Genomic DNA, 288,358 nt, shown 5'->3' on the forward strand with positions numbered 1-288,358 from the left:
ATCCCCTCCCTCTTCTTTACCTACTCAGTCCTCTCAGCTGACTTGGCTTTGTGGAAAAATTCAGAGTTCTCACCCTCACCAAAACAGGAACAACTTCAGCATGGTGAGTAATCAACCTCTGAAAAACTGCACTCCTGAGCATCAATCTCTACATCTGCTCTAATACATCTGCTCTACTTAAAACATGCATTTGTTGCACATTTCTGTTCTATTTAATGGATAAACGCAGCCACAAATAATGTCAAAAGTCTTGTTAGAATTGGAAAATGGCAGACCCTGAAACATCCATCCATGACTCAGATTTGTACAAGGTAAGAAAAAAAGAGTCATATATAGAAGCTACATCTCAGAAGTGTAAACAGTGATCACAGTGATCTTTGCCTCTTAACCTTCCCAGAATGTATTTTGCAATCCAGCATTCGAACCAGGTAATGAGCATGATGAAATCAAAGTATTTAAGGTTGCCATATCCTCAGAACCCATCAACAGTGCTACAACTCGTAAGTATCCCTTAGCATTTTTATGGGAAATTTTTTAAAGAAGTGGTGCACAACCCACCAGCCGTAGTTTTTATTTTAATTTTGAAAAATGATTGCTATTATTATCCCACCTCCACTCTGTGTACACACAGTTTCTAAAGACTTATGTTGTATGCTGATTGGCATTTCCAAATTTTCTATAGTGTGTGTGTGTGTGTGTGTGTGTGTGTGATTGCGCCCTGCAATGGGTTGGCACCAAGTCCATGGTGTCCACCGCTTTTTGCCCCAAGAACCCTGGGATAGGCTCCAGAAAGAAATATGAATCCTTTTTCTCCATCTAGACCACATGGCAAGTAAATGCCTTAAGAGATGTCCTAAAGCATATTAAAATAAAATATTTTCAAAGTCAGAAACTCTGAATGTGATTTTAAAACATGTCACTACCTATCAAAAGTTTTGACTAGTGACTAGTTTTCCCTTAAATTAAAAAACCTAAATTCACTCGAATGATCACACTTGAAACAATTCAAACTTAAACATTTCTCACTACCAAAAGAAGATTATGAAAACATGCCCAAGAGCGCAGCAGAAAAAATTCATGAATATGTACAAAGGATCAGAAAGAATATAATATGAGCCAACATAATACAAAAAAAATAAATAAATCTAGATTTAAATATATCTGACTTGTCTGAATGGGAGCAGGTGTGGTAAAGTTTAGGTAATGACTGACATGTTAAAATCACTACCACATTATATACTTTTCTGGAAAAAATACAATAGGATTATGTAAAATAACAAGATTATGAATTGTTCATTACCTGGGATTGAGCAAGACCTGTTTCAGTATTGATGAAATTAGGGGAGTTGTCAGAAATGACATAAAATTGTGAATATACATAACATCAGAATATTTTACTGTACATTGAATTCATTTATAAATGTTTTTATATAGAAAAAAAAGCTCCCCTCAATTTTGTATCATAGTGTATATGACCAGGAAATACAATGATATTTAACACTCAATGGTATATGACACTCGTGTGTATAAGTGACTTGTAGGATCTCATGCAATGTGTATTTTTTATTTCCTGCTCTGACACACCTGATTCAGATCATAATCGGTTTTACAATGATTAATATAATTAGCATTGGTTAGTATCTGTCCTCACTCTTCTCACTATGGTATTGCAGGAGGAAGCAGCGTGTTTGGTCTGTGTGGGGTCTGTGTGAGGAGACGGTGGTGTAGTTGGGGAGCACTGTTGTTTTCAGCAGCTGTGCTGTTCTTGTTGGCTGTCCTGGGACTCACACTAGCACTTGTTCTCAAACGTGAGTGAGCAGCACTCGTACTCTTATTGCATTAAGGATACAGATCACTCAGATAGTTTCCAAATGACTTTTTATTACTGCATTTCTTTTGGCTTCACAACTGTTAGGATTTTTCAATTCAAAGTTAATCCCAATGCATAAATGTTGATACTAATGATTTGATTACCACTTCATATGTAGCTGCCTTTTACTGTTGTGTAGACTATATAGTAGCATCTTATGCAAACAGTGATGATTCAGTCATTGTAAAGCAATTCAGTCAATGGAATGCAACAAAATGACTTACTAATTAATTGCTTTTGGGCTATTGTGATGCCAAGCTATTTGTCTGTGCACAGAGGTGTTTGTATAGAGTTTTATTTTTTTAAGTTACTTTTATTCGTGTCCTTTTCACAGATATGAATCGAGATCCTGCTGAAGGAAGAGTGCTGTCTCTAAACTCCTGGAGTGGTGGCAGTGTTCAGCAAAGTCTTGTCACAAATCCCACTATTCCTCTTCCTGAATACAGCTCACCCATGCCACACCTTGAGCATGAGCCCATCCCATATACAAGTAAATGTTTGGCCTTTTTACTGTTTTATTTTATAAACAAAAGTCATGTCACTTTCAGGATCATTTAAAGATCAGCCACTTCTGTCATTTGAACCTCCCCTCTTCCAGAATGTGGAGGGATCCTGACTGAATCAGAGGGAACTATCAGCTCCCCCAACCATCCAGGCCAATACCCTCCTGACTCTTTGTGTGTGTGGGTGATCAGAATGTCGCCCCCATCTCTGGTCCAGCTCTACATCTCCTCCCTGGCCATTGAGGGACCGCTGCCATGCCTTTTTGATTGGCTGGAACTTAGAGAAGAGGGAGAGCATAATATCACAGTCACCAGGTGCTTGTCTTGCTTGTCTTCATAAAATTACCAAAAACTGTTTATGCCCAAATCTCAAGAACCGCTGGTGTAAACATGAACACTGTAATGCGCTCATCCTAGGACTAATATTCACAATATACTCATGCTGAACATCCTTGCAACACAAAGAGAACTCCAAATATCTCCAAAAATGTGACCATATTAACTAATAACATAACATTATTAAATCTCACACATAAATGGAGCGAATACAAATGCAAATCAATACAAATATAATTTGATTAAGGCTACAAATTAGTAACATTAAGGTCTTTCTACCCCTAGGTTCTGTGGTAATGTGGCTCCACCCACTGTGAACACTAACAGCAGCACTGTATGGGTTTCATTCCGATCTGATGGCAGTATAGGGGGCAACGGCTTCATTGCACAGTATCACGCCATCCTTCCATGGCAAAGTAAGTGTACTTTATGTTGTAGCGTAATGTGTTATATATTGGAATAAGTCTCTGAACTCTACTGTCCAAAATATGCATTATTTTCCTGAAAATGGAGAAAATGAAAAGTCTTGGACCTAAGATGTTTGTTAAATGTCTTACATTTAGAGAATGATTCCTGTCTCTGATATTGGAGTATTATGCCTTCTTCTACTGAGGTCTATTGTTACTGACAGAAGCCTGGATTTGAATGTAATGAAACATACAGTATACTCTAATGCAGGAATGCTGTACACAGAACTACATAAAGTGCAAAACTGTTCAATAAGTGGAACACAAGTGTGCAAAAGTTCACTTCCAATAAAAGCAACAAGGCCAGCATAATACAGTAAATAAACAGTTACCCTGGTGTAATTGAACAAAGCTGAGGAAATGGACTGTCAATTACTATATTAATAGCTGCATATGAGGGTGACTACAGTCCAAAAGTTGTGTGGGTTTGATTATTAGTGACAAGTTTTGTTGTATAAAAATAGTATAAATAAATAAGACCAATTAGATAATTATTCTTGGTATGTGCGGTATTGGCTGTTAGAAAGCTGCTCTACAGAGGAGTTTATGTGCGATAGTGGCCGTTGCCTGTTGCCTGTGTCTGTGTGTGACAACCAGGTGAACTGTCAGGACCAGACAGATGAGGCCAACTGCAGCCACAAACACAAGGGTAGGAGCTCTAAATTCACACATTAATTAATTCATGGTTAACTGTACTATGCACTATGTAGTAGGAGAGTGGACTGTTGGCCTTTCACATAAAATGAATAATTCTGTCTCTCCTAATTATTGTACTGCTGCACAGACTGTGGAGGTGAAAAGACAGGTTCAAGTGGCTCACTGTCCAGTCCAAATCATCCAATGCCTTATCCTCACCAGCAGGTAAGTGCCACTTTTAACAAACTAGTGATGAGAACAAATAATTAACTAATAAAGTACCTTAATCACTCATTAAAATACAACTCTGAATTCAGAAGTAAACGTTTATTTGATGGAAGCAAGGAAAACCGTGTAGTAAATGTGTAGAATCAGAGTGAAATCCTGCCCAATAGATATCACACATGCTCTGTGTACACTTTTAAAAATCTATATTTTATGTAGCAACCATTTATTCAGAAAACAGCAAAAAGGAGGAACAACACTGAAAGGTGTTTGAATATAGTTGTTTAATATATTAATGCACAATCGACTGGAGAAGATGGTGTTTGAATATAACTAGATGATGTGCATATTAATGCACAAGCGACTGGAAATGCATTTGACTTCAACTGTAAAGGCATGTTGTTAAAATCTTATCAGAAAACCATCCAAATACAAGTCACATGAAATGTCCAGGTCTAAATGGGGTCTTAGTCTTATCCATATATCTCTGTTGCACTTTCTCAGCGGTGTACGTGGCATATATCCGCAGAGAAAGGCCAAGGTATCCAGCTGAGTTTCCACAACTTCAGCCTGGAGACTCAAGATGTCTGTGAGTTTGACTATGTTGAGGTTCATGATAGTAGCAACACTGGAGACAGCAATATCCTAGGCAGGTGAGAATGTCTTCTCTAAATTGCTGTTTAGTTTTCACATTTATTCTTACCAGCACAGCACAGGTGCTTGAAAACAAAAATGCTATCCAATTTCATTGTATTTCACATGCAGCATGTGTCAACAACGCAAGCTGAAAATTTTCAGCCCAAATGGAGATGAAATCTAGAGTGCAATTCACTTTTCACTGTATGAATCTACAGTCTGGACTAAAATGGAATCAGTTTCAGTCTCACCTCTTCATACAATTCTGTAATTGAAAAAAAAAAAAAAGTTTACAGCCATTGCTGGTACTATGTTATCTAGCTAGACCATTTATACAAACTGCTTCTGATTATTCTGCTAGATAAAAATCAAATAAAACTGCTCTCTAATGGTTGCTATAGATACTGTGGCTCAGACCTCCCTCCTGACCTTACCTCCACTGGGCCTGTGATGAGTGTGGTGTTTGTGGCTGATGAAGGTGTGGCAGACAGTGGCTTTTATGCCTCATATCAGGTCATCTCTCTCTCAGAGAGTGAGTATTATATGGGCGTGAGTTATTTGATACTGTAGGTCACTGGGGTGCAGACACAACATTAAAAATGATCATTGTAAATAGTATGCTCTGTAAAACATGTGACAATATACCGAATATAAATAAACAGATATATAGTAGCACCACATAATTATAAAACAATATAATTATAATTATAAAACAGCTATAACTACCATTTATAAAGTGTCAGTTAGCACATGTATTAATTATAGAGATTTATGAATATATAACATTTCATGTTCGTGGTTCAATTTTACTCTGTTAAGGAGGCTGCAGTCCGGAGCAGTTTGCCTGCAGTACAGGGGAATGTCTACAACGTGACTGGCTCTGTGATGGCTGGAATGACTGCGAAGATGGTTCAGATGAGCAAAACTGCAGCAATTCCACCTATCCACCTTTTGGTAAGAACATGCATACACTTTTGAGATACAACCATATGTAATTTAATATAAGAAATTAAAGCATTGCTATGAACATAATAGGGTAACCTGATAACCTCTCTTTTAAAGCTGGCATACAATAACATTTTTGTTGAAAGATTAAAGAATCATTATGTGTTTTGCTGTTAATAATACAGAATAAGAATTAGCAATATTGGAGACCAAAAATACTCCAAAGCAGCAATATTAGAGACACTGATTACCCTGGAAAGTAGAGCAGTTGGGTCTGTCTCATTGCAATTTAACCATAACTATCAATATAACAAGTTAGCTAAATTTGATTTGAATAGTTCCCATTATTATCAACAACAAGGTTGTTCACAATTAATGATGTGTATAAGTTTTAATCAGTTACAGTGTGCATTCATTTGGACTATTATGCCCTGTGTAATTTGTTTTAATGAAACAATCATTTGATCATAAATACTTGTGAACAATAGATTTAGATTTGACAGTATTTGGCAGACACCCTTATCCAAAGCAGCTTACAGTTACCTTGTTTATACAACTGAGCAGTTGAGGTTTAAGGGCCTTGCTCAAGCACTTGGCAGTGCTGTTATTTGAACTCATGACCTCCTGTTCAGTAGTCCAATATCTTAACCATTGAGCTAACACTACTCACCAAACAGAACTGCTCATTCCAAAAGAGTGGAGGTTATTATAACAGCAAAGGGGGACAAAACCTGGACTGAGAAGTTAAAAAAGGGTGTGATGGTCAGGTGTCCACAAACTTTTGGCCATATAGCTTACATCAGCACACCCCAAAACTCAGGCTACAATCAATCATACTAATCAGTAATATTACTATCCTCAAGGTGCTGGCCTGTTAGTGCTAGTGTGAGGATATGATTTTGGTGGAGACCACAAATTATTTCTGTAAGTTGCTTTGAGTATGGGCGTCTGCCAAATGTAAATGACGAGATTGTGAAGCAAGCCCTGAACCAGAGACATTATAAACAGGTGGATAAAACTGGAGGATATCCTATCTACCTTTACTGGTGGTCAAGCTAAGAAAAGTGGGAGTGCTGAACCTCAGCTAAAACAATGATAATTTTGGCTAGTATCACTAGTATGCTAATGGAATTTGTCTCAGTTAACCTGGAAATGAAGTGATTATGGCTTTATCCAGACTGTCTCAGGTTCACTCCAATATACAAAAATTCCTTATTACGGGGGTTAGAAAGTCAATCTGTTCTCTATTATTTTTCCTTCACTGCCCATTTCATTTGCAATCTTAATCATTGTCTGCTACAGCTTCATCTTGTGAGCCCATTCAGGTGGAGATGTGCCAAGGTCTGAGCTATAATCTCACCTCCTTCCCCAACATATGGCTCTCCATTGCTGATCAGAGAGATGCTGCTTATTTGCTTCATCAGTACAGTGTACGTAAGAACACTCAGTATCCTGCTTGTAATGTTTAATGCATTGCATCTTTTTATATATCCACCTCATCCTCTTTGGCCAGGTGCTGATGGAGTTGCAGTGTTTTAAGCCCCTGCAGCAGCTCGTGTGTGCGCTGTTCGTGCCGCAGTGCAGTGTGCAGGGTGGAGTGCTGCCGCCATGTAGCTCTGTGTGTTCAACGGCAGAACAGCAGTGTGCGCGTGATCTGGAGCTCTTTAGCCTCAGTTGGCCCTTTAACTGTCACCTACTGCCTGACTCACACGACCCCATGCAATGCTCAATCCCATAGGATACAGCACTACTTACACTGACTCATTTCACAACATGACTCAACATTATTGAAGTTCTACTTCAGATTTGAGTGTCTGTTAATAAGTTTTTATTAGGATCATTCAAGCTTACATTTGTCCGGGTGCTCCAAATATATACATTTATACCATACCCACATACTATGTTGTAATTCCAATGAACTACCTTGTGTTTCTTATTTAAGTTCTACCCTTTTAATATGCTCAGCTACAGAATTGAACTGTGGCTGGGACCTACATCTTATCTGCCTCAGCCTTTCAACTGCCATATGCTGATATGCTGTATATCTCACAGCATAGAGATTCTCATGTCAAACTTCTTCAGTGGCTGGAGATGATGTCAGGGGCCTCATGATTTTTATTTTATTTTTTGGAAGCAATTTTCCTGATGTCTAATCTGTGTTTGTCATAGTGGATTATGAAAATAGTTCTAGGTTAATAAATTTTAACCAAATATAAAGTATTTAGAGTGCATTGGTACTACAAACAAAACAAAAAATTTAAATGACAGCAATTATAATATATCAGTAATTTTTTACTAGAAATTAGAAATGTTACTGCTTGACTGAAACTTATTTCAGCTTCAGCAAGCTGGACCAATCTGTATATTTATCAACAATTATATGAAGGATAATCCCTTGAAAAAAAAAAAAATATATATATATATATATATATATATATATATATATATATATATATATATATATATATAAAATACATGAAAAGACCTTTGTTTAAAATCACACTGCATTTTAGTATGAAATAAATGTCAAAAAATAAGAATGCACATTTACAAAGATGCTATTAGAACCGGAAAAGATCTGCGCCTTTTCTGGTTCATATGGTGCTAAAGTTTTCCCAAAGTAAAATGATGTAACCAATTAAACACTCCAAAATGAATTGTATAGAAGTGGGTTTGACCGTAACAGTCGGTCATAGTTAAGCAGATAATTATTTTCCTACACTGATATTTTGTAAAGCAGCAAATTGCAAATGCTTGCAGATCTTTATACATTATTCCAGCCTCCTTGAAAAGTCTGATGAGCAGTTTTTCTTTAATTACCTAATCAATAAAACCATTCATTATAGTAAACAACAGTTTTTAAAATGATGTTCACTCATCACAAAAATGGAAATATTTGCATTGAATTCTACCACTGCTGACTCGATTATTACAAGCAAACAGTGATGTCATCACTTAATCTTTCAACATTTTTAGAGACCTGTTGGCTCTACAGATGTTACACTGGCATGATGAGTTTGAGTGTGTGGTCCAATGCTATTGCGGTCAGGCCCCAGATTCTATACTTATCACTGTGAAACACAGGAAGAGTATATACATAGCTATTACCAGTGCGAAAATTTGTATATCCTCGGTTCTGAGGGTTGCATAAATGGGCAACAGTCAGGGTGAAGATCTCCTCCACCTTTGGGACACAGAAGACAAGTGAAGCACGCCAAGCAATCATCATCATCATCATCATCAGAAGACAAATATTTCAACTACATTATTTACCTCACCCGGATTGGGACGCAGTGTTAGAGTCTCTAGTGGCCCAAGGTTAGCTAACACAGGAGCAATCATCATTCCTGACTGAAAAGATAATGGAAGAGGATTATTGCAAATGCTGAACAGCAATCAATTATGTTAGTGTGTCTACATCCTGTCATGCATGATCTAATCACTACCCCACCCCTTTAAACTTTAAATTATACCAACACAAATATCTGTATTGTCACTGTACAAGTACACCATGATTCATTCAGATATTCAATCGTACTTGCAACATATTTATATAACATCAGTGTTGCAGGGCAATGGAAGAAGTTACTACAGCTATAGCTAGATACAAGTTCTAATCTGGGTTGCACCTGCAAAAGTTTGGTAGATCCAACAGTGTGCTTTTTGTCAAAATTTTATACAGCACAAATCAGTATAAATGTTATTTTCTAGAAACCTCATTACCAAAATAGCAACACTTTGTTCACACAAAGTATTTTTTTGTGGGAGATGAGAATCCAGTTTGATTAAAGTGAGACAACGCTCATGTCTACACTAGGGATGTCACGATACCAAAAATCTAGTAGTCGGTACCAATACCGCCAAAAGTACACGATACCAAAGTCGATACCACAGTTTGGTATACAAATAAAATTAAAAACTCTCCTGGAGGACATCCTCCTCTGGCTGATACTGGCAAAGAGAGGGAGGGGGAGAGAGAGAGAGAGAGAGGGAGAGAAAGGGAGAGGGTATTTTAGTTATCAAACACTGTCTGACAATGAGTCTCCGGTGGTGCACTCCTAAACGCGCGCGCACACACACCCCTTATACTCTGAATGCAAGCATTAGTTTAAATTCACTGATATGGTGGCAGGCCAAAAAGATTTATTAAAAGCATGAACAGTTGAATAATTATTAGTGACATGAGGCTACATTTAGCTGACAGGACACGGGCTGAATGGCAATGCATGGTGGCCCATTAGGAGGTAGTTTATAACATTGCAATGTGTTAGCGTTGTTAACAAATAACAGGGTATCGCAAACATTACATGGAGCATAACATTAGCTGGTTTCACGGCTACAATGCCAGCTGCCTCAAACAAATATAATATAGGATCTGTCTTTCAGGTGCTTCGCAAATTCCAGGTGTTTCCTTGCTTTGTTTGAAATGAACGATAGCATCGGTTGCACATCGGAAACCGATACTAGCTTTCCTCTCAACGAGTCGGGGCGGAGCTAAACTTGTTAAGCTAAGCTAAACTTCTGTAGTTTTTCCCGTGTCCTTGTAGGCATTCCTCTTCTTCTTCACCACTTGTGGACCGACTAAAACACTTGCGCGTATTTGCTGCCCCCTTTAGGTCCGGAAGAATCGCAACTTTGGTACTTTTGGTACTTACGTTACAAATGATGCTAACGCTACTGCAGAAAATCAAGTACCGTCACGTTTTAAGAATGTTGGTACAGACTTGGATTGGCACCCTGTCCAGGGTGTACCCTGCCTTGTGCCCGATGCTCTCTGGGATAGGCTCCAGGTTTCCCTGTGACCCTGAAAAGGAGTAAGCGGAAGAAGATGGATGGATGGTACCGACTTGGTACCGAAGTATCGGTTCTCGTGACCTCCCTAGTCTACACGGTACAGTCATGGCCACGTCCCCTAACCTGAAACAGTGTAACAGAAGTATGGGAGATAGCATTTGTGATGAAACAGTTTCACTTAACAGTTTCACTTCACTATACTAATGAATTATGTTTACTGGATAGTTGATCACAAGACTATCTGACTGAGTAACTTTTTCCCCATTGAAATTGATTTAACTTGTGTCCAATTATGTTACTGTACTGCATTAGATAACACAACTGTAACAGTCATGTCTGTAAAAATCTTTGGCAGGTCATGTTACATGTTATGATTGGTGTTTTATCCCCTAGTAGTTCCAACTCACCTTATCATTCAGTGGCTTCAAAACCCCCCACACATCATTTTCAGTCACGCTTATCCCCAATTCTTCCCTAGCTTCCCGCAGTGCTGTTTCCACAAAGTTTCTATCAGAGGGGTCTTGCTTTCCCCCTGCAAAACTGCACAAAAAAAAAAGATTTTCCTTTCAAATATGAAGATCCCATTTAAAGAAGCTAATATGCAAAAAAAACAACAACAAAAAAACAACACATAAAAGATTTTAAAAAAGACAATAGTTTTAGAGTGTTGCTTAACACAGAAGAAACAGACTGTTGATACTGTATGCAATGATCAACCTTTCACCTACAATGGTCATGCAATAGGATTTTATGTAGAAATGAAAGTGGAATGCTGTTTTCCTGTGTTGTTCTTTACACTGTACTCTGTAAATGTTGAACATTATGTTCAACCCCACTCAGTCTAGCTCATGGTAAACTAAGATTTAAGAACACTTCTTTTCATGTTTGTACAGGACAACAAAAGATAAAGGATAAAAATAAAATTGGGTGTAAAATTGTGTAGGTCAGTATTGGAGGAGATTTTATACATTTTTTAATCTAACCCACTGTGTATTTTATGAATTCCACAAATGTGTGGTGGAAACAATGCACGACCCCAAGGCGTGGTTTGGGAAACATTCTTTGAGGCCAAATCCAACATACCTGACATCACCTTTGTGTCTTCCCCTCAATTTGCTAGATCTTAGGGTGAAAAGTAAGGCAGGTTCTCCCCCTACTGTGCACAGAGACACAAGCACAGCTGCCCAGCTCTTCCCTCTCTGCTTCTCATACAGTGCAGTGTTGGACTGCAGTCGGACTCTGCAGCGCTCCTCATTTTCAGCTGACAGACAGTCTTCAAAAGCAGCCTGCTGTGGGACTCTCCTGTGCAAACCACACACTTGGGATTTCATAGGTCCATGTTGGCTCCATCTCTCTTGAAAGGAAGTCCAGAACCCTTTATTAAACACATATGACTCAGTGAAGGACATGATCCCTGCATTACGGTAGCTCTTCTGACTTTTACTGCTGCTGTTTGGATCTGCTCTCCACTTATCCACACAACGTCTGTGTTTTCCTTTATAGTTTTCAGGTAGTAGGCACTTGTTAGGAACACAGTCCCCGAGGATGAAATGATCTGAAAAAGTGCTATTTGAACAGTGCTGTACTGAGATATTTATTTTACACACTGATAGGAAGTCAGTAGTGTCTGCAGGACTGACAGAGCAGCTTGTGTTAACAAGGCAAGAAAACAGTTTTTTAAGTGTTTTTTGTGAAACATTTTTACTGTTCTTTGGCTCAGATATATAATGATGTTTCTTCTGTGGTCCTCTCTCGCTACTGACCATACAAAATGGCTGGGAGAGGAGGCTGTTACACACTCTCTCACCAAGATTTTTCTTCTTGGAGCTGTTGAGTGTCCCACACAGTGATCTATGGGTCCCCAGTAGGCATGCTGACGTCACAAATTGAGCACTCCTAAACATCCTGATGAAAACAAGAGACAGAATGAGTTCCACAAGACAGTTACCTATAGTATTGCACATCAAGATTTCTGTGTTTGCTGCAGCTTATTTAACCTAACCTCTATCAATCACATCTACAGTGTTTGTGCAAGTACCACAAACAAAACCTTCAACATATTTCACTGTACTGATGCAAGAATGGAAAACCAGTTGACATCAAACTCATTTACAATAGAAGTCTAAGGATAGACATTTAAAATGTTGGTTATTTTACATTTCCCCAGAAGCTCTTTTGATATCCATGCACAATCAAACCAACAAAACTATGTCAGTAATTCTTCCCTCTGAAGGACAAGTTGTTCCATCTAAAGCCGGGTTCATACTGTACGATTTTGGCCATGATTTGGTCGTCTGAGACCAATTTTGAGAATCCTAAAAGATTCCTGCAATCCTAGGCCAAAATCTGTTCCCCGACAGTCAATTAACGGCCACTGCGATCAAATTTTTCCTCTGATTAAATTCTGGCAGTGTCAGAAGATCTGAGGCACAGTCCTGTAGCGTGGCTTCACCTACTCTGTACGAGTCTTCTTGCGTGTGTCCATTTTTTCGCGTCTTGACTGTTGTACAGTCCGACATTAATGACAACTGAGATCCTACAGTGTGACATGGCTTACAGCGGGGATCGTGTTCATACAGTCTGACAAACAACAGTCGCAAAAGTCTTAAAAATCACACAACGTGCACCCAGCCTAAGGCATTCTGCAAAAGACAGATTTAGCATTAACATCTCCTGACTCATTAATTTTACCGACAACCGCACTTAGACTTCCATTATAAGTTAATTTCAAGTTAAAAGATTTTCCACTCTCGCATATGCTACAGGTGCAGTAGATAAAGTTTAGGTTGAAAAATGCTAGAGTATTTCTTTAAGACAATACTCTTAACATTAGTCACTGCTACTGTGTTAATGTTAAAACATATGAAGGCTTAGCAATAATACAGAGAAGCATGTTTGGTTCTACACATTTCCTTAACAGGCATGCTTCAACTAATTAACTAATTAACAGCCTTTCTTCAGTTAAACTGGGACTGTTAGACCAGGGAAAATGTGTAGGACATGAAGTTAATCCAAAACCAGCTTTGAGATCTTTCAAACTGTGAAAAGAACTCTTTCCTGTGTATCAAGGAATCATATCATTAGTTCTAAAATATTAAAGCACTTCCCAGTTTTTTCCAGATCTAGCACAGCTGGCTCAAATATCTGACTAATTAAAACAAATCATGTGAAATGTATCAGGTGTGTTAATGGAAAAATGGGAACCAGGACAGAAGAGCAGGACTGGTGCTGAATTTCTACAACTGTAGGTGTTGTTTCATTCTCAATTTCCAAGACATAATTAATATAACATTGTACCCTCAATGTATTTTTTATAGACTTTTTAAAAAGCACCCATTGGATGGATCTGTAGTTTCAATTAGGCTTCGGACTGAATAGATGCTATTGAAGTTATTATGTTCATTAGTACAAATGTTACTGATGTTATATAAGTTAATGTAACTAGGTCAGGATAATGTTTCTGGATATACATCAGCAATAGCGGCTTATCTGCTAACAGGTTAACACCAGGTCTGGGTCAGACCCTCAGGAAGAAATATCGGATACAATCAAAATGTATACACATTAAATAGATATAAATGGAAATATTTGCGGTAACATTTATCCATCCCTCGAAACTAACCCGGTAACGTTATACAGTCTGAACTGTCATTAGCATTAGCAAGACACCCGCTACCTCACTACCAAGTAAACGGTCATTTGACCGAGATAAAAAAAAAAAAATCAAAAGTAAAGTTCTTTTTTTCTGAGACATTTATCCCAGAACAAACAGCTGGATATCAGAAACAAACAGATACTCAAACTAAACACGTTCATTCAGCTATTTTCCTCAAGACACTCACCTTCAACATAAACACACAGGCTTTTCCGGTGCTCTGCTGGTCGCCAGGTCTTTCTAAATTCCCCAACTGGGAGTGAATGCTATGCTACTTCAAGCCTTCCTCCCTCCTTTAGTTTCCAAGTTAACAAATACTGAGCTCTCGAGTCCTTTCAGGTTAAAAACAGTGGAAATTTACTGTGAGATTTCCAAAACGATCTTCTATCACAATGCAAGCATCATAGATTTGTAGTAGTAGGTTGTTTGAGTTGTATAGGGGTGTTTTTTTTTTTTTTTTTAGTCATCATCTACAAATACCAGCAAAGGGCTATGTGAAAGAATTCACTTGGCATTCTCTCAAAACATGCATTATGATGTTAAAATTATTACTAATCATTAACTTTACACTGACATTTCGTTATTTAGCCGATGCATTTTATCCAGAGAATAGTTTTGTAGACAATAAAATGTATAACACTTTAATTCATGGTTAGTATTGGTGATACTGAATGGTTGCTCATCATTCACACACTTCATTAATTCAGTACATCTCAGGGAAACACACACTCCTAAGGGAAATTAGTGGAGCTAATCCATGTAAATTCACACACCTTCCATCAAGTTTTGTGTGTGTGTGTGTCAGTCACTTTGGGCTATTGTTTGGGTTTTGTGTGTCACGTGATGGGTCACCATCCATGAAGAGATGTTAAAAAAGCAGTCCAATATCTTCTGAGAGACTCATAAGTTAAGGGGTGGGGTGGGGAAAGAAAAAGCCACGAGATCTGATCAGTGAGAACATAAGCAGACCAAGAATGAACCAAGAAAGCAAAGTTGAATTATGCTCTCCTTCCACAGAGAGCATAATCATTGCTGGGATTCAAACTGTTATGATGATGGATCTAAAGCTTTTCTGTAGCACTTTTCTGTAGATTAATTGTTAATCTATTTAAGTAAAGACCTGGAAGAGTTTAAAAGTTGTGGATTTTATCACATTATAGTACTTTAATGAAAAAGTATTCATTCATATAATAATCTGAAAGAGTATGTGTATATAATATAAAGAGAGAGAGAGATGGAAAAATCTATTAATTCTAGGCACTATTTCATCTTCATGGTACTACAGGTTGATGTCATTACTTCTGCATTCAGGAATTTCCCCACTGAAAAAACAAACCTTCCTTCATTCTAAACAGTGCTAACTTTTATAGGGTGATGTTTCTCCATTCGTATGCACAGAGTTATGTAGTGATTATAAAACCAGTCAATCCACATTTTCAAAATCCTCTCAGCGTACATCATTTAAAACCAATGGAAACTGGTGATGTTCTTATGCAACGCACACCTGAGACATGCATGGAAACAGACCTGTTATACCAGTCATCAACTCCACCTACTCTAGGTCTAAAATATAAGTCTTGTGTTTTTGAGCGGTGGATTGTTTCATGATCTACAGGTCACCTCAGACTTCTGTCCCCACCATGGCTGCATCCAGCTGTGCTCCAGATGACTTTTCATGCCCTGTGTGTTTGGAAATACTGTGTGACCCAGCGACGCTTGCTTGTGGTCACACCTACTGCCTTCAGTGCATCCAGAAGCACTGGGATAAAGCTTCTGCAAAGGGCCAGTACTCCTGTCCTCAGTGTAGACAGGTGTTCAAACCCAGGCCATCTCTGGGAAGAAACAACATGCTGATGGAAGCCATGAAGAAACTGAGAGTAGGAGAACAGGACAAGTCCTCACCTCTGTGTTCTTCACTAACTCCATGTGCTGTAGTGTCTGTGAACCCTTCTCTCCAGCCAGTAGCAGGAATGTCTGATGGAGCTACAGTACCTGATGTAAAAACATCAGTGCAGGGGGGATTATATCCTCAGCTTCCTTCCACTTCAATCAAGCTGTGTCCATTACACAAACAGGTGTTGGAGTTCTTTTGCTGTGATGATAAAGAGAGTGTGTGTGATGAATGTAGCCTCGTACAACATAAGGGCCATCGAGTGGTGCATCCAGATGAAGAAAAGGAGGTAAATGCTTATGTTCTGTGGTGTTCTTCTTTCTATTTGTTTAGTATGTTTAATTTTTTAATGAAGTCTGATTTGTTCAAACTACATTATTTAAAAATAGCCTTCTTGAGTATTCTCATAAATAGTGGATCTAGTTTGTGTATTGACTTGTGATTATCCTTGCGAGCAGCAAGTGGTGTCAAAAAAGAAAGCAAAGATACAAAGAAGTATTCAAGAAAGAGAGAGGTTGATTCAGACACTACCACAAATTTTTCAAGCTAAAAAGGTAAGATCTTTCCTTTATGGAAGTGTTTTAACTAAACCTTTTTTATTTTTTATTTTAACAATTAAAGAATTTAAAACTCCATTTGGCTGGGATATATTTACTCACGGGATATATATATGGATATATATATATATATATATATATATATATATATATATATATATATATATATATATATATATATATATATATATATATATATATATATATATATATATATATATATATATATATATATCTATATCTATATCTGATTTTGATTTGGGAGGGGGAAAATCAGCTATTCCATTATCCTTTGATGCTTTGGATAGGTCTTTTAAAATGTAGTTGCTATGGCCTGAATCACTTGTATCACTATCTCTATATTGTCTTTTCTGGTGCCCATTAGGAAGAAAATGCCACAATAACATGATTGTAGTGTTCTGTAAATAAATTAAAGATGAAGTATTGTGAACATATCACCATTTGTTTCATTCATCTTCAGTAAATGGTACCTATCCCAAAGAACACTGGGAACAATGCAGGAATAGTCCCTGGATGGTACATGTGATCAATGTTTTCTGGCAGGCAGGAGTGGGCTTTAAATATTATGAACTGCTCTATTTAAGAAAATAAAAATTGGCATAATGACTAGGGTCAATAATTGGTTGTATGGCACAAACTCTTTTTTTTTTTCTTAGACTGCCATTCAGGGGCTACAGACAGAGAATCTGCAGGTTTTTGATGAAGAAATGAAGAGTTTGTTGTTGATGAGATCACAAGTAATGGAACTCCTTCAAGCTTATGAGGCCTCCAGTTATAATCGTCTAGAGAGCCACCGCTATAGACTACAGGAGGAGATCAGCCAACTATACAAAGAAGATGAAGAGCTAAACAGACTAACCAACTCTCAGGACTCCATTCGATTCCTAAATGTATGATCAGCCTCAGTTTTCTCTGTATTTTGCTAGTATATTACTATTTTAAATGTAAATATACTGTATAGTGCAAGTCTTTACAGACCTGATTATTCTTCAATGCAGTTATGGGGCAGTGGTAGCTTAGTAGTTAAGGCAATGGGATACTGATCAGAGGCTCATGTGATTATGTGGTCCCTTAAGCAGGGCCCTTACCCTCAACTGCTCAGTTGTTAAAACATTAAATCATCAACCAAATGTTATTTTATATACAGTATGTATCTGTATTTAACACGTAATCATATATTTAAATGTTTTATAATAGTGTGTTATCAAATTTGTCCTTGAGGATCAATAAAGTACTTTCTTCCATGCCAGACACTTGATACCACAGATGGTGAAGATGTGGTTGGAAATGTACAGCTGGAGATCTTACCCCCAGAGTCAGTAGAGTCTGGGATCAGATTAGCTCTTGGTGCTTTCAGAGAGGGGCTGCATGACCTTTGTAAAGGAAGTTTGGCCAGTATCTTCAGAGTTGGTGAGAGCCTGTCCAATACAGCATGCTTTTTTTTTTTTTTTAGAACACCACTTCAGATTTGAAGGCATGAGTCTGCAGGTATCTGGGTGGAAAAAAAAAAAAGTTATGTCAGAAGGAATAGGCAAAGACTGGCCAAGCAATTGTGCATAAAGGATTTTGGCAGAGCTAGAATTCTTATATCATGAATATTTTCACTATTTAATATTTTAACATACAGTATTTGACTCTTTTTCAATGAAGGATAATGATTGAACACCCATGAGACAGAAGTGGAGCAAAAATGATTTAAAATAAATTTCTTTGTAGTCTTCATTTTCACTCGACAATACGTCTGCAAATGTTAAGAATCTTAGCTGATCAACTTTTGCAAGAAATTGCAAGATCTTGACATTTATCTATTAAATCCAATCCATCACAATACATTTTTTCTTTCTTTCTTTCTTTTTTTTTAATGTAGTGAATGATGCAGAAAAAATGGCAACAGTACTTAATGCTCAGGCATCAGAGAAATCCCCCAATCCCAATAATTTGCAGGCTGCTTCTCAAAATACAGGTAAGTAAAGGTCATCCGGGAAAAATTAAATTTGCCAAGCATGTTTTCCTTTGCTGTATTTTGTAATTAATAAGATCTGACTCGAAATCAGTGTAGATCAATAACATCCCCTAAATACAGAATAGTTCACTAATATAATGTAAGTTAAATTTGTAATCGAATGAATGCAGGTAATCCAGCTTTCTCTTTAGCTCCTGAAATGACACCTGCATCTAACAACAGTGACGACAAACCTAAAACCACAACACTTCAGCATCCTGCAGCTTCCTCTCCAAATTTGGGTACATTATAAAAAAATATATATATATATAATATACACACAAGTAGCAGTGAAAGTATAATACAAATTTGAGAGTTTGTTTGTGGTTTTAATAAAATGTGGTTGGTTTCTTGTTTGCAGAGAACTTGACTTCCATAAGTATGGAAATTCCAACACCTGAATCAAGAGAGGAAATGCTGAAATGTAAGTCTGTGATTTGTTTTTTGATAGTATTTTGTTAATGATTGTTAATGATTGAACATCTGTTCGGATGTGTTATTTGGTCTTCATAAAGACTGGCTTGGATTAGCCTTTTTCTTTTTTTTTTTCTTTTTTTTTTTTTTTTTTTAAAGAAAGGAAGCACAAAAATTTGGTTTATCAAAACCCTCATACATTGTAGACTTTTGCAAATTTTCAGCTGAACTTTACATTATTTCTTAATTATTTTAAAGCAGTTCTTGGTAAAAAGAGAGAGAGATTCTGCAGATGATATTATTTATGCGGTTAAATATTCATATACAACGATGTCATTAAACAACAACCATTTCCGCTTAGTCCGCTTTGAGCCCACATTGGACCGCAACAGTGCTTATCGTCACATCCGCTTGTCTGATGGAGATCGTAAGGCCACTCTGCGTGCAGAAAATCAGAATTACCCAGAGCACACTGAACGCTTTGTCTACTGGAGACAGGTCATGTGTCGGGAGCCTTTGGCAGGAAGTCCTTACTACTGGGAGGTGGAATGGACAGGACAGAAGGTACATTAGCATATTCACTATAACTTCTTCACCTTAAAACCTTGAGAAAAATAATATTTTACAGTTAAAACATATTGTAGACATCATTTTTAACAGAATGAAAACATCAGGTTATTTATGTTAATTTGAGTAAACTTCAGGTAACACTATGCAAATTAATTAAATATATCTATAGCGTAATACACATATTTAAGTACAATAAGTATTTTTTATTCCTCAAGTTAGACACCACTAATTTTGGAGGCATGTTCATCCATTAGGCATATCATCACTAATTATCTGATTACTCTCTACTAGGTTTAATTATGATAGACTTGTTCTAGTTAGTCTTTTAAAATCAATGATTAAGCACTGCAATAGCATTAATGCAGCATACCGGTCTCTGCAGGTCACTATTGGTGTAACCTATAAAGAGATTGGGCGCTCCACAGCGGATGACAGCTCCAGACTGGGCCATAATGAGTACTCATGGAGCCTGTACTGGTCAGGCACAGCCTTCTCTCTGTGGCATGCAGGACAGGAAACTGTGCTAGCTGCTCCTAAAGGCCGGCGCATCGGAGTCTATGTGGACCAGCAGGCAGGTGTCCTGGCCTTCTACAGGGTCTCTCACAACCAGGCCCACCAGATCTGCTGTGTCCAAACTGAATTTAGCGGAGCTCTCTACCCTGGGTTCCGTTTCTGGACTGGTGTGGGTTCTACCATCAACATTTGCCAGCTCGGCTGAGTGATTTAAGATCCTTATTTGAACCTATTTGACTGATGCTGCACTGTTTGACTCTTATTTTCTTTCTCAGTTAAATGTTAAAAGTACAAAGACCTATGACTTTCATGTGAGTGAAATTAATTCACCACTAGATGTTGCTACAGGAATACAAATCACAGAGACATTTCCTATGTATAAAAAAAAAAAAAAAAAAAAAAAACCCCTCAGGAATAGATCACTCCATCTGTGGCTATTTCATGGTTTATAAAGTACAAGGGTGTGGTGCTGGTGTAATTATTGGAAACAACTACAGACGGGCTGACAAAGTAAAGTAAAAAAATGACCGAACATTCTTTAGAAGATTTGGGGTCACCACAAACTGCCAGAATAGCGTCACTGCAACATGGCACAGATCTCACAGCTACAGGTCTCTGTAACTGAACATCATTCTTCCAAAAGATATTGCAATTGCAGAATGTCTCCACCCTTCTGTATGAATACACAACCTACTTAGTGGCTGCTTTAACTTAAATGTGTTTGGTATATGAAGTTAAACTGATGAATTTGTCTGGAGTTTTGGTTTGATGAGCCTTTAAATAATAAATAAGTACTTCACTTATATGCTTTTACATTACAAAACCACCTCTCACATGAACTCCAGCAAACGTTCACTTCTTGCCACCAACATAATTATTTTTTATAGAATATTATTAATATTTCATCAGATAATTCCAAAAACAGAAAAAAATCATAGATTTTTGTATCAGTCTTCATGTTCTGTTGGTATCTCATTTGATTTCTTCCTGTATTTTTGCACATTTAGGCTTTGGTCTCTGGTCTATTTTCACTGTTCTCCCTATGCAACATTTGGGCTTGTCCTGAAATCAAGTACACAGAAAATGTTTAAAGTACCTCTGAACTTAAAGATATGATTTTTGAATAGTTACTTTTTGGATGGCAGATTATACAGATACAGTATAACACAGTACAAAAGTCATACAATAAGTTCATGATGGTTTGAGCCTATCATAGTCCAATATTACATTTACTTGGGAAGAAGGTTATTTAGCCCCATAAACTAGCTAATTTACTAAGCTAATTTTACTAATGTCATTGAACACTGAATATAACAAAATTGTTATTTTGTAGAGTTTGGGCTACTGGTAAATAAATCAGAATATGAGAACCATATTAGAATATGTCTCTGTGAAAATTTGTGAGCTATTTTAATGGTTTTTACATTATTATATAAGCTATACCATATATTTACTTATTCATATATATTCATAGATCCTGACATTTTAATCAAGGTCAGGAAGTAGAAATGTTCCTAGACATTTTTTAAACATAAGTCAACATGAATCCAGGGAGTAACTGCAGTAGTACACAGTGTGCTCAGGAGTGTGTGTGTGTGTGGAGTCGGGGGGGATTTGAAAAACCTGTTATTTTTGGTTTATTACTACAGAATAAAGACCCAAAACAACTTATTCAGCAAAGTTCTAATTAAATCCTCTTGATCTCACACCTGCTATTTCTGTAGTGTTCACGCTGGTCCTGTTTGCTCATGTCATGTGTGGTGCTTTAAATGGAGATCTATTTAAAGCGAGCCTAAATTAGAAGCTCACTGTGACAGAGGAATGGATGGAAATAACACAAATGAGCAATTCTCACAGCTCAAACTAACTTTTCTCCTTTTCCACTTAGAAAAGGGAATGACTAGAAAGGAACCTCAGCTGTGTCTGTGCTGGCTAAGACAGACGTGTTTCTAAATGCAGAGATTTGTAATAAGGCCATCATATACATATACAGTTGATCATGTATATCTTAAATTTATATTCTTTTTATTATTATTATTATTATTATTATTATTGATTATATTTTATGGCAGTTATTATAGTTGTTTTAAAATGATTCCAGTCACACTAATGGAATTTTTTTAAAAATAGGAAATTGTTAATTTCCTAAGATAGAGATAAAGAACTTATTTAATTATAAATGCTATTGGCCTGAGAACTGCAATGTTAATAAAACTAGGAAAAGCCATTTGATGGCACATATTTGAATTGTTGGAATCTGCTCATAAAAATAAATGCATGCTGTGAACATTTGAATTTTTTTTTTTTAGACTGGAAGGTGTCTCAGGCTCAGGGTTTGGAATCATCAAGGAGGTGTCTAAGAACCCCAGTTGAGATAACAGTGCTCCAGTGTAGCAGCTCTTTTTCATGTCAAAAAGCAAACAATCTCAAATGGCTCAAAAAGCTTCAACATTTCTTTGGAGCATTGTAGTTAGCATCAGATCAGCTGCTCAGCTCCCAATAGATGCTGACCTGGACTGTAATTGTGCACTGGTTTACGGTTTATTGGAGTAATACAATATAGTACAATGTGCTTCAGATGACCGATAATGCAAGTCCTACATATTGCTTATCACTTGGACAAAGACATGCAGGTTGTGTCCTCACCTAGAGAAAGCAAGAGGTGGAGCCGAACAAACCTTTATAGCTAAACCTCTGCAACCTGAGGGCAAACATTGTCCCTGATCACACAGCAGAATGAAAGGTAAGACTGACCTTAAACCTGCATAAATTGGTAAGGAATATGAATAATTTGCTGTGAACAAACACAACATCCAAATAAAACTCTCTAAATTATCTACTTGGATTATCCCAAAGTCTGGCATTAGATATATTATATATTTATAGTCAATTTGAAAATAAGCTTTTGACTGGATGTTTGTGGATGTTGGTAGATCCTAATTCTCTAAAAACACTTCTTTTGCTATAAATTCTTTCCTAATCCAGGCCTTGTGTTCCTGTGCCTGATTGGATGTTCTCTTGCAAACGATGCTGTATACTCTTGGAATGGCCCCGGAGAGCCAAGTCAGCCAGATCCTGGCACTGGCAACAGTAAAAACAAAGCACTCTTTAATGATAATTAAAGTAATCTTAAATTTAATCTAAGGAACTCTCTTTGTGGTATTGTTTGGATGAATTGAAAGGTGAATTAGAAGCTGATCATTGTTTTTTATCTGTAGTTTGTCTCACTGACTCTGACACCTGCAACTGTTGCCTGATGCAAACACAGATGATGAGAATGGAGAGTTTCTTCAACATGAGCCTGAATGAGATGCGCAAGAATCTGGAGAAAGCTGAAACTGCTCTGAACTATGTGCGCTGTGAGTAAACCTAGCTTTGCTTGAAATCTTGCAGGGTTAGCTGGCAAATTCATGCTAGCTCATAATACCCATTACTCTTCACTCTGTTGGTTGTTAGTGCTGTTCGTTGAGCCATTCTCCGACACTTGCAAGTAAGTGTCCCTCAGTTGTTGACTCTCTCTCTCTCTCTCTCTCTCTCTCTCTCTCTCTCTCTCTCTCTCTCTGTGTTTCCTCAGCTAGCCGCAGTGCCTTTTCAGTGGCACTGACTGATGTTCGTCGATGCCTGACATCCAGCCGAGATGACATGGTAGTGAAGTACCAGTCTATATTCATTAACTTAGGTGACGGATACAATATCAGTACAGGTGCCTTCACGGTCCCACGTTCAGGGGTCTATGTACTGGCTCTTACAGTGTACAGTGACGCAGGTGCCCCTGGTGCCCTCTTGGCTGCCTGTGTTCGTTTGCGTAAAAATGGTCGGGTGATTGCAGCACTCAGTGAGTACAACACACAGGACCAGGAGGACAGTGCTACCACCGTCCTGGCAATGCAGATGCAGGCTGGGGATAAGGTGGATGTGATTCTCCCTTCCGGCTGCAACCTGTGCGATGACAACAGCCATTTCAACACTTTCAGTGGCTTTTTACTTTATGCTACAGATTAAAAAAATTCATTCTCTGATCCCATATCTGTGTTCAGTGGCTTTTTACTTTATGCTACAGATTTTAAAAATGTTTCATTCTTTGATCCCATGTCTGTGTTCAGACTTTTGCAGTGATCCTCATGATCTTTCAAAATCAAGGCTATGTATCCATTGGCTCCCAAATCCAATTCCTGATCAGTTTGTTGGGTTTCCAGTTAATAATTAAGCTCCAGGTTCAACATGGCTGCCACAGGTTTAATGTATACTGTGTAAAATGGGCATTCAAAAAACAGTTTCTTCTTCTTCTTTTGTTCATCTTTAACCCTTAAGTAAATGTCTGTATAAGTTGTATAACAAAGAACTAAGTGTTCTTATTCAAGTGAATTTAAAATAAAGAGGACTGAAGAACAAATATATTTTGTATTTATTCTTTCTGCTGATATGTAATATGTAAGAATGGGCTTAAAAATGTTATGATTGGTATATATTTAAACAACAGCATACAAACCATAACAGCATATTGCGATAGCAATAGCCAATTCAGAATAATGGCATAAAACTAAAATGACCCATGTGACTTTGCTTGTTATTTAATAACAGAACATTTGCTACAATGTTGTCTTCAGATAATTAAAGTTGACAGCATATAGCTAATATATTATGCTCCAAAATATATATTATTAAAAAACATAACAATTAAAGCTCTGTGCCAGGAGACAAAATATTTGTGTACTGACTCCTAGTCCTTGAGCTGTGGAAAAATGCTATATAAATAAAACATTATTATTATTATATAGTATTCACATCTCTGTCCTTCCTTGGACCCAATTCAACCTACCATGTAATATCAGTAATGCTTGTAGAGCAATAGTAAGTGATATTACCCATGTACTTGCACAACTCCCTTACAATCATTATTATACACCACTCAAGACATATGTGAAGGCAACTGCGCATTATATCTTATTTTGATTCAAGTTCTAAATAATGATGAACTAAAACCTGCAGGCCCATATAGTATACTTCAACTGAAGCTTTCAAATAATAACGATACTTTTAACGATCCATTTTAAGCTAATCCTGATTTTAACAAAATTATATTCCAAATTCCAAAACAAAATTATATAAACATTCTAATCACCAATCCTTTACTGCATATGAAACACCTGTGCTTTTTAATATTGAGTGTGTTTTTCCTTTCACAGGTGATAAGATCACTAGGCATGGTCCACACCCTAATATGAGAATCAGGCTAAAAATCCTGTACCTGCCTCAGCACAGGGATTACTGATCAAGAGATAGAACAAATAAATGCAGCAATAATAAAACAAACCCTCTCTGGATACACAAGGCTCAAATGGCTGATATCCATAATGGCTAAAATAACACCCAGAGTGCTGGAAACATGATCCTGGTGAGTTTATAACCCATATGAAACAGACACACACACACACACACACACACACACACACACACACACACACACACACACACACACACACACACACACACACATTTCTAGCTCCCAAGTGGGCTTCATGGGATAGATACAGGATACAGTAACAGAGAGGATGTGTTTCACACATCCCCATATTCCCATCAGCTCATACAAAGGCTGGACTGCAGTGTCATTAATTCTACCAAAGACACAAGATAAGGTGCACACACAAACACACACACACACACACACACACACACACACACATGAACACACGCATGCACACAAACACACATAGACCTCAGAAACAGACTTTGCTTAGTTGCCTCTGCTCATCTGCTTCAACATCTCTCAGAATCGTAGTGAGTATATGAATAACTCATTTAAAATGATACAAAATGTATGAATCAAATGCTGGTCTTATATAATGGATGCAACATCAGATTGATTTAAATTTTCTGAGCAGATTGTGTCATTTTCTACACTCAGTTGAAAGATAATGAATTAACATCAACATACTAAATAACAGCATACCTAATAATAAACTAGCAACCAGTTAAATAGTAGTTTATAAGGAATAAAATGTAGTAAGAAATAAGTGGCTAACTAAGTGCATACTGTATGTAAAGTTTTTAAACTTGGCCTCTATGTATTGCATCTATGGTAGATGACTGATTACTATGGAGGACTGATTACTTTAATACACTTTCCTGTAGTGAGAGAAGAACAGAGACCCAGCTGAATCAAAATTCACTTATAGTGGAAGTTTATGGGCAATTGCTGAAAAGATTTCTATAGCGCTTATCCCAGGGAGCATGGGGCACAAGGCGGGGTACACCCTGGACAGGGTGCCAATTGTAGTAATACAGTAAACAGTGATTCTGTTTAGGTAAAAGACAGGGTATATTCTGTATTATTATTGACCAGGTATCCATACATGATCATGCCAAAACTGACTATGTGGGTGAAGTATAATCACATTTTTTCTTCGGAAATAGTAGTTTATTGATTGCCCCAACAACTGCCCTTAGACATCCATTATAATTGAGAAAACTGTTGAAAAATGATGAAGTGTTGCTTTAAGTGTTAATACTCATGACATGCAATTGTTTAATGCAAATTCAAATAGTAATAGTTGGGGTGAGTAAATAGTTATTTTGGTTACTCATCACTTATCCAAGCACTTTCAGGCTGAAACTGACTATGGTGCTGAGGCATAATCCCACCTTTTCCCCTGTAAAATGTAGTTTATTGGATGCCTCAACAACACCCCTCCATTAGAAGTATTTCTTTAAGTGCTGAAATGCATGATGTGCAATATTCTACATTCATGTAAAAATGTCTATTGCCTTGGATTTATACATTTGAATGAATCAACATTTTAAACCAGCAGTTTAAATATATGCATGTTCTAACTTTTTCTACAAAAGCAATAGTGAATTTTTTTCTCTTTGTCTTTCCAAAGACAAGATTCTTCAGTGAGCAAGTTAAGGATGAAGATAGCTGTAGTGGCTGTTCTGGGCCTGCTGGGGGCACTGTGTCCATGCTCCATGGCACAAGCAAGCAGTACCTTAGATACTATATGGCAAGCTGCAGGTAAGCTCCTTTTATAGTGGAGGGCTATACAGTGCCCTCCACTAATATTGGCACCCTTGGTAAATATGAGCAAAGAAAGTTGTGAAAAATTGTCATTATTGTTTAACCTTTGATCTTTTGTTAAAAAAAAAAAAAATCACAAAAATACTCTGCTCTCATGGATATCAAACAATTGCAAACACAACACAGGTTTATATATATAAAAATATCTTTGTTAAATATATTTGAGCAATAATTATTGGCACTCTATTAATCAATACTCTGTGCTACCTCCCTTTACCAAGATAACAGATCTGAGTCTTCTCCTATAATGCCTGATGAAGTTGGAGAATACATGGCAAGGGATCACTTCCAGTAGTGTCTGGCAAACTGAAGAGGCTTGAGTTTGTTTTTGAATGAGAGTAGAGGCTTTTTTCCTTCAAACTGTTCCAAACAACTTGTGGTGATGTAGGTGACTTTGGATTGTAGTTTTGGAGACTTTCTGACCCCAAGATGCAACTAACTTCTGCAATTCTCCAGCTGTCATCCTTGGAGATTTTTTGGCCACTCGAACCATCCTCTTCACAGTGCATTGAGACAATATAGACACATGTCCTCTTCCAGGTTGATTCATAACATATTGAGTTGACTGGAAGTTCTTAATTATTGCTCTGATGGTAAAATGGGCATTTTCAAGGCTTGTGCTATTTTCTTATAGACACTTCCCATTTTGTGAAGCTCAACAACCTTTTGCCACCATCACAGCTATATTCCTTGGTCTTACCCATTGTTATGAATGACTAAAGGAATTTGGCCTATGTGTTACCCCATATTTATATCCCTGTGAAACAGGAAGTCATGGTTGAACAATTTCAACTTCCTAGTCACCCAGGTGTACTAAAAAACTTAAAATATCATTGGGAAAATATTTCAAATATATTTTTCTCATATGAATTCAATATGAATTTTCAAATATATATATATATATATATATATATATATATATATATATATATATATATATATATATATATTTGATAAACCTGTGTTGCATTTGCAATTATACACTGTATACTACTTAACTAATGAATACATTTTTGACCAATGGATAAATAAAATCCAAGGTTTTGGTGCTGCTCTCTTGCACACAGCTAATTGGACCGGGACTTTTCCCTGTGGAGGATGGGACTGTAAGTGTGAATTCAGGAAGCCAAAAGGCTGCTGCTGTGTGGCTGGACCTCTTTTCCAGCTGGAGGAGGCAACCTTCATGCGCATGGTGGGCCTATGGAATGACTTGCGCAATCTCAGTACCCAGATAGAGGAGGTTACCGGTAACACTCGCTGTTTTCCTCACCAGTTCACCCACTTGTCCATCATCATTTGACTTGAAGAAAATCTAAGTGCTTTTGTTTACTAAAAATATGTTCATGTGGTTCTTTTTTTAAAAATTTATTTATAGCAGTTGGACATCATGTAGCATTTGTGGCTACAATGGTAGCTATGACTGGATGTTTTGGACCTTTCAACAAGAATGTGCCCATCTCTTACTGCAATGTCTCACTCAACCAAGGCTATGGGTATAGTCCTGCCCTGGGTGAGCATCCTTTCAAAATACATACAAAAGCCTCAGCTGAAAAATACACAAACTAAGCTGGTCAATGTGGTAGAATCTTTGCCAAATGGGAGGGTTATTTTACAGCTTCCTTATTACTTGGTTAAACTGAGCAATTAATGTTTTAGATTCTCTAATTGTGTTATTTTCTTTGAAAAAAACATTTCTACAACATAACATTAACAGAATCAGAATTTACCAGATGACAATTTACCAGATGCTCTACCATTTTGAATAGCTCAGCCTGCGTTTTGTCAGCTGTCCAGACAAAGCTGGATTTTTCAGCAGTGACTACAATCATCTTCCTACTGATTTTACTTTAAACCTAGTAGACACGGCAAGACTCGTAGCACATTTGTTGCTTTGGGGATCAACAGAATATAAATGATAACTTAAAACTCTTTATGTTCAAATGTAACTTTCATTAAAGACTTTCCAAGCCAACAAAATCATAAACATAAAGCTAGAGATATTGTATTTACTGATGTGATATTTACATGTGCTCAGGAACGTTCACAGCCCCACGTGCAGGCCTTTACTCCTTCTCCTACACGGTTTACTCTAATTTGGGAGCAGAAGGAGAGCGCATCTACCACAAGGTACAGCTGATGAAAGACGGCCAGGTAATAGCTTCCTCCTGGGAAGACAACCGTGAGGACTCAGAGGACAGTGCCACACAGACGGTGCTCCTTCAGCTGAAACAAGGCAACCAGGTTTATGTCGAGCTGGTGCTTGGAAGGTTTCTGTGTGCAGACACGCAGGGCTACAACTCCTTCAGTGGATACCTGGTCTATCCGCTCTCCGTCGTCTAACAGACAAATGTATTAGTACACAAGTATAGCAGCTATGCAACACCACACATTAATACTAGCACTTAGAACATTATGTTGATTCTGTATATCTAGAGTGTACTCAATATAATCTACAGGTGACCAATACTAAACAAAACTGATGTGTGAGTATGGTATATGTAAGAGCTCCATTTAACATGATATAGTAACTCATCAGTTCCCTTATAAAATTATATTGTAATGTATTGTAATGATTTAGTAATGTGAGCAATGGAATAAAAACTTTAAATAAACTTCATAATACTAACGTTTTCTTATTTTAGTGGTCTGTAATGTTGGTAAGACAGCCTTATAAAAAAGAAAACAAACAGCAGTACAAAAATGGTGAATTTTATTGTCAACATTGTACAGAAATTCATGCCACAGGGTATTACTTTCCATTCTGATGACCTTTTGCAAGTAAGAGGTCCATGTATGCACCGTCAATCAGGTCCTCCTTCTTCACACCCAAATCCTGCATCAGTTGGTGAGCAATGGCAACTCCTTCTTCTGGGCTCTGGTTTTCCTTCATAACTACCTGTATGAACACACACTGCAATTAGCAGCCTGCTATTTTAGTCATACATTCCCCCTCATACATCTTGAACAGGCTCCACTATACCTCAAGCTCCATGAAGTCGCCCAGGCCCTCCACAGAGTCCACATGCACTCGAGTCTGTCCCACCATATACAGGCGCCTCTCCTTTTTCACCTGGCCCACCTGTCCTAACGCATCTGATAGTACTCTCTACACATAAACAAAAAGACAAAATCCAGGATAAAACATGAGACGTCTCACCTTTCTGGGACTGGATGAAACCAGGGTACGCACAATTCAAAACCAAGTAATCAAACCCAATGCTTGTTTCGTCCAGGTTTTTCGACCTCCGAGAACATGCAGGTAGATGGATTGTAGGGCTGGGCAATATAATCGATACAATATCAATATCCTGATAATTGATTACGTGATACACTTACGGTCAGGCCTTGTGGATCATTTGTGGGAGTGATGGAGTAGTTGGACAGTTTGGGGCCACTCATGTCTGGTCTCTCATAGAATATCAGCTGTCCACTTCCATTCTGTGAGGCAACAGAATAACAGGTATAGCAAGGGATAATTTTTTTTTTACTTATTATTATTATTATTATTATTATTAATTACTATTATCTTCAAGTGAGCAGACTCACTAAGAAATCCCTTAGTTTGAGGCGACCCTCCTTCGACGTGTGGAAAAACGTGTCATGTTGGCGTATGATGGTCCCGTCAGAACCGCTCAACTCCCTCGCGCGCTTGGTCACGTGGTCGAGATCACGCAGCCACGCCTTTATTTCTACATTCGACGGCATGTCTGAAAAAATGTCAATAAGAATACTAATGACTTAGCAACACTTAAAATAGCTACAACTGAAAGAAAATACTGAGAAATATTAGTCACAATGGGAAATAATAAACTGTTTTGTTATCACTTACTGACTGCTGTGGTACACTGAAATGCAAATACACACAAAGCTGCACAATAAATTATAATAGTCCGTTAAATGTCAACTACTTGAAAGCGAACAGTTACTTCATTCATTCATTCATACACACACACACACACACACACCTTACAGTCACTGCATGCTGGGAATCCTGCTCATTATTATTTTTTGAAACTGTGAAATAAGAAGCATGAAACCACTTTCTTCCTTTTCATAATTAAAGCCCCAGGGCCTGACTCACAACCTCATCTCTAAATTGAAGTTTTATATTTATTCGCGACATGTGTTTTTCCACGTCTAATTATGTGTGTGTTTGTGTGAGGTACCAAACATCTGCCTGATATTCTTGCCTGTTAGACTGACCTACGCCTACCCAAGTGAATACAATATGGTTCATTATTGAGACACAGTTTTCAAACTAGATTAAAATACTCTTTGGGGCTAAAAGGTTTTCAGACTGGATTAAAATAAGTTATTTAGACAAAAATAAATAAATAAATAAATAAATAAAATTAAAAATAAAAAAATGGTAGGAGACATTGAAATAAGACCTCAGGACTGGCAGAGAGCCACTGGTTGCCTGTTGTAGCTTATCTGAATACCTGACTTTAATGCACTTTTCTTTACAAAATCAAATTAATAAATGTAAATATAACATAAGTATAAAATGAGTCTTCATGAGGGATCAATATGTAAAAATTGTGGTGAAACACTGAAATAAATTAAAGTTATATTAGGTCATATAACTTTACCTGGGCAGCCCAAATGGACTCTCCGTTTTAGCACATATTCAAATGCATTCAGAGCCCATACCCCAAACCAACAAACCCTCTTTTATCCCATGTAGGCCCTGGAAAGATGTGCTGAGAAGGTGATCTTAAATGATTGTTTTCCATAGCAATGTTTTCCAGTTTCCAGTGCACCCATATATCAGAACTGAGCCAATAATAGTGCCCCTTATTGGAGAGACTCCGCTTGATGTGTTGGGAGATGGAAGTAACCAGAACTGTTTAAAATTCATGTTACTTTGCATATTGTATATATTAGTTTTGGTGTTGTTATTTGAAAGGCTCACTTAATAATTGGCCTTCCGGGTCCAGCAGTCCCTAATTAAGGAAAACAAACTGCCGTTCCTGAGCCAACAAAAACACGCCTGATCACCCCTTTCTGACAAACAATATTCAGCAAAGGCCAGATTAAGCGTGAGCTAATTTGGATATCAGATTTTTTACAAGCAAATACCCTTAAAAAGGCAAGGTCTGAAAAACATACACCAACTTGTAGTGATCTCCATTCTGTATCATTCTGTGTATAAAGGTGTGTGTGTGTGTACAGTGAGTGCTACTGAGAGACTCCTCCTTAACAGCAAACAGGATGAAACACTCCCCCTACATCTCTCATCATTCTTTTGCAGTGCCTCCTACCTTATCTCTCTTGAGGGAAAGGGTTATAGTGAGTGCCACATCCTGTGCAACCGCTTTCTGGAACTGTAGACCATTCCCTATTAAAGATACAGTGCTGTGGAGGAAAGACCCTGAGGTGAGGAACAGAACAGAGGAGAAGAGAAAGTGCAGTCAGCAGCAGGTAAGCAATGAGCAAGTGAAACCTCAGTCAGAATATAAATCAAATGTAAATGTAGTGGGAAAATATTTGGCTGTCATGTAACTAAAAACTATCAAAACTGCAGTGATCGGATTACAGACAGAATAGTTTACATTTACACTGTTCTTGTGAGGACAATGAGTGCAATGTGATTTGCGTACTTCTGTGGTGAGAACACTCTGAAGTGTCACAGCTCCTTGCACAACTGGCATCCCACAGCCAAATGAGAATAATGTAGTCACACTACAGCACCATATAACAAAACAGCTTATTATGCAATGGGGGATATCATCATCATTAATTGTTAATACAGATACAACACAGAGAAAAACCTTCTGGTTGTATCAAGACTGACTGAAATACTTTAACAGCTTTTAGAGATATTTACAGTGATCACTGCCATTTTTACAGTGAATTGTAAATTGTAACTGGAATACAGCACATTGTAAATGCATGGTCATTTCCTGGTACTACGTATTATGAGTAAATGTCTAACCAAATAAAAGTTTTGTTTTTGATGAAGTTAGTCAGGATATAAGACCTATATAGTACATTTAAAAAATGTAAATAAATAAATAAAATCTTAGCAAGTCTGCAAATCTGTGATACATATAGACCTACAGTATAAGAAAAATAAGAAAGAAAAGAATACAACAACAACATAAACACTTCTGTACATTTCTGACAAAAGTCCTTCACCAGAGTGATGTCCAAAATTATGTGGATTTGTACTACATAATTCATATATCATTCTAACATGGTGATGTAGAACCCAGCTTTATATTCTCCATGTTCGAGTGTTCATTGGCTGAAAAGCTTCAGTATTACATTTTCTTCCTCTTCTGTGCTCAGATGTGATGTATTTGATTAATATTTGTACAACATTTCCATTGTGTGTTACAACAAATATTATGCTCAATGTCACCGCACTGGCACTGATGGTGAGTCAGAGACGGTTCAGTGTGTTACCCAGACCCAGGAGACAGAAAGACAGCAAGTGTCTCACATCTTTAGACTTGTGCACGTGGCCTGTGTTTTGTCTTGGTGTTTCCCCTGAATGGGGAATTATGTGCTCATTGTTTCCTTTAGGGATCTATTTACATTTGTTGTGCTAGATATTATTGCTAATTAGGTTAATTTTGTCAAAGCTGTTGATTCAGTGTTACTGTAATAAATCAAACACTTATCAACGTGTTCATATTTTTAATCCCTTTCTGTGGTTACTACAGTATGTGACGCTGAATTAAACACTTCCTTGTAACATGCTCGGCCATTTTGGAATGTTTTTCAGAGAGGGATTATATAGTTGGAGTGTAAGTGAAGAAGAGGAGTGCTGGCTCATACTGGAGGGCTATAATGAAGCAGAAGGGTGAAGTGGAAGATAGCACAACACTGATCACCATGTCTGAGCTCCCTGACTATAACTACGGAAGCATGGGCATGGGTGGAGTAAGTGTATGTGTGTGTGTGTGTGTGTGTGTGTGTGTGTGTGTGTGTGTGTGTGTGTGTGTGTGTTGAAAATCTGAGAGAATGAGCGAGTAGGAAAGAGATTGACCCTTTGATTCCCCTGCTTTGTGAGTGCATTATGAGCTCTTAATAATAAGTGATTAGTTTGCATGTGGCTTTATAGAAGGTCAGCACTGTCAAAAAACACCAACACATCAATTTTTAATCCCTCCTGTGCTTTGCATATTTGGTAACACATGACAAAATGTGTTTTCGTGTACCTTTGCGTTATATTCATTCTTGTTTGGCTAAACAAGTGGTAGGGTGAAGTGCTTTATTTTAGTTTGGTCTCCTGTATAACCGATAAGTAACGGATGACATATGGATCCCCCACAGTCACCTCAGAAGGATAGGAATGTGTTTAGTGATGGAGTCACATGCATTGGTAAGTCTGCATTTGATGTTTTTCAATATATATGTAAGTGAATGCAAAAAACAAAACAAAACCCAGTGTTACTGGAGGATGCAGTTAACAAATGAGCACATTCAATGAACTGTATAATATTTAAATTGTGCTCACGTACAATCCATTAGTCATGTATCTGATGAATAGCCTTGATTTTTTTTTACTAGACTTGATTTTACCAATGATCATGGCTTACGAGAGAAAACACACTAGTCACTAAATATAAATTCAAATAACATGGAACTTGCTAATCTAATGAACATATATTTATGTTTTTGTATTTGTGCTGTTACACTTTATTGTACTATGATTTTGAAATGTTAGATTTCGTGCTGGTATGGGAGGAGCCTGTGAATCAAGCAAAGCCTGATGAACCAGAAGACAAATCATCCAACACCACCAATGATATCCACAGGAAATGGAGGACGGAGTTCCTGTCCAGGCTGCAAACTGCTGGCCTGCATCAGGAGATGGTCAGTATCAAGTATTGACTCATAAATACCAGTCACACCACTTGAGTGATGATGAGTGATGATTAGTACATTCCAAAATATGCTATATAACTGCAGTATGCACGTACTGTATATGCCTGAGGAAAGAAACATGTTTATATTCAGTGAGAATGTTTGATTAGGCAAACATTGTCCATAGTGTGTGAATGTGCGAGCAATTGTGCCCTACAATGGGTTGGCACCTTGATAAGCTGTATGGAAAATGGATGAATAATTGCATTTTGGGAGTATTGGTGCAATAAACTATTATAAAGTAGTATAGTAGATGTACTGCAGAACTTGTAAACTTGATAGAAATGTTTATTTAATAAACTGTTTAGCCGAACACTGAAAGAGTTTTGTTTAGCTAAACTACTATGATGTTCCCTTTATATTTAATACTCTATTATTAATGTTTGATTAAATTGTGTCTGTTGTTAGAAAGAAGTTGTGCAGGGCAAGACAAAGACAACATATGTGCTCTTGAGTGCCCCCTGGAATGTACTATGTTATTATGCAGAGGAGATCAGCCTCCGGGTACCATTACAGGTGAGTCAAGTGGAACACACATAGGGAATGCAAATTACTGTACAGAAACTTTACTGAGGATCTGTTCATGAAAAATGTAAAATATACTATATGGCCAAAGGATGTGGACACCTGATGTGTGCTTGCTGAACATCCTATTCCAAAAACATGGGCAGTAATATGGAGTTGGTCCCCACTTTGTTGTTATAATAACCAGTATATTTAGGAACATGGTTGTGGAGATTTATGCTCATTCAACCATAAGGGTATTAGTGAGGTCAGACACTGATCTGATGAAGGTTTTCAGTGGGTTGAGGTCAGGGCTCTGTGCAGGCTACTCATGTTCTTCCACAGCAATATTGGCAAATCATATTTTCATGGAGCTCGCTCATGGAGGGGCATTTCATGCTAGAACAGGTCTGGGCTAGGCCCCAGGGAAATTGTAATGCTACAGCATATAAAGACATTGTAGAAAAATATGTGCTTCCAACTTTGTGGCAAAAGTTTGGAGAATAACCACATATGGGTGTGATGGTCAAGGTGTCCACATACTTTTGGCCATATAATGTAAATTTATGAAATGTGTTATTTCTGTCTGATGGATATGTGTTATTTCTGTCTGTCATGGGCTGTCTGTCTGATGGATATGTGTTATTTCTGTCTGATGGATCTGCTCTACAGGTTGAGACATCTCGAGAATCCAATTGGTCAGAAACAGCCCTCAGAAATTTACACATCCCTAATATCTTTGCTCAGGAAGTACCCAACCCTCCACCAGACTACTACACCTGCCAGTTCCGCTCGAACAAGCTGGAGAGGTACAGTATCACCTCTGCCCTGTTAGTGAGCTTCAGTGGCAGTCAAATGCTTGTTGTTTGTCTTTTTAACTATAATGAACATTCAGTTGATCATGCACTGGAAGGGTTTGTTATATATACTTCAGGAAGCAGGAATGTAAAGGTAGTTTTTAAATATAGTATGGGTCTGTTCACATACAGTAGTGTTTACACAGAGTTCGCTTGCTGTATTAACCCCTTACAGTCAAACACACACACACGCACAGACAGTACATTTATCGTGTCTATATTTTGCTTGCAGGTTTCTTGGCTATGAAAACAAGGAGACTTTCTTCAAGATGACACAGAGGCATCAAATTGTAAGCTTGAATGCTTGAAAGTATTCAAACAATAGCCAGATATGCTAGCTAATTTATCCATTAGCCTGTTTTACTGTTTTATAACATCATGTACACAGGGTGTGTTAAAGCACTGTGCATGAATAGGATACAAATTTGCCCGTCCAGCTACCAAACTGGTGTTGTGTCTCAAATCGCATGCTTATGTACTATTCTAGAGCATTATTGACTACTAACACTAACTGCTTTTCCTACTACAGTTAGTGTTTGAATTTTAAATACCTCTCATGTCACCTTCAAACTTAAAGAAGAGTCTGTTTGGTGTACCAGCTTTTGGGATTTTCTAGAATATAAATTCTTTTGAATGTAAGGTGACAGTTTTCAATTTGAGACTAAGCCCATGACAACAGTCACGACTATGGCAGAAAATTTTTGAAGAGACAGAGCGTTGCTGTGTATGAAATCTCCAAACATATATATATATATATATATATATATATATATATATATATATATATATATATATATATATATATATATATATATATATATAGTATGTATAAAGTGCATATAACATGTATTTATTATATCACAGTGCTAATGACATCCTTCTGACTGGTCAGAAGGTGTTGATTAATTTAAAAAATTTCTAAAACAGCACAACTATAATACTGATGGCTGTAATTCGGAGGACAGTCTTCAGGACAGAGGACTCATGACAAGCTGTATTTTTTTGTATTATTAACTTAAGAGAGAGAAGACAAGAGAGGCTGTTAAGCAAAGGATCGTTTATTGCTGTTATACGTGACAACAAAAACTTGTTTTGGGGCAGTTTCTCAACATTAAATGTAACTGTATATTACTAAAAATTTACCCTGTGTTTTTCCTTAAATATTGAAATAATTTTTTTTGCCACATCTATTGTATAAGAGGAAAAAACACTTCAGGATGTACTGTCACAGGAAAATAATAATGTTTGGGGTAAGCACCACACCACCCCATCGTTTATTATTTCCCTACAACAACACACCATATAGTGTTTTATTTATTACTTATTGCATAGTGTTTTACATGGGGAAAATGTCCCTAATTCTGAATAACATATCACTGACACTACTAAATGTGACATACTGATAATATTCTCTACTTTTGTCCCACAGCTGTATGAGATGTTAGCTAGGACTCAGTTTGGAACGTTAAAGAGGGGAGAGGTTGGGATAGCCAGGTTGGTCAGTGAGAATGTGTTCACTGCTGCCTATCCCTTACATGAGGTGAATCTCTTTTACACTCAGATGTAATATTGCTATGAGAAGAATGCAAAGATGTAAAAAAAAAAAAAAAAAAGGCTCTGCTGCTTTAAATGTTTCTCTTCTCCAGAGGGTTTATGTTTTAAACATAAAGTCATATTGGCCAATATAGAAAATATCGAACCTATCCTTCAACAAGTCATGTAGCTGGCAGGAAGATTGAATACAAAAATGCTCATTTATTATTATTTTTTATATTTCATGTGCATTCACTCGCAATCATGAGCATCTTTGTTCAGTGTAGGTACAAGAATGTTTATAATAAATAAAGATTTTAGATAAAGTTGTCCTTCTATATACATACATAGATACATACACACCCACACACACACACACACACCCACATGCACACACACACACACACACACACACACAGATATATATGTATATATATATATATATATATATATATATATATATATATATATATATATATATATATATATATATACATAAAACCTTGCTTGATATTGTCCCTCGTGGCTTTACATACTAACCATTACACTCATTCTGTCACTGTTGTTTTAAGGGGCATTATCACCTTCCCAAAAGTCCACTTAACCCTGACTCTCTGAGCATGAGGCAGATCTTGTATCAGTATTGGGCACGTTGGGGCTGCTGGAAGAAATACCAGCCCCTGGACCACATTCGTGAATATTTCGGCGAGAAGGTCGCACTCTACTTTGCCTGGTTAGGTACGTGGTATAAAGATGTGCAAATGTAAACTAAATAAAAACATACTGTGATGTTGTATTTAAATACTTGTGTTTGCTTCACTGAGAAAACAGATTAAGTGGTGATATTTGTAAAGTTTGTGTTTCTTATCTAAATGTAAATAGTGTTTGACAAGTTTTACCCCACCCAATTCTCACACTTACTATATTTTTAATCATCTCTCTCTCTCTCTCCTCTCTCTCTCTCTCTCTCTCTCTCTCTCTCTCTCTCTCTCTCCAGGCTTTTATACAGGGTGGCTACTTCCTGCTGCAGTTGTAGGCTTCCTCATGTCTTTATTTGGAATCTGGCTTATGGTCACTGATGTCCCAGCGTGAGTGATATTGATATCTTTCACCTAGGCCAAGAGTATTAGTAGAGTATTCCTATTCATGACCTTTAACCTTTATGATCTATTATATGTTTCCCTTAGGCTGGAGATGTGCAACAGTGGTGACAGTATTGTCATGTGTCCAATCTGTAACATCTGCAGCTACTGGAACCTCTCCAGCATCTGCTATACTTATAAAGTGGGTTTAAGGAGTCTGCGTGAACGGTACTGTGTAAGTTAGTGTGCTCTATGTAGTAAAATATTGTCTTATTTTGCCACAGGCAGGATTATTATTTGACAATGGTGGAACGGTGTTCTTCAGTATTTTCATGTCCCTCTGGGCAGTCACCTTCCTGGAGTACTGGAAGCGTACCAGCTCTGTCCTGGCCCACAGATGGGACTGCTCCGAGTTTGAGGAGACTGAGGTAAGGAGAGAATTGAAGAAGACTCTCGACAGCCATGTAGCTGTTACAAACATCAAAACAGTGACGTGGGGAAAATAATTATCCATATTATCTTAATTTCTGACCTTGGAGGTCATCAGTGTGTGTGTGTGTGTGTGTGTGAGTGTAAGAGGTTAATACATACTGTATTAGAAATATAACAAGTCTTTCACTGATTAAAGGAGCAGTATGCAACTTTCAGTTGTCAGCATTAACATTAACACACCCTCTCCTCCCTCCAGCCAACCACTGCACCCGTCAAAATATGTATGCCTTATGAGGAATGAGGAAAGATGGTAGAGCGAATGCTGTCTTTATGCACTTGAGTCCTGCCTCTCAATGCATGTTACACTGGGCCATGTAAATGCAAACTTGAAATGAACAAAACAGGCAGTTAAATTGCAATAAAATATTGTAGATTACATATTTTTCTAAGGAAATTTTCAAATTATATGATTTTATAGGACTAAAAACACCTTTCAACATAACATACTGCACCTTTAAATAATGCAGGAGGAGTAGAGCAGATTAATATGGAAAATAGCTCTACATCAAATATACTACACAGGTTTCACGCTAGAATGTGTCTCAGGATTTTGTAATTAGACATGTTGTAGCTGTTTTATAGCTACATCTTCATATCATCGATTTTAATTTTAGGAAAGGCCAAGGCCAGAGTTCACTGCCATGGCACCAATGACAGTCCGTAATCCTATAACAGGGGCGGAGGAGCCACATTTCCCAGAGATTAGCCGGTTTCGGCGCATGGTGACTGGCAACATGGTCATCATTCTGATGGTAAAGTAAAAATGACAAGGAAATGAACTTCCTCCTTTTATCCTTGTGTTAAAGAACGTTCCATTTGTATTTTGATACTAAGTTTGATCTCGGCAGGTTGCTGTAGTTTTGATGTTCTTGATAGCTATTATCCTCTACCGGACCATCCTGAGCATCATCATCTACAATTCTCAGAATTCTTTTTTCATATTCTCTGTAAGTACATTTTGGCTATTATAAAGCACTGGCTGTATCATACTTTTGAATAACATCATTATCATTATTTGAAATATCAGAATAGTATTGTTGTCTTTTTAATCTATTAAGCTATGAAGTACTTTTTTCATCAAAGGCTGTACAGGGGATTCATTGACAAGCAAACAGTGTATTTGCCTAATAAATAAGCATATGTTTAATTGTAAAAGCTGGCCCTAGTTGATTTGTACCAGTGCTGTGCTCTTTGTCTACACCACAGGCTGGGAGGATAGCAAGTCTCACTGGCTCAGTGCTAAACTTGGTGGTGATTATGTTACTATCTAAGGTCTACACACGTCTTGCCCAAATCCTGACCCGATGGGGTGAGCAAGCATGTGCTGAAGTTTCATCCGTGGTTGTTGTGATAATGCAGAGCTCATGTTTTTTTTGTTTGTTTTTTTACCACCAACAGAAATGCACCGTACTCAGACCAAATATGAAGATGCTTTTATTCTCAAAGTGTTCATCTTCCAGTTTGTCAACTTCTACTCTTCTCCCGTGTACATTGCATTTTTTAAGGGCAGGTGAGTTTACAGCAAACACTGTTCAGTTCATGTGAAAATAAACAGTTGAATTATAAGTGGTGTTTTTTTTTGTTTTTTTTAAAGGTTTGTTGGATATCCTGGTAACTATTATACACTTTTTGGGATTCGAAATGAAGATGTGAGTATAAAGTGCATTTATGTTGATACTGTTTCATTAATTAGTTGTTCAGTGGTTTTCATTCATTTGTATTAATTCCTTTTTTTCTGAATTCCATGAATAGCATTAAACAACAATGCTTATTTAATAAAGTTTTCAGTCTTAGTGATCTCATCGGTTCATCTGATTTTTCCAGTGTGGTGCTTCGGGATGTCTTATTGAGCTTGCTCAAGAGCTGTTGGTCATCATGGTAGGAAAACAAGTCATCAACAATGTTCAAGAATTTGTTGTTCCGTAAGTCTCCATTTCTTTACAACAAAAAAGCTGAATTTTCAGATTTTTCCTTTAAAATGCTTAAAAATGCATCTTTTCTTGACCCCATCAGTAAGTTAAAGGCATGGTGGTACAAGCGGAAACTTCATCCAGCTCAAAGAGAGAAGGGAACAAATGATCAAGATGGTTTGGCACCCTGGGAAACGGATTATAGTCTGTTGGTGTGTGAGGGCCTATTTGATGAATATCTGGAAATGGGTGAGTTGTTAAATTTAATATCATTCCCACACTTAAATTCCCACACTGATTTTTTTACATATAGAAAACATCTCTGATTTGAATGCTTTCATGAAGCTTCTCACATGTTATATAAACACTAGGTATTTTTTTTAATAGATGTATTGCTTAAGCTATTGTATAAGTGGGAATAAACACTGCTAATTTGAAAGATCCATCTTCAGTCTGAATCACAGGCTTCAAAGCAGGAGTAAGTTATGTCATGGTTAAAATAGGGCACCTAATAAAGAAATAAATAATGGTTGGGCATGTTGTTATAGTAAAATATTCAATGCCATAGCCATATGACGCAGCCTGATGCAAAATAGACTCAATGTTATTGATTATTTACCGATAACTGCACATCCTGTAGCAGATTTAATGCCCTTAACATTTTTAACATTGAATGTTTTTAATGTTTTAAAGTTTAATGTATTTAACGTCAGCAAGACGGGTTCCTATTATCAGATTTTGCCAGCTCTGAACAGTCTTTCCCTCACCAGTCTCTCTTTATTTTCTCTCTTTAAGTTAATAAAACAAATAACCAAGGAAAAAAAATACACAGCTTGGCAAATTACTGTGAAACTTGACAGCACAACATCCTCTGTCCTGAAGACACTCCCATTGGAAAAACAAACAAACTGGTTTAACGAACAAACTGGTCTAACAAAGTACTGACAATTGACACTCAAGACTTGTTTCATAAATTGTAGATAAGCTTTTCTGTGCCAATATAAATATACTCAATCATAACATTATATATATATATATATATATATATATATATATATATATATATATATATATATATATATATATATATATATATATATATGTACAGTGAGGGAAAAAAGTATTTGATCCCCTGCTGATTTTGTACGTTTTCCCACTGACAAAGAAATGATCAGTCTATAATTTTAATGGTAGATTTATTTGAACAGTGAGAGACAGAATAACAACAAGAAAATCCAGAAAAACGCATGTCAAAAATGTTATAAATTGATTTGCATTTTAATGAGGGAAATAAGTATTTGACCCCCTCTCAATCCGAAAGATTTCTGGCTCCCAGGTGTCTTTTTTACAGGTCAAGAGCTGAGTGTTCCTAATCTCAGTTTGTTACCTGTATAAAAGACACCTGTCCACAGAAGCAATCAATCAATCAGATTCCAAACTCTCCACCATGGCCAAGACCAAAGAGCTCTCCAAGGATGTCAGGGACAAGATTGTAGACCTACACAAGTCTGGAATGGGCTACAAGACCATTGCCAAGCTGCTTAGTAAGAAGGTGACAACAGTTGGTGCGATTATTCGCAAATGGAAGAAACACAAAAAAACTGTCAATCTCCCTTGGCCTGGGGCTCCATGCAAGATCTCACCTTGTGGAGTTGCAATGATCATGAGAACAGTGAGGAATCAGCCCAGAACTACACGGGAGGATCTTGTCAATGATCTCAAGGCAGCTGGGACCATAGTTACCAAGAAAACAATTGGTAACACATTACGCCGTGAAGGACTGAAATCCTGCAGCACCCGCAAGATCCCCCTGCTCAAGAAAGCACATATACATGCCCGTCTGAAGTTTGCCAATGAACATCTGAATGATTCAGAGGACAACTGGGTGAAAGTGTTGTAGTCAGATGAGACCAAAATGAAGCTCTTTGGCATCAACTCAACTCGCCGTGTTTGGAGGAGGAGGAATGCTGCCTGTGACCCCAAGAACACCATCCCCACCATCAAACATGGAGGTGGAAACATTATGCTTTGGGGGTGTTTTTCTGCTAAGGGGACAGGACAACTTCACCTCATCAAAGGGACGATGGATGGGGCCATGTACCGTCAAATCTTGGGTGAGAACCTCCTTCCCTCAGCCAGGGCATTGAAAATGGGTCATGGATGGGTATTCCAGCATGACAGTGACCCAAAACACACAGCCAAGACAACAAAGGAGTAGCTCAAGAAGAAACACATTAAGGTCCTCGAGTGGCCTAGCCAGTCTCCAGACCTTAATCCCATAGGAAATCTGTGGAGGGAGCTGAAGGTTCGAGTTGCCAAACATCAGCCTCGAAACCTTAATGACTTGGAGAAGATCTGCAAAGAGGAGTGGGACAAAATCCCTCCTGAGATGTGTGCAAACCTGGTGGCCAACTACAAGAAACGTCTGACCTCTGTGATTGCCAACAAGGGATTTGCCACCAAGTACTAAGTCATGTTTTGCAGAGGGGTCAAATACATATTTCCCTCATTAAAATGCAAATCAATTTATAACATTTTTGACGTGTTTTTCTGGATTTTTTTTTTGTTATTCTGTCTCTCACTGTTCAAATAAATCTACCATTAAAATTATAGACTGATCATTTCTTTGTCAGTGGGCAAACGTACAAAATCATCAGGGGATCAAATACTTTTTTTCCTCACTGTATGTATATAAAACCCCAATACATTCAGAGGGGATTGTGTATATATTCAGTCCCCTGTGAAAGTACTGGGACGGCAAGGCCGATTCTTTTGTTTTTTGCTCTACACTGAAGACGTTCATCAAAAAATGAATATGGGATGATAGATCAGAATTTCATAATTTCTTGATATTTACTGCACATCTAGATGTACTCTTACTAACTCCTCTTTACAGTTCTGCAGTTTGGTTTCATTACAATCTTTGTGGCGGCTTGTCCCTTGGCACCACTCTTCGCGCTGGTGAATAACTGGGTGGAGGTACGTCTAGATGCACAGAAATTTGTGTGTGAGTACCGTAGGCCCGTGGCTCAGCGGGCACAGGACATCGGGATATGGTTTACAATCCTAGAGGTCATCACCTACCTGGCTGTGATTAGCAATGTGAGCATTCCTGCTTTATAATATATCTCGATGGCACAGCCTCTCTCCATTTTGTTGTTTCTTGTATGAATCATCATTAAAACATCTTTTGAAAATTTGCTGAAAGTATTTTTTAAGAGTGCCTTTTTTAGTGTAAACATAATCAGCGGAGCCACTAATGAGAGGTTAATGTGTTTTTGTTTTGGCCATGTCTAACTTCCTGTTCCTTTGTTATCAGGCTTTCCTGATTGCTTTCACATCTGATTTCCTGCCACGTCTCTACTATCGCTACACCACTGAGGGCACTCTGAAAGGCTACATCAATTTCACCCTCTCTGTTGCACCCAACAACTTCACCCAAAGTGATATGCAGTGCAGGTAGAGAGACTCTCCCAGTAAAGCATGCAGTTGTAGAGTGTTGATTTTATGACATTTGGAGGAAGTTTGCATAACTGCGTATTTAAAAACGGCACCTCCTTAAACATATCTGTCTACTGCCAAAGTACAAAGAAACTCTGATGTGTATTAAGAAAAAATGGCTATTTAGTAATCTGAAGTTACAATGTTTGTCTTCAGGTATCGGGGATTCAGAGACGAAAGGGGACATCACACTCCTGAGTACTATAATCTGCTGGCTATTCGACTAGGTTTCGTCATTATATTTGAGGTGTGTTCAGTATGTATTACTAAACTATCTATCTAAATTCATGCAATTTGTATTTAAAATGATTTAATTATTGATATGTTTGGAGGTGTACGGCGCACCTGTTTACATTTTAACAAACAAAGCTCATACTACACTATTACCACAAAAGCAGCTTAACCATTTGTATTTTTTCAACTTTGACAGGAACTTCATGCCTCTAATGTTCTGAGTGTAGGGTTCACATTCTCTTTTACATTTTGTTTCAGCATGTGGCATTCCTAATTGGGCGCATGATTGACTGGATGGTTCCTGATGTTCCAGAGGAGGTGGAGATAAAGATCAAGAGGGAGCACTACATGGCTAAAGAAGCTCTAGCTGAGAATCAGGTGAACCTGTCTTAGTTGATAATGTATTAGTTAAATACTTAAAGATTTAACTATATAAATGTGTAATCTTTGCTGTTGTCTGTCGATATGAAGGACTTAGAAGCGGCTGTAGAATCATCTGTATTACGACGCAGAGGAAAATCAGAGAGATCCACACCCTCACCTCAAGACACTCTCTCCTCTCTGCCAAGTGTGACTACTGAGGACATTTCTAAGGATGTTTGACATTTATCTAGGACATGGATGAGTGGACATGATGTATTCATAAGACTAAGAAAAAACACAAAGGTTCATGCTCTGGCTAATTAAAAATCAACCACAAAATAAGAATAAATGTTATTAAATTGGTTTAGTTCAAGTACTCAAATAGTCCACTGACCAATGACAATTTCTGTCCATCTGGACAAATCATTTGCTTGCTTGCTTGCTTTTGTATTTCTCAAAATCTTGTAAGGGCAATTGCACAACTACAGAATATCTTTATTTATAGTTTGATTATTGTGACACTACCAGTTTGAGAACTCAGTAATACAGTGCAATTGTGCAATCTCAGTCATGACAATTCAGTGATTACAAGATGTTATATTTTTACATGACACATAATTTTCAGAAGTCTCATACTGTATTATTACCCATACAATAATCTAAATAAATTCTTAAAAGAAGCAGGGGTTTTGTTTTAAAAGCATTCAATGTGTTATGAAACCTACATACAGTTATTATGTTTATTTTTATTATGTATTTATTATGTTTAGTATATTGTCCCCCACCATTTACATCTTACAGTACATTTACACACAGTAGAGATTAACACAATGCTCTTATCTCTATCTGTTTAGTATGCAAAATATTTGTATCTGTTTTCATATTCAGATTTAAACCATAAGTGGTTGTGGTCTAAACTAGATTTTTTATTTATTTTGATTTTTTTATGTTAACACTACCACTGTGCCCTGAAAACACTAGAAAACACTTAAAACTGAATTACTACTGTTTTTAAGTTTGCTATACTGTATTCTGGAAAGATCAGAAAAGTTTACTGGACATGTTGCTGTAAAACTACTATACTACTATAGAATGCACTATAAAACTTGAATGCTGTGATTCTGTGAGTCAAACTGGGGTCCATTATGAAGAAGGTCATAATAATGACTGTATGATTTTCTGAGAAGATTGTACAAAATTTTAAATATCTTTAAAAATTATTTAAAATGTAAAATGAATTTATTATTTTTGAGCTCAGAAAAGGGTGGCTTAGCGGTTAGCACGTTCGGCTCACACTACTAGGGTTGGGGGCTGCTGCTGCCCTGTGTGTGTTGAATTTGCATGTTCTCCCTGTGCTGCGGGGGTTTCCTCCGGGTACTCCAGTTTCCTCTCCCAGTCTAAAGACATGCATAGTAGGTTGACTGGCATGTCCAAAGTATCCATAGTGTATGAATGGGTGTGTGAATGTGTATGTGATTGTGCCCTGCGATGAACTGGCACCCTGTCCAGGGTGTACTCTGCCTTGTGCCCCATGCTCCCTGGGATAGGCTCCAGGTTCCCAGTGACCCTGAATGATAAGTGGTATAGAAAATAGATGGATGGATTGTATTATAGGGATGTAACAGGATATAAATACATTGTTCAGATTGAACAGATAATGCATGATAAACAAATGTGAATACAGATTACAGATCCAAACAATAGGCAACGTATTCAGGGTAAAAAAAAAAAAATCATAAAATATATGTGTGTGTGTGTGTGTGTGTATATATATATATATAATATATTTATGTATGTATAATTCTAATACATTCTATTCCCACAGAGCTCCTTAGTGTTCATTGTAGTACTGTACTTTTATTTTGAAATGAAATTAACCCTGAACTGTCTGGTTGCTGATTTCACAGCGACAGTGACAGACTTTTCCCGGTATTTTTGGGACCTGGCCCTGTCTGAGGTAACTGGTTAGCATTTGTAGCTAGCGATGTAAACAATTTGTTACGTTTTAAATATGTATGTAGTTTTGTTCGAATGGTTCCACGTTATATAAGATAGCGCCCATTCAGTGTACAAACTACTTTTAGCTAATTACTTTTAGCTTGTTCTCTTTATTTTATGGCCTGAAGTTAACTAGTGTTGGTCCAGCACTTGGCTAGCATAGCAAGGTAGCTTGGTAAGTACATTTATGCCATGTTTATCTGACTTGGAAGTTTTTGTATCAAGCTCTGAAATATAATATAATATAAGCATATAATGTAAGGGAGTGGAAGAACAATATGAGTAGTGGAAACATGACAAAAAAAAAAAAAAACAGCACTGCAAGGTGCAAAACATCTCAATAGATAATAAATATGATGTAAAATTACTCGTGTGATATAACAGTACATCTGGTCAGTTAACCGGTTCTAACTGATAAATCTGGCTATTTTTTTTTTTATTTTACTTTAAACCAGGTTTGATTAATCTGGATAGTTAGGTCTCATTTAAGCGTCAGAAGTGATGCCTCTTATCTAGAGATGTGTAAATTAATAAGCTAACTAAACGTCTACCCTTTCGATTAAAATAGTAATAATAATAGCAGCAGCTGTTACATAACTAAAAGCTTAAATGCTCTCAAACAAGATCTACGTTATTCCCGAAACCCAGTCGTGAGCCTTTTACATGAATGATAAGGATGAAGTGCTGCATGGCATTACAGATGTAGCAGCTGGAGGAGGAAGGTGGTGGTTACAGGCTAGTGGTTGCCTTGAACTACTCAGGAAATTCATGTTGTTCACTGTTACATGTCTTTTGCCTTCATATCAGCTTCCTGCCTTGGAAACAGACAGACGGTGAGATCTAGAGAGAGAGAGAGATCTGCGTTCAGAGAGAGGAGAGCGGAGCGATGCCACCTGTTTCACAAGTAGACCTGGAGATGGGGAAGGAGGGGAAACTGAACCAGGCAGATTGCTTGTGTCCCATCTGCCTGGAGATCTTCCTGGAGCCGGTCACCCTGCCATGCACCCATACATTCTGTAAACCCTGCTTCCTGGAGACGGTGGACAAGGCCAATATATGCTGTCCTCTCTGCCGAAAGCGTGTCTCTACTTGGGCTAGACTTAACGGCAGGAACAAGACGTTAGTGAACGCAGAGCTGTGGAGGCGTATACAGGACACTTTCCCTACACAGTGTCAGCGTCGATTAAATGGAGTCGATGACGACGAGGATATGAACAGTAAGTGCACTATTATTTATATGGGGCTTTTCAAGGACCTAGTAAAAACGCAGTGATACTGAACACTGTTTGCATCATGTATGCAATCTTTGTTTACATAACATCACGTGTAGCAATGTAGTGATTTATTTGGTTCTTTGTGTTTTTGTGTCAGTATGTTACTGTTAAAAACGGAGGGAGTGAGTGTCACTGTAATCTTTACATTTTTGTGTTTTCTTGTGCTAACAGAATGTTAAAATTCATTCATGGTTTGATAATTAACTGATGACTTGCAGATCACATGTCACAGCAGAAAATCTAAGCTGTACAGGGATACCAAGGGACCAAGGATAGGAAATTCTGACCTCAACAAATGTTTACCCATGGTGATATTCAGTCTGGTAAAAGTGGGGTCAGAAATTTGGTGAAATTTCCCACATATGCCTGCAGCTGTCAATAAAATATCTGCTAGAAGGAAAACCTTAATGTGAACAGGAAAAACACATCCAACCAATCAGGACAAAGAGGTGTCTTATACTCATCCATCAAGTAGCCTTTGACTCTGTGTTTTTGGAGTGGAGCTTTGGAGGATCCATTAAACCAGGGCTGTCCGACCTTATCTGGAAAGGGCCGGTGTGGGTGCAGGTTTTCATTCCAACCAAGCAGGAGCCACACCTGATTGCCATTCAATAGACTCAGGTGTGGCTTCTGCTTGGTTGGAATGAAAACCTGCACCCACACCGGATAAGATCAGATACCCCTGCATTCAACAAAAGGGGTGTGTGTGGGGGAGGGAGAGAGAGAGAGAGAGAGAGAGTGAGTGTGTGTGTGTGTGTGTGTGTGTGTGTGTGTGTGTGTGTGAGTGTGAGAGAGAGAGAGTGTGGGTGTGTGAGAGGGAGAAAGAGAGTGAGTAATTTGACTTTCAAAATCACTAAATATACCTTCTGCCAGAATCATCACAGGTTATACAAACAGTACTACTGCCAGATGATACCTAGTGTCAGGTAAAAAACAAAACATAAAAACAGGCATGCGTAATCCGTGCCCTCCAATTCGTAATCCGTACCCTCCGATTCGTAATCCGTGCTCTCCGATTCGTAATCTGTGCCCTGTTAAAGTTGGGTTTATATTGGACATTCGCTGCACATTCAAGATTCTCTCTTATATTTCTCAAGAAATAAACACACAAAAGGACATGATTATTGTCTTAATAATGTGCATTGAGTGGACATAGAACCAAGTACAACTGAATGTATTTTTAAATTTTCCCCCGTTAAAGCCCGCGGAAGCCAATCTTTGGGAAATGCAGGTCATCAGCGCTTTATAGTAATGGAAGGGACCGTCTAAAAAGTGCATGACCTGGGTAGCTGTATAAGATTCTACTAAGTTTATAGTCGTCTACTTCACAGAAAGATGGCGACATCTTCAGGACGAGACGCGAACTACAGATAATATTCACATCCTCTCAAGTAAAGCACGCGCGTTAAAGCGCACCTATTATGGTTTTGAAACGTGCCTAATTTTGTTTTAGAGGTCTCATACAATAAATTGACATGCATCTAATGTCAAAAACACTTTAATGTTCTCATAATTTAGATTGTAGCATTACCTTTTCCCCCCAGTGTCACAAACAGCTTAAATGATCAGTTCTAAAGGATTCACTCTAAACTCCTCCTTTCAGAGAGCATACTCTGCTCTGATTGGTCAGCTGTCCCAGTCTGTTGTGATTAGACTACCGCTGTCAGCAGGCAGCCAATGAAGACCGAAGGCGGGTTTTTTTGCTACAAACATATGTAAGTTAGTACTACTAACGACTCGTTTCAGCTGTTCAGAATCGGTTCCTTCTTTTGGGAGTCAATAACTCCCAATGCACTTTGATTTTTGAAATTTGCAGATGTTTTTACATTCACAAACAGCTCTATAACACACTACATGAAAGATGATATTAGAAAAACCATAATTGGTGCACTTTAAGAATCGATTCGGGGATTTCACAAAAAGATAGCTTAATTCTTAATTTGAAGATCGATTAAAATTGAAGAATCTATATTTTGTTTACCCAGCCCTAGTCTCCTCTGATAATGTTTGGACTAAGTCCCTGGTTCATGATTTTATCCAAAATGTAATCTTGCAAATTTCCACGTTAACCAGTCCCTCCAGGATTTTGCAGTCGCAGAAATTAATGTGAAATCAAACAAACTCCTCAATGTTCGGAGGAGCTTGCAATCTCAGATTTGTTTCAAGATGAGTCATGTGACATCACAACACGCATTCTGCCAAAGCCGCCTTCGGTTCATGTGCATCGAACACAAGTACAGCTAAAAGGTCTTGTTTACTAGTGATGCTCCGTAAGGAAAATTCTGGGCTGAAACCAAAAATTCAGAATGCACTTGGCCGAAAACCAATTTTTACTACAAAAAACTATTTTAAAATAGTTTTTTGTATAATTGTATTAATGTTAAACTTTTTAATTCATTTCATTAATTTAATGAATCTGAATTGCAAAACTACAAACCAATAAAATGACCACATTTTTTATTAAAATTAACACACCAAAACGAATAAAAACTATTGATTGTAGCAAAACAGCAGTCAAGTAATGAACTAGGCCTCTATTCTGTTTATGTAAACGTATTTCCACATGAATTAAAGGTTATTGTGCAAAACGGCAGCAATAGAACTACTACTAAAACCAACCTCAAACTGTAAACAGCAGATGTAGCCTCAATTCAAGAACAAAGTTTTGCAGGGCTACACGAATTTTAATGTAATTGCTATACATGATGGCAAATTGGACTGCTTTCTATTTAAATGGCAATTTTCTCTTCAAGAACAAAAGTTGCTCAGTTCTCTGGCAGGAGAGATGGTCCCTCTTCTCATCGAGAACATGAGATTCTGCTCTGAATAGTCCCTTACTCTACTTGTTGGTGCTTGGGGCAGATAAATACCTTTGTGCACTCCGCACAAGCAAGGGGAAGTGTAGCTGCGTTTGTTGTCACTGCTGTGGATTGAGGCTTTCTTGCAGAATCTCGTCAAACGTCAGAAAGTGAGGCCGTTTGCGCCTCATCACTTGTACGCACCTGTTTCTCTGGCACACTTTGCACTGTGCTGCGTGTCGATCCTTCAGCAGATGCAATTCCAGCTCTGCCTGTATTATTGCCTGTGCATTCTGCTTTTTCTCCACGTCAATGTAATGTTTTTTAAATCGTGGATCTAGTAATGTTGCAATGCAGGGATAAGTGCCGAGCACTAAGGTGCGGGGCTTGGCAGCATTTATTTTCGGCTACTATTTTCTGCCTTTTTTCTTTTTCAGCCAAAAACTGAAAATGCCATTTTTAGCTGAAATTTTGGTGCATCCCTGTCGTTTACCAAACAAGCATCACTGTGAAAGACTGTGCAAAACATTTTCACGCAACTGCAATTTCGCACTTTTGGCAAAAAAAAAAAAAAAAACTGCAATTTTTGAAAAAAGCAGCAACAAATTCGAGCATTTTTGGCAGAAACAATCACAAAAAAACTCAGGAAAATCCTGTACGGACTGATAAATGACATAGTGGTGTGTTTTGTGATTCTCATTTTTAATGTAGCTTTCAGCCATGCCTTCACAGTGTGTTACATTTGAGTAGCAAAAATAGGATAAAACGAGTCTCCGACTTCCTGAAGTGGTCTAAGCGATCAGAATTAAATCTGTTTCAAAATTGTGTTGTCTTTCATTTTATGCGGATAATGTATGCCTGCCTTCCTTTACTTTGAGTTGGTAATGCATCTACATAGCAATCTAGTACTCGTGCAACACTGAATTTGGAAAATTATGCAACAAGTTTGAAGTCTCATTAAACCCTAAGGTGTGTATGTGTTTTTTTTTTTTTGTTGTGTTGTTTTTTCTCCTTCCCACAGTGTTTATACCCAAACCCAAGGTCAGTCAGCCAGGTGAGGTCAGGCGAGAGTATGAGGAGGAGATTAACAAGGTGAGAGACCCTGCCGATTCCATTCGTTTCTTTATGTATATTGGTGACTTGATACTGGAGATTAGCATTGTGTCTGGAAGGAATAACACTCCCTACTCTCTGAGCCGTGCTGTTATATAGAAATAACACATGCTTTCTGAACAATCAGATATGAGAATGCAGCTATGCTGTGGTATAATGGTTGTTAATAAAGAGAAATATATAACTGCCATACAAGTAAATCCTCTATAACGTTGGTTCTTAAACCAGTCTTCTCTGACCACCCTGAGGGACTGCTTTATGATCCATCTGTGTATCTGTTATGCCTCTAATGGCATGGATCCTGACTATGTTGAGGATATCTCCTGTAGTCATTTTGCCAACTGTAAAATTAATGTGTAGATAAATCATAATCATTATGGTCCTTACTATCAAGAGATTTGCTGTGGATTAGCACATATTTCCTTGTACCCGCGTCCAGTGAAGCAAACAACACTAAAACAGCCTGATTCATATAAACCAGCTTTAGCTGGCTGTGAAAGCTTACACAACAGTTCAGATATAAGCTATTAATAGATTGTACTTAATAAATACAGTTTTGTTTAATGTAATGTTTTGTTTAAAAGGGAAAAGATTGGACAGGAGCCCTAACTCGTTCGCACTTTGCCTCTACTTTAGTGCGATTTTTATTCAAGAAACAGCTATACGTCATATCTTACACTTTCTTCCTCCAGTTTGTAGAAGAGAAGCGAGCTCTGGAGGAGGCAGAGAGGAGGGCCAGTGAGGAGTACATCCAGCGCCTCCTGGCTGAGGAAGAGGAGCGAGTGGAAGAAGAGAGGAGGAGGCAGGAAGAGAGACAGCTGGAGGATGACGAGAGACTGGCGAGATTGCTCAGTGAAGAATTGGTGTGTCCTCACAGTCTTGCACTTTGTTATTCTTTTAAGTAAAGCCCTAGTTTTTTGTTTATGGAAATCATGTAGCAAGTCAACATTAAAGCATGTGTATAGATTTTACCCTCTTACTGCTTTCGCACAATTTCTTCCTCGTTTGTGAGCGAGAGAAAAATTGCCGGCTGAAGTGGGACTTTTACTGAATAGGTGTAACTTCAAGCAGAAGTAATGTTAATCTTTTTTGATGACGATAGACCTGAGGTCAACCATCCATGATCTGCACACCAGTCCCCAAGGCAAAATCTGTAAAACTGCATTGTGAAGCCTGGATTCACTCTTATGATAAACATTGATTGTTTATTACTAATATGAACTCCCAGGCCCCATAATGTGATTGATTGTATGGATAACAGTGCCATGTGAAATAATAACGTCGACGTCGGCTGATATACATGCATGAGGAATAAAAGAAATTTCGGTGTTGTATCGTTACAGAACTCAAGTCCAGTTTTGGAAACTAGGAGGAACACTAAAGTTAATGATGCTGCCAAGAAAAAGAAATCCAACATGGGACACATTGAGAAGTGAGTAAAGGACTGTTACATTTGTACTAAGTGTTTATCGTTTTATTCCTTGTGTATTTCTGAATGAAATTCTTCAACTTGATATTTAATGATCTAATTCAGTTCTGATAATTGTGCTTTAGATATCTTTGCCAAGTGCCTTACACCCAGCCACACTGTGAGACCAAACAACCCTCCACTCTTTTGGACAATAAGGTGCTCATAACTTTAGTTCAATGTTCTCTTCAAATAAATATGTTCATTCTCTGGTCAGTACAAAAATAATCATATTCCACTTGTCCGTGGTAAATTTTCCAGGAAAACACGCCAACCTCTATAGATCCCTCCCACACTGAACTGTATTCCTTGGACTCCAGTAGTAATCCTTCTACATCAAGCTCAGACCCAGACACTAAGTCTTGTAAACAACTCTTCGACACATCATACAGAACCAACGTCTATTCTAAGAGGAAGAGTGTAGATAGTGAAGAGCCTGAACCTGACATCTGTAAGAAGCCCTGTAACTCCCCACCGCCTGCATCGCCGCCACATGGTTATGTTTTCCTGCAGGAGCTGGCTGAGCAGGAGGAGGTTTTGAGGAGCCGGATGATGCAGGAGGAGGAGGACAGAAGGCTGGCACTGCGCCTGCAGAGGGAACTGAACCGAGAGAGCACTGTGGACCGCAGAAAAGGCTCTGCTGATGGGTATTTACTGAGAGAGAAAAGCAGCCCTTTGTCCACCAGCAGTACGAGCCCAGGCGAGGAGAACAGGACAGGGAAAGACAGTATTCCACATTCCTCAAGCCAGAAGGTGGATGGACATAAAGCTGGGAAGAGAGCCAGCAGCCAAGTTGAATGCAAAACTATTAGGAAAAGCTCCACACAAGTGTCTCCTCCTTCAGCCTCGTCAGTGCAGAAGAGCAGAAAGCAGACCACCCTTACTCAAATGTTCCCCAGCCTGGGCAGCTGAGTCAGCTCTCTGAACATCTCAATCAATTCTTAATTGCCCTTTCTTTCCATATTATTACATTTAGAGATACCTCCTTCCATATTTAGCCTTTCTTGCTCAGTGACTGCTGATTTTGGAAGAAAAGGCTGTTTCACTGTTTTTGCGAAACCTTAAGTTCTGAAAGTTCACGTTAAGTGCTCAAACTGTTAATTGTAGAAAAAAAGATGATATTTTTATGCATGGTTCTACCTTTTCTTTTGTTTTTTTCAGAGTTATTCATTTTGAAAGAATAAAATAGTTGTTAAAAGCTTTGGCTTATATTGTCAGGTTTTGTGCCATGCTTATGGACAGGAAAGCAAAAATTGCTTACAGTCGAACTTCTCAAACCTTACTATTTTCGATACTCATCTGGCACGGACTCCAGTAAGTAATAAAGCCTTCTCTTTTCAAGCTTCTACAAGATGACAATTATGGCATTAAAATACTTCAGTAGATCAAATATAATTAATATAGAAAGTACACAACAAAGGCTTTAGACCCATCTTTGCATCTGTTCCTTGATTGTTGTCTTTGTTGCATTTATCAAAACACAAATGGATTATATAGATGAACGTTATCAGGATTACTGAACAGACACATATTTTGAAATGGAGAGCATTGTTAATATGGGAAATGTTTTGCTGATGTGAGCCTGGCCATATTTCCATTCAAACAAAATGCCTTATTTTCACAAACTACACTGCATGACGTCCTGTTTCGCTCATGACTAATGGAAACATATTTCAGTAAGTCATTGCATAACTGGGACATGTATACCGATCCGTACAGGATTTCGCTGAGGTTTTTTTGTGACTGTGAATTTTCCAATTTTTTTTTTTTTGTGGAAAACTACTTGAATTGGCAAAATTGTAATTGCACAAAATTGTTTTGCATGGTCTTTCACAGTAATGTTGGTAAATGAGATCTTTTTAACTGTATTCATGTTGGATGCATGTAAATAGATGACACCACATGACATGTCTTGGCCAAAATCTGCAGTAATTTTGAAAAATTGCAAATTCCTCTGAATGTTGTAGAGTTCACTTGACTTTTGCATTCATTTCTACAATTGTGAAATCCTGGAGGGACTGATATACATGCCTCATATGAAACCGTTCTCATTGGTGGCATATTGTACAGCGTATTTAACTTAGTTATTGACAATAAAGAGTGCGTCCGTTAGCAAAAGGAGAAGAGCTATTTCAGAGGAGATTATGACGTGTTGCTGTCGGTACACAGACTATTTTGAAAAATAAACTTGTTTAGTTAATAGTAGGTCTTTATAAATAGGATATTACAGTTTAATCATGAATTTTAGAGACAGGACTTACTGATGTACTGTTATTTCCTATATACTATTTAGTTAATAGTATATTTAGCACACAGTATAAATATATTTACATATTGCATAACCTGTATCTGTATGATAATAGAAAAGATCCTTGTTTTCTATGTATTCAAGTGCCCCCCTTTAATAACAATGTCACCAATGTCCTGTATTTTCTTACATTTCACTGTTCTAGTCACTAGATGGAGTAAAGAAGTATTCACTCATACGCAGGTACTTGAATCATGGTTTTCTCGTGAGTGTACTGAAGAAAGCTGATAATGAATGTAGTATTCAACAAAGAACAGACAGCAAAGCACCCTTTTAGAGAAATGGGAGCAAAGGCTGTAGTTTAACATGAAAATGTAGTGTAGACAATGCAGTGTCTAAAACAGGAGTGTCAAACTGTCCATATTACACTTAGTCCAGTGTCACGTGGGCCAGACAAAAAAAAAAAAAAAAAAGACCCTTTAACAGACCAGTAACATCAACAACTCTTCTTAAATGTGTTCTTTATTCAGCATTTATCTGAAAGCTACATTCTGAATGCACAATGAAATGAAAGAGATGCACAGATTGTAATTCATTACCAAAATATTATACTTGCTGCTGGCCACTTTAATAGGAATTATTCATGTTCATTCATGCAGTTATCCAATCAGCCAATCATGTGGCAGCAGAGCAGGGCTGTAGATACAGATTGCTGTAGATGCATACAGAAGTAGATACAGGTCAAGAGCATCAGTTAATGTCCATCATTAGATTGGGGGGGGTGATCTCAGTGACTTTGACTGTGCCGGACAGGCTGCTTCGAGTAATTCAGAAACTGCTGATATTCAGGGAGTTTCACACACAACAGTTTCTAGAGAATGCTGAATGGTGCAAAGAACAACCAGTGGGTGGCTGTGGGCGGAAACGCCTTGATGATAGAGGTCAGTGGAGAAATGGCCAGATTGGCTTGAGCTGACTGGAAGCCAATCGTAACTCAACCTCTTTTCAGAACTGTGGTGAGCAGAAAAGCATCTCTAAATGCACATTATACCTGGATGGGAAGATCACATTGTGTTCCACTCCTGTCAGCTAAGAACAGGAATCTGAGGCTACAGTGCGTACAGGCTAAACAAAACTGGACAGTTGAAGACTGGAAAAACATAGTCCAATTTTTGGTTCTAATTCTGTTTTGCCCCCTTGTGGAATAAAACACACTTTAAATTTAATTGCAGTCAACAAGGCAATTTTTATTTAAAACATGGACTCTAATTTCATTTGGTTTGCCAGATTACAACCTTTATTTGGCTGGCCATGTGGTTGACTTGCTGCCTTAAGTGAAATAGGATATTAATGAACTTGGTATCACTGGGATTTTACACTTGGCAATGTGTTAGAGAGCGATCTCTCTCTTTCTTCTCTTCAACCTGGTGGCTTTGTGCCTTCAACTATATTAAATTATTATAAAATATATTAAAAACACTTAGCTCAGTCTGCTTTTTACTGACAAAAGCTGGGTTTGCTGGAGCTGTAAAATATATATATATTTTTCCAAGACATTTATTTTTCATGTCAAAATAATTGTGCTCCTATTCAGAGTCATAGCTACGGCGGGGAAGATTTTGGGTTTGAATCGCTCCGAAATATTTTATGATGCTTCATTATCCATATTCCTGGTGGTTAACAAAGCACACACAGCACAGCTGATTATATATAACAATACATAATGTTTAGTAACTGTTCTGTAACGATGCCCATAAAAGGGCAAAACATTTCAACATAAGAAACATGATTAACCAATCAGAATCAGTTATTTCATAACCCGTGCTAAACATTTCGGCATTCAGCACTTCTTGTAACCAACGCTCATGTAGAAATGCCATGTAGAATGTTTCAAAGGTGAGATAATCATGCAAAGCAAGTGATCCATGTCAGCACAACTGCAGAGTCACAAAATGAAACTTGCATTAAATTGCAATGTTAGATAAAACAGCTTAGAGAGGAACAGCTTAGTGGTTGTGGCTGACCTCTGATCATGTTATCTAAGAGAAATGACTAATAATACAAATCATTTAACATCTCAAAGGCAAACACTTATTTAGGAACAAAAATAAAGAGGTCATCTGATGCAATGCAGAATCACCAACTAAAATCTGATGTTTTACATGATTCATCTCACCTTTGTAGGTATGCTGTTCTCTCTTTTTATCTGAACACTTTAAGTGATTAAGCTGCTTTTTGGCTGTGTTGCAGGCAGTTTTGTCAAGGTGCATTAAAGCTATGAAAGCCAGTGAGAGCAAGGAGGAAGTTTCTATGGTAATACTGGCCAATGCACACAAATCTTGTGCTACTGATGCCCAAAAATAATACTTCTGCATCGATAAATCTGAATGTGGAACTGAATTTACATAGATGCCGATTAAATTACTGTCAATTCAGACTGAGGTCACATTTTCATAGTTTATTATTGGTTGAACCACTTCTGGAAATTCCTTTGAGACATCTCAAACTGATTATATAAGTTTCATAACATTTTAAAATCATATTTATATACCACATTCGATACCACAACCTACTGTATATAACCAGTTTGAGACTTCTCAAAGGAATTTCAAGGAATTCAACCAATAAAAAACAAGTTACCAAAGGCAGTTAAGTCCTGTATAATAAACACTTTCTCAGAAGACTTAGGAGGGTTGATTGAACGTCTGGCAATGAAAAATTCCTAGAACTGTAATGGTCAGAAGAAGAGACTACTTCAGAAAAGAAGTACTTGGAATAGTCAGATATGTTCTGCTCGCTGACCTGTCTTACAGTATTAGAAAGAACATGAACATATGTATTTGATGTGACCTGATCTGGTAATATGATAATAAATGGCTCAAGACATTTTATACAGTGAACCCAATGGTCTGACTTTTTTGAAATGTGTAAATTTCATTGTAAATTCAATTTACACAATTCTTCAAACTTTTAAATGGAATATTTTAGGGATTTTGCCTTGTTTAGCTTGTAGAATTCTTTCTATCTATCTATCTATCTATCTATCTATCTATCTATCTATCTATCTATCTATCTATCTATCTATCTATCGATTGATCGATCGTAGGGCATCAGGATGATCAGACAGATCCTGAGAGCAGAGAGAGTTCTCTTATATAAGCAAGAAATTAAACAGGGATGCTATTATAGGAAATTATGCTGAGGGCTGAAGTGGATTATTTTCCTATAACAGCATCACCCAACGTGCTCCATTTTATAATAATAATCTTTATTTTATAAAGCACCTTTAAAAGCAGCTTCTCAAAGCGCTGTACACAAAATAAGCAGTACACAGAAAATTAAAACATAAAAGTTAATAAGAACAACAACAACCTTAATAATAATAATCAAATAATAAAATTTATTTTATAAAGCACCTTTAAAAGCAGCTTCTCAAAGCGCTGTACACAAAATAAGCAGTACATTGAAAATTTAAACATAAAAGTTAATAAGAACAACAACGTTAATAATAATAATAATAATAATAATAATAATAAAAGAAGACATCAGCAGTCAAATGCAAGTTTAAAAAAGTGTGTCTTAAGTTAAGCTTTAAAAATGCCAAAGGTCTGAGCATCCCTGAGTTCAGGAGGAAGAGAGTTCCAAAGTGAAGGAGCATAGACAGAAAAAGCCCTGTCACCCATAGTTTTTAGCCAGGTTTGTGGAATAGTTAACAGATTACACTGTGAGAAGCGCAGTCTGCAATTTGGGTTGTAAGGGATTAATAAACTAGATAAGTACTGAGGAGCCAAGCTGTGTAATGCCTTGTATGTCAACATTATCATCTTAAAATCGACACGGAACCTGACCGGGAGCCAGTGCAAGGACTCCAGAACAGGGGTAATATGCTCACATTTCCTGGTCCCAGTCAGGATCCTGGTGGCAGAGTTTTGTACATATTGCAGTTTGTTAATTGTGAATTTAGACACTCCGGCTAAAACAGCATTGCAGCGATCCAGCCGAGTGAAAACAAATGAGTTTATGAGCTTTTCAGCCACAGAGAAGTTTAGGATTGGGCGCAGTCTAGCTATATTTCTGAGGTGAAAAATGGATGTTTTAACAGTGCTCTGAACAAAAGAATCAAATGTAAGGCTGATGTCAAAAATTACTCCAAGGTTCTTCACTTTACTTTGGGTCTCTAGAACAGAGCCATCAACAAACAGAGACAGTGAACCAGCTTTGAGAATTTGATGACGGGAACCTATAAGCATAATTTTGGTTTTCCCGCTGTTCAGGCACAGAAAGTTATTATTCATCCATGTTTTTATCTCAGAAATGCAGTCAGAAAGAAAACAAACGTCAAGGTTTTCACCAGATTTTGAGTGAATGTAGATTTGGGTATTGTCAGCATAGAAGTGATAATGGAGGCCGAGCGATCGCAGCAGATGCCCAAGTGGAGATAGATAAATATTGAAAAGTAAAGGGCCTAAAACTGAACCCTGAGGAACACCAGTGAGCACAGAGCTAGTGTCAGACCTATAGCCACCCATAGAAATAAACTGGGAACGGTCAGTAGAATAGGATTTAAACCAGTTTAAAACTGTCCCAGACACACTAAAAACACTTTTAAGTCAGGTAAGTAAAAGACCATGATCCACAGTATCGAAAGCAGCTCTAAGATCAAGAAGATTAAGAACGGATATAGCACCAGAATCAGAGGCCATCAACAAGTCATTGGTAACTTTGACCAATGCCGTTTTAGTACTGTGAAGTTTACGAAAACCTGACTGAAGGGGTTCAAAGAGGTTATTAATTGTAAGATGATTACATAGTTGAGAGGCAAAAACACACTCAAGTATTTTTGCCAAAAACAGATGATTTGAAATGGGACGAATATTGTTAAAATCATCCACGGAAACATTTTCTTTCTTTGGTACAGGTGTAACAGCAGCAGTCTTTAGTATCGCTGGAACAACCCCAGTCTCCAGTGATTCATTTATAATGCTGAGGATAGTAGGGCACCAAACATCGAAGCACGATTTGCCAAAATGCCACAGAAATCTACCTATGACTGTAAGTTTTATATTATTAATAAATGACACATCATAATTTTTAACTGCTTATAGTTAAATTTAACAAACTTTTGCAAAACAAGTTAATTCCTGTTATCACTTATGTTATACCAGCATCTCTTTTTTCTTCTCTCTTTAAATCCATACATATATATATAGACCACTTTCATAAAAGTTAATTAAGTGCCTTCTCTCAGAAACTTCATTATATGAGTGCATTAATATCTAAGCTTGTTTAGCCAGAACTGATGTCAGAGTTGTTGTTAGAGAAAGTTATATAATAATTTTAATATAATAATAAATATTACAGATATAAAAGCTACAAATATGCTAACAATACGAGATTTGGAAACCTTCTTGCGACATACGTTGTGATTGAGTCACAGGCACACGCTACTGAGTCGCAAACAAAACCACACCGCGTCACAGTACCTCGTGTCTTCTGTGGGCTTTAATGAGCAAAACCAGTCATGATGGCGTTGCATTATTTCCCACAAACCAATTTCAAGTAACAAACAAAACAAAACCCAACATAGCGAAGCTATGTTTTTTCAGTATGCGCAGAAGGAGATGATATCGGCTTAATGAATTTGTTTTCTGTTTGGCTCAAAATGACACAATATTAAAAATATTTTTCACTGCTTGCTAAGTTTCGCAAATGAACATGACCAAAATGAACAATATAACAATATAACGGTGAAAGGAACAAAGCTATATATATGTATATATGGGTTAGCTTTAGTCTCCAAGGCTTCTAAAGCAATTTTAAGCTCCTAAGCAACTTGTAGGAACCAGACGATGTAGATGATGAAGCGGAGCCAACTTTGCAAACACGACTTGAGCAGAACGTTTCACAGTGGTAAGTTTTTATTTTGTAACTCTCTCAGATACGGTGTAAATTCTGACACTGGCATGTTGTTTAGTGCAAAACTATGCTGTGTACACAGATGCTGTGTGTACATCATGCAGTATATCTTTAGAAAGCAAAGATACTTGTGATTGGATCGATATAAGCCATTTCAAGATACAGTCACAACGTCTCTGTCAGACCACCGACACACAAACAACCATTTTTTAAAACTGAGGCAACTTAGCAAACTTTAGCTAGCATGTTAGCAGAGGACTACAACTGAGCCAAGTATGCCGTATGATGCAAGGACAGAAGTGCATACATGAAGTCAAACCCTGATGACATATTTCTCTCTAGCATGTTGTTGTTTTAAATGATCAGCCTCTAGATCCTGCTGTTGTATGGTGTCATGCTTGTTTAAGCTGTGTGAGGGGATAGTGCACAATTTTTTTTTATGTACTATCATTTTTTTAAATTATTGTATTTTTTTGATGGTCAAAAGAAACTCTCACCTACCTACTCACTTACATACTCAACACACACACACACACACACACACACACACACACACACACACACACACACTCACTCACTCACTCACTCACTCACACACACACACACACACACACACACACACACACACACACACACACACATAATCACTCATTCTTAATCTTGCACTTTGTTCAGTGTGTTATTTTGATATCTTCTGAGAGCATTTCCTGTATTATATTGTTTTATAATTGCTAATAAGCTAAATGATCTAATATTACCCCTAAAATTTTAACTAAGACAGGGCCCAAAAATGACTCAAGCCCAGGGTCCCCCATCTCCCTAAGTCTGGCCCTGATTGCAGGGTACATTATCCTGCTGAAACAGGCCACTGCCATTAGGGAATATCATTACCATGAAGGGGTGTACTTGACCTGCAACAATGTTTAGATAGGTGGTACGTGTTAAATCAACATCCACATGAATGCCAGGACCCAAGGTTTTGCAGCAAAACATTGCCCAGAGCATCACACTGCATCTGCTGAATGATTAATATTGCTGCCTAATATTTCTTGCTGCCAATACTTCCTGAGGGGACTGTATTAACAACCAGCCCTTGACGGGTGCCATTGTAAGGAGAATCAGTGTTATTCACTTCACCTGCCATTGGTTTTAATGTTATGGCTAATTGGTGCAGTTCCTTCTTTGATGTTATAATAATATATACTGTTCTGGGAAAGCTTTATACTACATTTCGGAGTGTAGCTGTGGAGCATTAGTGAGATAACGACAATGAGTTTTTATTGATCACCTATACACTACAGCACAGTGAAATTTTTTTCTTCACATACTCCAGCATGTCAGGAAGCTGGGATCAGAGCACAGGGTCAGCCAGGATACAGTGCCCCTGGAGCAGAGAGGGTTAAGGACCTTGCTCAAGAGCCCAACAGTGGCAGCACAGTAGTGGTGGGCCTTGAACCCCTGACCTTCCAATCAGTAACCCCAAAGCCCTAACTGCCAAGCCACCACTGCCCCTCGTCATGCACTGACGTCTGGCTAGGGGGCCTGGGGTGCAGTCAGTATACAAAGACATACTATGCCATGAACATAATTGTGCATGCTGACTTTGATTTCTCATTTCAGCTGCTCAGATTAAATATCCTGGATGCATATTCTAGCACTTTCTATTAGAAGGCTGTTATGGTTTTGCCTACAGGTTCAATATAGCCACTCTATTACAAGACATATGAAATGTTTGTCATCCGTCACACATTTTTTAGAAGAGATATGCTCTGAGTGTATCAGTACCTGTCTTCAGTTTACTCCTTTACGTCCACTGCAGAAAGAGTAGCCAAGTAGCATTTTTAGCATTCATACTATATTTAAAAAAGAGTGAAAAACTTCCATCCATCCATCTTCAACCACTTACTCCTTTTCAGGGTCACAGGGGAACCTGGAGCCTATCCCAGCGAGCATAGGGCACAAGGCGGGGTACACCCTGGACAGGGTACCAATCCATTCCAGGGCACAATCACATACACACTCACACACCCATTCATACACTATGGACACTTTACACACGCCAATCAGCCTACCATGCATGTATTTGGACTGGGGGAGGAAACCGGAGTACCCGGAGGAAACCCCCACAGCACAGGGAGAATGTGCAAACTCCACACACACAGAGCCACGGGAATCAAACCCCAACCCTGGCGGTGTGAGGCGAACATGCTAATCACTATAGCATATTAGTGGAGAAATCACAGCTCTGACAAATGCATAAATTAACATAATTTTCAGAAGGTCGACATTTCGGTATTATAAATTCTTTATTCTAATATTTTTGATTTCTATGAGCTGTAAGCCGTAATCATCAAGATTAAGATTAAAACAAAAAAAGGTTTGAAATATTTCACTTTATGTATAAAGTAATGTATAAATGTATATGATATTAAATCTTTTGAGATGCACCCGTACACTAATTATAGTTTTGCAAACATCAGATAACTTCACCTCTGTTTCAGTTGTTGCCTTAACCCTGGATTGCTGAGATGATTTTTGATGTTTCATCAAAAGTTTGAGAAAATAATTATGTAAGGTTGTTTCGGTGCCTTTGCTGCATTACAATAAATTATACAGTATATAGTTATAGAAGTGTTACTGTAGCTATAAGGGCATTTGCTACAGTATATTCTGCCATTGCTGTAAATGTTTTTGAAAATACTGAATACTGTGCCATCTGCTGTGTGGAATTTAGAGATATTTAAAGTGTCATACAGGTTTGAACACAGTATTTTGTTCTATATTAATTCTGAAAAGGAAATGTATATATGCATGCTATAACCTGTATGGATGATCATTCCAGTGTTCATTCCAGTCTAAAGTTTAAACAAACCAGATAATGACCATATATGTATGCAACAACAATTCAGAGATTTCCTCAAACGTGTACGTGTGTGTGTGTGTGTGTGTGTGTGTGTGAAACCAAGGGAGGAAGGAAGAAATCAGCTGTACATGACGGTGCTCCCTATGGTTCCTCATCCTGAGATACTTATGACACCTCTGTCTCTCTGGATTGCTCACACGCTCCTGTTTAGCCAAGCTTGCTCTGTCCACCACATGACATACAGCTAGACACCTATTTCTCTGGTACAGGTAAAGACATCCTTTTCTCTTATTCAGTGCGCTTGAAATCCTTCAGTGTCACTTCTTGAGTGATCTTGGCATTACATTTTTAAGTGTTTCATCCTCTTTTAGCACACTTTAAGTAGACAATTATGCATGCTGCAGGTGCAGGGTGTTTGGTGTTGTGATGCAATAAAGATGTTTTAGTACTTCTGTGCTGAAAGGTCAGCTTTTATAAAACAGCTGTTTTGAATACTATCAGATGTCCTGATGTGATTTAAAAATCAAACTGTGTAAGCGTTTTCTTCTTTTAACAGTAGCCAACAGAGTAAAAATTGTAACCAACTCCATGCTAGAAATGTATATGATAAACCTACATACTTGCCTGGTGGTTTCGCAAAACCTTGTGAATGTCACCGCAGCCGAATTCTGGAAACTGACGAAAAATTCAGTTTTGACCAAAGCTGAGTTTTACTTCCAATAATATATTTCTCTACTTTACGAAAGCAAAAATGTTTTAGCAAAATCACAAGGAAATGTTTTTATTTAATTTGCTTCCTAACCTTGAATTGGCTATCTGCCTGAACAGATCATGTTGTGCAAGAAGCCAGTTTAACAAATGCAGCGGTAAATGCAGTCATACTGCCTAAAGGTGTCTAAAACCTTGGTGATTTTCTAACCAAGAAATGGATATAAACCTAATCAGTTCAGTTTGTGATCAGTTACTGACTATCAAATTGTCCATAATGCACCTGCACCATCACTTCATGAAAAGACATAACAAAACACTGATGTTAGAGTGAACAGAGATGAGTCACGTGAGGAGATAATGAAGAGACACGTGTTTATATGCTGCGAGTGAATTTTACCTCAGATGATGAAACAGACTGATGTGGATGATGCTGATAATCAAAGTGATTGAAACTCATTTCCCACTGTAAACTTAAAAGTCTTTAAAATGTCACAATAATGCTTAGGTTATAAATTAAAAGGAAGGTGGGGCATCTTTCAATGGAATAGGAATGAAATCTCTGAATGCAAATGAGGAAAAAAAAGCATATAGTTTTCAGAACTATTGTATACAGTATGTTATAGAAAACATCAAAAACCTGAAGGGTATTCCAGACATATGCTAAAATCTGACCTGAAAATATTCACCTTTAACCCCTGTGTACTGTTCAGGGCAAAAGTAACCCATGCAATCTTTCTTTTTTTTCTTTTTAGTTGTTAAAAAAATATGTAACAATGCAATTGTAAACCCTACACCCCCACTGTATATACTTATACAATGTAGTTTTCGCCTAATCACTAAAACATGCATTTATGTGAGACATATGAATGTGCCGTAAGCACAGATGTTTGTAAAATCTGGGACATTTGTGTGAGTCTTGGTTTCAAGGTTTTGCTCATGTCTATCCAGGTTCACTGCATTGTAAAGATGTGTTCCATCTGCGGCTTGAAATATCTGCCTGTGGTCATGATTCTTCTGGCAGTAGTGAGCACGCTGGCCAACCTGCTCCTGCTTTTCCCTGGACTCACTTATAAATACCTGTTTGAAAATCATGTCACTCCAGAGGCCACATGGTGCACAGGAATATGGGCTTCTGGATTTGTAGTAAGTGCTGTTCAGTTGTGTTTTTAAAATAATGCATTGTTCACTCAAGTTTAAAAAAAGTTTATTTTGTGGGACCTTAAAAGCTACAGTACTGTATCTCAGAATAGAAATGATAGTTTTGTATCCACAGTCCAAGAGCATTTAGCCATTCTTATTCCTATAACATCACATGCTGAGCAGACATACATCTGTGTGTGGTAGTTTATGCATCTAGTGCATGACCTATTTATCTTGTGATAGCTCTGTCTCTAATTGGTAAGCCTTCTTTTTAAAACCAGACTGTGTGTGTTTTTGTGTGTGTGTGTGTGTGTGTGTGTGTGTGTGTGTGTGTGTGTGTGTGTGTGTGTGTGTGTGTGTGTGTGTGTGTGTGTGTGTGCGCGTGTGTGTGCGCGTGTGTGTGTGTGTGTGCTTTTGTGCGTGTTTATTTTTGTCAGGTGCTTGTGGCGGTTCGTGGCTTTGCATCCAATGATACAAAAACAGGATGTTGTCAGTTCCAAGCTGATGTGAGTTGTGTGCATTTTTTAAAATCATACTTTAATTTGACACATTGAATTTGACTTTCTGAGACTACATTGGCAAACTGCAATGTATAAATCAATGGAAACTTTGACTGGCTCTGTTCATTGTATAAGCAGAATTCACTCAATGCATCATTTCAACACAAAATGCTGACCTGGCAGTTTCATTTTCCCAGATGCTGTGTCAGATAGTCTACTCATGTGTGGCTGTGGTTGGAGCTGGCCTCTGTTTCCTGTTCAATTGTACAGGACTAACAAAAGGACCACTATGTCTGCACAATGGAACTGAGGGTCTGCAGTGGAAGAGACCCCTCAGACTTATGAATCTGGAGTAAGTCTCTATATGGTTCCTTCTATTCTTATATACTGGAAGTTAGACAAAGCTGATGAGTCAGTTAATTTTTATACTTTGCGTATTTTATGACAAGTATTTTAAAGGGAAGGGTCATTTTTAGCACAAGAGGCAAGGGTTCATAGTAGTGTGGGATGTGGGATTTTCCCCCCATAATGTTCGAATTAAAATGGAAGTTTTTAGCACTTCCCCTTCGAGTGTAATGACACAGCTAGACCAAGCATGTGAGTGTGACAAGAGTGTGAGCTGTGTAAGTAAAGCATGTGTGTGTGTGTGTGTGTGTGTGTGTGTGTGTGTGTGTGTGTGTGTGTGTGAATGTGAGTTATGCAAGTGCTTACATTTATGTTTGTGTGATTTTTTTTTAGTGCAACAAGTTACCTGTATGAGCCAGAGAGATGGGCCTCTGCCTGTGAGGAGCCTCGTAATGTTGTGGTGTGGAACATTGTTCTCTTCTCTACTATCATGGCTGTCAATGGACTTCAGGGTGTATTCTGTGTTGTGCAGATCCTCAATGCTGTACATGGTGTGATATTTGGACCTAGTAAGAACAAGGTAAAGTTAATTTTGCTATTCTGGTGTATGCAAGTAGTATAGAGAAGCAAACTGGGGGGGGGGGGGGGGGATTGGGGCACATACAAATGTCTGAAGTTGTATCTCTACTTAGTAATAAATCTTAAAAATAGTAGATGTTATGAAACATTATTCAAATGAGATATGTGGCAACCATTCACAATTCACAGCCATCCCTCGCCACTATGTGTTGTATGTGTTGGCTATTGACACAGTAGCTGTGAAGAAATTATGGGGGTGTAATGACACTCTCCACAGCTGTTTGCAATGAACAAATCAAACAAAAGCAATTGAAATAGTTCAACACAACGAATGCTTCAAGTGGTTCAACTGAAAATGCAACATATAATGACTTCTCCAGTTTCAAAATTAATCAACCCCCTTGAATAGAATCCCTCACAACAGCACAAATATTCAAAACAGGTGTTGTTTCAAGCACACCTGATACAACCAATCAAGGGCTTAATTAGTTGCACCAGGTGTGCTTGAGCTGGAACACATGAAGTACCTGAACTGGCTAGGGAGGAAAATATATTAAATACCTGGATGGGGCAGAAAAAGGAAGCTATCAACAGCTGCAACCAGATTTCTGAAAGGCAGGTTGTGAAAAACCCTCGAGTGACTGCAAAAGACCTGCAGCAAGACTTGGTGACAACAGACACTGAGGTTTCAGTGAGCACAGCTCTCGGGCTACTTTGCATCCTCTGGCACTAGAAACCTACAGTGTTTGGAAGGCAAGATGGATTCATTGAAGTATCAGGAAATCCTAGGAGAAAACGTCATGCCGTCTGTGAGGAAGCTGAAGCATGGGCATCACTGGACTTTGGCATACCTCAAATTCCACCAAGGCTTGGTTGCAGAGAAAGTCCTGATAGATTCTACAGAGCCATCACAGTCATGTGATGAACCCCATAGTTGAACCCCATAGAAAATCTCTTATGGGATTTGAAGAAGGTGGTTGCAGCACGCAAACCCAAGAATATTACTGAACTGGAGGCCATTACTCATGAGGAATGGAACACTGGAACACTGCCAGAAGCTGGTGTATGGCTATGCATCTCATTTGCAGCAGATCATAAATGGGTGCTCTACTAAGTAATAAAGATGCTTGCCAAGAAAGGGTTGAATAATTTTGAAACTGGAGAAGTCATCATAAGTTGCATTTTCAGTTGAATTTGAGGAAACCACTTCATTGTGTTGAACTATTTCAATTGCTTTTGTTTGATTTGTTAATTGCAAACAGTTGAAAGTCTGTAAATTTTGACAATAAACCCAATTTGCAATGGGGTTGAATCATTTTGATCGCAACTGTAGATGATAAAGTAATGGAAATAGTAAATAAGATAATAAGTAATTATTGTCACAGCATTAAACAATTTTCCATTTTTTCTTAGGTTGTTCATGCTTAAAGAACACAAGGACTGATTTAATCCCTAAAACAGATTAAATGCACCTTCACTTTTCTATGGATGTAGTGTCTACACAATCACGATGGATAATTCCTGTATCCAGAATTGTGGAGATAGACTCAGCCCTTTTTTGCTGGGTCAGTCCTGTTCTCTCTGCTCTCAGGGTGCAACCCAGGACACAACACCAGTTTAGAAGAGCTCAGCATTTACATTTCCTATGTATTTCTTTGATATTGAATGTTCTGTTTTCAGTACATAAATATCACTGATTCAGTACTTCAGTATCTCCAGTCCAGTGTAGATAAAATACAGTGCCACATGTGCAGGAAAATGAAAGGAAATTAAGCTTACAATTCTTCACCAAAAGCAAAAATGATTTTTCTTGTTTTCACCAGCCGAAAATGGTTTAAGCTGAACTTTATGTTTTACTGTTACAATACACAAGAGGTCACTAGCTGCACTCTCAATATTTTTACTCAAGACAAGGTTGGAGAAAGCAGAAGCAAAAAATATTTATCAATGAAACATTGTGTAAGGTTTTTCAACAGGGATCTCAATTAGCACAGAAAGTAGAAATCTATGTGTATGCACTGCATATTGTTCTAAAATTGTATGTATGGGAGTGTGTGTTTACTTATGAATGTAAAGTATTTAATTATGGCATAAATTTCTATGTTGTGATTTTGATTATGTTATTCATATTATGTTATTTATATTTATGCTCACATAGATGCACAGTATATTAATGCAGTACTAATCTGGACATTATATTATATGATTTAAGTTGTATTTAACATAAGTATTTAATATGAACTAATGTCGTATGTATGTACATAACAGTTTTGTCCAGAAATATTAATAAAGATATTTACAGAATAAAATATTATATTAATTTTTTTCTAATTTCAGTTTGTTACTTTTATCTGCTCCACAAAAATGCCTCAGCAAATTTGTAAACATTGGCAAATAATGTCAATGTTTACAAAGAGTATAACTGTATTCTAAGAATGCATTGTAATAATGATCGAAATGCTTGAGCAATATATGTTCTAAATGCATAAACAGATGAATGAAAATGAATCTATAAAGAAACGTATTACTTATAATGGTTAAGTAATCGGCATCATCACATCACACTGCATCATGATTTGCCATAATGTCAGCACAAGCTATGACGTAAGCAGACAAGGGAAACTGTGCATTTTGATTCAGTTATTCTGCATTACATACTTAAGGAGAGCTCAAAGATTAAGAGATGATTTGCATAAACTATTAAATGTGATGATGTCAAACCCTATAAATTACTTGACAATAAATGGATTAATAGTGCAGAAGAACTACTATATGGCCAAAGGTTTGAGGTTAGACACAAACAGTTTACAGGTGGTAGGCAATTAAGGTCACAGTTACAATAACTTAGGACACTAAAAAGACCTTTCTACTGACTCTGAAAAACACCAGAAGAAAGATGTCTAGGGTTCCTGCTCACCTGCATGAACATGCCATAAACCTGCTGCAGGGAGGCATGAGGACTGCAGATGTGTCCAGAGCAATACACTGCAATGTCTGTAATGTAAGATGCCTAAGACAGTGCTACAGGGAGACAGGAAGGACAGCTGATCGTCCTTGCAGTGGAAAATTACATGTAACCATGTGTCCCCCCCAGACATGATCGAGAACTTGCGAATGCCTTGGTGGAACATTGGAGTAACATCTCACAGCAAGAACTGATCAATCCGGTGCAGTCCATGAGGATGTTACTTTAATATTGACCCCCCCATCAGCACTGAAGCTGCTAAAGCACTAAAGCTTTGGAGTTGATAAAGCACTATTTCTAACTCCCACAAGTCACTCTGCCATGATATCAATTTCCAAAGCCTTGTTGTTGACACTCTATTGCTTCTGAAAGTTGGTTATTTGAACAAGATGGATCCCCAAGGACAGGATGCAGTTCATAAATTTAGTCTGTTTGATGTGTCTTCCGTATACATCCTCCTTTGTTTAAGTTTGTTTTACTCTTGTTTTCCCCAAGGATGGCTTTGTCATATAGTTCCTCTCTGTCCTCTGTCTTTCCTGACCATATGCATGCACACATGCACACATTTGTAACATGTATACTCATAAGGACTTTCCATTGACATTATGAATACAGCTGATTAATTCTATGCTACACCAAACCATAAACTTAACCTTAACCTCAGTAAACAAATGGAATTAACATAAAAGCTGTAAAAAAAAAAAAAGCAATTATCTTCATGGGTGCTAGCCAAATATCCCCACAAGGGCACATACGAGCAAGCAAGCAAGCGTGCCCACACACACACACACACACACACACACACACACACACACACACACACACACACACACACACACACACACACACACACACACACACACACACACACACACACAGGTAGATTTATCTCTTAAAATCACATATGAGGTAATTTTCTTTCTGACACTCATGAGCCACTTTAACAGGAACATCTGTACACCTGTTCATTCATGTAGTGATCCAATCAGCCAATCAAATCACAGAAGCACAATGCATTAAATCATGCAGATACAGGTCAAGAGCTTCAGTTAATGTTTACATCAAACATCAGAATGGGCAAAATGTGATTTCAGTGACTTTGAGGAGACAAAAACTCTGAAAAAAGACTGAAAAAAGACCGATCTCAAACTGTCCAGTATCAGTGAGCCTCAGCTTCCTGTTCCTTGCTGACAGGATTGGAACCTTATGTGGTCTTCTGCTGCTGTAGCCCTTCTGCCTCAAGGTTCAGCTGTGCATTCTGACATGCTTTTCTGCTCACCACAGTTGTAAAGAGTGATAATTTGACTTACTGTTGACTTTCTGTCAGCTCAGACCAGTCTAGCCATTTTCCTCTAACTTCTTTCATCAACCAGCCATTTCCACTTGCAGAACTGCCACTTACTGTATGTTTTTTTTTGTACACCAAACTGTGCAAAAAAAAAAGATCAGCAGTTTATGAACTACTCAAACAAATCTGTCTGGCTCCAACATCCATGCCACGGTCATGGTATTGATCCTTAACCCTCACCTGCTCAGTTTCATTTTAAATCACTTTTGGTTAAAGCACCTGCCAGTTGAATAAACATAAACATGAAATGTATCTTGCAAGCAAATATTTGAGTATGCGTGAATATGGCATTTTAAACTAGGTCTATTTAAGCACTGTCTAAAATGTGTGTAGGCAATAGGCACCATTGCTAGATCTTTGATACAGCTGAAAAAAAATATCAGCTGATTTTCCCTGTCAAGATAAACAGGGTGATTTAGCAAAACAAAATGAAATGATAGGTGGAGATTTGCATATTCAGAAACAGGAAGAGCTTAGGGTCATCACAGTCATGGGAAAACAGACAGAGTTGATGTCTACATATGTTTTGAAGTGAGATGGAATGTAGCCAAGAACACTAAACATGAACATGCACATATTTTTAACAGTGTCATATGATGAGGTGGAAATGTGTTGAAGCCTGGATATGAAAATATTTTACTGTTGACACAACAACAAAAGGTTAACAAAACCCGACTGGTATCAATGACATCAAAATGTTTCATTCATTATTTTCTTTGCTCACTCATTTGCTTAACTGTGTGTCATAATCTCCAACAAGAACAACACTGTAGACTGTCTGGCTTATGGAAGTGGGTTGATAATAAAAAAGGAATCCAGGCTGCCACTTCTATCTCAATATACAGCCATTTGTCCAAGTGTCTATGTATCAAGTGTATTAGAGTAGGGCAGTGGTATTCCAGGACTGGTAATCACTGATCTAGCAGGAAAGACTGGGCACAAATCAGAGTAAAGCTATATAGACATGGGAAAAACATGTAGTATGAAACTCCACACAGACAGCAACCCAAGCTCAAGATTGAATTGAGATCCCTGGAGCTGGGAGGCACCAACATTGTGTGACAAGTAGCAAACTGATGAAGTCAGCAAATGTTGCTGTGACATTTTTACCACAAGATCATCACAGTCTGCAAAATGTTGCAAGTAATCAACAACCTTACCAGTCTAAAACCATATCCAAAAATATTAACAATACTGTTTGGTTTGAATATACTGCCAAAAATCCTATCAGGTTGGCACTGCTGCTGTTTGTTGGAGGGAAAAAATGTGCCAGACATAGCTGATTGCTGTGAGTAAACTGCTACCTACATCTGCTAGTGTTTATTTATTATTATTATTATTATTATTATTATTATTATTATTATTATTATTATTATTATTATTATTATTATTATGCCATAAGCAGAACTTTAAGGCTCAGTTTATATATAAGAAGCAAAATCATTCACATGGAACTCAACTAGCTCATACATGGCCATGTGACTTTGTTATTAGGATGTGACATTTAGCTCTTTAAAAGACAGGAAGTATCATCGCCATCACCATCCATACACAGTTTCCAAAGAAACAGGGTGTTTTGGAAAAAGCTATGAGCTTTAGACTTGTGTCACTGCAAACTTTTCTGTGATTATATAATGCATTATTCATTCATTTATCTCCAGTAACCTCTGTATGGTGTGATGTAATTGATGCTGCAGAAAAAAGCAACAATTCAACAATTATAGCTTCCGCTATAAGCGTTAAGATCTCCTGACTCCTGACAAATCAGTAATGAGGAACTCGTTTAACCAGCATTTGAAGACATAGCAATTTGAAACCCTATTTGTATTTATTAAAGAACAGTTAATAATAGTAATATACATATAGGCTGGTGTGCATGGCTTCATGAGTCTGCAAATGTTGAGAACTTATGTTGAGATTATAATAATAATAATAATAATAATAATAATAATAATAATAATAATAATAATAAAATATGTCTCTATTTCTATTTTTTATAAACTGTACTCTTAAACTTGTGCCTTACAGAAGAATGAGGGTCATTCTGGAGGTATATTTATACCATAGCCGAAACTGAGCTGGGGTATTACAGGAGGGAAACAAAATGAGAGTCAACATGACTTTTCATCCATTTTTTGCTTCTAATGAACATCCCCCGCAAACTCCCACCAAGCTCTGCAGGGAATGGCTCTGATAAAGAGAGGCAGAACAGGAAAGTGTGTGGTTTCAAAAAGTTTCAAAAGGGAGTATAGATGGAGCATGCAGCTGCTAAGAAAGACAACCAGAAAAAGACTGGAGCATGTTTGTGTTCACAAAAAGCTCACAACAGGGATTAAGAAGAGAAGAGGAAATAGAAGTAAAACAGCAAGCTCAGAGGACTGTTCCTGTATGTGTGTCTTTATTTGTGGAAGCATTATCATGCTCAGTGGTGTTTATAAGCAGAATCCACCCACAAAGAAGTAAGACATTATCTGCTGTTTGATTACCTCCTGGCTCATACATCCATCTAACAGAGGCTCAAACACAGTGACAATACTAATCTCAGCACAGTTTGCCTGTTTGCTGCGCTCAAGGTTAGTATCATTTTATGATTTCTGAACTTTTACAATTTTCAGAATTTGTATTTTATTTTAATTTGATGAGATCACTAAAATGTTGGTCTTGTATGGAGGCAATAGTGTGTTGTTTTTAGTTTGAAGTATTGTTTGAATTGATGATACTAAATAACACATTGCTATATTTTGTGAAGCACTATTCGAGCCACAAAACCTACAAATATATATTCATTCAGCTGAAGAACATTAAGACTTATTTATTTAACTGGTGCTTAAAACATATTTGTATAACATAAATATGTTCTACTGGGTTTGTATTTGTATACATATATAATGCAGTAAACAGTACAAATGTTCCATGCAACTGTATTTGAATGTAGTTTGGTTGTTTTAATGTATTGCATATTTCCATTTCGATTTTGCATGACATGACAACATTCATAGGCTCAGTGAAGCTTGTTTGAGGCCATACTGTTTATAACTAGAAGCCATATACACTAAAAGTAAGACAAAATTTCCAAAATTCTAAAACACTTTAACCCCGGTATTCCTATAACAACATAAACCTCAACTAAACTTTATCCAAATGATTTAACCTTCTCTTATGTTTATAATTCCTCATGTCATCAGCTTCCTCCCTCAGCGAGCTTGGTGAAAAATTTATAATAATTATGTAATATGTAAACAGATTTCAACAAACACAATGTTAAGGTTGTGCTGTGATTGCAAACATAATCCTTTCTATTACACACACAAAACTATTTAAATTGTGCCCTTAAAGAACTTGTGTGTATTTTTTTCATTCACAGAATAGTGTTATTAAGGGGAAACTATTTCTCTATGTTCTAAAAATGCTGGGTTATTTTTTCTACCCAAATGCTGGGTTGAGCATTTTGGGTTATTTTCTCAGTCTTGGGTAGTTTTGGGGTAGTTTTGTGTAACCCAAATGCTGGGTTAGTGGCTGGGTCATTTCACTGACAGTTGAATCAGTGCACCCCTCCTCCACCCCGATCCTCAGACCAGCTCCTTGGGTCAAATCAACTCAGCACAGTCTGTTTGAATTCGCCTCAGGTGGAGGTAACGGTTTTCACACAGACAGATTGTTAGATTTATCTGGAGAAACAAGGTTCGCATCAATATATGTATATATAAAACCATTACTGTAAAAGCTCAAATGTGCAATAACAGTCCAGTTTACATGACTTTGTTAGCTTTGGCATACATGTTTGTAATGCCCAGTAAGTTGATTTCTCAGTTTTTTGGATGTTTTAAACGTCTCCTTTGAGCAAAATCTGGCAATTTTGTCTTAAATATATGACTTATTTTAGTAATTTACTTCAAAGTCTGTGTATAAACACCACTTTAGCAGCTCTAACAATACATGTCTGAACACCTTCTTGTGTATAAATAAAGGAGATGCCATGTTGAAATATTTGTTTATAGTGGCTTATATTTGACATTTTCAAAGGGTAAAAATAACCCTGATAATATTAACCCATTTATGAAATAAAATTAAGCAAGCATTTTTGTAAAAATGAAACCATCCTTTGGGCTGAAAAACAAACCATTTGCTGGGTTAAAATTAACAACCCAACTTGATGGCCAATCCCAACATTTGTTCTGACCTACATTTACTCAGCCATTGGGCTAAAAATAACCCAATTTGTGTTGTTTCTAATCCAGTGTTTATTAGAGTGTATCACTGCATAATTTCTCCTGACAGTGTAGCATTGATAAGACTAGCTAAAACTATGCTTAATATGGAGAAACATGAAGCAAAACTCTCAGTGCCATGAGTGTGCAATGTGACAGTGCTTACAGAAATATCTTTCACGATCTATTACATTTTAAGCTGTGCTTCTGAAATGAGAAAAAGGAAATGTGTCATATATCTGTGGCAGCTATAGCGGAAACCTCTAAAAATGTCAGTGTGAAAAGTTTCTATAGATATTTATAAGGCTTATAGACATTTATCACTACAAACAGTTAGGGATGTCACGATACCAAAAATCTAGTAGTCGGTACCGATACCACCAAAAGTACACGATACTCAATACCAAAGTCTATACCATGGTGTGGTATAAAAATAAGATAAAAAAAATAAAATAAAAAACTGGAGGACAGCTTCTTGATTCTGGCAGGGAGAGGGGGGTGGGTATTTTAGTTATCAAACACTGTCTGACAATGAGTCTCCGGAGGTGCACTCCTAAATGCGAGCACACACACCTTATACTCTGAATGCAAGCATTTAAATTCACTGATATGGTGGCAGGCCAAAAAGATTTATTAAAAGCATGAACATTTGAATAATTATTAGTGACATTTGGCTACAGTTTGCTGACAGGACACGGGCTGAATGGCGATGCATGGTGGCCCATTAGGAGGTAGTTTATAAAATTGCAATGTGTTAACATCGTTAATAAATAACTGTCTATCGCAAACATTACATGGAGCATAACGTTAGCTGGTTTCACGGCTACAATGCCAGCTGCCTCAAACAAATATATTATAGGATCCGTCTTTCAGGTGCTTCACCAAATTCCAGGTGTTTCCTCGCTTTGTTTGAAATGAACGATACCGGCATACCGGCAACCGATACTAGCTTTCCTCTCAACGAGTTGGGGCGGAGCTAAACTTGTTAAGCTAAGCTAAACTTCTGTAGTTTTTCCCGTGTGCTTGTCGCCGTTCCTCTTCTTCTTCACCACTTGTGGACCGACTAAAACACTTGCGCGTATTTGCTGCCCCCATCAGGTCCAGAAGAATCACAACCTCGGTACTGTCGGTACTGACGGTACTTTCGTTACAATCGGTGCAAAGGCTACTCCAGAAAAACAAGTACTGTCACATTCTAAGAATGTTGGTACCGACTTGGTACTGATGTATCGGTTCTCGTGACATCCCTACAAACAGTACAATGTTCCATGGAAATCTATTTGAATGTGGTTTGGTGGTTTTCATGCATTGAATATTTCCATTTCGATTTTGCATGACATGACAACATTCTGAGGCTCAGTGAAGCTTATAGTTTGAGGCCATACTTTTTAGAACTAGAATCCATATTATATATATATATATATATATATATATATATATATATATATATATATATATATATATATATATATATAATAAAAGAAAAGACACAATTTCCAAAATTCCAAAACACTTTAACCCCAGTATTCCTATAACAACATAAACCTCAACTAAACTCTGTCCAGATAATTTAACCTTCTCTTATGTTTATAATTCCTCATGTCATCAGCTTCCTCCCTCAGCGAGTTGGTGAAAAATTTCCACATTAAATGGATTATGTAGTAATATGTAAACAGATTTCAACAAACAAAAGTGCTAAGAGCGTGCTGTGATTGCAAACATAACCATTTCTATTACACACACACACAAAACTATTTAAACTGTGCCCTTAAAGAACTTGTGTGTATTTTTTTCCTTCACAGTATAGTGTTATTAAGGGGAAACTGTTTCTCTATGCTCTAAAAATGCTGGGTTATTTTTTCTACCCAAACGCTAGGTTGAGCATTTTGGGTCATTTAATTGGGTTATTTTCTCAGACTTAGGTCGTTTTTGGGTAGTTTTGTGTAACCCAATTGCTGGGTTAGTGGCTGGGTCATTTCACTGACAGTTGAATCAGTACACCCCTCCTCCACCCCGATCCTCAGCCCAGATTCTTGAGTCAAATCAACTCAGCACAGTCTGTTTGAATTCGCCCCAGGTGGCGGCAATGGTTTTCACACGGACAGATTGTTCGATTTATTTGGAGAAATAAGGTTCATATCACTATATGTATCCATAAAACCATTACTGTACACTAGAAAAAGCTCAAATGTGCAATAACGGTCCCGTTTACATGACATTAAATGCACCGCTATCTTCGTTAGCTTTGGCTTACTTGTTTGTAATGCCACTGGATCGTAAGTTGATTACTCAGTTTTTTGGATGTTTTAAAAGTCTCCTTTGATCAAAATCTGGCGATTCCATTTAAAATATATGACTTATTTTAGTAATTTCTTCAAAGTCTGTATATAAACACCACTTTAGCAGCTCTAACAATACATGTCTGAACACCTTCTTGTGTATAAATAGACGAAATAGCATGTTGACATATTTGTTTATAATGTCTTATATTTGACATTTTCAAAGGGTATAAATAACCCTAATAATGTTAACCCATGCGCATGGCGGCTTAGTGGTTAGCACGTTCACCTCACACTGCCAGGGTTGAGAGTTCGATTCCCCCGCTGCTCTGTGTGTGCAGAGTTTGCATGTTCTCCCTGTGCTGCGGGGGTTTCCTCCCCCAGTCCAAAGACATGCATGGTAGGCTGATTGGCATGTCCAAAGTGTCCATAGTGTATGAATGGGTGTGTGACTGTGTATGTGATTGTGCCCTGCGAGGGATTGGCACACCGTCCAGAGTGTACCCCGCCTTGTGCCCTATGCTCCCTGGGATAGGCTCCAGGTTCCCCCGTGACCCTGAAAAGGATAAGCGGTATACAAGATGGATGGATGGATGGATGAATATTAACCCATTTATGAAATAAAATTAACCCAGTGTATTTGTGCAAATTAAAACATCCTTTGAGTTGAAAAACAAACCATTTGCTGGGTTAAAATTAACAACCCAACTTGATGGCCAATCCCAACATTTGTTCTGACCTACATTTACTCAGCCATTGGGCTAAAAATAACCCAATTTGTGTTGTTTCTAATGCAGTGTTTATTAGAGTGTATCACTGCATAATTTCTCCTGACAGTGTAGCATTAATAAGACTAGCTAAAACTATGCTTAATATAGAGAAACATGAAGCAAAACTCTCAGTGCCATGAGTGTGCAATGTGACAGTGCTTACAGAAATATCTTTTACGATCTATTACATTTTAAGTTGTGCTTCTGAAATGAGAAAAACGAAATGTGTCATATACCTGTATATGTGGCAGCTATAGTGGAAAACTCTAAAAATGTCAGTGTGAAAAGTTTCTATAGACATTTATAAGGCTTATAGACATTTATCGTGTTTTTCAGGTATGAACTACAGCAATACCACTCAGCCCCCTGGCTGCGGAGACCTTCGAAGTGGAAACAGCACAGACTTCAGCAGTGTATTCACACACGTGGGTCTCCCAGTGCTCTATGCACTGACCTGCGCCACTGGTCTGATCTTAAATGGCTTGGCAGCGTGGATCTTCTTCCAAGTACCCAGCACCTCAGGCCTGGTGGTGTACCTGAAGAACATGGTGGTGGCTGACCTTCTGATGCTGTTCTCCTTTCCTTGGCGCATGGCCAATGACCTAGGCTTTGGCGGATGGTACTTGAGACTGGTGGTGTGCCGCTACACAGCTGTGCTCTTCTACTTAGGCATGTATACAGGCATCATCTTCATGAGCCTCATCAGCCTGGAGCGCTATGTCAAGATCGTGCATGCATCCTCGTGCTCACCTCGGCCTTGCTCTGTACGTGTCGCCACTTTCCTGCAGCAGGTAGCTGTAGCCAGATGTCTGGTGTTTCTGTCCTGGGCATTGATGCTACTCTGCATGCTCCCCAACTCACTGCTGACCAACAAGCCTGCTGCAGAGGGTTGCTCATGCATGGACCTGAAGAGCGAACTTGGGCGCAGCTGGCATGAAGCCTCTGTCCACTCTGTTGTGGCCATCTTCTGGGTGACACTTGTGTTCATGTCTTTCTGCTACTCTTCCATAGCCTGGCAGGTGTACCAATCCTACCGAAGAGTAAAGCGGGGCAGCAGCAAAGCAAGCCGCAAGTCTAACCAAAGTATTTTCAGCTTGCTGATTGTGTTTTTTGTCTGCTTTGTGCCATATCATATTTGTCGAGTGCCCTACACCCTGAGCCAGAGGTTCAACACCAGTCTTAGCACTGAAACCCAATATCATCTCTTCCAGGCCAAAGAGGCAACACTGTTCATGGCTTCATTTAATGTGTGTCTAGACCCCCTGATCTACTTCCTCATGTGTAAGACATTTCGAGAGTTGCTGCTACATAAGCGGTCTACTGCAGAGGTTATTAATGGGGTGCCCTCTGTTACCAATAGACTAAGTACCAGCAATTTGTAGAGACGAAATGGAAATAGAAAGAGGAATTGATGGTTGCTGACGGACACCAAGGTTGTTGCAGTGGATTAATTACACAATGCTAAAACAACAACAAGATGAGCACATCAGCAGTGCTGTGTCTTCCAGTTTCTGTCTCATTTTGCACAGCCACTGTGACCAAAAGGAGAAATCAAAGCCAAATATTTTAATCATCAAAAACCTTCTCAAATGTCAAATATCTTTTTAACCCATTAGCATTATCGGACTGAATAATGCAGAGCTCATAAAAACTGGGACTTTTGTACAACTTTGTAACCCAAATTTGGTTTTTATATGTTTAATATAAAAACTAAATTCTCCTTAACACAGTAATGAAACATGTAATGAATTAAACTTGTTTTTGCTATTGTACATATAGATTTGTAAAAACAATATTTATATATTAAACAATTCCATAAATAGGACATGATATGTTATAAATTTTATAATGTGTCTGTAGTCAATTAATATTTTCCAGAGTAATCACTGCACTAGACTGCACACGCATCACTATCAGAGCATCCCTGTTGATGCATGAATCTGACTATATTAAAAGGAAGTCATTGCATAGCATCAGTGTTCAGCAGACTACTATCTAATAACCTTCCTGAAATACCTAGTAACAAGCTGAGCTTTAACAGAACTTGAATAAAGGGCACCTTCAGACCTTTTATCCCCAGTTTCCATGACCTGTTCTCAGTTCCTGACTCATAGAATTAAGGCAGAATTGCATTGGTCAGTTCCTGACTTGTATTCTCAGGGAGTGTACACAATGTCACCACTTAGAGCTTGGTTTGAATGCTGGACTAATACTGTGTATAGGTTTGTTTTAAATATATTTTCTTATAATGTTCCTGTCCATTCTGCATTGTAGTTCAGTTAAATGAGCTGCATAGAGACAGAGGGTATGCCTGCATAAATTAACTTGAAGACTCCATATCCAGGGCCACTGCCTATACCTCAGGTTCAATTTAAGAGGGTCATGCAAAACCAGGGTCAGGATAAGAAATCACCTTTGGGATTCTAAAGTCCCACTTTAATTGTTTAAGACTGTTAGGTGTAGACCCAGCCAATGCATGTGACATAACACAGTGTTGCACAATATAGCCATGATTAAGAAGGAGGGGCTTCCTGATTTGGTGTACCCTGTGAAGATGGACCAATCAGCTGTAAGACAGGCCATTGCAGAACAATTCTTTGTTACTTAATGAATTTATGTTACTACACAAACACCCCACATGAAACAGTGGACATGATCTTTATTTGACCAATTACTTTTTATTTGTCAGTTGTCTTGACCTTTCAACACTGCAATACTATACCACTTTCAATACTAACCCTTTTTAATAGTCCAGCAAAACAAGAATTCTTTTAGACAGATGTAGACCACTGTGGCAATTTAACATGAAAGTAGTGCGTTTACCTCCAAAAGCCGCTCAGAGCACACAGAGACTGTATAATTAATGTAATCATGGGCACCACCAGTTTGGAGAATCTGGAATATTTACAAAATTGGCTACAATCAGTGGAGTGAATACACTGGACTAACTTGAGCCAGTATGCAGTTGTCACCTCATGTATAGCGTAGAAAAGCTCTAAAAATATTATTGAACAAAGAGGAAAAACAGTTTATTATACTTAACATCTATTTAAATACACGTTTATTTTAGCCAACTTGTTCTTAACTTCTCCTGGGTCAGAAGAAATGCACAATATTGTCAAAGTTTGTGGACACCTGACCATCATATCTATATTTGGGTCTTCCCCAAACTGCTGCCACAAAGTTGGAAACACACAATTGTATAGGATGTCTCTGTATGCTGTAGTATTATGACTCTACAGGAGCATGTAATTGAACAGGAACTAAGGGGCCCGAACCTGTTCCAGCATGACAAAGCCCCTGTGCAAAGGTCCATGAAGACATGGTTTGCCAAGGTTAGAGTTGAAGAAATCAAGTGGCCTGCACAGAGCCCTGACCTCAACCCCACTGAACACTTTTGGCATGAACTGGAACGCTAGCTGCATCCCAGACCTCCTCACCCAACATCAGTGCCGGACCTCACTAATTCTCATGTGGCTGAATGGACAAATCCCCACAGCCACACTCCAAAATCTAGTGGAAAGCCTTCCCAAAAGATTGGCAGTTATTATAACAGCAAAAGAAGTACTGAATCTGGAATGGGATGTTCAAAAAGCACATATGGGTGTGATGGTCAGGTGTGCACAAGCATTTGGCCATATAGTGTATTTCAGAGGTGTGGCCTTCCATTATAGGGCCAATTCTTCAGCCGGTATCATTTGAGGGTGAAGGACAACCACCAGTCCCCAGGGTCATAAATTTTTAAACAAGTATAGCCTGCTTACCAATTTGCATAATATTTTATATTTGGTATTTTATCTGCCAAGACTGTCTAATGCCGTTGGGATTGCAGCTGAAATTAGCAATAACAATTTACTGCTAATTATTTCATTTACAATTACATTTTTATTTTAAACACATTACAAGTGATATGTGAATTGAAATAAAATTGTCTATTACAATTTATGCATGTACACAGTTAGATATTTTTGCCACGTGCCTGGCAGCAGCGACAGTATTTATTTATTTGGTAAATAAATGGTAAATGGCGCACTTATATAGCGCTTTTATCCAAAGTACTTTACACTGTGTCTCATTCACCCATTCACTCACACACCAGTGGTAGCAGGAGCTGCCATGCAAGGCACTAGCTTACCATCGGGAGCAACTTGGGGTACAGCGTCTTGCCCAAGGACACTTCGACAAGTGGAGTCACCCGGGCCAGGAATCGAACCGCCAATCCTACGATTACTGGACAACCCACTCTACCAACCTGATCTATCTCCAGCTTTTCCAACAAGCTTTTGGGCCAATGTGAGACCTGTCCTTTTTAAAGTGAATGGGTGTAGAAATTGGTGAGAAAAGCCTGACTTAATGAGTTGTTAATACCGCAGTTAAAGCAGCTTCTGAATTTTTAGTTAAGTGAAGCTGGCTACCAAACTGAAACTCCAAATTTGTTGAGCTTGCTTCAGAATGAAAAGGTTACTGAGTCAGAGTACACTCCTGGGCAAAATATTAAGCTTTTAATGGTTTTAACAACAAATCACTGGTCAGGAAATTAGCAAGAATTAAAGAAATACATAAAGTACCTTAGTATGGGATAGCTTTTACCTTAGATTTCTTTAAATGTAATGCGCTGTGGGTAAACGTGCAGACATCTTTTTATTTGAACTTTATTATTTTGTTTTATTTTTACTTTATTTCAATTTTGTACACCCAGAAATGTGTCGGTTTTACATCAAACATTATATAATAATTATCATGATACAAGAAGACTATGTAAGTGAATTTCTCTGTTTCTATAGATTTTCCCCAAACAGTTCACTGCAACAGAAGTAAAGAGTGCATTTGTTTAATTCTTGCTTAATCTTCTGACCAATAATTTGTTGCTAAGACATCCATCCATCCATTTTCTGTACTGCTTATCTTACACAGGATTGCAGGAAGCCTGGAATGTAATTGAATTTGTGAACAGATTCCATAAGGGGGCAACACATAGACACATAATACACAGTCATCACACATCACATGGGGCTCTCAGTCATTGTTGCAAAACTGTGGAGCTTGTAATATTTCATTGTTGTCCTCTGATAGTGAGTTTGATCAAAACACTATATGTCACAGCCAGAATTGAATTGAACTCTCTCTGTAAAAACGTACAATGCACACATTGACAAGCAGCTGTAGCAACAATAAACAAAAGCAAAATAATGCCCTACAGCACAGACTTCCACCCTTGGTCCTGGTGTAACCCATGTCGTGTATGTTAGGGTTTCTCTGCTCAATCACATTTACTTCAGCTTAAGATGGGCTGTTAATTAGCTGAGTAGATTAGTTGGATTATTAGGTCGAACGTATTCTAGGATCAGGGTCCGGAACCTGTGGTCTACAGGAAACACAAATAATACACTTTGCATTTGGTGTGGTATTCAGTGTCGGAATAATGTGGTTTCTAATCAGCATAAATATGTAGAATACATACATAGTATACAAAGGAACAAAGTTTTCAGGAACCCATGCAAATCATTGGGGGTTGGGGGCAGGTCTGCAGCATTATCTGTTATCACTTATTGGTTGTGATGGATGATGACAGTGCATCAGTCATGCACATTATCACAACACCATCTATCTCATAAACAAAAGCACTTATTTACATCGAAACCAATTTTCCTTCCTTGTTTAGGTTCATAGAAGGAAGTAATGGTCAAATAAAAAACAGAGATAGCAGCACTGCTGCGCTCTTAATGACTGCAGATGACTGTGAAAGGGTGAGTCTAACCTGTCCTGTTATGCTGTACATTATTAAAACGTCACATAGCCTATTTAAATACCAAATGTGTTGCAGTTTTTCAGTATGTCTCAGATAAATGGTTTTGGCAAATTTAACACACATAGAAAATAAACGGTATGAATAAAGGGAATGACGATGACTCTAGTCTCAAATTTGGTAATATTTAATTCATTCATCCATTCACTGGAAAAAAAAGTAAATAAAATTCCATAAAAATACAGCAAAAGGTCTTTGTAAATGATTACTCCTAAATTACATACTGTATACTGTATCGGCCATATATGATTCATACATTAAACACATAACACCACACAACACAAACACCACATAACAACTGGGATTTAAATAAAATGATATTAGCCTTTTTTTTTTCATTGTTGATCCAAAATTAAAATATAAAAGAAAATGCCACGTTCAAGCAATCAAAATGAAAGAAAAATAACTATGTTCAATGCAATGGCTTTATAAATGTAGGTATAAAACAAATCCAGAATAAAGTCAGATTTGTTTCTTTAAAAATAATTGTTAAATGATACAAGATGTTGTTAAGTAAAAGCTCATCATTTTACTTATATGCAATACTTGATTTTCAATATTAATTCTTTGAAATAAACAAAAATAATGATCAGCAAGTCTGCAAATTTAAAACAAATAGTATAATTATTTGATGCTCAAAATATTTATTTGCTTAATGCTAACCTTTTAGCATTCAGTAAAATCCTCATTTTACTTGTCCGAATGCCAAAGCCACTTGTCCATTGAAAACGGTCAATAAATGACTGATTTATAGTAATACTTCATTTAATATTAAGTTTAACAAAATGTTACACTTGACACTGAACAATTTACAATGTGTGCATGAGAAAGACAGAAAAAGAAAAAAAAGATGCTGAAAGGAAACCATCATTCTATTGAAAGTAGCATTTTAGATATGAACCATATAACATCATTTTCACTTCCCAAATAGCATGTCCATCTACAGGGCGTATTGGCTTTAATTGGTGTCTCTCGCTTTCTCTCTGATGTACGCACGCATGCACACACACACACACACACACACACACACACACACACACACGCCCACACACACCATCTTCCCCTTTTACTTGTTTACCTGATTTTCCAAAATACATCAGCTAATGCCAAGTGATTAACTAGCTAGCTAGAGTCCTTCTTCCTCACTCTATATAATAATGTGCTAAAAAAAAAAAACTTATATCACTTATATCACTGCAAAAAATGGCAAGTGACAATATAGTGAAAATAGACAATACAAGTAAATATATCTTGAATACAGTAAAATTTATCTAGCATTTTCTATTATGAGATTACAATAAGATATAAGATCACAATCAACCAAATATAAGCTCCTTTCTAGAAATAAATGCTGAAAATTAGCAAAATAATCTATTAAAATGCCAGTGAAATAAGTAAATAATAATAATAATAATAATAATAATAATAATAATAATAATAATAATAAATGTAATAATGATAATAATAAATGTAAAGCTTGAAATTAGTTTGAGAAATAGGTTTAATAACTCATATTTGGTTTGTGTAATCTTATACCAGGAAATATTGAAATAAATTAATAATTTATAAGAAATTATATAGTATAATAATTTATTTGAAAAAATAATCAATTTGACTATATCCAAAATATTTCCACTTGTTAAGATGTCATTTTTTGTAGTGTATCGTGTGTATAAACTGTGAGGTTATAGTTCGATGGTTACTTTTGTATCTAGCTACCTGCATGTCAGCCATGTCAAAGTAATCTCTCTACGTGGGAATAAGTTTTTGTTCACTTTTACACTCGTAAATATCAGTGATAGCCCTTGAATTGACACAAAGAGCTATTGATTCAGTATCCATACTGAATAGGCTAATTGAACATATAGTCAGGTCCATATTTATTTGGACAGGGACACAATTTTAGTAAATTTGCCTCTGTATACCACCACAATGGATCTGAAATGAAGCAATCAAGATCAAGATCAAGTGTAGACTTTCAGCTTTAATTCAAATGGTTTAACAAAAAATATTGCATTAACCGTTTAGGGACTACATTTTTCACAGAGTCCCTCCATTTTTACAGGCTCAAAAGTAATTGGACAATTGACCAATAAGCAGTTTCATGGCCAGGTGTGGACTGTTTCCTCATTATTTCATGGCAAATTAAGGAGATAAAAGATCTGGAGTTGATTCCAAGCATTGAATGTGTATTTGGTAGCTGTTCATGGGAACTTTCAATATGTGATCCAAAGAGTTGTCGATGCAAGTGAAGAAGGCCATGATTATTCTGAAAAAACAAAACTGATCTATTAGACAGAGAGAGAATAGAAACTTTAGGATTGGTCAACTCAAAAAATAGACTTTGCTTAAAAAAGAAAAAAAGAAGAAAAAAGGAGGGGGAAGGGGAGGTAGGGTGGTGAGGGGGGCGGGTTTTTTTTAGGGGGTGTTAGGAGGTGAAGGGTGACCAGTTCAGATGCAAGATTAACTTGTCGCAGAATGATGGAAAGAGAAGAGTTTGGAGAAAGACAGGAAAGGCTCATGTTCCAAAGCATACCACATCATCTGTCAAACATGTAGAAGCAGTGTTATGGCATGGGAATGTATGGCTGCCAGTGGAACTGGGTCACTGGTGTGTATTGATGATGTGACTGCTGATAGAAGCACTGTAACATGAAGAATTCTGAAGTGTATAGAGTTATACTTTTTACTCAGATTCAATCAAATGCTGCAAAACTGATAGGACAGTGCTTCACAGAACAGATGGATAATGACCCAAAAAGTACCGCGAAAGCAGCCCAAGGGTTTCTTAAGGCAAAGAAATAAAATTTTCTTAAATGTCCAATGACCTCAACCCAATTTAGCATGCTTTTCACTTACTGAAGACAAAACTGAAGGTAGAAAGACCCATAAACAAACAGCAACTGAAGGCATCTGCAGTAAAGGCCTGGCAAAACATCTCAAGGGAAGAAACTAAACATTAAGTGATGGGTCCATGGGTTCCAGATTTCAGGCAGACATTGGCTGCAAAAAATTTGCATCCAAGTATTAAAAATAATTCTAATATTCATGATTGTTAGTTTATCAAATGATGTTTGAGCCTATGAAAATGGATTAATGCTTAATACAATATTTTTTATTAAACCACTTGAATTAAAGCGGAAAGTCTACACTGCACAATCACATCTTGATTTCTTCATTTTAAATCCATTGTGGTGGTGTACAGATGAAAAAATACAAAAAAAATTGTGTCACTGGCCAAATACTTATGGACCTGACTGTATTCGCAAAATATCTTATTTCAGACAACGTAACTGGAGAAGTTGAAGGCACAGAATTGTTGAAAGTTGTGTCTTTTACTGTTTCTGTACCAGTCAGCAATGCTTGCTAAGCAAAGCTTCTAAAGGTGTCTAAAACATCGCCATGTTTAGCAGGAAAGTCGCTAAGTTGGTAACACTGTTGTAACCAGTGCACACATGCTTCGGTAGGCTACTCTGCTGTGAAAGCTGCACATTTGAGCTATATGCTGAAAATAGTGTCCTCTCAGAACACATTCATTTTTATTTTGTAAAAATAATTGGAAGCGTGGTTTGTATGTTATTTTTACTAGTCTGATCAAACTTTCACTTGTTTCTGGACAAGTGGACAAATGTTAATATCGAGTTGTCTGTATATAATAGCATACAGTTTAAGGAATACATCATTGGCTTTGGATAATGTTCATGCAGTTGAGGTGTTAGAGAGCAGTTTGTTTTTATATCATTTTTTGCATCTCCTTTATGCAGTTTTAAAACTACAATGCCATCCAACAGTCTGACCATTGCTTTGAATGACAGCATGGCATCAAACAGAACAAATGCAACACTGGACGCTTGTGGCCTGTCAGAGGTGCCAGCCCATCCTTTTTTCATTTTTTCCTACTCAACAGTCTGCCTCATTAGTTTGGCACTGAATGCCATCACCATGCGAGTGTATTACTGCACCCCTCTACGATTTCAGTCCAGTGTCACCATCTACCTAAAGAACCTGGCTGCAGCTGACTTCTTCCTCTGCCTTGTCCTGCCACTGCGAATTGCCAACTATGCTAGCAAATCAACAGTGATGCGACACATTTACTGCAATTTTGGTGCTACGGGCTTCTATCTCAACATGTATGCCAGCATTCTCTTCATGGATTACATCGCTGCAAACAGGTACGTGAACAGGAAGTCTCGTGCAAAAGACTAAGTGGTTTCAGATGCCATATAGATATTAGTTCATGTAATTTAATCCACATGTAGGACAACACTGTCCTATTCACTGAAATTTTACTTTATTGATAGTAATGCTTATAAAGTACTATGGAAAAAAAACCCAACACAGTCAAAGTAACCACTATCTTTCTTCCTTTAGATATCTAAAGATTGCTCGTCCATTAGAGACTCATGCACTGCAGACAGCCCGTGCTGCACGCTTCATCGCCTTTATAACATGGACTTCCTTATCTGCAATGGCTTTAATTTACACTGTCGTGTTTCTGAGCACATCCTGGGGGGCAGGTCCAAATCCACATGATATAGGCTGTGATTCCTTACACAGCCATCAGGTCAGCGTGGTCTACAAGATCATCCACTGTGTTTCTGCACTCCTCTTCATCTTTGTGCTGGTGTCCCTGATCCTGTTCTATTGGGGCATGGTGCAGAGGCTTCGACATGGCCACGCCTCCACACAGACCCAAAGGTTCCACCGTAAACTGACCAAGTCCAAGCACAACATGCTAGTGCTTGTGGTGGTGTTCTGTGTCTGCTTTGTGCCCTACCATCTAGTGAGGCTCCCTTATGCCTTCCTAAAGCCCCTGTTACAGGGATGTGGTACTACAGCCAAGTCGTTTTACATCATGAAGGAGGTCACAGTTCTGCTTTCAGTGCTCAATGCTTGCATGGATCCACTGATATATTTTGTATTTTGCAAGGGATTCCGGGAACAAATACGCATCAGAAAAGTTCAAGTGTCCACTAGTCTAAGGTTGCTCAAAGTTCCAAGAGATATGAGAAAACAAAGCAACACAGAGACAGGGGATTCACATGTTACAGTGAGATGTGAAAGTGCCATTCAACTGCATAATATCCAGAACATAGAACTGCAACCTATCACTTCATAAATTAAGCACGTTCGCCTCACACCAACAGGGTCGGGGGTTTGATTCCCACCGTGGCCCTGTGTGTGCGCGAAGTTTGCATGTTCTCCCCGTGCTGTGGGGGTTTCCTCCAAGTACTCCGGTTTCCTCCCCCAGTCCAAAGACATGCATGGTAGGCTGATTGGTATATCCAAAGTGTCCGTAGTGTATGAATGGGTGTGTGAATGCGTGTGTGAGTGTGCCCTGCGATGGATTGGCACCCTGTCCAGGGTGTACCCCGCCTTGTGCCTGATGCTCCCTGGGACAGGCTCCACGTTTCCCCGTGATCCTGAAGAGGATAAGCGGTAGAAGATGGATGGATGGATGGATGGTATTCAGCAGTGAATACAGAGCTAGTTTGCATGGTTGCAGGGGTTTCCTCTGGGTAGTCCAGGTACTCCCTCTGGAGTACCCAGGACTCCGGTTTCCCCCAGAAAACATGCGCTGTAGGCTGTTTGACATCTCTAAATTGTATGTCATGCATGAGTGTGTGCGAAACTCTGCCCTGTGACAGTTTGGCACCCTGTCCAAGGTGTCCCCCCAACTTGTGCCCCGAGTCCTCTGGGATAGGCTCCATCTCCCCGCAACCCTGTGTAATAAGTGGTACAGAAAATGGATGGATGGATAACAGACTGATGTACTGTCTCATGGACAGTGGTATTGTAAATAAACCATAACCATGATGTTTATATATTGTCATATTAAAAATGTAACTGTATAATATAGTTACACAATTACTGTTGCTGCCTTTCCTGTTTAGAACTTTTTAGAAAATTTACTCATGTAATACAATGTAAAAACAAAACAAAACTGAACTGCTTACTGACAGTCACTTTACTGCAAAAGAAAGAATTACTTCTATTAATGTAACATTTAGAGTCATAGAGGAAACAAGCCAATAAATGTGGTGTTTTCCCCAGGAGGCTCTGACACAACTTCCGCAATTTCAGTTACATCATACCTTAATTTCTTGAGCAGTGTGGGCTTCTGCCAAACAGACGAAGATTTTACCCTCACTAATATCAAGAAAAAAGAGATACAAAATGATTCGCTGTTGTACTGCGGCACAAGGACAGTATGCTGAGTTTGTGTGCCTAAATTTTGTGTGACAATTACTTTGTGGTTTTCCAACAGAGAACTGGAAAGTTTGGGTTTCCGAGACGTCATTGCACCACACAGTTTGACTAACGCCCTCTTTCGTGTTGTAGAACGTAATAGGTGTTAGATTCAAAGAAATGAGGCCGCACCATCACAGGCAGAAATGATAAAGGAAGTGACTGTTAGTAGAGACAACATGCTGCCAGAGGCGAAGAGCAGCTGAACATGTGGTGAGTCTCTTTTCACATGTTGTATTTGTGTGTCTGTCTTTTCCTTCTTGAGGAATTTCAATTTCTTGCAAGTATTATTTTTTTTAAAACAAAACATCTCAAGTGTCTGTGGCTACATCCAGGTTTAGACAAAGTGAGATTTGTGAAATGAGTGTCTCAAACGAACAGAATCCTACTTGAACTTCATAATTTTATCATAAAGGCACTTATATGTGTTTTAACTGCATCCTGAAAGCTCCTTTTTTCTAAAGTTAAACAAATATCTGTCAAACAGTGGTCAAATGTAATTGTAAATGTTCAGTGATTGTATAAACTGCTCTATGTGATTTTCACCTCAAGGTGGAAGTAAAAGTGGAACTGGGGACACCACATGACACTGTATTAGCAAATTGTTTTTGTACAGTATTTTTTGTTCATAACGTGCATATTAGGAACCAAACTGTGATCTTTAAAATTCACAGAGAGTATTTTTCTTTGTGGTCGCTTGTGTCTATGTGGCTGATTTACTCTGGTTGGCTATTATTCTGTGTCTATTGCCCTTTTTTTTAGACAGATCTTGAATGTAAGCATATATGAATGCCAAATATTAGCAATCAAATGTTCGTGGATACATAAATTACACAATATACTGTATGTCTCTGTTCATAATACTGTTACTTCTTGTCAACTACACTGACTTACAACAAGTACACAAATTTTACTTTCATTATGAGATTTCTTTGCATAAAGACATATTTGGATTTAAAGGCTTTGTAAACCTTCTTTACTCCCTACTTCCCCTTTTCTGCATTTACATAATCATCCTGGAGTTAATACCACAAAGGGTGTATACATTAAAAAAAAAAAAAAAAAAAAAAAAAAAAAAAAAAAAAAAAAATTAAAAAGTTGTTGTTTTGAGTCTACATTTCAGTATATTGTATTTGAAATTAAACAATTGGCTAAAGTGATCAACCAGACATAGCCAAAACAGTATGTGACTAAAAATCAACTGTTTAGTATGTTGTTACAAACATACTTCTGTAAGTCACTCTGGATAAGGGAACCTGACAAAAGCCATAAATGTAAATGTAAATGAAAAAAGCTAACTGTTAATCAGGTCAGAAACATTAAATCGACAATGTAAGCATTATACCAAAAATAATCATAAACAAAATGGTTTACAACAAAATGCAAACCACAGACTGGTTTACAACAAAATGCAAACCACATAAAATTTACAGAAAGGCAAGGATCCGTTTTCATATAAAATTCTGGAGCAATGTCTTATGGCCAGATAATATCATAACAGGGTAATGAAGTGAGGAGGAAATAAGAAAACTGTAAAGAAAATCACTCTCTGGAACTGTCCTAAAGATATAAACACCATTCTTTCAAAAGATATTCCCTCAGCTGGAGTTTGGATGATAGTAGTGGAGAGTACTGTCTTTCATTTGGGTTCAGGTGGGTTGACTGTGTAGTGTAGGATTCAGCGTAAGCCCTCGTGCACTGTAAATGGCCACATTGTGGTCCTGAAAGACGCCGCTCTTATCAGGATAGAAAAGTTTCATCATAGCATTAAGCTGATCATTAAGAATAACTTTGTACTTATTTCCAGCGTCTATTCCCTCTAAGGGAACAAGTAAACTCAAACCATACCAGCAAAATGCATACAGCATAACAAAGCCATGTTTTTTCCTTTAATTTGCACCGATCTGTAGATGAATCTTTTCATACAATACTGAAAAATACAGTAACATTTGCAAAGATATTAAATGTGTGCAATTTTTTGTTTCTGCAGGCTTCCCTTCTGAACTATCAACAGACAAGTTAGCATGTCTTGTCTGCAAGACAGATTTTCACCACTTCCTTCCTTAAATCTGGGACACCTTTGCATTCAGTCATCTGAGTACTGTTAGGGTCCCACAATTCAACACCTTATCAAGGTCCCTTGTAATGACATCAGCTCATCCAACACACTGGATAAATTGTGATACATTCTAAGTTATTTCTACAGCACCTCTTTCCAAAAATGAAGTCTACAGCAGGTCCCATTATGAAGGATGAGAATTGTGTGGTAAACGACAAGATGGTGCCATTTGGTACACTCTACATCATTATCTTCCTGATAGGCATGGCTGGCAGCCTGGTGGCACTCTGGGCATTTATACACAGTAGAAACTCCAAGAAGTGCATGAATGTCTACCTGATCAACCTTCTGACCTCTGACTTCTTGCTGACATTGGCATTGCCAGTCAAGATCGCTATAGACTTTGGTGTGGAATCCCAGAGACTAAGAATTTTCCACTGTCAAGTCAGTTCACCACTCATCTACATCAACATGTATGCCTCTATCATATTTCTTGCTTTTGTTAGTGTACAACGTTACTTCCAGATCACCCAGAGCTCCAAGCTGTTCCGTCTACAGGAGGTGGGCTTTGCCCTCATGATGTCAGCAGTAGTCTGGCTTCTGGTGCTCTTCATCAATGTCCCCAACATGGCCATCCCAATCAAGGACAAGATTTCTAATAGCACTTTAATAACATGTAAAGATATTAAGCAGGATGTTGGCAAGCACTGGCACACACTCTCGATTTTTCTTGGCATGGCAATTTTCATGAACGCCTCTGTGGCTGTGCTTATGTCCAACGGCCTGGTGCTGAAACAGTTTTGGGGCAAACGTGGAGGAGACCCTGAGGAAGAGGCCAGTGCTCACCATGCCACTCTCAATATCGCAATGGTGACAGTGGCTTATGTTGTGTGCTTTGTGCCATATCATGCAGTTCGAATGCCTTATACATTTACACAGAATGAGATAATCACTGACTGTGGCATTAGGAAGCATCTATTCTTAGCCAAAGAGTCCACTTTGCTTCTTGCCATCCTAAACCTGTGCTTTGACCCAGTGCTTTATTTTTTTATTTGCCCCTCATTCAGACATCAGATCACACAGGTTTTTACTAAAAGGAGAAACCTAGACAGAAACATTGAATCTGACCCAGATCAAAAGCTACAACTACAGCCAGTTACATAAGCAGACAGAATAGATGTCAGATTAAAAAAAAAAGTCTGAAACAGGATGTCATTTACCAGCACTGCACTAGGCATGCAGTGTGTCAGGGTCTATAAAACCAATACGGAGATGCCAGATATATAAGCAACAAGAGAAATATTATGTTCTCTCACATAAGTCACAAAGTTTCTACCAGATAAACAACTATGTAAACTATTAACATAATATTAAAACTATAATAGGTACAATTTAAAGCTAAGCTGCATACAAAGTATCTAAGACCAAAAATGAATCAGGTTTTTTTTGTTTGTTTGTTTTCACAAAATAGGAAAAATCTTGAACTGCCTAGCTTTGCACAATGAAAACATCCTGTTTACTAATTCTGTTTACTAGGTCTACATATTAACATTTCTCTTAATATATTGTGCATTTTAATTTACACAAATGGAATTAGTTGCTCATATGTAGAATTAAATAATCCTGAGATTTCAAATGGAGGAAATAGCAGACATTAATTTAATGTATTTAGACAATAGAGGATATTGAACAGTTTAATGTCATGCAGAAAATTCTTTATAGTTTTCTAAATGCTGCCACTTGACTGCAGGAATTTGAACAAACATCAGGCAAACCATCATGGTGTTGTGCCTTTATGTAAGAAACATTATGTAACTCCTGTTTAGCTGATTATTTGAATTTGTAATAATCTTTTTCAAACACTGAATGCTTTTACATCTGTTGGTGGAATTTACCATATCAGTATTCACAGTTATATGGCTCCTCATGAGACCAAGTTTTAATGCGTAAATATTTACTGTTCAGACTGGCTAAAAATTATTTTTAACCAATTACCAAGAAAGTAACCAGTTTTATAAAATATGAGCACTGAATAGATCACACAGGGAAAAACCCTGAAATGACTCATTGTTTCAGTGTGTCACACTGCTTTCTCTGACACCCATTATGTTTTCACTTTTACATTTAAAAACTGCTTCTGATTTATAAATCTTGTATATTTATCTTAGTGTGATCTTTTCTTCTCTTCATGTTTATATAATCATCGGATATTTTCCAGTAAAAAGTACCACAGATGAGAGATGCGGGGAACCCAAAAACAGATAGAGACCTGTCTATGAATCATGCCTTGACTCATGCCTTAAATGGTTGACAAATGTTAACACCTACTGGTTATTTCTCATCACTCCATGTCTAGACATATTCAGTTGGCCAAAAAGGCCAGAATGTTAATTTAGCTATAACATGGGTTTTCCCATTTCATATGCTGGAGTATTTTTCATTTATAATTACAGATGTGGTAAGGAATGACATTCAGAATGTTTAAAAAAATAAATAAATAAATAAATTATAGTAAATCACTCTTAGTAACAAGGCTTTAAAAATTGAAATCTTAAAACAGTATTTTAACTTTATAATAATGTAAATGAATTAAAAACACCAAACATTAGTATTGCATTTGGAAATATTGAAACATTCCTGTAAGACCACAAAATATGTCTTAAACACAAACTGATGCATTTGTATAATTATGTAGTAGTCTTATGTGGGAGAGGACTTTTGTTTATCTCTGATTGAAGATGTTATTTTAATTAATAAAAGTCTTGTGATTTTGCTGACACTCTGATCTAGTAACCAAGGTATTGATCAGCACAAACATAGTGTTTTTATTTTTTTATCACTTTATAACTCTAACAACACAAGACGGATACCCTTTAGATCTCAACAACTGCTGCTGTTTATTTTTCCCTTCTGTTTATTTTGCATGTAAATGTTACGAAACAGCTTTTGTATTCTGATATGTTCATGAAATAACACTTCCTGTTTTCAGGTAGGCTACTAAATGTCAGCTGAAAATACCTGCATGAAATGGTTGGTGTGATTTTATGTATTGAAAATACTCATTCATTTTATTCATGACCATTTCCTGACCATTCCCCAACCTCTCTATATGCAACTTACCTATAAATACCTGACCCGGCAAAATTTTTGCTATCAGAGAGACAGGAGATTAGCTGATAAAAACACAAGCCCATTGATCCTTTTGGGTTTATTTAAACATTAACTAGTTTAAATAGTACACAGTGTACTTTCTTTATAATATAATCAAAAATAATATTGTGTGTACATTATTGCAGCTGCAGAGCAAATACTTTTGAAGACAATGCTTTCATATCCTGCAATCCTTAATCATGATAATAATAAGGTGGATAATATAACAAAAATATATCATATCATGATTCTCAAAAGCATTCCTAACCCTAGATACATGTTGTGTAAACTGACAGCAATACAGTAGTGCTGAAAAAAATAATTGATTAATGTATTGATTTATATAATTGCTACAAAAATGTTTATTTTATATAAACATAAAAATACATTTTAATTTCCTTTTTTTAATATTTAACTGAAAAAAATGTTAACATTTAACAATTTGAAAGATAAAGTACAAAACTTCAACCTCAAATTGTCTCCTTTCAGTCAGCATGTTAAAAAAACATGTTTTTATTATGATAATATAACTTATACAATAAGCTATCATATATAATATAATTATAATATAACATACAACAAGTTATAATATAACAAATAATTATAATATAACTTATGCAATAAGTTATAATATATGATATAACTATAACACAATATAAATGAAAAAAATAATTTAAATAAAAATTATATCTCAGAAAAATATTTTGTGATCTAATATATCACAACACTGATATTCTAGGATGTAAAAGCATATAATAAAATATATATATATATATATATATATATATATATATATATATATATATATATATATATATATATATATACACACACACACACACACACACACACACACACACACACACATATATATATATATATATATATATACACATGCAAACACAGGGCATGCAAAATACTGCATAGGTTTGTTATTAAATCGGGATATTCATACAGTTTGGATTATTGTGCATTATTCTCTGATATTTCTTGAATCACACTGTCAAGCGATATTATTCAATGTAGATTTAAAATCTTTAGATATCCTAAGTTTATTATTCATTGGGAAATGGGCTATCAAAAGCTGCAAAATAACACCATCTTATGACAAAACACATTTGCCTTTTGCTGTCGTTCTCTGTCAACTTCAAGAAAGTGATAATGCATATAAAAAAATTATTTAACAAATCTTAGCAGAAAATTAAACGTGTTCTGCACAAACAATACAAAAATCCATTTTTTTGTGTCAATACAAGTTAAATTAATTAAGTCACCCTATTCAGGCGTGCAAGAGAAGACAAAATGCTATTTGACTGTTAAAATTGCACTGGCCATATACATGATCATAGTTTATTATCTTCAATATTAATACACTAAGGTTTATACAGCTACTACACAGTAGGTCTACGTCGGCTGTGTATTTTGTCTTGGTTTAAATGCACAGCCTATAATTCGCTCTGTAAAACCATGAACGTGACATTTATGCTTCCCATCGGCTTACAGATGCGAAATGACTTGTCTTCATCCAATAACCAATTAAAGTTAAGGTCAGAGCAGACGAGCGCAGCTCACCGTGCGCCTCTGGCAGAAACTCAACCCGGTAACCTGGAGACACGGAGAAACCGATCACCGTACAGTAACAGTAACTCAACCCCGAGCCGACATTTTACACACCGCGCTGTGTGTGTCCAAACAGTTATCCAGAGGAAACATGTAGCCAGATATTTATTATTTTAATATAGGGAAGTGGTTGTGTGTATTGCTTACTTTAATGCGCAGGACTCCAGGCTGCCTTGTGTGTGTGTGTGTGTGTGTGCGCGCGCGCGTGCGTGTAGTGTGCGTGCAGTGTGTGTAGTGTGCGTGCAGTGTGTGTAGTGTGCGTGCAGTGTGTGTAGTGTGTTTTTCCGCGCAGGATACCTAGTATGCAGAAGAAAGTGTTGTTCTCTCTGGCCGGTGTGCTGAGTTTCGCCTGTGTGCTGATGGTAGTTGCTGCTATGGGAGGCAGGAACTGGGTACAGGCGACTGTGCTGTGTAAAACAGGCACTCAGCTGGTTAATGCGACTGGATCTGAGCTGGACAAATTCATCGGGAACTTAAACTACGGCCTCTTTCATGGACAAGGACTGAAACAGTGTGGACTGGGGGGAAGACCTTTCTCCTTCTCTTGTAAGTAAACTAAGCAGCTGTGTCATTCTGACGGCATTAAAAACTCGCAGGTCTGCGTGGAAACCAAAAACCTAGACTACAGTACACCTGTGATAACGAAATGAAAAGTAGCATAGGCCATATGGACATTTTTGTTCTTTCTCTCCCTCTTAGACCTGGGTACTTTTGACTGTTGGGTCTGGTTTAACACGTGGGTTTAAGTGGCTTGAGCTACACCCTGCAACACTGTTTAATATAATAGCAGTGTGTGTGTCCAGTTCATACCAAAGCCATAAAGCTGTGGCTTCCATCCTCTCACTATCACCCAGCGTTGTGCAGGCAGCAGTGAGGAACACAGCAAAAAAAAAAAAAACAATTAAAATAAATAAATAAATAAATAAAAAATCCTCATCACCTGTCAACTATAATCTAAATATGAGCACTGAAATCATGCAAACAGGAGGGTTAAATGTGATCTTCTGTGTTAAATACACAAATACCAGCAGCCTGATGGGTTTAGAATTAAGTAAACTGTTTTTATACACGAGCTGGTCGCCTCTGCGTCCAGCATTGTCAGGTCTGCATGGCAAAAGCAAATAAAATAAAAAATCCTTTACATTGCTTTGAAATTCTTCAGCTATTAAAGTCCAACACAACACAACTAGAAATGAATTAATTCATCCTCACCTCTTAATCCTTGTTCTGGAGTCTACCCCAGGAAAACTGGGTGTGAAGTGGGAATACACCCCGGATGCCATGCTAGTCCTCCCAGTGCAACACATACATTTACAAACTCATTCATTCCTAGGGGAATTTAGAGCAAATCCACCTAATCCTCTGTGAGGAAAACCGAGAACCCAAAACGAACCCACACAGACATCGGGAGAACATGTAAAACTCCCTACAGACAGAAACCCAAAGCTCACGATCAAATGGGGACCCTGAAACTATGAGCGCAATTGGAAACGTAATATTTAAAGTAACATTATAGGCTTTTATTTAAAACAAACAAACAAACAAAAAAAACAGTTTCTGTCAATAATTCAGAAAAAAATTTATCACACTGAGTGGCAACCCAACTTTTGGGGGATGCCCCATAGTAATGTGGACAGAGACACACCTCCTCCATTTAAAATGTATGAATTGTGACCATGAATTCATTTAATTTTTGTAGCGATTGGTTTCTCACCAGAGGTCACAATGTCTTAGTGGTTAGCATGTTTTCCTCGCACCTCTGTGTGTTTGCATGTTCTCCCCATGCTTCGGGGGTTTCCTCCGGGTACTCTGGTGTAGTCCCCCAGTCCAAAGACATGCGTTGTAGGCTGACTGGCATTTCCATATTGTCCATAATGTGTGAAAGTGTGTGCAATTGTGCCCTATGATGGGTTGGCACCTTATCCAGGGTGTCCCATGCCTTGTGCCCCAAGTTCCCTGGGATAGGCTCCAGGCTCCCCCTGTGACGCCGTGTAGGATAAGCTGTACGGAAAAAGGATGGTTTCTCACCAATTTTGCTCTCAAACGTGCCACTGTTATTAGACTTATTAGGCTTAATGAATTGTTTTCACTAATGAGATTAGGAACAAGCCCAAATTTGAGAGGTTTCGCATACCCAGTCTCACTGAACAACATTGCATTGACTTATTTAAGTCTAGTGATCTGGGCATGTGTCAGTATTAATCTATTTTTGGAATGTTTAGCCCAGGTAGAAATTTAATCTGTAAAAACCTTTAGGAATGATCCTTTAGGGCTTCTTCTTTGTCTGAACCCTTAAAAGTGCCTCTAAGAATCTTGCTTCAAATGTACTTGAAAAATTGTATGGTTCTTTCAGTGAGATCCCCCAGTGGTTCCCTAATGGAACCTTACTTTTTTTTTTAGAGCATAATAAAATACAGTATTTCTCACATTTACTCAAATACTTGTATCCAAACAAAGAGTATTTTTGAGTCTCATTGTTCACCCAGAATAAGTAGCATAGGTCTACAATATATCTTTCATAAGCTTCTATTAAATACCATGAAATAACTGTTCACATTAAATATACAATACATAAAGCAGAATACTACTTAATGAATTACTTAACTTCCATTAACTTGCTTGAAAATATTGCCTTTCTTTTCTGGCTCCACTACATGAAATGTCCTTAGGGAAAGAGAATTTACATTAGGCTATATTTTGATTTGTGAATATATTGATATTATGCTCTTCTTACTCTGTATAGTTTTTCCTGACCTGGTGGATGTGATCCCAGCTAGTCTGCATGTGAGCATCATCATCGTCTGTGCAGTGCTCATCCTCTTCTCATCTGTGTGCTCTGCTTTCTTCATGTACAATGCCTTTGGAAATCCATATGAGACGCTGCACGGACCTTTAGGCCTTTACCTGTGGAACCTGATCAGCTGTGAGCCTGCACACAGACACACAAATAATTTTTGTCATCTGAAAGCCTTGATTTATCTGTTATTGTACCGTGTCCCTCCCACCAACCCCTGCCTGCACAAAGACACAAACACACACACACACAAATACTTGACGAAAAGGCTTTTGAAATTCATTAATGTGAATCTGAGCCACTATAATTTATTTTTCCATACCCCAAAACATGTTTTGTGTACCTTTTAGAGAGGCTTGGGATTGGCTTGCATAATAAATAAATAAAAGCATGGAAATTTGCACTCTGTCCAACTGGCCAACCCATCTCTAGTGTCAGATGTCTCTGTGAATCATATGCTGACGGACAGTAGCATTACAATGACCTGTTTAATCCGTCACCTGTTCCCATTAAGAAGTAAGAATTAAGACTGTTTGGACAGCAAATTAGGACAGAAAAAATGACATAATATTACATCTAATTTACTGTATATAATCAAAAGCACAATTAAAGTATGTGCTATCAAGGTTCGTAAAACCCAGTTGTAAATTTCCATTAACCACAAAGCTTGTCCCCTTGTGCAGGTCTGTGCAGCTGTCTCATCCTAATCCTCTATGCATCTGAGGTCAAACTGCATCATCTATCTGAGAAGATCGCTAACTACAAAGAGGGCACTTTTGTCTACAAGACACACAGTGAGGCGTTCGACCGCACTTTCTGGCTCATATTCATAGTCTTCCTTGTGCATGGCCTTAACATCCTTCTGATCCGCCTAGCGGGCATCCAGTTTCCCTTCCAGGAGGCCAAAGAGTCAGATGCCAGCACGGGTGCAGCTGATCTCATGTACTGACCAGACCAACTCTATTGTACATTAACCACCCCCTGGATGTGATATCCTACAACGGCTATTAGCCTCGCATCTTGCACCATCTGTTGTTCTGATTTGTTTACAGCTGAATAGATGCCACATCCGAGCCTCTTTAGTTGCATTTTTCACTTTCCGAAGAGGAACAGACTTGGAAAGGGTCCTGGCTGTGTGTATGTGTGTGTGAGAGATGAGCCTTACCTCATTGTGGGGAGGCTAGTGGAGGGACTCAGTCTTTCAACTGGACTCCTGATTACGCATTCTGTTAACTGCCATCTCAGTATTTTAAATACCTGTTGAAATGCAGAAATGGGTCAGCTCAGCTTTGTGTCACCAGCACCAAAACTGTTTATTTTTCCATAGTACATGCATCTTTTAGATTCTAAGTAACATTACACTACACATTGGTTAATTTATTTGTAAAAGCTTTTTATTTGTATATTATGAGTGTATATACCCCTTCTTAGATGTGCCAACAATCCTGAATAGCATTCAATTATAAGAAAGAATGTTCACTGTAACCCTGTGCATTGGTTATCATGAAGGGAGTTGTGAATGTTAATGGTCAAATTATACTTTAAAAATGGAATTAATCTAATTTGATATCATTACAAATAGGATAGAATGCCCGAACTGTATGGTATAATAGCAATGATTAAAGCCCAGACGAAACATCAGAAACAGTGGCAGTGCTCACTGTACATCTGTAACCACATACAGGGTACATATTAATGAGTGTTTGTTATCTTCACATGTGCAGATATGTGACATGCCAGTTGCACCACTTATAAACTGGGGGTTTGAAGAGGGATTTTTGTTAAAATTGAAAACAAACGAATTGTTACTGAGATAATGCATATTATGTACATTTACTTAAACATTTTATAGCCTCTACTTGGTACGAGTTTATATAAATGTAACCTTCCAGTTTCAGCTGGTGTTTTCTTTCTCTTGATTACATTATTCACACTTTAAATAAAATGTCATTCTGTATGTAATGATTTTTCAGAGTTTAAGCACCATCTAAATCTGTGATATGTGTACAGCTAAATTATTTAGTTATCTCAAAGTGGCCCTTTCAAATCTTTACAAAAAATAAATAGATAAAATGCAACCATTTACAACCAATGGCTCTCCAGTTGCTCCCCCACAGCTTTGGGTTTCTTGATAATAAAGAAAGTGAAAATAATTTAGGAGTGCTTTAGCGTCCTCTTATGGTTCCTTTTTGTTCTTTAATGTGTCAAATTACTGTACTATATCTATCTCTACTGAAAATCAAACACCCAATTGGTTTTAAACTCAATAATATTTTATTACATGCACCACTAATAATGGTGAGCTGTCCAAATACAAATGTTTGATCATTCCTAAACAAATTAACAGACAAGATATTAACAATCTCTCCACTTTAACTGGCATAGAGTTACAGCATTATCTCAAAAGCTGAGTGTTAAATCTCGCCAGATTTGAAGTGTGTCTTATGTATGTAAATGCAATTTACATTTTAAGATTGAAAAAGATCATTCACAACCATATGACAAAGTAGTGTGTATTTAATTAGTGTGTACACTATTCACATCAGTTCACATCAATAAAAGATTAGATAATGGAAAATCTGCACTGTTGTGGAGGTCTTAACACTTTAAATGACTCCACCCACTATCAGAAGAAAGGAGCACCATACTAACTGAAGTGGTCAATTCCACTTTCCGCAGTTTGTCTGATACAGAATAAAAGGAGGTTGAGTTTGTCTGATACAGATTCAAAGGGGGTTGAGTTTGTCTGATACAGAATAAAAGGAGGTTGAGTTTGTCTGATACAGAATAAAAGGGGGTTGATTTTGTCTGATACAGATTAAAAGGGGGTTGAGTTTGGCTGATACAGATTAAAAGGGGGTTGAGTTTGGCTGATACAGATTAAAAGGGGGTTGAGTTTGGCTGATACAGATTAAAAGGGGTTGTGGTTTTTATAAGTTAGAACTTCAGGTTAGGTATGTTTGCAAAAAGTCATAAAAAAAAACTACGACGTCAGCCTCTCACTAAACATGAAGGGAAGAAAAAGGTAGGCCTTTTTAAAAAAATTATTTTTTATCTCTGTAATACTGCATGTTCAGAAGATAAAGATTACTTCTATATTACCCACTATAAAAACACTGTAGATTTACCATTAACATAAAAGATTCAGGCACATAGCTAGGGATCATAATCATAATGGCTAAATATACAAAATTAAGATTTGTGTCACTTAAATCCTATCATGCCATATCATTATAATTACAAATAATTATAATTTCTTTTTCAAGTTGAAAAGACATATGTTTATATATGAATAGGCCCTACAGAAAACATATTCAGCTTCCATGTTTGTTTGTTTTTCCATTCCTAACACATCACCACAAATGAACTCAATTTGTTTTGAACATCTGAATTAAAACAGCTTTGTAGAACTGTAGTTTGAAAACGTCTTTGGAAAATAGCGAGTGTACAACTTTATTTGTCGCCTACAAAGTAACAACAAAAACAACAATAAGTAATACTGATGCTGTATAGAATCAAAAATGTTAATTAAATTCATATCCTGAATGTCTCATATTTGGAAAACACTGATCCAATCTGAAGGAGAAATGTCTATACACAGACTGCAGTATGTTGTTATTTTATACATTTTATACATTTTCACCACAGAACTTAAGTGTATTTTTTCTAGCTTATTTTGAATCAAATCTGTTTAAAAAAAAAAAAAAATGTCGTCGTCGTGCTCATGAGGGGGCACAAACGTGCTTACATAAGCCTATGTCTTTAGTCACATGTCAGTTTTATTTTAGCGAAATGATCATTTTAACTATAAATGCAGAATGACCTCGGGGATCCGTGGAACAGATGATGTGACCACAAGATGGCGCCTTTGAGCTGCTCTACTGCTTCATTACTCTTCAAACCTAACGCTATATATATATATATATATAGACTTTTAATATGAACCATGGGTGATTCTAACCGCAGCAAACGCATTTATGTAGCTAATTCAAAAGGTATTTCGCAGGAACATGTCATTTCCGGTCATGCCAACAACGAGTCTTTAAAAGTAACGAAAGGCTAACGCTTAACTAACTGTGGTGAAGCCTGTTCCTGTAAACACAAAGGAAAGGAAATCCTTTAAGTAGCCTATTAAAAAAAGTATTTCCTTGTCTCTCCAAAATGAAATACTATCAAACTAATGAGGTCTATGGTGTGTAGAGAGGCCTCTGTCAGACAGTGGTAACGGAATTTATACTTGCTCACCTTGTCCCGAAATTAATTCCAGTCTGTGTGGAATCAATTCCAAAGCTTTGCAATCGACTCTCGAGTCCCCAACACTGGTGCCATAAGACCCGGGGACTCGACTCTTTTAGGAATCGACTCCCAGACATTTTTTAAAAATGCCAGTCACATTACAAACAATGAAAACTCCCAGACCTTTCAGATCGGTGAAACCGGAAGATCACAATTCACAGTGTACTTTATTGGCATGACTGTTGTATCGTTGTATCTCTCTCTCTCTCTCTCTCTCTCTCTCTCTCTCTCTCTCTCTCTCTATATATATATATATATATATATATATATATATATATATATATATATATATGTGTGTGTGTGTGTGTGAGTGTGTGTGTGTGTGTGTATACAAACATACATGCACACATACACACACACGTGAATTATAATAGACAGTGATAGAATTCGATTAGATTGGATTAGATTACAGGTGATTTGTGTTTCTTATATGATGAAGAGTGAATATGAACATAGCTGCCACCCACATTTCCTTCATGTTCCCCTAAAACACAGCTCAGTTTGTGCTCACTGCTCAGAGAGAAGTTTGGGATGACGGCTGTGAATTCCTGCCTGATGCAGTTATATTTTGGACTCATTTCACTGAGTTTAGAGTAAGAAGCTGACCTATTACTAGTTCTTCTGCCAATCCCGAAAATTCGGTTCTACAGAAGTGTCTGTACTAGTGTAATTTAAGGGTAATTTTGGGGGACGAGCTATGGGGATTGGCGTGTGATTCATTCTGATGGTGGTGTGATTCATTCTGATGCTCTGCAACATCTTCATACTTCAGTTTTGAGATTTCTGCACTTGCCATTTACTTTCTGCTCTTGTGAAATGTCTCACATAGATACCATAAAGATTTCGGTGGAAACCATTTATTCAGTTGAATCTCATCTGGATACTGTAGACTTGTACATAAGCTGCAATGGTGGGCCCTTGAGCAAGGCCCATATCCCTATCTGCTCCAGGGACACTGAAACATGACTGACCCTGAGCTCTGAATTTCACTGTGCTATAATGTACTGTATATGTGACAAATAAAGACTTCTTCTTCTTCTTCTTCTTCTTCTTCTTCTTCTTCCTCTTCTTCTTCTTCTTCTTCTTCTTCTTCTTCTCCTTCTTCTTCTTCTTCTTCTTCTTCTAAGAACTGCTGCTACATTCATAAAGACTATGCCGCTCGTACTGAACATCCTTTCGACACACCTGTTTGTACTATTTGACTTTACAGTATACAGCTGTAGATGAGTAATGATTTATAATCCCACTATTCCCTATTACTAAGTAGGCCTAATCATCGCCAAATATATAAATTATGTATATTACAGTTGTAGTGTAGTGTACCTTAGTAAACAGTCATGGTTGCATAACAGGTATACCGATGCAGTATTCCTCTGGGAGAAAAAAAGCTCAGGCTTCCTCCAGCAACAATGGCCTCACTGAAACATTCATAGAGCTTCCTGCGCTCGCAACCATATAGCAGGTGAGCCTGAATGCGTGTGCGGTATGTCTGTCATCTACAGATGGAGAACGGGCTGGAGCAGGCCGGTGACAAGAACACAGACCTGGATGACATTCTGAGTCAGATAGCAGAGCTGGACAAATGGAGGGAAATATTTGACGCTCGGGGGTGAGATGCCTGTTGTGGCATTTTTATAAATACACTGAGCTGCCAGTTTGTTAGGTACACATACCGTATACAAATATTTTTTGACCAATTTATTAAGTAAACCTACCATACTGCATACAGTTACTGTGTGTAGGTCATCACTGCGAATTTATCAACTGTCCTCTGTTCCTTCCTTCAATGGATCCAACCTTAATTGGACCATTAGCTCTATTTCTGGGTGGTTCTCAGCACTGGAGTGACATTGACATTCAAAAGCCCTGCAGTGCTTCTGTGCTTGATATGCCTGTAACAGTGCCACACATGTCAGTGTCACTCGTATTGTCACAATGGGCTTCCATGAAAATAACCTGTCAGCGGTGGTTCTGCCGTGGTGTCTATTCATTAACAGATGAGATGGAATACAGTAGGACTGAGAAATTGTGTATTGCACTGTATGGACAACAGTTAGTAATTTTATAATTGTGTACCGCTATGGTAGGTATACCTGATAAAAGGGGCAATGAACATATGTGTAATCTAGGTGTACCCAATAAAGTGTCACATATTTAGGTTTCATGTTTTAACTTGCAGGTTGGAACTACAAGACTGTTTTGAAAAAGTAAGTCTATCATTTTTATTTGTCTTCACTAGATGGCAACCAATCAAGTGTGAAGCACATTTGTATTTGAGTTTTGCTTATGTGGGAGAACATGATAACCCAAGACCTGCGTTCTCAGGTAACTGTATATCATTTGTGTCTGACCAGAGGGATGCTGTGTGTTAATGTGTGTGTGCAAGTGCATGTGTGTAAGTGAGTTCTGCTCTCCTTAACCTGATATCCCCTGAAAAACCTGGGGCCACTGCAAGAGGTCTAGACGTGACTGCTCTGGCTTGTCAGCTGCTTTTTCCTCTGTTTTCCTCATACTCATCAGACCAATTCATGGAACTATGTGTGAAAGTGTATTTTGGCACAATTGCCAGATGCATGTAGGCCCTGAAATGGAAGATTATAAGCAGCTGTTCCAGAGCATCAGCACACTGCAGCCCTCCAGGCTTGGATACATTGAACTGCTTCAAGAGGAAGTGAAGAGAAACCAGGATGTGAGTGATCTGCTGCCGATACAGGAAATGTTGGCTCATGTCATGGAACTGATGCTTTGTGTGTGTCTGGATTTGCTTTTGGATTTTATGCCATTATGCAACATCTCTGTGGAAGTTATAAACTATCTGAGATGATATGAGAGAGGGAGCCCATGAGAGAGAACAAAACAGAATTCTCTGTGATGTTGGACATCATATTCCAATTTTAATCCATTGGTTCTTTTTACACAGTTGCAGTTAACAATCTTCTTGGAGCAGTGTTCTTTGTGGACATGTTTTCCATTTCTTAACTCTATTTCTTTTTTCCTCTCTGACTCCTTATAGAGACCTCTTGAGAGGCTTAAACCTGAGGAAGAAATCGAGGATGTTTCTCGATGTCCTTCAGCCCATTCATTTCACAGCAGTGCCAACCTGCTGATGGTGCCCTACTCCATCCCTCGTGCACTAGCTGTCTCTCCCAGTCTGGGTGGACAACCAGTTTCACCTGAACTTGCCATGGTGAGTTATAAAAAAATTAGTGTGTTACATAATTCTAGTGGACCTCCCTGTGTCCATGTCTTACAGCAAGACTTTGAATGATTCATTAATGTACTTCCATAGAGGGAGAGTGTGTCAGTGAGGATTTTGTAGTACACTTAGTTACAATGAGGCCTGTCTGATTTTTTTTCTCATACAGAGTCTGAGGAAGATTTTGTTTGGAAACACATTACACATCTTTAATTATGAGTGGAAGAAATCCTTCTTTAAGTTCCGGGAGCCATATTCAAACCTGTCCTATGCTTTGGAGGCAGAAAGAGTGAGTACTTTTATACAATCTCTCTATCAAATGGACAATTAATAAAGTATTGTGTTCTGGTATTCAAGTGCAATGGGCAACTTCTAACATCTAATGGGCAACTTCTTAATGACCAAGACCACATTATAATTTTGTCTATAAAATTTTGTCTATAAAATTTGTAGTGTTGTTTTGTCACACACACACACACACACACACACACACACACACACACACACATATATATATATATATATATATATATATATATATATATATATGCTTATTATGTTAATTGGCAAAAAATGGTAAATTTAACTCCAGAATTACTGACACTCCATAAAAACCAGCAAAAGATAATACATCACTCAATGCAATGGTTGATATTTTGAACATAAAGGAATGTTATGTAGTATTTTTTCACCCATAACCATTTTTTATGAATGGAATTTTTATCCATGACACTGCTTTTAAAATGATCTGTTTAGTTATTACAATTAATATTTGGTGAAACCTCCCCTGAAACAAGCTCTTTCCTTAACGTCTAACAAGATTGTAGACACTTGGACATTTACATTAACTTTTCAATCTCCTTTATAGTCCGAGATTTGTGTCTGTGGACGTCCTCTTGTATTCAGACCACAGGCTTCAAATGTGAATCTTGAAAAAGTCATTGTGAAACATTGGCTGTGCATTGAAGCAAACACATTGGTGCTGTTTTGTGATGCAAGTCGTTACTCATTCAGGGCTTTCAGACTGTCTTGACTCCTTATTCAATATATGTACATGTAAACATAGACAGAAGGTTATATATCTCACTGAGATGGAATGTTGGACTACTTCCATGTTCCTGTAATCAATCGCATTACTTAGCTGATTGTATATATATTGTACATAAGTGAAGAAAGGCTGTATTCCAATATTCCAGAAGTAGATTAACTCTTCTCCTCTAGGATTAACCAGTCTAACTCTGTTCATGCCTGTTCATGTCACTGATCATCTTGTTAGATGTGACTGAAAACATTACTGAATAACTTATCTAAAGATCAGTTGCATATTTCAGTTCAGGTGTCTAGAGGTGGTTGCTGTTTCTTATTTGTATGAAAAATGGTCAGCCATGAGGTATTGTACATGAAACAATATTTCCTTTTATGATTATGTAGGACCAGCAGTTTTCAAATGCATTATAACATTAAATTGGTCAGGGATCAGTGGCAGCTGGAAATATTATTCATGAATTTTCTGAACCAGATGTGGTGCCATTAACAAAAAAAAAAAAAAAAAAAAAAAAAAAAAAAAAAAAAAAAGAGAGATTTTGTGACTTTGACCAGATTGTGCTATAAATGGGATTTCTGTATTCAAACATTCTCTTTTCATGGAATATATTGTGTTGTGAAAAAGTATTTCTGATTTCTTCTGTTTTTGTGTACATCATACTAAATAGTTTTACGAAATACAACATAAAACAAAGGCAACCTGAGTAAACACACAATATGGTTATCCAACACCTATCACCAATGTGAAAAACTTAATTGCCCCCTTAAACTTAAAATCTGGTTGTGCCACCTTTAGTAGCAATACCTGCAACCAAATGCTTCTGATAACTGGAGATTAGTCTTTCACAGGACTGTGGTGGAATTTTTGCCCACTCTTCTTTGTAGAACTGCTTTATTTCAGCCACCCTGGAGGGTTTTCACGCATGAACTGCCTTTTTACGGTTCTTCCACAGCATTTCAATTGGTTCAAGTCAGGACTTGAGCCATTCAGAGGTGGACTTACTCCTCTACTTTGGATCACTGTCTTGCTGCATAATCCAGTTGTGCTTGAGTTTCAATTATGGACTGAAGACCGGACATTCTCCTTTAGGATTTTCTGGCAGAGAGCAGAATTCATGTTTCCTTCAATTACTGCACCCCATCTGTCTTCCAAACAGTTCCACTTTTGACACATCCACAGAACATTCTCCCAAAAGGTTTGAGGATCATCAAGGTGTGCTTTTGCAAAATTCAGACGAGCCTCAATGTTCTTCTGGGTTAGCAGTGGTTTTCACCTTGCCACTATTCCATGGAAGCTATTTTTGCCCAGTGTCTTTCTGATAGTGGAGTCATGAACAGTGACCTTTATTGATGCAAGAGAGGCCTGAAGTTCCTTTGATGGTGTCCTTGGCTCTTTTGTGACTTCCTGGATGAGTAGTTGCTGTGCTCTTGAAGGAATTTTGTAAGGTCGGCCACTTCTCGGAAGGTTCACTACTGTACAGAGTTTTTCCATTTGGAGATAATTGTGGTTCTTTGGAGTCCCAGAGCCTTTGAAATAACTGTGTAACCCTCCCAGACTGATGTATTTCAATCACATTCTTTGTCATCACTTCTGGAACGTTGGCATAGTGTGTTACTGGGTAAGACCTTTTAACCAACTTCATGCTGTTGAAAAATTTCTATTTAAGTGTTGATTTGATTGAACAGGTTTTGCAGTAATCAGGCCTGGTTGCGTCTAGTCCAGCTGAACCCCATTATGAATGCAGTTTCATAGATTTGGGGAATTAGTAACTACGGAGGCAAATACATTTTCACACAGGCCTATTTGGTATTGGATAACGTTTTTTGCTTCAATAAATAACCATCATTTAAAAACTGTATTTTGTGTTTACTCAGGTTGCCTTTGTTTTATCTTAGAATTTGTTTTCATTTCTGAAACAATTTAGTATGAGATATACACAAAAACAGAAGAAATACTTTTACATAGCACTGTACTTTGTCAGAATCAGGTTATTGCTATACTAAAGTGTGTCCAAAAAGTTTCTTTACATAGGGACTATGTATGCCAACACCACATTGTGCCATTGTCAGTGGATGTTTGTGGACGTCCACTTCTCGGTCAGTCCGCAACACTTCCAGTCTTTTTGAATTTGTTAATAAGTGACATTTGTGATGTGGTTGCCATGTTCAATTCAATTCAGTTTTATTTGCATAGAGTTTGTAACAATGGACATTGTTGATGAACAGTGAACAAGCCAGAGACGATGGTGGCAAGGAAAAACTCCCTGAGATGATATGAGGAAGAAACCTTGAGAGGAACTAATTCAAAATGGAACCCATACACATCTGGGTGACAACAGATAGTGCAAATATAAATAAATTCTGTAACTGTGTACTACATGGCCTACAATAGTGCAATTGTGTAACCAGGAAATTCAGTTACAATTACAGTTTTCACATGAAGTCTGTTTTGTTGAATTTATCCACTGATGTTCACTGATGTTTCCTGTTAAAAGTCCATCACAGCCTTGTGACAGCTTCCCGATCCAGCCATGAGAACAATTTCAATACGTTCTTCTTTTGTTAAAGGCATTCTTAAAAAATATATAATATAAACTAAGTATGAAAAATTTTGGATGACATTTTGCTAAAAAGTGTTAATGTCCCCTATGTATGGAGACTTTTGGGACACCCTGTAGTGCACACAGTGAATATAAGCTACTGTATGTAGTAGCAAATAATAGACCTACTAACAGTGTATGCAATAGTCAGGGGTTCTGAAACTGGCTAGCATGATTCAGTGTTTCCTAGGCTAGGTCTTAATGAAAAAATCCACCCTGAATTACTTGGATATTAATCTTTAGAATTGACGTGATCTTCAATGGCATCCAAGACTTATTTTGTAAGGAAATTCTGAGTTCCTTTTTAGTTTGAACTTCTTTCTGCAACATGTTGGTGTACTGTCATTTTGGTTAACACTTTCCTACACAACTCACAATGCTGTTGACTACTTGCTGATAGTGGAAATTAGCCCTTACTTCATCTCTACCTAAAGAGAGCAATGCAGCAGTGCTTTAGCTCTAGTAGCTCTACTAGTCTAGCTCACTCACCTCCTCAGTTGTACACGCTGTTAAAAAAAAGATCAGGCTTCAATTATCATTAATCATTAATTTCATGATAATACTACTGTCAACTCTATCGTGCCTGTCATCTAATAGATATTAGCTGTGCTGAGTCTCTGCCATAACGTAGTGTAGCTTTATTGTATAGCTGCATTGCATTCTGAAAGTCCAGTTTTTGCTGTCTCCACTACTTCTTCTATTGAAATTCTAATTAAACACTGTTATCCCTTTATGTTTAATATTGTTGCGCTAGCAATTTCCCCCGTAACATCCTAACAAAAATACAGCACCAAGTAACTGATCAGCACCAGAATTACTAAACACATCACAATTATTTCAATCTAAAAATATTTTTTATATTATATTTTTTTTATATTTTGTGTTATTATTTAGCTTGGATATTTCCTTTAACAATTAGCTAAAAGCTGTGCAGGGCAAGAGGTCCTCAAAACCATAGCAATTTATAGCTTGCTGAACCCTTCATTTTGCAGGGTGGAGCCCGTTCCATTCAGATAGCAGTCCAGGCGCACATTATCAAATACCTGCTTTTCTCACAGCCTTTAAGCACAGAGTGCTGTGGAATAGAGAGGTGAGGAAAGAGTCATGTTTTGTCCTCAGCTGTGTGATCTAAATTATACAGTGAAAGAAATTATTAGTCATAACGGTTGTTCTTGTTTGTTGTGTGTTTTAGTCTGTTGGAGGTTGGGGAGAAAGAGCAGGAGAGGGCTTTGGCTGCTGCTTTGGCTGATATTTTATGGACAGCTGGTGAGGAGCGTACTGCCACCGTCTCCTTGGTTACGCCAGATCGCTGCTTCACCCCCCACCTGGACTACAAACTGGACAACTTCACAGAGCGGGTACTGTTTACCATGCAGTGTCCGGTATCAATCTCAAACCACATATGGCCTCTGAGTCACACACTATACCCAAAGTATACTGTGAAAGTTTAAGTAATTTGTTTGGGTCAAACTTTCTTTTATAGTTGCAGATATTCACCTTTAAAGAGAAAGAAGAAGTGACAAAATTTATATATGAACATATTCAGTGTGTGAGTATTTAAGGACACATTTTGTATACATTTTTGCAAAGTGAATTAATGGATATTTTATTTGTTAGCTGTCAGTATTAATCAAATATAGTGCATATCTATTCTTATCCTGTAAGTTCAATGAGGAGGGAAGCCATGGAGTCATTCTCTTTCTGTATAGCTTGATCTTCTCAAGGTCGATTATTAGGTAAGTTAGTAATTTTTATCAATCATTGAGGGGATGCCTGATACACCCCCCCCACCCACCCACCCCCACACACACACACACCCCAGATTTACCCTGAAAGAACACATTATATAATGGGAGTGACCTGACAAAAAGCAGCATGCAATTTTTTTTTTTTTTTTTTTACATTTTAGAGTTTAGGGATAATTGTTCCCTGATGATTAGATCACACATAAAAACAGGTCTGAAATGCTAAAGATACCTTTTGCTCAGTTCTACTCTCCTTTAGTGTAATATGTAAGGAATAAAACATGATGGGCTTGCTGTTATAAGATAATAATCAACAACAGGTTAGTATGATGTGGCCAAATATGAAGCAAAGTAACTGTTACCACATGAAGTTGATTATTTTCCAAGAACAGAATGTCCTGCACTGCAATAATAATACCTTAGCAAGTGAAAATATCTCCTTTGAAACTTTGAATTTAGTCAAATAATCATATTTGCCTTTGAAGGTTTACTTGAGAATTTCCCCTCTAACTATCCAAGGTTGCAAGAAGACCTGGATTTCAGCACGACTCATCTCTTACAATTTGGCTTGGGCAACTTTGTTTGTCGCCAGGTAAGCAAATCGTATCTCTGTAAGAAAAAATGTTGTATGCAGTATTTAATATATTTAAGTGATATTCATGTTTTCTTGACTTTTTTCAGGAAAAAGACATGGTTTTAGCTTAAACAGAATATTTTGTTTGTGTGATTGAACACCTGCTAATGATTGCCGGTGACTGAAACCTAACTATTTATTAGGCTCTTTTGAACCTGTTGTTGACCGGCCGTGCCAGTCCTAACGTCTTTAACGGGAAGTCATCATGTGATGAGCATGGCAACACACTTGACCAACCTCTCCATGGAATTCTGAGTCGGAGCAATGTGGGATACCTACACTGGAGCCGAGAACAAGCGGAACATGCCAGTCTGCCTGCTGTAAGCCCTATGGGAAGCTTATTATACTGTACATAAAGGTCGATCATTGAAAGCCTTCAAACCCAGTAATTCTGTGCCTAATGACTTCTGCCTCAGGTGGGAAGCATGTTGAAGACACCCAAACTGCCTGTTTGGGTTTGCAACATCAATGGCACCTACAGCGTTTTATTTAGTCCAAACCGATCTCTGCTGTCTGACTGGAAGATGGAGCATCTGTTCCACCTCTACTTCTACAATGGCCAACCAACCCAAGTCAATACTGCAATGCTCACCGTAGGTAATGTTATTCACCCTGCACAATACTGTCTGACTTAATTCCTTAACTTTAACTTAAGGGAACCAAACTAGCGTAACGGATGTTGCACATGGTTCAATGGTTCATGGTTCATTCATACACTACAGACAATTTAGAGATGCCAGTAAGCCTACAACACATGGCTTTAGACTGTCGGGGGAAACTGGAGTACCTCGAGAAAAACCCCTGAAGCACAGGGAGAACACAGGGCAGAGTCGGGAATCGAACCCCCAGCCCTGAAGGCAGAAAATTAAAAAAAAAATTAATGAATCCTTTGTTTCAGACACACACTCTCATCACTGGGAGGCTAAAAGCAGAGACGGTCAAGGAGACCCTGAGAAGAGGTTCCCCTCTGTGGAGATGACCATCAGGACTAAATGGGAAGGAGCAGCAATTGACTGGAATGGGACAGTACCTTTCTTCTGAGAAGGTTTAGATAGCTATTTACCTCAATTTAGGAGTCTTTTTAAAAAATCAATACAATATACATTTATGTGCTATGACAGGCACATTAAAACACATTAAATACATTTTTATTTTAATGTCCCATAATCATGTTTAAATAGTATATGAACTTCAAGTTCCCCTGGATTTTCTATATGTGTAGACAGTTTAGAAGCATTGCATTTCTGATAATAAAAACTGCACTTAGATGTAATATAAAAATTAAAATAAGACCCTGCCACAATACAGAGATAATTTGTTTGTATTTAACAATGACAAATAGTTCATGTTAAATCAGCAGGAGAAAAGCTTTGGCCAAGCAAATTGGTAATAGGTTACAGATTATTCATTCATTTTCAGTAACTGGGCACCATGCAAACATACATTCACACTATGGGCAATTTGGCATAGCCAATCGGAATTGTTTTTGTTCAGTGGGAGGAAACCAGAGGACACCCACTCAAACACAGTGAGAACATGCACAGAAAGTCCACACAGACAGTAACCTGAGCTCAGGATTGAACCAGGGACCCTGGAGCCATGAGGTAGTAACCCTACCCAATGCACCACTGTGTTGCCTGGACATTATATTCTGTTAATTAAACATCAAAATTTGAATTATAATTACTTTAAAACCAGGCATGTTCAGATGCCCCCTTTTAGCCCACAATGCAGAGCTAGCTTTATTGTCTGTAATATGTATAGACCAAACATAATTTAGAAATTCAGCCACACTCTGTAACAGGTTCATTATGTTTGACAGAAGGTTTACAGAGGAGTAAAATGGTTATACATAAATGGTCAGTAAATCTGCATAACTATATTTTATTGTAATTGTCAGTATTCAAAGGCTAAATTGACATCACAGGATATGCACATTTATTACAGCCTTATAGATCATTATAGAAAAGACTAGTGTTACAAAAAAAACCCCACAAGATATAGTAAACATATTTATAATACAATATTAGCAATATGACTTATTGAGACATTTTTAATACTTAATGTCTGCTTGGAATATTTCTGTAACCGAATATAAGGGAATCCACTTAACTCTGCAGAGCAAATGTGAAAGTTGTATGATCAGTCTACATTTTGGTGCCAAGTCTTTCTTGTTTACCTGAACAAGTGAACAAACATACTGTATATTAGAGTTGAATGCATTTTCGATTTCTGCCCAGAGCAAGTCCCTGGGTTTCAGTTTTAGAGATGGGCTTCTAAGACGTACTGTTTTAGACTCACACAAAGATCTTACAACAGGGTATACGCTCATAAATAACATCTTTGCCATTATATCCTTTGATTGCCACCACAGGTTCCTTAAATTATCAATGACAAAGTTGTTTGTCTTATTAATGTTGCATAACAAACTATATAAAATTAATACCCCTTTCACAACTAATCTTCAGGATGTGACAGTCACAAGTGCACCAGCTTGCTGTGTTGTATCGCAATATGTCAATGCTTACTACAGCTGATTTTTACAGGGACGCGTATAGTTATATAACATGATGTGAAGACCATAAATACTGTGAACATGGATCTTTATAACAGATTAGATAATATGATTAAAAGCTAAATCTAGTATAATGACACCTGCAATACATCATTTGTCCACATGAATAAAAAAAAAGTCATGATAATTGGATATCTCTTCAGAATCTTAAGTTTAAGACATCAAGCCAATCCCTTATATGTTAGGTGCTTTAAAATACAACCTGAAGCTCTTTAAAAGCTTCAATCACCACTTAGTAAAATACCAAAATAGTAAAGTCATCATTCTTATTTGTGTTCCTGAGTCTCTCATTCATGAGTGACCACCCAGAATCTCTTCTAGGTTTATGTCTTTCATCCAGTCATCATTGCCTGAACCTGACTTAAGCAGAGAATCGATGAAGTCTGAGTCGGTATTGATCCCTGGTACTGTATTATCCCCATCCTGCAGAAAATCAAATGTGAGGCGGCCTGCACGGTTGTTCTGATAGGCACCAGGGCTTTGTGCTGTGCCTCCATATGTGCTCATGCACCCCTGCTGTGTGGGAGAGGACTGATTTAGTCTGCTGATCCCAGGAAGTGGGGGTATGTGTGGCTGGCTGGGTCTAGGAGCTGATCCTCTAATGACAGGGTTTAAAGGGATCAGTCCAGAATGGGGCACTGCCTGATTTGGTGGACCGATATGCCTTGGTGGGAAGTGAGCTTCAGTTTGTGCACCCTGGGGTGGTACTGTGACTGGAAGTCTCTTTACATCTAGTTGCTTTGTAACATTTTCCCAGCTCATGCCTGTCTCCCTGCTTCCAGTGGTGGTCATGCATCCCAGTCCTTGGCCAAGGATTGGATCTTGGCTTGCGCTGGTTCTTACATGCTGTGCGGTAGGGGCAATTCCCTGGAACTGTGGCTTGTTTTGATGCATCCCAATTTGCATCTGGCTGTTAGGCTGTTGGTGCAGTTGGCCTGCACAGTTTTGGACTTCTGAATGATCAGATCTGCTGGGAAACATTCTGTCTCCAGAGTTGGGAGTCATTTTGACTCCTTGGCCATTGGAAATATGGCATGAGATGGACTGGCTCTCCCTCTGGTCTGAGCTATTACTGGTTATTGAGGATGATGTCAGACCTGGGCACAGAACAGCACATGAGGGAGTTTGGAATGAAAATGGTCATTTGAGTCAAGTTAGAATGCGTACAAATATTCACATAGAAATGAACAGAAATAGAAGTTTAATAATGATAATAAGATTTATCCGAGGCGTTATAAAGATTAGGTCGTAAATTAATCAACACACTGATGTTCATGTAGTGACTGTGATGGGAGAGAAGTAATTTTCCTTTGTTTAAATTAGGAGAAAATACTGTTGTGGATATGTGGATAATGTGGCTTTTAGACTTGAGTTCCCAGGAACCATATCTTGCTTCACTAATGATGAATTTTTAAATAATAGAAGGTTACACTTAAAATAATCTTCTATTGCATATACAAAATTGGGTTTTACCATGATTATCAATAAATAAAAAAATGTCTCCTAGTTTCAACTTCTTGTGATGCATTATAAGTAATTAGTCCAACAGATATAATAAATTAGCAAAAGGAGCAAATGGTTTTGTATTTGGAAACGTAAGAAAAAAATTAAGAAAGAGAAAATGGGTACCTGGGTAAAGGTTTGGATGCTGTGGTTGTTTGTAGTCAGGTGGAGGTCTTGTTAGATGCCTGTTAAACTGATCCTGTGGGTTGAAATAAATGAAAGCAAATAAGAAAATGAACAGAACACAATAACCAACAATAAATCCCTGGGTTTAAAATCTAAAGGACCAAACAGTCATTCAAAACTATTCTGTATTTCTGAGTTTTAATACTATGGGCAACACTTTGAGTGTTCTTAAGAATGAAAACATGCTGTATCTGTTGTTGATAGTCTGTTGTTCAGAGTTTATTAGGTATGGTAAAACACAGTGTGTACTACAAACTAAAAGAGAAGAAGGCAGGTTGTACTGTAACGCCTTAAATCAGTTAAAATTAGAGTAAACATGGTGTAAATTGCATCACACCTACTGTGTAGAGGATGACAGCAGAAAAAGATTGTGATTCAGAGTGGATCAGTTTTAATCTGTTACTCACTGTGTCACTGGTGTGCTGCTGAGGTTGGCTTAGCTGTCTCTGTGCTTTGCTGTTGTTTATCTGCTGAGTGCTAGGTGCAGACAGACGCTGCTGCTGGGTCACCAGACAACCATTTGCTGAGAAACGTGGCCCTGGTGCCAATCCCTATGAACAGATAACGAAGACCTAGATGTTATTTAGTCATCGAATAACTGTTTACTACAAAATGAATGCTGAATTAGTGGTGAACTTACAATAAATGTTAGTCAAATATACAGTAATACTGTAATGCAAGTTCTACATTACACTTACACAACATTTATATTGTAAGCTTTATCACTTCAGTGGACATTTGCTTTCATAAGATCAAGTTTATTGGGCCTTGTGATTGTACGGTTAGTCCACTAGATGGCAGGCTTTATCAATTATTTTGATGGTTTAAAGCACACGCTTCGTGATACATGGAGTACATGGTGTTATCCAATTCCCACAGCTTTTTTGTTTTTTCCCCCTCTAATGCCTATTAAAAGAAAAAAAAGGACAAATACATGTCATTGCTGACAAATAGTTATTTGGTTTACATGTAAGTATTTTGTTGAAATGGTGACATTTCAATATATCACTACATGACTGATGTCTTAAAGATCCTTTTTTAAATCTGCAGAAATATACACAGACAAGGTGTATGGATGTCCAAAACGTTCTCCTTGGATGGTTTTTATTTCTTCAGTGCATTCTAATTATATATATATATATATATATATATATATATATATATATATATATATATATATATATATACACACACACACACACACACACACACACACACACACACACACACACACACACACACACACACACACACACACACAGACTGGTGAAAATGTAAAGAAAAAACAACATAGTAAAGTGTTGGACCAACAGGAGCCAGCAGAACAGCTTCACTGTGTCTTGGCATATATTCTACAAGTCTGTGTAACTCCACTGGATGGATGAACACCATTCTTCCAATAGATATTCCCTCGGTTTGTGTTTTGATGATGCTGGTGGAGAGGGTTGTCTAACAATCTGCTCCACAAACCAAAAAGTGTTCATTTGGGTTGGGATCTGGTGACTGTGAAGTGCATGTGATTTACATCATTCTCATCAAACCATTCAGTGAGCCCTCATGTCCTCTGTGTGGGGGTTGAGTCATCATGAAAACGACTACTTCCATCAGGATTTCATAGCCACCAGTTTTTCCTTTAATTTGTCAGTAAATAATCCAGTTCCCTGGGAATTTTTTTTTGGCAAAAGACCATCTTGTGAAAGATGGCCATGCCAATATAATGAAAATCTGGCCTGTTGATAGAACACTTTAATGCCTAAAGGCAGAATGACAAATAAGTAAATGTGGTGGTATTTTTATTTTTTTTTATTAAAGTAAAACAGTGCATGATTTGGAGCAGATTAATAAATGTACTTAAAATAATTCCTGTGATGATCTCATGGCCCTTAAAAAGAATGTAAATTCATAAATATAACAGACTAATGTTTGCTTAGATTGCATAAGGAATGGACAAAAAAAAATGTATTTGCTAAAAGTGCAGAGAAACCATTTAATATGTGCATATGTTGCAGAAAATGGTCCCCTTTTGCTATCTGAAAGTCTACGATCTCCCAATTTTCTCACCCGTTACTGATATTTCCCCTGGACCTGCTTTGAATACCAATACGCCTCGCCAAATGCAGCTGGATCCCCTATCACCTCTTTCCTCAAACAGATCAGCTACACGGCCATGAACACATCAGTTCCTCACGAAAAAACAACACCATCAGGCCAGCAATCTGTTACAAACTCTGCCTTTGAAGTTTCATTACAAAAGCAAGGTGGCTCAAATCAGTTATAAAGGTAAGAAAATAAATAGTCTGTTTCAGGTCTTGGGCAGGTGTCATTGAGCTTGTTTTGGTGACCATAACATGGCACACAACTCAATTATACTTGTTAAATTAAAAAGAACATATTTATAAGGCAATAAATAATTGGAGACATAAGGTGCTCTAGGTAGGTTCCTGTGATTACATGATGTTTATTGAAAAAAAAAGAAACCTTCAGGATTGTTTTAGGTTTCTTTCAGTTTTTCTTAGATCTTTGTCAATAAACCCTTCTTTAGTGTCAGGCAATTTCAGGTGTATTATCTGTCAGATAATAGTTTTACATAATTTTTAAAATGTATAATCCAAGAACAATCTAATCACCTCTTAATCAAAATCAGAACATTAAATTGTCTGTGATGTTAGACCCTAAAACAACAAGCAGCAAGACTACAAATTACAACCACACACACAACTGGTAATATTTTTCAGCCAGTAACGGCCTTACTGCAAGTTTTTTTTCCAGAACAAACCCTGCTCAAGTATGTTATCCCATTCACTCAAACACACACAGTGTACACACTGTCAGCCACTGTGTTGACATGAAACATTTCTCAGGGCAAAACAGATTCAACAACGGCGTAGCGAAAGGCCATTGCTTTGAGATGTCTAAAAGACATCTCCAAAAACCCACAATGGAGGTCCTTTAACAAAAGCACTGAAAAGAACCTCGTGTGTTATGGGAGGAATTCCCTGCTTCAACAAGCCATGGAAAAGGGGATTTGAGGAAAAGTACACATTGCACGAGGTCCTATTCAGGGGCAGGCCTATCTGCAGTGGCACAGGCCGTGCCTCAGAGGAGCTGAGGAGGAACTTGCTAAGGTCCCATGCTGAGATGGATCAGCTCTGGGAAGTCCACTAATTAATTAGAGGGCAAGTGAAGATCATTGTTTCCCTGCTGAACTTCTCTAGTGTGATGACTGCAAAAAAAAATTTTAACTGAATAACGCACATGATATTTTGCAGGTCATCATTTTTAATAGGACTACACGAAGTATCAAGTTTTTGACATCTAATACACATCATATTTTAAACAACATCCTCGCTTTCCATTAATGATGTAAGCTCAGTCACTTTTTTGCCAGAACTAGTCATTCTCCCAGATTTTGGTACAAGAAAGTAAGATTCCCTTAAAAGTTCATTCCCTGCTTTGTATTACCTCCAATTAGAGGCATGGCGAGAAATCATGACCAGTCTGGACACCAGCCAAACTGCCTTCACGTTACATTCAAATTGCCTTTCAGTGGGGTGTGTGTTATGGGTGGGAGGGACTGAGCGTTTCATTAGCGTGGACGGCTCTCTAATCCACTCTTTGTCATCCTGATGTGTCATAAAGCTGTTTTCCATCTCTGCTTCACTCTACGCTCTTCAGTACATCGTTAAATGAATACCACATGTGGTTGCGGACTCCATAAAGGAGGGCTGTGATTTAGGCTCTCATTCTACCCCGCATTACAAGCAGCTGACAGGGCTCTAGGCCCGAGCCTCGCTGCTCTCTCACACTTCCTGCAGTCTGAAGGCAGGAACGCCGTCCCCAGGGAGCAGCTCGGCATCTGGACTTGGCCCTGGATCGCTTTCCCAGGAAACAAGCACTCGACTTGCAGTGCAGCTCCAACAACCTGGCACCCCCTCCTCTTTTTTTTCATTGAGATGGGAATCCAGCGAAAATGAAGAGGGAAAAATATAACATGATAAAGCAAAGAACTGTGATGACTGTGCTGACGGAAGAATATAACATTCAGTGATGGGCTGATATTTGCTTCATAAAACCTCATTTTTTAATTTAAACCAAATGTCAACATTTTGTGTTTTATGACTCTGGAAACTGAACTCCCATAAATGCCTCAAAGATGTTACAGATCCAGGCCTAAATTCAGAGCAAAATTGCTGAGGGAGGCTTTATTTTTGTGAGTGAATTAAAAATGGAGAGAATGCTTGATCAGCACTGTTTTTCCGACATTCTTTGCCTTTTCTCCTTTTAGAGGCAAGTTCCCATTTTAATAATTACAATCACTTTCTGTTTTATTTTATTTTTTTTAAACTACTGACAAGTAGATGCCCATTCTACTTGTATATTAAATCTACTGTAAATTAATTTGCAACGGCTGATATAGTGAATATTATCCCAAATAATGTTATAGCAAATAACTGACAAGCTAATATATTTCAGGCTATAATCCATTCAAATCTGCCACAGAGGCTCATCCAGGGCCAACTGTCTCACATCCAAACCAGCAAGCACATGAATTACTCACTTGTGACTGATTGTGACCAACAAGCATAACACTTCAATCATAAATATGAGATACTTGGCATTACAACATTTAATGAAATCAGGACTATACTGTATGTGTTATACAGCGTATAAAAACTCTCTATGTGGAATTTCCCAAGCAGAGAATGAAGCACTTTGCCTCCCATCTGGACACAAAGATTTCCATTAGATTTCCATCATAGGCTTGAACACCCTTGAAAATATGGATCCCAGTTTTGACACATTCAAGCCTGCGACTGATCAGCAGACTGTGAGAACAAGAAAATGAAAAACAGAGCCCAAATCTTGATCTTTTCACAGGAATTTTGCAAGCTGCTCCTGGTGGGAGGAAGTTCAGCTCTGCTCATGAGGGTTCCAGAGGGACTGTGGCACCATTTCGGGACCTTTATTTCCATGGCATTACTAATTCAGTTGACTGTGGGAAGACTCTGAGCACTCCCATTTTTCTCCCCTCTTGTAGCAGAAGCTGTGCCTTTGTTTCCATTTCAGCAGTAAGTTTAACCCCATCAGTGCTGCCAGCAGGAGTATTTCCCTCAGTGAAAGGAATATCTTTTTTTCATAAAGAGTGGAACTGTTTAGGACTTTCTTAATTTCCAGGAAGAGTGTCAAAAATATCAACCTTAATTAACCATGTAAGCTATGTGTATATCTCATATATGCCTTATATGCTACATAATGAGCTCTCAGCATATGAATAACCCAGGAAATATATGTTTTGCTGTTTTTTTTTATTAGATGTATTCAATGTTAGCTGTTACAGAGTTACTTCTCATGACTTTGTGGTCTCTCATGAAGAAATATTTCCACATCTGCTTGTGGAGCGTAGCTTTAAAATTTCTTTTGAAACCCTATTTCTTTTGTTCATTAGTTTTAATACTTGGTCGTAAACCCACTGGTGCATTTATAGTAGCTGTATTTCATGTATTTATTTTAATATAATTTTCCTGTCACTGAATTGACATGTAAATTGCAAAACAAACATACACATAGTTGCTCAGTCCTCAGCTGCAGCAATGAAATACTTCCAACCCAAACTTGTTGGCTCATATATTCCATGGAATATACTTAGAAAATATTTCATGGTGAGGACTACTGAATTCCTTTTGAGCATTTATCTGGTCTAGACAATCTACAATATTTTTTTAATCACCTGATAAATGTTACTGAAATGAGACTTAACTGCAAATACAAGTTTAATAAGACAATAGTGACTAACAATAATGGTAATCCTCCTCTGGAGATAAATGGTGCTTCAAAGGCATGGTAATCTTTTGAGCAAGTGTCCAGAAACATGGTCATGCCCCAGTGTCAACAATGAGGCTTAGTGAGGCTTGGGATGATTGACGATAGTATTGCCAATTTTTTACAACTACTGCCTTTGCTGTCTGATTTTAGAGCAGAGCAACAAAATATTTAACCGATGCAGTTTAGCTTCCCTAGTCTGTGCTTGCCAAATAGAAGCCAGACGCAAAACATAAATGCGGGGCTCACGTTAAAATAAAGGAAACAATGTGTTGTTTATCAGGGGTAATTCACTTTACAAGAATTCTTGTTAGCATGTTAGGTTTATTTACCATCCCAACTTGAGTTTTGCAAGCTTTCCTGACCTTGGTAATGGGTAATTAATAAAAAACAAACAAACAAAAAAACAGACTACATGCTAATGTTAGTGACTGGCAGCTACGGCAGCTATAACCAGCTTCTGGTATTCTTTTGCTCTAATGAAGGAATGTGTGTATGGCACATGTTATATATGTCTGGCCACGCCCCCTTCTTTTCTTTCCTCAGCATTGCTGCAGCCTCATTTGCATAATTTGTATTGCATGGCTAAATATTAAACAAGACCATAAAATCTCAACCTAGGATTAATTCTGATTGTCCACAATGATAGATTTGTTTAGTAGCTACATTGTTTATTGCTTTTACAGTAAAAAGAAGCATAAACTTTTTCCTGATACGCATCTCATATAAGACTAAAGTACCTCAACCGTAAGATTAAAATCTCTGATTGAAATTTAAATCTGAGTTTAAAGTAATGTAGCAACAGGATAAAAGTTAATGCACATTTGTGTACATATGAATTGAAATAAATTCCTGATTCTTGTAAACTGAATTCATGGTTAAACTATGATTTAATCCAGGTAAATCTCTGCTCTCTTAGCATCCTCTGCACTCAGAACCATTTTGGAGATTGTGTTCTGAGGACCCATCTTGTGTGGCTCATGTTATCGTTTCACACAGAGCGAGGCAGGAGATGCTGTTTGAACAAAACTGAAAAGGGGGATGTTCTAAATCTCCCCAATCATAACAAATCAGTGGTTCAACCACAGGCACCAGGCTAAGCAGATTACTGTCATTTTCCACAACTTGTCCCTCATAGCTAACAAACTCCAATTAGCAAATCCCGCTGTGCACATCTATGCCTTGGCGCTGAGCAACTGTGACAGGCGGAGAAATTAGAAGTCTTGCATGTTAATCCATCACAGGCTAGCGAGCCAGGACTCTCGTCAAATCGCTTTGAGGGGATATACATATTCAAGATGCACTGCAACTACTCAGACACAAGACACTGCGATTTATTGCGACAGGAGCAACAAACTAACAGCACAGTGAAGCCACTCATAGTTAAATGAAGTAAAGAGAAGAATCTGGCAGAGTGCAGGGTGAGCTGAACGGTCAATGCAAAACCAGAATATAAAGAGAAAATAAATTCTGCTCCCTTCCATAAATGCTACACACAAACTGACTATAGCAGATGGACCAGCAGCACTTAGAATCATGAGAAAAACTACTGTGGATTTTAGGATTAATAAAATATTCCCATGACAATATGATGGCATTACTTCAAATAAAAGTAATACTCTTATACAATCCACAGTTAATGTTAGCATTTTAATCCTGTATGCTTATGTCCCTCCCATGAGACATTACGAAAATAATCATTCCAGTCTGAGACAGCTTAAATACAAGTCTCAACAAGTCTGAGTCTCCTGATGATATGTTAAAATAAAATGCTTTTCAACTCCCAGTTTAGTGTAACAATCATTACACAAATAAAAATAGATTTTCTGTTTCTGCTGTTTTGAATTTATTATTAGTGTTTGAAACATAAGCAAAATGCATCATTTCGGCCGAATATCCTACTTAGGATTTCTGAAAACTCTGAAAACATTGCCAGTCATGCTTCAAATAAGTGTCCTACCTGTCTTTGTTGGTTCATTTTATAACTGATTCCAGGACCATGCTGGCTGAGAGGAGGCCTCAGGGGCTTCGGTTGTACACAGGATGATTGCATAGACAACTGGAATTGCGTGTTTTGACCTCCTGGAGACTGCTGCTGCGTAGTCTGTTTGCTCTGTGACCCAACCATGCGGGGGATTTGTTGGCCTGTGGTTGAAGTTGATGCTTTAGGGGTGAAATGTAGCATTGGTTTATTGTTGAGCGGTTTCATGTCGGTGGGATTTGATGGGTTGTAACCACTGGGCTTAAAGAGACAGTTGGGCATGCCTTTGCCCTGACCAGTGCTCTGAGAGTTAATTCTTGGTTGGCTTAGCAAACCAGTGCTGGACATTGTTTCCTGACAAAAGGAACTGGGGTGGCCACTCATGGTGGAGGACCAGTTCCTCACTCCTCCAGTGTGGCTTTGTTGTTGGTGGTGGAGGAGAGAGTTGGGCTGCTGTTTGGGCTGCTGGTTTGCCGCCATTTGCTTTAGCTGCTCAGCATGTGACATCTCATGCCAGGCAGGTAGTCCCCTTGACGATGTTCCGGTGGTCTGTGGTACATGGTTATGCGTCATTTGCCCAGGCCCAATGGGAGAAGTTGACAAAGTTGTGTTGGCCATTGAGAACGAAGGTCCAGCAGATGCTGGCCTGAGCTGCGGAGAGCTTCCTGGTGCTTGGCCAAAATCAGATGGGTACTCTGTCTTGATTGGTTTATCTAAATGCGGGCAGGGATTGGTAGCACCAGCCGAGCTGGGTCGGCCGAGATCCAAACCAAAGTCATCATCTTGTTTCAACATTTTCTCCAGCTCCAGATCATTGAGAGGTGGTACTGACTTGGTGAGCTCATCAAACAGATCCTGGAGTTCAGGGTCAATCTGTCCTCCACCCTCATCTTTAAAGTCAAACACCATCATCGCAGGATCTGCTGATGACTGGCTGCAGGTCTGAACATCAATCGGTTCTTTCTTCATATCTCTGAGAGTCATGTTGAAAATATCATTGCCTACACCTTGACCCATCATGAAGGGATCTTTTCGCCGGGGAACATGGCCCAGACCTACAGACCCAGCTAAACCTTGAGGCTGCCCTGCATCCACAGAGCAAGCACCAGCATGAAGAGAGCCTGTCTCCATACGAAGACGCTTGAAGTCTGGCACTGGGCCCGCACAGAAGTGTCCATTCTGCTTAGCAGTGTACCCCGAAGGCTGCCCCTCAATCTTTCTTCTAAGAGATCCCTGGAGCTGTAAAGGCAAAGAATTAATTGTTAACTGGGAATTCTACTGAACATAGCTTTAAAGTAATGCGTCTGTTGCAAAAATGTTTAAACATTTAGATTAAAGGAATGATTAGCAATTAAAATGAAATAGTGCAGCATATGAGAATTCTTCAGAAGCCTGTGGTCTCTTTCTCTACACTTAGGTCAAAATGAGCACATTTTCTACTGCTGGAAGTGCACATAATGTAGACAAGACCTTTTCTATCTAATTAATGAACTCTTATCAAAGTCCTCTTTAAAGCTGAAAACCAATTAAAATGTTGATGAAATTTCTAAATATTAGAATGAAAAAAGGTGTCTCAGGAACAAATTATCTTTATGTAAATTGACCCAATTTTGTAATCGACTGTGAGCCTTTCTGCCTTGTTCACATGGCCATTGTGGATAAAATCAAAAGCTGAGAATTGTTCATTTTCTCCTTTGTGATTACACTGAAAATTTCCCTTCAAGCCCAGGAAAATGGATAGCTGCTACAAAGTTAGATTAAAAAGAGAAACAATACACTGGTACATTGGCTGTGAGATGAAGCAAGTGTTAATCTACCTGTCTTATTTTTTTATTTTTTTACAAGAACACTGTGCTCACAGGTATAATTTACTGGCAAAAAATATGCTGGAACAAATAAGGTTTAACAACAACAAAAAATCTGATCTGAAACCCCTGCATTAACTGAGCAGTTAAATTTAGCCATCAGATATAAAGAGCAGCTAGACAAAGAAAGCCTTTATCTGTTTGGCTCATTTGCATGAATTATATTTCCCACTGTTGGCTCACTGTAAAGATAGCAGCATTCTCCTTTGTGCGCAAGGCTGTTCTCTTTGTCTCGCATGTCTTCATTTATGTAAATGAGACTAGAACAATGACTCATAAGTCCCTTTTAAGTCACCGTACGGAAGCATTTGCAACTGTAGTTGAGTACATATACACAGTAGCTTCTAGTGCAATCATTTCTCTAGGAATAAAAAACTCAAACAACCAGTGTTATGAAAATGCAAAATCATACAAATATGGACTGACATTATCAGACTGGGAGAGATAATGTGTTAGGTATAACATTAATATTAGTGCAGAAATGAGGTAAGCCTAGAGCAGTTCTCACAGTAGTGGCAAATAAGAGCTTTTTTTTCCATCTGGTGGAAATATTACACATTGTCATGGTGGTAAAGTGATTCATGCCTTCAGGGCTGGGAGTGAACACTTCTCTCTCTTGCTCTCTCTCATTTGTGCTCTAGTGCTCTGTGTTTGCTTACCTATGCTGTTTCACTATGAATGAGATCCGTTCTTAATAACTCTCATACTGTCTGACTCAACATGTTAAGGACGACTAATTCTTTGTTTTCAAAGATTTTTCTTGGAGAGGTACAAATTCAAGCAAGAAATACAGACTCATAAACATACTAAATGTGCGTAAATGTGAATGCATGTACACTCACTGTCCACTTTTTTCTCCCCCTGTACACCTGCTCATCATGTGGCAGCAACACAAAGCACAAAACAATGAAGATACAGGTCAAGAGCTTCAGTTAATGTTCTCATCAAGTATCAAATGAACAACAAATGTGATCTCTGTGACTTTAACTGAGGAATGGTTCTTGGTGCCAGATGGGCCGATTTGAGTAATTCAGAAACTGCTGATCTCCTGGGAGTTTAAGACACCCCAGTCTCTAGCGTTTGCATGAATGAGAGGGTGTACAGGTGGTCCTATGAAAATGGAAGATGAGTCTATTTAGGGTTCATTTTGAATATAAAGAATATATCATGTGGGTTTATTCATTCATTCACTCCTACATGGAAGACCACACAGTGATGATGTCAACCTTGTAAAGTGATTATGACAGTAGAAGATGTTTCATAATGCAGCCACAGCATTCATACTCACTTAAATACTACATGCTATAGCAAACATAAATAGTGCAAATGGTCATTTTTTATTATATTTTGTTCTTGTAAGATAACGGAACATTCCTATCCTCAGAGTCCAAAATTGTGCTTCACGTTCATGTTCTGAGGCAAAACAAAGACACTAATGTTTAAAATTACATTTTGTGTTTGGTTCATGGATTAACGAGAAACACCCTAATGGCAAACTGTATTAAATGAAACACCAAACACAGTAATGCCATCTGTTCTTCTCATACATTTAAAGTATCAATGAAAACCTTGCAATGTTCAGGGTAGCCTATTCAGAGGGAGAAAGAACAGACACAGCGATTGCTATATCAATTGTACTTCACTGCTGTGCTAACCACATATGAAATAATTCCAGTGGGATCATTTTGGCGGAGAGGTCGCGGAGAAACAGTGGCCTCTATTCATGGGAAATCCTCCTGACGGATCTACAAGTGATCTGAAAATAGAGTTTCTGATTAAGGTTTAATGAGCTCAGAAGCACAGGATCTCCCTCAAAGTGACTCCTGATGAAGAGAGTTGTATATGACTCTCAGTACATATATCCTGCAATCCACTCTAATAAAAATGCCTATTTAGGATTTATTTATAAATGCATATCTAATATTAAACAAAACATGATATATAATTTCAGGTGGTATGGTACTCTGGTTTCCTCCCACCTTCCAAAAACCTGCCAGTGGACTGGCTACTCTAAATTGCTTCTAAGTGTGAATGTGTGTGTGATGCCCCGTGATGGATTGGCAACTCATCCAGGGTGTATTCCCACTTCGTGCCCAGTGGTAAACGGACAGGCTCCAAATCCACCACAACCCTGAGAAGGATAAAGTGGTTACTGAGGATGGATGAATGACGGATGTATAATTTCAACTAAATAGAGTTTTTGGCTGAAGCTAAGTGCTTCAAAATGTAAATGCCTACAGAGTTGTAACAAATTGAAGTAAAACCCAATATTTAGTGTCTTAGTAAGGTGTTGGGCCACCACAAGTCACCAGGACAGCTTCAATGCACTTTGACATAGATTGTGCATGTCTCTGGAACTGTACTATTTATATGCTCGTGACTCAAAAGCAAAATTAAGGCTTAAGATCAAGTATATTCTTGGTATTTGATATAACCGACAGAATGAATGCATCATCATCATGAGGTATGGTTAAACATGGTGATGTATTATTAAATTAAATCATCTCCTGTCATTCTCTTTGAAAACAGAAGTGGCCCAGCACAGTGACACTGTGATATTTAATTTAAATGAGATTTAATCTATAGCTTTTAGGTATCATATTAGTTTTGTTCTATTGATTATATTAATTATATGGTATTCCAGGCATAATGATGTGTCCACTGTCAAGATTCACATTTATTCTCTAAGTAAGTATAAATTAAATGATAAAATAATGAAAAATATATATAATTGCATGTATTTAGTTAGTATTTGGGGTAAGTAGATTATTTATATTACAGTGGGGCAACATTAATCAACAAAAATAGATCCCTATAGTTCCAGTCTACATTACATGAATACTTAATGATTTGTTGAATGTAAGAGATGTAAAACTCTTCCCATTACTCTATTAGGAATCAAAGGTACCGTCTTCATCAGAAAATATGTAATGACCTATGTAGCTCTGCTTCAGATCATGAAAAGCTAAAAGACATGTGGCAAGTTCATTCATGTAAGTACAGGCACATGCATGCTACGTGCAAAAGTGTTGGGGAAATCAGAATTGAAAAAGGAGGGTGTGGTGATTTATTATGGTCTTTTTATAGCACGTTCCAGTGCTTGTCTCATAGATTTAAAAGGCTTCCCTAAGCACAATAACTAAGCTTGAGGAAGTGCCAAGTAGACTGAGGTGCCAGCATCCCTCCTTGAAATAATGCTTTACTCTGTGAAAGCACAGCAAATTGGGGAGGACAGACTATTCACCAGAAATTAGTAGTTTAATCAAGTGTTTGCAGTGCAGTAAAAGGCAACAGAAATAGTCAATCTGTGTGTTAACTGCATTTCATGCAGTTCTGAAAATGCTATGTAAGGAATAAAACACAACAGGGTACACTTGTTACTTACCCTGGTAAGTAATAAGTAAGTACAGTAAGTTCATTATTTTCTTATAACAGCACATCTGGAAATATTTAATTACACTTATACCACTCTTATGGCCAACAACTGTAATGTTTAATTTATTAATAAAGGTTGTGTTTAAATAACACTTAATAAAATTTAAATAAGACACTCTGTGTCTTTTAACCATTTATAATGATGTTAATGTTGTGGAACATCCTGTTAACACTTCTGTTATAGCTGCTATAAACAGTTGTTCCTTCACCAGCCTCTTTTCTTTCGCTCTCATTTAAAGTTCATTAGACAAAAATAATGCAGCTTATTACAGAGAAATGGGAAAGCACAAAGTCCTCTGTCCCCTAAGACATTCCCTTATAGTAAGTTTAATCTTATAAATGATTATACGTCTTTGTTAGATAACACGTTTTTTATTGGTTATTTTATTAGTCTTTGTTTATATGAAGCATCTGCCATATGAGTTACTTTAGAAACGATAACGTATTGGAATATGCGCATTAATATAAACCTATGATTTGCCTGGCAGCTGCCACTTCTCTTGGAGCTGCTGTTATAGCAGAATTAAACAGTGCTGTGGCATAAAGGTTGTTAGGATTGTTACACGTTGCCTTTTTGTTATACTGCCCTTCCTCTTTCATTATACACATCAGGTATGGGTGTAGGTAGTGAGAGTACATTACAGGTTTTTTTTTTTTTTTTTTTTTTTTATCTCATGACATACAGTAGGGTCCAAAAGTCTGAGAGCAGTAATGAAAATGCTTCGATTATGCATTATTTTCTAATTCTATACAACAATTCTCATTACAAATTATATTATTGACAACTTGAGTGAAAAATAGATTCTTTGAAATATTTACGAGTTTCTTAGTATTTGGTTTGTCCCTTTTTTGCTTTAATGACAGTGCGCACTCGAGCATGGCGTGGACTCCACACGTTTATGCTAAGCTTTATGATTAATTTTAGATCAAATCCATCTGAGTGTCGTCTGAACACATGCTTCAATAGAAGACAGTAGGGATGAGGAAACCCTGACCCTTTGTACAAAGCAGTAACATGGTCAATATCACACATTTGCTTACATTTCAATAATAGTACAAGTATACCCTGTTGTGTTTTATTCCTTACATAGCAAATAGTACAGAATCCTCAATATTAAATATTCAAGATATTGAACATTTACTTTCTTTGTTTAAAATATGTCAAAATCTGTTTATTTCCCATGTTAAATGAAAATGAAATAATCCAGATTTCAGTGGTCTCAGACTTTTGGACCCCACTGTATGTTTGTCCTTTAATATTGGTGCAAACATGAAGATCTTGACTCACTTTTTCACAAAAAATCCCAGTAACCCCCCCCCCCATAGGCTTCCGATTTGGTCTTCACCTCGCTCAAACCTCACTCTCTAATATTCACGGTCTAATAGCAAAATTACCAAAACACATTCTAAAGTTCACACACATATCAACAATTTTCACACATATTGAGAAGGAACCCTAAATCTCTAAAGCCACTAAAATGTTTCTGCCATTATCTACAAAACTCTGAGTCATGGCATTTCTCCTAGCACAGATTTGGCACATCTCTAGGCCTCAACTTGGACATACTAGACACTATTCTTTCCCAAGACATTCCTGCTTGGGGCCCCTCTGCTACTCACAACTACAGTCACAAAAACAACATTATTTGTTTATCCATCATAATATTCCTAAGAAAAAGGATCATGTTTTGAGTGTGTGCACGTGTGTACATTCCCGTGACTGCATTTTATCTCAGTCCATGGATCACTGAAACATTGAAAGTATGTAGATGTCTTTATTTGCCTTTGATTGTGAATGTGTATACAGTACTGTACGTGCATGGATGTGTGCAGGTATACATGTGTGTAAAGGATTCCTGAGCCATAGACTCTATTCAGAAATGTGCAATCCGCTCCTGAGAGAATCAGAAGATTTCCTCTCTAAATCCATCTTTAAAGAAAAAAACATAGCCAAAATAAAAGAAATAAATACCACTATTGTGTTCCTAAGGAGACATAATATTTGCACGGTTGCAGGGGTTGCTGAGTGCCGTGAGGTGGAATTTCAATCGGATAGGAGTGAAAACCTAGAGCTTTCAGCCTCGAGACTCATAGATCTCACATCTACTCTCTGCTTTCTCTATGAGAACTAATTACATTCAGTGTCTGTAGTGAGAGATAGTGAGAGAGAGAGAGAGAGAGAGAGAGAGAGAGAGAGAGAGAGAGAGAGAGAGAGAGAGAAAAAGCACTTATCATACTCAGATAAACAGGATAAAACACATTATGCTGATGGCTTTTGTCCCCACACATGCTGATACAGTAAACATTGTTTTGTTTTTTCTTTGTTCACTTCCTTTTACTGAAATACAGACCCACATGGGTCCAAATTTATCAGCATACATTACAAAAAAACAACACTACTGTGCATAGAATTCAATAACATTGCATTAAATATTCCAAGGTTTAAATGTTTACAAAATCACATATCTAAAAAAGGACATGATTTTAATTAATACTATTAAAGTTTGTGCAAGCAATTTGTTTGATATCTTCTTATATTAATGTGTTCCATCTTGATAGTGATCACTAAAATAGACTGTCCAACTGTCTGTGGCTTTGTAATCAGCAGCTAAAAAAATTCAGTACGGTCTAGCTGGATTGACCAATCAGGAACTTTCTCTGCCTGTATGAGGGTAGGTTATAATTTAACATGAAGCAAAGTGCTTTGTTGCTGACAACAGCTTACACAGCAAAAAGTGCACTGGAAAAGAAAGCAGACAGTTCGTCCTCTCAAACTGTAAGCTTATAAATGCACACAACATAATCGGCTAGCTAATGTTAGCTAGTGACTTTGGTCATGCTGCTGTACTCTAACCAGGCATGCTTGTTATCACTAGCTATGCTAGCTGCATAACTAGTTAGACCAAAACTAACATGCAGTACGTTTACATGGACAACAATAATCCGATATTAACCCGATTAAGACGATACTCTGATTAAGAAACTACCATGTAAACAGCAATTTTTTATTACCTTAATACGATTAAAGTTATACTCGAAGTAAACACAAATCAAATTAAGACACGTGGAGTACTCCTATTTTAGTCGCATAATCGAAGTGCATTACATTTACATTTACATTTATTCACTTAGCAGACGCTTTTATCCAAAGCGACTTACAAATGAGAAAGATACAAGCAAAGCGATATCAAGCAGAGAACAGTACAATAAGTGCTACCATACGAGATCCATTAATTGAATTCCAGAAGAAGCAAAGTGCAGAGTAGAGGTGCAAGTGCAATTTTTTTTTTTTTTTTTTTTAATTATGAGTTTGTTAGGTGTTCATTGAAGAGGTGGGTCTTAAGTTGTTTTTTGAAGATGGTGAGAGATTCTGCGGTCCGGATTGATATTGGAAGTGCATTCCACCACTGAGGAACAGTTACAGACATGTACACACCTTAATCACACTATTAACGTCGTGTGAGAGTTTTCACCGCATTTTGCGACAGGACACGTAGACACATGGCAGTGCTCAACCGTTTTATTGCAAACAAGAGAGCACATCTGCGTTCGAAACTTAGGCTGCTATATAGTAGGCGAAATACATGTATCTCAGCTACTATATAGAAGGTAAGTACACGGTTTGGGACGCAGCCCATGGCTTCAAGCAGTCATCTATTTGCACGTACAGCATGACAAATAATTAACCGCACTTTAAGCGTTCGTAAAAATTAAAAATAAAAACACCCAAAACTGTATACGGTACCATAACGAAGACGAACTGTATGTTGATACGTGAAATTCTGGAGGGAACGTTGGACGGTGTGGCGTGGGGACGTAATGACGTGTGCCGTTAATCGATCTATGTTCTATAACATGTAAAACAGGAACATGAAAGGAGTATTCTAAAAGCGACTCATGTAAACACCTTAATCACAATACTGTCATTCAGAATAAGGTCAATAATTAGATTACTGCTGTCCATGTAAACGTAGTCACTTAGATGTCAGCCAGGTGTTGAGAGTTGTTTGCTTGTATTTATACCACAGCATGGTCAAATTCTCAATAGGTCGAATTCTCTCAAATGATATTAGGTCTGGCTGCAATGGACAAGTTAAAATGCGCTCATTTCAATACAACAGTATGTACAGGGACTTGCACAGCTCTCCACATAAACAGATTAAACAACGTCTAATTGCTTACATGGTGGCGTCTTCTTTGAGGAAACTTTTATCAAACATTTTTGCAAGGAGTCTGCAGTGTCAATGTTTTCTAACAGTCAGAGGTATAGTTGTAATTTTTAGTTTAAAGACATTCTTGGTAACACGACAAGATACAAGTTTTGTCTTATTTTCATCAAGAGAGAGAAAAACATTATAGCAGTTTACAGCTGCTATAATGTAAGTGATCACTTGTTTTGTGGATGTTTCACAACATTAATTGTAACTATAAATGAATGAGAAGTACAACAAATACAACACTATAACTGTTGTCAAATTGCAGTTGTATAAATGGAATAAAATACTTCTGTACAAGTTGTAACTGCCCTCTGCTGTGCTGCATCACACTACCCTGTTGTTGATTATTGTCCTATAACAGCACACCCCACCCAAATATTTTACTCCTTATGTAACCGTTATTGGTGTGGATTTTTCATTCAGCCTACCAGCTGCAGCCCATAAGTGTAGGCATTGCCAAGTTCCTTGATCTTGAATCATGTGTGTAACTGCTTGAGTAGAACTTTGATCTGTTTGGCAGGGTGCAAGATCGATGTGAGAGGGGCATCTTTGGTGCCTAAATCTGATAGGAAGTTAAGAAAATAATTTTCAGCTGCTTTAAGTTGATAATCACATTTAAATTATTGTGACCAAAAAAAATGAAGCCCTGTCACTGTGAGCTCCATCTGCCACAGGACAAATGTCAGGAAATTGGTCCAACCCTGATGAAAAGCTACACGATTAATAAGTGGGCATTCCCCTTGCTCTGGGTGTCTCAACCTGCCTTCATCTGACCCCTATATTACACAAGTCCAGTGGGAACGCTTTTGCTTTCATTATTTTCATTTCACGCTCATTTGCCCAAGTAAGTCCCTGGAGGTTAAAAGTTTCTCAGGGGTGTTATATGACCAGAAATATTTGGCAGAAAAAGGAATGATGGATGACCTCAATCTAGTCAAAACTATTCATTTATTAGTATTATGACTACCATTTTAGTATGTCATTTTGTTCAGTTACATACAGAGTGTTTTATATTATTAGATCACATATGCCCATACTTTGTGAACAGAAAACACACAGTCTGCAGTTTTTTGATGCATCTAAATGCCTTTAATCTTGTACTTAAGTCTCATTTTTAGCTGTATACTTCCAGTTGTCTCATGAGCTAGGTTTTTTTTCCAAAACTTTTTTAACTCAGCATGTTAGTCAGAGTTCATTGTAACATAACATAAACATAAAAGTAAAATGTAATAATGACTATTGTAATAATATGATATCATAATTTAAAGCTTTACATAATTTTTCCATGTAACAAACTATTAGGTGTATTTAGGCTGTTACTTTGCAACTTGCATCAGTTGGATATGTACTGGATTATTCATCTGCATATACACATCTAATTAGATTTTGTATAACAGGAAACTGTGTGACTATGAATAGTTTACATATAATATATGTATATGTGGCCACAGTTAAGTATCTCTGTGTATACTTGTGTCAAATTATACTGTCTCAGATAATTGTTGTGGTGATTAAATGGTTGAAAGTCATTAAGGTAATGATTATTGTCATGATACTTTAGGTTACTCGCTGTTCATGCAGAACAACCAGCAGAACAAAAAAAAATCTTAATGGATAGGAGCTCCAGGTAAATTGTTGTAGCCAACTGCAAGCAAAAAAGTATTTATTCACACTGTGCTGTTACCAAGACCTGAATAACCTGGTTTCCATGCTGCTCAAGTGCATGCAGCAAAGAAAACAACTGATTATGCATTTCATTATTTTACTGCACCTACACAAACAACCTACACAGACTCAAATCTAGGACATCGGTATAATTGAAAATATTAACTAATATTAACTAAGCATCACGCTGAGACATATAGTGCATGTGTATCAGTATTTTCTGTGTGTGTGTGTGTGTGTGTGTGTGTGTGTGTGTGTGTGTGTGTGAATGTGTGTGTGTGTGTTCCTTCCTGGTTGTGAAGGAATTTCCTGTATGTGATGAACATTTGAGCCTGCATATGTACATCTGCATAAAAGCTATGGGCACTATTTAAGGAAAGCAATGAAGAGACACAAGACAGGAGCACAGGCACTATGATCCTCATCAGTTATTTTTCTCTCTCCTCTTTCTGTTTTCTTTCTTAGAAGCAGCTGCATGGGGGGCAGAAAGAACAAGATGACGGGAGGAACGGAATAAAAAGAACGGCAACTTATAAAAACTAGAGAAGAGGGAAGAAGAGAAGCAAGGAAACGCACAGCTCCATCATGGGAGCCCTGAGGGAAATATGAGAATGAGAAAGAGAGAAAGAGGAAACAAGAGGATCCGAGCAGCTCTTTGAAGAACCCAAGCATCCGTTATGTTTCGTGTGGGATGTACATTATTACAGTGTAACTTCCTGCACCTTACTGCCACTCTCAGCGGAGAAATGAGCCTGCTTTTCACAATACCAAGCCTGTCTCTTACTGGACACTGTGTGCTAAGGCCTCTGAGTCTGAAAAACAGCTTAGCTGAACCTATTCACTGAGCTGGAAGCAAACAAGACCAGTGTGTGTACTCTGAAAGAATGTGATCGCTTCAGGCGATGGCGTACAATGTCAGTTTTCAGTCACAATCCTGGGATAATTTAGCATTTCACTTTTATCCTGCTTTTTTCCTACATTAAAACCCTTAAACTCCCCAGGTGGGACCAGACTTACATCAGCTACAGTACATCAACTACATCAGTTTCGTATTAGTTTCAGTGTTGTTACTGAGTCATTCATAGTAATCTCCAGATGATATGCTTTAAAATATATAACTGAGAAATTATCCAGGATGTTAAGGGATTAAGCATGTTTTCATGTATTCAAAATACATGATTAAATGTTCTTAAATTGCCCAAGTATGGATTTTATAGTGTAGAGTGTTTTGAGTAAAAATTTGTTGTCACAACAAAGTCATATTTTTAGATTTTAAATAAAGATTCTGGATCTGATACCGAAATCCCATTTTTACAAATGTGAGCTGGTTAACTAGACAAATGCTCTGATTGAATTATTATTTAATATCTATTTAATTATTAAGAAGAGCATTATATAAAATGTAACACACTGAAGACGACATGGATTCTGTATATTAATGAAGTGGCTCATCAAATAAACAATTAGTTCAAATTAGATCTCAGAAGCAAAGGCAAACAAGGTAACATTTCCTCCTGCTCACAGAAAGATATATAAAGACCACATCTTATAACCTCAATGAAGAGTTTATTGTCAGCTTTGCACAGAGGGCCAACGTATGAGAGAACCTGTGCAAAGACTGACCCAGGCTTGTCCAGGACGCTTATTTTCCCAGACACACATCATGAAGGAGTCCATTGACCTAAACCTGACAAGCTGTCACACTGCATGTCCATCCCTGCATTTCTCTCCCAGCCTCTGAATATGACACTGCTGTCATCCTTAATCCATGTCAGTCTTAACCAGAAAGACAGTCAATGTAAAATCTGCCCACGGCTCATCCAACAACACGACACAACCGCTTCAGAGGCTCACAGATACTGCTGGGGAAATATGTTCAAAGAACCTATTGCTTATTTGAGTCTGAATTTTGACATAAAAACTGTGCAGTTGTAAATGTGACTTTTGTTTATTTTACTATTACATCCTACATTATGATAATGATATTTTATTAAAATCTTCCATTAGGCCCCTCAGAATAAATTTCACCATTCAAATACTATTAATATATACATATATTTAATATTTCATTTGCAGATTCAAAGAAAAAAATCTATCATTAAATATTTAGATCCCATGTTTTACTTTTTATTTTATATTATTATTATCTTTTTCTTTTCTTTTTTTTCCTTTTTTCTTTTTTTTTTTTTTTTTACCAATACTGACAAGTATTGACCATTTTATTCCTGTATTATTCCTGTGTGAAGGCAAATTGAAGGTGGTGGATTTTTAAGTAGATCTCAGCTGTAAGAAATGTAAAAATCTAAATAAATATCAATTATGAATCAAAATATTATTATCAGGATACATATATTTTAAAAAAGAACCCAAAATCTTAAGTCCTATGATAAAATTGCAATATTGTCAAACCACATTTTTGTCAAACTACCAAGTCTTTGCAACTCTTGCACGCATGCTATTCTAGTCTTGACCCTGTCTGTTTAGTTTGAGTTTGTTTAGCCTGTTCTAGCCTTAATTCTCGCCTGAACCATTACCGGTTAATGAATGGTTAAATTAAGCCTATGTAAAGCTCCCATTATGATCCACCATAATCTCTTCCAGTCTTTACCGTGGCTTAAGTTTGAACCACCATCCATGAAGATACAAGGAAGACATAAAAAAACTTTTCTCTGTGCTCAAACAAAGACCTACCTCTTCACCAAGCATTTAAATGAGCACTAACCTATTTATTAATTTTTTTCTTGCTGTACTAATTCTCTCTAGCTTCACAGTACCCTTAGATCCTGACCTTTTTTGTAAAACTGAGGATCAGTTTTTGATTGAGACAGAGCACTTCTGTAAGTTACTCTGGATAAGGGCATATGCAAAATGCTGTACTTGGAAATGTTTTGTGCGTTGATGCAAAACCTTTCAAGAGAAAATTGCACTGCACTCAAGAATAATTCCTCCCCCAACATAATTAAGAATTAACAGTCTCTTATTTCTCAGTCACTTTACTCTGAGATGTATTGATATAATCACAATTACAGCTGTGTCTCATCACAGTAGTTCGAGTTTTCTAAGAGTAAAGACACTGACATGGAAAAACTGCAATAATTTGCTCCACTAGCCTCTAAATACTCAATATTTTGGCAAGCTAGTAGACAGTACATTCACAAACAAAAGCCTCTTAGTATCTCTTCTATAATGTCTGCTACAAAAGCACAGTGTTCTCTGGGTTTAGTGGCAATTTCTGCTCTCGTGCTGCACCGGTGTTTCGTTTCATTGTTGTCTCCATTTTCTGATAGCTGACTTGCTGTATTTGATGTATTTTCCTGCATTTCTCCCTTGTTTAATTTCTCTACCTCACCCTGCAACATGTGCAAAGATTATCTGAAAAGTAAGGACAGAACAAGAGGAAGAATTATAAAAGGAGAAGACAAAAGACCTCTCACAGTTGCATAGGATCTGTGTTGTTCTCTGTACTTGTTCCTGATCAGACACAAACTTGCAGAGCGCTGATCAGGTTTTATTCAAGTTATTTTCCTGAAGATGTCTCATCAGCATTGACAGCAGAACATAATCCCTTCCTCTTTATCTCAATCAGACCACATGCTGCTCTGGCAAATGTGCGAAAATGAAATCAAATATGGGCTTACTAAAGCTCTATGTGAGAGTCTGAGTGACTGTGGATAGTAGGCGAGTGTGTGTATGAGCTTGTATGTGTGTGTCTCTTACTGAGACAGAAAAAAAATGTTTTTTTAGTTGAGACAGCTTCTGTGTGTGTGTGTGTGTGTGTGTGTGTGTGTGTGTGTGTGTGTGTGTGTGTGTGTGTGTGAAGAGTAATGCAAATCATATTTTTAACAGCATGCTGACAACGAAGAGTGTAGCAGATTAGTGAATTAAACCAGGACTCTTTCCATGTGAGAAACCAGCAGGGGTCTCTGCAACTAGAGGGGAGAAACGATCTCACAACACTTACTGAGAACTTACTGTTTACTACAAGGCACTGATAAAAGGATGATTACAGCTTCAGGTTATAACCACAAGGAACCAGAATTAAACTCAAGCACTAATCATTTATTACAAGTTTTGTACTAGAATTTCTAGAATTTCTAACACAATTTTAGGACAATACAGAAATCATGCCTTTGATAAAGGTTTTAACCTGCAAGACAAAAAAAGCCCACAATATAGCATGACAAGCAGGAAATGAATATCTTCCAGTGAACAGTTCCTCTTGCCTGTATGTCCATACAAGACCATTTCCAGTCCTATGTGAAAGGTTCTTTTCCCAGCAGACGTCAGAAGCCCAGTGCCTCCCCACCACCCATCTCCCTGCCACGGGAAACAGCTCACAAGCAGGGAAGCTGCCTTCCTGTTTTCAAAGAGACTCCTATGGCATGTTGAGCTGCTTCCTGTGCTCTCTCTCTCTCTCTCTCTCTCTCTCTCTTTCTCTCTTTTTCTCATTTCGCCAACATCTGGCTCTCCTCCAACAGTGCAGCTGTGCTGCATTGTAAAAATGAATCATGGGACTACCCAAATGAATATGAATGTGAACATATACACCATAGAATCTGCAAACAATCACTTCTAAGATCAGCCTGGTATTTAGGACTGATCTAACAGCACACACAAGACCTACCCAACTTGGATATACACTGAATTTGTTTCTTCATTATTTAATTCATATATCTTCAGTAACCACTTTATCCTGGTCCTATACTAGGCATGGGGCGGGAATACACACTGGATGAGATGCCAGTCTATCTCAGTGCTTCTATATATGTAGTAGGAGTGTAGTGTAAGGACATTTGTATCTGTATTAGTTTAGTGCTCCAAATATCCATATCTGTATGTGGATTCAGATTGAAATGTGAAGTAGATGTGGCCTAAACCTGTAGGGCTTTTTAAAAGTTAAATATGAACCCTACCAGTATGCCCGCTGAAACACTGGACAACATTTGAAAGAAAAGAAAAAAAATCTCATAAGTATAAATGCCAACACTGTTAGCATGGTCTGTGAATTCTGGCTCTGACATTTCCTTAACTTCAGATACATCACTCAAGCTTATAATTGGTCTTAACAAGAGATGTTTGTAGGACAGTTTGTGTTACCATTCATGCGTGTTTTTTTTGTTTTTTTTTTGCTTGCACGTAACTGTGGTATTTTCTAAAGAATTTTATCGGTTCTATTTCGAACTAGTAGCCTAATTCAAACCACTGCAACCCTGACCAGGCAGTTACTAAGGATGCTGAAATCGTATAATGCAGTGCTGCATGTTAAGAAACATGGTCTTTCTTTGTCCAGTGAGATTCAAACTGACTGCCTGCTTGCACCTGCATGTAAGTAAAAACCTATTGGTTTTGACGTTTTTGTTGTGTACTATGGGATCCCAGTCCCAATGCACACCCCTGGATGCTTTGTGAACCTTTCTGGCAAGACAAAAACAATAATAAATCTAATCTATATATAATTAATCAATAATTACTATATTCGGAATTAGTATCGGTTTAGAACATATTATCTGCTCATTCTGAATCATGTATTTGTGTTTGGTTACATCTACAAAATCTAGTGCATATTTTTCAAATTTAAAAATAAATACTGATACCTCAGTGAGTGTTGTTTACTTTGTTAGAGCCATCTCAGTCTAGACTGTAAACTGTTGTGCTAAAATCAGATGGTCAGCATTAGACAACATTATAAGAGAACGTGGCAAACTATGGAATTTATTTCTATGTAATTTATATTAAAACCTATTAAATGTGGTCTCGATTGTCCTTTTTGCACTTTTGTGTCAATACTTAATAGGTATAAATTTGACATTTATTCATTTAGCAGACGCTTATATCCAAGCGACTTACAAATTAGGAAATACAAACAAAGTGGTATATCAAGCGGAGAACAATACAAGTAGTACTACCATGCAAGATTTATAATTGAGTTCTAGAAAAGCAAAGTGTGCAGAGTAGAGGTGTAAGAGCCAGAGTATGGGGTTTTTTTTGTTGGTTTGTTTGTTTTAATAATGTGGGGTTGGCATTATAGGGGTTAGTTACATGCTCATGGAAGAGGTGAATCTTTAGCTGTTTTAAAAAAAAATAGTGACAGATTCTGCGGTCCGGATTAGGGTTGGAAGTTCATTACACCAATGAGGGTCAGTTAGTTTGAAGGATCTGGAAAGGGACCTTGAGCCACGCTAAGCACTACTAAGCGTTGGTCGTTAACCGATCACAGATTGCATGAGGGAACATAAGCCTCAAGGAGAGTGTTGAGGTCTGTTCCAGACAAAGTCTTGTACGTGAGCATCAAGGCCTTGAATTTGATACGGGCACCTACAGGAAGCCAGTGGAGGGAGATGAAGAGGGGTGTGACATGGGTTCTTTTGGGCTGGTTGAAGACAAGGGGTTTGATGGAGCTGGCTGGGAGGCCCGAGAGTAGTGCGTTGAAGTAGTCCAGTTTTGAGATGACACTTTACAATGCTGACTATGAAATGAAAATTACAGATATACCCTTATGACATTACAGGATATATAACATGTGTTAATATCTTTTCACACCCTTTAAACAGATAAAGGGATGTTACCAATGTGTTTATGATTATATGCTTGCTGTATCCCTCCATGGAAATCTGCATGTGATAAATCTCCAATGGGAACAGCAGGCATGGTTCTGAATATGCGGTTTATGTATTCGGAGCTCCCAAAACTGGTTTTGATTATAGAAATAGCATGACAGTTGCCAATGGGCAATTTTCAGCCATAAAAAACAAAACATTTTTCCTAACATGGTTATAATGCTTACTTTTATAATACTGAATTTTACAGTGGCTTCCACGCTCAGCTTTTCTCCCACCACAACTAACGACATCCAATTCACTGACTTCAGTAGGGGCGCAATAGTTTCACTACAAGATATATAGACTGGGCTTGAATAGAATACTGGTTTAACAAAGGAGCACATTATGAGAAGATTTCACAACGAGGAAAAAAGCAAGCGAGCAGCAGAAATTGAACCCCAGTCGACTCCCACACACTTCTTACATTCCGAATATGGCCTGCAGTCCAATATTGGCAGCCGCATGCAGACTCCACAGCAGAGGTCCCTCTGAATCCAGCCAAGAACATGGGAAAAGAGGAGGCATACACACAAAACAACTTCTTCTTCCATCATCCATCATCCATGTGCTCATCTATACAACCTAAGCAACTGCAAGCATATTGTGTTTGGACAGATTCAATGGTTGCAACTTTCCATTGTTATGGCTTGTGTTTATTTTTCTTTGACAGTCCTGCAGGCTTAATATTAATCTGACTACAGGACACACCAGTGGAGAGATTGATAAATAAAATGAAATATTAAACTGCATGTAGCCTCCTCATCATAGCAGTTAGGTAAACAATGCTTAATAAAATCACAAGAGTGACAAAAAACAACATGGAACGTTGTATTAGATTTCTCAACTCCAGCAGTCCTATTTGCTTATTACCAACTGTTAGCAGTGTTTGGTGGTTTTGTACAGCTGTGTTTACACTGTGCCAAGGGAAGCTCTGACAGTGGCACTGAGAGTTCAAGGTTGCAACGGTTTCAGCAGAACTTGTGTGTGCATGTACTTGTGTGCGTGTGTGTGTGTGCGTGTGTGGGCTTCATGTCAACCAGAGAAAGTGAGAACATGTGATCCTACTCAGGGTTTAGTAAAAATCTTCCCACTTTCTGCACTGTATATCCAGAAAAATTGTGAAACACCACCAAGGATACTTAACTTGAAATACTTGAATGTAGCTAATGTAGGCCATAGCACACATTTTTTAGGCCTTTCAGATGACTATTCTATACATATTGGGGATCTGATCCAAAATTAGTTCCCTTACTCTTGTTCAGTTTGCACACATTATGGATATCAAGTTTCTTTTTTCCCATTAGCACTCAGTCATACTAAACTCAGGTTAAATCCTTTAAACATAAGAATATAGTTAAGGATCAACCTGTAAGCCAGGGATTCTCAAATGTTTTGTATCTAGGGACCCCTTTAAACCCCTTTAAATTGTTCATATATTAAGCTCATATTTAAATATGTAAAAAATAGTTTTTTGTCCCTGAAATTTACACTGACAGAACATGTAGGTCCATGTAGACAATGCATATAAACCTATTTGCTTTAGATTTATTGAAGTTTTGGATAAGTGACCACTCAATTATACTAATAACTATAATGACTCATTATAAATTACTTATTATTTATATCAACAACAACAACAACAATAATAATAATAATAATAATAATAATAATAATAATAATAATAGATTGTGATTTCCAGTAACATAGTGAAGATAAAGATACAGATGCTATACAGATCTGAAAATAAAGATTGATACCTCTGATTGCTTTACAACCCTGTCACGTACTAGGTGCACCATCTTTTTTTATTATAATTTGTATTAGCATTTTATTATTAATCACAATCCCTCGATTAATTATCATAGTTCAGGGAATTAATGTAATGTTTGCTGTTCTTTGTTATTGCCTCTGGCACAATAATCCACAAGCTCTCTATTCATGCATTTTAACTGTCTGACCAGTCACAGTCCCAAACTGGTCGTTGCTTTCCAAACACACTGAGACTGCTAACAGAGGCAGCTTCATTATAGGCTACACAAGCAAAACTAAATATCCAATACCACAAAGGTGAAGATATAATAATCTACAATAGCAACAATTTCATGTTGAATTGATTTGTTTAGAATCTAAATGGGTTTCTATGTAGCCTTTTAATATAATCAATTATTGTAATCAGTCACATTTTGATTGAAGGATTATTTGTACATTTGAGGAAATATAGACTTTTATGTGTAGTGTAATGTGCAGTGTGGGGGAAGACAGCTTTTTCTGTTTATTTAGAATGAAGAAGTGCAGTAAAATTATTTTGTTTATAAATTCATGGGGGAAAAGTGCAAACATCGTTGTGATTTCAATACTAAGAAAAATAATCACAGCTGTTTTAGCTAATATAATACTGCACTAATGGCAGCTCAGATTTACAAATACACACAAACAGTATAACACAAACTATTTTGGTAAAACTCTTCAAATAAAAGAATTAAGGTTTAAATTGGTAAAGTGTTGTTTTCCCAATACCAAGACAATATATGTAGAGGCAGCGGTGGCTCAGTGGTTCTGGCTCTGAGCCTTCATCTCCTCAGCTCAATTACAGGTTGCTTTGGTTAATATAAATATAAACATTAGTAAATATGAATATAAACATTTAGAGAGAAGGACAGTTAGTGGGAAAGAGCAGATTACTTACATCCTTCACCTCCTTCACTTAATACATGCTATTTAAAAAAAAAAAAAAAACATTCATTGAATGACACATTAAATATTAAATTACATATGATTATTCCAGTGATATATTAATATACATCTTTATATTTGGTTTTGAGGCCTGTTTAGTAAACAATAAGTCATACCCAACTATGCATAACAAGTGACGTTATTAAGTGCATGTGGGATCATGTACCATATAAAGAGTCACTGAGCAGAGACAAATCTAGGCAATGTTTGATTCTGCAAACAAGTAGAATGCTGCCATCATCAAATCACTATTTACTTATTCACTGTTCAAACCTGTAACATTGAAAGGAACATGGCTGTATGATGCACGATTTCAAAGTCTAACGCTAATAACAAACCAGCAGTCAGGACATACTGTAGCTTCTGGGCATTTAGCCAGCACGCTAGAATTACAATGAGTTTACGTCTAAGCTCCTGACAGCCAATGTGTCAATATAAACTCAGTGAATTGTATAAGGAAATAACTTAGCAGTAATTTGTTTGTTTATGGTTCAAAATATTTAGCTGGCTACACCAAAAAGGGGCTTCACAAGCAAATCACATTCACCACTACTTGCAAACAATTTAATGAGTCAGATTCCTAACTGACATATAACATTGCTGGGTGGCAATGTAGTCATGAAAAAGTGAGTGAGTGTAATGTCACTATTTTGTTTGAACCTTTTCTTTACTCGTAGGGGTCATTAGTATGCACTTTAACATAATGTCCCTGTAGGGTTGGTTGTCACATTCATGATGGGATGTATCATACACAGGAAAGTTCACCTCTTTATATGTATGTGTCTATTTGTGTATGTCTGTATATCTAATTATGTGGGTGCATGTGTACAATATGTTATGGGCCATTGTAAAAATTTGTATTGCGTAGAAATGTATGGTAGAGTCACAGATTAGTAGTGGAGGCAAGTGCAGTTAATTTATTATATAAAGTACAAACATAACAACCAAAAAACTGTGAAACCAAGTACCATAAACATGAACTGTGGATACAAAGCAAAAACATACAGACCACTATGCTGTAGCACACACAAAAGCAAACTACAACAAAAAGCTCGTCAATGTGATGTTCAAAAAAACATTTGGAACATAAATAGTGGTACTAATCAAGGTGAAACAGGAAACAGGTGTGTGTGATTAGTGACATGTGATGTGCTGGGGCTGATGGGTAGTGTAGTTCTGTGCCCATTGGTGCTATCACGACAGGTAGACAGTAGGCTACTGATACCTGTAATGTTCTGATACATACAGCATTTGTAGGTAATGTTGCATTAAACAGTGCCCTCCACTAATATTGGCACCCTTGGTAAATATGAACAAAGAAGGTTGTGAAAATTTGTCTTTATTGTTTAACCTTTTGAACCTTTTCAGTCAACTGGAAATGTTATGAATCAACCTGGAAGAGGACGTGTGTCTATATGGTCTCAACATACTGTGAAGAGGATGGTTCGATTGGCCCAAAATCTCCAAGGATCACAGCTCGAGAATTGCAGAAGTTACAGTAGCTGTGTCTTGAGGTCAGAAAGTCTCCAAAACTACAATCCGAAGTCACCTACATCACCACAAGTTGTTTGGAAGGGTTTCAAGAAAAAAAGCTTCTACTCGTCCAAAAACAAACTCAAGCGTCTTCAGTTTGCCAGACACTACTGGAACTTCAAATGGGATCAGGTTCTATGGTCAGATGAAACCAAAATAGAGCTTTTTGGCAATAAACACTAGAGCTGGTTTTGGCGCACACAGAGAGAGTACCTCATGCCCACAGTTAAATATGGTGGTGGCTTTTTTATGGTGGTGGCATTGTTTTGGGTCTGTTCTTTTGCCAGAGGACCTGGACATTTTGTTAGGATACATGGCATCATGGACTCTATCAAATATCAACAGATATTAAATGAAAACCTTACTGCCTCTGCCAGAAATCTTAAAATGGGCCATGGTTTGATCTTCCAGCAGGACAGTGAACAAAAAATGAACACATATATGGTTTGCTGACCACAAAATCAAGGTCCTGTCATAGCCATCCCAGTCCCCTGAAGTGAACTGAAGAGGAGAGTCCACTAGCGTGGTCCTCGAAATTTGAAGGATTTGGAGAGATTCTGTATGGAGGAATGGTCTCAAATCCCTTGCCATGTATTCTCCAACCTCATCAGGTATTATAAGAGAAGACTTAGAGCTGTTATCTTGGTAAAGGGAGGTAGCACAAAGTATTGAATAAAAGGGTGCCAATAATTGTTGCACACCTATATTTAACAAATATTTTTCTATAACCCTGGGTTGTGTTTGCAATTGTTTGATATCCATGAGAGCAGAGTATTTTTGTGATTTTTTTTTAAACAAAACATCAAAAGGTTAAACAATAAAGACAATTTTGCTGTGGCTTTTAAAAAAAAAATTGTGATGCAGCTTGCAGGAGTTGCAAATTAGTTGCAGTTGGACTAAACTGTTTTGCACGGTCTTTCACAGTGATGTTTGTTCGTACTGTGAATGAGACCTTTTGGGTGTAATCATGTTCGACACATAAATCAAAGAGGGCTTTGGCTGAATGTGTGTTGTGATAACGTCACATGATACGACTCCTCCAAATATCAAAGACTGCGGCATTTGCTTGATTTTGCATTAATTTCTGCCATCGCAAAATCCTGGAGAGACTGATGTATAATACTATAATATTTTTACAAATATTTGGACATATTGTGACTGAAATGTCATTAATAATATTTATTAATAATATCAATTTCTTGTTTATAGAACTGTCGTATAAAAGCAATATCACTCGAAATCATGCCATTGTACTGAATATCAGCACCATATTACAGCTGTGCTGATATTTAGTACAAAAGCACTCTAGCTTGTGTGATGTTGCTTAATTATTCAAGAGATACTGTATGACAGCCAGACTGAAAAGTGTGGCAACCAACCCAGTGTTCCCTTACAAACACAAATACCGTTCAACAAAACAGTAAAGAAAATGTTAGCTCCAAGATATGGCAGAGAACCTATAACGGTACAAAAAACCCTACATTTTAGTCCACATTTTCACAATCTCATTGAATTCTTGCCCAGTGAACACAGTGCAGAAAGACATATGTGATCTTACCTTCAGATTTAGACAAAATAAGATATAAGATGGCTGTCCTTATGCTGCCTTACAAATGTGTCACACATTACACCAGGAAACATGCCAATGCGGTCCAAAAACCCTGATGTAACATAAGAGTGATTCATGATAACTATAATGTATCTTGCATGTAGATAATTTCGTTAAAAATATATTACAAATTATTCTCTACAGAATGAAGGGTGTCCTCTGGCCCTCTAGCATCTCAAGTTATACCTAAAAAGTTTCATTATACTGAACTATTTGCGTTATAAATTTCAAAAGTACGTCTAAATATAAACCCAAATCCATCCATATTCTACCACTCACTCCTTTTCAGGGTCACAGGGAACCTGGAACCTATCCCAGGGAGCATTGGGCACAAGGCGGGGTACACCCTGGACAGGGTGCCAATCCATTGCAGGGCACAATCACATACACACTCATTCATACACTACGGACACGCCAATCAGCCTACAGTGCATGTCTTTGGACTGGTGGAGGAAACTGGAGTACCCAGAGGAAACCCCCGCAGCACGGGGAGAATATGCAAACTCCACACACATGGCCCCAGCAGGACTCGAATCCCGGACCCTGGAGGCATGAGGCGAACATGCTAACCACTAAGCCACCGTGCACGCCTAAACCTAAATAAATTATTAAGTTAAATCACTATGTTACATTATTTTTGAGACAAAAACTGCTTAAAGCAAGTTAGACATTGACCATTTATGAATCCAGTTTGTCCACATCGCTTACGCATGACCAAATTGAAAACAAATATTTGCAAAGCAGCTCATGGCAGATATTATTAGCTAAAAAATCATGAAGTATCAATATATGAAGCTGAGATAAATCTCTCTACCATGGTTACTCTGTGTGTGTGTGTGTGTGTGTGTGTGTGTGTGTGTGTGTGTGTGTGTGTGTGTGGGAACATTTAACTGTTTTGTGAAAATATTTGATCATGCCCCTTCCTTGCCACGGAAGAGTGTGTAGTTAGGATATGGCACAATCCTCTCTTTGTTGCCGGATGTAGAAAAAAAAAAACATCCAATAAATTCTAAAATAAGAACAGGAAGGAAATAGGGGGTGGGGTGGCAGCAGTGAGCTGAGGGGGAGAACGGGAGTGGGAGTGAGGAAGGAATGTTCCTATTTCACTTGTTTCTCACACACACACACACACACACACACACACACACACACACACGGTCCATTAGAACAGTTACGAGAGGAATGCAGCATCACAGTTTAAACATGAGCATGTAGCATGTTTAATGATTAGGCTAGTGTGGAGCTTGCTAAAAGGAATACAGACTCAGTGAAACTCTCAGCAAGCTGCCTACAGACTCCTCGCCCCAGCACTGCCATCCGTTACAGGTCTGACAGCTACCAGACAGAACAGGTTCTTCTTTTTGATGAGTCAACAAGTCAAACTGACACTGGAGCTTGAGCTGGGGGATGCAGGATAAAATACACTTGTTTATCACAGAACACACTAAGTACTGTTCTCTCTATAGCACGCTGCTCTGCTGAGACTGATACACAATGTACCTAAAAACACATCTCATGCTGATCTGAATAAGAGCACAGTATAGTTCTGCTCCGGAGCTACAGGATGTGGTGTAATTATATCAGTGCAAGAAGAGCACATCTTAACTGTACAATGGCTTGTAGTGTCAGAAAGCTTCTAACATTTTAGTATTTTATTATTTTTTAATTATTATTAAAATGTGTACATTGTATTGTTAAAGGTTCTTATTCAACTAAAGGCTCTTTAAACATCTTAAAAGGGGTTATATGTGGAACCATTTCAATTAGAGGTTCTACAAGAGGGTAAACGGGAAAAAAAATCATGTTTAAAGTTTTGTTACGCTAAAAAATCTACACTATTGGCTCCCGATTAGAGCAATGGAAAGTGTTTGATAGAGATTATGAGTTTGTTCAGATGTTCAAGAGAGCAAAACTGTCCATGCTCTCTAGGTGGGAAGGGTGGCATGCTCTCTCACCTGTCAATCACAGGAACACTAGTCAATCGTAGTGGTCTGTGAGCTCATGTATGTGGAAGAGGGTGGTTAGCGCTTTCCTGTGGTTTGCTGGCTGCACGTGCCTTCACCCTCTCCGGCAGCTGTTGTATGATACGGAGAGCTAGCTGGTAGGTAGGAATTAGCCAAGATTAAATAAGAGAGCAAATGTGGGGAAAAAATCAAAGATTAGAAGAAAGGATTTCTTAAGGCTTCTTTGATTATTTAAGGTTTCTTCCGAGGGGGGTTCTACTTGCAACCCTCTCTGAGAGTGAAACACTGATGAATAACCCTTACTTGTTCTAGATTTAACCTTTTTTTTTTTCTAAAAGTGTACATTTTTAGAAAAAAACTTTTCTCAAGGCTTCTTTGGATAGATAAGGTTTCTTATTTTCCTAAATAGGCCCTACTTTGAAGCCCTTAAAGGTTTACCCAGAGGGAAAACAAAATAAACCTTATATATTCTAGATGTAACTTATTTTTTCTGAGTGTACACACTTAGGGAAAAAAACAGTCCTCAAGACTACTTTAGTTAGTTAAGGTTGAACCCATTCTGAATGGAACGCCGTCAGCTTTATGGTTTTACATAGAACCTTTAAGAGTTTCCTAAACCAACAAACCAATAATCTTCCTAAAGGGGTTCTACTTGGTTCTATTTACTCTGAGTGAGAAACCTCTTCTTCAGGGTTGTATTAAAACCTTAAGGATTTTTGTCCGAGGGACAAACTAAATAATTATTTAGGGTTCTGTATTCAAACTGAAAATTGTGATTACCATAAAAATTAAATACAGATACAAAAAAAGAACAGAAAGCTTTTACTCAAAACTGGATAAGTCTTCTAGGGGCACTTGTTGAGGCAATCAACAGCTGCCCTAACACCTTCGCCTTCTTTTCTCAGAACAGAGAAATGTGCTGAACATCTTGTCCACGATAATTGTACATATACAAATGCTGAAATCGTTTCATTAAAAAAGACGATTAGGTTGAAAAAGTACTAGAATATTCCTTTAAATACTGGAGGAATATGTAGTGAAAGGGAAGCTATGGAACTGATAAGTCATAATAATAATGAAGAATACAGAATGATGGAGTCTGATTGGCTGGGTCCTCAGCTGATCTCTGGTGAGGGCACAGGATGGGAGAAAGAGAGAGAGAGAGAGAGAGAGAGAGAGAGAGAGAGAGGGGAAAGGAGAGAAGGGTAGAACAGCAGAGGGTCTGTGTCTGTGAAAGGGAGGCTGAGGGCAGCAGGCGCCAGAGCTCAGGCTTGCCAGGAGCCGACACTGTCACCTCACAACACAAACATGAAGCATTCCAGCTGTGAGTCCTCACCCATCTCCCTCTTCTCCTTCCTCTGCCTTCACCATCCGCCCCCACCTCCAGCTCTGCGTTATCCTAACACAATTCTTCCCACTAAAATTCTCACGTGACCAGCAACGATTAGAATCTAGTCAGTTACTCACATTTGAATACTGCAAACTGACTTTGGAAACATTTACTTTTTTTTCTCAAGAGAAGGATTCCTTCAAATTCCTCTTTCTTACAAGTGTCTCTCTCTCTTACTCACTCCCTGCTTGTTCATTATTTTTCCCCCAGCACCTCCTGGCTTGCCCAGCTCCTTGAACAAGACCACTTGTGTTCACGTGCTTGTGAAAAAAAGTGTATCCCTCACTTTGAAATAGTAAGACATTCACACTTGCTCAGAGACACGCAGTGGTCAGATGATTAACGCTGATTAATAGGGTTTCAAAGCCAGGAAATAGGTTGTGCAATATGAATGACTCTCTACATGGTCCTGTTTAATCAGGTCAGTGCAAAACAGATGTAGCAGGGTTATGACAGACACTAAGGAGACATTTAATATCCCAATTTATAGCTTTAAATATAGCAGCCATGTCCATTTTGTAGATACAGACTGTATTTACAATTTGCCTGTACTGTAAATGCATTTGCATTATGTTTTTTTCTTTTAAGTGCTTCTTCATGTAGATTTAATGAGGGTTCTTTTAAGCCTGAAGTCACGCAATGCACTGATTACACAATCACTCAAAGCAAAGTGTTTTGGCACTGTGATCCAAGCTGTGGTGTTAAATTACATTCTTTATTAAAAAAAACCTTGTGAATTTAGATCTATAAGTATGATCAAATGTCAGACTCCTGTAGGTTCTATAATGCACTGTTATTACCATTGCCCCTTTGAATATGCTGATCCTTATCACAATTTCCAATTTCTATGCTAGGTTGGAAGTCTTCAGTAACAGCTACAGCATTTTGTTGATGGTTAGAAAATCTCTGAAACAGTAAGAACAAAACGATATGTTCACACTTGAGCTAAATACAGGTTTGAGTCTCCATTTTAGTGCTTAATACCAAGTTGTCAATTGGTTCAGAAAGAAACGGTATGGATGTGATGGATTTAGTGGTTTATTTTCAAGGTGGTCCTTCTCCAGGCAATCTATAATTTTCTTTCCTCCTGCAGTATTTCCTTATTTTCTTTTCTTTTTGTAATTGTGTAGTTCACACAACCCAGAATTAGGTGCAAATACATGTACAAATTGCACCATTTGTATTAACAATTGACTTTCGCTCCAGCAGTAGAAAGATGGCATAAAATTGAACTGTCACAGAACTGTTAACACCTTCACGTCCCATTGCATTATGCAGTTCAGACATGGACATGAAATCTGCTTGTACAAGATTAGTAATTTGTCAGTGTATATTGCATTTCTATTCATTAGTTGCCTGGGTGGCTACCCTTTCTGTTTACCCTAGTTTTCATTTGGTATCTAGCTATGCTTACACTTAATGTGCTTTACTGTGATGCAAAGCACATCGATCCTATAACCTTGACACGTGACACTGTAACTGCGTACAGAGCGTACTTCAGACTCCCGCTTGCTTGCTGCACTACACACATCAGCTAAAGTGAGGTCTGGTGGCTGGTAGAACATTTTTTCTCTCCAACAAAGCATGTACTCACCTTGTAATTAATCACAATGAGAGAAAATAAGGACGTTAACCAGGCTCAAATATTATATTTTATGTGCACTGCAAGTAGAGAACACATCTCAGCTAGTTGTCAAATGTTTGCTAATAAGGTATTGACTTTTTGCAACAAACACAATGAGTGCATATTTCTTAGTCTGTATTAATGCAGTTAATTAGCTAGCTAGTTTGGCATATATTGCATTACATTAGCTATCATTTCTTAGCCTAGTCAATTGGGGTTCCAGGAGACCAAATTATTAATATTTTATAGTGAAACACATAGGAGAAGGTTTGTAATCACTAGCGTGTAGAATTTTACTGCTTAAATTTTACAATAGCAACATGGTAGTGCAGTGCTGCCTCACAGCTCCAGAGTTCCCGAGATCCTGAGCTCGGGATACTGTCTGTGTAAAATTTTGCATGTTCTCCCTGTGTTCGCGTGGGCTTCCTCTGGGTTCTTCGGTTTCCTCCCATTGTCCCAAAACATACAGGGAGGTAGATTGGTGACACTAAATTGCCCCTAGGTGTTGGTGAGTGTATGAAGGTGTTTGTGCACAGTGCCCTACAATGGACTGGAGTGAATTCTCCTGCCTTGTGCCCAGGGTTCCCAGGATAGGCTCTGGATCCACCACAACCTTAACCAGGATAAAGAAGCTTCTGGATATAAATTTTTAATACATTCTGAAAACGACACATGAATAAGGTCAAGCCAATTGCCTGGTCTTAGTGATTAAATAATATGAGACATATGAGACTGCATTCAAAAACATGATGGTGTCAAGGTCAAGCTAAAACCTCCAAAAAAGCTGTAAAGTGGAAAAAATAAGAACTGCCTAGCACATTGAAGCACACAGACTTGACAGTTTTGACATAACATTCAGATAGACAGTCATGTCTGTCATGACAGAGATGACCTTGATGTAGCCCTTTCCTCTCTAACCAAGTTTCAGCTTCTTTTAGCCATCAAAACAAATAAATAATGCAATATACATAAAAACATGCTCTCTGTTCAAACACACAGGAGCCACAATCCTTTCACCACACTTGGCCTAATTTTGAAATTGATTTGGTAAACAAAGTAGACTTGTGTGCATCTCAGAGAGCTTAACCCCTCCACTCAGAGAGGCATGAAATCTGCTAAAAATGCGAGAATATTCTTAGAAACCAATCCCATCAAACAAAAACCGAGAAACTACTCCAAACAGGAAGAAAAAAGACTAATATAAAAAGTCTAATATAAAAAGTATATTTCCTTGACTAATTTACAATGTTAATTTCATTTAGTCATAGTAATAAATTGCTAAATTGTAACATTATTTATTTAAATCTATATTCCAGCATTTATTTCCTACCAGATCTCTGATTCTGTAGTCTATGTGCAACTACCACAGAAAATAATTACATTTCCCTGTACTAAGAAAAGAACAGAGAACTGTTTACTCAAAACTCACTCCTAATTCGAGTCTAAGGCTGGTTTGGGCAATCATTAATGGTTCAATACATGACTATGTAAAATAATTTCACATGAAATAGGTTTTTGTGGAATCTGCACATGAGCTGAAAGAAATCACGAAAGAATTATACAGAAATATGCAATAAAAAATAAATCCCAACAACTGAACATAGCATCCATTCTCAGTTCTTTTCTCAGTACAGGAATTTTTTTTATTACATTATGGTTTGTGGTACTTGCACATAATCTGTAGATACAATAGATACAAGTTAGGTTGAAAACATACTGGAACATTCCTTTAAGAACATTTAAAACCAACTGGTGTTCATAAATGTTCTACCAAGAAACATTATTGAGTATTAACTAGCTCAGAATCTTTAGAATCATGTTGGCTATATTCTCAGATCTGATATTAGCCCTTAATATTTAGTGTGTTATGGGATTCTACAGCTTCATGGATCAGAAACTAGGTGAACTGATCATTAGAGATGTCACCAGTCTGGATGTCATATACACACCGTGTATATAAATGCCTCCAGGCAGCATTCTACTGCAAGAGTAATAGACAAAACAAAGACAAGTAACAATTAAGGAGCAGAACTGCAAGCGCTAGTCAAATGGCACAAATCTACTGCAGAAAAATGTAAAAATGTTCAGCAAGAAATTTAACTATGTATCCACACTGCTCTTAAATAACAGTATCTTTAGTATAGTTTCTCAAATGATTGGCCTGAAAATGCTGATTTTCTATAACAGCAGTCTAACAGTAGTACTGGCTGCAAGAAATTTCAGATTTATATTCATGCACTCATTCTAATATATTACTGTTTCTATAGCAACAGCTAATTCACAGGGATTTGTATGGTGGACATTCCATTTAACCTATATATAATCTATACTATGTAGAGTATATAGCATATACACACCAGGTTTGGGGGTTCGAATCCCGCCTCCACCCTCCGTGTGCATGTACTCCCTGTGCTTCGTGGGGTTTCCTCTGAGTACTCTGGTTTTCTCCCCCAGTCCAAAGACCAGTGCAAACTCACGTTGGGCACTTATAGCATTATAAACAGCAATTCCTTCATTTTGTTTTAAAGTCAGTAAAACAAACATTGTTACCAAGAAATTACAAATCACAGTGTCCTCCGTTTTGAAGACTTAGTAAAGCGATTACTAAGTCTTCAAAACGGAGGACACTGCGATTTGTAATTTCTTGGTAACAATGTTTGTTTTACTGACTTTAAAACAAAATGAAGGAATTGCTGAAATGCTATAAGTGACCAACGTGAAGTTTGCACCCCATGAAATTAAATAATCACCAAAACTATGCCATTCGTTTGTGCTGGTTTGGTGTTTGAGATATTAAACGTAATTTTTTTTTGGCTGTGTGACGTCACTCTCCACCCCATGTCGCTCAAATCGCTCCAAATGGGCGCCATTTGTTTGTGCTTGGTTTGTGCCGTTAAAACAAACACTGTAACTATTTCTCTTCCTTAGATATAACAAGAAGAAGGTTTTCAGGAGCGATGACATCACTCTCCACCCATGCTGTCCAAATCGCTCCAAACTGGCGCCATTTGTTTGTGATCATTTTGTATATACAGTATAAACAGATCAAAAGAACAATGTGTCATTCTTTAATAATTAAAATTGTAATCGTTGTTCAATAAAATACTTCAGTGCATATTACTTTAGGAAACTAATCTGCATTGCACCAGGCGGTATTACATCACCTGCATTATGTTTCTATAACAACATACCCCATGGTGTTTTATTCCTTATATTATATTATACTAAAACTTCTTACTTTATCTGTATAATAGTTCTATCTATGTTTCTGATCAAAAAGCGTATTTGTAAGTAAACCTATTACGGTTTTATGTTTACTCTGCAAAATACCTTAAAGATACTGTTACTATACTAGCCATATACTTATTAATGACTATTCTTTACTTTGAACGACTGTATATCACAAATTGAAAGTATACTTTATATAAAAATAAAAAATAAACAAAACAGCAGTGAAATATAGCTAATTCTCCCCATCACAGGAGGGTTACTAGTGTGAGAGGGTGAGGATGGTCTCTCTTTAATAAGTCCCTTAGAGGATCACAGACTTTTTAATTAATAATTTGTTCTTGCTTGTATGAGTCAAGTTTTTTTATTTGTCAGGGTGATGACTGAACAGTGCACAAGGGAAATATCTTTATAACATTAAATACGAAGACAGACTCATGAAATGCATTGTTTTTCACCATAACAGTGGAGTTAAAACTTAATATAATTACTAATGGGGGTAAGAATGTTTAGCTGTCATTGCCAGACATCTACAAGAGGTTTAAAGTATATGCAATGAAGATGCATTACATTAGTTTGGAAAGAACTTAAGTAGGTCAGCTGTTGGAAAAGATGGACATGAAACACAGATTTGGGTAACCTTATGAAAAAATGCATGATATAAGAATTTCACAATTCAATAATTTCTTTTCTAAAGAGGATCACATCTACACAACATTTTAAACTGAACCCTTAGCCTTCAGCAGATAATGCAGTCAATACAGAAATGCAGTTTTTGTCTGATTTTTGCCTGATATGTTGTTTTGTTTGTGACAAAACATTATCAGTACTGGTACAGCACAACTTTTACAGTGTTTCACATTTCTTTATCACACTATAATGTCATGTGGTCACAGTCATAATCTGGATTATAATGCCAGCACTGTCATTTTAAAATAACCCATAACCTCAATGAAATTTCCCAGATGGTTCCATCTGAAGGCTCCATATAAAATTTTGGGTGGCCACAGTTTCAAGACACTCTCGTTAAATTGTTCACTCGCACATCTCACACACTGAATATACTGTCTCTCTGGACAAAAAATGTTGCTCAAATTTAGAGTTAATAACGTCTTATTCCTGAGTCTGCGTGAACTAAAAAGAGGAAAATCAGCACAACACAAATGGTTTTGACCCCAGAGGACTAGGCAAGGGACAGTGTAAAGGAGTGAGAGAGGGAGGCAAAGAGAGGGAATGGAGAAAAAGAGAGTGCTTGTGCTTCTTTTCAAGGCTCTGTGAGGCTAAGAGCGGGGAGCCTGGGAACGGCAAGCCGGTTTGGCTGCCCTGCGAGAAATATCCTGTGTAGTAATGTAAACAGTGCTGAACTCTGATCTAGCCAGAAAGCCCCAGATCTGACCCTGTATTCCCACCCAGGAATCCGCTACTGACATTAGGAGCTCATTTTCTCATTTCCTTGGAAAGGATCATGACCCTTCTAGAAGGTGGTGTGTGTGTGTGAATCCCTCAAATTATCTCCTTCTCCTAAATGGCCTCTGTGCCAAATCTATTGCTATTCAACTATAGCTATCTATTGCTATCCAGCAATGTGGCTTTTACACATTGTTTACACAAGTTCAGCATTTTCAAGCTTTATCAAGCTAGAGATTTACACTGGTTAATTGGTGAAACTAAACGAAAAATTCACGGCTTAGTTAAAAATATACAACCTGATGTAGGGCTGCACGAATATGGCCAAAATGATAATGCCAATTATTTTGATCAATATTGAGATCTCGATTATTTATCACGATTATTCATTGAATTTAGTGACAACATATTTTTATTGCACTTTCACATTTAAATAAACAGACCGCTGCTTTCACCTCCATGTTGTGCTACATTCCTGCTAATGTACAAATCTTTTGCATCAAATTAGACTGATCCTTAAAGTGCATCATCTCATAGAAGCAAAACATAAATAAAATACTACCCAAAATATAGGATAAGTAAAAATAAAAATGCCATCAACCAAATGAAAATATGAAATCAAATATAACAATATGCAACCAAATGAAAACAATTCAGGCCTATGCAGAAAAGGCAATAACAGTGTTTACAGGAGGAGAGATGCAAGACAGTTTCTTTAATAATAATTACAAAAATTTAGGAGCACAGTTGAGGTTTTTTTTATTTTATTTTTTTTTTAGAGATGGTAACATTAATGTGCCACAAGATAATGCACAGGTAGGCATGAGAAAACTTGAGCTTGTCAATTATGACAGAATTTAGATACATAGTGTGAGCTATGACTGATTAATTTACCTTCTGATAAACTACATTTAATATTTTCAGTTGTATGCAAAAACAACCGTTAACCTGTTCCACCTTGTGAACAATTACAATAAACCTCAATGTTCAGCCTTTGAAGTCTGCACCACTTAAATATATTTAAAGCTACAATATTAGACATTTTCCGCTGTCATGGTTCTGGGCTGGAGTCAGTTCTCGAACTGCTCTGTGTATATTGTGTATATATCTGAATAATCTCATATAGGATGTGATTGGGTGAGTTCATTTACCCGTCAGATGCAAAGCGCTTTAGTTTAATGGTGTTCATTAGGGATGCACCGATCAGGATTTTTACGACCGAAACCGATACAGATACCAATCTTTTTGTTTAAACTTTAATCAGGAGGACTGTCATAAACGGTTAAATGTAAGCTCTCTGCTCATGGTCACTGTTAATTGAATTAAAATAATAGCAATGAGAAATACTGTTGGTTAATTGCTAAATAAACAAGCATGAAATATTCATTTTTAAATATCTTAAACAATAGTCCTAATTAAATGTAGACTAACACAAACATGATCCATATTAGAAAAAAGGCTAATAGCTTTCTAAGGAGATAGCAAACTTATCTTAATGTCAAATTGATATCAAATGCAACCCATAGTAATTAAACATTATTTCATTTCTCATTTTCTTCATATTTTATGAAGTTATTATAATATCTATTTTTTTTTATATTAAATGATTTATTTATAACTAAGCACATTTTCTGTCTTTACATTTTATTAGTTTTCTGTTTGTTTGTTTATCAATCAGTTGTTCCTTTTAGATCGGTTCCCCAGTAATATTGTTAATATTAATAATTTTGATAATATTGTTTTTTGGGGGACTAAATCAAAACATGGAAACTGGAGTTGACTTTTCTGATGATATCTGGCAACCTTAAGTTTAAATGATGTGACTACGCTATGTGTTTCAGTTACTGAAGAGCCTAAAGGAGAGCAGCAACGTACTCCTTCTGAACAGTTGCTAATCTTGATTATTATATAACTCCTCACCAATCATAAAGAAGTTTGAATTAAACCTGCCTTGTAGCGTTAGCATTATTATGAATTTACTCCGCATGACGCCGCTGTCTCTACATGAGTAGGTGAAAGTTCAGGTCATTTTGCGGGATCAATAAAAGATGGCGGTTTAGGAGATTGGGAAATTGAGAGAAGCAGATGATGTTCAGTGTTACTCTTGTCGTCATAATGGCTTCTCTGCAGCATTTACACACTTATTTGGTTGACTGAGGTGATGAAAAGCAGTGTGAAAGTAACTATTGAACAGTGTAGATGCATTTTGGACTTCCTGTAGTTTTTATTCCGATTGTATTATACAACTCCGAACAGGTCACTCGCACCGGTTCGAATAAATATTTATTCACAGTTGCACAAAATACTTTTCAGTTGCAAAGCGAGTGAAATGGTTGCACTGCAGAGCCCTCAGTTTATCTGCAAAGTCTTTTCCTGTTCGGCGTGATGATGTTTAATGTCCCCGACAACCTCTGTAGTGCCATTTAGCATCGTGCTAGTGTCATGATTTCCCCTCGCGCAAGTGCTGGTGCTTGCAGCAAAACTGGCAGCTTGAGCGCTAAAGGCTAACTCGGTATCCGGGTTTTGGTGTTACAAAATGATGTCATCCCTGCACCACTCTATGTGATTGTCTGCAAATTTAGGAAGTGCTTGATTTGATCTGGAGTGGAGTTTTCTATGAACGGAGGATGAACTTTAAACGGCAATATCGCAGTCAAACATGTTCATTTAATCGTGGGCAGTCAAAATCGTAATCGCGATTTATATGCGATTGATTGTGCAGCCCTAACCTGATGGCCAATTTTAAATACATCACAAAATCTGATTATTAGAGGTGGCTCATAACACTACATTTACTCTGTGGTATTTACTTTCCTAACTTTTTAAATAAGCATAGTGTTAATGTGTTATTTTTCCCCTCTTATTCGAGTCAAAGGTAAAATGTACTTTTACTTGATTGTATTTGGCAATGTACATCCTACAAATTTTTCACATTATTATTATGGGAGCTTGTTTTGTTCACAACAAATTATTTAATTTATTTAGTTTGACGTTACCTGATGATTCCAGGTGAAATACCAATGAGGTCAAGCATTACATGACTTTGTTTCACCAATTCCCAGCTGTCACATTAAAGTCTACAGTGCTTGAGTCACATGAATTTATGGAGGAAACCAGTGAAAAACTCCAGAAATAATAGCTATATGTGATAATGCAAAGTGCCAACATTATGTTGCCATAAGGTGCCTGTCTCCATTTACTTCCACTGAATGTAAATGTAAATAATCAACACTGCTTCTTCTGAAATGTAAATCTAATCCCGTGTAACCAATAATATGCCATTTCAATACAGTTTTTAATAACTATATTTTTTATTATTTTACCCACATCTGCTAGTTACGGGAGTAAATGTTGGAGGTACTACAGGTAAATATTTTTATTTATATTTGTAAGAAATTGAGTCAGAAACACTGATAAGTAAGAAACATTGTTTTCCCTCTGAACACAGGTTCACAGCTAAAAGGCGTGTATGAATGCTTGCACACCTGAACACGCAGGTTCCCACAGGAGTCAGATTACTGGTAAGTCCAACAAAGCACGCTGCTTGTCTAAGGACATGGTGAGCCCGTCCCTCTTTTCCCTCTTCAGCAAAAAACCTGACAGACTCAAGGTACTTTCTAAGCTTAAGAAATTACATCAAGCATGAAATGGATAGATTTGTGGAAGATTTGACTCAGATGTAGTTAGTATGTTCAGCTGCTAATTCAGTGGCTTGCAGTACCGTCAGGGCCATTTTGAATTTGCACTTAAAGATTGATTGCAAAGTCTGAGTTATGATCACAAAAACTTCAGTATAGTACAGTACTATTCAACTTATTAAAAACATTGTTTCACACATACACTGGGCTGCCAGCTTATCAGCTTTTTCACATGCAATAAATCAGCAACTCAGTGTCTCTACACACTTAATTTTTTGTTCTTTATTTCTTCCTTACTTTATTTCTATTTGCTTTCCACTTACAACCCCAATTCCAAAAATCCTGTAATATAAATTAAATTCAGAATGCAATGATTTCCAAATCTCACAAACCCAACCCAGAGACTCTGACTCTCTAAGATACTCTTTTTATACCCAATCATGTTACTGACCTGTTGCCAATTAACCTAATTAGTTGCAAAATGTTCCTCCAGCTGTTTCCTTTTAGTAACACTTACTTTTCTAACCTTTTGTTGCCCTGTCTCAACTTTTTTTTTTTTTAAAGTTTTTAAAAATAAAATTACCTTATTTTTCCTTAAAATGGTACATATGCTCAGTTTCAACATTCGACATGTTTTCTATGTTCTATTTTGAATAACATATAGGTTTATGAGATTTGCACATCATTGCATTCTGTTTTTATTTACATTTTACACAATTACAATTTTGGAATACAGGTTGTAGCTGATAACTTTGAAAAATTCAGTGTAATCTTTTTATGACTGACCCATAGTTAAAACAATTTTAAAAAGTCACTATACATAGGGGAAATTAAGACATTTTCACACAATTTCTTCCAAAATTGTTCATATACATATATATTTTACATAGCCTTTAAGAATGCCTTTGACAAAAGAAGAACGTATTGAAATCATTCTCATTGCTGGATCGGAAAGCTGTTGCAAGGTTGTGAGGGATGTTAACAGGAAACAATGCAAGCACATTACATATGACACTGTTGCCAAACTTATTAACAAATACAAAAAGATTGGAAGTGTTGAAGACCAACCAAGAAGTGGACGTCTACGGACATCCACTGATGAAGGCACACATGACGTGGTGCTGGAATACATAGTCCCCAATGGTCCATAGTCCCCTATGGAATACATAGACCTCTATGGAATACATAGTCCCCTGTGGAGACTTTTGGGACACTGTGTATAATATCTTTTGCTCAAACACATAGCTAAGAAATAGCAATCATAATAATGCTGGAGGGTTTTAATCTCAAAATAAGCCCAATTGCAATGTTACAATATATTACAATGTTACAACTGATTATAGTTGTATACTCAGTAACAGGGCTGCGCGATTAATCATTTTTAAACTGATTTGAAAGTGTGCGATTTTCAAATCGTAAGAGCTGCGTTTATTTCAATTAAGGACCATCAAATATGGTAACAAGCGTTTTTTATATTTGACGCAGAGTTTAACCAATGGGGGGAATTAACACTGCACATGCTGAAAAAAAAGCAAACACTTGAAAAAAGCAAACACTTGGCAAAATGAGCCAAGAACATCATTTGGAAAAGATGAGCAGGAGCTAGTTTTGCTTTTTTATAGTAATAAAAATTATTTAGTTCAGTTAGAGAACAGTCACTACAATTAAAAACTGAACGCGTCTGCTCAATTCAGCATTAGCTTTATGAGTCAGAGTCACAGCACAGATCAGATTTCATTTATCACGTGACGAGAGTGAGGCGAGCTGACAGACAAGACGATGGTGGAAGATTTGTTTTCAAAAGTTCTATGTTTAATATAAGCGAGTTTGTCATTGCATTGTTTTGTTGTTGTTGTGTTTTTCATTAAGAATAATAAGGAACCCACCATTCAAGCAATTGCTTCACCCGAATTGAAGCTAACATGAAAGTGAAAGTAAAATGCGCACGACCGCACGGGCATTCATAAGCGATTTAAAAGAGACGGGGAAAAGAGGAAACGCTCCAATGGGATGCATACTTTCCCATTGACCATACGGGAGAACACATCGCTTCTGGATTGAAAGATGTGCTAGCTGACTGAAGTCTAAACGAAGAAGGCCAGGCGTGCATCACCACAGACAATGCAGCCAACATAATATGGGCAGTGGAAATAAATGGATGGACCAGGCTTCAGTGTTTTAGTCACAGACTCTATCTTGCTATTGGTAAATGTTCATATATAATATAGATTTTATAATCGGAAATTATTCATATAGAATACATAATCATATGCGTGTCATTTATTTTGAAAAAACATTAGAATTGAAACAATAAAATATATTGGTGACACTTTATAGTAGGGCTGCACAATTAATTGAATATCGATTGCGATTACGATTTTGACTGCCCACGATTAAATAAACATGATCAACTGCGATATTGCTGTTTAAAGTTCATCCTCCGCTCATAGAAAACTAAATTTGCAGCCAATCACCATAGAATGGCTCAGGGATGACGTCATTTTGTAATGCCAAAACCCAGAAACAGTGTTTGCATTTTAGCGCTCAAGCTGCCAGTTTCGCTGCGAGCTCCAGTACTTGCGCAAGGGGAAATCATGACAATAGCACAATGCTAAATGGCACTACAGAGGTTGTTGGGGACATTAAACATCATCACACCAAACATTAAAAAACTTTGCAGATAAACTGAGGGCTCTACAGTGCGACCATTTCACTCGCGTTTGCAAATGAAAAGTATTTTGTGCGACTGTGAATAAATATTTATTTGCACCGGTGCGAGTGTCCTGTTCGGAGTTGTATAATACAATCGGAGTAAAAACTACAGGAAGTCCAAAATGCATCTACACCGATAAACAGTTACTTTCACACTGCTTTTCATCTCCAAGTATGTAAATACTGCAGAGAAGCCATTATGATGACAAGAGTAACATCATCTGCTTCTCTCAACTTCCCAGTCTCACAAACTGCCATCTTTTATTGATCCCGCAAAATGACCTGAACTTTCACCTGCCCGTGTAGACACAGTGGTGTCGGGCGGCGTAAATTAATAATAATGCTAACGCTACAAGGTGGGTTTAATTCAAACTTCTTTATGATGGGTGAGGAATAACTTAATAATCAAGATTAGTAACTGTTCAGTACGCTGACACGCTTCAGTACGCTGATACGAGAAGCACGCTGCTGCTTTCCTTCACACTCTTCACTAACTCAAATACATAGCGTAATCATGTTATTTAAACTTAAGGTTGCCAGATATCATCAGAAAAGTCATCTCTAGTTTCGATGTTTCGATTAAGTCTCCCAAAAGACAATATTATCAGCAGACGTACTGGGGAACCGATCTAAAAGGAATAACTGATAAACAAACCAACAGAAAACTAATAAAATGTAAAGACAGAAAATGTGCTTGGTTATAAATAAATCATTTAATATAAAAAATAGATATTATAATAACTTCATAAAATATAAAGAAAATGAGAAATGAAATAATGTTTAATTACTATGGGTTGCATTTGATATCAATTTGACATTAAGATAAGTTTGCTATCTCCTTAGAAAGCTATTAGCCTTTTTCCTAATATGGATCATGTTTGTGTTAGTCTACATTTAATTAGGACTATTGTTTAAGATATTTAAAAATGAATATTTCATACTTGTTTATTTAGCAATTAACCAACAGTATTTCTCATTGCTATTATTTTAATTCAATTAACAGTGACCATGAGCAGAGAGCTTACATTTAACTGTCTATGACAGACCTCCTGATTAAAGTTTAAACAAAAAGATTGGTATCTGTATCGGTTTCGGTCGTAAAAATCCTGATCGGTGCATCCCTAATGAACACCATTAAACTAAAGCGCTTTGCATCTGACGGGTAAACGAACTCACCCAATCACATCCTATATGAGATTATTCAGATATATACACAATATACACAGAGCGGTTCGAGAACTGACTCCAGCCCAGAACCATGACAGCGGAAAATGTCTAATATTGTAGCTTTAAATATATTTAAGAGGTGCAGACTTCAAAGACTGAACATTGATGTTTATTGTACTTGTTTACAAGGTGGAACAGGTTAACGGTTGTTTTTTTGCATACAGTCTGTAAAATTAACTGAAAATATTAAATGTAGTTTATCAGAAGGCAAATTAATTAGTCATGGCTCACACTATGTATCTAAATTTTGTCATAATTGACAAGCTCAAGTTTTCTCATGCCTACTTGTGCGTTATGTTGTGGCACATTAATGTTACCATCTCTAAAAAAATAAAATAAAAAAAAACTCAACTTCAACTGTGCTCCTAAATTTTTGTAATTATTATTAAAGAAATTGTCTTGTGTCACTCCTCCTGTAAACACTGTTATTGATGGCATTTTTACTTATTCTATATTTTGGGTACAATTTTATTTATGTTTTGCTTCTACGAGATGATGCACTTTAAGGATCAGTCTAATTTGATGCAAAAGATTTGTGCATTAGCAGGAATGTAGAACAACATGGAGGTGAAAGCAGCGGTCTGTTTATTTAAATGTGAAAGTACAATAAAAATATGTTGACACTAAATTTAATGAATAATCGTGATAAATAATCGAGATCTCAATATTGATCAAAATAATCGGGATTATCATTTTGGCCATAATCGTGCAGCCCTACTTTATTGTAAAATTCAAACCGTTAACATTAGTTAATGTTGAGTATTTCATTTACGTATAATAATGATAAATAATTCTACAGCATTGGTTGAGCGTTGTTAATAATACAATTGACTGCATATACTAATATATGTTTACAATTTCACTATTCAGTTTGTTTTAATGAACTATGTATTATGAATAAATAGAAATTACTAGTGAACAGTGTTGTATGTGTATAAACTAACATTATCTTAAATAAGTAAATGCTGTAGTTATTTGCTTGATTTGTGATGACTGATGTTTGTATCATGACAGCTTTATTTGAAAACTAAATGCCTCAATGTTGAAGTGGTTTTAAATAAACAGTAGCACTAGAAATTGCATTGTTTTCATTGTTTATTGTAGTGTTAGAAGATAAAGTGGTGATTATGCTTGGTCTTTCCCGAATTTCTCTGTCTGGGGATTAATAAAGTATCTTATCTTATCTTTCTTTGATGTTGTGCAAACCACCACAACTCACCTGTAGCTCTTTTTTTAAATAATAGTAAATCGCATTTTAAATCAGATTTTTTTCTCCAAATCGTGCCGCCCTAGTTGGTAAAATACCTGTTTAAAAGTGCACAGACATGCTAGTTGGCTAAATGCTCATCCCTAGTTTAGTGCAACTGTTTTTCCTCACAAGTACAATGCAACAACAAACAGGCCTGTTTATCTGTCTAAATCACACTTTAGCACAGTGATGTTTTATGTTGAACAAAAATTATAGTAAGTTAATGAGCTAAGCATGACCGTGTTCCATCCATGGACTGCCATGTAGCATTATGGCTTGAGTTACCACAGCATGTGTGGTACATGATACTCTGAATGAAATGTGAAATGTGATGTTGATCCAAAAACAACTGGGAGCTGGAGATAAGACATAAATTATACACTAGTGGGCTACAGGGATTTCAAATGAACATATCTGTTCTGGAACAGTTAAGTATGGTTATATTTTCTGATTTTGTTCATAGCAAAATATACTTTGTTTCCTGGTTTTTATTTTTTTCGTTCCTCAACTTGATTTGGAGCCCTCTAATTGTTAAGATCAGGCCTCAACACATCTACACAGACTGTACACCTACATATGTCAATGCCATCAATCAAACGATCATATCAATAATGACACTACAATTAACAATGTGTGACAACACATTATTCAAGTATCATGCACAGAGAACATTTGCAAAAATCTAAATGTCAGCCTTGATAGGCCAACGATCCCCTTCTGCATTCTCAGTGTAATGTGAAATGTAGCTTTGCCACAGTTTAAAGCTTTGGACTTGAATCATAGCTACCAGATGTCTATGGGATAAATCTAAGCCCTCAACACACGGCTGGTATTTGAATTTAGCCACATGCAGTTGGATGAAGCAAATGACATTGCTCTAGCCATATGACAGCCAGCCTGTGCTTCTCACTGATCACCTCCCTTTGAGTGTGTGGGTTGGAAGAAATTCCTCTTGTAGTTTTTTTTCTAAATTCTTTTTCTTCACTATTTCCTCTCAGAACAAATACATTTAGGCTTTTCTAGGGAAGGTCAGTCTTAGGTTTGGTCTTAAAGATCATATTGAGTGGAATTGTCACGACCTATAGCTATTATTTTGTGCAAACTAAGCCAGGAGATGTATATGAACAGTTCAGTGGTCTTCAAAGCCTCAGTCATCTCACAGGATGTGAATAAAACATGAGGAGTACACAGGGGGTGCCTCACAAAGATGCCGCTAGGAGAGCTAGCACAGATGAGCCCGGAATGTCTTTGATTTCAGCAACGCGAACAATTCCACTGGAGTTTTACACCAAACTCTACTCATTCATGTTGCCTTTCCATTGCTAGGTTATTGCCACCATTCATTTTCAGCTTTCTGGTTCTAGCATAAAGCTTATCGTGGCTTGCTTTGTGCTTTCCTCTTTATGATGAGCGACTTTGAATCAGTAGTTCTAAGAGGGCAAAGACTGAAAAAATATGAAGCAGTGTAGTGAAAATGTGCAACCGACATGCTTCATAGAGATGAGAAAAAATAGCAAAATACATAAAGCTGTGCTATACATTAATAAAGCAGTAGGAAATTCTTCCAAAGCTGAAGTATGCTCTGTTTAAGACTAGTGTTCCTCATCCAGATGAAAGACATGAGAACAGTTGTGTTATCCACTGTGAGACACTCACCTTGATTCTGTATTTAGAGTAGTCCCTAAGGATTCATGTAACAGAAGAGAAGAGTGTATCCAGGGTCAGGCACAGCTCCAGCCTTTTCTCCTACAGCTCTCAAGCCAAGAAAGCCACCAAATACTTAGGCATTTCCTCCTTCCTCATATTATTTTCATGCCTGCCGTGTCAGGCTTAATCCTAGCCATTCATATTAATACACTAAACATCATATAATCGGATATCATATTTTACAGAAGCATTTAATTGTTCACTAAGGATCAATATGCTCAACTGGAAGTTCTACACTGTGACACAGATGTGTGGGAAATGTTGAACATGTGGTTAATCAAAGGGGTCACTGAACACAGTTAATGCGTCTCCTGATCTCTGTACAATCTGGCTTCAGATGAGCAAACACAACTAGTTGCAACTGGTCTCTCCTTCCGTGAGAGTGTGCTCCACATGGCCCTCCCACTGTTCCCAGATCTGTCACTACCTTGAAATTAGGAAATAACAAAAAGCATCCCGATGCCCAGGGCACTTAATCACTGGGTGGCCTCCCAACAACAGAGCTTTCAAGGCTTGTTTGACTTTGAGTAAACATAACCAGGAAATATATTCACTGGCACTAAACATTTATGTACGGGAGGCATGCTTCAAATGCTTTTACAGGAAAAGATTCATTCAAGAAGGTGCTTTGAGAACAATATGTTAAAACCCATGATAGTAGCTAATGACAATGGATGGCATGGAAACAAATCCCAAGGCCACTGAGTTAAGTGTTTACTGATTTGTAACCTCTTAAGGTTGTCACTGTATGAACTGCTGAGAATTACACAGGATTAAAAATCTCAAGGGAACACACCGGGTAATGTCCTCCAACAGGCAGAAATGTTTAATTGATTTAACAGCTTTAATGGGTGTCAAACGGCGAAAGTAATGAGGAAGGCATGGGGACAGAGAACAAAAGCCCAACGCTGTCCTATTGACCTCAGGGGCTTCCTCAAGCTCATATCTTCTTATTGAGTCAGGATTCTTATCATTATCCCAGCATGCTTTACTGACATACATGAGCCACTTCCCTGTCACATTCTAGCCATACACAAAAAGTAAAGTTTAATGGAGTAGAATTTTTTATAAGCTCAATATCCTTCTCATGGAGGTTATCATAATAAATTCATCTTTATCTACATATATCTAAAAATCTAAGCACCAACAGATGTCGATATGACTATAATAAGAACAGGTATAGTCTTTACAATGGTGTTACGACCCCGGTCTAGGGTCGAGGTGTAACATAAATTGGGGACTCATCTGACCCTGTAAAAATCATCTGTGAAACCCTTCTTGTGACTGTACGTAGGGTAAGTTATTTCACCATACTCTTTGCTTGGCTGTTTTTTTGTGGTGTGGGTAAAAAGGGTAGTAATTAACACACAATGACACACACACACACACACACACACACACACACACTTCCTTGTGATGACCATCCATTGATATACATATTCGTGCAGTTAATTAATAACAGCCAAATGTCCCCACGAGATATACCTATCCTTGTGGGGACAATTGGTCCTCACCAAGATACAAACCATGCATCCCCCACCTCCACACACACATACACACACACGCACACACACTTCACGTGGTGCCATTGTGCGTCATAGCGCGCGCTCCGGGCTTAGTTTTTTTGTAGTTTTGGGGGGGGGTTTTAGTGTAAAGGCATGTTGGAGTCCTTGTCTCTGGTGCTTACCGCTATGCGTGTTGCCAGTCTCGGTTCTCCGTCCCCGGTCTCTCGGTTTTTCTGCTCTCCATTAGCTCTGGCTCCGTCTGGCCCGTGCGCCGCGCCTCCTCTCGCGCTCCTCTCCTTGCCTCTCCGGTTCCCGGCGCCCTGCTGTACAATACTGAGCAGCTGCAACGTTGCCTCGCGCTCTCGGTCCGAGATCTCAGCCTGACCGCGCGCATAGCGGCTCTCACACGCCGAGTGATGGCGGCGGCACAGCTCGATCCGCGCGCGCAGCCGCTCCACTATAGCGCTGTGGACAGACACCGGACTCACCGAGGCCATGGATCCCGATGCCACCGAGCCCAAGACAGGGGGGAACCCCGGAGCCGTGGCCTGCGCCGGAGCCGCTTCTCCCATTCCACACAGTCACACCGTTCCGTGCTCGTTTACCGCACAAGTTTGAGCCTCCTTTTGCGCAGAACGCAGAGCATCTTAGAGTAAAATTACTCACAGGGAAAGATCTTCATTGCCAACCGTGAGGTTTTCTAAATCACGATACTTTTATTAAATCACAATCCATGCGCAATACGTCTTCTGTCAGTATGTGGGTTTCAAAGTTTCCACCACGCTATTTGCGATAGTTGCAAATCCAACGCAAGGTGTAACTCCTAACAGGCTAAATCAGTTCCGTTTCGCAGTGTGTTCAAGTCCATAAACCCCGAGCACAGCCCACAGACCGTATCCGTGTGTCCGGTCTTCCGCCTACCGCGAACTAATAATTGTAATTAGAGCCTATTATAATCCACAAAGCCAGAAACTTCCGGAGTGAAGGAGATATCTCAGTGCTGTCCCGTCATTCTCTTTCCTAATGCGTCCAATGCGCTGTTCCGTGCGCCTCCTCCCGTTTACTAAACAAATGCTGCAGAAACGCGGGAGCGGACTTCTCTCCTCCTCCTCCTTCTCTCCTCCTCTCTTCCTCTTCTCTACGCGGCCGCTGGCGTGTCTCCGGCTGATTTTACACACCGAGTAAAGCTGAAGCACTGTCTGAGAGAGAAAGTGAGGTCAGAGTGCGCCCTCTAGCAGCGCTGCTGGAGAACTGCGTTTGATCGCAAATACTTTCATCACACTCACATACATATATATAGTTGCAAAATTATTCATCCCCCCCCCCCTCCAAATATTACAAAGCATTTATCCTCCACTGCAAATCAGGTTTACTGTAAAAATCGACAGACTTTCAGCTGTTTGCAATGAACAAATCAAACAAATGCAATTGAAATAGTTAAACACAACGAAGGCTTCAAGTGGTTTCCCCAAATTCAACAGAAAATGCAACTTGTAATGACTTCTCCAGTCTCAAAATTATTCAACCCCCTGAATAGAATCCCTCATATCACACAAAATATTCAAAACAGGTGCTGTCTCAAGCACACCTGATGCAAATAATCAAGGGCTTCATTAGGTGCACCAGATGTGCTTGAGCTGGAAAACATGAAATACCTGAACTGGCTAGGGGAAGAAAATACATAAAATACCTGGATGGGGCAGAAAAGGGAAGCTAACAATGGCTGCGCATATATATATATATATATATATATATATATATATATATATATATATATATATATATATATATATATATATATATATTGCCTGAAATTTTTCAGTACATTTTCAGTTTTCAAAGTTTTCACTTGAGTAATACTCAGCCTACCAACAGCAACCTACTCAATAAAAAAATTATTGAAGTGTAATGAAATATTTAGGCCTAAGTTCACACAGCATAACACTGGTTATCATCTGCTTTTTGCTTTTAAGGAGCCCACAGATCTTTTGTAGTTGATCTAAATGCTGTATGCTTTTGCTCCTTCTGCTGTGCATTACGTGTGACAAGTATGAGTGTGTATCAGGGTTGCCAAATTCAGTCTCATAATTGGAATACTTAATTCCATTAGTCTAAAAACAGGTTTGGATAAATATTTAGTTCAGATATAATTTGGTCATAGTTTGACAAGAGTTGTAGTTAATTTTAACCCTTTAACAGACACACAATGAAATACTTGTGGAAAATAAATATGTTAATTCTAACTAATTTGATCACATTTAATAGAATTTCAGTTTGTTTGTTTTTTTCAAATTCACCCTTTAGATTAGGACTTATGGATGTCTACCAGTCGGTTGAGATGCCCATTTAATGTAACGAAGAACTTACTGAGCAAAATGGACCAGTAGTATGTTAAACCATACCATTTACAACTACAAATTTAGAATTTTGATTGTAAACTTTTCCAAGTGTTTATATATGAAATTATAATCAAATATGTTTGTATGATTATAACTTTTCTAACCCTACTTTAGCACACAGACTAGACAGGATGAGACCATGACTGTCACTTTCTAAAAGACTATGAAAAAGAAAACACAACACAATAAAGTATAATAAATATTATACACACATATTTAAAAAGTTTATTCTACATATTTTACTAAAAAGCTCAGTTTGTGAGTTTAGTTTGTCATTCTTTCTGTTTGTTGAATATGGGAAATAAATCCTGTGGTTTATGAGTGCAAGTTTCTCTTTTATTAGTATTTTTTTTTTGATGCATCATCTTTTTAAGGGTTGTAAAGTAAGAAGTTATCTTGATATGCTTGTGAAATTGCTGATAAATCAGCTGACAGCAGCCGGTGAACTCCTGCAAAAATCACTTCAGTTTAAAAACTTAGTGACACATTTCAACACAACTTGTACATAAATATAGTGACATGACTTCAGTGTTATAGTTACATCATGTAGAGAAAGTCAAGAACAAGCTATGTGTAATCTTTTTACTAACTTTTGAGATTTTAGCTGGGTAATTTGATGAATGAGGTGTAGCCTTTGGTGATATGAACGTCCGGTTTTCATACCAATTTCAAAGCTATATTTCAGAAATGGAAAGAACTCGTTTGTGGCTGTATTATGTTCAGAACACTCATTGTAATCCCTTGAGATAAATGGAAAAGATGTACTACAACATCCTCTGCATCTGCGCGTGAGCTTTCATAGATCCTAACTTTATTGGTTTGAAACGATTACATTCCAATTTATCCAATTTACCCATGAGGCGTGGTGGATTTACAAAATCATACTCTTGGTTCCTAATTACATAGCTCATGTGTACTTTTTATTCACAAGTTTAAAATAGTTAAATTATTTATGTTAATGTGAGCTACGCATGTCTCAGGCTCTTTAAAATGATAAATGGTCTGCACTTATATAGCGCTTTTGTACAAGTTATGTACAACAACAGTAAGTGAGACCAGCGCCTCCTAGTGACAATAAAAAGGAGCACACTGAATATACAGTATATCTACTCTTTTCAAAGCTTCCATCAGTGTTGTTTAGTTCTTTCTTGGTTTTATTTTTCAAATTTGTTTTTATTTGTTTGTTTCTTTTTGTTTGTTTCTTTCTCTTGTTTTTCTTTCGGTTGGTTTTTATGTCTCTTGTTTTTTGTTTGTTGTTGTCTTTTCTTTCAGTTGCCTTTTTTGCTTTTTCTGTTTTTTTCTTTCTGATGCTTTTTGTTTGTTTGTTTGTGTTTGTTTCTTTCTTTCCTGAGTGTCATGATGAATGTCGGTCGATATTAGCACAATCAATGTCGTTGTTCCAATAAAATGGCCAGTGTCTACTGTAGCATGTGATTTAAGTCTACACTATGTAACTCAGCACCTTAACTACAGCATCAGAATGCATTTGTTTACTACAGGAACCCTGTTGTTCTCTGCTGATCATCTTGTAGACTGATCCAAGTTTCATGTGATTCAATTAGTCACACAATCGCTCCATTTGAAACCAATAGTCAATTAAAATGCATACATAAAACATGGCTGTTTTCTCAGCTCTCTTCCTGAAGACTGTGGCTTGGAGTAAACACCAGATGAGTGCAGCTGAATAACAGCTGAATATCAGCACTGAGTGGCAAAAGTGAAGAGAGAGAGATAGTGGTGGAAACATGTTGACATAATGAAGGCCTGAGTCAGAACACAGGGAGCTGTTTATTAGGACAGACTGAGTCATGGCTGTGGCTGCCAGAAGGGGTCAGTAGGGCTTAGGGATGAGCTTTAGTCAGATCAGAGACAGCAGGCACAGGGAGTGGCTCTACACCAACACAATACACACATCGTGATGAGGTGAGGGTGTTTACACTGACCTGTAAGCCTACTCACTGAATTATTACTGTATGAATAACCTGCTCACATCTGTTGCAATTAACAGAAACTCTCAAATGTATCACCATATTTACCTTCAAAGACAATCTAAACGCTTGTGTTTGCACTGCAGTTTATTTCGGTCAACATTCTGCGGATATAATATCATGGAATAACAATGTTTTTTTTTGTATCCCAAAAGTACCACATTAGACCATTTTACTGGCTTTACTTGGCATATTGCTTCACAAAGATCAAGATGCGTAGCATAAATTAATGTTAGTAGAGCCACAAACATTCTTACAAGGTTTTTCTTCCTGCGAACACACAATAAATTAATAAATTAATTCACAAGCAATTGGATATAAAGGCTTTACAGTAAAAGTAGAAATAAGACAAAGTGTACATTACTCAAAAGAATGCAGTAAAAAGAAAAGCTGAACTTTTTTTTTTTTTATCGTGCTCAGACAGCAAGTCATCCAACACACGACGGCATACACACTAACACAACAAAGAAATTCAGTTCACTTACACATGCTCTCCCAGAACAGCACATTACACATTTCACTTTTAGCATAGACAAAGGCATGGGGAATAACCGATTTCAGTCTCACAACCTTTCAGCAGAATCACAGAATGCTGAAGGGCAATGCCAGTGCACCATTACCACAGAAGTACTTCTTCAAAGGTTTCCAATATCATATGTTACAAAAAAGTAGTCCCATAATCCATGCTGAAAAAATGCTGTAATCTCAAATCAAGTAAAGGAGGACCTGGATTAAAGAGCGAGGCTTCGCATGGAGTTTTTTTATCTAATAATAAATAGGAAGTAGCCTTGATGGAAAGCAAAGATTATGTATTTATAATTCAATTTTCAATAGGACTGGCTTATTTAAATTGGCAGAAACATCTCACGTCTCATCTTAATGTCTTATGATATCTTAAAATGACATGTAAATTTATATTTTGGAAATTCCAGCTTGCGCTTTTAGAAATAAAATAAATAATAATAAAAAAAGTTACATCCAGAAAGCTTGAGGATTCTTGTTTGGTTTTATGGAGGAACCCATACACATTCTGTGTAAGAACGCTGTGTGTTAATATGCAATGCTCTTGCTAATTAAAAAATAAAGTAGCTTAAAATAGAACCGCACAAGTAGAACCATTGAGGAGACCCCCCACACACACATACCCTCCACCCCCAGATAATCTGCAATGACCTCTTTATACATTATGTGATTGCACATTTGGTCTCTATGACAGTCTCTACTACAGTGACTTTACATAGAAACTGCATGTAGATTTTAACACAGAAACAAATGCATTTTAACAGTAAAAGAGAATTGACTAATTATAATTGCTTTCTGCGTTTTAAAAAAGTAACACTCTTCATGACTGCAGTAAATTCCAATTAATCCGTTCCAAGACACAGTACAGCTATGACTAATTTACCTGGTTCATTTCAAAATACTTGTCTGTTTAATATTTCACAGTAATGTCACACTTATGTACATTCGTGACCGCATATTAATCTGGAGTTCACAGAGTTTACATGGAGCTGCGCCAAAAGTGATTGACTGGAATGAGTGGACAAGTAGGTCAGTAATGCTTTAGTGTTGGTCCACTGCTGCCAGCCTGTAGACTAGAAATACCAGAGATGTATTCTATGCAAATAAAAACCGTTATTTAATAATTATATACATACACACGCACACATTTAAAAAAAAAACTATAAAATGAATTTAAAAAAAAAAAACCTCATCTTGTAACCTCTGATGTATACAGACTACTGTGGCACTTCTGCTGGCCCACAACTGCACACTTCAATAAATATGGCCGTGAATCCAGGAGGAAAAAATACACATACAGTATCAAGTCATAACATCCTTGAGAACCACTTCATTATTCACTGTAGCTTTTCTATATCTTATCTGATACATCACTGAAATCCAAAATCGCTTGAAAGTAGTAAATTTGTCCACTAGCAAAATGCTTGTCAAGGACAAGCGAATTCAATTTATTGCTAAGTCTCTACAGAGAGAACACGCGATCCGTTTTCATCGTCTTCCTGACCAAACATGCACAGTTCAGCTAAATCTGCATGGGTGGATCTCTCAATACACTCAGCTACATAGCTTGAATATAGTTTCATAAATTGAAATGCTTGTTCTTTACACCACACACCAGCAAGCTTTGCCTTATTTTGATTTTTTCCGCCGAGTCTCATGTTTGCTCAGTCACTGATATTGTTATTTTCCCAGAATCAATAGAAGTCAGACAGCAATTCAGTTTGACTGGAAAGCCATTATTGTAAGCTCAGTCAACTCTGAAAAGAAACAGTTATTTAAATTTCATGCAGCGCCCATTTGTTAGTATTGATAACACTGCACTAGAGATAACTTTACACCAATCAATGATATCTGTGGACCATATTGCACTCCCAAACAAAAAGGCAAGTGCATGCAACTCATGCTGCAACTGCACAGTCTGAGGTTCATATTTGGTATTTTCTTTGAAATATGAGGCTTCAGCTTACAAGGGTAATGAGAGAGATTAGTCGTATCGAGTCAGTGAGACATCTCAAATGTGTTTCACTATTCACAGATAAATCTATCTGCACCTTGTGTCTTGTAAATTGTTATATACACAAACCTGTGATGGTTTGTACAAATATATGTTGTAGAGTACATGGTTTGCCTTCTATTGATATACATCATTTTGCATGTGATTAATATCTTTAGCATTCTCCAATATAAAATTGGTTTTGATATATTTTGGTTACTATCCTCAGATATGAACAGGTGGAGCACTATGTTTTGTTTGTTTTTATTTTTATTTTTTTGTGGGCAAGAGCAAGCAGTCAGATATTATGCTTGCAGGACAAACAAGATCATTAAAATGAATTCGTGGAATTGATTCATCTTTAGTAACTGCCTGGTCAGGGTTGCAGTGGTTTGTTTATACTAGTTTGTTTATATTTTGGGAAATGAAGTTTCAGGATTCAAGACACAAGGCATATTTATGTGCATATTGAAGCACATTTTTGATGTATCCCATACTGATGGATCACGATATAATAATTTATAAAAAATTATGGGATTAATCTCTGTCCATAATTAACAAGCAAGGCCGTTCCTTGATGATTAATGGCTATTTTTCCCCTCATAAGACCAAGGGTTTGTTATGGCTTTGGGTTCCATTTTATAACATCGCTTTGTTGAAGGAAGAAAAATCCCTCATATCATGGCACACCAGTCTGATGGAAAATGAAGTGATAAGGAGGCCCATGTGCATTGTGTTTCATCTTGCTGCCAGAATTAGCATGTTAGTACTCTGTCAGGATTTAATGCCTTTCGCCGGCTCACTGGACTGCCGGACGTCCGTCCACTCCTGCATGGTGTTCTGAAGGGCCTGCGTCTTCTCCTTGTCCACCTGGACATAGTCAACCTTCTCATCTGATGTCGCGGAAGACGTGGAAGGCTGTGTGGAGAGATCAAGGATGAAATAAGCTAAGAGACCAAGAAGAACAAGAGCCAACATTTCAGCACTGATATGAGCAGCTTAATCAGTTCTTCTGAACTATTTCAAGACTGTTAGTGACTCACAGTGAAGTGACATCACATATGTGTAGATATGAAACTGGGTACACATGTTGAGACGATATTGCATAAGTGTGCTGCAGACATCCTCCTATATTGAAAGGACATTTGACATAGACAATTTACTTCTTTTTCTACATTGTTGTTTTCTACAGTCCATTATATACGCACTTTCCTCCTTGAACTTTTCCACACGTTGTGGGGATGCTTTCATCAGGTATTAGGAACCTAGCAAGATGAATGGCACCAAACATACAGCAATCCAAGAAGAAAACCTGATCTAGTCTCAAACAGACTTGAGACTGGGGTGGAGGTTCACCTTCATACAGGACAATGACCCTAAGCATACTGACAAAGCTATACTGGACTCTAAGAACCTGAATATCTTAGAATGGCCCAGTCAAAACTTAGATCTCAATTAGGTTGAGAATATATATCTGTGGAGAAATTGCTGTTCCCCAGTCATCTTCATCCAATCTGACAGAGCTTAAGCAAATTGCCAAGAAGACTGGGAAAAATATCAGAATCCAAAGTGCAAAGCTGACACAGACATATCCCAGAAGACTTGTACAGTAGCTGCAATTGAACCCATGGGTGGTTCTACCAAATCTTGGTACAAGGTAATGAATACTTATGCAACCAACAAATGTCTGCTTCTCTGTGTAATAAAATTTTGTCACAATAGAAAAAATATTTTGCACCTTCAAATGTTAGACATTTTGTCTAAACAAATGGTAAAAATTGTACCACTGTATAAAGTTCAAGTTGACTGTGCTGTCTGGGTCAGAGGCGCATACTCTCTCTCCCGTCAATCACAGTGACACTAGCCAATCATGAATGTTTGTGAGCTCATGTATGTGGAAGAGGGCATATAGTGCTTTCCTCTGCATTGTGACGCAGCAGGAGCAGCAGAGAAGCAGATGCAGTCGACTGTCTTCATGTGTCTCAGAGGAACCCCTTGTTAGCCTTCAAACAACTGGAAGCTGTCATATAATAAGGGAGAGCTGGCTGGTGAATGGGAATTGGCAGATGACCAAATTGTAGAGAAAATGGGGGGGGGAATAACATAAAAATACATGACCTATATGACTGAAAACAGTAATATAGGTTGAGTGTATCAAAACAACAAACCTACAACCTATGAGTACATAAATATCATAATAAATAATATAATGAGGCTTGCAGTTTCAACTTGAATCCCTTATATGGTGAGAAGGTACCGTATACATTACGTTACCTTTCTGTGAGGACCAGGGGAGCCAGACTGGAAATCTAGAGCCAAGTAGTCGACGTTACCACCTTTCCTAGAAGCAGGGCTGCTGGTACCACTCACCGCTGGCGAGGTAGATGCTGGGTTTTGCTACAGATGCACACAATTATAATTTAAGAGCGTGACATAAAGCCTTGATGATGCTACTGCGATAAAATTGTAATAATAAGGTGCAATCAATATATATATATATATATATATCTGCTATTAATAGCTTTACAAACAAATCTACAGCACTAAATCTGGTTAAACATATAATTCTTTGGGAAATGTTAGCTGAAGTTAGCTGAAAGGTGTGGTTTTGAAAACTAGGACATGTACAGGCAACATGACTGAGAGAAAATAGGATGTCAAGGATTAGTTTGATTTTGGTGTTTTCCCCTCTGACCATATATGTAGCCAAAAAGCGTTCTGATTTAAAAATCTAATGAAGCACAGCAAAGTTTTGTTGAGAAGATGCTGTCAAATAAAGTCTTTAAGATTAAGTGAGTCATACGAATGTGAACCACTGTAAGCCTTCCAAATATTTTAATATCATTTAGGAAGGAATTTCCAAAAATGCATAAAAGATGCTTGTGGGTAGCAACCAAGAATGTAAATTTATTGTGTTATTTTTGCACTGAAGAGAATGATAGTTATTGAAAAATGATGGATGTACGTTGGTAAAGGCCACACATTAAAGCCTTGAAAATTCTGTACAAGTGGCAGACCAATGATATCAAAGAATCAATTCCTCTTCAGTCAGGGGATGCTTTAATTCACCATTCTACTCTGAGCAGAGCCAATTAAATAAGCCAACAATTTTCACAATCCTGAGTAAGATGCACTGGTGGGCTGTGGTGTGACCTACCATAAGCATCTTAACTGTCTAATTGGTGAAAGCTGTTCTATATTCAAATTTGCCATCAACAAAGCACCAGATAACATAGAAAACTGATTCTTTCTTTAAATATATGCATCAGTTTGATAATGGAATGAAAAAAAATTTCTTCATTGAAAAAAAGATGGTTCTCACTAATTAGCCTAATATCTTTATTTACACAATACAGAAACTCAGGTCTTTCTCACTCAAAGCCCTAAAGAGCAATGCTACTCTAAAGACAAAAGGCATTCAATCCATTGTATGGGGTTAAACACACCATTGCCACATAATTTTCCTCACTGTCTGCAGAATCAGTGCTGGTGATGCTCTGAGTGGAGATGGGTCGACAGTGTTGTGAGGAGATGGAGTTCATAACAGGCCTGGAATTAAACAGAAAATGCATGTTTTGTTTAAAAAAAAAAAGTCTCCTATTTTTGTTTTTATAAAAACCATTCAATTTCATTCAGCAAAGATGTAAATAGCTTCACTGTTGATCCTTAATTATATCAACACTATTATCAAATACAGACAGAATAAGAAATGCACACTGAACAGATGATAAATCAACAAAATCCTGTCAGTAATATAAGATGAATTTCTGAGCTCTGGCATCACACACATGTTAATAGCTAATCACAAAAAAATTCCAGAGCTAGTAAAGATAGCTAAAAATCACTTACACGGGTCTGCTCCAGGACAAGGTAACAGGGCTCTTAAAAGGAAGCTCATCAATGATGCCATTGTTCCTCAGGTCCAGAGGTGATGGCTTTACTACAAATGTCAATAATTCAACAAATATTAAAATGATTATTAGTACTGAATTTGTTCCTTTAAATGTTAAGTGATTTATATATAGCAAAATAAATAGCCAGATATTTGAATACTTTGATCATGTTCTACCCTACTACCCTTTGATGCTGATAACCCATAACTGTAAACTCTTGGTCAACAGTAATCTGAAATGATCAAAACACATCCCTCACCTTTTCTGTTGGGCTTAAGGTTGCGGTTGATTGGTGGAGGCGTGACATCACTCACACGGCCCGGTCGGTAGCACATTGAAGCTGTACTGCCTTTCCTGGCTGGCAGAGTGGCAGAGAACCCTGGGAAGTCAAAGTGGTGTGGACCAGGACTCATGGGAATGTAGTTGTTCTTAGGGCTGTCAGCCAGGGCAGCGTTGAGAGGGGAGGTGGAGGAGCCAGGATTCATAGGTACGTAGTTGTCTTCAGAATTTCCACTGTCTGAGCGGGTAAGTGGAGGTTTTTCTCTCTGCAAAAAGATATGAGAATGAAACGAAAACTAAGTTTTCATTGCATGACATCCACGTCTCTGAGTTTTAATGCTATATAAAAAAGAGATGATGTAGGTTTAAAAGAGTGTTTTACCAGGTAGGAGCCATCATTGATAGATTCTACTGATTGACCAGAGTTATTGAAATAGTGTGGACGCTGATTGCTGGTCTCAAATGAGGATCCTGCAGAGAAGATAAATATAAAAACCATCTTCAAAAAACAGCTTCTAATAATAAAGTTTGCTGGAACATATTCCTGACAGAACTCCTGGGCTATGTTAAAAAAAAAGCACTCGTTTCTGCATAAATTTCAAAGCAATGAGCAATGAATTCTCAGAGTGGTCAAAGCATTAAATGACTTCATCATACACTCCATTGCCTTCCGATTATCCTTTCTGGGAACATGGCCGCCAAGCACAGGTGCATGAACAGACTGTTATTGAGCCAGCAGGGTCAAAAGGTCACTTCCTGTTACTCCAGACATGCTGGCCTAGCACAACTGAGCACAGAGCCATCATGGAGGCCCAGAACAGAGCCTGCTCGTCTGTTTTTTTCTCTGCTTCTCAGGCCGGAACGAGCCACTCTGGGACTACGTGCATGGCTTGAATTTCATTATCCTCCCTGCAGATCAGAGCGGCACAAGCCAGATTGCCTCTGTTTCAAATCAGATGTGAGCAGTGAATGGAGAATGGGAGACAGATGAAGATACAGGAAGGGGGAATGGAAAGGAACCAGTTTATAACTGAACAAGACAGAAGTGAAAGCCTGAGATTATCAGATGAAGTATCTGATTCTGGATGAAATGAGGTTAGAAAAATCTATGGTTTTCGGAGAATTTAAGGCTATCAATTTCTGTGACGAGTATGTGAAGACACTGTCTTGGAGATTCAAAATCCTTTCGTATTATCTCTATTCTTTTTACGTCAGAATCACAGTGATGTAAAGCATCTGGGTGACTTACTAGAGTTATTAAAGTCAATTAAAATCATTTATGATTTGAAACATAAACTCAAGAATGATTAACATAAGGATATGGTGTGATTTTTGTACATTATCCAAGTAGTACAAAATTATTATTTTTGTCAATTATCTATATTCCTGAATGGCATTATTGTATGACTAAATTGCTTTCGATCAATATATTTTGTGTTATTTGTAAATAAAACTGAATGGTGTAGGAATATTTTTATACAACTTGCTAAATTTATAAAAGCAATACAAATGAATTTAAAATACAACACAAACTCTGGACACTAATCAAAGATATTTGTGGAAATATGAGGTTTCTATTTTGTATTACTTTCATGTCAGACAAATTTAAATCTAAGACAATGTAATTTAATTTAATGTATAGTATATAAATTGTAAATCATTCATTTAACGTCCAATACCTCTGTGAAGCTTGATGTTCTCAACAGCTGGAAGCGTGTTCCTCCGTGGAATGACAGACATGTTGGCCACGTCTCCATTCTGTCCTGTGAGGGTCTGAGGGCTTCCCCAACGTGTCTCTGAGTTCAGGCCAGGTTTTGGTGGTCTAGGTGGTGGGGGGCCACCCGTTGAATCTGCACTGTTGGGTGTCAGAGCATTATGGTTCCTATCAAATGTGCGAGGTATCTGGTAGATAGAGCCAGGTGTGCCAGGCAGGTCATAGTTGTCTGGAGGTCGCTGGTCGTTGAAGTGCGCAGTGGCGAGAGCATTACAGGGTGTCTTATAGGTGTAAATTTCTTCAGATTCTAGGTCAGAAGGCTCCTCAGCACTGTGGGCTCGGGGTAGGACATAGCAGGCCTCACGGGGTGAATCTGCACGCACCCCAAGCTGTTGGTGTTTGTTGGATTTGGGAAGGCTGTAGGAGCCGAGAACCTGAGAGCCCGTCCCGTTCAGACATTGTGAGACGCCATGAGCAAGACGCTGAACTGCTGAGTCACTGCCCAACAACAGACTGCCACGCTGTACCTGCGAGAAACTGGCACTCCTGGTGGAGAATTATATAGTATTTATAGAAATATATATTATAGGTGGTGTCTATTTTTTGTACAGATTTATTTATGCTTATCTTCTATACTGAATGATATTTAGAACACACATTATATTTTATATATATTATATATATATATATATATATATATATATATATATATATATATATATATATATATATATATAGGGAGCAGCCAACAAATGAATTCATATCACTATTTACTGTTTTACAAAAAAATTTTTGCCTTTGAACTACACACACAAGCACAAACAATAGTCTCTCTGAACTCCCTTCTTATTTCCTTATACAGTCTATACATAAATATATAAATAAACATTACAGTATTACAAAGCCTTAGATGCTTTGTTTTAGGATTTGGTGCAAAATCAAGATATCAGACCCGTTAACATCTAGTCTGTTCCGGTAAGAGGTTTGTTTGGAATAGAGTACATAAGACACTGTGTTTAAAAAACAAAATCTATATACAGGACTGCCATAAATGCTATATTACATGACTGCACCCAAAAGGCAACAACAGTCAGTGTTTCCCACTCTCAGGCATGATGGATGATGCTATCAGAGGCTATAATAACACAGTCTCACATTCAGCTGAGTCATTTCATTGCTAAAGCAGTCTGATATAGTGGGTGTAGGGGAATAACGCTTAAACTTGCATCCATATTACAAAATGGACTTTGTGTAACTTCATTTAAACAAGATGTAGGAGCTGGACTAAGAAGTGGTACTCCAAAGATATTGAGACATTAAACATCTTTAAGGATTGATAAATCACTAATGTTTATATACTGCCTTCAGTTTGCTCTGCTCACACAAAGAAACATGCTCTAAATCCAGCTGCATCACTAAACCCTTCACAGTATAATAATAAATCTATTGGTCAAACAACACTCCTTAGATACCCTTAAGTCATGAAGATGATTATGGGTCATGAGCACTTTAAGCTCTGCCTTGTGGATGATGTGACATGGAAACTAAAGTAGAGTGCATGACATTAAGGCCTGTACCCACTCAGAAGGCTGAAGTGTATTTGTGGGACTGTGATTTATGTATATTATCTGTCTAGGGAAGTGGGGGATAGCCCAAAATGGGAAATTCAGGAAATTCAGGGAAAAGATGGAATGTAATTCAAATCCTGTCAATGATAACCTCATAAAATACATAAAGCTCTAGAAAGTAGACATCTGAATACTGCAGAAGATACGTTCACACCACTCTTTGGGGCTTGCAACGGAAAACCACTAAGACTGCAAACACCCAAAAGAAGAAGAAAAAAAAAAAGATTATCTGAAGTGCAAAGGCTGAGTAAGAATACAGCACTGTGACTGGGTAATGTTATGGGACTAAGACTAACACAGTTTCTCTAACTAGTAATAATGACGGTTCAACCATTTTCACTGTGATTGCTTCTCTGACGTCTCCCCTCTTTACCCAGCCACTGACTTTTTGTTGACAACCTCCTGTAGATAGAGTTGTACTTATGCCAATTTCTTTCTATTTTTTAACAATGGATTTAATGGTACTATTTTGGGATAATTTTTTTTATAAACAAATCCTAATTGATGCTTTCCAATAACATTGCCCCTGACCTGTTTTTTCAGTCTTCAAAATGCTGTTGGTCAGAAATCTGGGGCTGCTCATGAACAGGTATATTTATACTGAGCTCACATAACACTTTAATTTCACAATGGTGAACTTCATTCAACTAATTATGTGAGTTCTGATGGCAACTGGTTGCACTAGAACAAATATGTGTGTCACACCTAAATGAGTAAACACCTAAATATTATTGCCTATTTTGTGTAGATTCATGATATAATACCATTTAACCAAGTATGCAGGACTCTAAATTACATTTAAACGGTAATAAAAATGCTCAGGGCTTTCTTAAAATCTTAATATCTTATTAAAACACTTTAATGCATTAATTATTTGTGCTTTTGCAAGCCATTTAATCAAAATCAAGGAGTATATTTAAGCAACAGAACAATCTATTAAGATCCTGTCATCACAATTATCTGTGATTTGGTCAATACGCACACTTAGATCATCACAGCCATGATGTTATCCATGATAACACATGACTTTGAGTGTTCTAACATTTTTATACAAAAGTTTACAAAGTAAAGGAAAAAAGTACAGCATAGAAACTGTGAACAGTGTTAGAAGTATCTACTGTATATCTTCTGCCACAAAAATTAGTTTCCCCACTATGAATAAGGCACTATGAACCTTGTATGCTATGCAACAAAGTAACAATATTGTTCTTGTAGAAGAGTGAAACATTCTGCAGAGTCTGTAAATTAATGACTAGTCAGGAAGCTTTGCTAGCCTACTCCTCAACATAACAGCTAATATTGTAAACATTGTCATGTTAGTGGGAAAATGTCAACATAATTTTCTTTTACATAAACTGATTGTAAGGTAGTTATTTGTGTTGGCTTGTTGGTTAATAATGTAAAAGAAGCAATGAACATGTTTTTCCAATAATTATAAATCAGGGTGTGACCTGGCCAGACAATTGGTATTTACAATTAATAATGATGGCACAGGCAGTGTTTTGGCAAATGTCTGCATATGATGACTAAATTTTTGGAGAGAAGGAGCACCACTGTGTAGCGGGACCATTGGTGCATCCAGGCTAAGCATGTCTCTACTGCTTTAATCCTAATTGAAAGGTTTGTGCACTAAATATATATCAAGCCATACAATAATTGTGCAGATTTGCTGTTAGATCAGCAGAATACAGAATTTCCAGCCTTATTTTATGACTTTGTGCTTTCAGAATACCAGAGTGGTCACTCTACCATTTTATCTGGTATTTGGTTTTAAAAAATGTCATACTTGTTATTAGCTTAGATTCCCGTGCTTAAAATTTGGTGGTATTTTTCAGTCTGTAAATTCAGAGGTAAAGATGAGCTTCACTAACTCTTTTTTAAAATTCAGAAGGAATACATGCATGTTTTAATTGCCTTCTGTACACCTAATAGAAAAAAAAAACTAATGATGGCTAAAGATGGATGACAATGGTTGCTGTTGTGTGGCCTGTGAACTCTGAGCGGATGTTTCAATACCGTAGGAAGCATATAACGGTGGTTTGCAGAGGTCATGACCCTTACCGTGCGCTCTCACTCTTCCGGCTCATGCACTGGTGAAGAAGGAGGTAGTCCTGAGGGGCGCTGTTAGACAGGGGGGCATGGGGGTGACGTATTGGCATGTCAAAGGTAAACAGCATTGGTTGGCTAGAGTGTGAGGGCACAGTCGTCTTGCGTTCACCAAGCAGAGGAGCCAGAGAACTGCTGAGGTCACCAGCCATGGAGCGAAGCATGTGGGTAGTGGATGGCCTATCATCTGTGTTATTAAAAAATAAAATCATAGAAGATTTAAACATTGTGCATATTATTAATTCAGGCATCACCCAACTTTCAGTTTTATTGGACTTGATTGGAATTAATACAAAAACAAAACCAACATTCATCACAAACATCATGAGGTCACAGGATGCAAGATGTCCTGAACACTACAGAAAGGATTTTACTTAAAATGACCCTCCAAAATGGATGTATTGACTTCTTTTTGCATGTCTGTATATAAAAAGACTAAGAACAGCAGCCAGCTTCTCTTCCCGCCATGATCAATGAAGTCAACAGACGAGGAAAAATAAATTAAGAACGTTAAGCTGTAACACCCATGTTGGCAATTTGGACTGAATAGTTTTCAGTGTGCACTCTAAACTCAATCATTGCAGACAGACAATCTTTGAAGAGAAGGGACAAAAGAAGGAATTTTTAGGTCTCTGTCTTCAGCCAAAGGTCATTTTTTATAGCATGCTTTCCCTGCTGCGTTAAAAACAAGCACAAAATTGTGCAGCCTCTATTGTCTATACCGTGTCTGTTTTTTCTGTCTTAACACAGAACTGTGTGAACAGCATGGCCTTTGCATTGGGTTGTTTCTTAATGACATCTGATTTTTGCAGCATGGGTCTGCCGAGTGGAGGCAAATCTCAGGCCTTGCAACTCAAAATAGACCAGGCGGGAAGCCAAAAAAACAGAAAGTGCATATGACCCTTTCTTCCCACCACCCATCATCCTCCTCACGCACAACAAGCTGGGCAGAAAAAGTGAGAGAGTGCCAAAGAGTGGGCGGAAAAGTAAGTTTATTACGCCTCTTGAGAAGATCTGCACTTTCCACATGCTGTAGTGGGAGGCAAAATGATACCCACCACTACATATCCAGACTTCATCCGTTTCTGCTCTTCAACATGTGAGGCATGTGTTCACTATTTGCTACTATTATGTAAAATACTCAAGAAACAAATAGGATTTTTTTCCTGCTAAACCTGAGGAATCAACATGACAGTTATTCAATACATGGACCTCGGGGTGAATGAGGTCATACCCCTGACTCGTGCACAGACGGGGGAGAGGGAAGTAGAGACAAAGGGAGACACAGATGTTCCTCACTTTGCCCAACCACTGGACAACCGGAAAAAGGCTATAACCAGGCCACAGTGTCAATGGGCTTATACTGGCCTTCAATTAGTCCATTGTTTTATGAGGCTCCACTACCACTCCTATGGCTAGTGTAGCAAGCACTCCTCTAGTGGCCTCTGAGGCATCTGTAAATGCTTCAACAATCTATGTGAGCTCTGGTCCCCTTACAAGCCTGATATGTATTGATTTATTGGGGGATGCTTGTCCCCCACCCAGGACAAAACAGACACTTCACATTTGTTACAGAGCTTGTTGGAATCAAGTTACATGATGGAGAAAATACCTTCAGGCAGTGCAGTGACACTGTACTTGAACTCGATAGTACTATATAGGTTTGACTGTGTTGGCCCAAAATGGAAAATTACATTATACAGTAGTAATGAGACAACCCAGCCCAGGAAGTAGGCCTGATGGCTCATCACTGATGCTAATGGGATTGATCAATACATTTGCTACAGCAAAGTGGCTAAAAAGGCTGGATTCCTGATTGATAGTGCTGGAAAGGCATTTGGACTGTTTGGTATAGGTTTTCCAAAAATGTTAACAACGCTAGCATTATTCAAATGACCTCAGTTTATAGCTTTCTTTCATTTTGAAATTTGATTTTCTCAAAACATTTTTATGTTTCCTAAAGTACCTTTTGATTGATGGGTCTTTAACCTTGTTTATTGAATGGTGTTTCTGCCAGAAATGTTTGTGGTGAAATATGAGTATTAACTTTTATTGTAGAAACAATAAATGGGAAACTAAACATCTATTGTACAGCATCTTTATTTTTAAGCATGCACAATCACTATTTTTGAAGAAACTCTCCTATGTCATGATACCCAAACACACAAAGCTTTCTAATTTCAGTAGACATGTAGGTGATGGGTCAAAGAGCATGCGTCAATGTTCCTATAATGGCCAATGATACCTTACCTACTGGCAAGGCTGCCACAATCTAATAACATCAGGAGTCCAAAATTAGTAGGGCTGGAATAAGGAGAAAGAGAGGAGAAAGGCAGTCTTGTATCAAAACCTCATTTCCTCTCTACATTGAAAAGATCATCCAATGACAAAAAACAATCTGATTTATATCTAATACAGAAATATAAACATAGAATGACCCAATGATGAAATCTGATTTTAGTATATTAAAAAAAAAAAAAAAAGAAGAAGAAATTGTACAGACGCTACAGATTTTTCCTGTGGTATCTGTTTAATAGCTTGCGCTGATGGTCATTCTACTAAAGCATATTCCCGCACTTATCAGACCAAATAATATCCAAACTGAGTAAACCTACTACATATTTTAGGGCCTTTTTCGGTTTTAATGGCTGGCTGGTGGCAGTTTTTGCAAAAATATATAGTGTTTATTGGAGAAGAACTTCATCCTGTCTCTCCTAGCAGACTCTGGACAGAGTGCTTTTGTCTCTTGGGTCCAATTCTCCTACACAGCACCCTGCACAATGATAATGATGCATCCAGAAGTGCATCCAGAATAGTACACCAAGAGGCATTTACATTCCTCGAGTTGGGATATTCCATCTGCCCTAATGAGGCTGACGTCAGTAGATAACATCTCCGGCCATTTCAGGACTACTGTGGAGGCTGGTCAAAGGATGACAATAATGGTGGTGTTATGGAAAACTTGTGGAATAAATAATAATTTAGAACCGGGAACAAATGAACAACATCCAAATTAAAGAGACAGATTTGTGAGGCATAAAAGCTAGTGAGCTGAGATGGTCACCGAGACTTGCTCTTAATATAAAACAATTATCAGAGTGACACAGCAAGATGAGGGCCATGTCCCAGGAGCCAGCCTTCTCTAACCCCCTCCACTACTGCCTGCATCATGTGAGTGCTGCTCACAACCACACAGCAACATCACTTAGCCTCAAGAGCTTGGACTGATCAATCTGTGAAAAAGTCCTGCTTATCCAGGACCAGTGAATCACCCTGCTTTTAAAGTTTTTTTCCTTCAAAAAATTAAGGAAAGGCAAAAGGAAATTAGAATTCTTCCCATGTCCAGGTTCCCAGGGATGTTGTAAAAACCAAGCACTACTGCAAAGCAGTAAACAGATGATCATCCATAATCGGGGGCAGGAGTGAAGGAGGGGAAAAGAAATGAGAGTGAGAGAGTTCACTGCGGAGGATTGCATTTCATTCTCTCAGTGGAAAAAGTGAGAGTAATACCTGGAACACAGCACATCAGTTCCTTCCGCCAAGGGTGTGGAAGACAGCAATGTATAAACTGATAGTATGCTATAGAGAGGCTGAGACATATTGTGGAAACATTGATGTAATGCTTCTGATAAGAATTATCATAGTATCCTGAGAAAATGCAATGACTGTGACCAAATCTGATCGGGTTTATCTAATAACTCAACTGGAAAAGTTCTGATGTGGCTAATAAAGCAAAAGAGGAGGGGGAGGTGTATAATTTTGTATAAAGTTAATTTGATGTGATTAAAACGTCAAATTTAAACGTCAAATTGACGTGTTACTGGAAGTTGTGAGTTCAGATCTCAGAATTGAGCCACCACTGGGCCCTTGAACAAAACCTTTAACCCCCAGTTGCTCATAATTATTAGTTTAGATCAGGGTTGTCCAATCTTATCCACAAACGGCCGGTGAGGGTGCAGGTTTTCATTCCAATTAAGCAGGAGCCACACCTGATTCCACCTGTTTAATTAGTTGATCTTGGCTTTCAATAGACTCAGGTGTGGCTTCTGCTTGGTTGGAATGAAAACCTGCACCCACACCGGCCCTTTCCGGATAATATCGGACACCCCAGGTTTAGATGCTATACATGTTTTAGACAAAAACATCTGCTAAACAAGGATATGGCATATTTTCAAAATTCTGCTAAATTAGTAAATGACATAAAAAGTAAGAACTGTAAGAAGATTGTTTATCAGTATTTACAAACCAGTGGAACTAAAATGGATGCTCTTGATGATCTCATAACATGCTCTCTAAAGCACTGCCTAATGGCTCAATGTTATGGACACCATGAACTGTACTATAGAAACAGGACATTAGCGCACACATTTAGCACATTCTCACTCCCACTTCAGTAGTTTTAAGTGGATTGTATTACTTGCTATTTATTTGCCAGAGTAGCACCTAATATACAAAGGTAACCTCGACATATCTTCTTTCAAGTTAATGCCGTGCTATCAATCCACATATGCTATTTTATACTGAAAGGGACTTCATGTAAACACTTAAGTGGATGTTTCATTCGTAACTGTAAGCACATCATGTCATTTCAAGAAATTTTTCATTTATGTTTCACCTTGAGGAAATAAATTCTTGGTGACATGTTTTTTGACAGATTTCATTTTGCTGTTTATTCAACAGCCAGAAAAAAAATGTTATTTACAAATGAGACATTTAGAGACATTCAGCCTTGAGGAAAAGGCAAGTACAGCAATATGACAACAAATCCTTGTAGACTGTTAAAATGGCTTGCAAAGGAAAAGCAGGAATTTGACACAGATGGCTTTAATGTTCAGATACTCCTAAAGAACTTGATTAGCTGAATTACCTGTATTGAATTAGGAGAGAATCCAGCCCTAACTAGGCTTTGGAAGGCACCACTGAGGACTGTTTCTGTTGGGAGTGGGTACAAATCTGATCTGCACTGTAATTAACTCTCATTGGTTCAGGACACCCAAAATGGAAAACAAACCAACTGATAGCCATACACTCCACATGCATAAAAAAAGATTTCTATCTGCCGCCTTGAAGTATCAGTTTCAGTATCACTTCCACTGGTGCTTTGATATAAAGTCAGCGTAGCCGTGAGCTATTGAGCAGAATATTTTATGGCATGTACCATCAAATACTGCATGTCTCATTCCTCTGTATTGGCTTTAAAATCAGAGTAATAAGTTTTTAACTCTGTGTGATAACAGCAGTGTTTTAATATAATTATTTGTCACACTGTGTGATATGTTCCCAATAAAATCCTTTAATGATAGGCCTGCGATCAAAGAAAATGACTAAATTCTGCAACCATAACCATAAGTGTGATCTAGACTCGTGCAGAAAATGTGGTCACATAAACAGAAGCATTATTCAAAGTTAGCTTAACATATTAAGGATTTTTTTTCTTTCCATTGGCATGTTTTATTTATGTTTTGCTATTGCCGCGATCATATCTGTACCTGCCCTATGAGTTTCACTTAATCTTACAGTATGCTGTCCTCCTAGCAGTCACTCAGATTATAATAAAAAAATTAAATTCTGACACTGCAACAAATTTGTAATCAGCTGTTGTTGGTCACAGCAGCACTAAATCGGTCATGGATTAGAATGTCACAGACTGTTTACCTCAAATCAAGACCAAAAATCTTCAGTCAAATCTTTCTGTCAATCGTTCATTCAACCAGAGAAGGGAAACATACGGATGACCCTTTTACAGATCTGAGCACTGGCATCAATTTCCTATTTGAGTGATTCACTGAATACACTGGATTTGTGGGGGGTAGCAAGATGGGTTTACAGTAGCACAAAAGAACAGTCTCTACATGAAGTCCAAATCTGAACACTGGTAGACTGGTAGATACACTAAATGCATTGGTAAATAGCAGCCATAGGGGATATTATTGTAGGATTACAGTAGCTTCAGTACTTGGCATCCAGGGCTGTGATGGTTAAATGAAGAGATCTATGTGCACGTTAATCAAATCAATGAGTATTAAAAAAAAAAACATTTCATGTCATTTGTGTTATAAATGTGACTGGGGCAACATGGCGAATTTTTTAATAAATGATCCCATTCGAAAATGAGCAGGTAGTGTCTGAGAAAGAAGTGCTTATGTTAGTATTAAATCATATATGCTTGTCTAGTAATCCAACCAATGTTAAACATTAGGAGATTTATTTTTATTATGGGACGTTGTTTTTTTTTGTTTTTTTCAGAAAAGGTACTATGATATGGGAAAGGCAACACTTCCCTGGCCCATGAAGCACAGTGTGTGCTGCAGTGCTGATGAGTGCCTGTTTTCTGGGATGTGGATGAGCAGCATTCTGAGGCAGACAGCTGAGCAGCATCAGCAATCTGATCCCACAGCACCATGGCGTCTCGCTATTTCAACAAAAATCGATAGACATGAAGGGCACTTTGTGTGTGTGTGTGTGTGTGTGTTTTCGAGCGGGTATGGTGGAGGGGGTCTGTTTAGGCTGCCCTTGCATAACCTTGGAGAGTGTCCCATGAGGAGCTTACACTCACCCTCCCTTCTCCGTGCAGTCTAACCTTGCCCGGCTAGTCTGACAGACAGACAGATCAGAGTATTGATACCAGCCTGCTGCTGCTCGCATATACCATCCCCCAGAGCACTTTTATTACATACACATTCACCCAAACACACACACTCACACTCACATGCGCACACACTCACACACGCGCGCACACACGCACATACATGCACACACACTTTCCCTGTCCTTCTAAAGAAAAATATATATATAATTCACATAACGCAATTACAAAAATGAGCAGGACAGAGATCCAGGAGGTTTTTTTTTTTTACATCACTGAAAGGCTTAGTTTCCCATAATGAATTCAAGCTCAAGTGTACAGATAAGGCACGAGTCAGACTTTAGCAACCTTTGCTGTGAATCATTGTTTTGGCTACCCAGGTATGGTTGTGCTCTCCATGTGAACTGTCTGGGCCTTTAAAAATAAGAACAAAATTGTTTATTAGCTTCGTCATCCTGGGAATCCCCCACATCTGTGTAAGTAGATCCAAAAGTGTGTAGATTTTTTAGGTATTACGTTGCTGGAGCTGCAAAACCCCTGACCTGAAGCCCAGCTGATACACACTAGGTACTGAGTAACTTGTTGTTTGTCTTCAAAACAGATGTCTGGCTACACATATGATCCAGACAAGAGAACATCCTTGTTTATTCAGAGTGATATATTTGTAGACAAAACGAGCCTAAAAAGACATAACACTGTAATCACAACACACAACTTCTGAGCTGAAGAAAATGCCCACTGGTAAACAAGTGGTCTGAAATTTTAAAGTGAAACATAGTAAGAAATGAGAGGTGCTTAGATTTATTATGTCTGGATTGAAGCAAGGAGAGCAACACAAAATAATGTCTTGAGACATTATAATTCACATTATAAACTCAGTGTATAAATGATCACCTGTCTCGTTTTATGTGAAATTCTCACTAAACTTACATGAACTACAATAACACAAATTCCCAACATAGCCAACAAAAACACAGCACTCTCTATTCCACTGCTAAGATTTGTATTTTTAACCACTACTAAGAATTGTCTTTTATTTAAACTATCGAAAACTAATTAAATACTATACATACCATAGATATTAGGTACCATAGATACTATAGACCTATATGTCTTTTACTTTAAGATCCATGACTGAACTGAATGATATGGGGTTTTTTGTTCTTGGCAAATTTGGTTATTTTGCCAATTCTGTCTCACTAGTTAGCTCTACCCATCACTTCAGCTACCACACAGGGAGCGTGAAAACTAGCAAATGTTTCCTCCGAGACACATGAAGCCTGCATCACAGTTGCTCACGCTACATCACAGTGCAGAGTAATACATGAGCTCCTGTCTCCCCAGTACTCTACTCCCCTGTCAACCGGACAAGGGATACAGCAATGGAAAGGGGACTTGTGAACATAACCTGTAGTTTCTAAAACAATTGCAGTAGGTCTGACTACAACAACAGTTATTGTTAAATCAATCTAAACATACTTAGATTTCTGCTCTGGTATGCTAACAAAACTAACTTAGCTTAAGAAAATTGGACAAGGAGATAATGCTAGGAGACAGCGGGGAAACTCATGGCTAACTCCACACATCCCAGCCACTTTCTTTTTCAACATTTCCCTTCACAATGCAAACCCAGAATAAGAGCCATAAAATCCTGTACCACTCAACACCTCCACAGTTTCTTCCCACAGGCTACAGTCCTTGTAAAGAATGACTCTTCCCAGATCCCTACCCTCTGACAAGTCACTTTAATACACCAGTAAAATTCTATTGTAATTGCACTAACACCTACAGTAACAGCACAACAACAGTAATTATTGTCATAGTAACAATTATATTGCACCCCTATATTCTGATGTACATGTATTAGCAGTAGCCACATGTCGCATTCAACTTTTGTACTGTCTTCCTGTACAGATATATTGCATTGCACTGTACTGTACTGTACTGTATTGTACTCTTTGGTTAATGTGCTGTCCTGTACAATGTGTGCCACTGCACCAAAAAGAATTCCTTGTACACCCTGTACTTGATAAATAAAAACATTCTGATTCATTGGGTGTAGTATTTGCACAAACTCGTGCCACATCTACCTTATTATTATATGACGAATGAAGTCAACGGTTATCTGTGTGTCTCAGTTTAGGTCATGTGTTTACATAATCCATGTCTTGGATAAATAACTTATGTAGTTTTTGAAGGGCAAGACTAAGTGAAGAAATATATGATCTGTAAACAAAATAATCTTACTATGGTGCTATACTGTATAATTCATTACTATTTTATTGCACAGTCCTCTATGTATATACAAATTTTCATTTAGCATCATTACTGCTTCTGTAGATGTGTGTTAATTTGTTTAACAACTTTCTTGTTTAAAAGATATTTGTCAAAACCCTATCAATATGCTGATGCCATAAAAACAGTTCATGGTGCTTTTGAAGCCTACTTTAGAGCAGAGCGAGCATCGGAGCAGTCACTCAGAGGTGAACTCGTCTGTCCTTTCTTTCATGCAGGAGAGCAGCTGACAACCTGATACTAGCTGGGGGAAATGAGAGGTCAGCAATGGCATTTGGCTGAAGAGAAACAAGAGAGAAAGAGCGCTGCTCTGATCTACACTGCAATCCTGGTGTGTGTGTGTGTGTGTGTTTTATTCTCTGGACGAGGCAATGGCTGTAGCTTCAAATCAGAGGATCAGCATCTTGTCTCGGGAGGTCATTTAGAGGAGTTTATAGTTGCACGGGTGGTATGTGTGTGTTAGACTGAGTGCAGTAGGGCACTGAGTGTTTTGTGTATGTGTGTTGGTGTGTTAAAGGTCTCCTAAAACCATTTTTTTTCTTTGATCATGAGCACTGTGCCACATTCTATTTGCCCCCATATTCATCAACATGACCTTTCTTCGTCTATGTGAAAGTAAAACCTGGCCACTCCCATAACCTTTTTTGTTGTATACCTCCATTACAAACTATACTGCACAATTCTAATTAGCCGATGTTCTAAATATCCACCCGTTAAATTCTTTTTTAAATAAATAATCATATTTATTTGGTGTTGAGCTAACTGTTTTAAAACACTTTGTTACACTAACTCATGAGAAGTAGTTTAACTGAACACAGCACAATGCCATGCTAAAATGACTTCACCAAACTGATTAAAAAGGTGAAAGACAACACCACTGCACCTGTGATGCTTAAAACACACATCACACCTGGCTCCTGGGGCTTTACAGTGGCTTGTCAGAATGATTCACAGCCATATTATACGTATCATGTTCTGGCTTCTGATGATCTACTTTGTGCATCAGCTCTCCCTTTAGGCAAAGACATGAAAATGACAGTAAGGAGATTTGAATATAAATTTGGTGCTTCTATTAAAAGGTGCTGTTAAGAACAGTTTTAAAAATGCATCTACACTTGAAGGTCTACATATGATTTATACGTGATCATGTTGTAAGTTCTCATCATAATCCTTTTGAAAAATGTAATAATAAAACCTGTCAGTATTCCCAGTAAAAAAGAATGTGGATTTGTCATAAACATGCTCAGGGTTTTATTACAGTCTGGATAATATTAGAACACGTTTATGCCACAATTTGTTCATTAGTTAGTCATTATTTATAGTTTTTCCAAAAGCAGGGAAATATATATATATATATATATATATATATATATATATATATATATATATATATATATATATATATATATATATATATATATATATATATATATATATATATATATATATATATATATATAATTTATAATACAATATGAGAAGAAGGGTGTTATCATGATTGTGTGTGACATGCTCGTAGGCATGAGGACGAGTGTCTGGATCACCACAGCCAGAATGTTATTTGTGATAACATAAGATTTTGAGTGTTCTTTTGCTTTAATACACCATAAAAAAAGGAAAGGATAGAAACTAAGAATGTTGTTGATATCCATTATTTTATATATCAGCCATTTCTTCTGCCAAAAAAAATAATAATTTCACCACAAGTAGCAATATTGTTATTGTTAAAGCATTAAAATGCATTATTTGACTTATAAACTAAACATGTTCACTGTTCCAATATCTGTGCGAAAAGCATTTTATAGTCCCATCTTTGCATTCATGTAAACTTGGCACATTTTATCACAGTATCTAGGAGTGAATGATTAATGGTCTTTGTGTTTGTCTGCCATTCCATTTACCAAGGATAAGTCAATTAAATGTATAAAAAGTGACAATTATTAATTAATTTTTGACCTCTACACAGAGTTAAAAGTGTTGCGTGCTGTAACTTGCCCATCCGCATTACAGAACATGAAATGTACACAATGTTCACAATTACTGCAGAGGCTATATAACTATTATTATTATTATTATTATTATTATTATTATTATTATTATTATTATTATTATTGCAATAAATATGTTTCTTCAATGTAGGACACAGGACTGAGTCATATGCTTTCTTTTATAATACATTTGTTTAACATAGATTCATGAAACAGCTTGGATTAAGGTTACTTGAGATAAAAAAAAACAAAAACAAAAACCATACTATTGCTTTTCAACCACTCAGATTGAATGCCTGGATCTAACTGCTGCATAAATCTTTAATATTCGGGGAAAGTAATCTTAATGCAAGACCAGAAGAAAATTAAGGGTCTTAAAATATAAATAATTATCATCTAGAGAATCAGACACAATAAACTGTAGCATACATGGTAGTATGGTGGGATTATGTTGTTTTCTCCTGTTGTTGTTGTTTTGTTTTGTTTTGTTTGTTTTTTTTTTTTTGGGGGGGGGGTTGGCTAAAACATTCTATATACCATGTTTCATATTTTACGTTACACCAAAAGAAACAAACAAACAAGAACAAAAACAGGAAATATTCTGACCAGTAAAACACAAGAATCACTCATGAGGTCCAAAGTGCTTCTTACACATCTGGGTGGTCATACTGAAACATGCATTTGGTTACAACACACCAACTCAAGTTCCTTTGATGCCTCCCAGAGGCATACTCCCATATATGCACTGCTATTGTACTGGCCATGGTGGGGAGCAATCACTACCTTTCTTTAACAAAACAAAAAGAGAGAAAAACAATCAATAAACCTATCAGATGCAGCATCCATTTGGCAGGGTTGCTCCAGCCCAACTTTCTCAAATAACAAAGATGAGAAGCATGGGGGCTTGTGGGGGAGATAGCAACAAATCAACATATTATGTTGCTTTCCAGTGTATTCTATCAGAGTTTTTCATCAATTCAGAGAGAACATTAGCATAAGCATCTGGCAAAGGGAATTGCCCCTGCATAAATGTCTACTGCTATTTTAATATAACAACAGACATAATCAGGAAAAGACTAAGGCTAAAAGATTAAAAAGAAATTCTCTTCACTAGCCCTGGAGATGTGAAGTAAGGCTGGACAATATGTATATATTGTCTCACTATTAAATATATCAGGCATAGGTACTGTACTTTTATAATTCCATTGGTATTCATTGTATACTGTAGAAAACTAGTCAGATTTCTCCTTTAAATGTACTTATGTAGAACACTACACCTAGTATTTCCTTTTCAGCGTAGCATCTCAAGCTAAGAATCCTTAACTGTCCAGAGAACCCTAGAAATATTATATCAAGTAATGGATTGGGTGCTAAAAACTATTTTTGTTCAGTAATATGATGGTTGATTGTTCTGTTGACTTATCAGCAAAACCTGAGCTAAACAAAACATTAAAACTACTCATTAAGTATTGTAATGAGATGTTTTTCCCCATATGACCCACCTAAAATGCAAAGCAGAATGTAGGCTGAGGGGTAAAGATGACACCACCACGATCAGCAAAACGTTCTCATCAAAAATCGGATGATCTACAGAAGCAATATAATTTGTTAAGCATTATTTTCTTGATGGTGAAAAATGTTCTCATTGACCACTTAGGATCTGAGCAGGTGGGTAAAGCCACCTTGACAAAGAACATAATGAAAGAAAGAAAAAAAAAACCCACATGCATGCATTTTGCATACATGAACTCAGAGATGCCCATCATTGCTTACTGTCACTTTGATTGGGTGAGATTAATGTCATCCCTCACACCCAGGGATGCAGGGTTAATTTTGTTCTCTTGAACTTAGGGATTTATGTGGTGTCACTCAGGAGGCACAAAAGTCTCTTTAAACTCCCGCCTGCATTATTTAGCCAGTTTGCTATGCCGCTGTTGAATCTGTTTAGATTTTGTGAGATGTGTGGTGTATCTCAAACGTTATTGACTTATAGAAATCAGGCAAGCCTTTGGAAATGCTCTCTCTCAACATACAAAATCAAATCCATCAAGCCATTTCATTGCCTCTTTAATTATATCTTCGATGTTGTGAAGATTTGGATGTCAGATCACATGAATGATTAGTGTTTATTATACCTCCCCCCTATAATCTGTGCAACAATAGTGAAATAAACTGTACACATCAAATGTTTTGGCTGATTGACAACATAAATGGAAAACTGTGTAAATGGGACTCAGAAAAGCTATAGCAGTTTGTTTCAGAAATTTGTGATAGTGTTAGTTTGATTAGGATCTATAAGCGACCCTTGTTAAATCTTATATTATTCACAGACGAGGTTTACTCACCATTGTTGTCTTCAGACTGGTTGAATCCGCAAAGCTGGCAGATGGAACGAACCCAGCGGTTCATGTCGTCTTCTGTCTCTGCCACCAGGTAAAAGGTTCGTTCAGCTGTTTTGATATCAAACACAAAACTGTCCTGGAACTCTTTACGCTTGAAAGTGAGTCCTGCATCGACCTGCTCACAGCAGTGTAGATCGATGATGCGAATGGGCTTTTTGGCGTGGTCATTCTTGTAATACTCCAGAACATCTGGGTCTCCACTCATTCGCCCACTGCGTAGGATAAACCAGCGCTTCTTCCAGGCCTGAGGAATATCAAAACAACAGATCAGTGAGGGAGAATAAAGTCATGGCTCCACCTTTCTAGGATTGTCCATGCAGAATCTATAAGTACTTAACCCTTTTTTTTTTTTTTTTTTTAACTACAGAATTTTTACCACTTCTTCCATTTGGAGTCAGTACAATTATTCTGAAAAGTGTTCCAGCCAGAATGAATTATTTCATCCATTCTTCTTCAGTAACAGCTTTAGGTCATGCTTTAGTAATCGCATTAGGTCATGGTCACGGTGGATACAGAGCCTATCGCAGGAACACTGGCCGTGAGATGGAAATACACACTGGATGGGATGCCAATGCGTAACATGGATGATCATATTAGATATTTCATTTATTAAACACTTTAACCACATTAAACCATTAAAAGCTAATAGATTTTGATCATAATTTTGGAAAACATATAATCACATATGATGATAAAACATCCTGTAAAAACCATCAAAACCTAAACTGACTCAATAAAATATAATGATTTTTTTTTGTAATTGACTTTATATCAGGGAAAATACGGGTGAGAATATAGAGTGCTGAATGAAGTGAAAATGACATCGCACAAGAAAGTAAAACATAAACAGAGCTGTTCAGTTAGTGTGCAGATCTTACTGATAGAAACCCAGATTAGGTTCTAAGGAAAGTGTGTTTAAGTGTGTCTGTGTTTGTGTGCCTTATCTGAGACAGGTGTTACTCCCCCATATTGTTTCCTGTTCATATACAGCTGAGGAGGAGGTATACACACTACAAATATACACATACAGACGCACACATACAAACACACACGCACACACACACAAAACCACCATGACAACTGCGTCTCTGGCAAACACACCTGCGAGTCTATAGTTTGACACACAACCAATGAGATCGTGTTTGCAACAATAATGTTTGCGATAGTAATGGAGGTTCTAATGTAAATAATAAACAAATGCACACATATACAACCCTAACCATGTAAAACAATGTACAGTTGAATAACTGGAAAAATACTTATAAGAAACCTACATGACCCACACATCAGTTAAAAGAGAAAAGAGAAGGCTGACCTTTTTTGATCCCTTAGGCACAGAAATCTAATAAAACTGCGTGTATAAAGCAATTGTACATTCATTATTTAAAAAAAACGCCTTTAAATATTTTACTAAAATATTTGAATGTTTGAAATGCTTGGTGTTGAGCGTCACATCTTACAGAGACACAGAGAGAGGAATGTTTTGCGCAGAGGAGGGAGGGAGGGAGAGACAGCTAGATGATGGAGAGACGCTGCCTGGCCCACAGCCAGCAATCCACTTCCGTCCAACTTCTTTCTCTCTCCACAACACTCCTGCTGACACAGGATCCTGCAGGCCCCAGGCTCCATCAACACACACACACACACACGGCCACCTCGAGCACCGAAGCATGGAACCAAGGACACTCTTTCCACTCCCCCCCCACCCCCTCTCTTCCTTTTCCTCCATTCAGTCCCACTGTCCAGCAGGAAGCGGAAACACGGATCCCACTGCACATCCTGTGTTTTCTCAAGCCTGCTGTTGACCTCCATTTAAAACGCTGTTCTCACACCCTTCTCCTAGTCCTACTATCAACAGTACGACAATTCAATGGATTCGAGCAACAACGATGGATTAGCAGTCTTGCTGAGGAAAAACAAGAACATAGTAAAGTGCTGAGATCTACTAATATTTCTGTTTTGTGACATTAACAAATTCTGATCCCTGCTCTTTTTAACATTCTAGGCTAGGTTACAGACTCACTCATCTTTTTCATTCATTCATGTTCAGTAAGTGCTTTATTCTTCGTAGGGGTGTGTCGTAAACACAGAAATCGCAAACACTGAGCACGAGGCGGGGTTATGCATGGGGCGCTAGTCAATTGGCAAAGCATCACACATACACACTCACACACTCATTCACACCTAGGGCAATGTAATGAAGTCAATCACCTTACCAGCATGTTTTGGGTGGTTTGAGGAAACCAGAGAACCTGTTGGAAACCCACATGGACACAGGGAGAACATGCGAAACTTCACACAGACAATAACCCGAGCTCTGGATCGAAACATACAGTAAATTAACACAATCTGCATAGCAGTGCACTGAGAATATTCCATGTGAGTATTTTCACCAGACTTTGCTTTAATACTGAGAAAAACAAAACCTCCCAAAGGGAGCTAAAACGATCATATTCACGTCCCCCCAACTCATCGAACACATTTTCTTAACAAAACAATCCATTATGTAAGTTCTCAAATTATAAACAACCTTACTGCTGGATTAAATGTAGCTGTCTCTACTGGTTTTAAGCATTCTGAGGAGATAAACTGAAGCAGCATTTGCCATTAAGACAGACCAGACCACTTAGTAATAGCATCTGTGTTTTCCTGCAGCAACCTGTCAGGTTGTTTGTCAGTTCATTTTCTGCCAGACTGATGATGCTGAAATGGTGGCATACTGGAAGGTGAGCACATAGTTGATGGACCAACAGTTTATTACTGTGAAATGCAGACGAAATCATGCCACCACTGCCTTTAGCACAGTACCAGTACTGCCAGCTAGAGAGCTCTCAGTAATTAAAAAGCAGGTGAAGCCTAAAGGCTTAATTGTTTGGAAACCAGGCCTCACTGGGCCTCAGAATAATTATACAGAACTGATACTGAAGGCCAACGTCATTTCTGTTAAGACAGTAATGACTAGCATGTAAATTGTGTTCTACTAATTTATCTTGAAATCTTGAATCTGACTAATCAGAATGCTTGACTTTTGTTTTATTAATGTGCTCATTCTAATACATTATCATTTCAAAAGGAGTCTCCAGTGCCGGCACTTTGTAGCAGTCAGTAAGTTTTCCGCCAAATTAAAGTCTTCAGGATAGAGGACTTTTTGATTTCTGGTTCCTTTTATAACATGACAAGCTGGTGATGGAATGACTGTTTATAGATGCTGTAATGTAAGCAATATCAGGAAATAACTTGTTTCGCACATGTTCCTCAACATTAAATGTAACTAGAACCTAATAAAAGAGATGACATGCCGTTCGATGACAAAAGACAAAAACAGTTTTGACAAACTGTTGTGATAAGATAAATAAAAAAAATTTTGGTATGCTCATATTGGAAAATAATCACCTTTGGGGTGGTAACAGCACACATCACACCAACCAGTTGTTGACCATTTCCCTGTAACAGCGCACTACATTTTGTTCCTTACGTTATACATAGAAAGTTTTGTACATAGCTTAGTCAATTACATCAATGCAATTTGTAAAATATGGCCATTATCAATTGTTTAATAGGATACACTAGATAAAATCCATTCTGTTAAATTAGGGACCAATTTTCTAGTGGACTAAATCAACATTTATTACAGGACATTATCTGAATAATAACAATTCAAACAGATTAGTGAAGTTGGCATTGTTATTTAAATCCTTGTTTGTGTTTTTTGGTGTGGCTGCTATGGTATTGCTGGAAACCCCACCTCGGAAAGCGTCTCCTGCTACATCCACTGCCACTCTAAACTGCCACACTACAAACTAACAACATCGTCCTCTTACAAGCACACACACACAGCTTTAGACCACAAACATATAGCTGGTCTCAATTTGATCTATATCTTCATCACCCAAGGAAATGAAACATAGTCACAGAGGGAAAGAGGTAGGGGAGGAAGAGGGTAGAGCCGCAATCTTTTCACTGTTCCGTCTCTCATTGCAGTAATATGTGGCGCACACACCTACAGAACATGACTTAATGAGAGCTGGAGCGTTGCCCAGTTCAGCGGAGAAGGTTACCATGACCCGGAATAACTCGTTCCTGCTGTACTGAATGTATGCAAAAACACATTTTTTTTCTAGGAATAATTCAAAGCAATTGGCTCATAGAACTGGATTTGAAGACCCCGTTTCAGCATCCAATGCACATTGGAAAGTTTGAGATTAAAAATCTAAGCTCCATTTGTGCTTTTATTCACCCTCTCCTAAAGCTCTCATGAGCTCTGAATCAACAAAATGGACAACAAACAAGCTAATCCTCCTCCTCATTACAGGTCCATCTATCAAACTTGACCTGGCAGAGAGAAGAGTGAAGTCTGAAAAGAAGTTTTAAGTACTTCTTGTTTTCCCCGAATGTCCTTGGCATAGTTTGCCGCCCACTGAGCTGAGAAACATGATGAGAGGACACTCAGCATCTGTCAAGGTAGCAATCATTGGCTATGAACTAATTCCAGCTGAAACCTTGCTTACCGCAGATTCATAATGAGCTGTTAATATGTACACTAAACTCAGTCTCAGTTTACAATGTTAAGTCCTGGAGAAGTATAATAATATTAGTTAAGCATATTACCTGAGGATCCAAGTGTGTTTCCCTGTTTTGTTTTGTTTTTTTCTTTTATTTTACTTTTAGGCCAGTTTCAGCAACTCTTACTTCGACTGTGTTCATTTGAGACAAGAGGAGGACTTCCTGTTCATCACAAGCGTAAGTAATAAACATAGCTGTCATTTTTAAATAAAATTCTCTAAACATGATCTATTTAAAAGTTCCACAGAAAATCATACTTCTACGGCAATATAGCATGCAGGATGACCATGCTGTAAACATGAATTCTAGCTTTAAAGCAATATATGAATAATGGACAAACTATCAACCGATGCCAACCATGAAATTGGTTATGACAAATTGCCAGTGTGAGTTGTTATTGTGGACCCATCATTTAATTAATCAATGAAAAACTACTATTTAATACAACACTGCATATGTTTTCAGGCAACATGCCATAGGCTACATTATAGGAAGCAATGTTGAACAGATGATAGGCTATTTATTAGCCACACCAAATAAAAAGAGAAACTTTTCAATTTTGTTAATTCTCAGTGGCACAGATGCTCAAGATCTTGCCACATCTGCCACCTCTAGGGCAATGGTAGCTCAGTGGTTAAAATGTTGCACCACTGCCAAACTGCCATTGCTGGGTGCTTGAGCAAGGTACTTAACCCTCAACTGCTCAGCTGCATAAATGAGATAAAATGTAAGTTACTCTGGATAAGGGTGTCTGCAAAAATGCCATAGATGTAATCTAATGTACCTTAATTTGGTCTAGATTTAGAACAATGCTACAGTTAGCCATTCAGTTTAGCAGCTAGTTTGCCTCAAAATATGTGCAGCAAATAGCAGAACATTTTATTTTAAATGCCACACAAATTCTTAAGGGCACATACAGAATAATCTGTCATGACTGATGGGTTCAGTATATGAAGCTTAGCATTACAATGTTACCATAATTTCAAAAATGATTATGTTGCAGCAATACTATTCAAGAACTTCTTACTCCCAATCTTTTTGCTTTGCGCCATTTCTTAAATACACAAAATTAACTTAAATTCACACAAATAAACCCTAACTACCTTTGACCAGAAAAAGAAGACCAGGACCAGTTACCATGATGCTAACTGGTCTCCAACCTAGCTTTCATTTGTATAGCAAAGCTCAACACTATTTTATTTCTATTGTACTAATAACAAAAGACATTGTCACAATGCAGCTTTACAGAAAACCCTATATCAATGTAGATCACTAAATACATTGTTGGAATATGGTTATGTTTGTGGAAATGTTGCTGTATTTAAAGGTTAAATCTCGCTACAAAACAAAGCTAACAAATGGACCATAATAATGGGTGACAGCAACATCTATTTAATATAAGCATCTGACAACAAAGGTTTTACAGAAGTCTGTTTCTTAAAATAGATGTAAAATTTATCCTTTATCTGGTCACAGGCTTTTCACTCTCTTATGTCCTATTTCTAGAAGTCACGATATTGGTAGAGCTACACACGAAAGGAGAACTTCTTTCATGCCTAAAAAGGAGAAGTGAATACAGAGCAGATTCACTGCAAACCCAAACATGACACGGAATATTACAGTACAGAAAAAAATTATTGGAGATGTCTTTGTAAATAAATAAAGACTTTCATGTACAGATATTTTGGTCAGTCTAAATTTATTCATTTAGATCCAGTTGTTTATATGCAGCATAAACTCACACTCTAGAAAATCTCAATTTACTTGAACGTTTCATGTGATTTGAAACCAAACGGATGTGCATGTGAGAAGTGGCAATTAGTGTACATGTTACTATAACTACAAGAGACTTAATGTTAATTCAGCATGTTTGACAACTTTTCACTCACCTCGCCTCTGTGTTTACCAAGTTCTTTGTTTACTAGAAATGCTACTCCAAATTTAGTGAACAGATAATACGATATTACTAGACAATAATAATATCATGATGAACATCAATGTCATCATCATAAGTCCTATTGACTGTATACAGCACTTAAACTAAGTGTTGCTTTACATACTTCAACTGTAATTGCAAACCTGTCAAACTGACCCCAGCTTATAGACACTATAAGGTTTCCATTTGTTCATGGAGTAGGGAAGCTAAAATCATCAAAAACCTTCTCCTTTCACCTTCATTTGGTATGAATTAGACCATGGCAGTTATAACTTCTAAGAGAACCGCAGCATTGTACAGAGGGAATAGGAGATAGACATCAGTCAGCATGTTTTTGCACGCATATTGAGCAAACACGTTAACCAAACAGGCCCTGTACATGTCTTACAACCATGACTTCACAGAGCTCGGGTGTGTGTAACCACTCTTGAGGGGAGGAACTTAATTCACCCCTTCACTACCTGCCTCACACAAAGAGAAACACAGACACACACACAGCTGAGCAAACACAATTGCGAGCGGAGTTTAAGCTGATTGTCCAGACCCCTCCTATTTGTCTACCTGACTTATTATAAAGCCTGGATGTTGGTAAGGCCTTACTATGCTGTCTGGGGTGCCTAGGAAAACAGTGAGTACTTGGAAAAAAGTACTTGGATTTGACTCATTTGTTTAGAGGCACATTGTTGACTGAACTAAAGGCCTCATGTTGGTTTGATAGAAATTCTGTTTGATAGAAAAAGTTCTTATTAGAATGAATTCTAACAAGTTATGGTCAATCAAAAAAAATTCAGAAGAACATGTCCTTTGGGGTATCTATGGTTCTGATTATGAAATTATGAATTTCTCATTAATTTGAGGAAGACCTAAAAATTCAAATAGGAAATTAGGCTTTTCAGAGAAAGAAAGCATTTTTATTGCCACATGTACAAGTATATGCAAGTACAGCGAATATATACAGTCATTTGGTATTGCCCACTTTAGCAGAAATAATTTCTTGTAGGCGTTTTGCTTGTTGGAATTTTTGACCACTCTTCTATGCAATATTCTTTCAGTCGCAAAATGTTTGAGGGTTTTCTTGTCTGTACTGCCGGTTTAAAATCCCCCAGCAACATTTCAATGAAATTCAAATCTGAGCTTGACAAGGCCATTCCATAACCCTCCATTTCTCCTTTCTGAGCCATTCCTTGGTGGATTTGCTAGTGTGCTTACGATCATTATCCTGTTGAAAGCCAACAGTTGCAAGACATACTAGCAGATCCTGCGACGAAATTTTGGGGTTCTTGGAGACTTCTTTTTGCATCAGACGGTCTGCTCTGGGGCCAAATTTTGCCAGAACGGCCAGTCGTGGACAACTTGGCAGTTGTTTAAAATCTGCTCTATTTGTAGATTATTTTCCTTACAGTGGAATGACGTATTTCAAATAATTTGGAGATCTTTTTAAGTCCCTTGCCAGACTCATAGGCATCCACTATCTTTTTTCCGAAGACCTTACAGATCTCTTTAGATCTTGGCATGATGACACCACACACCTCAATAACAAAGGGAAAACCAGACACTAGATATGATAGGAGTATAAATAAGACAGGTTCCACCTGCACTCCCTAAGCAGGTTCTAATCACTGGTACCCAATCCTGAATACTTGATTCTAAATTTATGGATTTAAAAGGTGTGATACAGCACCCCTGGAGTAGAGAGGGTTAAGGGCCTTGCACCCCCGACCTTCTGAGCAGTTATATATTAGCAGAGTCAGTCAATGGAATAATGACCCTGGATCAGGGAGGGTTAAAGGCATTGCTCAAGGGCCCACCACTAGCATCCTTTGGTGCTGGGACTTGAACTCACAACCTTCTGATCAGTAGCCTTATCAGTCAACACTGCCCCACTTATTATTTAATAGTAATCACTGGAGTGTGCCTTGCATCAGTGAGGAGGTGTGTGGCTGCCTGCAGGTTATGTGCTCTATGCTTAATGTGCAATTGGTGTGCCATGTCATCAAGCTGGATTAGCTGCAACTCTGAAGGCTATTCAGCAGACAATGTATTTTTCGTGATCTCAATTTAGGACAAAAAAGCACACTGGGCCATCCTCATCAGCATATCATGGCTACCTGTCTAACTCCAAACACATCACTGTGCAACAAGAAACAAGAATTTTTCTTCAGTGCTGCACAAACTGAAACGCTATCTCATACCTCACTTACTCGGCTGTAGAAAATTTACAATGTACTTGTGTACTATTATCTAGCATGCTTTGCATTCACACACACACTGCAATGGTTAAAGTGAAGTTTTGTGCCATACCTTGCATTTTGGGTGCTTGTGTTGATAGCAGCTGAAATATTCAAATATTATTCGAACTGTGCCTTGGAAAAGTTTGAATAATCATTGTACCTGAAATGCCCCTAGCTAATTCAGCTTTAAACAAGCCAAAAATGAATAAATAAAATGAAACTTTTAGTTTTAGTTCCAAGGAAAAACAAAACATTAAGTGAGACTATGCATCACCATCAAGATCAATGAAACAAAACGTTAATAAAGAGTGACAAGCAACTGTTAATTTTCTATGTAAGTGCCACACAGATCCACACAGATTTTCTCAAATGTATGCAAATCAGGTATGGCACGGCAAAGCGACAAATCCAAACAACGGCTCCAGGGAATTCCTTGGACCAACAGAAAACCTCTACTCTTTTAGTTCCTACATGCATTTAGCCTGCATTCACACTCAACAAAAACCACAGTCTCATGTTTTTCTGGGTTTAACTAGAAAATACATTTTAAACAGCAGAAAAACAGGCATGTGTATACATTTTGGTTAATACCATGCTATATCAGAATGTAAAACAGCCAGACAGGGATGCCACGAGAACCGATACTTCAGTACCAAGTCGGTACCAACATTCTTAAAATGTGACGGTACTTGTTTTTTCTGCAGTAGCTTGGTACCTTTGGTAATGAAGCTGCCGAGGTTGTAATTCTTCCGGAACTGATGGGAGCAGCAAATACACGTGTTTTAATCGGTCCACAAGTGGTAAAAATCCCATATTAGCATTACTAATCTAAAAGGCCAAGCAAAGGAACAAAAAAAACAGGCAGGCAGATTACAATGGGCTTTACTCTATGAAATTCCTCTAGGCAGCTCACTTGTGTGCCTTGTTTCAAGGCACTATTATCATGGTAGTAAATGAGGTGCGCGTGCCTCCAGCAGCCCCAACACAGGCCATCAGTCATCACACAACAATAAGCTAAACTTATAGCAACTTAGCCTGCTACTTAATTAGCCTATCAACTTGCCAGAGATTACACTTTAAGGTTGGCTGAACTGGAATTACACAGTGTTATTAACAAATGACACCTTACTATGATCTATTCGCACACTACTTACTATTATCATTCATAAACATGGAAAGTGACAGCACGATGAGTTATGTGATGTGAAACTGTGTGAAATGATCATTCTTTTATAAGACGCACTTCCTTTCTAGGGCAGAACTTCTCATTCCCTAATGTGTCCCTAACTAATCTGTCATATAATGACAGCTAAGGGAACCTTAATGTAAAGATTTATCCCATATACCCACAATGTGTTACTGATATGCAAATAAATAAAATCAGATGTCACTTAATTGGAATATTTACTATAATATTGAGCAAAACAAAACTCTGGCAACATAATCTTTAGAAGAATCCCAAAAGTGCTGTGTAAAATAAGTGAAGACAATTGTGGAGTTTTAAATTATGCAAAGTAAACTGATTTACTCAAACTGTCTTTTTAAAAACCACAAATTTAAAGAATTGGTGACGAGAAGAAAAATATAACCCATTTCTGAAGTATAATATTGTTCCTTAGTTGTTCTCTTGCTTTTCAGAAATACGTTTTTTAACATATTTTGATTTTTTTTTTTTAAATATTAAGGTGAAATTTTTTTTATCTTACCTTACCATATGACACACGTCATTTCTTTCCCCTCATACAATGTACAAACACACACATGGGTGGGGTGGGCAACATGTATCTAGACAGTACGTACCGTGCTGGTTTCTGCCTACAGAGCAGGTGTCATCTGTCAGTGTTTACATGAGTGACATGAGTTTAGGTCATTCGGAGGTTAAAATAAACTGTGTATGTTGTGAGTGTGTATGGTCTAAAGATTAAAAGTTTATATATAGTCCAGACAGATATAGTGTGCGTTTATGTCCGGCTGAGCAGATGGCCATTAATAGACATGCTTTTTCACACACACACACACACACACACACACACACACACACACACACACACACACACACACAGATCTTACTATCTTATAGGGTACACCTAACCGTAATGTTCTCAATTCTTTTGGCTCTTTGAGTTTGTTTTGTGTGTTGTTGTTTTTTTTTTCAAATAAAGTTCACATTCTATGTCAAACACTTTCACATGATGACTAGCTAAATGATTTAATAAGGTCAACATCCTCATGTATTCCCATCATCACACACAAATATACAAACATTTCCAATGAATTAACATCCTTTGTAGCATTACCACCCAAGCAAGCACTGGGACAACAAATTAGCTTCATCCTTACTTTTTACAGCTCTCGTGTGTAATCTAGCTTTTTCCTTGAAAAGATCCAGAGCCTCTAGTTGGTAATGGCAGCATTCCATCCCACATAGCCCAGGAAATAAACAGGAGGAGAGATTAAACAGAGCAGTGGAGAGAACAGAGCTGGAGAGGTTCTGCTGGGCGGATGCATTAGAGTCCCTCTGCAACTCGCATTAGACTGCTCGGCTTCCCCGATAGTCAAAACAGAGCTTCGGGAAGACCAGCAACTGTGTCACGTTTGATGTGATGGTAACGAGCTAACCACCCACAACACACTCACACACACACACACACACACACACACACACACACACACACACACAGGATTAGACATGTTCTCCCATGATTAACTGGCTTCGTATGATGAGGGGTTTCACAATTCAGGAACTTCACAAATAATGTACATAGTGCAGCCTGACACTTTCATGAACAGTGTGACGTAGGTGAGTCTAGTGAACATGAAGTAACTTTACCCAGGAATACTTTGTCATACATACTTTAGAAAACAATTTTGCGTTTTGTATCGAATTGCAGGGGCCACTTTGAGATAAGCAAAGACAGCAAATGGAGACTGAAGCTAGAGAGAGGACACATGCCAAATGCCAATCCTGTTCCTGTTTACTGAAAGTTTGTGCAATCAGACCTATTTTATAAGCAGCCACTTCTAGACAGACAGAAATGTGCATCTATGAATGCATGCTAACCTTCATTCAAAAAGCTGCTTAAGCTAGTGCCATGAGTGACAGCAAGACATTCTGGTTAATCAGAACCCTTTGTGCTGCTTCCTATGTTCCCTGCCATCTGTGCTGCAACGGGTTTTTGTGCTAGCGCCACACTGAAATCAATGTGGCACTGGGAGTGAATGTCACAAATTCTGACTTTAACCATGCTATCAATTTGACAGAGAGCTAAACAGCTTTTTGAGCACAGCTCCCTTCTATGTTTATTTGACACTTTCTTGTTTCAATAGCTAGAATACATAACACATTAAAGGCATTTTGCATACCACAGCGATGTTCTTGAATCTGATAAGTCAGAAGGTGTCGATTAATTTTATATAACAGCAGCTCTGACAGTACTGCCAGTTTCAAGACAAATCACAGGTTTATATTAATGTCCTCAGGCTAACACACTGATCAGCCATAACATTAAAAGCACCTGCCTAATATTGTGTAGGTCCCCCTTGAGCCGCCAAAACAGCTCTGACCCGTCGAGGCATGGACTTCACGAAGCCTCTGAAGGTGTGCTGTGGAATCTGGCACTAAAATGTTAGCAGAAGATCCTTTAACTTCTGTAAGCTGTGAGGTGGGGCCTCCACAGATCGGACTTGTTTGTCCAGCACATCCCACACATGCTCGATCAGACTGAGATCTGGGGAATTTGTAGGCCAACTCAACACCTTGAACTCTTTGTCATGTTCCTCAAATCATTCCTAAACAATTTCTGCAGTGTGGCAGGGCGCATTATCCTGATGAAATTATCCTGATGCCACTATCTGTCCTCTTCTGCATATACAATCACAGATGCCCATGACTGGCTAGCGTCACTGTGATTGACAGGGGAGAGAGAGTATGCATCCCTCCCACCCAGAAAGCATGAACAATTTTGCTCCATTGGCTCCCATGCCATGAATGGCTGTGACATCATTGGGATTCTCCAGATGATAAGAGTGAATGGTGCACCATTCCAGAGCCCAACTGTAATTAATGTTTAAAACTAAACAAATAAATAAACAGAGAATGGTGAAAAGTGAGCGAATAACACAATAAATGCAGAAGTAGGTAATGTGACAAAAAATGATATCATGGTACAAACCTGGGGGGGAAATATAACAATGATAAATTAAATAATACATTTTTTTTTTTAAAAATCAACAAAGATACTTTAACAAGAAAAAGGAGACATGAGAAAATGAGATCAGTTAGCTACTTGTTACAATAAATAACTATTCTGTTCAGTTATAAAAGTCATGCTAATCCCAAAAAAGCTTTATATCATCTCTTGTCCAGAGATGTAGAAACTTAGTCGATTATTACTCATTAGTAAACTTTTCAACTTAGAAATGGATGTCCTACAACAGATATTCATGCTAAAGATAACATAATGTAACAAGTCACAACTGATCTATTAGTAATGGAACACCGTTTTATTTACTTATGTACTTCCCTTGTTAACGCACACAGAAAGATTTAGAAACATGTCTTGTAAGCAGGTCATTGCTGCATGACAAATTGCCTGACTTCTCCATTATACAGAAGATCTGAAGCACTTATATAGGAAATTTGACGAAACATCTGTTTTGACGTGGGAAAAGAGAAACATTTGTACGTAAAAGATTAGGCAACGCTCTGAATTAAAAGCCTCCAGTGTTCCCTCCCAGTACCACATCACCAACACATATGGGAAAATAGTACAGGTAGTATCCAAGTACTGTCAAGTTGCAACTGCTGGGTTTTTGAGCAAAACCCTTAAGCCTCATCGGCTCAATTGTATCCGAATTGTCTCAAACATAAGGCTGAAAACCCTGAATACTAGTGCACTTAGGGTTCTGATTGGTTGGATGAGCTATACAACATAATTTGTTTGTTCTCCTATTTATAGAGCCTATAGTGCCACAGAGACCTGATCCAAAAGTGATCTTTTAAAAAAAATAAAATAAATAAATAACAAAAAAATAAAAAACGCACAATATGTAGCCTTTGATAAACCTTCACATTATTATAGTAAATGAATGGTTTACTATAATTGTTAAATTAATGCTAAATTATGGTTCTTCTAACAGATTTGAAAGACTTCTCAGTTATTTCATGATTAGGATGCCATGTGTGATATTAAATTTACAAATATGTATTTAAAGGTAAAAGACATTTTAAACACAGGTAAAGTGTGCTTCACAACAGTCTATATGCATGTTTCCGGATAAATAACATTACACTACTTGGAAAAAATTATTCTTGCCTGTCCAAGCTCACTATACTTACACTTTACCATGAAATCTCATCATTAAAGTACTTCCAATAATAATATTATAATATATATATATATATATATATATATATATATATATATATATATATATATATATATATATATATATATATTTATTTATTTATTTTTTTGCATTAATGCGTGAATACATTCCCATGAGTCATCCAATAAACATTATGAAAAATTTACATTTTAGTTGTGTCAGTAAACATCCTCATGCCTTAATCATAGATGTGAACACTAATTATGTATGTAACTCTGGTGCTATGAACACTGGATAACCACCAGGGATCCCTTGCCATTTGAAAAACAGACCCTGTATACACTCAGTGAGTAGGTGCAAATAACCAGATTACTGGTGCGTAGTGTACTCATAGTACATCGCAATCATGGCAAGACTTTGCGAGAGGTCTCAGCATGTGTACATACGCGCACTAGAGGATGTCCATATGTTGAAACATTATAGGAGAGGTGATCTAGAACTAGTAGTATTGTGTATTTGCTAATTCCACAAAACTAATCTCTGTTACTTTTCTCTGTTTGTTCCTCATTTAAGAACAAAATTCAGCCATTATCAGCATAACCTTGTGAAAATGAGATATTGTTGTCTTATATTTGGTGAATGTTTAAATGCACATTTTCTTAGATCAATGTTGAAAAATGGAAAGAAAAAAAAAGTTTATTTTTAAGACTAAGAAGGGCTAAAAGTAACCACAACAAGCCTTAAGTGAACTGATAAACAATACTGCATGCTCTTTTTTACTGCAATCTGGGATTTCTTTCAAGGTGTACTGATGTTATAATCTCTCTAAGATTCTCTTACTTATATGATGCTGTACGTATAGATACAAAGCTGGAAGCATGAGAGTGCAGTTGTGAGGCATATATTATATGACATAACACATTTGTAATACTTGCATATAAATACAAGTGTGTTTTTTTCCCCAATATACAGTCATGGAGACTGTATTCCATTACACACTAGCAAATGGCATTCCATACAATTAGGAGTCAAGTAAATGTGAAAAATCATGGCATGGTACAGTACATGAGAATATTCCAAACCTGGAAAAGGGTTATGTTCTTAATAATGCAAGAAACAATATTTATACATGTATTGATACTGTCGGTTTAATCTGTTTTGCTCTATTGCTAAGAGACTGGTTATGATAACTATACTCGAAATGCAATCTATTCCCTAGATTGTTCCCACCCTTTTAAAGCTCTCATTGAGCTGAAGTCATTTGCTTGGGAAGGAAATATTTCACACCAGCCTGTGACAACTGCCTGCAGGAAGACAGGGCTTTGTCTTAGACATGAGGCTACGATGGAGCTACACAAACAACTCTCCTTCTCATCAGGAACCAGCCGCATGGAGCACTTTTAATCAAGACCCTCCTGCTTAACAATCTGTCCACCATGTGACCCCAGTCATATGTCACACACATACCCAAATATGTGCTCTCTCTCTCTCACACACAAACACACACACACATTTGTGCCCATAGTACCATGGTGCAAGATGACATAACCTGTAATAAAGTCGTCAGCTGTCAAAAAAAGCAGAAAGGTCTTGCACTCATCAATAATTGCTCATGTGCAATTCATTTCAAATTCGTAAACATGGCAGAGATATTTTGACACCACTTCACACTTATTTTCCTAGAATTATTTTTAAGACAAACAATTCCAAGGAATCACTAAGGGCATGACTAGATATGGAGAAGAAAAATACCTACACAATTCCCACATAACTACTTCCAAGTAATTCTGAACTCCTACTACTATTAATTTGGAAAGTGTCCATGGAATCATGAGCTCAGATCTTAAGAATGCTTCTTACATTAGATGCTTGACACTCACTTGATACTGCTGCAATATAATATCAGCAATTAGAAAAAGACCTAAAGATCGTAAAGGAAGTAAAGAAATAATACACAAAAAAATGATATGATAGCTATTCAAATTTCAGATTTAAATGTTATTTGTCACACATACAACCACACACAGTACAGCATGTAGTGAAATCCTTTTTACGACTGCACATGACATAAAATAGGATTTACTACAATGGGAGTCGGGGGAGGGTTTGCGCCCCTTATCCCCTTAACCATCTTCCACTGTTTTCACTGTGTTACTGATAGATTCCTACAGACCCTGCAGAGATAAGGGCACCTGAGTTCGTGACCCAATTTAGATGAGTGTCATGAGCTTAGCATAGTGAAACATGTAACACACAATCATGTGCTCTGAATAATTAAATTAGTGTTTGGTCATTTACAGCAACAGTGTGGAACAACTAATTTTAGTAGCACTCTGCTACATGTTTGACTTTAATACTCAAATTCCTAGGATTCTTATTATAGTTCAGCCAGCCCATGATTTGTCAGCATAATCTAGAAGTAGAAGACTGGAAACTTGCCTATGAACTAATGCCACACAGCAATAAATGAGTTATTATGAAATAGAGACATTTTTGTTTTTTCTTTAGATGCCATAAAGATGATCAAATCATCACCCTGGTGGTACAAATAAAACAATTTCAATTGTATATTCAGGTAGACTACTACAGTAAATGTACAAATCCTGAATACTCGGACACCCTGCCTACATATGTATAGATTTTTGAAAACATAACTTTCAACAACCCTCCATTTAAAAAAAAACAACAACACTTGGACAGACAGCTCCTTTGAAAATATCTATACACAAAAACAGAAATCGATTTGAACACACATGCCCAGCGATAATAAATTATAAACAGTCACCAAACACCTTGACAGTATGCAAATTGAACTGTAGAGCACACGACATGTGGAAAAACACCAATATGGCCAGACGTTCTGAAACCAAAACCAACATGAGGATTCATACATGTGGACTGACGATGAGATGAAACTACTATGTACATGTGTATATACTGTGAAGTGTTCGGACAGGTTTTATCCAACATCTCCATTCAGATATGATAAACAGAGACCTACTGTAGCACATGCATAACACATACAAAAGCTCAGCTGGTTTGCATAGCTTTAAGCGTTCTCATACATAACGTATATACGTTTTTTTCCGTCCACAAGAAAACAGCAAAAACACAAGTTAAAAAATGCTCTACCTTTTTAAAAAGGTTTCATTTTCAGTGAGCCAAAACATGGTTTTCGCATGGACAGGAGGTCAAAAATATCCGTCGGTGGTGACAGGACCTGAATATTCTAAATGCAAGTTTCCATCCTCTTAATGGATACCATGTTTGATGATGTAACTTCAAAACAGATCAGATCTAAAAGCTCTGTTCCAAATTATTAAACAAATCATTAATGAGAACTAATGCAAAAGGCTCAAAATAGATTAAGAATGGGATAAATAAAAGCACACTGTGTGATTTTGCTTGTTACACTCCATCCTGAGAGCTGAGGCACTGTGTTTCCTGTAGGTGCCATCCAGAGGAAGTCTGGAGCCTGCTACCGCTGCAGTTTAGCTTTCAGCAAGCACACAAACAGGTACGACCCCAGGTCTGAAGGACAGGCCACACACTATATAAAGATCAAACATGTCTATTGTCACATCCTGACTCAAGAATGGTCAGGGAAACTGGGTCATGTCAGAGAGCCCATTTGAGGAAGTTTATTTCCTTATAGCCTAATAAATGAAATATAACTGAATAAAGCAGAACAGTGTCATTTTTTGACACATCATGTAGACCACTATTCATATTCCTAGACCATGTCCACAAACTGGAGTTTAGATAACTTCAGGAGATATGTAAAGGGAATCGACACTTTCTGGTTTTCATCTGGCACCCTCAGATACAGCGCTGTTTCTACGTTTTGTCTCAGGAACCACAGCAAATCCTTAGCTTGCCTGATGAAACTGAACAAGGAAAACGTCTGTGAGGTGCAATGTTGTCTGTCAAAGCAGGAACTGGGAGGTGTTCGATGTTGACCTGCAGGGGTGAGACCTTCCCAGAGACCCTCTTCAAAACAAGAGTGCTGGGTCTGGACAAACTCGCTGACCTCCACCCAGACCCAGACGCACACAACGCTGGATAAGAACCTATCTTCAGCAACAATCCCAGATATACACGACTGTACACAGGCATGCGCACACATGTGAAGACCCTCTGATCATTGGAAAACACGAAAGCGTGAAGATATTCAGTTTAGTTCGATATGATCAATCTGGAATCCTGGGATGGATTATTCAAACAGAGGTGTTTGTGAAGTGATGTCAGAGAAAACAGCCAGGAGAGTGGGTGGCACCAACTAGCACTATTGCTGCAGGCTACTCTGGTTACACACTCTCACTGTTACTACACAAAACATGCTGGGGTTATTTTAAATGGTGGAATTTTATCTTAAATACTATGCTAGCTGTTCTCCAGCCATGCCATATAATCCATCCAATACTGTTCTGTTGACCTGTGCACAGTCCTGTGTATTTATTATATATATTTACACCGTGTGATATATTTGTTCTTTCTATGTATTCCTGAGTTCCATGCAACTCAATTCTGCTTTGTACTAAGCTTGTATGTTTTTTTTAGTTTAAACTACTTTTATTGACACTTTGATAAAACAGTTTCCTACTTTACCCACAACCCCATTCAATGGCCTGGGATTTAGCTGTCGCTTCATCTCTACCTGAAGTGAGAGAGATGCAGCAGGTCTTTAGTCCTTTAGGGAGCTTTCACACTGGCAGTTTAGTCCAAAACAGAGCACAGTTTGCATGAAAAATTGGTAATGTGAAAGCTGTCATGTGGAGCGGAATTGGCATGTGTACACACACGTAGCATGAGTGGGATTCTGTGGGACACAGAAGAGGTCCACTACTGTGCATAATATCTGCTGAGCATAACAGTACCAAAATTATTATTTTTTTAAAAACCAAAAATATGGTGAGTCGCGTTCTGTTCTCAGTGCGCATTAATAATGACTTAAGATGAACACAAATGCACAGGGTTCGATAGAATCAAGTGATTCTGAAACCAGATCAATGCTGCAGTCTGTCCAGCTCCCTCACATCCTTGTCTGTACACTCAGCTCAAACTGATCAGCTTCCAAATCTTTAACTTTCATGCCAATTTCACTATCGACACCATTGTGCTTGTCATCTCATAGGTCACTAACTAGCTGAGACGGGTCTCTGCCATAACTCTGTGCAACTTGCATTGTATGGCTGCACTGTATTATGAAACTTTAAATCCAGCATTTACTGTCTCCACTATTCTACACTGGATTTAACAGCAAAATCGTGAGTCTAACCCTAACTCTGTGACGTAAGACTGGCACTCAACTGCTAACCTCTCACAAGAATAACAAAGAAAAAACAGCACCAATTGAAAAATCAACACCAGAATTGCAACTATTTCACAAAAACATCACAAATATTTCAAAATAAACATATTTGATGTGTTTCGGGGTGGAGCTTTTTTTTTTTAAGGCTTTTGTACAAAAAGGGAAAACTAATTTCACACTGATCGGAGCAGAGTGATAAAGTGACAGTGGTGGAAATGGAGAGCTGTTGTTGTGGGAAATGCCAGAACTGTCCCTCCACTTCCGATCGCTAGTTTTATTATAGGCATTGTGGTAGTGTCATGGCGTCACAGAAAACAATTTTAAGCGCCAGATACTGTTTCAGAACAGCATCGGTAGGGAACAGCTGTGTTCATTATCTACATGCCATGTTTTATCACAGAGATGCTTTGCAGTTATGCATGCTTAATGATGATTAATAATGTAACAAGCCTGCTTGGCAGCAGCATGAGATGGCTGGATTGAATGTGTTTTTCTACTTTCTGGAAACGTGAGATTAGATCCAAGACTGGCTTGTGCAATGTTCCCACTGATTCATGAATATGGTTTTAAATCAGGCGATTCTGTAAGATGTGACTGATCTTTAGTCAGGTGGTTTACAGGGGTTTAATATGAGACATTATGATACAGGCTTTCAAATACAATTATGCATAATTGATTTATATGAATAATGTAACATATATGTAGAATGATCATAATATATTAAATTCACTTATATCTGGCATTGTGATTTGGTGATACGACTCCATCAGCTAATATAAATGTGATCCAACTCAGGCTTTATTAGATGTGAGAATAAATTATAAATGCTTTTTTTCCACACTTTAAGCTACAAATGTTCTCTATAAATGTTGTTCTCAACACCATGATCTACAAGGTTTTTTAGTAGCATCCTCTACCGCCTGTTGTGTCTAAAAGGCACTGGGCCGAAGCACTGTGACAAGTAGAGGTGAGCAATACCACAGGATTACGCAACTATTTTCAGTTATCCACACAACACTGACGTTAGAATGAGTGTAAAATGTGGACATCTTTTCAATACTCAACATTTCCCATTCCATCAATCACTCTATAAAATATTAGACAAGTAAAAGAACACCATTAACACATTGTGTACTTTGTTCAAAGTACAACATGGTTGTCACAGGGAACTGAACGAGACAGCGATTGCTTTTATAATATTATTCCATAGCTTGTACCCACCAGTGAACTCAGCTTCATAAACAATTCTACTGAGGCTGGCCATCAAGGTAATAAGTAACAGCTTTATGCTACGATTTTCAGTGAAAATACTTGTTAATAATTCACATTATAACCAGAAGGGTGATATTCTACTCAGTAATTCTATGCTTGTGGTTGTGTGGCTGTAGGAAAACATTTTTTTCTCACTTTTCCACTCACGATGTTCACCGCAAGCTTGTAGCAGGTCTAAATTTAAGCACAAACTAGCAGGACCATTATGTAAACGAGCCAATGCTGATTTGGTACATTGCGATTACTTTTGCTCATATGATTTGCTCATTTTTCCCCCCCTTGTACCATTTTGGACAATGTGAACGAGCAGACATGCTTGTCAAGACAACAGACACCTCTATTTTTTTAATGGTTGCCACAGGGCACTAACTGACAGAATTGTTTGTTCTGTGCATTTGCATACGATTTGCAACACACAACTGAGGTTCAGGTGATACCTTCTGTCCTACTAAGAGGACATTTCTGAGCTGTCGCACAAACACTTTATTGTCGGAACACTGAAGTGTCTGCTTAAAATATCCTTGTACATTAGGATGTCAGCGATATCAGATGACAGCAATTATGTCTGTTAAATGGAATTTTGAGATTGGACAATTAGTTCTCTTGATGCAGCCAACTGACACACCATTCTTGTCTTTGTGCATGGACTATTTTGCGTTTTTGCAAATGTCTTGTTTCGCCACTGCCTGCTGTTTTGAGAGACTGTTTTTGAAAATAAATCGATGAATCCTGGCATTTATTTACATAGTAGCTTTTCCTCTCGACTGCAGCTGCTCTGTTGGTTTTGACATCAGCAGTTCCTCTGTAGTTGCACACAAGACACAATCTTTATATAGAAAGAAGAGGAAATGACCTAGTGCATCTTCATATGAAGATGTCAAGAAATTAGTTCTGTCGATGAAACTAAGAAAAAGGACTGAAGGAAAGGAGGAAAAGAAAATGAAATGACATCATGGCACAGTTAGGGTAGGAGTATGGTTCTGTAATGCAATCCTGTAGATAAACATAGGCCAGCTGTATTTAGAGGAGCTGGAGCTTCTGCTTTTATTTTTCTTTTCTTTTTTTTAAAAATTCCATTATCTGCTCTGACAACATGGAAGCCATTAGTCCCTGGTGTCCAGACACTAAGATGGAATGGGATGTGCCGCCGTCGACTGCATGTTCTAAAACAGAACAACAAATGGCTCGTGTGAAGCAATACTGTAACGTTATCAGATGAGAGGCAGACTGCTTTCTCAACAGGAACAGTTGTATGGACAGCTGTCCCAAGCAGAATTAGTAGACAGACGGTTGCTCCATGGTATCTTTAATGCCTATTGTGCACACAGTCTGGTTAAGTGTTCCAGTCAAATACATATAACATCCTGATTATAGCTCAGTCTGTTACCACCACAATGCGCATCTAGTGGTTGTTTTATATTCATAAAGTGTGAAGTATCGGTTTTATTTTGTTTATGTTTTCCCCCTGGAGTCAGATGTTAGGGGACGATGTTTCTGGCAGCCAGCAGGGCGCACCTGCTAGTGCTGGGAACCAACAAACATCCACTGGCTACAAAGCATCATAATAAAGCTGCTTAATAACTTCATATGCCTTAAAAACTATACAATTCAACATGACATAAGTTGAACACATGACCGATCTCCGCTACAGTTTCACACAGCACAAAGTTTAATCACACACACACACACACACACACACACACACTCGTACTTACGTATCTACGAAGTTTTTTCTCCGGTGGGGATTTTCTCAGCCAGCCCTGGCAGATGATTTCTCCGCCGCTCATTTTCTTTCTCTCTCTCTCTCCCCCAAATAAGCCTGATCACAGCAGCTCTCACTCGCACTCGCGCGCTTGTATGATCAGATGATGATTATGCAGTTCCATTTAGGGAAAATGCAGAAGCGCGCGCACCCCGCCGGCCCATTTAGTGACGCGAGAGCGCGCGCAGTTTGTCCGGAGACCTCGGAGACGCGCGCCGTCCCGACACGAAAACACAACATAAACTCTCGGCTCTGGAACAGTTGTAGACCCTCTGAGTGAGAAGGAGGAGTAACAGTGAGGCTTGTACTCTGCTGTAGGAAGTAGGTAGTGTCGCGTGCAGGGGTTACGGTGCGTCTTTATCGTCCACACCACGCCCTCTCACCACCACGGAGTGTACAGTATCTGGGTGCAGCAACACTAAACCTCCAGGTCCCGACTACAAACAGACGTCATGCCGTGAAATCACTCCTTCTCCAAGCAGGATGATTATTGTTTTCTGGCGAATCACAGTCACAAAGAGGCGTGGCCGGGGTAAAAAACGAGGCGGGGATTCAAACTAGGATTTTGTAAACTGTCCGGGGAAGGGGGCGGGGTTTTCTGCTGACATGTCATGCGCGTGCAGCTATGGCAACCAAAACCTAGAACCTACTGTATTTATTTCCAAGTAACTTTTACTAACAATCATAAAGCCTTATGAAAAACTCAGTTCAAGGTCATTTTTCCCTATAGTTTTACAATGAACGGTATAAAGCTACATTTGTTTGTGTGGATGTTTGCTTGGTTCTTTGTTTTGAAGAAAAAAAAAGGAAAAAAAAGAACCATACTACTAAGTATTCCATCTACAGAGAACTCTAGCTGTCTAACCAGCTACCAGTTGCCAAAACACAGGCTGAGCTCATCAAAATGGCAGACTATCTTGCTTGTTAGTAAGTGCTGTTACTGCTGCGTTGTAGACAACATGATCTTTAAGAAAACAACACAACTGTAAGGCAATTTATGCATCTGATCTAATTTATCTAATCAGTTAAGAAGGATGATGAAAAACAACTCATCAGACAACTAGCAGTTTGACTAGCTTGGCTTGTGTTTGGCAGATGGTAGCGGTCAGACCAAGATGAATTTTTAAGAAGGTAGAAACTTCTGGAACATTGTTGAAAAATAGTGATTCATACCCTGCTGGAAAAAATTAATAAATAAAAATAGAAACGTCATAGAATTTGTAATGGTTTTAATGGAAACTATAATGGTCGCTGTGGGTCTCTACTGGTAATTTGTTGCCTTAAGGACCAATAATGGTAATGGTTTTAATGGTTAGCTGAAGATTTGTAGTGGAAACCATTAGAATGGTTTCTGTTCTTTTTTCAGCAGGTGGGCTACTATACAATTAAACATTTTAAACAAAACATGCCATTTCAGAATGAATAACATGGTATCGTAATAATGCAAAGAAATTCGTACTATTGAAAGAGTAGCACTTTTTTTTTTAAAATCAAGGCAAATAAATTCACTGGCCATCTGGTACTTAGGTGTACTTTGTAGGTATGATGTACATCTGTGGCAATGCCCACTATGCTCTCCATTAATGAAAAGGGACCACCACAAGACCACAGTCGATCATTTGGGTGGTGGACCATCCTAGGAATAGCACTGAAACTGAACAGTCGTGGCATGTATGTGTTTGGCACTGGTATGAGTGTCTCAGGTGGCCTTGTGTTGTTAGTTCAATAAAAAAAAAATACCTGGTTAACAGCATCCTGTGGTCAGAAACTGTCCTTAATACAAGGATAGAAGATGATTAAGAAAGATTTACTGTAGACCTACAAGGTGGACTAACATGGCAGGTGTGTCTAATTAAGTGGCCAGTAAGAATACACCGTGCTTAAAGAGAGAGAGAGAGAGAGAGAGAGAGAGAGAGAGAGAGAGAGAGAGAGAGAGAAAAAATATGTGCTCAGATGGACAAGGTTAAACAACAAATGGACTATAGACAATAACTGTACCTGCAAAATGCACCTATATGGTATGTTTACCTTTAAATAAAAAGGCAAATTAGTATTTATTAGCAAATACTAATAAACAATCAATCTCTAAATCTACAGTAAACACATCTGTTGATTAGAAAGAGCTGCCATCTAGTGGTCATTAAGTGTAAATCAGCTAATTACAAACTATATTGTTAGTAAACTGTAAGTGGGAATAATCACCACAAATTGGTGTTAATTTGGATTTTTCCGTACTATATGCTATTTTAGTTTAGTGATTAAAAAAATACATAATTTCTGATCACAGAACAAACAGTATGCTTCAAATTTATATTGTCATGTTGTTAAACTCTTTCCTATGATAAAACTGATATGCCCTCTTATAAATCCAATACCATAACAAAAAAGACTGCACTAAAATGGCTGCAAGAAAGAATTAATATGTTAAAATTTAACTACAAACATGTTCAAAACAAAACAGAATATGTAGGGGCTTGACTCCCAATTCAAATGAACTGTCAAAAAGCCTTTTAGCTACAGCACTTACAAATCATTGCGGCTCAAGCTTGGCAAAGTGAGATGATCTGTACACATTTGCAAGTGCTTTGCATATCAATTGCACACTGCTGAATTATGAAACAGACTCAGAGATCAAGATCTTAACTCACTCACTTTCCCATGTTTTCTACTTTCTATTTTTACGTGACAGAATTAATTTTACAGCAGAAGGTATTTATGGTATGGAGGAAACATTTGTTAAGATGTTCTTAATAAAATAAACGACCACAAATCTTAATGTAGTCTGGAATAATTTACTGTTGCTTGCCGTCTGATTCTCTACTACCATTCTAATTCTAAGTAAATACAAAAACACATTTCACTACGTTACATGTATGTAATATGCGACAAATAAAGATCTGTGAAACTTCTACAAAAGCAGTCATGCTGCTAAAACATATGAAACAATGCATTGTCCTTAAAATCAGTTTATTATAATTTTATACCAAGCTGCTTCATAGAACACAGGAGTGTGAAAACCTTGCAAACGGAATAGTGTCCTTGATGTTATCGATTCCTAAAACGCACTGCAGGTACCTCTCGAAGCCCATCCCAAAACCACCATGAGGCACTGATCCGAACTCTCTCAGCTGAAGATACCTGTAAAAATGAGGAGACAGAGTGAGTGGATATACGTTTTATTCAGCTGGGAACCACTGAGCTCTAAAACGTGATTTGAAAACATGATGACCCTACCATGCATATGTGTCATCTAATCCAGCCCTAAAGAAACAAGGAATAAAGATTACACTGAGTAATAACTCACACATAGATAAGAAAATGGCAAACAATGAAGGAGGCAGTAGGGATCAGTGAAAAATATTACATGAGTCAAAATAACCACTCAAATGACTTACTTACCTTTACTCTAACAAAGTTCACATAACTCATAAGAAGTTCTTTTTTTCATTAAATTTTAATTTATTTTATCTCTCTCAAAAACAAATGTTACAAAATTATTGCCACCACTAAACTGCATTTTAAATAAACATCTTTAAAAAAATAAAAAATAAAAACAAACCCCCAACAACAACAAAAACTCCTCATAAACTAAGGTTTATCTTGGAACAATTCCAGTTTAATACCACTAAGAGCACAATCAGGGCCATAAAAGTCTGAGCTCAAACATCCAAACCAATACATAAATAGTTGAATAAACAGACTATGATCAAATGTTCCTAAACCTGTACATGATGCTTCATAATATAGTAAGAAAACAAGTTTTCAGTTCACTTTTGCTAATTTTCTTAAAGGGCACCAATACTGTAGTTGATGGAGTCTGATGAACAGAAAGTTAAACACACTAAATACAATCCGTTTAAAGCTCTAAGCAGTGGTACTATAGTGAGAATATGGTTCTCTTACTTTGCGAGCCGAGTCCTTAGAAGCTCTAGTCTTTCCTCTCGGAGAGATCCACCACAAAGCTCCCCCACAACAGGCACCAAGAGATCTACTGCTGCTGCCTGGCACAAACAAAATCATCAGCAGTTCAGTAAATGAAAATGTGATGTCAAACAAAATGAAGAGGTCCACACACAGACACAAAAAAAAAAAAAAAAAAAAAAAAAAAAAAAAAAAGAGTCTGAGGGGGATCAGTCAGCATAGAGCCTCCACTTCCACTGTAATGGAATCAGATCACTTTAAAGGACGAAGAGCATTTTTCATATACAAATTTATTTAATAGCTTTGTATTGCATCAAAAAGGCAATATACAGTCAGCTCCAGAATCATTGGCACCCTTGATAAAGATTGGTTGGTGGGGGGTGTTGGAATGCTATGTAAAAATACTTTAAATACTTTCACTAACTTAACCTTACTATGTAAATTTGACAGAAATCTAATACTTAATTAAAGTAAACTATAAACTATAAAATATAATGATATATATATATATATATATATATATATATATATATATATATATATACACATATACATACATACACACACATACATTATACACATATATTTAATAATACCACATGCCACAATATTGGCACCCCTAGAAGTTCCCATTTTTATTGAACTTTTAAGTTCAGCTGAGTGTGGGAGCACGGTGGCTTGGTGGTTAGCACGGTTGCCTCACACATACAGAAAAGAACCTAATCCCCACTGTTGTCGTATAGTGGAGGATGTGTTGTGGGTCTGTTTTTGGGAACCTTGCTAAGGCCCTGGGAACCTTGTTAAGATACATGACATCATGGACTCTCTAACATACCAGAAAATTTTAAATGAAAATCTGGCTGCCTCTGCGAGTCGTGGTTAATTTTCCAGGACAATGATCCAAAACATCTATTCAAATCCACACAGAAACGGTACAGTGACTACAGAATCAAGCTTCTGACATGGCCATCCCAGTCCCCTGACCTAAATTGCATTAAAAACCTGTGGGGTAAGCTGAAGAGAAAGGTGAAAAATAGAGCGCCTTGGAAAATCAGGAGAGATTCAGTATTGATGAGTGGTCTCAGATTCCTTGTTCTTTAAATTACCAACCTCATCAAGCGTTATAGCGGTAGACTCAGTGCTGTTATGTTGGGAAATGCAATACAGGTTGCACAAAGTACTAAATGCAAGGGGGCGATCATCATAAACATTTTTGTTTAAAGAAAAATTATTGATAATTGATTTTTTTTTTCTTCCAATGAATTTACTTTAATTAAAGATGACATTTCTCTCAAATTGTTAGTTTGAGAGTTAGGGAATTAATCACAAAGACATTTTTTGCATAAACTTTCACTACGGCCAATCCTGCATTATGGTGAATGCCAAAAATGAGATTCACTTCACTCCAATCAATAAAACTCGATAAAACTTTCCCGGATACAAATATCATAAAACTCAAGACAGCTGGAACTGAGACTTTATGGAAGTGGAACTGGAAGTGTTATGATCAGTTTCTGGTCTTAAAACTATTTTCTTTTGTCAAAATGAACTGCATGTCATATTTCTATGACTAAAAAATGACAGTAAATAACTGTGTGTGTGTGCGTGTGTGTGTGTGTGTGTGTGTGTGTGTGTGTGTGTGTGTGTGAGTGTGTGTGAGAGTGTGAGAGAGAGAGAGAGAGAGAGAGAGAGAGAGAGAGAGAGAGATTTTAATCAGTGTCTACTTGTGCTCTACTTATGTTGGCCAACATGAATACACAGGCTCTGTGGTTATTCTTACTGTGTGCCGAGGCTGGTCTTGATTGTCTCTGGCATAGAAAGGTTTTAGCTCATATGGATAATCCGTCACGAAGACTGGGACATTCCCACAATGCTGCACTATGTACTTCTCATGCTCTGTCTGCAGATCACAGCCCCACTGTTGGTGAGGTGAGAGAAACAAATATGCACTATATCACATCAGGAAGACTGAGAAATAAAAGCACACAGGTTTATGACTTGATGTAAATTTACTTGCCTCTGGCTTGAAGGTAAATTGCTCTGAACTGCAGTTTAGAATGTCAATCGCCTCTGTATAGGAAATGCTACAAAACACAATGCAAATCTTAATCTTAATCAAAGATGAATTACTATTCATGAAAACTAACACTACAATCATTTTTGTGAATTGACCATTTTAAAATCTCATACTGTATATGGCACACATTAATAAAACAGAAACATCTGTCCAACGTTGTATAACATTTTGAGCTAGGGCTACAACTAATGATTATTTTGCTGATTTTTTTTTTTCAGATTAATTGATTAATTGGATGGGGGTAGACTTTTAGTAACATTTTTTCGTTTATTTAAAATAAAATCCACAAAATGAGTGTTACAAATATAAATTTCAGACTAAAACTTTACGCAACTGTTTGTCCAATTATATAAGACTGAAAAGAACCCACACAGACACACACCAGAATATATGTTATTCATTTAGGACTATAGTTTATTTCAGTGCTTTGTGTGCATCCATAAACAATAATGCATAATTACTTCTATATAATATAAACTATTATATAAGTTTACATTATATAATGGTATTTATGCATGACTTTTTATAAAAGGTAACATTGACAAACAGTAAACTGAAGAAAGTCATTGTCGTTGACTCTTGTTATCTGCTACGTGAGTATGACGTCATGCGCCTTTGACTAGGAAGTACCTTTTACTTCCGGTTAGTTAAAAAAACCCCGCTAGTGTTCTATTTGAGACGATATTACCCTTCTACACTGCATACACTAGACGGTAGAGTACAAAATGCATAGTGTAAGTGTATAGTATGTCATTTGGGACACAACTTTGGTATTTGTTCTCTGAAGCGTGTTTTCGGAACAAAAGTAATGTAAAGAGTAAACTAATCAACTAATCGATAATGAGCTTCGTTGACAACGATTTTCATTATCAATTTTATCGATTAGTTGTTGCAGCTCTATTTTGAACCTATTTCCAAGAAGATAGCTCCCTGGAATCAAAAAACAGCTTGTAATTTAGTCACGAATAAACCCAAAACTCACTGTATCCCTTAAAAACACGCTCCTTCTTCTGCCTGCTATTGGCAGTACTATGCTCCAAAACAGTGTACTGTACCTGTGTGTTTAGTTAATAGAGTACTTGAATCTTTTGATAAATGTTCCCTAGACAAAAACTGAGTCGCACCCACCTACAGCAGCTCTTTATTGTACAATGTAAATTGGTTGCATACCTGAATGAATATAACTGTGTAAAAGCAAATCACTAGTTATTTGTCATTGCCTTTTGTCCAATCTAAACACAACATTTAAACTCCCACGTTCCAGGATGACAACTGTAGGGTTCACAGGGCCAAATCTGTATGCGACTTGCTCAGCAAGCATGACTAAGCCACTGTGACTAGCCTGAAAAATAACCGAGCTTTAATTGCATAGTAAACTTGTGAATTTTTTTTAGAACAGAAACTGAACCACCAAAACAGGCCAACTCCAGCTGAATTACACCCAATCAGTAGAAGAGTGGACTAAAACCGACAGCAACTATGAAATGACACATTCTTAATTTAGCCTCAATTGTGGTGAGTTCAATTCAAACCATAGATTTGAAGTTTTTCTGTTCATTACTTTTTAACTCAAATGGCCAAATAGCACTTCATTATAATCATGCGTACACACTCAAGGATGCAGGAAAGCATTTTACACTGGGATGCTGCCAATGTGGCTTTTAACAGAGTTTGTGTGTTGTTTACAATATTTATACCACAGTACAGCTCTGTAACAATAACAGCACAGATCTGAATATTTATGACCAACATAAATGATTTATTGGTTTATTGTTCCAACAACAGCTCATTCATAGGGATTTGTATGACATACACTCTACAAAATCTAAGTCTAGTAATAAACACATTAAAACATGTTATATTACAAAGAAACCATATAATTGATCTGATGAACCGAGTAATTGATATGGTTCCTCCAAAGAAATTTGATCACGTCACCCCAATTTTGGTATCACTCCCCTGACTCCCGGTCCATTTTAGGATTCAGTTTAAGATTCTGTTGTTTGTCTTTAAAACTTTTAATGATCAAGCTCCTTCTTATCTCAAAGATCTTCTTACACCACATTCAAGCAAATATTCCACAATATTCAGAGGAGCTTGCAATTTTTCAAAATTATACAGATTCAGCTAGAAGATTTTTAAGATCTTCTGATAGGTTTCTTTTTTTATATCCCTCGATCCCGTTTAAAAACTAAGAGGGATAGAGCTTTTTCAGTCGCTGACCCCTCGTTTATGGAATCAATTGCCACTGGATATCCGCCTTGCACCGTCAATTACCATTTTTAAAAAGAGGCTGAAAGCATATCTCTTCTGCCATGCGTTTTAATCTAATTTTTTAATTTTTTACTATTGTCTGTCTTTATTTGGTTTTATTCGGTTTTCTACTTTACTTTTCTTTACTCTGTTCAGCACTTTGGTCAGCTTTGCTGTGTTAAATGTGCTTTATAAATAAAATTTACTTACTTACTGTTCCAAGATTTAGCGTTTTTGTGATCGCAGAAATGAATGCAAAACCAGCAAACTCCACAATATTCGGGAGAGCTTGCAATTTTTAAAAATTATGCAGATTTTCCGCAAGACACGGGCCAAGATGAGTCATGTAACATCATCACAACGTGCATTCAGCCAAAGCCCTTTTCGATTCACGTGCATTGAACATGAGTACAGATAAAAGGTCTCATTCACCAACAAAGATCACTGTGAAAGACCGTGCAAAACAATTTCGTGCGATTGCAATTTTGCCAGTTCAGATAGTTTTCCTCAAAAAATTCTGCAAATTGCATCGCAAATGTAAAAAAAAAAAAAAGCTGAGGCAAAATCAAGCATTTTTGGCAGCAACAATTCCAAAAAAACTGGTTATAGCAGTTATAAATAGTGTTTCCCTCATCAACCTCTCTTATTTCCCTCTCTAAGGCCCTGAAAGTCAGGGGTGCTGCAGCACCCTCAGCACCCCCACTTTCCACGTCCTTGTACACACTCAAGAGTCTTTGTGATGATGCACTTCTACACAAGCTTAACTTTTTTTTATATAAATCCTGATAGAGGATTTCATGGGAAAACAGTAAAAACATTTTTAGAGCTCAATTTTATGCATAAGCAATATTTACATTTATTCAATTAGCAGACGATTTTATCCAAACCGACTTACAAATGAGGAAATACAAGCAAAGCGATATATCAAGCGGAGAACAATACAAGTAGTGCTACCTTACAAGAGTTATAATTGAGTTCTAGAAAAGCAAAGTGCACAGAGTAAAGGTGAAAGAGCCAGAGTAAGTATATTTATTTATTTATTTATTATAGGATAATGTGGGGTTGGCATTTTAGGGGTTAGTTACGTGCTCACTGAAGAGGTGGATCTTTAGCTGTTTTTTGAAAATAGTGACAGATTCTGCAGTCCAGATTGAGGTTGAAAGTTCATGCTACTGCTAAGGGACAGTTAATTTGAAGGTTCTGGAAGGGACTTTGAGCCATGCTCAAGCATATTTATGCATAATACTCCTGGTGACCCTGACTAGAAAGGATATATTATGTATATAACACATACTATGTGTTGCTACACTGAAATAAGCATCTAAAGCTGTTAGTTCTGTTTACAGACCCATTAATAATCTTATAGGCCTTGGAGATACCCGCTGTATATTTGCATATTTATGTGCTTGTTTCCTGTTTTATGCAGCAGATCCAAATTATAAAGGTATATATATATTGGTGATGACTGGAATTTACTTGTAGTCAAATTTTGGAAACTGCTTCAATACAGAGTGAAACAAACTTTGATTTACAGATGCGTCAGAGCTTTTTGATTGTCAACATGAGCTCATAACACCAAAAATAAATTCAAATATGACTAGAAAAGACTATACATACACATTAAAGTTTCTTTTCATCATGAGGTCCACTTGTTCCTAAAAACAAGACAAACATTTCTGGCACATAAATATTGTGGTGGCTTTGTTGAGCTAATATTTTGAAATATGTACATGGGTGGAATGAAGTAGTCTTAAATCTTACCATATATCCTGGTGAGACGTATTTGTGAAATAATTCCACATCCTCTGCACAGTGAGAGAGCAGATTCTCTGTGGTTGTCTTGAACAGACCCTCCATAACCTGAGGAAATAATATTTAAAACACACAACATATATACACAGTGGTGCTTGAAAGTTTGTGAAACCTTTAGAACTTTCTACAACCCCAATTCTGAAAAAGTTGGGACCGTATGGAAAATGCTAATAAAAACAAAGAGGAGTCATTTGTAAATGTACTTTGACTTGTATTTAAACAAAAAAAAACATATGAAGAAGTATTTGATGTTTTACCTAATCAACTGCATACTTTTTTTTTGAAGATAAAAGTTTATTTTGAAATGGATCATGCAACACGTTCCAAAAAAGTTGGGACATGGGGCAATTTAGGACCAATGGCAATGTGACAAGTTGAAATAAGAAGGTGAAGTGAAACAGCTGAGGCAATTATCTAAATCATAGTATATAAGGAGCCTCCAAAAAAGGCCTAGTCCTTCAAGAGCAAGGATGGGTCGAGGCTCGACAATCTGCCAATAGATGCGTCAGGAATAATCCAACACTTTGAGAACAACATTCTGCATCTTTAATGCAGAAAGATATGAACAGATTTTGGAGCAGCATATGCTGTCATCCAGAGCAGGACAACGCCAAACCACATTCTGCCCGGATTACAAGCGCATGGTTGCGTAAGCAGAGAGTGCGGGTGCTAGCATGGCCTGCCTGCAGTCCTGACCTGTCTCCAATTGAGAATGTGTGGTGCATTATGAAGCGCAAAATAAGGCAACGAATACCTCTTACAGTTCCGCAGCTGAAGAAATGCATAATGGATGAACGGGGGGAAAATTCTTCTTGCCAAACTTAACCAACTGATCTTCAGAGCCCAAATGCTTAATAATTGTTATTAAAGGAAAAGGTGATATTGCACAGTGGTAAACAGTCAACTGTCTCAACTTTTTTGGAGTGTGTTGCAGTCATCAGACTTGAAACGACTGTATATTTTCAAAAATAAATTATATTCACAAAGTAAAACATCAAATAATATGTTTTTGAATATAGTACAGGGTGAACTGAATTTTCCATACTGTCCCAGTGTTTTTGGAATTGGAGTTGTACATTTCTGCATAAATATGACCTAAAACATAATTAGATTTTCCCACAAGTCCTAAAAGTAGATAAATAGAACCCAATGAAACAAATGAGAGAAAATAACTTATACTCTGTCATTTATTTATTGAGGAAAATGATCCAATATTACATATCTGTGAGTGATAAAAGTATGTGAATCTCTAAAAGTAGTCATTAATTTGTAGGTGAATTAATTTAGAGTCAGAGGTTTTCAATCAATGGGATAACAACCAGGTGTGAGTGAGCACCCTGTTTTATTTAAAGAGCAGGGCTCTATCAAAGTCTGATCTTCACAACACATGTTACACAAGTTGTTGATGCTCATCAAGCTGGAAAAGATTATAAAACCATCTAAAGAGCTTGGACTCCACCAATCCACATTCAGACAGATTGTTTAAAAATGGAGGAAATTCAGGACCATTGTTACCCTCCCCAGTGGTGATCAACCCACAAAGATCACGCCAAGAGCAAGACGTGTAATAGTCTGTGAGGTCACAAAGGAACCCATGGTAACATCTAAGCAACTAAAGGCCTCTCTCACATTGGATAATCTTAATGTTCATGAGTCCACCATCAGGAGAACACTGAACGAACAACAATAATGTGCATGGCAGGGTTGCAAGGAGAATACCACTGCTCTCAAGGAAAAGAAAAACATTTCTGCCCCTCTGGAGTTTCCTAAAGATCACATGGACAAGCCAGGAGGCTAGAAAATGTTTTGTGGGTGGATGAGACCAAAACAGAATTTTAGTTTTAAATGAGAAGTGAAATGTTTGGAGAAAGTAAAACACTGCATTTCAGCATAAGAACCTTATCCCATCTGTGAAACATGGTGGTGGTCATGTCATGGTTTGGGCCTGTTTTGCAGCATCTGGGCCAGGACAACAAGCAGTTCATGTGAGGATACCCACCAACATCCCAGAGTTGAAGCTGTTCTGTACTGAGGAATGGGCTAAAATTCCTCCAAGCCGATGTGCAGGACTGATCAACAGTTACTGGAAATGTTTAGTTGCAGTTATTGCTGCACAAGGAGGTCACACCAGATACTGAAAGCAAAGGTTCACATACTTTTGCCACTCACAGATATGTAATATTGGATCATTTTCCTCAATAAATACATGACCAAGTATAATATTTGTCTCACTTGTTTATCTACTTTTTTTTTTATCTACATTTAGGACTTTTGTGAAAATCTGATGTTTTAGGTCATATTTATGCAGAAATGAAGAAAAATTCTAAAGGGTTCACAAACTTTCAAGCACCACTGTAAAAGCAGTAATAGAAGAGTACTATAGCCCAAATGCAAAAACTGCTAATAAAACCCTGCTAAATAAGATGCTAACTAGTCTTCAGTAGTTGTTATAGACATTTGGCAATGTTTTGTAATGGTGTAGTCATGTTGTGTAAGGCTCAACAGCTGACCTTCATGAGGTCCTTCAGTGACTCCGTGAAAGCGATTTCTGCCTCCACCATGTAAAACTCAGCCAAGTGTCTCCTTGTCTGGGAATTCTCTGCTCGAAATGTTGGGCCAAATGTGTAAACAGCAGGAAAAGCCCTACAGAAGGCAACCGTAAATTTAACAAAAACAAAGAAGACAGGAATGAAATAAACTAAAAAATAAGTACACCCCTACATTTATCACACCTTCAAATCCATAAAATTAGAGTCAGGTGTTCAAGATTGGGTGCCAATGATTAGAACCTGCTTAGGGAGTGCAGGTGGAACCTGTCTTATTTATACCCCTCTCATATCTAGTGTCTGGTGTTCCCTTTGTTATTGAGGTGTGTGGTGTCATCATGCCAAGATCTAAAGAGTTCTGTAAGGCCTTCAGAAAAAAGATTGTGGATGCCTGGCAAGGAATTTAAAAAGATCTCCAAATCTGATATACATCATTCCACTGTAAGGAAAATAATCTACAAATGGAGTTGTTTGGGCACAGTAACAGCAGACATGTTTGGCACAGACCAAATATAGCTTTTCAGGAGGGTTGCTTCTCTGCCTCAGGGACTGGACAGCTTGCATTCATTGATTCAACTATGAATTCTACATCATATCAAAGAGCGCTTGAAGATAATGTGAAGCCATCTGTCTGAAAGTTGAAGTTCAACTGAAAGTGGACCTTTCAACAGGTTAATGATCCTAAGCACACTAGCAAATCCACAAAGGAATGGCTCAAAAAGAAGAAATGGAGAATTATGGAATGGCCTAGTGAAAGCCAGGATTTGAATCCCATTGGAATGTTGTGGGGGGATTTGAAACGGGCAGTACATGCAAGAAAACCCTCAAACATCTTGCAACTCAAAGAATACTGCATGGAAGAGTGGTCAAAAATTCCAACAAGCCTGGAGGACAATTATGCAAAACTCCTACAAGAAATTATTTCTGCTAAAGGGGGCAATACCAGCTTCTGATGCCAAGGGTGTACTTACTTTTTCCACAGAAGAATATCACATCTATTTATAGTTCTGTTGAATAGATGATTGAAAAAGCTCATTTTCCTTGTGGTTTTGTTCATGTATATCAACTTTATTAATAGGCACTGTTTCAAAGATGATCAAATGTATGCTTGTCCAAATATGTTAAAAAAATAAATAGCTCTTACCACACAACCATTTTATTACAAAAGTCTCTTTATCTGGGTGAAACAAAGTTTTCACAACACAAAGGAAAATTTAAGGTCTAATAGTTCTTACCCTGCCATCACTTCCAGATGCAGCTGTCCAGAGACAGTTAGGTATGCAGGCACGGAGAAAAAATGAGGATTTTCTTTATCCGAGTTCCATTCGTTACCTTCCTTACCTGCAGGCTTTCAGGAGAGAAATATTCAACAATGAGTATTTGAAAGTTAAAGTTATAGCTTGAATAAGAAACACATATATCTACCAGTAAATGGGCTGTATTTTGCCCTCATAGTAACCTTAGGCCTTTAAGGCCCTTCACATTTTGAATCATTTCTTGAAGGAAATTGGACCATTCATCAAGAAGGACAGGTTCATTGTTGTGTTGGACAGATGGAGCAAAAGAAAAAGCCATCCAGGGCCTCAATTCATATAGAAGGTGAGAGCTGATCAAGGATCAGATTTCTCTGCTATTTACCATGACCATCAGATGATCTTCAGACAGATAGATCAGACAGTTCTGCTTTCTTCTTTTGAACAAATGCCCAGATTCTGATCTTACTGCATCAGTTTAAATTCAAATCAGCAAAACTGGTTCTGCTTACAAGCACTTTCCATCTCTGCCACAAAAAATTGTATTTATTACTTTATTAAACACACAGGTACATAAACTGGGCCAAGAGGAGACTGTTTGCATTTCAGTGGTTGTATAAACTAAAATATTGGGCAGAGAAGGATGTGGCGTTTCAGGCTTCCTGTAATAATTAAGATAAAGTAATAAAATATGCTCCATGCTTGCTCTGGTTCACTGGAGAGGCACAGCAGACACAACAGTTAACACACCAGTCTTGCCAGACTGGGCTGTTTTAAAATACTTTGTGGCCACCAAGTTATATATGCCAGGATATGTTTTATAGCAAATAATCAGAATTTAGTCAAATTCTGCAGACCATGTTTCTAACATGTACAGACCCAGTTCTACTGCGAGATGCCTTGCAAAAATTGAGCAAAGGAAACGGGGATTATGGAGTGGATAATGCTCATACATCAAAATTATGTGTTACATACTTGTATTTCCATGCAAAGGTTTAGAAAAATAAGAAATATCTCCCTTTCCAATTTTTCGGGATAGTTTCAAGTCTAGTTTTGGAGATGCACTTGGCCTGTAAATTTAGCTGAAACCTGTAAACCCTGATTAATGATATTACCTCAAACAGTTTAATAAAGGTACACTTAAAACAGCTCAAAATGAGCTGTCGGGTGAGTGCATGTTGTCAACTTTCAACTGGCTACTCTAAAATGAACTAGATAGTAGCCTGTAGCATAAGTCAAGTGTGATAGCCTCAAACAAATTAAGTCAAGAGACTATGTTATTAATGTCATCCTGCCACACCAAAATTTTTGGTCACGAACTGCTGCTCACATTTATCACACCAATTTACTTACTTTCATCATTATCAGTGCAGCACTGAAACTGCTAATTTAATTTGATTTATTAATGGAAGTGCAGTTTCACGTCTTCTTTGCTGCACAAATAAAACAACCTAAAAATAGCAATGTCCTGAAACAGTTTTTGCTTTAACTATAGAAAAGACCACAAGTCGACTACTTTATTTTAAATGGTCAACTAGTGAAATTAGAAGTCATGCAAATTATAGCCTGTATATTTCTGGTAGAAACATATTTACATTTACAGAGTTTAGCAGATACACTTATCCAGAGTGACTTACATTTACCTTATTTATACAAATGAGCATTTGAGTGTTAAGGGCCTTGCCCAAGGGTAGGTTGGTGGTGCTGGCATTTGAACTCATGACCTTCTGATCAGAAGTCCAATGTCAGAAGTTAGACCACAAGGTCAGCCATGATACAGCATCCCTAGGGCAGACAGTGTTAAGGGCCTTGCTCAAGGGCCCAAGAGTGTCAGCTTGGCAGTACTGGGGCTTGAATCACCCAACCTTCTGATCAGTAACCCAAAGCCTTAACTGCTGAGCCACCACTGCCCCTTAACTTATATATTGTTATAATATATTAGTGCTACAGTAGTAACTACATGCCCACAAAAACTACCAGAGCAACAACTGCAGGTTAGGCAGAACAGAACACTGGGAGTGTTGAACGAGCTAGTAGTCGGTCATTTCACTTTCTTCTCTAGCACTGCATCACTGCACAACATGAACATCTAATGTTTAATGTTTCCATCATTCCTTCATTACAGCAACTAATTCAACATGCATTTCAAAAGTATGAAGATTAATAGCCTTTATAATAAAGATAATTATCATTTGAAGAGTGAAGAGATCAGATCACTGGGCGTCAGGACATAGTGAACCAAAAAACTTTCTTGCCATACTTTGGACACCCTTAACTAAAGCATATTGAATTGTTTTCTTCTTTGCACCAGGATTAGTCCTTCCTATTGTGTCCTGTTTGTTTCTCTTTTTATTTTTAAAGGATTGACATTTCAATGATGGGCATCAACCAGCCAATTACCTGTATTATTTCTCTGCATTATTTAATTGCTTTCACAATTTGTTGTGATGCTGTTGATAAGTCATACTGCTCATAGAAGCAGAAGTTATAACATCCACTCACTTTTAAATGTTTGTTCATGTTTTTTCTCCTACATATGTATGACTATTTGCAGGTCTAATGACTTAGGTTTTGGTGTAGACATTGTAGAGTGGAGAGACTAATATCAAATTAATCATAAATGAAGCAAATAAACACCAACCGTCAACAAATGCATTATGGCACTTACTTCCACCTGAAAGAGTTCTCCTGCTCCTTCACAATCATTTGATGTAATCACCGGCGTGTGAATTTGTACAAAGTTGTTATCCTGTAATGATTTTCTCTTATCAGACACTTTCAGTATAACGATAAGATGAAATGCATTACAGTGAAGAGGCAAATGAAACCTTACCCTGAAATAAGAGTCAATGGCAGCAGTGGCTTGGCTGCGAATTCTGAGCAATGAACTGAAAGCATTCGTTCGGCATCTCAGGTGAGGAAACTGTCTGATGTACTCCAGGGAATGGTGGCCCTTAATCTTAAATGGAAAGTCCTGAAAAATAAAAATAAGAGTGTTATTTGCTGCCTTAAGTTCTGTCTTGCTAGTTCAATAACCAAAGATATATGCATGCTAAGTATTTAAAAATTTTAAAAAGAAAGAAAAAAAAAATTACCACAGGATTACATTCTCCAACCACTTCAATGCGACTGGCTTGTAATTCCACACTCTGTTTTTTGCTAGGACTCTTTTCCAAGCTTCCAGTAATATCGACAGCACAGCCAAAGGTGATGTCTCTTAATGTGAAAATAAGCATATAAACACATTAAATGAAGAGTTTCCTTTGAGGGAAAGTAACTGAACAGATCAGACAAAATATTTCACGAGATCCTGAGGTAGAAACATCACCTGGTGTTGAGGTCTGAGCTGGCTACTACTTGTAGAGGTTGCAAAGAACTTCCATCACTCACGTGCAGAAAGAGATTGTGCTTCTGTGATCGGACAGAGCGAACCCAACCCTGATGAAACACATTACCCAGTGCAGGTTATTATCAAAATAATCATCGATTAGTGTTTCTCAAAGTGGGGTCCACGGATCCACAGGGGTCTGGAAGGCCTGTTTGTTTTCTTTTGTTTTGTAACAGTGGTGCAAGTCACCACTCGCCATTATTAAAGTTATTAATACTTAATCATTATGAAAGGGGGGGGGACACAGTGGCTTAGTGAATAGCACATTTGCCACGCACCTCCAGGGTTGGGGGTTCGAATCCCGCCTTCGCCCTGTGTGCACGGAGTTTGCATGTTCTCCCTGTGCTTCAGGGGTTTCCTCCGGATATTCAAGTTTCCTCCCCCAGTCTAAAGACATGCGTTGTAGGCTGATTGGCTTTTCCAAACTGACTGTAGTGCATGTACGATTGTGCCTTGCACTGGGTTGGCACCTCATCCAGGGTGTCCCCTGCCTTGTGCCCCAGGTTCCTTGGGATAGTCTCCAGGTGACCCTGTGTTACTTCAATAAAATGCATTTAATCCAATCCTCATCTTTAATATAATTAGACCTATAAATAATGCCAACTTGGACCAAAATTTGGGGAATACAAAGATTATAGTTCCTTCTGATTTATCTTTAGCTAAAATACCATTGTACACATTTGTGCACATATTTGTATAGCTGGATTCTAATGATAAAATAAACTGCAATGAGGGGTTCGTGAAAATTATTTTACAGTTAAAGGGGATCCCTCGATGCAAAAGAAAGTTTGATAACCCCCAGATCAACACATCAAGCAGGTTCAGTCAGACCATACCTGTATTCTGATGGCTGAGCCTGCCTCTAGGCTGTTGAGGGCATCATGTACCCTAATTCTCTTTCCTGAGCTGCAGTAAAGCCGCTTACTCACTATGACACAAGCACAGAGGCGTGATGTGACCAGTGATCTCCCCAGTAACGTTACAGTAGCTGCCATCATTGCAGAGAAGAAGCGACTGGGCGGAGTTTGCGCTTCTTCTTCTTTGGACTTTAAATGCGGCTCTTGTCATTCACGTCATTTAATAAGTATGCGAGTAACATTTAAGGGTGTAAATAAAAATCACTGTTTTTATAGCAAAACGATAAACAAAACTCAAATCTATACATGCAAAACACGCGCCTGAACGTTACATATGACATTCACGTTGCTCCAAACGCACTTCCTGATAATAACTTCCCAGTCAGGCTTCATCCTATTGGTTATACGCAGCCACGTGATTTAGATTAGCCAATCACAGAGCGCTATAGGTGCTGGGAAATGTAGTTAAACGTACATACAGGTTCTTTCTCTAATCTGGGAGTCAAACTGAATGGACATGGTACATGACATTTTTACGAACAATATAAGCTCTAGTTTGTTCGTTTCGTTGCGCAGTTCAAATAACAGAAAAGGCTAACATTTACTTTTCATCTAAATTAAAGTCCCTGCTTAAAAATATAACTATTTACAGTTTATGTTCGAATTATAGTGCCTTTCTAACACCCAAAGTTAGGATTTATTGTTGTTGTTGTTGTTGTTGTTGTTGTGAATGAAGACACACACACACACACACACACACACACACACACACACACACACACACACACACACACACACACACACACACACACACGCACACACACCAGTTAATAGGAACACATACACTTTTGCTTGCTGCTCATTCATGCAGTAATGCAATCAACCAATCATGTGGCAGCAGCAGCACAATTCAGTTAATATTCACCTTCAGTTAATGTTCACACTGAACACCAGAATGGGGAAGAAATGTGATCTCAGTGACTTTGAATGTGGCATGTTGTTGGTCCGAGATGGGCTGGTTTAAGTATTTCAGAAACTGCTGCTCTCCTGGGATTTCCGCACACAACAGTCTTTACACAGTGGTGGGGGTAAACCATCCAGTGAGCAGAAGTTCTGTGGGTTCAACACCTGGTTGATGAGAGAGGTCAGAGGAGAATACAGCTCCAAGAGAGTACTGCTACAGTGGGCACAGGATCACCATAACCACATGGCTGAAGTCCAGGAAGAAGACCAGGTGACATTTTTAACTGTTACCCATTCTGATGTATGATGTGAACATTAATTGAAGCTCTTCACCAGTGTCTACATGATTTTATGCATTGCACTGCTGTCTCATGATCAGATGATTGGAGAATAGCAAGTATGTGCAGGTGTACTGACATTCCTATTAAAGTGGATGGTGAGTATAAATGTTTAAATATATTGCAGTATATTGATGGTGAAGAATGGTCATTTTGGCACCAACAAAAATTTAATTAAGGAATAAAATGCACACTTGGGGGTGTGCTGTTGTAAGAAAGCAATCAACCAAACGGTGTTGGGGGGTTACCACTGTTACCTAGTTTATTAATTTCCAATAAAAGCATGTCCTGAAGTGTAGGGATTAATTTAAATCAAAAGTCAATAATTAAAATGTTTCCTTTATTAATTACTACATATTGCTTTTATAGTTACTGTATATGAATTGTTGTGGAACATCTAAGAGAGAATATTTTCTGTTATCACTTACATTATAGCAGCTATAAACATTTGTTCCTTCATTGTTCCTTCAACATAGTAAACATTACTAAACACTGAGATGTCTGAGATAGATCATTCTTAATAATAAATAATTAAGAATTAATCATTCTTAATAAAGCTTTGTTAATAACACTTTTTTTAAAATGAGTTTATCATTTGTTTTAGATTATGTAGCTCATCCATCATACTATAGGTCCCTGTGAATGAGTGTCTACTTTGGAAACATTGTGATTGGACTTACAGTATATCCAGTATTACTACTGTCAGAGCTTCTCCATCCATCCATCTTCAACCGCTTACTCCTTTTCAGGGTCACGGGGGAACCTGGAGCCTATCCCAGGGAGCATCGGGCACAAGGCGGGGTACACCCTGGACAGGGTGCCAGTCCATCGCAGGGCACACAATCCCATACACACTCATTCATACACTACGGACACTTTAGACACGCCGATCAGCCTACCATGCATGTCTTTGGACTGGGGAAGGAAACATGAGAACACGCAAACTCCGCACACACAGAGCCGCAGGAATCAAACCCCAACCCTTGCGCTGTGAGGTGAACGTGCTAACCACTAAGCCACCGTGCGCCCCTGTCAGAGCTTCTGTTATAGAAAATCGAAATCTTCTGACCAATCAAATTTGAGAATTCAACAGCATTGTGGTATAAAGAACTACTAAATGTTATTTGGGCAACAATAATGTTTGTTTTATTTCCCTCTACTGTATTCTCTAAAAACATTCTCTGACACTTTCCATTTTTCCAGCACACCAGTCTTTTTTTTTTTTTTTTGCTCCCTGTAGCCATTTTAACTTGCTGATATTTGTTCAGGCCTATCAGCATTACTTGAGTCAGCACAATGCCCTGGCTGTGTTTATCACACTGTTGAAGGGTGAATTTAATGAATACAGCATTAGCCAGTGTTTACAACATTCAAACACTCTGTTTTCTCAAAAGTGTGAAGCAGATTATTTGGCAACGCTTGGATTGAGGTACTGTTTGAACAGAATAAACATCCCTGTGACACTTCAATCCTGCATATCTGTCACCTGAAATCTACTTTAAACTCATGTTTATGAAACAAATTTTGTAATCAGGAAAATCATTTATGGCCACAGGGTGGCGCAGTAGCTCCACACGAGCTACATCATTTCCCACAGTGCATCATCCATCGGACAGCTCTATTTAATGACTTATTTATCAACTCAGCATCTTTTACCAATGTTTTATTAATGTATGTACAGTGTCTCCACAGGCCTAATTTTACCACTTTCAATGCCAGTACTGTTCTTTCCAGCAATCTTGCTTTGTTTCATTAGTAGATCACAGACATACTGCAGGAATATTTGTTGTTAATGGACCATGACATGATGGCATTTTTAACAGCATCTGTATAACATAGACACAGCCTATGTTCCTTTTTTTTTAAGCAGTATGCCATCTAAAATACTATTGTGTATTGTAATGAATGAAAATGTGTGGAGCATGGTGTCTTCTGTTTCTAATATGCTTCCAGTTTTCATTAATTAGCACCAGTTTTGAGTGACAAATTACTCAGTATTGACCAACATTATGTCAAAATTAAAAGATTTTTTTTCTACAAAGCAGTGATGAATAAATCATATATTACTTTTATTGCACAATTATGTAACATCTAAACTTATGTCTATGTCTAATCTTCTGAATGCTGTGTACATGACTGCTTTGTTACAAATTCCCAAACAATTTTTAGAGAATTAGATACTACTACTACTACTACTACTACTACTAATAATAATAATAATAATAATAATAATAATAATACTAATAATAATAGACTACATTATACATCGATCAGCCATAACATTAAAACCACAGACAGGTGAAGTGAATAACATTGATTATCTCGTTACAGTGGCACCTGTCAAGGGGTGGGATATATTAGGCAGCAAATAAATAGTTGGCTCTCAAAGTTGATGTGTTGGAAGCAGGAAAAATAGGCAAGTCTAAGGATCTGAGAGACTTTGACAAGGGCCAAATTGTGATGGTTAGATGACTGGGTCAGTGCATCTCCAAAACAGCGGGTCTTGTGTGGTGTTCCTGGTATGCAGTGGTTAGTACCTACCAAAAGTTGTCCAAGCAAGGACAATGGGTGAAATTGCGACAGGGTCATGGGTGACCAAGGCTCACTGATGCACATAGGAAGTAAAGGCTAGCCTGTTTGCTCGAATCCCACAGAAGAGCTACTGTAGCACAAATTGCTGAAAAAGTTAACGTTGGCTATGATAGAAAGGTGTCAGAACACACTGTGCATCGCAGCTTGCTATGTAAGTGGCTGTGTAGCCACAGACCAGTGAGAGTGCCCATGCTGACCCCTGTCCACTGCCAAAAGCACTGGCAAGGGGCATGTGAGCATCAGAACTGGACTATGGAGCAATGGAAGAAGGTGGCCTGATCTGATGAATCATGTTTCCTTTTACATCATGTGGACGGCCGGTTTGCGTTTGTGCCACTTACCAAGGGAAGTGATGGCACCAGGATGCACTATGGGAAGAAGGCAAAAAGACGTGTGATGCTCTTGGCAATGTTCTGTTGGGAAACCTTGGGTCCTGGCATTCATATGGATGTTACTTTGACATGTACCACCTACAGAAACACTGTTGCAGACCAAGTACACTCCTTCATGGCAATGGTGTACCATAATCACAGCGATAATGTGCCCTGCCACACTGCAAAAATGTTCAGGAATGGTTTGTGGAACATGACAAAAAGTTCCAGGTGTTGACTTTGCCTCCAAATTCCCCAGATCTCAAGCTGATTGAGCATCTATGTTACGTCCTGGACAAATTGATCCATGGAGGCCCCACCTCACAACTTACAGGACTTAAAGGAACTGCTGCTAACTTCATGATGCCAGATACCACAGCACACCTTCAGAGGTCTTGCGGAGTCCATGTCTTGATGGGTCATTATATATACAGTACTGTGCAAAAGTTTTAGGCATCCCTATTTTTTTTTAGTACAAACTTTGTTGTAATTTTTTTTAATTTTATGACATTATTATTATGATTTTATGACTTTATCAAGTCAGTACAAAAATGTGTTTAGATTTCTAAACATTAGTTTTCCAACACAAAATTAAATGTTACAGAATAATGTTTGTATGTCAGTAAAGAAAGCAGCACATTATGTAAGAGAACACTTTTCAGACATAAAACACAATCAAGGTTGCTGGGTTTTGCTGCAAAAATAAGAAGCAAGTGCAACAGTCAATCTCCAGATGAACCGTGTCTGGTTCTGCAAGTTGCTCAATAAAACTTACAGCTAATTTCCTTATAAAACTGTAGAAAGTGTACCTAAGACTGTTCTTGTTTTTTTTTTTTGTTTTTTTTTTAAAGCAAAGGGTCATCAAACTAAATACTGAATTTTCTTCATTTATTACTCTTTATTACTGTACTTTGTAGTATTTTTTTTTAAAAAGTAGAAGCATTTAATTTCTTCATTTTTGAATTCATCTTTGTTGTACAGCAATTCTTTGCGTGTGTCTAAGACTTTTGCACAGTACTGTATATATAGTCTCTTCTTCTTCTTCTTCTTCTTCTTCTTATTATTATTATTATTATTACATTTCATTTATTCTACAATAGAGATATTGTATCATGTACATGCAAGTTATGATACTCAAAATCTGATGTTCAGATGACCAGATTTGCCTTAGACAGAAATAAGGACATACTGCTCTCTACCCCTTGGTTCTGTATGAATTCATTTGCTCTGGCAGAAGCTTTGGTCGTCTTTATTCGCGTCTGTATGTTCACCCTGAGTCAATTGGTGATTAGCCAACACCAACAAGGATCTTGTTTTAAAATACATAGGCTTCTAAATCCTTTCTCTAAGGGCAGGATGGTCCTCACCTTCTGCCTGTCCAGCAATATACACTGTATTTACTCTTTATTCTTGGGGACTATCATCAATCCCTCTGCAGTCTCAGGAGGAGCATTGATTTTGGCCAGCACGCTTCGTTTAGCTCTGATGAGGCCAATAAAGTGGTGTAATTTCAGGAGATGAGCCCATGGAGCTCAAGCCCAAGTCTAAAACCAGGCGACTCTGAATGAACTGCTCCATGTGGAATCTGACTTCAGCGTATCCTTTTTATAAAGCCCTTTTAATAAGTTGCAGGCCTCCTGCTATGTACAGAACGAATGAGTAGCTTCATAGTGAGGCAATGATGACTTTTCCTCCATTTCTATTTCAAGCAAAGGTAATTTAATGCATACTGAAGGTATGGTGTCTAAGTGAGGCAGCAGCTGAGAACATGCAGTACTCTGCACATTTTTCTGCTCTAACACAGTACTGACTCACATGCAAAAAAAAAAATCACACCTTTCAGCTTTTGATCTGTCAGAGCAAGTACATTTGTGCTGTCATAGGGTTTGAATATGCAGATAAAAACCACTTTTATCACTGTGAAATGAAAAGGACATCTCAAGGATGCAATGATGAACTCATGATGCATGATATGCAGACATCACCTAAGATAGCTTATTTAATTATCTTCTCATTATAATGGCAATAGCTAATTGTAAAGACTGCTCTACAGCATGTAACCCAGCTAGTAAATGGCCTCTTGGCTCACAATGAGATGAGCTCATGCACAATCTTATGCAGGAGATTTTAAAGCACTTCATGCTTCCATCCGCTGACAAGCTTTATGGAGATGCTGATTTCCTTTTCCAGCAGGACTTGTCACCTGCCCACAGTGCCAAAACTACTAGTAACTGGTTTGCTGACCATGGTATTACTGTGCTTGATTGGCTAGCCAACTCGCCTGACTCGAACCCCATAGAGAATCTATGAGAGACAACAGACCCAACAATACAGACGAGCTGAAGGCTGTTATCAAAGCAACCTGGGCTTCCATAACACCTGAGCAGTGCCACAGGTCGATTGCCTCCATGCCACGCCGCATTGATGCAGTAATTCGAACTTCTGAAAAGTATTACTTTTCAGAAGGTCGATATTTCGGTGTTATAAATTCTTTATTGTAATATTTTGAGGTACTGGATTTTTGATTTACATGAGCTGTAAGACATAATCATCAAGATTAAAACAAACAAAAAAAGGCTTGAAATATTTCACTTTATTTGTAATGAATATATGAAAGTTCCACTTTTTGAATTAAATTATGGAAAAAAAATGAATTTTCCATGATATTCAAATTTTTTGAGACGCATCTGTATTTCTGTACAGCCCCCACCACCACCACACACACACACACACACACACACACACACACACACACACACACCGTATCTTCCAAAGCTTTATTAAAATGTAATTATTCTCTCTGCATTTTTTTTTATACCAGTACAGTGGAAATGTAAAAATCTGTGTTAAGGTATGAAAGGATCCCACGAACCCATAGGTAATCATGAGATAGCAACAGAAACTAGGAAGTGTTATAGCTTATTAATATATATATTATATATTATATATATTATATATGTTATAGCTTAATAATATATTGCATGGGCATGAGTGCTGTTGCAGTGAATATCAGCACATCTGTAATTTAGCTATACACGTGAGTGCTATAGTTAATTACAGCCGTGCTGATATTCACTACAACAGCATGATTGAAAGTGTGATATTGCTTTTATACAACAGTTCCCAAAGAAGCCATAGATGGAGAGAGCGTAGCACATTGCCATGCAATGCACAGACTCACTGACAGCCCGTTAGCTAGCTGGCTAGCCTTCTGTTTGTCTGGCCAACACTGATTTGTACATTCCTGTTAAAGGTGCATCCGGTAAAAAAGGCTTCCCTACTTCCTTTTCATCTTCATATTTCATATTTTGGCTTCCCTTCTTCCTTTTCATTTTCATATTTCATATTTTAAAGAAAAATTAATATTCATAAAAATGTTATAATTTGCCATGTATGCTGATGATATATCGCTAGCTCTACTGTAGTAGTTGTTTGAATGTAACATACTATTGCTAGAATCGGAATATCTGTGGCAAACACAGACTACGTTCACATGCACAGCAATATTCAAGTATTTATCGGAATTTGCCAATATTCTAATTACTATTGGGGGGCACGGTGGCTTAGATGTTCGCAGGCTTGCCTCACACCTCCAGGGTTGGTCATTCGAATCCCACCCCTGCCCTGTGTGCACAGAGTTGGCATGTTCTCCCTGTGTTTCTGTGATTCCTCCCCCAGTCCAAAGACATGACTTGTAGACTGACTGGCATTTCCAAATTGTCCGTAGTGTGTGAATGTGTGTGCAATTGTGCCCTGCGATGGGCTAGCCTCCCGTCCAGGGTGTCTCCCACCTTGTGCCCCGAGTTCCCTGGGATAGGCTTCAGGCTCCCCAATGACACTCTGTAAAATAACTGGTACAGAAAATGGATGGATGGATGCAATTATTGTTGAGTCATGTAAACACAGCAATCCTATTGCCCGAGTCAGATTAAGACAATATTCTGGTGCCCCAGATTCTGATTCACACCCCTGAAATATGCCTACTTTAATCAGAAATGTATTGCATGTAAACACCTTATTAGAAAATCCAGTAAAAGGAGACATAGGCACATACTCAGTCCACAAGGAATTGTGGATGCCAACAGATGCCTAGCTTTAGGCTGGGTATTTAGGAATGGCAACTCAGGCGTACTTACAACAACCATGTATACATATAAACATTGTATTCGGCATATGGCTGCAGCTCGAATATAGACCTTATATTTGATGTGCATGTAAATTTAGTTACAGTCAAGCCAAGTGATACAAACAGTTAAATGTCCCAGTGTTGTTATAGTAAACATCAGCACTCTTGGCTGCCACTGTTGGGCCCTTGAGCAAGGCCCTTAACCCTCTCTGCTCCAGAGTCAGTGTATCATAGCTGACCCTGTGCTCTGTCCCCAACTTCCTGGCATGCTGGGGTATGCGAAGAAAATAATTTCACTGTGTTGTAATGTACATGTGACAAATAAAGACTCATTATCATTATAACCTAGCTAACAATTCAAGGTCATATTTAAATAATATATTATTTTAAACTATATTTATATTTTTCACTGTACATCCATGTTCTATTGTAAACTTGCACCAGACAATAAATAGCAAGTACACTAGCAAGCTATCCTGTCATGCTAGCAAATGTCTAATACCATAAAGAGATTTTTGTTGTAGTTGTTGTTGCTAATTTTGTTTAAAATTTATTTAGATCTGAACACTTTCAAGGAAAAGACAGCTATGTCCACCCACTTTGAAAATAATTGCTGTATAGAAGACATCTGTTGAGAGACTGGAATAAACATTTCACATCTGAATCACGGGTGGTGAGGAGACGAAGAACCGGGGAAAGGTATCTGGATTTGTTCTCACTATTGATCTTATGGAATTGTCATTGCTTAAAGATTCATGAGCTTAGCTACACAAATCCTTCAGGAGCCAGCCAATATCTTTGCAGCAGTACTTAAGAACCCGAATATCCATTCCAGCCTTTGTTTGTAGAAGACTGAATTCTCCAATAAGAGAAATCAGGACTTCAACCCTCAGACTACACTTACTTCCCTCTGAGATATCCCTTACTTTATACTAAAAGGTTTCCAATATCACAGAAAGTCTCTCTCTCTCTCTCTCTCTCTCTCTCTCTCTCTCTCTCTCTCTCTCTCTCTCTCTCTCTCTCTCTCTCTCTCTCTCTCTCTCTCTCTCTCTCTCTCTCTCTCTCTCTCTCTCTCTCTCTCTCTCTCTGCAGGTGCTGGAGACAGTAAAGGGAGGCACATAGCTTAGTTAGTGGTTAACTCTTTATGGGTTCGAATCCCTCCTCTGCCCTGTGTGCATGTTCTCCCCGTGCTTCTGGGGTTTCCTCCCCTAGACCAAAGACATGCCTTGTAGATTGACTGGCATTTCCAAATTGTCTGTAGTGTGTGAATGAGTGTGCAATTGTGTCTTGTGATGAATTGGCACCCCTTCTAGGGTGTCCCCTGCCTTGTGCCCCGAGTTCCCTGGATAGGATAAGAGGTACAGAAAATGTATCCTCATCATAACTGTGTCATGTCAGATGTCATATACAGTAATGAATTATCATATGTCTTGACAGCTTACATCACATGCTAATAGTTGTACTGTAAGTGTTCTCTAGTTAGCATAGACTTTGTAACATTTTTGATAATATATACTTTATGACAGCTGTTATGACTCGGGACAAAAGTGTTACTCATAAGAAGTGCCACACTGTACAAAATTTCTCATAAAAGAATATGAGTTCTAGCTATCTATCATGACATGCTGCCAAGTCTGTAGCATCATTATAAAGGTGCTTATCATAAGTTCTGAGTTATTAGTAGTGACCATAGAACACACTGTAACAAACAATCCACAAACAATCAATTATGATTGTAATGGAACCAAGTATGACAGATTTTTGGACAATTGCTTGTAAAGATAACAGGACACTGGACATAAATTATTATGAAAATATGTAACACTACATGACATTTTCTATGATATTTTTTATATCATAAGGTTCAGGTCAAATGTTTTGCAGATGCCTCTATCCAGAGCAACTTACATTTGATCTCATTTATACAACTGAGCAGTTGAGGGTTAAATGCCTTGCTCAAGCACGCAGCAGTGGCAGCTTGGAAGCATTGGGACTCAAACTCAACCTTCCACTCAGTAGTTCACCATCTTTACCACTGAGCTATCACAGCCCAGACAAAAACATGCGAGAGGATGAAGTGGCTACTATAAAATTGCACCTAGGTGTGAATTTGTGTGTGCATGGTGTACTGTGATGAACTGGCATCCCATCCAGGGTGTATTCCAGCCTCACAACCAGTACTCCTGGGAAAGGCTGTGCAACCATGACCAGGATAAAGCTGTTATTGAAAATGAATAAATTAATGTTTACCACATAGTTGTGTTACCATACCAACTGTTGGTTACTAAAACCATGTTGTAGGTGGATTAGTTACTCTAAATGGGTGCTCGGTGTGAAAGACTGAGTGTGTGTGTGTGTGTGTGTGTGTGTGTGTGTGTTTCCATATCTTGGTGGGGACCAATTTAACCTTATGGGGCCATATGTCTGGTCCACACGGGGAAAATAAGATAAAGATAAAGGTCCTTCTTGCAATGTTAATAAAATAATTAAATTAGACAAAGCTAGACAGAAAGTAAATGATCATCTGAGCATTATTCAGAGGCATTACTGAGGTAAGTATACTCTTTACACTGAAACTGAGTGATGAATGTACCATTTAGTGTGCATGTTTCACACGGGAAATTAAATGTATTGTTCATTTAAAACCCATTTACAACACTGGTCCTTAAAGTCTAATTATTAGTTCACCTTTGCAGTCAGTGTTAAGGTACATAGTAAATGAATAATGAATGTATATCCACAAGGTGAAACTGTCCTAATGGCTTTACCATTGTATAGTGGCGATGTCACATACTGTATAACAACACATAGTAATTTCAACCAAATTAATGCCACTGAGGAATGAAAAAGGATTTTTCTTTTAATGATCCTAAAATAGTAGCAAATAACGATCACTTTCTTTTTCCATAGATGGAATATGAGTACAGAAGTGAGTACTCATGATCTGTGTGTTTTCCCAAGCATGGTCAAACCAAGGCATAGTACACTTCTTGTGCCAACAGTGTGCCCACAAACTACTGCAGCCTTCTGTTTAAACCTTGATTAACATACATGAGATCGGTCCCTTGGCAGTGCGAAGCTTGGCTGTGAAGGTGATAATGAGACAGCCTGCAGCCTCTAGATAAACAAAGGCATGGTTTGTCCAAAAACAGCTGAGTAGAATTTATTATTATAAGTGAAACACATCATGAGTCAGTCTTTAGGAAAAGGAGTAGCATGTAGATAGATGGAGATAGATAGTATAGTGCACACTGTAGCAATGCTCTAGAAACCAGATACAGGTTCTAAGTGGCGATAGATGGACACTAAACCCAAATGGAGTTTCAGTTTACATTGCAGAGGCTAATTCATCTCGGAGAGATGTTTAACAGCTGCTCTCTCAGCAGACATTTCCACACAAATTCATGAGTAATTACCTCTGTTTATGGAGACAAGACCCACTACTTACTAATTAGCATTACTATAAATTACAGTGCTTAGGATCTCCACAAGGGCTAATTTTGAGAACTATACTCCACACACATATGTGTTAAGCAAAGCCTGAATGTGATGAAACTGTAACAGGGGCTTGTTAACAGCTTTCCACATGCCACTTCTGTATTTTCCATTGTGTCATAAAGCCATTGTTTGTTTATGAATAGGAATTTGACAGAGATGCTTTAGAAGACCTGTGTGGCATAAAATAATTGTTTTCAACTATTGCTGTGCTACTATAGAAAAGCTTTACAAAAGCACTCATCATTATTATTATCTAAATTAAAATAATCTATTCAGAAACATAGCCGTGATTATAATAACCCTTGTTTGTGTGCGTCTTTGTTTGGAAAAGGCTTCATTGGACATGTCAGCTGTTTTCATGTGGATTGGGGTATAATTACTGTTTCGTTCAACACATTCTCTGTCTTTTCTAATCATCAGTGTACAGAATATACAAGAACCATATTCACTCAAATAACATTCAACTTTTCAAACCCACGTACAAGCCTACATATGTTTGTGACCCTACTCCTTCTTAGTCCTATTCAAACGATATGTCTTTATATCTAAGAATCAGCAGTGGATAAAACAAACAAAGCATAAAATGCACAAGGGGAATTCAGTCAGGAACGCCTAGCTAGAGAGGAAAATGATTCAGTCTTGATGTTTCTGCATGTTTCACCTCAGTCGAACTCTTCTTCATATGTCTTAGTAAGTAAGAAAGAAAACAGGATGCTGTTATAGGAAAATAATCAGTGACAGGGTGACAGGCCAAAGTTGATCGTTTTCCATTAACAGCATGTGCCAAAGTATTTTATTCCACTTGTAGCACAAGAATTTGACAACAATCACAATTTTTGATTTATTAATGAACACGTCATACTTTTAACCATTTAAAGCTACATTTAATGTTGTGGAATGTCCACAAGACAAGTTCCTTGTCACTTATACTAGAGCAGCCATAAACAATCGTTTCATCACCAGCCTAATTTTTTTTCCCTCTCTCTTGAAGTTGATATGACAAAAAAAAACACAGAAGTTTACCAAGAAACTAGAACACTCAAAATCCATCCTCTGTCCTGTATACTTTGCTGTGACAGAATACATATTGTTACAAAGTCCTGAGGCTGGAAACTCCTTCCAAAATGATTATACAATTTCTTTATATAAAAAAATTATCAACACCTTCTGACCAATCACATTCAGAAAATTCAAAATGCACTGGGTAATCTGACAAAAAAAAAAATGACCAGAGGGACACACACTCCACAACCAGAGGGATTGTTCTATATTTTCTGTTAGCTTTCTGATCATGTTTTATTTATTTATTTATTTACTTTGTGGAAGAATTTCTAAGATAAACTGAATCAAACTCAGGGCACACGGTAGGGACACCCTGGATAGGGTGCCAATCCATTTCAGGGCACAATCACACACACTACAGACAATTTGGAAATGCTAATCAGTCTACAATGTATGTCTTTGGACTGGAGGAGGAAACTGGAGTACCGGAGGAAACTCCAGAACCACGCAGAGAACATGCAAACTCAGAGCACACAGAGCAGAGGTGGGAACCAAACCCCCAACCCTGGAGGTGTGAGGCAAACGTGCTAACCACTACTGAATCAGATAAGCTTCTTCCATACTTTTCATTTTAGCAGCACAAGATATAAAAATGTAAATTTTATGGGTAATGAAATACCACACATATGCTGAATATATTCCAGAAATGCCATTTCTCGAATGATTCTATTCCATTCAGACACCCATGAAACAGCCCTCTCACGTGCTGCGTACTACAGTGACGGTGGGATTAAAATACTACTTCACATTTGTTCATGCATTCTCATCCTCAAAAAAATCTGAAATTAACGAAGCCTGATAGTGGGCTACTACTTCTGAACCGAATATGAAAATGCTATCTGCATTAACAGTACCGTAATAAAATTGAACTGATGTGCTGAACTTTAGAAATATCCGGCTATTGTGTTTAAGCACTGCGGCAAGTACGACACACTGCTCCTTAACATGAAAACATTGCTATATGTCCCACATACAGTCCTTGAGCTTCAATATAATGTTCTTTTGATCTTAAATCATGGGAGCACTCATGAAAACTGTAAGGAGATGTCAAAAATAATGACAATATTAATCCATACAAAAGATATTTTGTTTTACGAAAAAGCAGTATGGCCAGCTGCTAAGTAGTCTGCACTTATAAAAATGCATGCATTTTGTTTATTCCTGACATATCTGGACAAATTTGACCTTTTAGTGGTTGCTCAAGGACCCCGAAGACCTTCCACCACAATGTATCATGCATGGAGACAAACTGGCATTTCTGCTCCTCTAAATATATTTTTGGTCTGGAAAATTCTTATGGTTCAGTTAAAAAAAATTCATGTGCTGTCACTTCCGTCTCCATGCACACCAATCATTCATTTGTCCATTCATGCCACTCCATTTAGTAAGGAGATTTTCAAGTCATAACAAATGGTTGGGATTCTGGCTTCAGTTCTCTTTGCTGCATTTATGTTGTTGAAGCAGCAGGAGCACAATTAAAATGCCGACTTGAGCCATGCACCAATGGCATTCAACTGCAGGTGAGAAATGGATTAATAACGGCAAAATGAGCTAAATGGAAACTGCATTCTGACTCCTGACCCAAACACTCAATAGTGTAATTAAGGTTATTTACACTACTGCCATATCTCAGAAATTACAGTCAGATCTAAAATGGCAAAATGATAAAACAATACTAATGCTATTCTATAGACAAAAAGATGCAACTTTATTTGAATGGGCCAACCTAATGAACCTGTATGATTTCTAAATGACACAAAGAAAAGCAGTGGTTATATCATCTGATCCATCTTTGATTGCCATGCTAACCTCTATATATAAAAAAAGAGTAAGCTTTTACAACACAGGGTCAAAGCACATCATGCTCAGAATATTTTAAAGTACTTAAATACCATAATATTTATTGTGAAAATATAATAATCCATCCATCCATCCATCCATCCATACCGCTTATCCTTTTCAGGGTCATGGGGAAACCTGGAGCCTATCCCAGGGAGCATCGGGCACAAGGCAGGGTACACCCTGGACAGGGTGCCAGCCTATCACAGGGCACAATCTCATACACACTCACACACCCATTCATACATTACGGACACTTTAGACACGCCAATCAGCCTACCATGCATGTCTTTGGACTGGGGGAGGAAACCGGAGTACCCGGAGGAAACCCCTGCAGCACGGGGAGAACATGCGAACTCCTCACACACGGGCCTGGCGGGACTCGAACGCCGGATCCTGGAGGTGCGAGGTGAACGTGCTAACCACTAAGCCACCGTGCACCCCAAAATATAATATAGAAAAAAATTATAAAATGCATTACATATGGAATAATTACAAAGTTTAAGACTTTGGCTTCCAAATCAATGAAACATCATGTGTCATGTATAAATGACAAGTAGAAAATATACATGACATGCATTTTAGCATAATCTTGATTACAGTGAACATGATTGCTCTATGCATTTTTAGGTTTCTAGAAGGAGGAAAGATGGCAAAATGGTAGCATTCACAAACTCATTCACACCTAGGGGTGTCATGTGTTGGAGTCAGATGCAAACACAGGCTTTTCTTTACCAAGAAAGCAAAAAGAAAACTAATCAAGGTCAAGACAAGAAGGAAAATGAACCATTAGACAGGCAACATCAACAACTAACAGGCAAGCACAACAGACACTGGTGGAGAAACTGAGGGGAGAAAATATAGAACTTATATAGAGGAATTAATCAAGACAAAACACAAAAACAGGAAATGAGAAGGATAAATGAAGAAGTTTAAAATATGTGTGAGGGTGCCCCCTGGTGGCCTGGTGGAGAACTGGGGTAATTTAGCGTAGCTAATACACAGTGTTTTTGAAAACCCACAGGGATGGGAGAATGGGAAGAACATGCAAATCTCCACATAAACAGTTCCCCAAGCTCTAGCTCTAAACCAGGGACCGTGGAGCTATGAGGTGTTTTGTTAAATTTCCTGCTAAATCTGATGAGGAAATAAATGCTCAGTGTTCTTTTAGTGGTAATTTTCTTATGTTTTACAATTGATAAACTTAATCAATTGATTATCAAGTATATTTTGTTTCTCAATTTAAGTGTTAAAAATAAAGAGAATGAATATCATGGAGTGTTGTAGTGTATTTTTTGTTTTTATATTTTTATGTAAAAAACAAAAAACAAAACGGCCTTTTACCATACATTTACCATCCATTGTTATGTATAAATGCCATTTCCCTAGGCCAAAAGTCAAGTGTGACACTGTATGTTAAAAACACCTTACAAATCTATCTTGTGGCTGTAGTGGAACTATAAAGCACTGGGCAATGGTTTATTTCAAGAAAGATTTAAAAAAGCAACAACAAATGAATTTTGGTTTTGTTGTGCATCAGCAGCAGTGTAAGTTACCACATTGAATCTGTGCTCATTAATGTGTCGAATGTGTCCAGGAGTTGGTCACCTCTGAGGAAAGGGAACTGGTGTATCTTCTGAGATCCTTTAAAGAAATGAGTTACAGGCAGAGAAGAAATGCTACCATTAAAGAACAGAGAGGTACAGCGAGGATACTTTGTCAGGAAGCACAACATCCTGGTGCAGTGGGAACTGCAGAGGACTATGGTACTTTGGCAACTCAGCGGTGGGGTCTCCTTGACATAGAAGACTAAACAGCTGAGTGGGACAGTGTACCTGCTCGAATCAGCTAGAGACAGTAAACATGTTTACAGAAAACTGTATGGATAAGCGAAATGTAGAGCGGCTGAGTGCTAAATTGCAGCACAAAGAAAGAAAATGGGAATTTTATATATAAAAAAAATATATATAAAAGCTGATGGTTGGAAGGACTCAAGAATTATTCCATTAGGTCCGTCTGACCAGAGGAGCACTCTTCATGCTGGATGTTTTTATAAAGAATTCTATTAGAAGAATTCTATTAACTAGGTTGAGCTGGACATTGCTGACAGATGTGATTGTGTAGATGATAGTGATCCATTCATTCATGCATTCATTTATTCATCAGTAACCATTATATCCTAATCAGGGGCACAGTGAATCCAGATCTTATCTTAAGCAAGAATGCACCCTGGAAGGGAAGCCAGTTTATTGACACTTATTGACACTTATTCACACCTAGGGCCAATTCAGAGTTGCTAATCCACTAATACCAGCATGTTTTTAGAAGGTGGGAGAAAACCAAGTAATTGGAGGTACCTGGAGATATAAAATCAGGTAAAATGCAGATGTTTGTTTAATGAAATTATATATTTTAATGAAATATAAATGCTTCTTCAGTTACACAATGTGTTAGTATGTCCCAGAACTTGCATACTCTTAATACACACTCAAAAGTTTGTACTTTCTTCACAAAAAGAGTACATACTTTTAGTACATATATATGTATGCCTATTGGGATGCAGAGTCTGTCACGTTCACAGTCACCATTATACTGACCCCCTGCACCTGTATTCAATCACCATCACACTATTGGAGGACATTCTCATTTTCTCGCTATCTCACTTTATTGTGAAGTATATGCTGGGTGTCTTTGTTACCAGTTGAGACCAAGCCTTTGTATTTTGCTGCATTGCTATTCTGGTTTTGATCCCTGTTTTGGTTTTCTGGTTTTTGATTCTTGCCTTACCTTGTTTATGTTGTTTTCTGATTGCCTGACCATTTTCAGTTTCCTGTTCCTGATTTGTGCTCAAGCTTTTTAATAAAGATTTTGAATACCTGCACTTGTCTCTGTCCCTGCTGCCTGTCAGAGGGGAAAAATGCATTCCCATTGCAATTGAGATTATCAATGAATAGCCTACTCTGAGGATTAAAATGAAAACTAAAAAGTATGGGTTTTTTTTTCTCTTGTAAATTTAATTCAGTACAAGTAGTCAGTTTCCAGATTCCCTCTTTACAGGGTTAGTTATACAATATGTGTACATTCTGTGGTTGATCATATAGGGTTAAACTGTAAACACCTTATATCCTTGGATTTAATCACAGAGATGCTTGAAGTTATTTTACGGATTTGTGTCTTGCAGAGAAATAGGCTCATAAGGACATGGGGAGTTAAATCATACATAAATATATTACTCTTGCATAGGCTGACCTATTTTTACCCCGCCAGTGGTATGGGTGGCAGCATAGGTATTGTCCTGTTTTCCCCGTTGTGTCAAGCCTTTTGGGATCTGATATCCCCTAGGGGTAGTTTCTCTAATAAAAGCATTAGCTGTGCTGTCAATAAGAATGAACATACAGTACAAAGGCAGTCTGGCTGGTGAATGTCGGACTGTGTCTGCTCTTCCTACTAATCGCCATGTTGACATTTCTCTGGGCTCTACCATTGTTCACACCTGTCAAAAAAATGGAGCCGGGCGTCGCAACACAGCTGAGACCCTCCCTATGACAGTGCTTCTGGTGAGATCACCTCAATCTTACAGAAATTAGCATTCTTGCCGTCAAGAGCATCCGAATTTTAAAGAAGCCTTATCCGCCACTTTCTGCCAGCATTCGGTTGTTGATTTGTGATGAATAGCCAGCAGGAGAGTAAACAGCGCAGTACAGATGCTTCTAAAGCTTATCAGCAGAAGTGAATAAAATTATATCCACAAGTCTTCGAACAGGCGGGTATGCTGGCAGGTTAAATAACAATTTCAACACAGAAAATGATTGAATGTTTAATGAGTATCCACAAGCAGAAGCATCCCATAGTGTTTTAAAATTCACTGGTCTTAACCATAGATTTAAAGCCTAGCATATCATAGTATGTGTTCATGTTGCACATGGAGTCTTTTATAATGAAGTTATCAAAACCTGTTACTTAGTGTAAGGTCTACACTCATTAGACCTCTCTCTTTCTTTCTCTCTCTCTCTCACTCTCTCTCTGCATCCCTACTTCCAAGTATTTGACAGATGGGAGTGACATAAACACAAAAGATGCATTTTAATGTCCTGTCTTGTACATTTCCTTTGTTATACTCTGTGCATTTAGGGAACTGAATGCATTTATGAAATGAGGAATCTGGCTTGTCAAAGCAAATGTGGCCACACATCATATACAAAGTAATGTTTTGGAAAACAAAGACACATTTACGAGTCCCATCAGAGCATCATCGCTATTGTCTGAACTCAAGCTGTTGTTTGCACTGGTTTTGTATTGATTCATTGTGAATTCACAGCCTCCAAACGTCAGCGTGAGACTGGGAGGACAGACCAGGTGTCTGATTATGAGTCATTTCTATGTTTATGGACTTAGAAAACATTGCTAGCACCCCATGTGAATGAATGACTGTATAAAACATTAGACTCAGCAGGCATATGGCCCTTGCTGATTTGAACAACACTCACTTTTGTCAGTGTTTCCTCCATGTAACTCTAAAAAGTCAGAATGTTTGTCAGAAGGCTGAAAGGCAGCCTGAAGGTTTTGCCTAAATCCAGGAGGAGTCTGGGTTATTGTTTACTTCACTTAAGGTCTGACTTCTAATTATGAGTTTTGGTAGCAGGTAGGAGGAGCACAAGGTTTAAAGATGAACGGCAATTATCAGATAATTTGACACTATTACTAAGCATTGGCACTGAGAAAATGTTTAGATGGTCTGAATTCTCATAAATAATCTAAATTATTTTACTACTATTTTTTATATTACTATCCCTTATATATACTCAATGTCCACTTTATTAGGAACACCAGAGACTGTTGTGTGTGAAAATCCCAGGAGATCAGCAGTTTCTGAAATACTCAAACCAGCACATCTGGTACCAACAGTCATGCCACGATAAAAGCCACAGCGATCACACTCTCACTTCATTCTAATGATCGATGTGTACATTAACTAAAGCTCTTGACCTGTATCTGGATGATGTCATGATGAATGTGCAGGTGTACAGGTGTTCTTAATAAAGTGGACAGTGACTGTAAATCTCTACATATAAAACAATTTAAAAAAAGCAGTAAAGAGTAGTAAACAGTCATAAACTAAATCAATATCTGGAGCGGTGTGACCACCCTTCTCTCAGGTACACTGTGTAGGAAATTTAGTTCGCGGTGGTCAGAGCATAGACACACAGGAGGCCATTTTAGTGTTGTCGTGGAGGGATCTTTATTTAAGACGGACGGTGAGGGGAGTGCGGGTGCGCGCACGCATGCGCGTGTGTGTATGTGTGTGTGTGTTGAAGTGCGATTGGGCGTTGAGGGTCTCAGCCCTTCGGTTACAGCCAGGGGGCGGAGCCTTCAATCGTGTCAGATTCGTCTGAAAACCAGAAAAACACAGAACAGCGATTAGCGGACATGCACGTGTCGCAAAATATCGCCTAACACACACCAGATAGTTGTGCACATGCTCGTACATCCTTCTCCCCGTTGTGGGTGGAATATTGCCCTTTTATATTCTCCCCTCGCCCGCTGGATGGTGGAATTCCTTCCGTGCGGTTCATGAGCTGTGGGTGTGTCAGTGGCCCCAAAACATTGTTGGCACTGAAGCGGCGCTGTCTCTTCAGCGCCACCGCAGCAGTCGCGGGAGGAGTGATCTTTGTTTCCCGTGAACCGGCCTGTCGCCACAGTACCCCCCCTCAGCTCTGAGCCCACTGCCATCATGTGTCGGGCCCACAGTGCATCCCGTTGCGAGAGGCCATCTGCATTCCCATGGTAGGTCCCCGCTCGGTGCTGGACCTGGAAAGAGAAATCCTGCAATGAGAAGAACCATCGGGTTACCCTGGCATTAGTGTCCTTGGTCTTGTCCATCCACTGCGGTGGGGCGTGGTCTGTCACCAGGACAAAGTGCCGACTGGCCAGGTAGTATCGGAGCTCTATGATGGCCCACTTTATTGCCAGGGCCTCTCCTTCCACGGCCGCATACTTCCTCTCAGCTGCGGACAACTTTCGACTGATGTAGAGGACTGGGTGTTCCCTCCGCCGAAGGTCTGCAAGAGAATGGCGCTCAGCCCGGTCTCAGAGGCATCTGTGTGTACGGAGAATGGGAGAGCAAAGTCTGGGTTGCGTAGCACTGGGGCACTGGTGAGGGCCTCCTTTAGGGCTTGGAACACCTGCTCTGCCTCCGCAGACCATTTCACCTGGTCCGGCTGGCCCTTCTTCGTAACGTCTGAGACCGGGGAAGCTATAGAGGAGAAGTTAGGCACGAACCTGCGGTAATACCCTGGCAACCCCAAGAAGGCACGTACCTGTTTCTTTGATGCGGGTTGGGGGTAGTCCTTCACTGCCTTGATTTTCTTCATCTGTGGCTTCAGCATACCCCGGCCAATGCGGTAGCCCAGGTACTGTGCCTCGGTCAGCCCTAGGTGGCATTTCTTTGGGTTGGCTGTCAGCCCGGCCTTCCAGAGTTCCTTTAGAACATCCCCCATGTGGAGCAGGTGGTCTGATCAAGTGGCGGAGTGGATGACTACGTCGTCTAGGCAGGCAGCCGCGAACATATGATGGGGTCGTAGGACAATGTCCATCAGTCACTGGAACATTGCAGGCGCCCCATGTAGCCCAAAGGGGAGAACCCGGTACTGCCAGTGACCAGTGGCTGTGCTGAAGGCCGTCTTCGGGCTCGCGTCCGGTAGCCTTTCGTTAGGTCCAGGGTAGATATGAACCGGGCCCTCCCCAGTTGCTCCACGAGGTCGTCCACTCGGGGGAGGGGATAGCTATCGAACTCAGAGACCTGGTTCAGCTTCCGGAAGTTGTTACAATGTCGCATACTTCTGTCCGGCTTCAGCACGATGACAATGGGGCTGTACCAAGGGCTGTTGGACTCCTATGATGTGGTCCTGCAGCATTCGGCCAACTTCTTCCTTGATAGCCTTGCGCCGGGCCTCTGGGACACGGTAGGGCCGCTGTCTTACCACTACTCCTGGTCAGGTCTTGATCTCGTGGTGGACCAACTGCGTCATTCCTGGGGAGGTAGAAAACACCTCAGAAAATTGGTCCGCCAACTCGGTTAGCTCCTGTCTTTGTGTGGGGGTAAGCTCTTCCCCCAATTCTACCAAGGTACCCTTGCCGTGATCTGTGTCCAGAGCCGCGTATGCCGATACTACCTGCACCGGTTCTACCCAATTCTTCAGCAGATTCCGTGGTAATTTTTCCTCTGCTTGCTTACCGGGCTGCTGCAGGCAGTAGTTTATGGTGCCTTTTCGCTCGAGGACTGTGTATGGGCCTTGCCACCGGGCCAGGAACTTGCAGGAGCTACTGGGCACTAGTAGGAGCACCGGATAGCCTGGTTGGAACTCCCGAGGCTGCGTGGGACAGTCGTACACCCTTTTCTGTTCTTCCTGGGCAGCTCACATGTGCTCCTGAACTATCGGGGTTACCCGTCAATCTCCTCTTGCATCTCCTGCACGTAGTCAATGACATAGCGGAATGGGGACGGTTGCTCCTCCCACACTTCACAGGACATGTCCAGCAGTCCTCGAGGTCGCCGTCCGAAGAGGAGCTCGAAGGGGGTGAAGCCCGTGGACGCCTGGGGTCACTCCCGGACAACGAAGAGCACGTAGAGAAGGAGGAGGTCCCAGTTTTTTCCATCCTCGTTTACCACCCGGCATAACATCTGTTTTAGCGTCTGGTTGAATCTCTCGACCAGTCCATCAGTTTGCGGGTGGTAGACAGACGTCTTGAGGTGTTTCACCTGTAACAGCCGACACATATCAGACATTAGCTTGGACAGAAAAGGCATACCTTGGTCGGTCAGAATGTCCTTTGGGATCCCCACATGACTGAACAGGAGTACCAGTTCTCTGGCGATGTTGCGGGAGGTGCCTTTGCGTAGTGGCACCGCCTCGGGGTACCTGGTGGTGTAGTCCATGATGACGAGTATGTACATGTGGCCCCGGGCGGACTTGGGGAGCGGCCCTATGAGGTCCATGCCGATCCTTTTGAAGGGGACGCTGATGATAGGAAGTGGGATCAGGGGCGCCGGCGGGGGCTTCCTGGGGGCAGTACGCTGACACTGAGGGCACTGTTGACAAAAAGGCCGGACCTCTGCATTCATCCCTGGCCAGGTGATGCGGTCCTTCAGTTTTTCCCCGGTGTTTCGGGCCCCCAGGTGGCCCCCGAGCGGATGGGTATGGGCCAGGTGCAACAGTGTGTGGGTTCGGGTCTTGTGGACTACCAGGAGGTCCACGTTTTCCCCTCTGCGCTGGATTTGGTGGTACAGCAGGCCTCCCCTGACTAGAAAGTAGGAGGTGGGTAGCCTGTGTTTTGGGTTTTTGTCGACCCCGTCAATCTGCTGCACCTGGGCCCAGCAATGCTTCAGGTGGTCGTCCACTTTCTGCTCTCGGCCGAAGTTCCCCTGCCGGCTCACCTGTTGAAATACAGAGGAGAGTGGGTTAGGGTGTGTGTGTAACTTACCTTCGGCCAGGGCGTTCTTCTTGCCCCGGGCCATGTAGGCCGGCCGGGCTGGGGCCTCCTTCCTTCACTGGTTTCGGCAGGTCTGGAGTGTGGGGGCACCCTCCGGCAGGCCCAGAGAGGGCATAGTATGCAGTGCTGGCTTCTCCGGCGAGCAACGGGCCAAGGATGCGCGGCCAGGCTTCCATGCCCAAGCCTTCTTGGTGAACGACCCGTTTGAAGGTCTCGAGGTAGGTCTCGATGTCATCTTCTGGGGTCAGGCGGGGGAGAAGGTGCTGAGCTTCTCGGCCAGGGTCCCGGAACGGCAGAGCCGCTCTCAGGGCCAGCAGCTCCTGGGTAGCAACTCGCAGGCTGTGTTGCGGCCTGCTGCTGAAGGCTAGTCTCCATGAGACGCTGTAGCATGGGGTCCATGTTCCCTGTGTCCACCTCTCTATCCGCTCAAATTATATATATTTATATATATGTTTTTTTTAACGTGTGGTTTTTCTTTTAAGTATTTACGTGGGTGTGTCTGCGCTCATGCCCGCAACCTCCACCAGTGTAAGGAATTTAGCCCGCGGTGGGTGGAGCACAGACACACAGGAGGCCGTTTTAGTGTTGTTCTTGGAAGGATCTTTATTTAAGACGGACGGTGAGGGGAGTGCGGACGCGTGCGCGTGTATGTGTCTTGAAGTGTGATCATTCGGTTAGGGTCTCAGCAGTCTTCGGTTACAGCCAGGGGGCGGGGCCTTCACTCGCGTCGGATTCGTCTGAAAACCAGAAAAACACAGAACAGAGATTAGCGGACATGCACGTGTCACAAACTATCGCCTAACACACGCCAGCTATTTGCGCACATGCAAGGAGATCCTTCATCCCGTTGTGGGTTGAATATCGCCCTATTATACTCTCCCCTCGCTCGCTGGATGGTGGAATTCTTTCCGCGCGGTGCACCATTCACGAGCTGTGGGTGTGTCGGCGGCCCCGCCCCGGCGCCACGTGCTCTCTGGCCGTCCAAAACATTTTTGGTGCTGACGAGGCGCTGTCTCTATAGCGCCAACGCAGCAGTCGCGGGAGGAGCGATCTTTGTGTCCTGTGCGCCGGCCGCAGGCCTGTCGCCACAACTGTCAAGCAGTTTTATAAGAAAATTGGCTGGTATGTTTTTCCTGTATCTTGGAGAACATGTGGAACTGGAGACTTTAGCTGTCTCACTTGCTTTTGCAGCTAAACCAGTCAGCCTTCACTACGGTTTTATCTGAAAAATGGTTACATAATGTGTTACTAATATGTTCTTTCTGTAACATTTATTATGATGGCTGCTGCACAGCTCCAGGGTTTCCAATTCAATCCTGAGCTGCCTTTTCTACTGATACACTAATGCCGAAGAGAAACATTCAAGACAAGTCATATTTAAAACTGAGAGATGTCTGAAATGTTTGCACAGTACTGATGGATGACAAATTCAAGGGAAAAAAATGGTGGCTGTGCTATGCTGTGGGGGACATGTTTTGTTGTCATGGTTTGGGTCCATTTGTACTCTTAGAGGGACTAGTCACAGCAAATCAATACAATGTTTTTCCAGCTGATCAGCTTTAATTTTATGATGAATCATTTCTCATCTAATGGGAATGATTTCTTCCAGGTGTCTTCCATTCTTCTATAGGATTTGGATGAAAACGATGCAAATCATATGCCGTGGCCTTCACAGTCACCAGATCTCAACTCAGTGGAACCCAGTTGGTTGGACAGCTCTCTTTACCACCATCATCAAAACATCAACTGAAGGATTATCTTTTGGAAAAAATGGTGTTCATCCCTCCAGAGACTTGTAGCATCTATGTCAATGTGCCTTGAAGATATTCTGGTGGTTCATGATGGCATTACTAACCCACGTTATGTTGCCTTTTCCTTTTATTTGTCACTCATCTGTGTAAACATAAATTACTTTTACAATTACTAATTGTAAAATACAAATTACTTGTCACTTATCTGTGAAATATATGAATGCTTGGTGCATAGAAATGTGCTATGTACTGTATATATGCGGGATGTGGTTATGATTAAAATGTCGTGAATTAGAAGTGAAGTGAAAAATGCTGATGCATTAGTAGAAATATTCGAACATATTATAACTATGGTAAATGCATATGGAATAAAAATAGTAGTAATTTTATTCCATTAATGTGCTTGTTGTGCATCCTTCAATTACTTATTCTTTGTTTATGACCTGTTTAGAGAAATAGTTTAACAGTTTTATATATATATATATATATATATATATATATATATATATATATATATATATATACATATATACACACACACACACACATACACACACACACACATATACAGTGAGGGAAAAAAGTATTTGATCCCCTGCTGATTTTGTATGTTTGCCCACTGACAAAGAAATGATCAGTCTATAATTTTAATGGTAGATTTATTTGAACAGTGAGAGACAGAATAATAACAAAAAAAAATCCAGAAAAACGCATGTCAAAAATGTTATAAATTGATTTGCATTTTAATGAGGGAAATATGTATTTGACCCCTCTGCAAAACATGACTTAGTACTTGGTGGCAAAACCCTTGTTGGCAATCACAGAGGTCAGATGTTTCTTGTAGTTGGCCACCAGGTTTGCACACATCTCAGGAGGGATTTTGTCCCACTTCTCTTTGCAGATCTTCTCCAAGTCATTAAGGTTTCGAGGCTGAGGTTTGGCAACTCAAACCTTCAGCTCCCTCCACAGATTTTCTATGGTATTAAGGTCTGGAGACTGGCTAGGCCACTCCAGGACCTTAATGTGCTTCTTCTTGAGCCACTCCTTTGTTGCCTTGGCCATGTGTTTTGGGTCATTGTCGTGCTGGAATACCCATCCACGACCCATTTTAAATGCCCTGGCTGAGGGAAGGAGGTTCTCACCCAAGATTTGACGGTACATGGCCCCGTCCATCGTCCCTTTGATGCGGTGAAGTCCTGTCCCCTTAGCAGAAAAACACCCCCAAAGCATAATGTTTCCACCTCCATGTTTGACGGTGGGGATGGTGTTCTTGGGGTCATAGGCAGCATTCCTCCTCCTCCAAACACGGCGAGTTGAACTGATGCCAAAGAGCTCCATTTTGGTCTCATCTGACCACAACACTTTCACCCACTTGTCCTCTGAATCATTCAGATGTTCATTGGCAAACTTCAGACGGGCATGTATATGTGCTTTCTTGAGCAGTGGACCTTGCGCGCGCTGCAGGATTTCAGTCCTTCACGGCGTAGTGTGTTACCAATTGTTTTCTTGGTGACTATGGTCCCAGCTGCCTTGAGATCATTGACAAGATCCTCCCGTGTAGTTCTGGGCTGATTCCTCACTGTTCTCATGATCACTGCAACTCCACGAGGTGAGATCTTGCATGGAGCCAAAGGCCGAGGGAGATTGACAGTTCTTTTGTGTTTCTTCCATTTGTGAATAATTGCACCAACTGCTGTCACCTTCTCACCAAGCTGCTTGGCAGTGGTCTTGTAGCCCATTCCAGACTTGTGTAGGTCTACAATCTTGTCCCTGACATCATTGAAGAGCTCTTTGGTCTTGGCCATGGTGGAGAGTTTGGAATCTGATTGATTGATTGCTTCTGTGGACAGGTGTCTTTTATACAGGTAACAAGCTGAGATTAGGAGCACTCCCTTTAAGAGTGTGCTCCTAATCTCAGCTCATTACCTGTATAAAAGACACCTGGGAACCAGAAATCTTTCTGATTGAGAGGGGGTCAAATACTTATTTCCCTCATTAAAATGCAAATCAATTTATAACATTTTTGACATGCGTTTTTCTGGATTTTCTTGTTGTTATTCTGTCTCTCACTGTTCAAATAAATCTACCATTAAAATTATAGACTGATCTTTTCTGTGTCAGTGGGCAAACGTACAAAATTAGCAGGGGATCAAATACTTTTTTCCCCTCACTGTGTGTGTGTGTGTGTATATATATATATATATATATATATATATATAAATAAATATATATATATATATATATATATATATATATATATATATATATATATATATATATATATATATATATATATATATATATATATATATTATAGTTTTAACTATGAATGAATCTTTTGTGCCTTAATAGAATCTTAACAATTTCAACTGGCAGTGATAGTCATGATTTTATAGCTTAATACAGCAATGTTATGGTAAGATTTTGAGATTTGAGATCAGTTTTATTAACCATAGGCCATTGTTTTTTAAATGACCACATGTCAGGATCTGCCAACTGTGATGGAAAACCTATTACAGGAATTAGTTTGCAGGAAAAATGACATGAAATGAAATAAGGCAGGTTAACGCTCTCCATGCACCTTGTTTATAGTTTTTTGGGGGGTTAGCCTTAAAATGAGGCAGAATAGAAACAGGTCACTTGGAACACCTGCCTGCTATTAGCTGCATTAGTGCAACAGGATGAAGACTTGCCTTTGCCTATGGGAGCGCAAGCACGGATGTGCGTACACACACACACGCTCATGCGTGCACTTACATTTGCATAGAGAGTTTGGAGCTTAACCTTTGCAGGTGTGTTTCAGTAGTGCTGATGAACAGTATCTATGAGCTGAAAAACCGGAAATGTCTCAGTAAACGAAGGCTGACTTTAACAGATTTAATAGGATGGCTCACACTGAGAAAACTTCACACAAATACACTCATATACAGTAATATCAGCAAATTTGAAATGACCATTATTATGGTTGGCCTAAATTGGTATGTACTCTACAGTTATTTTTGTTCATTTATTTAGGAAAAGGAGCACTAGCCTCACCAAAGCAATTTAGGAAGATAAAAATAAAGACCCCAGTGAGGTTGCAGGCTGAAGCAGCTGCTGAGGAATACTTGAGATATAATGAGACAAACAGTTGCAGTAGGCTGTTACACACTGGAAATTTAATCAACTACATTGTATATAATGGAGGTTATTTTCTCTATGATATAGTATGTAATGGCGTGATCTACCATACTTTTGGAAAACCTTTACATGGTCAAATCTTGGCAATTTCTAAAATGAATGCTTCTGGAAAAGGTTTTACAGAACTGAAATATGTTTCTGTTGTATGTGTTACAACTACAAATAAAGTTCTGACATTTTAAATTCTTAGTGAAGACATATGTAAAAATAACTAAGATCCTAGCTAATTTTAGAAGTGGGCATCTTTTCTTCCATCCTGTGTAGATGTTAGGTAGATCTATGTAGCTTAACCAGTTGGAGTTCATCAATAATAGGCTGAATTAAATGTCATGGTACATTAATACAAAAACAAGAAAAAAAAACAAGACAATCTTGTGCCATGTGAATGGTACTAGTGTTGCATGCATGCATATCTGCCTGAACCGGGGGGGGGGGGTCGAACTCTGAACTGGACCCGGTAACCCTTTTCTACGGTAGACAGGACCCATGGAGAAACATTTGGCAGCATTTTCCATGCTGCCAGACGGTCTTTTAGTGACGTTAAATTTTCCACATTCTATTGGAGGGAAAGTATAAGATTTTCGTTGCCCTGTGACAGCTCGCTGACCAGAGAACACTGAAAACTTGGGAGAGCCTTGGCTAGCAGAGGCCCTACAGTAGCACTGGGGTTAACTGGCCTAACAACCTCATGTCCCCTGATACATCCCTCCACATTGACCATTCTCAGATCAGGACTAGTAGTAGGCCGTGACTGTAGCTGCCCGGTTCCCCTGGTTGTCTGCGGGGATTGGCAAGCTGCCGTACTCGCCTTCTGTACCTCCCTCCACTAGCGCTGGCCCGGGCTCCACTCGTGGATGCCCGGGTGAACTCGACACAACAGGGAAGGAACTGGCTGAATGCCGCCATATGTCGAGCTCACTCAGCAGGTCTGCTTGGTAAGCCTGCAACACTGTCATTGTCTGCAGTGACCCACAAGCAAGACCCACTACTGCATAGGCCTTGCCCACCAATGCCACGGTGGCCTTACATGGTGGTTTGGATGGCAAAGCCGGCCCCCCTAAATTACCTGCCGTCGATGGAGAGAGGTAGCTCGCAAGCGTATCCTTCACGTTCAGCATAGCTAAATAGCCATGTCGTTCATTCCATTCCATGCCGTTATAAATACGGCTTATGCATGGTTATCTCCCACAAGCCTGATATTTTGTCATGCACTTCTGGAAGAAAGGGGAGTTTTCTGCAGTGTGAGGTATTTATTTCACTAGGGAGAAAAAAGCTCATCCAGCCTTAGTAATCACTTCAAGCAGCTCTTTATATGCTGCTCTCAGTTTTTAGTACACCCTTCTGGCTCCACAGAGTCATTATTATTTTTATTTTTTTTTTGGCTTTCCATAGCGGAAGGAGTCGCAACGTGAGCTCCAAAATCCAGCAGAGAGCCGGACCAGGTAAACGGAGCAAGAGATAGAGCAGCGCTCGTCTCCGGCTCCATAAGAGATCCCCCGGACCTGAGACAATTAGCTGCCTCGGCAGCGGCCGCCCAGATCCGCAAGGCTCTGAAACCCAACTTGCTTCGGCTTCCGAGAAGAGAGCAAGTCGCTAGCGGAGCTACCTGATGTGAGGCGTTACAATGCGCCCAGTCAGAACTCTCGAGGGCTGCCGTGACATGCGTCACACGAAAGTGTCGTCCTCTCCGTGATGAAATGGGAGCAAGGCGTAACACACTTCCTGAATTCTCTCACGCATACTTTTCTCTCTCACTCATTCTTCTTCTACTTTTTTTTTATTATTGTTTTAAATTTTTTAAAATTCCTTTAAAAAAAGAATCCATAAGAAAACAAAAGAATAAAATTTTGAGAAAGGATAGCGCGGAAATGAAGCGTCTTTTTGTTTTCGTTACACAAACAACCGCCATGCAGTCTCGCTGAAGATAATAAGGCTGACGGCGCGGTTCACAGGTGTCGTTTATATATCACGCGACGCGCTTAATTGCCAAGTCACCTAATCACGCAAGGCTTATAAATAGGCATGATATTATGCAAGCTTCTGATACCGGTCACATGTGAGAGCGTTCCCCCCAGCGTTCAGCTAACGCAACGTGAACTATTGTTATGTCGCGATCACAAAAAAAACAACAAAGAAAAAAAAAATAATGCATGGCCGCTTAGGGCTTCCGTACTAACTAGCTAGCTAGCTAGTTAAGACTGAAAGTTCTGACAGATTGACTGCATTTACCATTATTTATTAACTGGCCCATTACCCAAAATGATCTTTACAGGCAGGCAGCCAAAGCAAGGTTAGAAAGATATCTACGTAATTTTGGCAAAATATATTTACGTTTTCTTAAAGTATAATAAATAATTAGAAATATTAGAGTCAAAACCCATTTTTGTTTGGTCATTCTGGCTGTTTTCCTCAGCAACATGACTAGTCAAAACATGACAAAATAACATTAAATAAATGTAAACACAAAATATTCTTTATTTTTTCCCCTCTTTACCTAAAGACTACACAGAGTCACTGCTGTAGCTCTAAAAGGTATCTACATTGGCATTTTATTTACAGCTCATTTCTTGTCCTCTTATTTACAGATTCAAAGAGAAGCGTTAGAAACACAGTGTTGAGAACAAACAAACAAACAAAAAAATAATAAAAAATTAAATTAGTCCAAAACTTTAGAAAGTAATTACAGCCTCACGACGCAGTTCTCAGTGAAGTCATCACAATGCATTTTTTTTTCTTCATTCAAACATTTTTTTTTTTTTAATACAGCAAAGAAGTATGGCTGTATCCAACATCCAACTGACATCCAAATAAAAAAATAAGCTTGACAGTATTATACAGGTCGCGATCACTGATATAATCATCATCTCCACACCCCGTCCCCAGTCACACAAACTGTATTAACAGATTCAGCTACTGTACGCTTACAAGAGAGGTGTGCGTTACAACATGACACCGTGTCCAACACATTAACAGCATTTTGTTCCATCTCAGACATGTTTTAAAAAACCAGAGAGTGGCTACACTGGATGTTCTTTGAAGTTCAGTAGGTAGTCAAGCTATAGGACACACAAAAAGCAAGAAGTTATATCGACATGGCGGGTTGCCAGATTGGCATGCATTTCAACCCCTCTGCTTGTAGACAGGAGCTACACGCCTGCAGGCCGTAATGCATCTCAGGCAGCTGTGGGACTCAGTGGAGTCTTGTCTTTCATATCCAGGGCACTTATAGACCCTCCGGCATCCCACTGGGGTTTAAATCTGTCCTTAGCCCAGTGTCCAGTGCTAGCACTCCACAGCTCAACATTTTCAAGGAAAGGAAAGCCTGAGGAACGTCTGAGGGCATGTTCTAGTAATGTGCTGTTTTGTTTTTGTTTTTGAATATATATAAGCACTCATGTCTCTTGCACAGACAGAGCACATGAGGAGCAACATTGGGTTAAAAAGCACATTACTAAAATAAATACTGTTATCCTTAAAGGAATAGTTAAGCATTTAAAAATCTTATTTGCTTCAACAATGAAAACCAAACAAATTAATTTAATGGAGTGACATTCCCAAACATAATATATATTTATATATATATATATATATATATATACACATGTATTCAATGTGTTGGAACACTAGGCATTGTTCAAGTACAACAATTTGCAATTAAAAGGGACAACAGTTCACATTTTGGTAATGTATTCACATTAGATATACTGTTCTTTTTTCATACATTTAGTTATGAAATAGATTTTAGGTAATTTTATGTATTTTAGTAAAATATTAATTTTCATACAGAAGTTTAATGATATTTTCCAACAATGACTTTTATATATTTTTAAAACCATCTTTAAAGACACTGGGAGCTATTTTCTATTTTGCCACTTTTTCCCTTTTTGAATAAATCTCATTCAAGAAGACGTTTCACATTGTGTTCAGACTGTGAGCATGCCCTCTATCATTTACTTTTCTTTTTTTATTAACCATTGGTCAAATTAAGATATTTAAGAAATACTAGGCAGTCAAGCAGTCTTGAAATGGCACATGACACCAATTCAAGAGTCCATAATGATAATGGGAGGGGGGTCAGGCGCCTGAACAACAGACACCGAAGTCCTTGATTAAGTGTGGCAGGCTTTCAAGTATAAAAAGAAGTGATTTTTAAAAAGGCTCTCCTTGGCTGTGGGGTGAGAAAAGGCAGGGTGGAGTGAAGCTGAATGCCAATCTGCTCACTTGCCAGTTATCAAAATGGATTACCAGCCATCTTCCAGGATCCCTTTGAGCTGATCTGTAGAAAAGGAGTCAGAACTAAATGACCAATGTTGCCATATGTCATTCCTCTAGCAGCCTCATTTGGCAGCCAATAACTGTTATGCAATTCAAAAAAGAAAAAGAAAAGAAAAGCACTTGAATGTCAGTGCACTGCAACTGCCTGCAACCTCGTCTTAAGTAAGGCAGTCTAAAAAACAAACAAACAAAATAAACAAACAAATCAAAATAGAAAAAAAGATTTAACAAAGTGGTCACACAAGCAACATGTCTTTGGCAAGAAGTCCTGGACGCTGAGCCTGAGCGGGGCTGCCCTTGTGTTCGTGTCACCTGCGGCCCATCTCGCTCTGGCGCAGGAAGTGAATGTTGCTGATGCTGTCGGCCAGCTCAGGGAACTGGTCCACGGGCACCACGTAGTAGCCGTCATAGCCTTGCACACGGCCCGAGCTGAACAGCTGCTGTCGTTCAATATCCGTCCAGGCGCGTGAACCGTCCTCTCCCTGGCGCAGTCGGTGTCTCTCACGGTGCCAGGCAGCTGCCACAACTCTCTGGCGCATCATCTCCAGCACCCGAGCCTTTTCTTCATCCAGATTGCTTCCGTAGCGCACATTCAGGCTCAGTGCACCGTGCTGCAACTGTACGTCAGTAATACGCCGAGCTCGGCCACCCAGTACGGTGTTCACCTGCTGCACTGTCACATTAGTTCCTGTCTCCAGCATTCGCCGTCCCACTGTCATACCCAGCAGCGCCAAGTCACCCTCTGCTGAAGAAGCTTTCACAAAATAGTGCATGTCCATGCCATCAATTGTGAAATGAATATCTTGAAGGTAGACAGCCTGGTCCAGAATAGCAGCTAGCCGCCTACCATCCTCACTAGCCAGGCTGATGATGTCGGCACTCACTTGACCCTCTCGGATGGCTAGCTTCACGCCCTTGCCGAAGATCGAAGCCCCTGAGGCAAAGAATGTGCTGAAAGGGGATTGTGGGCAACCAGCACCACTTGCTTTGTAGATCTGGTCGAAACGTTCCAATTTGACAAAGGACTTTAGTTGTCTCTGGACCTCACATTGCACTCCGAGTACAGACTGCACACACAGACACACAAAAACAGACAAATTTAAGATGAATCAACTCAGAATAGTGGGATAGAGTAGTTTGTGTACTACATTATGAAGATGCTATCAATGCTTAGTAAGGAGAGTGGGTTGAATTATGGCACTCTTAAGATACACTCATTATTCAGCTGAACTGTGTAGTTCTGTACACAAATACAGCTGTGCGGTTCTGGACACAAATACAGCTGTGCAGTTCTGGACACAAATGGTAATTTACTCACCAACCCAAATTCAAAGTATATATTGAGAAGAGAATGGTAGCAGAACTGAATTTCATCAGAAACAATTCTACCCTCCAAGGAGCAATATCCATGTGTGCATTCATCCAGAGACATTTTACATTACATTACATTTGCCTGGTGCTTTTATCCAAAGCAATTTACAAGTGAGACAGGATACAATTGACCAGTTGAGGTTAAGGATCTTGCTCAAAGACCCAACAGTGGCAGCTTGGAGGTACTGGGATCTAAACTCACAACCTTCTGATCTGTTGCTTAGTTGCCCAATGCCTTAACCACTAAGCAATAACTTCCACCTTTCCAATCACATGTTTGATCCATCCATCCATCATATATTTATTGAATTGCTTCCACTAGACAAGTATACATAATTATTACTACTCCTGCCATGACTATATCTCATGCTATTCTGATTGAAATGTACATCATCTTGCTCCTCTCTATAATAAAGTTGTATTATCAAAACTCATTGTAACCCTTCGCTCTATGATATAGTTGGCAATCTATATTTGGTAACACTGCCTTGGGTTTGACAAAAGCTCTATACAAATGAAACACATTAATATTTAACCCAGACAAGACACGTCTGGTATGCACACAAAAATATCTGCATTTGGTTTCACCCCCTGTCTGCCCTGTAGCAGTAGGCTTGATTGCACCACTCGTCTCTCAGGAGTAACAAACTCCCAGGAGTAACTGATGGCTGGCGCAGGGTGGGTGATCTCAGTGGGAAGCTGCCTTTTTTCTCCCCATGCTCAGCTACTCATCTATCTCACAGTCCAGTTCCCAGTCTGCTTCATTACCACTTCAAAACATTCATCTGACTATTCAGTATAAGCCTTTCTGTATTGTGTCAAGGTGTATGAGCATAAGCACTGACTTTTTTTATTTTTAATTTTTTTTACAGTTGTCACTGGTGACAATAGCGCAATTATTCAGCAAGAACTACTTGGTTCTGCAACAAAATAGTCAGTAATGTCTGTTTCCAGTCTTCTTCAGTGATTTCTTTAATGCAAAATCATAAAATTCCATTTCAAAGGCTAATATTAATGTGTGTAAATTGCGTCCTCTGGGCATGACCAATAACAGTCTCTACACATATATAACTTGACAGAAAATCTTTATCCACATGACACTAATTCAAACAACATGGAGGGTAGGATGTGATAGCTAGGGCTGGGTGCTGGCTATGAGTTGCTTCTGCTGAAAAACCTAGAAACCCTAGAGGCTCCTGGCTGGGAGGAAAGACATGTATTTTCTACCTACCCTATGTCCTACTATGTCTTTCTCTTTCTCACTGCAGGTAAAGTACCCCACACACACCTAATCTGTCTCACTCTATGGCAAGAAAGGGTGTAAGTGCAAGGCTAAGTTGGATGGGTTCAGCTGTTAGGTATCTCTGGCAGGACACACTGTCTGAAAAACATTTCACACCTCACCACCCCAATTTGTAGAACGCCAACTTTCTGACCTTAGTCACAGAAAGGACGTGTGTGGGGTGTGAGGATGACAATGCCTGTCCTGGTTATACCACCATGATGTCTCAGCTTTAAGAGGGATGAATCATTCAAGTAACATATGGTGGTCAGAGTGCCGCAAGGCCAGAAGCTATTGGTTGATGCCACCAGGACTATCACGCCACATTCTCCTGTCTTTTTCAACCGTGCAGCTCATCATGGCATGTGGGCCTTGCGTAAGTAGCACTACAAGGGTGATAGATTAAAAGTGAGCACTCACTTCTCTGCTGTTTTATGAAAATTTCCAGCATGCGACATCCATCATAATCAGTTTAAGAGGCAGCCAAACTCATGCTTCGAAGCAACGACAATTTAATTACAAGAGGCTGGCTTTTAGAGGAAATGCCAATGTAGTAAAAATCAAGTTGTATGCACTAGTTCTGCACTACTCCACAGCTATTGCGGTCATGTCGGGTGAAAATGAGGCTGGCCAGACTGAGCAGATATGCATTAAGCACTTCAAAAGTAGTTATAGGTGGCAGGATAAGAATGTTTAGAATGTGGCTAGAGTACAATATTAATTATTCAACAAGCATTCTTCACCTTCTACTAAAGAGGTGGACGAATCCTTTTCGTGTGAGTAATCATAAGATCAATATAGAATAAAAGAAGTGCTAAAGGATTTTTTTTTTCTTCCCTAGCATAATCTCAAGTCACTAATTGCTCTCGATTGATTTGAAGTTTTAGGAGCACAATACCTCTACCTTGAGCCTGATCCTAGTCATCCCACTACTCTTCATCTTCGTCTCTCTTTTCTACCACATGTGAACGCTCACTGGTGCAAAAGAAGGTGAAGAAACCTTGATAAAATGCTTATTCATATGTGCAATAATGGAACCCAATTATTGTAACACTACAGCAATTTATTTTGATAAACAACTACCCTGCTTTATGCTTTTTCTTTATGAGACTTAAGTCTAAGTATTTTGAGGCAACTGTAAAAGCATACCATCTCGCTGGAGTAAATGGAGGAGCTATTGTCACATGTGTAATGAGTGGCTCTTTCCTCCTTCCCCTCTATCTCTGTGAATACATTAAATGAAATATGGGCATTATGGAGCAAACAGCCTACTTTAAACCCTCATAGGAGCAGCACTACTTTTGCGGAGGCCATTAGTGTTTTTTTTTCTGTTTTTTTTTTTTTTTTTTAATGCAGCTTCTTTAAAAGCTCATAAATGTCCCCATAATTATATTTCCAAAAAGCAATTTGGCCAGCAATTAGAATCATTTACTTCCTCCCAATAAAAAAGAAAATAATGTCTATAAGTGGGGTTGGGCTGATTTATGGGTAATAAAGTAGCAACACTTATACTAATGAGTCAAGAATTAATCTATTCTTGACATGTCTTATTTCCAGACTAACAATGATGCACTTTGGAGTGGTACAGAAAGAAAACGTAAACTTCAGATGATGTCAAATTCCAGCTGAAATATATATACATTTAAGAATTGTAGTACTTGAATTATGCTGGTACGTCTTTTGAAGGAGCCTTGAAAGAGGCACAGGAGAGAAGTTCCTCTAGAGAGGATGTCTGCTAGCTGTGTAGGGTATAGAGCTGCTCTATATGGACTGAGCCTGGACCCAGAAGAGACTGATGCTGTATCTTTGCCAAGTATCCCGTGGTGACTTAAACTCTGCCCTTGCTGTTTATAGAAGAACAGGATGGAAAGATCTGACAAGTCTTGAAAATTTAACTGCTTTCAACTTTTAAAGAGTCTTAGCATGTGGTCAGGTTAGTGATAATTAAAGTGCACATAAAAAATTAATCTAGTCAGCAGGGTTTTCTGTCAGCTAAAGCTTTCATGACAAGCTCAGAACATTTAATCAAATAACAACTAGGAATTATGATTGTGCATGCTGACAAATCAAACAGCCGAATATATCCAGTCTGGGACAAGACTGTGTGTGTGTGATTATATTGTAATGACTATTTTCCAAAAGGGATTTCATTAAGTTGGATTTGAAGCACCCGGAGCAAATGATGAAGAAAAAATGGCTTCCAGAGTCTGTGTGGCCTTCAAAAGATCCCGTAAATATGGTGGTCTGTATGCACGAACCAAATTAACAAACCAAAAACACCACAGCAATTTAAAAAGCTCAACAAAACCAAACTCACTGAAGCAAATTCAGAAACACATTTACATGAACTCAAATTGGAAATGGTGGGTCCTTACTTAACATCACAAGCTCATTGCTGATTAGACATGGCATATGACTATCACAATTCACTATCACTGAAGTGCACTGCTTCAGTTTATTATCTAATTAGTCTAGTGAAAATAATTTAATGAAAAGGTACGTGTTACTATAGTGAGTATATAAATAACCCGGCTTCCTTTTGAAGCCTTTGCATGTTCATACTAATGCTGTGCAAACATAACACCATATCAATGCCCTTGATAAAAATAAGTAATATTTCCTCCAGCTTTGTGTTTTTCATGGTCTCTCGGCCTAACGCATGTGAAGTTATAAGGACCTTCCCTTTCTGCTGAAAGATACTGATGCGTTATGTTTTGCTGCAGTTCTTTTGGTTTGTTAATGTGTTTTGCACTTAGGTAAAGCCATCAAAAAACATACTACAGAGAATATAAAACAATATATCTGATGGTCCCAAAGAACATTTGTTATATTTCTAAACCCTTGTATATTTAACTTGCTCGCTCATTCTCCTTGAGTGTGTGTGTGTGTGTGTGATCCATGTGAACCTTGTCAGGCTGACTGCTTCAAATAGATCCATCACTTCACATTTAAAATCTCATATCTCAGACATCTGAAACCTCGAATGCCTCATACCTTCAAATATCTGTCTATTATGGTGCATCCATTTACAGCTCAGACTATACTGATGACTTCTGGCCTCTTCAAATGCTTGGCTGACTGAATAGAAACCCTTATCAACTGAAAGAACTAGTGACTTGTATACTTTCTACACATCGCAAATTCAACAAGCCAAGTAGACATTTACATTAGTATGGCCCTTTTCTTATTATGGCTCAGACTGCCTTGAAAGCTTGTAGTGCTGTAGCAAGGGGAACAAGGTGTCTTTGGGTGTTAAGAAAAAAAAAACAGCCGTCAATGCACACCTAATGTGTGCCACTCTCAGGGAGTAACCTGACCCACACAACAAACAGCTTCTAAATTATTCAGGTGACTTAAAGAAGACACAAGGGTTTGATAAGTCTAAGAATCACACCATGTGAAGTGGAAAGTGAAAGACGAAAGAAAAAGGAAGATAAAAGGTGTGTAAAGCTGAGCTGAAATCAATGGCTAGTGGTGGAGGAAATGTGGAATGAATTTCCTTAATGGCAAGACTATTACAAGCACTCTTTATTTTGACCCCATTCCTTCAGTTTGAGAAGCGCGGGCAGAGGGCGGGCACACTAACCACTGATTGGAACTGATTATTCTGGGCTCCACCAGGAGGCTACAAACTTAAGGGTCAGGATACCATGAATGCAGGCTGAAGTTGAGTGTGTGTTGTGCTATCCTTCTCAAGCCATTCCACTGACATAAATATTATTCCAGCTAATTAATGCCATACCTAAACCAAACCTTAACCTTAGTAAACAAAAGGAAATGTTTGGGCTTCTTAATGAAAAAAAAGAAAAACACTGCAAAAAGGAATTTCAGGAAAGTAAAAATGCCTTGTTTCTGGGAAATTAGTCTTATTAGTCTTGTCAAACATGTTTTGCATTAGAAAGGTAATCTCATTTAATGAAACTATATCTAACTTTGTCTTAATAAGATCTCCCAGATAATACTGAGCTAGATTTAACCAGTCACAAGCTATAACAATAATATCCCAGCAGAGGAACAAGATCGTGTTCCTTATTTTAAGATTAAGACCACTTGTGCAACTTGGTGTCATGGTTATACTGAAATCCACACTGAACTACATTATCCATCAGTCCCAGCACATCACATCACCATGCCACATAATCCAAATGATCACTCACACCTGTGGTACCCCTAATAAGCACCCCTATATACAGCTAGTCCTAGGATTTCAGCACCTAATTGTCAAGCTTTTGTTGTTGTCATGTGTGCCACAGCTGCTCTGGTTGTAAGGGCTTTTAGTGGTTAGATTTTTATGCTGGTTTTAAGACTACCGGCCAATCAAAACTGGCTTACCCCATTGGCAGATTTCTTTGCTTGACAATTTCTTTGAGACAATTTGATTATATTTAAGAATATTTACTTTCTAGTAGGGCTGTTTTTGCAGTATAAATAAATAAATCAAAGCGGTTCCATGTGGGGACCAGGCAAAAATGTCCCCCCTCTGTGTTTTTTTTTTTGTTTTGTTTTGAAAACCATATAACCTACCTTTCAAAACCAGCAAGTTAGTTTTGATAACAGAAAGTGCTTTTTAAACTTATATATATATATATATATATATATATATATATATATATATATATATATATATATATATATATATATAAACTGAAAGGGTAAAGCCATTTCTTTGTGGATACATGGTTACTGAGGTTAAGGTTAGATTTAGTATTATGTATAGAAAATTCTTATTACATATAGGTAGTTACACACATACCTACAGTATAATATATCTATGTGACTGCTTACCTTAGTGCTATCCCACTCCTGTGTCTTCATCTGGGTGTGAATGAGCTCGTATGAAGGTTCCATGGCATCAGTGACTGGTTTGTGATAGCCCGGGATGACATTGTACAGCTGGAAGCCGAACGTCACTAACCAGCTATTCACATCTGCAACGAACAGTGTTGACAAGAGTTTAAGAATTCAAGCACTCACACTGATCGCCAATAATCCACACAGCTGACACACTGATATTCTGTGCTGCAAAATAATTTTTCATTAAGAATAAGGACGTAGGTCAAGTGATCTCCTTTTACGAAATAAGCTCTCCTTACACTCATTACAATGAAAAATTGATTAGCGTGTGACGGTAGGCTAAATATGACGAATACTCCAGAGATTACGGCATCTCAAGAAAATGATGATAATTCCCAGCACTTCATTGGGGCACACTACACTGATAAAATGTCAAGCATCTCACAAAGATGCATTCCACATTTTTTGCTTTCTTGTGAGCCAAATGTTTCACGCTGTCTAAGATCAAAAATGTTTACAAATGGAATACAACTTTTACACTGTATGACAAAGTGAATGAACCATACAACAGTGGCAGTGATGGTTTGGTGGTTAAGACGCTGGGCTGCTAATTGGAAGGTCGGGGGTTCAAGCCCCAGCACTGCCAAGCTGCCACCATTGGGCCCTTGAGCAAGGCCCTTAACCCTCTCTGCCCCAGGGGCGCTGTATCATGACTGACCCTGCGCTCTGACCCCAGCTTCCTGACATGCTGGGGTATGCAAAGAAAAGAATTGCACTGTGCATATGTATATGTGATCAATAAAGACTCATTAACATTAACTACCATCAACTGCATCACTACATTTCCAAAGTGTTCTTCATGGTTACAACACTACCGATGGTGTAACTGTTGAAGTGCGCCTTGTTTATTTCTGCCTGTATTACCTCATAGGGCTCTTTAACAGCACAATGAAAAATTCCAGCTACAGAACAATTCCAAGTATGCAATAGAAATGTCAGCATCATCAATTCAATTGTAAACCAGAATTGAGTACTGTATACAAACATCTCCAGAGTGTTTTTAGTGATTCCTCCTCCAAACCTAGCATTTTATGATATAGTTTGAAGCTTAATGACCATCTCTGACTTAGTGATCAGTTAATGTTTAAATGTTAAGTTAAATATAGTTAGTGTACAACGCTATTAGCACGCAAATGCAATGCTGTGAAAGGCAGAGACTATAAACATATTACCATATGTTCCATACGTTCCAGTTTCTTACTGTTCAATTTAATCATATACACAAGGGGAAACTAAAACCCTAGGCTTTGATCCAAAATAATGAGTACAGCTAATAGTCACGATTCTCGATCATTAATTCGGTCTTGGCAGTACTGGCATTAACTAAGGCTTTGATTTTGGCCTGAAATGGACTGTTTAAAGGCACTGGCACATACTACAAACAGGCGTGTAATATTTTGTCCTCTTCCAATAAAATAATTGTTTGCTTTCCAAGCAGGGAGAAACTGATACAACAGCCACTGGCTCTCAGTGGTAAAGCCCCCTTTCTGTTCTCTGAGGATGTGCCAGTCCTCTGGCTGGGGAACATTCTCTGCTATTTACCTTACTCATGCTCTGAGGCAACAAAGACTGATGAGATATTTTTGGGAAGAGACTGAACACAAAACAGGCAGAGGAAGCCAGCGCACTGGGGAACCAGAAAAGGCCAGAAAAATATCCCAGGCTGAGCCCTGGAGCACAGTCTGAAAAATGCCCACTGTTGCAGGAAGGACTCTTATAAAATCACTGAGCTCATACATTGTATAATCTTCCATTAAACTGGCAAGCAAACAAACAGAACCAAGAGATTACAAAGTATCCAAAGCTTAAATGGTTATGCACATACCTGTCATGTAGCACTTAGTCTCTTGTGTGTTGCTCAGGGGGTTGTTGTTCTTGAACATGTAGAGATTGAAGGGCACTATGCTGTTGCTGTTCAGTTGCTTCCAGATATCATGGTCAGGTGTGGTCCAGCGACCGGCTAGGACATCGTAATCCCGGCGGCCCATGTGCACCAGCTTTGTAAGGGGTTCATACAGGCCACCCTGATATCCTACTATGATCTGAAAGCTGGGGTTTGAGTCAAGGTAGACCTCTCCAAAGGCCGTATAGAGGATCTGCTTAATCATAAGGCCTGAGCCGCTGAATACAGCTAGTGGTGTGCCAATGTTGTCACAGGCCACATAAAACTCATCACCGCTGCTTAGCTCCATGGCAAAGAGGTGGCCTTGCAGATCATAGTAGAGTGACGTGATCTCTGAGCTGGAGTGATTATACATGTGGGTGACTCTGGTGGGGCTGGACAGATCAGCATAGAAGAACTGCAGGTGGTGTCCTTGACTGCTCCTGCTAGACACTCTGCGGCCCAGACCATCATAACGATACTTTATGCTCCATCCACCAACCTTGCTGTAAGCTTTTATTAGAAAGCCAGCAGAGTTGTATTCAAAGAAGTCATTGCCTCTTTGCTTTAGAAACCCATCTTCATCCAACCTGTATTGGACATCTCCTAACCGTGTGATTCGATCCCTTATGTCATAGCGTAGCGGTGTAAGGCGAGCACTGTTTCCTGGGCTCAGAAGGTGCAGGTTGCCATTCAGGTCATAACTGTAGCGCCACAAAGGCTTGTCATTTATTGACACCACCTGGATCTGGCCATCAGCATCATATTCATATGTGTACCGTGTAGTGTTGGCGTAAGGGCCTACTTTTAGCTCCTTGGCTACCACACGCCCCATGTTATCGTACTGCACCATCATCCAGTACATCAGTGAACGGAAGATCTCATACTGCACCTCCTTGACACGTCCATAGGCATCAAAATGCTTTGTGTGGGTCATTACAGCGGTGGTAATAATCTGATTGATGTCATAATATATGACCCCAAACTTGCCAAACTGCTCTGTTTTACCAGATACATCATCATAGCGGTACAGATCAATAGGCAGTGGTGTTTCATTGATGACAGCCTGCATACTTGTGACACGGAAGCTGTTGTCATAGTTGTAGTCGAATCGGGCATTGACCATACCTTCCTCACTGAAACGAAAGATCTGTCTGTCGATCAATGGGCCAATCTGCCGGTTACGGATGGTGCAGGTAAATCCCTCGCTTTGTAGGCTCACTGTCTTCAGCATGCCTGCTGCATCATCATATGAGAAGGCAACACGTGTAGTATCATACAAAATCTCAAGCAGACGGGAGAGCTTGCCATATTTATAGATGACTCTACGTCCTGTGCCTTGGTGAATGGTTTGCAAAAGCAGACCATCTTCACTGTAATCATGCAGCACAGTGGCATTGCCCTCAGGGGGCATGTATGTGTTTCTATAGTAACCAATAGAGCGGGTGGACTCTAGCGTATGCCGGGCCACGTTGGGCATAGTGACAGATGAGAGACGATCATTTTTGTCAAACTCGAAGATGTACTGTCGTTGACTGTACAGCAATAGCACCATGGACTGCCGAGGGAAAAATAAAGTGACAGTGTGTTTGAGTCAATGAAGCATAGTAATTTGCAGCACATTTGTGAAAACTGCCTGAAAATATTAAAGCCTTAAATGTTAAATTCTTTGTCCAATGGAAGTGAAGGTCATTACGAGCCCAGGAGTCACATTTTGTTATGTGATTAACTGCGCAACAAACTGTAGGGTGTCACACATTGGCTTCAGGGGGTATACAAAATTACAAATAGCTTGATAGCCCGCTGCAACACAGGCTGAAAAATGTAGGGCAAATTCTCATTATATGGCAACAGAACAATCAGCTCCCGAAACCCCTGCACAATAAGAGTGCAAATAATTTACCTAATCTAGAGGTCAAGGAGATCATTTTCAAGAGTTTATTTTACCTTAAGCTTTCTAATGAAGCAGCACATGCCAGAGTTTGACCTTGTTGAAAGGCAAATTCACCCCAAAAATTCCAGGTTTATGAAAGATACACATTTAAATAATTAGAAACGTGACCAAAATGGGACTCTCAGCATTTAAAGGTTGTTAAAAGGTTTAATAGTAACTATTTTTAAAATCAAATATAAAACTCAGATTTGCATTCCTTCCTGTATCTGCTCTCTAATTAGCAAGACAAAGACATTTTACCTCTTCCAAAAAGGTGCTATTTTGGGCATAACTACGCTGTCAAGCTGTCAGCAGTAACAATGCATAATGTGAGCAGAGTGCATCAGACAGTTTAACTGCTAAGTTAAAACTCGATAATACCACACAAAGAAAAAGAATAGAGATGGGGTAAAAGGGTCTTGAGCAATTTCACTCACTCTCTAATCAAGCATGATAATTATTATATTCATCACTACAGAGTCCAACGCTGTTTACCTTCTCAAGGTAAGTATAGCTCCATGACTTGCCGTCTGCAAATATCTGTGACGCGATTCTTCCATTTTGGTCATATTCCATTCGGATAGACATGGTGCCTCTTTGAATGCCAGCCACATGCCCGCCAGGGGAGTAGGTAACGTTGACTCCGTTCAGCCGGTTGCTTGGTGCCCACAGGGTAGGTCTGCCCGCATGGTCATAGTGGATTCTCAGGGTAAATTTCCTGTGGTCATCATACACTTTCTCTGTTCGGGTGATACGATCAAAATCCATGGACAACAGATTTCTGTTATGAACCTGCCAAAGACAAATGCAGAGATTTAATTCCAAACATGGCTGAAGCTGAAGCTGACAGAAAATACTTTCAATCAACATATAGTTAGCTGACCAACTGAGAACTCAAAACTGCCATTGTGTTTTAAATTATAGTGATTTTTTAGAGGACAGACATTATTAAAGTGATGGCATTTCCATTTTTTTTTTCTTGCATGGTGAACTACAAAGAATTGTTGGGTCTCCTCCTGTCAGGACAAGAGGAATAAGAGAAATTCATTGATCACTAATAGTCACTCACCATGCCTTTAAGAAAATAATTACCTGGGAAAAGAAAACGTCAGGGGAAAAAACAGTGGTGCTCATGGAAGGTAGATATAGTCAAAAGACTCACTACAGGACTCAAATGGCATGTCACACTGAGCATCAGCTCACTCTAATGGGTAAGGTCCTTCTGACCCAAGCACATGCTGAGATTAGAGAAAAGAGTCACTCATATGGAGGCGCTAATCCGCAGGACACATCCGGGTCAATGCAGAAGGACAGAGAGAGGAAGAAAATGACTCAGTCAGGGTTTGTCTGCTAATGCCATCCATCTACACTCAGATTAGATTTGCTCTGGCATCATGTTATACTAGTACGTGGTGGCTTCTTTCCCTTTTGCAACTTTATTTAGAATTTTTATAATTACTCTCGTCCTTTTTTGTGATGTCTGTTTTGGATTAACGTGAACTGTTATTAATGCTTTACTTCAATGCTTTTTCATTCATCCATCTTCAGTAACTATTTAATCCTACTCAACACTAGGCATGAGGTGGGAATACACCCTGGATCGGACCCATGTACCCATCTAGTCGTGAACTCCTTCACAACAAGAGGCAATTCAAAGTACAGTAGATGGTCAGTTTTTGGGAGGTATGATGAA

At 38.2% G+C, this 288,358-nt stretch overlaps 16 protein-coding genes and 1 long non-coding RNA gene across 26 annotated transcripts in view; 11 read left to right on the plus strand and 6 right to left on the minus strand.

The window, feature by feature from the left end:
• Positions 1 to 8,035, plus strand: part of mfrp (membrane frizzled-related protein) — an 8,153-nt gene extending 118 nt beyond the window's left edge. The window contains exons 1-14 of the mRNA XM_017490762.3: positions 1 to 103; positions 230 to 311; positions 398 to 500; positions 1,674 to 1,808; positions 2,205 to 2,360; positions 2,469 to 2,688; positions 2,995 to 3,125; positions 3,700 to 3,825; positions 3,961 to 4,037; positions 4,542 to 4,690; positions 5,075 to 5,205; positions 5,493 to 5,627; positions 6,921 to 7,048; positions 7,132 to 8,035. The exon at positions 1 to 103 is cut by the window's left edge and continues 118 nt beyond it. Of these exons, the coding sequence (XP_017346251.1) occupies positions 267 to 311; positions 398 to 500; positions 1,674 to 1,808; positions 2,205 to 2,360; positions 2,469 to 2,688; positions 2,995 to 3,125; positions 3,700 to 3,825; positions 3,961 to 4,037; positions 4,542 to 4,690; positions 5,075 to 5,205; positions 5,493 to 5,627; positions 6,921 to 7,048; positions 7,132 to 7,356 (1,761 nt within the window). The 5' untranslated portion in view covers positions 1 to 103; positions 230 to 266 and the 3' untranslated portion in view covers positions 7,357 to 8,035. The remainder of the gene's footprint in view (positions 104 to 229; positions 312 to 397; positions 501 to 1,673; positions 1,809 to 2,204; positions 2,361 to 2,468; positions 2,689 to 2,994; positions 3,126 to 3,699; positions 3,826 to 3,960; positions 4,038 to 4,541; positions 4,691 to 5,074; positions 5,206 to 5,492; positions 5,628 to 6,920; positions 7,049 to 7,131) is intronic.
• Positions 8,036 to 8,411: 376 nt separating this feature from the next.
• nudt8 (nudix (nucleoside diphosphate linked moiety X)-type motif 8) lies at positions 8,412 to 14,432 on the minus strand. 5 transcript variants are annotated; one of them, XM_047161459.2, is made up of 6 exons: positions 14,255 to 14,410; positions 12,220 to 12,317; positions 11,496 to 11,787; positions 10,820 to 10,952; positions 8,892 to 8,969; positions 8,412 to 8,802 (listed from the first exon to the last, which is right to left on the minus strand). In XM_047161459.2, exons 2-6 carry the CDS (start codon positions 12,314 to 12,316, stop codon positions 8,617 to 8,619), a joined length of 786 nt encoding a protein of 261 aa, XP_047017415.1. In that variant the 5' UTR covers position 12,317; positions 14,255 to 14,410; the 3' UTR covers positions 8,412 to 8,616. The 5 variants fall into 5 exon arrangements, 4 of the variants coding, with proteins under 4 accessions (XP_047017415.1, XP_017346874.1, XP_047017414.2 ...); XM_053687474.1 differs by adding an exon at positions 10,314 to 10,422 and having other exon boundaries at positions 8,752 to 8,802; positions 11,496 to 12,317; positions 14,255 to 14,432; XM_017491385.3 differs by having other exon boundaries at positions 11,496 to 12,317; positions 14,255 to 14,388.
• On the plus strand, positions 13,617 to 20,838 carry ftr86 (finTRIM family, member 86). 2 transcript variants are annotated; one of them, XM_017491382.3, is made up of 10 exons: positions 13,617 to 13,656; positions 15,683 to 16,247; positions 16,417 to 16,512; positions 17,193 to 17,426; positions 17,787 to 17,946; positions 18,404 to 18,499; positions 18,670 to 18,780; positions 18,900 to 18,962; positions 19,314 to 19,516; positions 19,905 to 20,838. In XM_017491382.3, exons 2-10 carry the CDS (start codon positions 15,708 to 15,710, stop codon positions 20,238 to 20,240), a joined length of 1,839 nt encoding a protein of 612 aa, XP_017346871.2. In that variant the 5' UTR covers positions 13,617 to 13,656; positions 15,683 to 15,707; the 3' UTR covers positions 20,241 to 20,838. The 2 variants fall into 2 exon arrangements, with proteins under 2 accessions (XP_017346871.2, XP_017346872.2); XM_017491383.3 differs by having other exon boundaries at positions 13,619 to 13,656; positions 18,691 to 18,780.
• Positions 20,839 to 20,983: 145 nt separating this feature from the next.
• Positions 20,984 to 24,428, plus strand: cbln20 (cerebellin 20). The gene is made up of 4 exons (XM_017491388.3): positions 20,984 to 22,778; positions 23,021 to 23,125; positions 23,254 to 23,394; positions 23,610 to 24,428. The coding sequence occupies exons 1-4, from the start codon at positions 22,772 to 22,774 to the stop codon at positions 24,035 to 24,037; spliced, it is 681 nt and encodes a 226-aa protein (XP_017346877.1). The 5' UTR covers positions 20,984 to 22,771; the 3' UTR covers positions 24,038 to 24,428.
• A 1,291-nt stretch (positions 24,429 to 25,719) lies between these two features.
• On the plus strand, positions 25,720 to 29,711 carry cbln18 (cerebellin 18). Its single transcript, XM_017491369.3, has 5 exons — positions 25,720 to 25,816; positions 26,920 to 27,050; positions 28,181 to 28,360; positions 28,489 to 28,623; positions 29,149 to 29,711. The coding sequence occupies exons 2-5, from the start codon at positions 26,948 to 26,950 to the stop codon at positions 29,451 to 29,453; spliced, it is 723 nt and encodes a 240-aa protein (XP_017346858.1). The 5' UTR covers positions 25,720 to 25,816; positions 26,920 to 26,947; the 3' UTR covers positions 29,454 to 29,711.
• A 2,663-nt stretch (positions 29,712 to 32,374) lies between these two features.
• On the plus strand, positions 32,375 to 46,586 carry ano7 (anoctamin 7). The gene is made up of 24 exons (XM_017491366.3): positions 32,375 to 32,537; positions 33,847 to 34,004; positions 34,398 to 34,446; positions 34,792 to 34,940; positions 35,400 to 35,507; positions 36,168 to 36,304; positions 36,585 to 36,642; positions 37,782 to 37,892; positions 38,458 to 38,623; positions 38,883 to 38,973; positions 39,073 to 39,169; positions 39,252 to 39,395; positions 40,074 to 40,211; positions 40,308 to 40,406; positions 40,666 to 40,768; positions 40,858 to 40,969; positions 41,054 to 41,108; positions 41,284 to 41,381; positions 41,473 to 41,618; positions 44,266 to 44,471; positions 44,689 to 44,828; positions 45,027 to 45,117; positions 45,363 to 45,482; positions 45,576 to 46,586. Exons 2-24 carry the CDS (start codon positions 33,912 to 33,914, stop codon positions 45,705 to 45,707), a joined length of 2,643 nt encoding a protein of 880 aa, XP_017346855.1. The 5' UTR covers positions 32,375 to 32,537; positions 33,847 to 33,911; the 3' UTR covers positions 45,708 to 46,586.
• Positions 46,587 to 47,345: 759 nt separating this feature from the next.
• rnf168 (ring finger protein 168) lies at positions 47,346 to 56,602 on the plus strand. 2 transcript variants are annotated; one of them, XM_017491367.3, is made up of 7 exons: positions 47,346 to 47,424; positions 48,273 to 48,682; positions 52,559 to 52,629; positions 53,343 to 53,513; positions 53,994 to 54,082; positions 54,205 to 54,277; positions 54,380 to 56,602. In XM_017491367.3, the coding sequence occupies exons 2-7, from the start codon at positions 48,352 to 48,354 to the stop codon at positions 55,028 to 55,030; spliced, it is 1,386 nt and encodes a 461-aa protein (XP_017346856.1). In that variant the 5' UTR covers positions 47,346 to 47,424; positions 48,273 to 48,351; the 3' UTR covers positions 55,031 to 56,602. The 2 variants fall into 2 exon arrangements, with proteins under 2 accessions (XP_017346856.1, XP_047017286.1); XM_047161330.2 differs by lacking the exon at positions 47,346 to 47,424 and adding an exon at positions 47,431 to 47,640.
• Positions 56,603 to 65,242: 8,640 nt separating this feature from the next.
• Positions 65,243 to 70,724, plus strand: LOC108277459 (transmembrane 4 L6 family member 1). The gene is made up of 6 exons (XM_017490232.3): positions 65,243 to 65,414; positions 66,805 to 66,999; positions 67,434 to 67,502; positions 67,694 to 67,848; positions 68,235 to 68,421; positions 69,834 to 70,724. The coding sequence occupies exons 2-6, from the start codon at positions 66,823 to 66,825 to the stop codon at positions 69,846 to 69,848; spliced, it is 603 nt and encodes a 200-aa protein (XP_017345721.1). The 5' UTR covers positions 65,243 to 65,414; positions 66,805 to 66,822; the 3' UTR covers positions 69,849 to 70,724.
• Positions 70,725 to 74,970: 4,246 nt separating this feature from the next.
• On the plus strand, positions 74,971 to 82,098 carry LOC108277515 (P2Y purinoceptor 14). The gene is made up of 2 exons (XM_017490338.3): positions 74,971 to 75,306; positions 80,327 to 82,098. The coding sequence occupies exon 2, from the start codon at positions 80,329 to 80,331 to the stop codon at positions 81,370 to 81,372; it is 1,044 nt and encodes a 347-aa protein (XP_017345827.1). The 5' UTR covers positions 74,971 to 75,306; positions 80,327 to 80,328; the 3' UTR covers positions 81,373 to 82,098.
• A 7,499-nt stretch (positions 82,099 to 89,597) lies between these two features.
• On the plus strand, positions 89,598 to 96,881 carry LOC108278364 (G-protein coupled receptor 171). 2 transcript variants are annotated; one of them, XM_053687429.1, is made up of 3 exons: positions 89,598 to 89,968; positions 90,168 to 92,258; positions 94,036 to 94,258. In XM_053687429.1, exons 1-2 carry the CDS (start codon positions 89,613 to 89,615, stop codon positions 90,913 to 90,915), a joined length of 1,104 nt encoding a protein of 367 aa, XP_053543404.1. In that variant the 5' UTR covers positions 89,598 to 89,612; the 3' UTR covers positions 90,916 to 92,258; positions 94,036 to 94,258. The 2 variants fall into 2 exon arrangements, with proteins under 2 accessions (XP_053543404.1, XP_017347190.1); XM_017491701.3 differs by lacking the exon at positions 89,598 to 89,968 and having other exon boundaries at positions 90,955 to 92,258; positions 94,036 to 96,881.
• A 2,295-nt stretch (positions 96,882 to 99,176) lies between these two features.
• Positions 99,177 to 103,633, plus strand: clrn1 (clarin 1). Its single transcript, XM_017491058.3, has 3 exons — positions 99,177 to 99,420; positions 101,618 to 101,797; positions 102,352 to 103,633. Exons 1-3 carry the CDS (start codon positions 99,177 to 99,179, stop codon positions 102,615 to 102,617), a joined length of 690 nt encoding a protein of 229 aa, XP_017346547.1. The 3' UTR covers positions 102,618 to 103,633.
• On the minus strand, positions 99,414 to 106,096 carry LOC108277974 (uncharacterized). The gene is made up of 4 exons (XR_001815206.3): positions 105,914 to 106,096; positions 102,834 to 102,925; positions 101,629 to 101,803; positions 99,414 to 101,538 (listed from the first exon to the last, which is right to left on the minus strand). It is a non-coding gene; the product is annotated as an uncharacterized LOC108277974 (long non-coding RNA).
• A 1,340-nt stretch (positions 106,097 to 107,436) lies between these two features.
• On the plus strand, positions 107,437 to 116,394 carry mindy4b (MINDY family member 4B). Its single transcript, XM_017491059.3, has 12 exons — positions 107,437 to 107,573; positions 108,144 to 108,171; positions 108,978 to 109,151; positions 109,330 to 109,449; positions 113,797 to 113,894; positions 113,997 to 114,162; positions 114,288 to 114,353; positions 114,470 to 114,540; positions 115,069 to 115,141; positions 115,327 to 115,503; positions 115,600 to 115,780; positions 116,082 to 116,394. Exons 1-12 carry the CDS (start codon positions 107,437 to 107,439, stop codon positions 116,222 to 116,224), a joined length of 1,434 nt encoding a protein of 477 aa, XP_017346548.3. The 3' UTR covers positions 116,225 to 116,394.
• A 92-nt stretch (positions 116,395 to 116,486) lies between these two features.
• On the minus strand, positions 116,487 to 173,672 carry zmp:0000001236 (mastermind-like protein 2). Its single transcript, XM_017491057.3, has 5 exons — positions 172,738 to 173,672; positions 127,228 to 128,487; positions 119,855 to 119,998; positions 119,388 to 119,460; positions 116,487 to 118,855 (listed from the first exon to the last, which is right to left on the minus strand). Exons 1-5 carry the CDS (start codon positions 173,125 to 173,127, stop codon positions 118,050 to 118,052), a joined length of 2,673 nt encoding a protein of 890 aa, XP_017346546.1. The 5' UTR covers positions 173,128 to 173,672; the 3' UTR covers positions 116,487 to 118,049.
• A 3,057-nt stretch (positions 173,673 to 176,729) lies between these two features.
• gab2 (GRB2-associated binding protein 2) lies at positions 176,730 to 225,295 on the minus strand. 2 transcript variants are annotated; one of them, XM_017491363.3, is made up of 10 exons: positions 224,705 to 225,295; positions 202,292 to 202,592; positions 189,033 to 189,264; positions 185,309 to 185,889; positions 184,012 to 184,100; positions 183,610 to 183,895; positions 183,307 to 183,397; positions 182,904 to 183,006; positions 181,732 to 181,854; positions 176,730 to 180,375 (listed from the first exon to the last, which is right to left on the minus strand). In XM_017491363.3, the coding sequence occupies exons 1-10, from the start codon at positions 224,774 to 224,776 to the stop codon at positions 180,232 to 180,234; spliced, it is 2,022 nt and encodes a 673-aa protein (XP_017346852.1). In that variant the 5' UTR covers positions 224,777 to 225,295; the 3' UTR covers positions 176,730 to 180,231. The 2 variants fall into 2 exon arrangements, with proteins under 2 accessions (XP_017346852.1, XP_017346853.1); XM_017491364.3 differs by lacking the exons at positions 202,292 to 202,592; positions 224,705 to 225,295 and adding an exon at positions 201,449 to 201,963.
• A 2,228-nt stretch (positions 225,296 to 227,523) lies between these two features.
• Positions 227,524 to 243,244, minus strand: nars2 (asparaginyl-tRNA synthetase 2, mitochondrial). 2 transcript variants are annotated; one of them, XM_017490147.2, is made up of 14 exons: positions 242,838 to 243,244; positions 241,942 to 242,051; positions 241,709 to 241,829; positions 241,447 to 241,587; positions 241,282 to 241,362; positions 238,596 to 238,708; positions 237,325 to 237,457; positions 234,764 to 234,862; positions 234,620 to 234,657; positions 230,690 to 230,756; positions 230,453 to 230,590; positions 228,655 to 228,752; positions 227,986 to 228,012; positions 227,524 to 227,889 (listed from the first exon to the last, which is right to left on the minus strand). In XM_017490147.2, exons 1-14 carry the CDS (start codon positions 242,997 to 242,999, stop codon positions 227,745 to 227,747), a joined length of 1,473 nt encoding a protein of 490 aa, XP_017345636.1. In that variant the 5' UTR covers positions 243,000 to 243,244; the 3' UTR covers positions 227,524 to 227,744. The 2 variants fall into 2 exon arrangements, with proteins under 2 accessions (XP_017345636.1, XP_047017366.1); XM_047161410.1 differs by lacking the exons at positions 234,620 to 234,657; positions 234,764 to 234,862; positions 237,325 to 237,457.
• Positions 243,245 to 273,519: 30,275 nt separating this feature from the next.
• The window catches only part of tenm4 (teneurin transmembrane protein 4), a 220,114-nt gene continuing 205,275 nt past the window's right edge, over positions 273,520 to 288,358 (minus strand). Inside the window, exons 30-33 of the mRNA XM_053687323.1 lie at positions 287,161 to 287,457; positions 284,676 to 286,290; positions 282,782 to 282,924; positions 273,520 to 276,410 (exon numbers count right to left, since the gene is read on the minus strand). Of these exons, the coding sequence (XP_053543298.1) occupies positions 275,652 to 276,410; positions 282,782 to 282,924; positions 284,676 to 286,290; positions 287,161 to 287,457 (2,814 nt within the window). The 3' untranslated portion in view covers positions 273,520 to 275,651. The remainder of the gene's footprint in view (positions 276,411 to 282,781; positions 282,925 to 284,675; positions 286,291 to 287,160; positions 287,458 to 288,358) is intronic.

The sequence above is a fragment of the Ictalurus punctatus genome, chromosome 17 (genome assembly GCF_001660625.3).
Source record: "Ictalurus punctatus breed USDA103 chromosome 17, Coco_2.0, whole genome shotgun sequence".
Lineage (NCBI taxonomy): Eukaryota > Metazoa > Chordata > Actinopteri > Siluriformes > Ictaluridae > Ictalurus > Ictalurus punctatus.

What these genes read in the sequence shown, in the direction of transcription:
- ano7 (XM_017491366.3), top strand. Translation starts at nt 33,912, where the DNA reads ATGAAGCAGAAGGGTGAAGTGGAAGATAGCACAACACTGATCACCATG. An exon ending in ACTCTACTTTGCCTGGTTAG is followed by an intron (nt 38,624 to 38,882) that starts GTACGTGGTATA and finishes CTCTCTCTCCAG; the next exon opens with GCTTTTATACAGGGTGGCTA. An exon ending in TTGGGATTCGAAATGAAGAT is followed by an intron (nt 41,109 to 41,283) that starts GTGAGTATAAAG and finishes TGATTTTTCCAG; the next exon opens with TGTGGTGCTTCGGGATGTCT.
- nars2 (XM_017490147.2), bottom strand. Translation starts at nt 242,999, where the DNA reads ATGATGGCAGCTACTGTAACGTTACTGGGGAGATCACTGGTCACATCA. An exon ending in TTGGAGAATGTAATCCTGTG is followed by an intron (nt 241,588 to 241,708) that starts GTAATTTTTTTT and finishes TTTATTTTTCAG; the next exon opens with GACTTTCCATTTAAGATTAA. An exon ending in CTAAGGACTCGGCTCGCAAA is followed by an intron (nt 228,013 to 228,654) that starts GTAAGAGAACCA and finishes TTGTTTCTTTAG; the next exon opens with GGCTGGATTAGATGACACAT.
- LOC108278364 (XM_053687429.1), top strand. Translation starts at nt 89,613, where the DNA reads ATGGCATCAAACAGAACAAATGCAACACTGGACGCTTGTGGCCTGTCA. An exon ending in GATTACATCGCTGCAAACAG is followed by an intron (nt 89,969 to 90,167) that starts GTACGTGAACAG and finishes TTCTTCCTTTAG; the next exon opens with ATATCTAAAGATTGCTCGTC.
- rnf168 (XM_017491367.3), top strand. Translation starts at nt 48,352, where the DNA reads ATGCCACCTGTTTCACAAGTAGACCTGGAGATGGGGAAGGAGGGGAAA. An exon ending in ATGAGGAGGAGATTAACAAG is followed by an intron (nt 52,630 to 53,342) that starts GTGAGAGACCCT and finishes TTCTTCCTCCAG; the next exon opens with TTTGTAGAAGAGAAGCGAGC. An exon ending in AACATGGGACACATTGAGAA is followed by an intron (nt 54,083 to 54,204) that starts GTGAGTAAAGGA and finishes ATTGTGCTTTAG; the next exon opens with ATATCTTTGCCAAGTGCCTT.
- zmp:0000001236 (XM_017491057.3), bottom strand. Translation starts at nt 173,127, where the DNA reads ATGGGAGAAGCGGCTCCGGCGCAGGCCACGGCTCCGGGGTTCCCCCCT. An exon ending in AGCAGCACACCAGTGACACA is followed by an intron (nt 119,461 to 119,854) that starts GTGAGTAACAGA and finishes TTCAACCCACAG; the next exon opens with GATCAGTTTAACAGGCATCT. An exon ending in GCATCCAAACCTTTACCCAG is followed by an intron (nt 118,856 to 119,387) that starts GTACCCATTTTC and finishes TTCTGTGCCCAG; the next exon opens with GTCTGACATCATCCTCAATA.
- ftr86 (XM_017491382.3), top strand. Translation starts at nt 15,708, where the DNA reads ATGGCTGCATCCAGCTGTGCTCCAGATGACTTTTCATGCCCTGTGTGT. An exon ending in AAATTTTTCAAGCTAAAAAG is followed by an intron (nt 16,513 to 17,192) that starts GTAAGATCTTTC and finishes TTTTTTTCTTAG; the next exon opens with ACTGCCATTCAGGGGCTACA. An exon ending in ACTCCATTCGATTCCTAAAT is followed by an intron (nt 17,427 to 17,786) that starts GTATGATCAGCC and finishes CTTCCATGCCAG; the next exon opens with ACACTTGATACCACAGATGG.
- mindy4b (XM_017491059.3), top strand. Translation starts at nt 107,437, where the DNA reads ATGCGTGTGCGGTATGTCTGTCATCTACAGATGGAGAACGGGCTGGAG. An exon ending in TATATGAACATATTCAGTGT is followed by an intron (nt 114,354 to 114,469) that starts GTGAGTATTTAA and finishes TTATCCTGTAAG; the next exon opens with TTCAATGAGGAGGGAAGCCA. An exon ending in TACTGCAATGCTCACCGTAG is followed by an intron (nt 115,781 to 116,081) that starts GTAATGTTATTC and finishes CCTTTGTTTCAG; the next exon opens with ACACACACTCTCATCACTGG.
- clrn1 (XM_017491058.3), top strand. Translation starts at nt 99,177, where the DNA reads ATGCAGAAGAAAGTGTTGTTCTCTCTGGCCGGTGTGCTGAGTTTCGCC. An exon ending in AAGACCTTTCTCCTTCTCTT is followed by an intron (nt 99,421 to 101,617) that starts GTAAGTAAACTA and finishes TACTCTGTATAG; the next exon opens with TTTTTCCTGACCTGGTGGAT. An exon ending in CCTGTGGAACCTGATCAGCT is followed by an intron (nt 101,798 to 102,351) that starts GTGAGCCTGCAC and finishes CCCCTTGTGCAG; the next exon opens with GTCTGTGCAGCTGTCTCATC.
- cbln20 (XM_017491388.3), top strand. An exon ending in AGATCCTGGCACTGGCAACA is followed by an intron (nt 23,126 to 23,253) that starts GTAAAAACAAAG and finishes TTTTATCTGTAG; the next exon opens with TTTGTCTCACTGACTCTGAC. An exon ending in TGCTCTGAACTATGTGCGCT is followed by an intron (nt 23,395 to 23,609) that starts GTGAGTAAACCT and finishes GTGTTTCCTCAG; the next exon opens with CTAGCCGCAGTGCCTTTTCA.
- nudt8 (XM_017491385.3), bottom strand. Translation starts at nt 12,316, where the DNA reads ATGTTTAGGAGTGCTCAATTTGTGACGTCAGCATGCCTACTGGGGACC. An exon ending in AGACACAAAGGTGATGTCAG is followed by an intron (nt 10,953 to 11,495) that starts GTATGTTGGATT and finishes TTTTTTGTGCAG; the next exon opens with TTTTGCAGGGGGAAAGCAAG. An exon ending in TGCGTCCCAATCCGGGTGAG is followed by an intron (nt 8,803 to 8,891) that starts GTAAATAATGTA and finishes TGTGTCCCAAAG; the next exon opens with GTGGAGGAGATCTTCACCCT.
- LOC108277459 (XM_017490232.3), top strand. Translation starts at nt 66,823, where the DNA reads ATGTGTTCCATCTGCGGCTTGAAATATCTGCCTGTGGTCATGATTCTT. An exon ending in GTTGTCAGTTCCAAGCTGAT is followed by an intron (nt 67,503 to 67,693) that starts GTGAGTTGTGTG and finishes TCATTTTCCCAG; the next exon opens with ATGCTGTGTCAGATAGTCTA. An exon ending in CTCAGACTTATGAATCTGGA is followed by an intron (nt 67,849 to 68,234) that starts GTAAGTCTCTAT and finishes ATTTTTTTTTAG; the next exon opens with TGCAACAAGTTACCTGTATG.
- cbln18 (XM_017491369.3), top strand. Translation starts at nt 26,948, where the DNA reads ATGAAGATAGCTGTAGTGGCTGTTCTGGGCCTGCTGGGGGCACTGTGT. An exon ending in CCAGATAGAGGAGGTTACCG is followed by an intron (nt 28,361 to 28,488) that starts GTAACACTCGCT and finishes ATTTATTTATAG; the next exon opens with CAGTTGGACATCATGTAGCA. An exon ending in TGGGTATAGTCCTGCCCTGG is followed by an intron (nt 28,624 to 29,148) that starts GTGAGCATCCTT and finishes ACATGTGCTCAG; the next exon opens with GAACGTTCACAGCCCCACGT.
- LOC108277515 (XM_017490338.3), top strand. Translation starts at nt 80,329, where the DNA reads ATGAACTACAGCAATACCACTCAGCCCCCTGGCTGCGGAGACCTTCGA.
- gab2 (XM_017491363.3), bottom strand. Translation starts at nt 224,776, where the DNA reads ATGAGCGGCGGAGAAATCATCTGCCAGGGCTGGCTGAGAAAATCCCCA. An exon ending in TCAATGATGGCTCCTACCTG is followed by an intron (nt 183,896 to 184,011) that starts GTAAAACACTCT and finishes ATCTTTTTGCAG; the next exon opens with AGAGAAAAACCTCCACTTAC. An exon ending in TTGTCCTGGAGCAGACCCGT is followed by an intron (nt 183,007 to 183,306) that starts GTAAGTGATTTT and finishes GTTTAATTCCAG; the next exon opens with GCCTGTTATGAACTCCATCT.